Genomic DNA, 277,117 nt, shown 5'->3' with positions numbered 1-277,117 from the left:
TTGCAAAATTACGGTTTTTCAGCACTGGGCAAAACTAATTTTTTTTAAAAGCTGCATTAAAAAGACCTATGGATAGTGAAAGTAATATGGAAAATTATTTGGTGTAGGCTTAGCATTTGGCCAGCGTGAGGAGTTTGTTCCTGAGAGTCCCAGCAGAGAAGACAGGTAAGAATTCACACCTAGTGCAATAACATTTAACCCAAACAGCATGCAAAAAGGATGCAATCAATTACGAAATATGTTATCTACTGTAAAAAAAAAAAAAAAAAACCCTTCCTTTCTCTCATATCAGTTCTGGGAGTTGAGAATAAGTGGAATCAGTCAATTCTCAACATAAACCCTTCCTTCCTTCCTTCCTTCCTTCCTTCCTTCCTTCCTTCCTTCCTTCCTTCCTTCCTTTCCTTCTTCCCTCCTTCCTCCCTTCCCCTCCTTCCTTCCTTCTTTTCTACTTCTTTTCTTCTTTCCTCCTTTCTCCCTCCTTCCCTCCCTCCCTTCTTTAGCCTTCCATCCTTCCTTCTTTCCTATTTCTTTTCTTCTTTCTTACTTCTTTCCTTTCTTCCTTTCACCCTCCCTCCTTTCCTTATTCTCCCTCCCTCCCTCCTTCCTTTCCTTTCCTTTCCTTCCTTCCATCCATCCTTCCATCTTTCTTCCTTCCTTCTTTCCTACTTCTTTCCTTCTTTCCTACTTCTTTCTTTTCTTCCTTCTACCCACCCTCCCTCCCTCCCTTTCCTTTCCTTCCTTCCTTCCCAATATTTCTATTATGCGATATCTTCTATAGAAGAGCCATCCCAGGGCTCCACCACCTGGGTTTCTCTTTCCTGTGACTTCTTCCTGCAGGGCATCCTAATCAACCCTCCCGTTTTCTCAGAACTCTCCATCTTGGCCTTTTCTTTGTGTTTTCCATGGCCCGAGAAGTGCACTCAGGAGTGGAAGCTCCTTGCTCTCGCTCTCAACTTCACTGGCATCTGGAGAGCTCCCCCGGGGGACTCTGAGACCATCCGCCTTGACTGCAGAAATAATTCTAGGATGAATCTTACTTTGGAAACCTACTCAAGCCGTGTGTGCCAGATGGCCTCTCATGCTTCAGCCTGACAAGGTCTCCTCCCTCGGACCTGATTAGAAAAACAGACCATGGCTTCTTAACATATCTCATCATATCTGACTCACAAAAGCTTCTCCTAAACTTTACATTTATCTAAAAATTCACAATGAAGCTGCCACCCCATTTGCAAAATCTGACATAGAACAGAGTCATAGGGTTGGAAGAGACCTTGGAGGTCTTCTAGTCCAACCCCTTGCTTGACTAGGATACCTTATACCATTCCAGACAAGTGGTTGTCCAATCTCTTCTTAAAAACCTCCAGTAATGGAGCTTCTGAATAACTTCTGAAGGCAAGTCATTCCACTCGTTGATTGTCCTCACTGGTAGGAAGTTTCTCCTCAATTCCAGGTTGCTTCTCTCTTTGATTAGTTTCCATCCATTGTTTCTTGTCTGGCCTTCAGGTGCTTTGGACAATAAGCTGACACCCCTCTTCTCTGTGACAGCCCCACAAATATTGAAAGATGCTATCATGTCTCCCCAGTCCTTCTCTTCATTAAACTAGACCTACCCAATTCCTGCAAATGTTCTTCATATGGTTTAGCCTCCAGGCCTTTAATCATCTTAATTGCTCTTCTCTGTGTTCTTTCTGGGGTCTCAACATCTTCTTTGTATCATGTTGACCACAACCGGACTTAGTATTTCAAGTACGGCCTCACTAGTGCAGTGTAAAACAGGACTATCACTTCATGTGATCTTGAAACAATCCATCCGTTGATGCAGAGAGCGTTCAATCAATTAGATGACGTCCAACTTTTCATTGAATTATACAAATCCATCATATTGCCCTAAATGTCTCCAATAATATTCCCAAAGGACAACATCAAGAAGATTGAAATGGAAGGCAATGGCGACAGCTGGAAGATGTCAACAAGAATTGTCAGAAGTCCCCGAAACACGGGCAGAGACAAAGTTTAGTCTTCTCACCCCAAGCCAGCTTTCATTTGAAGGAATTCCTTCCACTGAACTACAGACTTCTGATGTTACCAAACAGTGTGGGAAAGCATCAAACCGCCTTCATTCCCATGATAGCAAAGACCATCGTAGAAGAGATTGAAGACATTCCTTCCTCAAAGGGGTAAAAGAAAAAAAAAATCGAGCAATGATTGAAAACTTTGCAACAACTTCATTCCGAAAAAGAGTCATCTGACAAGGCATGTGACAGATTTACAATGTGTCCTACACTGCAAGATTTTCGTCCCTCTATTCAGCTCTAGAAATGTGTTCTATCTCCTAAAAAAAATATAAACAGAAAAACAGAAATATAGAAAAATCTGAACAGAACACATCTGCCATGTTACAAGTTTTTTCTTTTTCGTTGGAAAAAAAACCTGTGAAGTTAAAGCAGAATTATTTATACCTAAATGCAATATATAGAGCCCTCTCTCTGAAAATTAGCTTTAGCAAAGCAGGCAGGCTTACCTACAATTTAAATCAAAATATCGGGCAACCTAGTAATGCAATTAGAAGTACTATACATTAGAATGATTTTTATAAAACTATAATGTAGCAACTAGCTCGTTGGAATCAACAAATGCAAATAATGCTTTTTTTTTAATACTCTGGTTTCTCTTCAGATCGTATAGATTTTTTTTCAGAACCAGATCAGCGTAATAAATGCTGGGTGCCCTAAAATCATTTTTAAGAAGGCTCTCAGCTGCTTTTAATAAGTAGGGACCTCACCTTGGTTACAGAACCAAATCAGACCTCTTTGGACCAGCCAAAATGTTTTCCTTAATAATTGGGGTTTCACCTGAGCTCTACATGAAAAATTTATGCATTTTGTTTTTTCTAAATAACCTTATGCGTGAGTCTGTGTTTAGGTAGTCCTTATGACCACGATTGAGCCCAAAATTTCTCTTGCTAAGTGAGACCGTTGTTAAGTGAGTTTTGCCCTATTTTATGACCTTTCTTGCCACAGTTGGTAAGTGAATCACTGCGGCTGTGAAGTTAGTAACATGGTTGTTAAGTGCATCTGACTTCCCCGTTGACTATGCTTGTCAAAAAATGTCAAAAGGAGATCACGTGACCCCGAGACTCTACAACCGTCATAAGTACATGCCAGTTTCCAAGCCTCTGAATTTTGATCACGTCACCTGGGGATGCTGCAACAGATATTAAGTCATAAGTCGCTTTTTTAAGTGATGTAACTTCAAATGGTCACTAAATGAGTAGTTGTAAATTGAGGACCCCCTATACTCTTTCTTTACTTTGTGATCTAGAGCAAAAGTTTGAGGAAGATTAAAAATGCATTTTCCGAAGCTGTTTTTGCTCTGTAGATTTCTGCTGCCTGCTCTTCTGCACTTAAATAAAATCCAGATTGTCCATCTTTGCCAAAGATGTTCCTCTTGAATCGGCCCCAGAGAAACTTTTTCTTGCTTTCTTCCAGCTAAATTGGATTACAGCTCTAAGCCATCATGCTCAAGAAGGAATAAATTAAGAGTTTGTCAGTCTTGGAGAATCGTACAAGACCTCCTATTCTCAGAAGCCAGGATTTCTGATTTTTAAACACCACACAAGCCAGAAACGACACTTATCAGTAAATTTCCAAGACTTATCTCCAAGTCTTACCCATTTTTCAGTTCTTTCCATTCAGTTGCTGTTAAAGACTCTTGCTTCTCAGTTTACAGCCAATGTAATAATTACTTTGTTATGCTGGGAGACACTTCTTCTCCAACCATTGGGCCAGGAGAATCCACCAGGGGTCAAAAAAGTCAAGAGGGCAGCTGCAGCCATGTGGCCAAAGCCTCCCAATTTTTACATGCTTCGGAGAGGCCCAATTGCTTTCTTTGCCTGATCTGTCCGATCCTAAAAATCCATTTCTTCTGCAATCGGCAAGGCTTTCCTGAAAGCCTCTGTAGCTGATAACAGAGCTCTGGATTGATCAACTATCCGAAGATGAAGAAGTTCCTAAAGGACTCTGACAGCGAAAAGGAGGCCAGGGGTGAGGCATGCAAGTGAGGTGAGTCAGTGGACATCCTCACCCCCAAAATAAGACCTGGTGCCTTTTTTGGTGACAAAAAATATAAGGCAGGGTCTTATTTTGGGGAAAACATGGTAGAAACAATCAACATAATCGTAAAATACAACCAAATCATAGGATACTAAATAGAAACAATCAACATAAGCGTAAGATACAACCAAATCATAGGATACTAAATAGAAACAATCAACATAATCGTAAGATACAACCAAATCATAGGATACTAAATAGAAACAATCAACATAATCGTAAGATACAACCAAATCATAGGATACTAAATAGAAACAATCAACATAAGCGTAAGATACAACCAAATCATAGGATACTAAATAGAAACAATTAACATAAGCGTAAGATACAACCAAATCATAGGATACTAAATAGAAACAATCAACATAATCGTAAGATACAACCAAATCATAGGATACTAAATAGAAACAATCAACATAATCGTAAGATACAACCAAATCATAGGATACTAAATAGAAACAATCAACATAAGCGTAAGATACAACCAAATCATAGGATACTAAATAGAAACAATCAACATAATCATAAGATACAACCAAATCATAGGATACTAAATAGAAACAATCAACATAAGCGTAAGATACAACCAAATCATATGATACTAAATAGAAACAATCAACATAATCGTAAGATACAACCAAATCATAGGATACTAAATAGAAACAATCAACATAAGCGTAAGATACAACCAAATCATAGGATACTAAATAGAAACAATCAACATAAGCGTAAGATACAACCAAATCATAGGATACTAAATAGAAACAATCAACATAATCATAAGATACAACCAAATCATAAGATACGAAGATACTAAATAGAAACCACATAGTCATAAGATACCAACAAATCATAAGACAGTAAATAGAAACAATCCACATAAATCATAAGATACAAACAACAAAGTGAGAGTCATAAGAAGCTAAGGACATAAGTAATAGGAAAGATGAGAAGGATACTAGTAACACTATTTTCCTACTAGGTGGTTTGACATCCCAGGGCATAAGACAGTGTTGTGGGAATTAGTTGTTCAGCAGAGTGATAGCATGTGGCAAAAAACTGTCTGGTTATTGTAGGCTCTTATTGTATGTATTTCTATTTTTCACCAGTTTCATCCTGTTCCATTAATAAAGCATCCAGATCTATGCACATGGTCTGGTTTATTGAAGGATAAATAGATTTAGCTGCACATCCACAGAGTAACATGTAGCAAGGACAGAACGATAGGCTTGCTCCAACCTTTGGAGCAGGAACAATCTCCACAGAACATGAAAACCTTATGGTATGGAATTAGCTGGGGACCTTGGGTCAGAGACAAACTGTAGAAAAAGGCAAGGCCAACTCCAAAAAATAAAATTAAAAATGTCGAGAAGAAAGCTTCATGGACTTGTGTCATCAAGAACCAACAGAGTCAACTCAATGAACCTCAATGAATGTGGAACCTCAAACTCAATGAATGTGGAAAGAAACTCTTAACAGTCATTCAAGATTCTGTTATTAACAATAATTAAGTTGTGAGTGCTCCATCCCTGGAGTTTTTCAAGAAGAGACTGGACAGCCACTTGTCCAGGGTCTCCTGCTTGAGCAGGGGGTTGGACTAGAAGACCTCCAAGGTCCCATCCAACTATGTTAATCTGTGTCTGTATCTGTATAGCGTCTCCTACTTGAGCAAGCTAGAAGACCTTCCAACTTGGTTATTCTGTAATTATCTAAGCTTTGAATTAAAATGACTCAACAAATGTAGCTTCCGTGGGCCTTTCGTTCTCTCAACACAAGTTACAAACTCCATTTGCTATCAGTTGTCATCTCTTCATTGCATTGGGGCATGAAAAAAGATAAATTTTCTTGTGTTAGACAGTAGTACCATGTCTCTTTCCAAATGGATATAAATGATCAGGTTGCCTTAACTTTTGCCAGAGAAGGTATTAGCTCTTGTTCTTCCAGCTACCATAAATCTGTCTGCATTGCACCATTGCTAAAATTCCTTGTCGTTTATGTCACAGCTTATCAAATATTTTGAACTTTCTTTTGCGAACAACATGGATTTTTTTCTCCAAAAAGAAAAAAGAAAGAAAGAAAGAAAGAAAAGAAAAGAAAAACCCAACCTTTTAATAATTGCTTTGTTTTGGTTGCAAATGGTTCTTCCTTTGGGATTATTATTCCCTATTATTCTTTTCTTTGACCTGATACATATGTTAAAAAAAAAACCACTGCAAAAATTAAGGCTGACATATTGACTAAGGTTGAAGTTGCCTTTCTCGTGAGATAAATGCATAAATAAAAAAGAAAAAAGTTGCTTGCTTACAAAGGACAAAAGAGGAATGAAGGCATCTTCTGGATGAGTCCCAGAGAGCTTTCAAATTCATCATTTTCCATCAGCAAAATTGTTGTGTATTCAGTTAAGTCCTTTGCCTACTTTCTTCATTTACCATCAGAATAGTTTTCCAAAAAGGGAATGAGTATTTATTTATGATATATTTATATGATAGCATTTAATATGCTACAGTTTGTCTGTTGATCAATTATCTTACTTAAGGAATGTTTTACTTCATAAAACATATGAAGAACAGTTGCAGGAATTGGCCAGGTCTAATCTAGAGAAAAGAAGGACTAGGGGAGACATGATAGCAGTCTTCCAGTATTTGAGGGGTTGCCACAAAAAAGAGGGGGTCAAGCTATTTTCCAAGACACCAGAAGGCAGGACAAGAAGCAACAGATTGAAAGTAATCAAGGAGAGAAGCAACCTAGAATTATGGAGAAATTTCCTGACAGTGAGATCAATTAACCAGTGGAACAGAAGTTGTGGGTGCTTTATCACTGGAGGTTTTTAAGAAGAGATTGGAGATCCATTTGTCTGGAATGGGATAGGGCTTCCTGCCTGAGCAGGGGGATGGACTAGAAGACCTCCAAGGTCCCTTCCAACTCCGTTGTTCTGTTAAAGATACTGAGTGAGGTGTAACAACATTCAGTTCTGGGCCCTTCAAAATTTTATTGAAGGAGTGGAGAAAGAGGGGGAGGGAGCTCTTATTGAATTCAGTACAAAACAGGTTGAGACAGCTAATATCCTAGAAGATAGAAAATAAATAAAAGTGATATTCAAAGAAGAGTAGATAAATAAGCTGGATGGAGCACAATAAAATTTAACAGAAACAAATCAAAGAGATTCACTTAGGGTACCAAACCAAAATAGCAGGTTAGAACAGATATAGAAAATGACAAATTACCAGGAAATTTACATGGGAGGAGAGATTGAAGAAGCTGGGAGTGTTTGACTGTGAGAAGAAGAAACTGAAAAGTAAACCTGAAATATGTCACACAGAAGAAGATCAAGCCCAGTGGTTATCTTTATTTATTAGTGTTTACATTCTGTCTTTTGTTCGGGACCAAAACATGTTTTCTATCACTCCACATTACAAGAGATGGATTAAAATGATGGAGAGATCCTGATAAGAAGGGGGAAAAAAAACCCTTATTAACAATAAGATAATTTTACAATGGAAGTAATTACTCCAGAAAGAGGTGGAATCTTTTCATTGGATGTGTTTAAATGAGATGACTGGATAATCATAGATTCTAAAATGATAATTCTTCCCACCTGCTTGTTTTAGAAGGAATTCCTTCCTTCCTTCCTTCCTTCCTTCCTTCCTTCCTTCCTTCCTTCCTTCCTTCCTTCATCATCTATCTATCTATCTATCTATCTTCCTTCTCCTCCTTCCTCCTCCTCTCTCTCTCTCTGTCTCTCTCTCTGTGTCGTTTGAACTTTTGAATGAGAAATCGTGAAACAGAGCTGGCCTTGAAGGATTCTCATTGTCTCTTCAGTCACATGCCAAAACCATAAAAGCTCTTTTAATGAAGCAGTTTTAATGAATTGGCATCCAGAGGTTTTTGTTTTTTTTTAGTGCTAATTGATCTGAATAGCATTCTTCTTCTTATTTTTTCCCCATCTGCTCTTCTGCCAGTTAGCATTGGGCAAGGCACATATTTTAAAACTGCCCCTGTCCAATGAAACCTTTAACGAGTGAACGAATGCAAGAAAGAGGATGGATGGGCCTTCCAAAAGACAGACAGACAGATGGTGCTTGATGAATTTGCTGCTGTCTCTCTAACAGAAAATGGTTGCTCCCTCTGACGTTCAACCCGCCATAACAACGGCAAATTTATTATGTCGGGAAAAATCGTTCTTAGGAAAAAGGTCGACTGCGTGCAAAGCTATCGGTCAAAGCTCCCTGGCAAATCTCTGAAAAGCAAAATTATAATCAGAAAGCTTAAGAGGCGTTAAAGCCAGATGAATTCCATCTCATGGACTAGCTGCCCTGTATGGTTTCCAGAAACGCTTGCTGCAACAAGAAACTGGGTGAGACATGAAGAAAAGGCCTGGTTGAGCCAAAATTGTACCTCTTTTCATTTTCCAGATGGCTTTTATAGATCCAGTGTAGTGGTGGGTTTCAATTTTTTTTACTTGGCTTGGTGGGCGCGGCTTGGTGGGCGTGGCAGGGGGAGGATACTGCAAAATTTCCATTCCCACCCCACTCCAGGGGGAAGGATATTGCAAAATATCCTGGTGGCTCAGCAGACTGATAGCATTGTGATTAACACCAGCTGTCTGCAATTACTGCAGGTTCGAATCTCACCAGGCTCAAGATTGACTCAGCCTTCCATCCTTTCTAAGGTAGGTAAATTGAGGACCCAGTTTGTGGGGGCAATAAGCTGACTTTGTATAAATATACAAAAGTATGAAGGCTATTGCTTAACGCATTGTAAGCCGCCCTGAGTCTCCGGAGAAGGGCGGCATATAAATCAAATTTTTTAAAAAAATAAAAATCCCCATTTCCTCCTGATCAGCTGGGACTCGGGAGGCAGAGAATAGATGGGGGCAGGGCCAGCCAGAGGTGGTATTTAACGGTTCTCCAAACTACTCAAAATTTCCACTGCTGGTTCTCCAGAACTGGCCAGAACCTGTTGAAACCCACCTCTGATCCAGTGCCCTCTGCAGAATATTGGAAACCGAATACTGTTGTACAATTGTTTGCCTGGAATTTTAGTTGGACAAGTTGCCACAATCACCTCTTGAAAATATAATATAATATAATACTGTCTGCGGAGGTTCCCAGTTGTCTCAAGGGTGCTTTTTCAAAAAAAAAGAAATGGGCTGGTTTTTTTCCCTTGAGGAAGAAGAAAAAGACATTTTGCTTCTCATCCAAGAAGCTTCCGATGAAGCTTCTTGTATGAGAAGCGAAAAGTCTTCCATTCTGAAGTTTGAGTTTAATTCCACAGCAAAGCACAGACATAAAATATCATTTTGGATAAGCGAGGGCCCTTGGCTCGAGTACTTAATATATCTTCCTGCTGATACGTAAGCAATTTTTGAAAATAAAATACTGCCCTGGAGAAGAAAAGAATTTAATGTCAGCTCTACAGAAGTTTTTTTAGGAAATAAAATATACCCTGGCTGGGGAAAATGTTGGCTTGGAGTCCTGATGCAATTTGTGGAAATAAAATATTAGGCCTAAGGAGCAGCTCTTAACTTCAGTCCTCGGCTATTAACCACGGTTTTCTCCATCTTCTCTAGGAGTTTTAAAGTGTGTTGCTTTGCTGACCATCGAAATCCTCTTTCTCCCAACAAAATGTTACCTCTGTTTTCCTCTTAGGTTTTTTTACTGCTTTTTTAAAAATTGTTTTAACCTGTAAAAATGAAGTGTTTATAATATTGTGTGTGACCAGCCATATGCTAAATAAATAAATAAATCCCAACAAAATGTGTGACAATAGGAAAAAAAAAACTTTGCAGTATAGAAGAAAGCTTTATTGCTATCTCCATCTGGGTAGAGATGGAGAGTAGAGGTGAGGCTCAGGTATGGTCTGTTGTTGTGGGGACTAGCAGAGGTCTTCTAGTCCAACCCCCTGCTCGAGCAGGACACCCTATACCAGGGGTGGGCTATTGTGGCTCTTTTACAACCTGTGGACTTCAACTCCCAGAATTCCTGAGCCAGTCTCAGGAATTCTGGGAGTTGAAGTCCACAGGTTGTAAAAGAGCCACAATTGCCCACCCCTGCCCTATACCATTCCAGACAAGTTGGGGCTCAGATTAAACACTCCTTAAACCAGGTATGTTTACTCTAACAAAGGGAAGGACTAGGGGGTGATCGCAGTCTTCCAATATTTGAGGAAAGAAGAAGGGATCAACTTACTTTCCAAGGCACTTGAAGGCAGGACAGGAAGCAATGGATGGAAACTAACTAAGGAGAGAAGCAACCTAGAACTGAGAAATTTCTTGACAATGAAAACAATCAATGGAACGACTTACCTTCAGAAGTTGTGGGGATTTTCAAAAAGAGACTGGAGAACCATTTGTCTGAAGTGGTGTAGGGACTCCTTCACCAGCAGAGGGTTGGACTAGAAGACCTCCGAAGTCCCTTCCAATCTGTTATTCTGTTATATCCATCCCATATCCAGTCTCAGTTATACCTACACTATCATATTTCCTCTTTGTACTAAATCTTCTGCTTGTTTCCTGTACTCTACAGATTAGTCTACAAACACCCAAACCTTACTACTTCCCTTCTGAAGTTTCAAAGCTGCAGTTCTCAGTGTATTCTTGAGTACTCCTCTCTTCTTATTACTTCTTTGAATTGGGATTAGGTTTGTAGGTTTGGGATTGTGTCTTAGGTGTGATTTTAAGAAATAGTCTCCCTTACATCCTCATTTAGTTGGAAACCCTCCAGAATCTGGAGTCCAGATGATCTTAGATGACCTGAACTTGAATGACATGGCAAGTCAAGTCAGAACACAGCACAGGATGTGAAGTAAGCAGGGACTCTGTGTAAACAACATTGTAAACACTTTAAGCACCAGTTTTGAGATAATCATCACCTTACGACCAGTTCTAAATGATTTGTAACTGTATTTTTTTTGTTGTTGTTATTCTCAGAGCTTTTTTGCATCCAGCGGAATGACTCTTCCTTTATTTACTGCAGCTCTGGATAAACCATCATCATTCATTTTGGAGAGTTGTATCCCAGTTCTAGGATGATGGACAATTCCATTGGTTGACCTTTCTTTTAAGGGCAAGAAATTTGGAACTGAACAACTTCTAGAATGTGGCTAAAACCACAGGGATTCACTGAACTTAAGAGTGGAGAGCAAACTTTCTTTAATATTTTGTTGGAATACATGTTGCAATGTATATTGTATTGCAGCAACTACAGAAGTTGCAGGATCTAATCTGGGTCGGTTACTGGGACCAGAGGTTCTGTCTTCCGAGCTTTCGGACTCATGCTGGAGCTCATCTTCAGGGAACTTCTCTCTACACACTCTGCTAGAGAAGCTCCTTGAGGATGGGGTCCTTCTGAAAGCTCGGAAAACAAAATTTCTGGTCCCGGTGGACTGACCCAGATTGGATCCTACAACATTATCCTGGGACATGTAGATTCTCCTTCATTCGTAACCACAGAAGTATTCAGTCAGTAGATGACAGTATTTAGTCTGCAGTTGAGCTGCAGTGGTGCAGTGGTTAGAGTGCAGTTCTGCAGGCTATTTCTGCTGACTGCCGACTGCCTACAATTTGGCAGTTTGAATCTCACCAGGCTCAAGGTTGACTCAGCCTTCCAGCCTTCCAAGGTCGGTAAAATGAGGACCCAGATAGTTGGGGGCAAGAGGCTGACTCTGTAAACTGCTTAGAGAGGGCTGTAAAGCAGTGGTCACCAACTGGTGGTCCGTGGACCACTGGTGGTCCATGAGGAAATTTTGGTGGTCTGCAGAAAAATTATTTTCATTTTTTATATTGCACTAAATACTATTTATCTTTTTAAAAAATTCATATTAGTGGTCCACGGGATTTAAAATTATGAATTTAGTGGCCCCTGAGGTCTGAAAGGTTGGTGACCCCTGCTGTAAAGCACTATGAAGCAATATATAATTCTAAGTCAGTGTTTCTCAACCTTGGCCGCTGGACGATGTGTGGACTTCAACTCCCAGAATTCCCCAGCCAGAGCTGGGGAATTCTGGGAGTTGAAGTCCACACATCGTCCAGCAAGCAAGGTTGAGAAACACTGATCTAAGTGCTATTGCTATCTATGGTTATACTCTATGGTCTTTTTGTTCTGAGGAGACGTCCCTGTGAAAGTTAAAACTATTAAGCACCAAGGCGACTGTACACTATACACTTTATTTGATCTGTATGGCTATATATTAACCCTCTGCTACCATTTCTATATAATAAAACAGAATTTCTAACAGGTTCTGGGCCCAGGAGCAGAAATGAGCTTAACGTGCCCTTCTGGAGGGCTGCCAAACCTTTGAGCTCCATTTCATCTTCCAGGACCAAAGTCCCATTGTCCCGGTTCTTTTCTGCTTCACAACGACAATCTTCCCAGCCGGCCAGTTTCTTTTCCTGACAACCACACTGCTTGTTCCCACAGCAGCCTCGGCAGACGCACCTTAAAATGCTCTTCCTGACTCGGGGCAATATTGGTTGGTGCCCCCTCATCTTCTAAAGCTTCCTGTAATGGCTCCTCTGATTCAGAGATGAGGGTTTTCAAGAGCTCATTTTTGATGTAGGCTTTTTTGAAATCTACCTGTCCATTTTAGTTCAGGAAGAAGTGAGACTCATATAAACACAACATTTTTCTCCCTTTGTTTTGCTCCAAAAATATTTACAATCTGGATTAAGGAACAATCTGGATTAAGTGATGGTTTTCCCCTTCTCCTGAACTGAGGAATTCATACCTTTTGCACGTAACACTTGGTGGAAATCTTTATTGTCCTTCAGCTTCATTTGACTTAGAACTTTTCTTACCTGGAAATGAGGAATAAATCTTACCTCTGGATTTATTCTAAAAGATTGTGCTGCTAACAGGATTGAGGAAGCCTAAGAATGCTCAGTGTTTATGTCTGATTTATTTTTTTAAGGCAAGCTAGGGAAAAAAAAATCTGCCAAGGAAGTTTTAATCTTTTTAAAAGACGCTGCTTCTTCTCGGAATGGGATTAACAGAAGAGAAAAATGAAGACCTACTTTTCGCTCTTGCAAAATAAGAAGCGGGTCAGCCAAACTGTAATCATCTTCCATGGTTTGTATTTTGGTTAGCAGCCTCTTAGTCTAGATGAATCACAAGCTGGACTTAAGATTGCCAGGAGAAATATCAACAACCTCAGAGATGCAGATGAAACCACTCTAATGGCAGAAAGCAAAGAGGAACTAAAGAGCCTCTTGATGCGGGTGAAGAAGGAGAGTGCAAAAGTTGGCTTGAAACTCAATATTACGAAAACTAAGATCATGGCATTTGGCCCTCTCAATTCCTGCCAAATAGATGGGGAAGAAATGGAGGTAGTGATAGATTTTATTTTCCTGGTCTCCAAGATCACCACAGATGGGGACGGCAACCAAAAAATTGAAAGAGGTTTGCTCCTGGGGAGGAAAGCTATGGCAAATCTAGACAGCGTACTAAAAAGCAGAGACATCACCCTGCCAACAAAGGAGCGTATAGTCAAGGCGATGGTTTTCCCAGTTGCAATGTCTGGCTGTGAAAGTTGGACCATAAGGAAGGCTGAGCGTCAAAGAATTGAAGCCTTTGAACTATGGAACTGGAGAAGACTCCTGGGAATCCCTTGGACTGCAAGGCGATCCAACCGGTCAGTCCTAGAGGAGATCAACCCTGACTGCTCTTTAGAAGGTCAGATCCGGAAGATGAAACTCAAATTCTTTGGCCACCTAATGAGAAGGAAGGAAGGACTCCCTGGAGAAGAACCTAATGCTGGGAAAGATTGAGGGCAAAAGAAGAAGGGGACGGCAGAGAACGAGGTGGCTGGATGGAGTCACTGAAGCAGTCGGCGTGAGCTTAAATGGTTTCCAGAGGATGGTAGAAGACAGGAAGGCCTGGAGGAACATTGTGCATGGGTCATGCACATCTTCGCAGCTAACAACAACAAGCCTCTTAGTCAGATGTATGCAACGGAGAAGCAAAAGAAATTTGCTCCTTTTTTCTGTCGTATCGCAACATAACTAAAAATGTATGTACAAAGAAAACTTAATGCTGAAACTTAATGCTAAATGAATTAATGCTTAATGCTAAAAAATGCATTATTGTTCCTGCTTTGCATCCAAAGGTCTTGTACAATGGGTCACCTTCATGAAACATCTAAGAGCCAAGAATTTAAGGAGACCTGGGAAGAGTCATTGTCCCAAAAGTTGGTAGCTGTCCAACTTGTCTCCAATATTGGTAGCTCAGCCTTCCTGATGGAGGATACCAAGCAACAGGTACATAACTGGGCCACAATCTCTAGAAGTTGCAAATAATGATTGTTTTTGTGACTCTTTGCTGTCCTATCTAAGCCTTTTGGATTTTTGCCACCAAGTTTGGCTTCCCTAATCCTGAAGGCTTCCAAGTTCGGAATTCCTTAAGAATGGATCATTATAGCTCCTGAGTCTCCTTGCATCTGGAGATTATAATCCTGCATAGATCCTTGATATACACATTCAGAGAGCCAATTTACCTTGGCAAACTCTTAATCTCTATGGAGTGCCAATAACTAGTAGGTGCTCATAACTAGTCTAAGAAAGAGCAGGATTAGAGGGTGCCACGGTAACCATCTTCCAATACTTGAAGAGCTGTCACCAGGAAGAGAGGCTTGACCTATTCTCCAAACCACTTGAGGGTAAGACAAGAGGTAACAGGTGGAAGCTTATCAAGGAGAGGTCCAAGCTTGAATTAAGGAGAAATTTCCTGACAGTACAATGAAATCAGTGGAATGGCTTGTCTTCAGAAGTTCTGGATGCTCCATCACTGGAGGTTTTTAAGAAATGATTGGACAACCATTTGTCCAATGGTTGGTAGACCCCAATGATATTATAGGGTCTTCCACTTGAGATTGGAAGACCTCCAAGGTCGCCTCCAACTCTGTTGTTCTGATATTGGTGTTGAAAAGAAGGAAGGGGAGAAAATTGATGTTCCTCAGAGAAGGTGGAGGTGGTAACTGCAACTGTGGGCATGCAAGACACCTGAAAACAATGAGTGGTCTTTTGGTTATGTGGCCTTCATTTTCACTTTTGGGACATTCCTTCCTCCCCCAATGAATACTCCTCTTCAAGGGTTGCCTTTTGCTCCTCCTCCTTCAGAATATCTGGAATAACCAACTTTTGCTATTCTTGGCAGAAAGCAAATGTAGGTGAAAGATTGCGAAGACGATGGAAGCCAAGATAGATAACCTCATGAAATGGAAAGAAAAGAATGGAGCGAAACCCAGAATGCACAAACTGTAATCAATCTTTATGTTTAATCACAAACATATTTGCGATTTTCTGGGGCTTTTCAGCTGGAAAATGCTGGCGGAGGCCATAATGACTCATCATTGTGATGTAGCTACAGAAAGACATACTCACTTCTTGTTTGTTTTCTACCAAGAAAATATTCCACCTCATAAGTTAAATATCTGGCACAGAGAGATGAAATTTAGAACATTTGTAACCAACACTAAACCCTTTGTGTTATATGCTGGAAATGGCTGCCTTAATATAAATTGTTTGGGGCTTTTAACATCAACAGAATAACACAGTTGGAACGGACCTTGGAGGTCATCTAGTCCAACCCCCCTCTGCCCAAGCAGGAGACCCTACACCATTTCTGACAAATGGCAGTCCAGCCCCTTCTTGAAATCTTCCAGTGATGAAGCTCCCACAACTTCCGAAGGCAACTTCTGTTCCATTGGTTGATGGTTCTCACTGCCAGAAAATTCCTCCTTATTTCCAGGTTGAATCTCTCCTTGGTCAGTTTCCATCCATTCTTCCTTGTCTGGCCTTCGGGTGCTTTGGAAAATAGCTTGACCCCCTTCCTCCTCTCTGCAAAAGCCCCTCAAATATTGGAAGAGGCTCTCCTGTCTCCCCTGGTCCTTCTCTTCAGTAGACCAGCCAGGCCCAGTTCCTGCAACCATTCTTCGTATGTTTTAGCCTCCAGTCCCCTAATCGTCCTGGTTGCTCTTCTCTGTACTCTTTCTAGAGCCTTAGTTCTGCTGAGCTGAATTCTGCTATTCATTTTCTGAACACTCCATAAAGATATTTTTTTTCTGCTGGATAAGGAACTTCAGCTGGTGGGGTCCAGTAGAAGTGGAAATGGTCCAGTGGGCTCCCTTCCTGCTATGGCCCTCCTCACCCTCTGGTACCTTGTGTCCCTGAAGCTGAGATCTGCCTCCATCCTCTTGGTCTTCCGGAAAGGCCTGAAAACCTGCCTCTCTTAGTTGGCCCGGAGTCCGTCCCGATGGGGGCAAGGCATTCGGAAGATGCTTAGTAGACTGACAAGAGGTTCCCATCTTCACCCAGTTTATGTATAGATTCCTGTTTTATCCAATTTTTGTTAATTTTAATGCTCTTGTTTTAATGTTTTAACGTGCTCATATTGTATATTATTGTTTTTATGATATTGTGAGCTGGCCTGAGCGATCTTGGAGGTGATACTAGCAGCCTATAAATTGAAATAATAATAATAATAACAACAACGACAACATTCAAAAATGCATCACAAATACCAATCAATGGTATTGCAGTTTTCAATATTCAGTTGACTGAGTTTCATGTTTAATGAATAATGTATAATAGTAGTAGTAGTAGTAGTAGTAGTAATAATAATAATAATAATAATAATAATAATAATAATAATAATAATCATAATCCATTCTATATTCAGGACAATGATAAGTGAACATGCTTTTGCTGGATCTGGCTGGGTTGATCCAAAGACAAAGAGGTGAAGCTAGCTGGCATCTCTTGAGGCTTGCTACTCATTCAGAAACGAGTGGCGCTTAGTCTCACTGTTTATTCCCACAGCAGATTCCTCTGCCTTGTTGTTTAGACAATCCTCCTCCTTGCTTAATTGAAGCCAAACCATGCTGCAGCCTGGAAGGAGCTTTTCAAAGGAGAGTTTCTACTTCTGGAACATGTTAAATTCTGCTTAAACTGATTTACGTGATAAAAAAAGAATGTTAACGTGAAGAGTGTTAGGAGCAAAAGATAAATATACAAACACATGCACACTCCTCCTGAGTCCCATGGAGCCCACGACGCAGGAGTTGTGCAACAAGAATTCTGGTTTATTTTACAAAACACGATGGAGAGGGGCGGTAGCAGTGGTGGGATTCAGCCAGTTCGCACCACTTTGGGAGAACCGCTTGTTAACTTTCTGAGCAGTTTGGCAAACTGGTTGTTGGAAGAAATCATCAGGGCAGAGAACCGGTTGTTAAATTACTTGAATCCCACCACTGGGCGGTAGGTCTGGTTTGGGCAGCATTAAGCTGATAGGAGAGCCAGTTTGGTCTACTTAAAGGCACTAGGTTAGAAACCAGGAGGCTGGGAGTTCTAGTCCTGCCTTAAGCACGAAAGCCAGACAGAGGTGACTTTTGGCCAATCACCAGGAGACGGGGAGTTCTCTTCTTGTTCTTGTTGTTGTTTTGCAAAGCAGAAGTCAGGGGTGCCCCCCCAAAAAGTCAAGTTGGCCCTAATGGTGGGATCAAAGATCTCATGTCTATATGTGATTGTCTTTCTGTCTCTGTCATCCATCTATCCATCCATCCATCCATCCATCCATCCATCCATCCATCCATCCATCATCCTATCTATGTCTATCTTTCTGTCTGTCTGTCTATCAACTCTGTCCGTCTATCTATCTATCTATCTATCTATCTATCTATCTATCTATCTATCTATCTCTACATTATCTATATCTCTACATTATCTATCTATCTATCGATCTATCTATCTCTATCTATCTATCTATCTATCTATCTATCTATCTCTACATTATCTATCTATCTATCGATCTATCTATCTATCTCTACATTATCTATCTATCTATCTATCTATCTATCTATCTATCTATCATCTATCTATACATTATCTATCTATCTATTTATCTATCTATACATTATCTATATCTATACATTATCTATCTATCTATCTATCTATTTCTATATTATCTATCTATCTATCTATCTATCTATCTATCTATCTATCTATCTATCTATCTATCTATCGTCTGTCTATCTATCATCTATCATCTATCATCTCTGTCAGTCCATCCATCATCTATCTATCTATCTATCTATCTATCTATCTATCTATCTATCTATCTATCTATCTATCATTTATCTATTCCAACTCTGTTATTCTGAATTCTGTAAGTCAAACTGAGTTTAACTAGCATCAAAAATAACAACAAAGCCTCAGAGTTCTACACACACACACAGAGACACACACACAGAGTTTGCTCCATGTTTCCCACCCTTCCCCCAGATACAACTCAGGAGTGAAATGACATGTATATTGCAGCCTTTTTCCATAACAGCCCCCAATTTCTCTGGAGGTTTCCCTTTCCTAACTCAGAGATAAGCTCTCAGATCCATCCGAGGGAGGGATTTTTATCAGCTTTTGGGAAAGGCATAAAACTTAACAGGACAATATGCGTACAAGAAAGGCTTTGTGCCTGAAGCAGCTTTTTTTCTGCAACTTATGGGCACCGGGGCCAGCATGGAGAAATGCCATCCATCAAAAAACCTTTGAAGGCGGAGGGGGCAAACTTGTAGGCTAGCAAAAGTTGAAATGTAGTTCATTCCTGCAGGGTTTTTTTTTCCACAGCTGGCACACCATTCACAGCCACAAAGCATACAGATGTTTCCAGCAGCACAAGATGTGTTCAGGGAATCGAGGGGAAAAAAACCAACCACTGCCCCGCTTGGACTAAAGGGACTTTTGCAGGCATAAATAGCAAGATTTCCTCTCTTCCCCTTGCAGATTTTCCAGCTGGGAGACAAAGCAAGTTCTTCTCCTAACAACCTCAGAGCCACCGGAACACCCGTAAGTGAAAATGGTCTGTATTAATGATTAATGTACAGCGGTTGCAGCTGAGCCCTTGTGTATTTATGCCCTGCTCTTAAAGCAGAAAAGCTTTTTTTAAAGGAAGGTTAAACTTTAGTGTTTTATCTTAGCAGTGCAGGTTTCTTTGCCTTTATTCAGTTCTGGGTGTTTTTCTAAAACATTTCCCTGCCATTAGGTGATGAATTCAAGTTGGAATGGATTAAGTGAGCGTTCGGTGTTTCTTTATATTATCTTTAAATAAATATGTCTTGGACAGAAAAGTAAAAAAGGAGGCAGCTACAGTATATATACATCCTACATATTTGTACTGAAAGAGTGGTGACCAGAATTAAACCACATTTATGATTCTAATAAGATAAGAAAATCAAACCAGCCTATTATCAATTATTATTATTATAATCAAGGACAGAAGCAGAACTAAGGAGAAGTTTCCTAACAGTGAGAACGACAATTAATAAGTAGAACAATTTGCCTCCAGAAATTGTAAATGCTCCAACACTGGAGGCTCTTAAGAAGAGACTGGGCAACCACTTGTCTGAAGTGATGGAGGGTTTCCTGCCTGGGCTGGACTAGAAGACCTCCAAGGTCCCTTCCAACTCTGTTATTATGTAACTCTCTTAAATAATGAAAGTAACCTTTCCCCTTTTGCTTGGATTTTTTTTTTTTAAAAAAAAGTATTCTGGGTCTCAAGTGATCTCTGTTGATTTCATGGAGTACAGGTAGAGATGCCGCATCTCTTGTGGAATCCACTAATTGTGGTTCTTTTTCATTTGTGTGTTTGTTTTAACCCCCGTTGGCCAGGAAATGGGAAACTCACTACCTGTGTCTGGTTCTGACAAGACAATCGCAGCACTGCTGGTTGCACTCTTGAGTTGCGTGGATTGTGTTCCCCTCGAGGGAGAGACCCTGTGTGGTGCAGAGGAACCAACCACCTACAGCATTGTCTTCACGGGGAAATGGAGCCAAACAGCTTTTCCAAAGCAGTACCCGCTCTACAGACCCCCAGCGCAGTGGTCCTCCCTCCTAGGTAAGAAAAACCACCTGTCTTCTCCCAAGAAGAGTGTCCACAAGGGGATGAGGATGAGGATGATATCCATTCAGTCTTGTCCGATTCTTGGTGATCCTATGGACCAAGTTTCTCCACATCTTCTCATCTTGCACTGCTTCTTTGAGTTGTTCTATGCTCTGGCTGGGGTCAGCTTTGATGGTGCTCAGCCACCGTCTTCTTTGATGGCCTGGTTTCCTTTTACAGATGATAGATAGATAGATAGATAGATAGATAGATAGATAGATAGATAGATAGATAGATAGATGATAGATGGATAGATATAGATGATAGATGATAGTGATATACAGAGATGATAGAGATGGATAGATAGATAGGTAGGTAGGTAGAAAAAAGAAATCAGATAGATAGAAATCAGAGGTAGGTAGGTAGATAAGTAGAGACATAAGATAGAGAAGATAGATAAATGGATGGATGGATGGATGGATGGATGGATGGATGGATGGATGGTTGGATGATAGATGAATAGATATAGATGATAAATGATAGTGATATATAGAGATGGATGGATAGATAGATAGACAGCCAGCCAGACGGATGGATGATAGATATGATATATGGATGGATGGATGGATGGATGGATGGATAGATAGATGAATAAATATAGATATAGATGATATAGATATAGATGGTAGATGATAGAGATAGAGATGATAGAGATAGATAGATGATAGATAGATAGACAGAGAGACAGACATAAAATCATGATGATGATGATGATGATGTTATTCATTCAGTTGAGTCCAACTCTTGTGATTCTGTGGGCCAGGTCTCTCCACATCTTCCAATCTTGCCCAATGCTTTGAGTTGTCCTATGCTCTGCCTGGGGTCATCTTTGATGGTGTTCAGCCACCATGTTCTTTGGAGGCCTGGTTTCCTTTTACGCTACCTCTTCCAAGCATAATTGCTTTCTCCAATGAATTCCCTCACACAACACGGCCAAAGTAAGTGAGACACCATTTGTGATTTTTCCTCCAGTGACACGTCTGGTGTCACGTGTTTCAGTACTTGCTTGTTGGTCACTTTTGCTGTCGTGGAACACGAAGAAGCCTTCTCCAGCACCACAGCTCAAACGAGTCAATTTTCTTCCTGACTTGCTTTTTTAAGGTCCAGCTTTCACAACCATAGGTAGCTACAGGGAACAAAATAGAGCAGACTAACTTGCATTTGATGTGCTCGCTTTTCCATGTTCAGCTCACATTCATCACTGCTGTGGGACCCAGTGCAATCCCAACATGCTATTTCTGGGCTGCATTCACCACTTTGAATGTTCTCTCCCAAGGGTGTCCTGCCACAGGGCAGTAACAAAAATCAATATGGCAGGCATGACCGCTGTATCAAAACTCCAATCTTTCTGAATGGTAGTTGAGGCTGCCATCTTGACTTTTTGGCCCCTCCTGGGGGACATCCTTACCTCCTCCTCCTTCTCCTGCTGGTTCTTCAGCTACATCCAAATTCACATCTCTGAGAGACAGCACCAAATGCACAAACCCGGAGGGCATTTACATCTGGTTCTCCTTTTCTGCAGCAGAAGTCAACCCCACGGTTCGAGTCACTAAGGTCCTCCCTTCCAGGAAGAGAAGACAGAGCCAGCACAACTTTATGAAGGAAGCAATTCCAAATCTGCCTTTTGTGTTGTCTCCTCTTCGACAGGTGTGGCCCACAACTCGGACTACGTCATGTGGAAGGCCAGCGGCTATGCCAGCAACGGAATGCGTGAGTTGGTGGAGAAGGGGGAGCCCTGGATGCTGATGAAGGAAATTGAAGCAGCTGGAGAGAAAATGCAAAGCGTTTATGGAATCTTCTCCGCTTCTCCTGTGGTTACCGGAACAGGACAGACCTCAACTCTCTTTGAAGTTGACCCGGGTCATCCCTTAGTAAGTTGGAAGTATCTCCTGGCCTTTGCTTTTTAAGGAGCAGTAAAGCTGCAAACGAACTAAAGAATTATTTGTCCATTATACTTAAGATGGGCAGTTATTATTCTTTAATTACGGTTGCATAAATTTGCAAGCAATTAAATCAGCAGAGGATTCAAAGCACGGATATATCTCGTCTTGGCATTTTCTCCTGTAGTTGAAGATTAAAGACCGTGCCTATCTCCCACGTGTTTTATTACCATAAAATGGCCGGATTATTTGGGGAAACCTTTTAATTCATTGAGAAGGTCGTCAGTGAAATATAACTCATTACTAAGACCGCAGCTCTCAGATTCGTGCGGCAATGAATTCAACTTTATTAAAATAATGCTTCACTTTATATTACTTATAGTCTGGGAAGTTTAATCTATCACACCCTGCTGAGCATCTCTCTGTTTTTATTGCCAACTTGCTTTGAACTTCTCGGGGAAGTAATATTTATTTTATTGATTTGAAAATAACTTGAAATAACTTGAAAATAATTAACGTCTTGATTGTCCTCATTCTAGCACATGGTTTATTAAAATGATCTTAATTAGAGAGAATTGTGCTCACTCCATTCAGTTTATTGAAGCAAAGGATATTTTCCCTAAATATCCAGGTATCCCTTGCAGTACGAATCGTGCCCAGCCCTGACTGGTTTGTGGGGATTGAGAATTTTAATTTGTGCGACAAAAATGGCTGGAAGCGCCACGTCTCCATAGATTTATTTCCATATGATGCTGGAACGGATAGCGGCTTTACGTTTTCCGCACCCAACTTCGCCACGATCCCTCGCGATACGATCACGGAAGTAAGTTTCTTTACTTTATCAACTTTTGGGCTGATCCATTGCATGTCATCAGCTCAACTGTCACCTGGAGATCTTCAAGAAAAGATTGGGACAGCCATTTGTCCATGATGGAATCAGATCTCCTGCTTTGGAGCTGGACTAGAAGACCTCCAAGGTCCATTCCAGCCAGGGGTGGGCTTGAAAAATTTTAATAAGGGGTTTAGCAGTTGCTGGGTGGGTGTGGCCTAGTCGGCCTCCTGCACCATGGGGGGGGTGTTTTTGCCCTCCCCAGGCTCCAGAGTCTTTCCTCGAACCTCCGGGAGGGTGAAAATGGCCTCCCCAGGCTCTGGAGGCCCTCTGGAGGCTTTCTGAACTTCTGGTAGGACCATTTTTCGCCCTCCCCGAGTCTCCGTGCATGCCCTGCAATTACCTGTCTCCAAAATGGGCTGTGTGGGGACTCCTGGGAGGGGAGGGGTGGGGTTAGGGTGGGTTAGCCAGGAGTGGGATTTGGGGGTTCTCTGAACTGCACAGAATCTTAGCTAGAGGTTCTCCCGAACCAGGGGTGAAATCCAGCAGGTTCTGACAGGTTCTGCTGAACTCACCTCCTTTTCCCACCTGCTTGATTTCACAGATCACCTGTTCCTCCCCGAGTCATCCCGCCAACTCATTTTATTACCCCAAGCTTAAGACTCTGCCGCCGATTGCCCGGGTGACCATGGCAAAACTCAAAAGAAAGAAATTGGGCTTTCTCATCTCTCAACCAAACGTCACAACCACCCATAACGAAGTGGAGGATTCAGTCTCGGGTAAGGGTTTCATTCCTGGATAAAGAGAACATTTTGTTTTAATTATTCAGCCGTGGAAGACATGCCCACCTTGAAGGGCAAACGGAACGTATTTTACCAATCAAGATCCTCAAAGCTTCTCTTTAGGGAATACAGGATGAAATTAGGGAGTGAAGAACTCAAAGTTAAGGGGAGAAATACTTGAGAAATTGGTAAAATCTTTTGATAGTTCCTCTGTTTTGCCAGTCCTTAGATTGGCAGAAGTTGTGGATGCTCCATCACTGGGTTTTTTTAAGAAGATACTGGGCAGCATTTGTCTGGAATGGTGTAGGGCAGGGGTCTCCCACCTTGGCAACTTTAAGCCTGGAGGACTTCAACTCCTAGAATTCCCCAGCCAGCTGGGGAATTCTGGGAGTTGAAGTCCTCCAGCCTTAAAGTTGCCAAGGTGGGAGACCCCTGGTGTAGGGTCTATGTTTAAGCAGGGGGGTTGGACTAGAAGACCTCCAAGGTCCCTTCCAGTCCTGTGATTCCCTGATTTTATATCCCCCAATGTCTGGATCAATTCTTAATAGCTTCTGTGGTGAGCTTTCTCAATTGATGGGAAAGCTGGATGTAAAATTTCACACCAAAGGTTTTGTAGAATTTAGCTATCTCAATACAATTTTATTAGGAATGATGGGTTTCCAGCTGTTTAAATGGATTGTCTTGAAGACACAGAACAGAGACTGAAAGGATGGAAGGAACCTTGGAGGTCTTCTAGTCTGACTCCAACCCCAGGATCAAGCAGGAAACCCCATATTATTCTGGTTAAATGCCCCCCCCCCCAGTTTCTTCTTAAAAACCCCCAGTGTTTTCCAGCGATCCAAACCACATGTCTTTTATCACTTATCAGCAAACACGGTGAATAAGATTTCAGAGTTTTGGGTTATAACCACATGAAGTTTCCTCGACAGAATTTGCTTTCTCAAAAACAGAAAAAAGTGGAGATCTCTTTCCCTTATTAGATTTCTTTCATGAATGTGATCCACAATTGGATCTGATTTGGCCTGTCTGGCACACACCTCCTTTTCACCCATCCCCTCATCTGGTTATGCACACCTGGCCAAAGTTACTTATTTATTAAATTTTATATATTTATTGAATTTATACGCCACCCATCCCACTGCTGAGTGGCTGTTCTGCCTCAGCTACGGACCCCAAAGAACGCAACATACACAAAGTCCGTTCAAACCTTAGTTTACTGAATAAACCAGTCTTTTACAACAACGGCTGTTAATTAATTGCATTAACAGCCACCAAGAATTCAAAGAATAATAACTGAAAACTTACTATGGTTGGCAGAATTCCCAGAAGCAATTTGCAGGAAGCTGATAAGATAAGCAAGACAAGACACGAAGGTATGTGAACGAAGTTGTTCCCTGCAAATTGCTTCAGTCGGCGTTCCTCCTTAAATAGGCTAAGGGAGTGGCCAATTAGCCCCAAGCCTTACTCTCGAGGAGACCTCCTCCTGAGGAGCCACTCCTGCCTTTTGGCAGCTCTGTGCGCCCGTGCATTGAGAAGAGGCTCCTCCTCTTCTTCCTCTTCACCCATGGAAGCTTCTGGAGGTTCTGAAGGCCCTGGCTGAATCCCCGCCTCTGGCACCACATCTTCTCCAGCCTCCTCATTGTCTGACTCGAGTACCAGCTGCACAGGCTGCTGGTCCAGCACCACACCAGCCTCCTCGCTGTCTGTATCAGCTACTAGCAGCTACTGCAAACGGGCCACACTAGTGGCTTACGAAAGTGATTGATCCTATTGACTTTGCTCCCTCTGCTCTCAGAAGCTTTTACAGGGTTTTGTTCTGCAACGCCACACATTTATCCCACCGGTTTGTCTTGGAGAAAATTAAATCAGTTGACTGTCCAAAACAAAGCTCTATCTTGTAGTCGTGTAAAACAACTCGAAACCGCTTCTCTCTTGCAGAAACACCTTTGGATTGTGAGACCTCTCTGTGGTCTTCGTGGGGCCTTTGCCGTGGCACCTGTGGAAATTTAGGAACAAAAAGACGGACTCGGTACATACTACTTCAGCCAGCCAATCATGGGACCCCCTGTCCAGATCTGAGCGAAGAAACACACTGCGAACCAGATAATTGTGTCTGAGATAATTTCTTTGGACCATCGTTTACCTCGTGTAATTTGGGGGATATTTAAGGTATCTCTGCGTTGATATTTTTTATAGCTCATGAGCTGTCCATCTATCCATCTATCCATCCATCCATCCACCAATCCAATAGATAGATCTACTTAAGGGATCTGAGCTTTCTACACGTTTATTGTGAACTCCTACAGTGCCACCTAGCGGTCAGAAATAGTAGTAATAGTAGTAAACTCGAATAGTAAACTTAGTGTTACCAACATCTGCACGGAGAAAAGAGGCAGGCGAGAATCTTTTCATTTCTGCTACTTCTGGAATGTATTTAATGCATCTGAGGAATAATGAGCTAGTTTCTACTGACTTACGAAATGCTGGAGAATTAAATGTATAAGTTTTGGGGGAGAATCAACTTGAAGGAAAAAGAAAACCAAGTTTTTCTCAAGAGTACGAGAAAAAAGCCGAGATTTATTTGGGTGTGTGTGTGTGTAATTCTAAAATTTTTAAGCTGTTGTTTGAAAACTCTTGGGCTGGCTATGGTGAAAGTTGGCAAGTTTTATCTTTTATGCAGATTTCTATGAATTTTGTCCTGTTCTGTAAAGAGCTAAGAAGGCCTAAAAGGAGAACTGTAATAATAATTTGCTAAAAAGTTTGTGTATCAAGGCGTAGAGTATATACGTCCTTTACTTACAGTGTTCTATATTTCTGGATTTTTTTTTTCTAATTAAAAACAAACATTTCCCTCAGGTTAAATAATGGCGGAATGTGTGTGTTTTTTTTTCCAATTCACACCTTATAATTCAGTTGATTATATGTATTAAACATGCATGTGCAACATTTCAACCTAAGGAGCAATTTTCACGATGGCTTTTTATTAAGTCAAAATATAGCACCTCCTGGTACTGAGTGTTAATCATCTGAATCTGCAGTCTTGAGCCGATTTCCTTGGGAGCCACATCGGCCGCAGCAGGAGGGGAGTTTCTAATAAAGTCACACATTATAAAAGTGTCAAACAAAAGCATGATTACATTCCTTCCTTCTCGATACGTATCTGAGTTCAGATGAAATCCCAGGGTGGTGATTCAGCAGAGGGCAGCACAAGGCCTGGATCCTTTCTCTTTAGAGCAGAAATCTCTGCTGGATCTTGCCTGGGAAGGCAACGCGGACAGGACTCTCTGCATTCTGAAGTTCTACAATCAAGTTTCTTATAAGCGTTAGGAGGGATGGTATCCTCAGAGTTCAGAGTTTTATTATCCTTTTATTAGCACTCTACCTCAGTAATGTTTCTCTCTCTATCATTCTCTCTCTCTCTCTAATATCTATGTATAATTATCTATCATCTATTTAACATCTCTCATATCTAGCTTTTTATTTATCTCTATCATTTATCTCTATCATCTATCCATCCATCCATCCATCCTTCTCTCTATCATCTCTGTCTGTCTATCTATCTACCTATCTATCTATCTATCTATCTATCTATCTATCTATCTATCTATCTATCTATCTCATCATCCTATCTATGTCTATCAGTCTCTCTCTCTCTCTCTCCATCCCACCCTCTCTCTCTGTCTATCTATCATCTATCTATCTATCATCTATCTATCTATCTATCTATCTATCTATCTATCTATCTATCTATCCATCCATCCATCCATCCATCCCTCTATCTATCTATCTATCTATCCATCCATCCATCCATCCATCCATCCATCCATCCATCCATCCATCCATCTATCTATCTATCTATCTATCTATCTATCTATCTATCTATCTATCTACCATCCTATCTTTCTCTTGCTCGCTATCATCTGTCTGTCTGTCTGTCTGTCTATCATCCTATCTCTCTCATCATCCCTATCTATGTCTATCAATCTGTCTGTCTGTCTATCTATCTATCTATCTATCTATCTATCCATCCATCCATCCATCCATCCCTCTATCTATCTATCTATCTATCTATCTATCTATCTATCTATCTATCTATCTACCATCCTATCTTTCTCTTGCTCTCTATCATCTGTCTGTCTGTCTGTCTATCATCCTATCTCTCTCATCATCCTATCTGTCTAGCAATCTGTCTGTCTATCCATCCATCCATCCATCCATCCATCCATCCATCCATCTATCTATCTATCTATCTATCTATCTATCTATCTATCTATCATCTATTTGTCTATCTTCTCTCCCTCTCCCTCCCTCCCTTTCTCAATCTGTCACCACAAATTTTAGGAGCTCCCAAAGGTAAAAAACAGAATATAAACCTCACGAACAAATAAACATGTCACACATGTGAAATAGGATTCTAATCAGGGCTCGGGGAAAGCTTTCCCTGAACTTTTTCCTTAATTCTGAAGCGTTCCTCATCAGAATGCCTGCAAATAAACCCCTGAACTAAACAGACACACTTCCTTAACATCCTATTGGAAAAAGTCTTGGATCAAGAAATCAAGACTGGAAGCGGTTTTCCAACCACTCGCCATAGAGTAGTTCCCCAGGCTCCCTTTGAAAAGTGGAGAGGCGCTTCTAAATTTAGGCGTTTCAATCTCCTTTCGTGCCTGTGGCATTTCCAGGAGCATCTGAGGGGCTGAAGCCAACATTATCAAGATGCCCCCCCCCATGGAAGCCTTGCCCTTCCTTCACAGGCATTGTACAACACTCACAAAAAGGGGGGCAGAGCTTCATCTGTAGGCCATGATCCTCATCTTGGCCTCTTTTTTATTTAAACCCTCTTGAGTCTTTACTTCACACTGTTTTTGAAGATTAAAGGACTATTATGTCCTCCTAAATGTTTTCCTGAGAAATTGGGAGGTTGAGATGAGAGACACATGGAAAGACATCAGTGGCTGAAGTAAAAAAAAAATCCTCAGAAGAGCCCTATTCATTGAATTGAATTGAATTTTAATTAATTCAATTCAATTAATAACCCTTCCTATTTTTAAAACTCACTCCGGTGGTAACCTGACCCCCCCCCCCGATGGATTGCGAATTGAAAAGCTTCTGTTGCCTCCTGTAATAAATACATACAGAAAACAAAGCAGCCAGTTGTACAAATTTGGATTAAGACATCATCGTCGCTTCAGGGAAAGTTTATTCAGCAGACTAATCCTTTCTTTCTTGGAGGGCCAGACAGAAAATGGGTCTGTTTTTCTCTGCCTTCTCTTTCCTTTTACAATAATTCCATATATGGCATTTATTTATTAGATGAAAGCACACGGGAAAGAAACGATAGGCAAATATTTAGTCTGATAGGAGCCCTCTGGAGAGTCAAAATGCCACTTTCCGCTTCTATCGATTCAAGTCGCTCCATTTCTAACAAAGCCTTCATTACGAGGGTAACAAAAACCAGGAACTTTATTCAAAGGTTGGACTGAATTTCTAATCCCTTTTCCTTTGTAATAAGAGCGTTTAGAATTACAGCTACAGGTACTTTTGTTAAAACTGTGCCATGCTAATGCTGTCCTCTTTGTCTACTATTGCTCTTATTTAAATCGTCTCGGATCTCAAGGAAATAAAGCCCAGCGGTTTGCAAACGCCTCCAAAGAAGTTATGAACATGGAAGACATTCTATTGGGATAGAATTGTTCTGGCCATCACAATGCTAAAAAAGATGTTGAGACTCTAGAAAAAGTGCAGAGGAGAGCAACAAAGAGGATTAGGGGGCTGGAGGCTAAAACGTATGAAGAACGGTTGCAGGAACTGGGTATGTCTAGTTTAATGAAAAGAAGGGGAGACATGATAGCAGCGTTCCAATATCTCAGGGGTTGCCACAAAGAAGAGGGAGTCAAACTATTCTTCAAAGCACCTGAGGGTAGAACAAGAAGCAATGGATGGAAACTAATCAAGGAGAGAAACAACCTGGAATTCAGGAGAAACTTCCCAACAGTGAGAACAATTAACCAGTGGAACAGCTTGCCATCAGAAGTTGTGAATGCTCCAACACTGGAGGCTTTTAAGAAGAGACTGGACTTGGCAACCATTTGTCTGAAATGATACAAGGGTCTCCTGCTCGAGCAGGGGGTTGGACTAGAAGACCTCCGAGGTCCCTTCCAACTCTGATTTATTCTATTTTCTATGAATACTCTGAGGATTGTGCCTTTGAGTTATTGGAGACTACTTGGAAAACTGCAGTTTTCCTTGCAAGATTTCAGAAGTGGTTTGCCATTGCCTCCTTCACAGGGCTAGGAGAACGCGACTGGCCCCAAGTCACCCAGATGGCTTTGTTTCCTAAGGCAGAACTACAACTCACAGTCACCCACTACACTAAACTGGCTTTAGGAACATTACACCTGGGAGACCCCCCCCCCATCCTAGCATATTCATTAGGAGTTTCAAAGAGATATAAAAAGGTGATTCATTGACTGGATTGAGGGAAAGGATGAATGTTTTTCAGGGCAAATTGTTCTGAGTTGGAAGCCTCAAATGTCTCTTTTGTTTTACAAGAAAGAGCCAAGGAAAAAAAGGGGGAATTTTGACACAGGACACCCTTTCCCTTCGCCTCCTGCCAACCCATTGAACGTATTTAACCTGCATCTGAGAAACCTGAGCCCCTCACCTACCTCAATATACAACTGGCAAGACGAGTCCAAGGGAGAGAACTCGATAATTAATCAAACCTCTGTCAGGTATTTTTTATACCAGCAAAGTCAACAAAGTGACTTTTAGCTCTAGGAGCCAGGAGCACATATCTGGGAGGCTTTTTAACACTTTTGAAAGGGTTATTTCTCTGTTCTGCTGTCCTCGATTGAACCTTTCAAAACAGAATGCAGGCATTTTATCCGATTCTACAACTCTTTTGAAGTTGTGTTCGCAGAACAGGCAGAAGTTCAACAGGGACAAATGCTGTGCTCTCTGTCTGCCCCCCTCTCTAGCTCTGAGCCTCATAGCTGTTCAAAAGCTTAATTTGATTCCCCATCCACCACCTTTACGGAAGACAGAATCCCAACGTTGGAAGGGACCTTGGAGGTCTTCTAGTCCGAACCTCCATCTTTGACCTCTGTCTTCACCATCACAAGCCACAGCGCTGTCAAAAATGACCACAGGTGGGCCATGATGGTAGGAACCATAGCAGATGTCATGACTTCTGACATCTGACTTGCATCACTTGCAGGATGATGTCATCACAAGCATGTCTTCTTCTGCATCCCTCATCTGCCCTGCTCCATTCCCTCCTGGCTGAAGAGCAACTACACATTCACCTTTCTCTTTTCCTGAATCTCAAACTTTGGTCAGATCCCACAGAGGAGGATTGAGCAACAATGACATGGAAGTCACCACAAAAGCAGGGTTGAATTTATATTTTATAGACAAAGAAATAAAGAGAGAGTAGTATACATCTATACATCTCTATAACTGTCTGGTTTGGCTCTGCAACCCAACAAGACAGAGACAGACTTCAGAGGATAATTAGAACTGCAGAAAAAACAATGGCTACCAACCTGCCTTCCATGGAGGACCTGTCTACTGCACGAGTCAAAAAGAGGGCTGTGAAAGTATCTACAGACCCCTCACATCCTGGACATAAATTCTTTCAACTCCTACCCTCAAAACGACGCTATAGAGCCCTGCACACCAGAACAACTAGACACAAGAACAGTTTTTCCCAGAACACCGTCACTCTGCTAAACAAATAATTCCCTCAACACGGTCAAACTATTCTGCACTACTATTAATCTTCTCATCGTTCCCACCACCCATCTCCTCCCACTTATGACTGTATGACTATAACTTTGTTGCTGTATCCTTATGATTTATATTCTTTGTTTCCTAGTATTTGATTGAGCCTTCCCTGAGTCTTTGGAGAGGGGCGGCATATAAATTGAATTAAATTGAAATTAAATTGAAATTGATTGCTTATTTGTGCCCTATCACTATCATTACGTGTTGTACCTTATGATTCTTAATGAATGTACCTTTTCTTTTTATGTACACTGAGAGCGTATGCACCAAAGACAAATTCCTTGTGTGTCCAATCACACTTGGCCAATAAAGAATTCTAATCTAATCTAATCTAATCTAATCTAATCTAATCTAATCTAATTTCAAGGTATTTAGCTCTCGTCAGCTAGCCATACCCTTTCTGGGATTCAAACCTGGGCTACTTGCATATTAGGTAGATGTATTAACCTCTAAGCCATGGGCTCTCTCCTCCTCACAAGAACAGTGGTGACTTTTGCAGGGATTGTGAGATTCTGGTACTCTTTTTGTCATTGAAAGATGTGGAAGAGGACTTCTGCCCTTCTCCTTGGCCACTGTCCTCTACAGACCCAAATAGCCTGTCCTTCCTCCTGTCTCCCATGAGTGTCTCTGGAGATTCTCAGCATCCAGGTCATGGTTTCTCAAAGGTGCTTTTTAAAGAGGCAACTGGACTTTCTGGTTTTTCTTTGAAGACGTTTTGCTTCTCCTCCAGGAAGCTTCTTCAGCTCTGACTGGATGGTGGGGAATGGAAGGATCATCCAGTCAGAGCTGAAGAAGCTTCTTGGAGGAGAAGTGAAACGTCTTCAAAGAAAAACCAGAAAGTCTAGTTGCCTCTTGAAAAAGCACCTTCAGGAGTATCCTATGACAGGGGTCTCCAATCTTGGCAACTCTAAGCTTGGTGGACTTCAACTCTGGGCGTTGAAGTCCACCAAGGCTTAAAGTTGCCAAGGTTGGAGACCCCTGTCATAGGAGACATGTCTTCCTGGACTTTGAAGGATTTGGACTTCGTTCAAGGTGACCACAGGATGGCAGCAAAGAGATACAGCAACCTTCATGATTTCATCAGCCCAAATTCAGTAACCCCCTTTTAAAAAATGAACCAAAACAAATCTCAGCCTCACGTAGGTGTGGGGAAGGAGCAGAACAGGGAGAAAACAAGCAAAGAAAATGATATATGTTGCAAAAGAAAAGGAGGTGCAGAAGAGAAAAGAAAAGAAACAAAAGAAATGGCATCAGTCAGAAATACTGAGTACCTAAGATGGAATCTAAATAGAACATAGAATAATAGGGTTGGAGGGGGCCTTGGAGGTCTTCTAGTCCAACCCCCTGCTCAAGCAGGAGAACCTATACCATTTCAGACAAATGGCTGTCCAATCTCTTCTTAAAAACCTCCAGAGATGGAGCACCAGTGGTCCATTGATAGCATTTTGCTCAGAGAAGCAAGCACACTTCTACAACCTCCCCAGCCTAGCTAGGATCTCCAAAAGGTTTTCTTCATGACCTTCTCTCCTAACATTGTCCTTCTGGTCTTCCAACAACTCATTGCCATGTAACGGAGTCCATCCATCTTAATGCTGATCTTTTCTTTCCTCCTACCTTTTCCAGCCTTCTCCAGAGAGCTGGGTGTTTGCATCAGGTGCTTGAAGTAGAATAATTTCTGTGATCCAGGAACTCGGGGTCAATTTTTGGTTAACCATTTGTCACTTTAGCTCTCCATGATATTCACCAGGGTCTTCTCCAACCCCAGAGTTCAAAGGCTTCAATAGTCTTTCTATCTGCTTCTTCAAAGCTTAACTTCCACTTCAATAAATGTCACAGGTAATACATTTGCCTGCATTATTCTGATTTTTGTAGGAATCACAGCGTCTGAAAAATATTTCCAAGTTCTTCACAGCTATTCTACCAAGTGATGTATTTCTTGACTGGTGGTTCCTTTGATGGTTAATCTAAATGGTAGAACTTATCCATCATTTCTCCGTTGGGCTGGTCTCATTAGTTTTACTTTATGTTTAATTTTGCTCCTATTTTTCACTGCATTCCTTGACTTTTTTTTTTTTTTTTAAAATTTTGATTTATATGCCGCCCTTCTCCGGAGACTCAGGGCGGCTTACAGTGCGTTCAGCAATAGCCTTCATACTTTTGTATATTTATACAAAGTCAGCTTATTGCCCCCACAAACTGGGTCCTCATTTAACCTACCTTAGAAAGGATGGAAGGCTGAGTCAACCTTGAGCCTTGGAGAGATTCGAACCAGCAGTAAATTGCAGGCAGCTGTGTTAATAACAGGGTGCTTTAAACCACTGTAGTACCAACTTCTCTTACTTAGAGTTTACAGGTACTTTGCATCTTCATCTATCAGAGAAATGCCACCAGCATAGCACGGGTTATTGATGTTTCTTCCTCCAGCTTTGAAACCACTTCTTCCAATCTAGCATCCTTTGATATATATATATTCACCCGATAGGTTGAATAAATAAGGGGGAAAATATTCAGCCTTGTCATATTCCTTTGCAAAGCCAAAGGCAATCTATCTCACCTCTTCTGCATCTACTGTGGCTTCCTTTATCTAGGTTTTGCATGAAGACTATGGAGGCTCTCAGTCATTTAGGTCGTGGTTAGTTTTTGCTTGAAAATGTTTCGCTTCTCGTCCAAGAAGAAGAACTGAAAAAGTTTCTTGGGTAAGGAGCAAAATGTTTTCAAGCAAAAGCAAAAAAAAAAGTCCAGTTGCCTTTGGAAAAAGCACCTTTGGGAGCACAATGAGATGTTCTGAGATTCCCATTTTTTAAGGCACCTTCCATAGTTCAAATCCCTAGTACAGGTCTCCTGCGTGAACAGAGGGTTGGACTAAATGACCTCCAAGGTCCCTTCCAACCAGGGCTGAAATTCAAAATTTTTCCCTACCGGTTCTGTGGGCATGGCTTGGTGGGCGTGGTAGGGAAAGGATACTGCAAAATCTCCATTCCCTCCCTACACCAGGGGAATGATACTGCAAAATCCCCATTCCCACCCCACTCCAGGGGAAGGATATTGCAAAATCTCCATTCCCACCCCACTCTGGGGCCAGCCAGAGGTGGTATTTGCCGGTTCTCCGAACTGCTCACAATTTCCGCTACCGGTTAGTTAGTTAGTTAGTTAGTTAGTTAGTTAGTTAGTTAGTTAGTTAGTTAATTATATTTGTATACCACCCTTCTCCCGAGGGACTCAGGGCGGTGAACAGCCATGGTAAAAACAATGTACAACAAAAATTAAAAGCTTATTAAAATAATTCAATCATTTGGCCAAATTTAAAACATCCAACTAAGATCATTTTAAAACCCCTATCAAAACCCAATTTAAAAACCTTTATCCTGTCAATCCAGCTTGTCAATCTCCAGAACCTGTCAGACTCTGCTGGATTTCACCTCTGCTTCCAACTCTGTTACTGTTACCCATATAGTTGGATGTAACGGACACAAGAGAAAGCCTTTCCATAAACGATGAAGGACTCCCTGACCTATTTTTTTGGTATTCTTCAGGCTTCTCAGAACTGAAGAAGCTTCTTGGAATGAGAAGCGAAACTTTTTCAAGGGAAAAAAAAAATCCAAGAAAATCCAGTTGCCTTTTGAGGAAAAAAAAAGCACTTTGGAGATAATCTTTTCTGGAAAACCTCCAGTGAAATTGAAATGAGAGAGATGGCTGCTGATTTGCTTTCCCTGTTGAGAAAGACAAGAGTGTTGGGTACTTGGTGTGGGGCATTTCTAGTTATAAGGCCTTGAGGGAAGACACCCTCCCCTTTCCTAGAAGAATGAAATATTTTAGGAAATATTAAAAAGACAGAATATTATATTTCCCTGGATGACAAAAGAAGAAACATGTTTTAAAGACAGAAAGCAGCTCCCTGCCCCAGCAGATATTTGGTGCCCGTTAAGAAAAACTGGGCCAGCCTATCTACAAGACAAAAGACCTCCAGCTCCAGGGTGATGGGATTAAGACATGACCCTCCAGGACATAATAGGATTAACCCATCTAGCAGCAGAGCTCACCACATGGCACAATCACCCGGAGGCATTGCATCACCCAGCAAACTTCAACCAAATCTGGGACTCCTACAGGTGTAGACAACCTACAGAGCCAGCTATGACCCCCACAACAGCCAATAGAATACATGTTCTTGCACAGGAACAGGAAGCTCAAGTGCAAAGCCCAAGAGAAGGTATAAATACCCCCCTCTCTCATCTCCAGGTGGTCAGCTGCCCAGAATCACCCATGTGCTTCTGCTTCATCATTAAACCATCTTTCCAATCAGCCTCTGTTAGGAAACGAAATGACTATTACTTAACTTGTTGGGTTGGCAATATATAAACCATCAATGTAGCTTTAAGACTGCTGTATTGCATCATACTGTGTCTTGATTGATTAGCTCTGTAGCCAATGTCCTTAAGAGGGAGCTAGAAACATGGTTGCAAATCCAGAAGAACTGTTTATTGTGAATGACTATGACGACTGGTAAGAAGACTTTGTTATTGGATTATCCCTGGACTCCTGCTTTATATGTGTATGACCTGGACTGTTTATTGGCCTTACTATTTCCTAAAAGTAAACACAACTCAGTGTATATGTGTGTTGACTGTGTTTATTTGTAACTACTCTCAGTCCTAACAGCCTCCATGTTTTCAGTGTCTTTCTCCCACCTTGGAACTGAAGCAGATGGATATTTCTCCCAACAGCCCCAGCAGCATTTTAAGGGGAGTGAGTATATATATTTCTACAGCAGGAATTGTAGACAATTGTCTACAGCCCCAGAATTGTCATCCTGATGCTATCTGGCAGCACATTTCTTGCTGAACGCTCTCCTTCCTGAATGCAGCCACTCACAAACAGCAACACTTAAACTCTCCAGAAATACACAGTTGTTTCCTACAGAGCTCCACCCCCCATTTCAAGGGTTGATCAAAGATAGGACAGACAAGGGTTTCTCCTGTCTGCAGTCCTGGGCAGATCGGAGCCACGAGTGCGAACTTAATGAACCGTTCCAAAACCAACAATCCATCTTGGATGGAAAAGACACGAACCTGCTATTCATTCATTCATTCATTCAGCTGAAGGACGCTCCTTTCCCAAAGATGGTTCTGGAGGAAGAAGGGGGCCGCTGAGAGGATGAGTTCTTACTGAAATAAGGAACCACTTTTTCTCTCAAAACCTGCCATTGTTTTTGCTCACCCTCTAACTCTGCAAGAAAATTTAAACGACGGCTTTATTGAAGAGGCAAGTCTTCCAGTTATTTTCTTTCTAACAGTTTATTCCCCAGTTCTTGAAGTGAGAGAGAAAGACAGAGAAAGAAAGTTTGAGAGAGAAAGAGAGAAGAGACAGAAAGAAAGAAAAAGAGAGAAAGAGAGGGTGAGAGAGAGGGAAAGAGAGAGGGAGAAAGAGAGAAAGAAAGAGAGAGAGAGAAAGAAAGAAAGAGAAAGGAGAGAGAACAAAAGATTGAGAGAAAGATGAGAGAGGGAGAGAAAGAGAGATGAAGAAGGAGGCAGAGGGAAAAATGAAGGAAGGAAGAAAAACAAAGAAAAAGGGAGAGAAAGAGAGAGGGAGAAAAAGAAAGAAAAAGAGAGGGAGAAAGGAGAGAGAACAAAAGATTGAGAGAAAGAATTAGAGAAAAAGGAGAGGGAGAGAAAGAAAGAAAGAAAGAAAAAAAGAAAAAAGAAAAAAAGAAAAAAAAGGGAGAGGGAGAGAGCGCAAGCTTTTTATCATAGGAAGTGGACCATGAGATAAGATTGTCTTTGCAGAAGAGGTCTACCCTCCTTTGATGCTTGCAGGGGGGAAATAAACGTTTTCTCTGCTTTTGATCTCTTGAAAGAAAAAAAAAAAGGCTACAAGAGCCGAAGGAACAATGTATGATTATGTAGCCAGGTGACTCTCAAATGCTCCGCTGCTAATGAAAAGGCACACCTGGGTTTCCATCAGGTTCACACACAAGCATGGATCGTGCATGGGAGGTGCTGCTAGATTTGCAAGTCATGTAAATACTGGGCTCGTCGTCACGTGAAGCCATGGTTTATTCAGTAAGCCACAGTAGCCTGGGGGGTCACACAGCATGCTGGGCCAAAGCCAAGCAAACCACAGTCTGCAAAGCATGTTGGAGAGCTTCCAGGCCATAATGTAATTAACCAAGATCGGTCCTTGTCTCTCATCTACACATTAATTGTCAAGAACAGTCCAGGTTCAACCTTTGATCCAGTTGGCAACTGTCATGGTCCACACAGCTGGAGATGCCCGATTGTTGATGTACGTGTGTTGAGTGTTAGCTGGGCCAGTGTCTTCAGTCATCATGTATTTTGTGACCACAAGTGTTTGTTTTCTCCCACAGTGTACTGGAAAAGAAATCTTCTGTCACATTGTCTTTGGATCTACTCACGGTAGAGAAGACCATCAAGATATTATTGGAGACATTCCAGGAAGAAACTGTATGAAGGTTGCCAAGATTCTGGAGCCAGGTCTGGAGTGAAGACCTTGGTGGAATTTTATAGTCCCAGTCTCTCTGCTCGTGTCCAACCTTCCCTTCCACCACCATTGTACCATGCTGGGCTTGCCACGGCTGTGCCAAGAATGCTAGCCCAGCCAAGCACCAGGAATCTGGCATTTATGGTCCAGCAACCTCATCCATCTCCTTCCAGTCTTGACAAATGGGAAAGTTCTTGGCTGAAGGACCATCGTGCTTTTCCTATGTTGGCAAGAAGCTAAGAAGCCATTACACCTCAGGGAATCCCTTAAACTGCCAAGAACTCTTTCAGTGACCCTGGTCAACCCACACTCACTCTCTATGTAATACAAGGAGCAATCCTGTTGTAAGGTTGCTTATATATTGTTGTTTTAAGAATGCCAAGTAGGAAGTGGTTGGTTAATTGTAAGCATGGCCATTGCTCCCTGGGATGAAATGGGAGCTCTCCTACGGCCTCAGTTCATCAAAAGAGTCTTCAATCAGAAAGCAAGTCAGAATAAGAATTAGCACATGTGGACAGTGGAAATTACCCACTGTGGGAGTTCTGGATGGACGTGTGGTCCCTTGGCATTGATTTCTGATAGGAACTCAGTACAAACCCAAAATCTGCCTATTTGTGGATGAACCAGCTCTTCCATGTAAGAAAGAATAGGATGATCCTTGGATTAGACCACTTTATAAGGCCTTGGCAAGGCCACACTTGAAATATTGCATCCAATTTTGCTCACCATGATGTAAAAAAAGATATTGAGACCCTTGAAAGAGTGCAGAGAAGAGCAACCAAGATGATTAGGTGACTGGAGGCTAAAACATACAATGAACGGTTGCAGGAAATGGGCATGGCTAGTTTAATGAAGAGAAGGACCAGGGGAGGCATGATAGCAGTCTTCCAATATCTATGGGGCTGCCCCAAAGAAGAGGGAGTCTAGCTATTCTCCAAAGCACCTGAGGGCAGGACAAGAAGCAATGGGTGGAAACTAATCAAGGAGAGAAGCAATTTAGAACTAAGGAGAAATTTCCTGACAGTGAGAACAATTAATCAGTGGAACAACTTGCCTCCAGAAGTTGTGAATGCAAATGCTCCAACACAGGAAGTTTTAAAGAAGAAATTGGATAACCATTCGTCTGAAATGGTGTAGGTTTTCCTGCCTAAGCAGGGGGTTGGACTAGAAGACCTCTAAGGTCCCTTCCAACTCTTCTCTTCTCTTCTCTTCTCTTCTCTTCTCTTCTCTTCTCTTCTCTTCTCTTCTCTTCTCTTCTCTTCTCTAAGGTCCTTCCAGCTCTATTCTGATTGATGGTTTGATTGTCTACCTGCAGTGACCACAAAAGACTACAACAACCATGCTGCCATCCCTCCCTTGTGAATTGGAACTGAACTGAAGACTGAAGGTCCACCAAGCAACTGGCTGCCTCTCTGAGGAAGGATGATAATCGAGGGTTGCTGTCAGTTGACCAGGGCGTCCCCCGATGCTTGATAAGGGGCTCCGCTTCTGATCTCCGCGCATCCTTTCCCAGCCCTGCAGCTGCAGAATCACAAAGGGAGCTGCAGAGAAAAGATGTTGAGAGAAGATTTCAACCCAGCTTTGGAAGAAGAGGGGCTCCAAAATAAAAAAAAAAAGAAGAAGGCCAACAAAACCACGGGGGTTGGGTGGCTGTTGTTTCAGCTCTGCGGAAATCTTTAAAGTTTTGGCCACCAGCCAAGGCAGAATTCTGGTTGTGGGAAACCTATCTTCTCTTTGCACCGATGCATGATGGGAAAGCATCATCACATCAATGCAAAAAAAGCACAATGTCAGCAAAAGGAGTTGCCTTTTTCCTTCTGTTGCAAATTATATCAGTTTCCAAACAAGACCTGTGAATAATTCTGGCCAGGAACCCTTCGGTTCTTAAAAAGATTTCTCTGGGACCCTCAAGGATGTTTGAGGTTCCTTGCCTCTGTCTCAGGTGTTGCTTGGAGCCTTTTCTGTCCTGGGTTCAAACCACCTTTGTTTCTTCTCTGGTCTGAAAGGTCAGTTGGCCTGGGCCAGGCTGGGCTTCCTTAAAGCATCCATCAGGCTGATTAACTTGCATTATCTGCAGCCCTTTAATCTTCCTTTCTCTTTCATCTAGGAAGCACCATTGTTTATCTCAGTTGCTATACGTTCTCCACTCATGTTTATACAGTACATAGACCAGGTTTTTCCCAGGATTGTGATGTCCCTCACACAGCTTTATGCATTTTGTTTCAACAACAGTGGACAGCAGTCTCTAGACTAAGGGGAAATTACTGATCTTTTGGCAGTCAATGTGTGATAGTTGAAGGATTGGGATGATTTGATCAGAAAAAGGGAAAATGCCCTTTCATCTGGCTGATGACGGCTTTAACTCTGAATTTTTGGATCCCCCAATTTCTGAGGACTTCCCAACCACATATAATTTCTCTTCCGAGTTCAAATAAACTGGAAGAATGAACATTTTAAAAGGCAATATTGTTTGAGAGCACAGTGTTGATGACATCATGATGTCTCGCCTATCAAAGGAATTCTTGGTTCCAAAGATTTTATGTATTAGAGTTTATGTATTAGAAATGTTTACAGGTGTCAAGATAAGGAATAAGTCATGCTCCCCATTGGCAAATGAAGCAATGATGAAGATAACCCTTCATCTTTGATATTCTTTAGAAAGAGATATCAGACTTGGACCATGGATGATGTAGGCAAGATAATACTTTCAGCTTCTTTTTAATTTTGGAGATGTCCCAAAGGTACTTATTCAGGAGGCAACTGGAATTTCTGGTTTTTCTTTGAAGACGTTTCATTTCTCATCGAAGAAGCTTCTTCAGTTCTGACTGGAACGTGGGGAATGGATTTATGAATAAATAGAAGCGAAAGTCCTACAAGTCCCTTGGACTGCAAGGCGATCCAACCGATCAGTCCTAGAGGAGATCAACCCTGACTGCTCTTTAGAAGGCCAGGTCCTGAAGAGGAAACTCAAATGCTTTGGCCACCTGATGAGAAGGAAGGACTCACTGGAGAAGAGCCTCATGCTGGGAACGATTGAGGGCAAAAGAAGAAGGGGATGGCAGAGAATGAGGTGGCTGGATGGAGTCACTGAAGCAGTTGGTGGGAGCTTAAATGGACTCCAGAGGATGGTAGAGGACAGGAAGGCCTGGAGGAACATTGTCCATGAGGTCGCGATGGGCCGGACATGACTTTGCAACTAACAACAAAAAAGAAGCGAAAGAAGCAAAACATCTTCAACCCCCCCTCCCCCACCAGAAAGTCCAGTTGTTCCTTGAAAATGCACCTTTGGGACAACCATGACCTGGATGATGGAGAATCTACATAGAAATTTTGGAAATGGGTTGTGATAAAACAAAGAAGTCAGTTCACTCTAAAACATGTGCAAACTTATTCATTTAGCACTCTCTAAATCTAAGCCAATATTTACAACTATTAGAGGAAGAAGGTTGTTTCGGAAACACTGATATAATGAATTCTTGATGACTGGTTTTCATTCAAAAATATTTTCTACATTCTGGCCAGTTTTCTAAACAGAAGAGCTGAACTTTATATATACAGTAGGTAAGGAAGACGACCGAGTAAAAGAGAATTATTCAAGTCCCTTTATTTAAGTGTATGCCTTTTGGTCATTGCTGGTTGAAATCCACCCTTTGCCTTCCCCTGGCTATGCTTCACATAAGCAACATAACGCTAGGAAGAAATGAAGTTGTGTGTGGAAATTTGGAATTCTTATGAGAATGTAGCTACTGTTGTGGCTTGGTGTGTGAGCCAAGTTATCACATTAAATCATAATATGGTTTGTTTAGTCAGGGCCCAGCATGCTTGTTCTTTGATAAAGAATTGCAGGGTTGAAAGGCGGGGTCCTTAGTGCTCTCTGAGCTTGGTTGTTTTCCTGCAGACATTTCATTACCCAACTAGGTAACATCATCAGTGCCAGAAAGGAGGGGGGGTTTGGGAGGAGGAGGACTGTGGAGTCCCTGGTCTCTTTGAGCATGGTGGTTTTTTTGTAGACGTCTCATGACCCACCTAAGCAACCTCATCAGTGCTAAAAGAGAGTGGGGTTGTAGAAAGGAGGAAGGAAAAGAAGAGGACTGTGGGATCCTTGGTGCTCTCTGAGCTTGGTTGTTTTCTTGCAGACATTTCATTACCCAACTAGGTAACATCATCAGTGCTGGTAGGGACTGGGGCTTGCTCTCAAATTATATTCTAATGGCTTGTTGGTGGGAGTGTTCTTGATGTTCTTTGGTTGGACTGTTTACTGTTAGCTTGTTTGGCAGTTATTTATTGGGGTATCTTTTATTCCTTGATTGTTGGTCTAGTGTTAATCTTAGTGTTAATCTATGCTTATCTGGGTGTTGATTGCTGGTGGGGGGGTGTTGTGGTCTTTTTGTTTCCTTTGTGGGCTTGTTGATTGTCTCTTTTGCATAGTATGTAGATATTTTTTATGTCTATGTCTCTGTTGATGGCCGATTTGTCAGAGTGCCAGGCTTCTAGAAATTCCCTGGCATTTTTGGACTTGGCCTGTTCTAAGATGGTCATTGTTTCCCAGTTGAAACTATGGTTAAGTCTCTCCATCTTCTTCTTCTTCCTAGCGTATTCTGCAAGTGCAGGGTTTGCTTTTCGGATCATTGAAAGCCACTTTGTACAGTCAGCTGCGTCTCCAGGGCACAAGCCCTTGCTTGCATGTCTTTGTTGATGGTGTCTTGGCATCTCTGTTTTGGATGCCTGCGACGTCACCAGCCATGGACTTCTACTTGGTAGGCAAGTCTTGGCCACAGTGGAAGCTGCTGCTCTTTGGACGTGTCCATGCCAGTGGAGTCAGCCTTCTCTCATCTTCTCTATAGTTGGTGCTACATCAAAATGTCATTGTCGATTGGTGTCATTTGTGAGGTGGTCAAGAAGGGAGATGCCCTTCGCATTTCCATGGCATGGAGGGAGCTTTTGGTCCCTGTTGTTGCTGCCCAGCATTCAGTGCCATACAGTTGTCTTGTAAATCTTGGATTTAAGACAGGTTGGCATTCATATGTGCCATAACACACCAGTGAGTTCTCACCAACGCATCCAGGCTGCATTCACCCTTGCTCGCACCTCACCATTGATGTCGCCATTGCCTTGGAGGTGGGATCCCAGATACCGAAAAATATGGTTAAATCTGTTCATATGTTGTGAAATTAAAGGTTTTACATCATAGTTGGTGTCCATTATGCATAAATTGTATTATTTGGGGATTAGCTTCTAGTGAAGTGGTTATTAAATTCTGTCTACTATACCCATTCAATCTCCTAAATATCTATTTAAAATGTTTTGCTTGGATTAAAATTCTATGTCTGTATATTTCCCAGCTCTGAAATCTCAAAAATATCAAGTTTCCATTTTGTTTTCTCAAGAACATTTTTTAAAAATGTTCCATATTTAAAAATGTGAGAGGTGCCATAGAGGTAATATGAAAGAACTCTAAATATTTTCTGAAACTTTTGTGGATTCTGGTCAGTGGTTTTTGGATAGTGGGTTGGCGTCTACACATGAATGCATTTTCCCCTTTCTATTTTAGAAACAAAGGATCTCTTTATGGAACTCATCAGATAGCTGAAACCTTGTCTTTTTACATTTTATTATAGAGCTATTTTTAGATATTATTACAGTATTTAATTTACATTGGTCTTTGCCCAGCATAAGGTAAAAACATAGGGTAACAATTAACTTCAAAATTTACCGCTATTGAAGCAAATGGTTGTTCTAGAACTAGAAAATAGTGGCATAGTGTAAAAACTATGAAGTTATACACTAAAACATATAATTAATTTATTAAAACATAGACCCAACCCTTTAATCTAGAGCAGGGATCCCCAACCTTGGCAACTTTAAGACTTGGGGACTTCAACTCCCAGAATTCCTCAGCCAACCATGCTGGCTAGGGAATTCTGGGAGTTAAAATCCACAAGTCTTAAAATTGCCAAGGTTGGAGTTTTTCTGCTCTAGAACTTCTCTGTAAGTTCTCAAAGGTAGATTTGCATATGGAAAGAGGTCCTGTAAGAAACTTCAAATATATCTCCCCAGACACCTCCAATTGAGTTAGATGTCTGATTTTCTTTCTATATAACCCTTGTCACAATAACCACACATTTGTATTTGGAGCAGTGGCAGCAAGAAAAAGCAGCTGGACCCAAGTGTGAGTCCAAAGTTTACTCCATGAAGAGGAGGTGATGCAGTAGTGAAATCCAGCTGGATCTATCTGGTTCGCGCGAACTGGTAGCGCTGGAGCGGGAGGCTCCACCCACCCACTGGGACGTCATTATGTCCTGTTTTTGACCCTCTGCGCATGCTCAGAAGAGGCACGGGCGCTCACACTCCCAAACCGGTAGCAAAGGTAAGTGCATTTCACCGCTGAGGTGATGTAACACTGGACTGCAGGAGTACAAGCAGTGAAAAGGATTGAAAAAGCCTTTAGTCCAACTGAAATGTTTTCAACCTAGTCAGAAGGGAGTTGAATGTCTAACTGGGATGGGACAGGCTGAGGTAGGGATCCTAAGGACACAGAAACATTTTTGCTTGGTAACGTGTAGGCTGATAGGACTCTATATTCTGCAGAGAGTGGGCTATTTCCAATGTGAGAGGTGCTCTCAGAGCGTGGTTGTGTTCTTGTAGACCTTTCATTACCCAACTAGCTAACATCATCAGTGCTAGAAAGGAGAGGGGTTTGTTTTCCATTTTTATTCTAGTAGCTTGCCCTGTCAGTGTTGGTGAGCTTGATCTTAGAGATTCTTTGGTTAAGCTGTTTACTGTTGGATTCTTTGGCCGTTTCTTGGTTGAGGTGTCTATGGAGATTCTCCGACATCCAGGTCATGGTTGTCCCAAAGGTGCTTTTTCATGCGAGAAGCTTCTTCAGCTCTGACTGAAGAACTGAAGAAGCTTCTTGGAGGAGAAGTGAAACCTAGAAAGTCCAGTTGCCTCTTGAAAAACCACCTTTGGGACATCTTGGTTGGGATATTGCTTACTTGATTGTTGCTCTGATATTAATTTTGGAGTTGATCTCTTGGAGCAGTGCTGGGGTCTCTTTCTTCTCTTTTGGGCTGGTTGATTGTCTCTTTCGCATAGTCTACAGATGTTGTTTATGTCTATGTGCCTATTGATGGCTGATTTGTCAGAGTGCCAGGCTTCTAGAAATTCCCTAGCATTTTTTGGATTTGTCTTGGTCTAGGATGGCCACCATTTCCCAGTTGAGTGTTCCAGTGTTCCCAATATAGCCCAGCACAAATGAATGGTTTTCTGATTGCTTTGGAGAACTTCCTGCCATCTCAACCCACTGATTCTTTTGAAGTCCTGGCCAATTTAAAGGTGGAGAGGATTATGTTATGTAGCCCTTCTACCTTCCCCAAGTATGTTTCACAGTATTTATGTTGTACATGCTAATGTATGGAACATTTGCACAGCCCTTCTTGCCAAAACTTCAGAGGCTGAGCTGCCGTCCATATATGCTTGCCCACCATTATGAGTTCAAAAACACAAGACTGCATTTATGGAAAGTCAACGACTAGAATAACGTTTTTGTCCAACTCAGGTTTATGCTTTCAAGTCCAGTTGAATTAAATGCGTGTTGTGTTCTTTTAATGCAAAATTGGAAACTTTCCTTTTACGGAAGGCATGTCAAAATCTCCCTGCCTGTCTTCGGAAGTGAAGAATTAAATCTTATATATTCAGCCATTTTGTTTGAAAAAGTGATTCCTTTATTCCCCAAAACTGTGTGAATTCAACCATAATTTCAAATTCTATGCAAAATGTCTTCCGTAGAGTGATTCAATAAAGCTATTCAGAGGGTTTTATTTACTTATTAATTTATTATTGCGATTTATATGCCGCCATTCTCCCGAGGGACTCAGCGCGGCTTACAAAAACAATATCCAATACAAATCACAATAAAATTAAAATCAACAACCCAATTAAAACAATTTAAAATTATAACAATGTACACCCTTAACGGATCAGTTAAGTTGACGAAAGAGCCACGTCTTCAACTCACGATGGAAAGAAAGGAGGTCGGGGGCTGTCCTGAGCTCGGTGGGCAAATCATTCCAGAGGGTCGGGGCTCCCACAGAGAACGCTCTCCTCCTGGGGGCCGTCAGCCGACATTGTTTGGCTGAAGGCACCCTGAGGAGGCCCACTCTGTGAGAGCGCACGGGACGGTGGGAGAGCAGCTGGAGATGGTCCTGCAAGTACCCCGGGCCTAAGCCATGAACTCAGAAATCAACAGTATCTTACTGGGGAATTCACATATTTGGTCTCGAGGCTTGAAGAATTATATAGATAAATTCAACGCGTAAACTAACACAAATGTACGTAAACTTGGTTGTGCATTTAACTGACATTGAATTTCTTTTCCTCCAGAGATGCAGAAGGCGCAACAACATCCTTTGAATTTCTTGCTCATGTTCATAACCCACCAGAGAACTGAGATCACACTTCTTCAGTGACAGAGCTCATAAAACAGCCCATCAATTGCGGGTCCTCATAGCAGAGAGTGCCAGGAAATAAATCAGTGTTACTGCATATTTCTTCATGGTTAGCAACGTTAGTTTTCCCAGCCACGAATTGACATTTTCCAGGTTCTACAGGCAAAGGAAAGCAACGCTTAAAAAATTTAATGCACCATAAATAATGCAGAGGAGATTGATAATTGGTTGTTGCTTTCTTTTGTTCTCTGGACTCCCGTATTAATTTCAATTCCCTTGTGAAAGCAAACACTGTACAGGTGTGCGTGTGTGTTGCACACACACACACACACACACATTGTATGCTCTTTGATTTTCCAGACATGTCCTGGTCAATGTTACCTCAGGACTCTACAACTTATTCTATAGGTGGCTCCTATATCCTCAGATCCAGGTGGGTGGAAGAAATGTGTTTGGCCATGAACGTTTCAGGGTTGACAATGGCCTTTGATACAATGCTGGTTTATTTTAACAGACACTGAAATGTTGTGCGTTCATCATCGGACTGTTTGTATTGTATTTCAAAGCCCAGCTGGTATCCATATGACATCATGAGAAAAATGATGTGAGCCATTCTGGTAATTTTGTCTGAGCTAATCCTACTTCCCTTGATGTTAGAAAGAAGATAGTAGGAACTTCTACCTTTTTTTTCAAAAAAAAAGTAACAACAATGCTCCGGAGTATTCATTCACCATTGAAGAAATCCAGATAGTAAGGCTGAGTTCCAAAAACTCAATGTGTTTGCACAATAGGAGTTTCCCTTGTGTTAGCCATGGACTGGGGGGGAAAATGGAGCCTTGGGTGGTGGCAGCTTAAAATAAGAATGAGTTCTGAGAATGTCCAACATGCAGTCCTTGAATAGAGACCTCCTCAGGAAATCTAGACCTCCGTTCCTTTGCTATTCTTGCTATATAGTGGACAATGATGTTGGGATTTAGGAGGAGGAATTCAAATTCCTTCTTGGTCATAACATCCATTGGATGAACTTGAAAGGAATTCTCTTCTAATCCTACCAGGGTGGAAATAAAAAAAAATGCATCATATAAGATCATCGAATCAATCATCGAATCAATCATCGAATCAATCATCGAATCAATCATCGAATCATATCATAGATAGATAGATGATAGATGTAGATAGAAAGATAAATAGATAAATAGACAGACAGATAGATAGAAAGATGATAGGTAGGTAAACAGATGATAGATAGATAGATAGATAGATAGATAGATAGATAGATAGATAGACAGACAGACAAATATTGATAGGTAGGTAGGTAGGTAGGTAGATAGATAGATAGATAGATAGATAGATAGATAGATAGATAGACAGACAGACAGACAGACAGACAGACAGACAGACAGACAGACAGACAGACATGATAGGTAGATAGGTAGACAACCAGACAGACAGACATATAGATAGATGATTGGTAGGTAGTAGGTAGATAGATAGATAGATAGATAGATAGATAGGTAGATAGATAGATAGATAGATAGATAGATGATAGATAGATAGATAGATAGATAGATGATAGATATAGATAGATAGAAAGAAAGATAAGTAGATAGACAGACAGAGAGATAGATAGAAAGATGATAGGTAGGTAGGTAAGTAGGTAGACAGACAGACAGACAGATGATTGATAGGTAGCTAGGTAGGTAGAGAAACAGACAGACAGATATTGTTAGGTAGGTAGGTAGGTAGGTAGGTAGGTAGGTAGGTAGGTAGGTAGATAGATAGATAGATAGATAGATAGATAGATAGATAGATAGATAGATAATATCTCCTCATCCCTCTGGGTGGTCTATGTCTCAGTTTCTCTTCCGGAGACCCGTGAATTGGGAGGCTCTGTGGAAGGACGTAGCTTTTTCCTAGCCCTGAGCTCTTCTGAACACGAAGCTCCAATTCCACAGAAGAGAAAATATTTTTTCCTTGTGGTCCTCCTGACACGGGTAGGAGGGCAACCATGATACCAGCCTGGGTTGAGTCTCCACATGATTGTGCTGGAATAGCTAAAAGGTGGAGGAAGGGGGCGCCACCTACGATATAACTTAACATAAAATGCCATTTGCTCCTTGGTACTCATTGGAAGGTCATTCATTCCGTGTGGCTGTGGGGGCTTCACCACGTCCTGAACATTTGAGCTGCATTAAGAACTGAAGAAAGGGCATCAATCCATGGATGGAAACCAAACCCCATTCATTACTTTCCTGAGCTGAGAAATATATCCCCAACCTACTTCCACAGAAAATAAATCAGCTGCCAGATTTGGAGCTTAATAAGCCTTTGAAATCCTTTCTGTTTTCCTTCGTTTCTCCCCTCCCCAAACCAGGGTTTTATTTTCTCTGTTTGGATTATCCTTTTATTTTATTTTATTTTCCCCCCATTTTTTCAGTTACATCTGAGTGCGGGAGAAAGCTTTGAGGGAAACTCCTTGAGGGGAAAAATTGTGAGAAGAGAAGGCGAAGGGACTCTCCTTTCTCCTACATGTCTCTTGGTCTGGTTCAGCCTGAAAAGTTTTAAATGATTTGTGTCTAAATTGTGCATAGGTTACAACCATTCTTTTAGGGACCAATCAAAGTTACAACAGCACTGAAAAAAAGAAGATTTACAACCGTTCCTCCTATATACTACCTTCAAGCATCCCCGAGATCATGTGTTCTGCCCCAGCTACGGACCCCAAAGAACGCAGCACACACAAAGTCCGTACAAACCTTAGTTTACTAATTAAAGACTACTAATGAGTTTTCTTAGTAGTTATTCGAACACAAGTACAGTTTAAATCAGTCTTTTCTGAACAAGGGCTGTTAATTTAACTTCATTAACAGCCAACAAGAATCCAAAGAATAATAACTCAATTCTGAAGCACAGTATTTCAGATAAGGTTGGCAGAATGCCCAGAAGCAATTTGCAGGAAAACTGACAAGAAAGGAGCAAGAGATGATCAGACGTTTCTGGAATCAAAACGCAAAGGAATGTGAATGAAGTTGTTTCCTGTAAATTGCCTCAGTTATTGTCCTTCCTTAAATAGGCTAGGGGAGTGGCCAATTAGCCCCAAGCCTTACTCTCGAGGAGACCTCCTCCTGAGGAGCCACTCCTGCCTTTTGGCAGCTCTGTGTGCCCGTGCACTGAGAAGAAGCTCCTCCTCTTCATCCTCTTCACTTAAAGGAGGTTCTGGAGGTTCTGAAGGCCCTGGCTGAGTCCCCGCCTCTGGCACCACATCTTCTCCAGCCTCCTCACTGTCTGACTCGGGTGCCAGCTGCACAGGCTGCTGGCACAGCGCCACACCAGCCTCCTCGCTGTCGGAATCAGCTACTAGCTGCACAGGCCGCTGATGGGCCACAACACCAATGGAAACTCTAGCCCTAAAAAAACCCTTAACTTTTGTTAGCTGAACAAGAGGGTGTTTGTAACATTCACGGTTATAAAAGAAATAGGAATAGATGTTTAAATGTGTTGACTGAACGCTCAGAAATAAAAAAGACTAGAAGGAAGTGGGAAGTTGGAAGAAAAAGGAACTCCTGGCTTTGGCTACTGTCTCTCTTGCCATCCATTGTTTCGCGTTTCCCTTCTCGCCTTGTTGAGCCACTCCCTTCCCATTCCTTCTAGGAATCGATCAGATTTGTAGCTAATATTGCACAATGAAGAACTTGGCCATCGCTGAAAGAGAATCAGGCAGCGCAGCTCTCAGAACAGTCTCATTTTTATTGAAAATCCATTTGTCATTCCGTGAATGAGTTCCACCATGAAATTTGAACAGCGTCACTCTGGCTGCCGAATCTCCAATCTCCATATTTTCTGACTTGAATGAATAGTGTGGCTTGGTAAGCGTAAAATATATATTGCCAAACTATGTAGAACTAAGATTTCTTCAGGAAAAGTTACCAAGGCGTAAATATGCCTGTGAGTATCACCTTTCTGTGTTTCAGGAAAATAGAAGACATGTGAGCCTCGATTTACGACAGTTCACTTAGTGACTGTTCGGAGAGCGCTGGCAAAAGTGACTTATGACCATTTTTCACACTTGCAACCATTGCAGCGTGCAGTGGGTTTCAGCAGGTTATGACCAGTTCTGGAGAACCGGTAGCGGAAATTTTGAGTAGTTCAGAAAACCGGTAGTAAAAATTCTGACTGGCCCGCCCCCATCTATTCTCTGCCTCCCAAATGTCCCAGCTGATCAGGAGGAAATGGGGATTTTGGTAACAGTAACAGAGTTGGAAGGGACCTTGGAGATCATCTAGTCCAACCCCCTGCTCACACAGGAGACCTATACTAGGAATTCAAACTGCTGAACTGCCGACCTTTCTGATCGACAAGCTCAGCGTCTTAGCCAGTAACCTTCCCCTGGAGTGGGGAGGGAATGGAGATTTTACAGTAACCTTCTCCTGGAATGGGGAGGGAATGGAGATTTTACAGTATCCTTCCCCTGCCACACCCACCACGCCACACCCACCATGCCACACCATAGAACCGGTAGTAAAAAAAATTGAAACCCACCACTGTTGCAGTGATCAAAATTCAGATGCTTGGCTTGTGTTTATGACGGTTGCAATGTCCCGGGGTCACATGACACCCCCCCCATTTTGTGACCTTCTGACGAGGAAAGTCAACTGGGAAGCCAGATTCATTTAACAACCGTGTGACCAACTTAAACAAACGCAATGATTCACTTAACAACTCTGGCAAGAAAGGTCGTCAAATGAGGCAAAGCTCATTTAACAAGCGTCTCGCTTAGCAACATAAATGTTGGGTTCAATTGTGGTCATAAGTTGAGGGGTTTCCTGCAATAAGGCTGAAGAATAGTATTCCCATTGAGCCCTTGATGCCTCTAGATTAGGAAAAAGCTGAAAGAGGAGAGTAATGCCATTGGGGTCGATTAAATTCTCTATCCCAATTTGAAGCTGTCCAATAGGTGTCCATGAATGCTGCCTTCTCACCACAGTGCCACATGCAACACACCGGAAGTGACAAAAGTTAGATAAACAGAATCCTTTCCATGACGTTTCCACCTGCTGTTCAGGAGTGAGAGGGAGAGCTGCGGGCTTTTTTTAAAAAAAAATTTTTTTGATTTATATGCCGCCCTTCTCCAGAGACTCAGGGCGGCTTACAATGCGTTAAGCAAGAGCCTTCATACTTTTTGTATATTTATACAAAGTCAGCTTATTGCCCCCACAAACTGGGTCCTCATTTTACCTACCTTAGAAAGGATGGAAGGCTGAGTCAACCTTGAGCCTGGCGAGATTCGATCTTACTTTAATTGCAGACAGCTGGTGTTAAATTACAGTGCTTCTGTCTGTTGAGCTATCCAGGCTTTTCCCACTTGTGATGGTGGGTGGACAATTTCCCAACCAGCAAAGAAGAGGTCTTGCAAAGCGCCAGAAGGCAGGACAAGAAGCAATCAAGGAGAGAAGCAACCTAGTTCTTCCTGACTGGAAGAAATATTCATCAGTGGAACAACTTGCCACCAGAAGTTGTGGTTGCTCCATCACCGGAGTCCCAAAGGTGCTTTTTCATGAGGCAACTGGACTTCCTTGTTTTTTTCTTTTGAAGACGTTTCGCTTCTCATCCAAGAAGCTTCTTCAGCTCTGACAGGATAGTGGGGAATGGAAAGATTTATACTCCTTGCAGACAGCTGGTCATTTGCATCCTTTTAGAGAGTCGTTGAGGCCACTTGGGAGGTTTATCTGTGTCCTCAGGGTCACCTGAGTGCTGCAAATGGTTCCTGTAGTCTGCAATTTTCCCCTCTGGAAATCCGTTCCTCCAAGAAGCTTCTTGGATGAGAAGTGAAACGTCTTCAAAAGAAAAAAAAAAAAGTCCAGTTGCCTCCTGAAAAAAGCACCTTTGGGAGAACCACAGCCTGGATGACTGAGAATCTCTACAGACTTCCATCACTGGAGGTTTTCAAGAACAGATTGGACTGCCTCATGTCTGAAATGGTCTAAGATCTCCTGCTTGAGCAAGGGGTTGGACTAGAAGACCTCCAAGTTCCCTTTTGACTCTATTATTCTGTCAATCTCATTCCACTGCTTGCGAAAGAGCTCCCCATTCCCTTGATCAGAACCACAGATCCCCCCTGATGCTCCAGAGGCCTCACACACTGTGCAACTGGTTTGCTTCACTGTCAAATACCCTGGGGCTGTGATCACGTCCAGGGCCCTGAGGCCAAAGGTCTGAGCCGATCCCGGATAAATAGGCACACCATCCTTTCAAAGGCTCTGTATTCTTTGAATGTATTCCTGCAGCTCTCGGCTTCCATCGTCTAACATAAATCAACCCAGGACTTTGTGGAACTTTCTGTTTACACTGTCCCCTTTGCTTAAAAGCCTCCGCATTCTTCCTCATTTTTCCTTTCCGGAAAATCAAACCACGTGATGTGTAGGTGAAGGCTTCTATTTTCATAAGTTATATGATTTATTTTTATTTTATTTTATTTTATTTCGAATTTATATACCGCACCTTCTCCTGAGGGACTCAGGGCGGTGTACAGCCAGATAAAAACATACAATACAAACATTAAAAAACAATTAAAAGGATATATATTAATTTGGCCCCAATTTAAGATAACAAACCAATTAAAAATTAAAAATATGTTAAAAAATATGTTAAGCCAGCCTGCCTTGCTGAAAAAAGAAAGTTTTAAGGGCACGGCGGAAGGCACCGAGGTCTTGGATTCTCCTTATCTCTGGGGGCAGCTGATTCCAGAGGGTAGGTGCCCCCAAAGAGAAGGCTCTCCCCCTGGGGGTCACCAGCCTACATTGCTTGGCTGATGGCACCCCGAGGAGGCCCTCTCTGTGGCAGCGCACAGGTCGATGGGAGGCCGTCGGTAGCAGAAGTCGGTCTTGAAGGTACCCAGGTCCTATGCCATGGAGCGCTTTAAAGGTGGTAACCAACACCTTGAAGCGCACCCGGAAGACCACTGGGAGCCAGTGCAGCTCGCGCAGGAGCGGTGTTATGTGGGAGCGCCAGGCAGCTCCCATCATTACCCACGCGGCCGCATTCTGGACCAGCTGGAGCCTCCGGATTGATGTGTCTCTGGATCGTGGTTGTCTTCTTGGCCAAGGGGTGAACCATCAGTTTGCAAAATTGAGGTGAGGAACAGTTAGGATGAGGTTGCAACCTCTTCAGGCCCCCGATGAAGCTTGGAGGAGAGGTTGATGAAGGAATCTATCAGGATCAAACCAGGAGAAAGAGCTATGCCGCTCAAGGCCCCTTCCTTCTATCACAGAGCATGCAAGGCACTGGTGGGTTGCTACCGGTTCGCCCTGGTTTGGGTAGCAGTGGCGGTGGGAGACTCCGCCCATCCGCCCGGACATCATCAAATACGCTCTGTGCATGCACAGAAGCTTCTGCGGATACGCAGAAGTGCGCGTGCGAGCGAAGTGGTAGCAAAGGTAAGTGAAACCCACCACTGATGCAAGTAAGCCACTAGACCCTCCCCTGTCTTCCATTTCTCTTCTAGTACATGGGGGGCAGCCCCCATTCTATGGTGGAAGAGGCTGCCCCAGTGCAGAAGGTGAAGGGGCTTCTAAGCCCATGGCTGAAATGCGAGAGCAGAGGAACATGTTCAGCTGACAATGGTGAGTGGGGAAGCAGGATGACAAATTAGAAATGGTTGCTGAAAGGTCTTGGCAGTCAATCAATTTCAATCAATATAGTCCCACTATATCAGAGAGAGAAGGTCTGATGGCCATCATCCATGTCCTTACCAGAACAGAACAGAATAACAGAGTTCAAAGGGACCTTGGAGGTCTTCTAGTCCAACCCCTTGCTCAAGCAGGAGACCCTACACCATTTCAGAAAAGTGGTTGTCCAATCTCTTCTTAAATACCTCCAGAGATGGAGCCCCCACAACTTCTGGAGGCAAGCAGTTCTACTGATTAATTGTCCTCACGTTTAGGAAGTTTCTTCTTAGTTCTAGGTTGCTTCTCTCCTTGATTAGCTTCCAACTGTTGCTTCTTGTCCTTCCCTCAGGTGCTTTGGAGAATAACTTGACTCCCTCTTCTTTGTGGGAGCCCCTCAAATACTGGAAGACTGCTATCATGTCACCCCTAATTCTTCTTTTCTCTAGACTCACCAAACCCAAATCCTTCAGCCGTTCTTCATACGTTTTAGCCTCCAGTCCCCTGATCATCCTGGTTGCTCTTCTCTGCACTCTTTCTAAGAGTGATTTGATTTAAGCTTGCCTTAAATCAAAATGAGGTTGATTAGGAAGTAAGCCCTCCTAATGAAGAGTTGCTGAATTTGTTTAGAGTTTCCTCATTTCTCCCAAGGGTTCTTTAAAAACTTGGAAGTGGGAAAATATCCTTTATAACAGACTTATGTAAACTCTTATAAATTGAACTTCTCTTTTGTTAAAAAGAAAAAAGAGAGAGAGAAAAACCAAAGAATTTTTGTTTTCCTTTTTTTTAAACAGAAGATTCTGTTTTTGATTACAGAAGCAAGAAATATACTGTGCAGACATAACTTTTCTCTCATTTTTATTTATTTATTTGGAGACATAATAAGGCTTAGGAACATGTCATTTTGAGTTATGTTGTTAGACCTCCCAAGGCCTCCATTTAGAAGGGCGAAAATGTTGCCAATCCTTCTTGGAGGATGTCTTTACTGACTCCCAGAGCTGGTTACTGTACTTCTGGAACTTTCCACGAAGGAACCTGGATTCTCCTTTTCCACCAACACAATTTGTACTTTTTTAGGTTTGCCAAATCCAGTGTCTCTCGCAAGCTGGAATCAACTTCTTGTGTAAGCATGATCCATAATTTATTCTTCTTGTTGTTGTTTCCATCAACCTTCTCAAGCATCTAGAAAGGGAGGTCACCCTGAGATACCAACCTCAAGGAAGGGCCGAAAAGTTAAGGTAGCAGCCATGATTGAATAATCACATGATTGAACTGCCCAATTTTTATTTGTGTCACTACAGTAGTGGCCAAAATGGTGGAAACCTTTTGGGAAAGGTGTATTTTCTAAAACTAGCTAATAACACCACTTTTTGGGGGAGTAATACCATAAAATTATATATCAATGGAAAGATAATTTAATCAAGAATGTAATGCAATAACTTTGATGAAGGATTTGCTCTTAGAATGGCAGTTACAGTATAAAGAAGAAAAGTGAAACACGTAGAAAAAAAACGAGATATACAAAAATGATCACTATGTCAGTTAATACTTAAGGTTAATACTTAACCTTTAGCATGAATGACGGCCTTACAACGTCTTCCCATGGAGTGAACCAAGTCTTTGAGTTCTGCAGCTGTTATAATAATGTGAAACCAAGAATGAAGGATTGCTTCAATTAACTGGGTTTTATTGCTGGGTCGCTTCTGACTAACCAGTTTCTTTAATCGGCTCCATAGATTTTCCATTGGGTGAAGATCTGGGCTATTCCCAGGCCATTCATTCCAGCAGTGGAATAGGATTACCTTGAAACTCCAACAAAAAAGTGGTGTTATTAGCCATCAAACCTTAAAAATACACTTTTCCCAAAAAGGTTTCCACAATTTTGGCCACTACTGTACATTAAAAAGGGCCAGGGCTTCAATTATGGGGTCATGGAGTCCATCTTGACTTTTTTGACCTCTAGATAGGGCAGATGGCCCTATCTAACCCTAAATTTGGTAGCTTATAGTCACAAACAAGATAACATTTCTTTCAAAGACAGCATTTTGAAGGGTAAATTTGGATGCAGACTTACGAATGTTTTCTTTGCAGGGCGAGAAACAAAGAAAGTTGGCTTAAGTGAGTGATGGAAAGAAGATGTTCAGGAACTGTTTTTCATTGCCACAGATCTAGGACCACAAAAAAATGGTTCTAAGTGGCAGTTACATGTTGAAATATAAGGAGAATCTTTCTAAAGATTTGTAGGAGCAGAAGTTTTGGGGCTGCCCATTTATGAGGGGTTTTAAGAAGATGGATAGCCATCTCTTGACAATGGTCCTACTGGTTTTTGCTACCCATTGCAGCTATCTGGAATAGATCAATCTTGCAATTTCTTCCAACATCACAATTCAATGATTCCATGAATTCACACTTGGGTGGTCCAGATCATGGGGCGGAAGACATATGCAACAAAATAAGCAGTCCCAGCCTATTCTAGAAAGAGAGCTGGCAAAAAAGGATTCTCAAATAATTTGAACATTGGGGTTTAACCCAAGATGTAGGGGTTCTGTGACGTTGGTTGGGTCTCTCGTTCCAATTCTTACGTTTCAGATGTGCATCAAAATAAAATGAAATAAAATAAAATGGATGGCTTGGGGGTGAAAAAAAGCAAAACTAGCAAGGGAAGTTTAGGGAAATCCAGTAAGTTATGAGTATTGTTCCTACTTTGAGAATTAGAATTCCATATCTGGTCTGCAGCAATCCCAAGCACTATTAGGTGGTAGCAAAGAGATAACGAAAATTTAACTCTCCAGAAATCAAAAGAGATATTCATCCATCCATCCATCCATCCATCCATCCATCCATCCATCCATCCATCCATTCATTCTTAACACATTTCTAGGGTTGCTTCAGTCCAGAATAACTCAGATCTGATAGCCTAAACTAAAACTTTTGAATTTTTAACTATGAAAAATGAGTATTTAACTTCTGTTCTTTAATATACAGGAACACATTTCTAAGTAACATTAAACCAGGGATGAAATCCAGCAGGTTCTGACAGGTTCTGGAGAACCGGTAGCAGAAATTTTGAGTAATTTGGAGAACTGGCAAATGCCACCTCTCGCTGGACCCAGAATGGGGTGGGAATGGGGATTTTGCAATATCCTTCCCCCTGGAGTGGGGAGGGAATGGAGATTTTGCAGTATCCTTCCCCTGCCACGCCCACCAAGCCCTCCAAGCCACGCCCACAGAACCAGTAGTAAAAAAAATTGGATTTCACCACTGCATTAAGGCTATTTAATGGCATTCATAACATATTAAAGAAGATCATATTTATATACATTTCATTTATTCGGAAATGTGTGCCTATTTTTGCATGGGTAGGAAGTTGTTGGTAAGTTTTTTTTTTTAATAAAAAATCTGCTCATAAGCAAATATATAAGGTATTAAGTTATCCTTAACAAGCAATTCCACATTTGATGTTAAAATTGTAGTGCAAATGTTTTTTTGCCATTTCAGCAGCTGGTCCAATTTCACTCCCTAAAATGGGAATATCCAATGGAAGAATTTAAACAAAGTAAAATGAACACTCAGAGAAAGGAAGAAATCTCTTTACTGTCTCAAAGGTGCTTTTTCAAAAGGCAGCTGGGCTTTGTTTTCCCTTGAAGACATTTTGCTTCTCATCCAAGAAGCTTCTTCAGCTCTGACAAGGATGGTGAGGAATGGAAGCTGTCAGAGCTGAAGAAGCTTCTTGGATGAGAAGCGAAATGTCTTCAAGAAAAAAACAGAGAAAATCCAGTTGCCCTTTGAAAAAGCACCTTTGGGACAACCATGACCTGGATGACTGAGAATCTCCATAGACAAATCTCTTCGCTTTTATGGGTCTAAGATCAATAGGCAGTAGATGGAGTCAACTGGGTGCAGATGCAATGAAGCCACCTTCTCATCTTCTCCTTGAATCTATCAACAATGGATGGAAATTAACCAAGGAGAGAAGCAACCTAGAACTAAGGAGGAATTTCCTGACAGTGAGAACAATCAACCGGTGGAAAGACTTGCATTCAAAAATCGTGTGCCCCATCACTGGAGGTTTTCAAGAAGAGACTGGACAGCCATTTGTCTGAAATGGTATGGTGTCTCCTCTTGCGAAAAGGGTTGGACTAGAAGATCTCCAAGGTCCCTTCCAATCTGATGTTCTATGTTCTAACAAATGGTACCTGTTATCATTTTCAAAGATAGCAACTGCATCCACTGTGGGAAAAGATTCAGTTACTATTAGTATCAGTCTAAGCCCTCCATACAAGAGGAACACAAACAGTTTTGACGAGGGCCACTCTGACATTAGATGAACCCCTTCAGGCCATCAGAGTCTTGAGACTAAAAGACTGTCAATCCCTGAGCAGAAGTTCTGCACCAACAAACATTGAAGTAACAACCTGAAAGTCATTTAGACAACTGAAAGAGAGCATGTGAGAAAACTGGGACATTTTGTCTTCTTCTACTGCTTAGCATGTTGGTTCCAGAAAGTTTCATGGTCTTTCGTCTGATCTAGCGCTCCAAGAGTATTTCTCTTTCTTGTAAGGCCAAAGTGTTAAAAAGAAAAATCTTATTAAATTATCCAGACAATTATTCCTGGGAATCATATATATTGAATTAAAATATTTCGCTGGGTTTTGGCAGGCGATTAACTGTCAACAGAAGAAACATGAATGGAAGACAAAAGCTCAGCATATGTTCTTGGTGAAATAATTAGAGATTAAAACACGGGAAATCAAGTCAAGATGGCAAACATTAAAAATAGCCAGGGATTCAATCTCATCGTTGGGGCCGCCATTTTGAGTTTTTGTGAAACTCTCTTCTTTTCCCAGATTGAAATGTAATAGCAGGACTGGTCAGCGATGGTCTCGCTTCTGTTTCCAAGAAAAACAGTCAGATCACATCGATGCTCAAAGACTTGGCTTGACACACCTTGATTCAAATGCTCGAGGCCTCCAAGAATTCCTAAAATTAGATAAGACTGGTGATAGGTGAAGTTTTTTTCAAAATTGAAAGAAGTGTGAGAGGTGAACTGTGGTCCATTAAAAGAGTTCTCCAACAGGCATCATATAACAGAATAATAGAATAACAGAATTGGAAGGGATCTTGGAAGTCTTCTAGTCCAACCACTGCTCAAGCAGGAGACCCTACAACATTTTGGACAAATGGCTGTCCAGTCTCGTCTTCAAAAGCTCTAGTGATGGAGAACCCATAACTTCTGGAGACAAGTTGTTCCACTGATTAATTGTTCTGTCAGGAAATTTATCCTTAGTTCTTGGTTGCTTCTCTCCTTGATTAGTTTCCATCCATTGTTTCTTGTCTTAACTTCAGATGCTTTTGAGAATAGGTGGACCCCTTCTTCTTTGTGGCAGCCCCACAAATATTAGAAAACTTCTATCATGTCTCCCCTGGTCCTTCTTTTCACTAGACTAGACATACCCAATTCCTGCAACAATTCTTCGTATGTTTTAGTCCAGTCCCCTAATCATCTTGGTTGCTCTTCTCTGCACTCGTTGTAGAGTCTCAACATCTTTTTTATATCATGGCGACCAAAACTGGATGGAGTATTCCAAGTGTGGCCTTACCAAGGCATTATATTATACCTGATAAACCTAAGCCCTCTCCAGCCAAAGGTTTCCAAATATTACCAATCACAAGATAAGAGAATGAGTTTCCAGGCTAAGCGTAGAGAAGTATGGAAAGAAACCTGAAGAAGGAATACAAGGGTGGTTATGTTAAATGTCATCTCCCCCCTGAAGGAGAAGAGGGGTCAGAAAGAAAGTCAGGATTGCTAACTTTGATCCTCCTTAATATTATCAGTGTGTGTGTGAGAGAGAAATTAATGCTGTCAGAGCTTCAAGATTCTTTTGTTATACCTTGAAGCAATAAAGTTGGGTTCCAGTGTTTCTTCTGACACCTGTTTTCTCAAAGTCTTTACCACAAAGGGCTGACACCAAGTAACAGAAAGCAGAAGAAGAAAAAACATCATTTCCCAAAGGGAAAATACTATTCTTATAAAAGAGGGAAGTATCAATTCCTATATATTGTTGTGGTCCGCCAGCAGCCTGCGGAACTGGCAGCGGAGTCGGACAGCGATGAGGCTGAGGAAGGACATGGGCCAGTCCTGGAGGCTGGGGAAGGCCCGGATGAGGGCTCTGTGTCGGAGGCAGAGATGGGGCCAGAGCCATCGGGGAGTGATGCACGGACTCCGGAGCCTCCAGAGGCTGACAGTGGAGAGGCAGAGGAACAGGAGGAGCCTGTTCCTAGTGCAAGTATGAGAAGAGCTATCAGAAGGCAGGAGCAGATAAAGCAGAGAGGACGACTCGGGAGTAGGGCCAAGAGATGATTGGCCCCTCCCATAAGGCTTAAAAGACCAGCAACGGCTCTTGGGCTCTTTGCCGGAAAACAACATTGAGAGAATTGCTTCTTGTTCGGCTGTAGTTATTTCTTCTGTTCCTGAACTGTTGCCAAGAAAAGACTTTGGCAGTTTGCCTAATTGTCCCAAGGTCAGAGATAAACTAAAGACTGGTGTTTTGAGGGCTTTGCTTTCATTTCATTTAGAATATGCTGAGAATGAGTTAATTCTCAGCTGTTTTAATAAAATCTGTTTATTTTTTGGAACTGTTTTGCATTCAATATCAACTACATGGGCCTGGGTCACAACATATCTGGTCTTATTTATAACTACTTTAATTTTCCAGCTGAGCAGTGAAGAACACCCAATGGTCGATGACCCCAAATGACTTCAGAGGGGGAAACGTGAAATGACCCACAACGTGTTCTAAAGCAATGTGGGGTCCTGCTTTAAGCACCGGATTTAAGATTGGCAAACTCACCTCATCGTTCAGCTCAGTGAAAACACAACAAGTGAAGACACAACTTTGCATAGCTGCCTCGCTTCTGTGAGGTCCCGGAAGAAAGAACAGAATACAAACCTAGAAAGTTTATTCTGTAATTAAATAAATGAGATAGAACAACTTAAATTTCTGCTTTTTAAATTTTGTATGTATGTATTTTATTGTTGGCTGTTCACCACCCTGAGTCCTTCGGAAGTAGGGCGGTATACAAATCAAATAAAAGTAAAGTAAAGTAAAGTAAAATCAAAAGGAAAACCCTGTGTGTGTATTCTTAGAGACAGTGCCTAAGAGGAAGTATATTGTGTGAGGTCAGAGGTGGGATCCACATAATTTACTTACTGGTTCGCCCAGCACTGAAATTGTGTGAGAGAGCGCCTCCATGCATGCGCCCGGCCTTCCACGCATGGGCTTTACTTGCATGCGGGCCTTCCGCGCATGCGCCCAGACTTAAAAACATGCCTAAATAGGACAACATACAGCAGGGTGGGTGGATGGGCCCACCCGCGATTTCTGCTACCGGTCCGAACTGGCTGAATGCCACCTCTGTGTGTAACCCAAAAATGTCAGCTCAATGATAACATGGACACAAAATATAGGCCGTAATATAAAATTAGAGGAATGGGAAAAATGATGAAGCAAAAACTATAAATTAACATTGTCAACTGCATACAAAGAAAATCAGTACAAAATGTTTTACAGGTGGCATTTAACACCGGCGAGATTGGCTAAAATGTATGCAAATATGAAACCGGAGTGCTGGAAGTGTAAGTGCAAAGATGGAACATTTTATCATATATGGTGGCAATGCCCTAAAGCAAAAAAATATTGGGAACAGATAAGGAGATGGCTGCAGGAGATAACAGAACAAATTGAATTTAAAGCTGAATTATTTTTATTAGGAATGATTAACCAAAAAATCAAGAAGCAACTCCAATACATCATTCTACACATAGTAACAGCAGCGAGAATTGTCTATGCTCAATGTTGGAAATTAGAAAATATACCAGCCAGTAAGATAATTATATACAAGATACTAGAATGTGCTGAGATGTATAGGCTCATGTTAGAAATGAAAGGCAAGGAAGAAGCAGAATTTTATGAGGTTTGGGATAAGTGGTATAACAAAAATGTATAGGAATAAATGTAAATACTGTAAGAGACACATGACAGTACTGTTAAAGAATGTTTATTACTATGTAATTTGAAAATAAAAAATAAAATTGAAAAAAAAAATCAGCTCAAAGTATCTTGTAGAATCACCATCTCTTCAAGGCATGGATCAGATGGGCTGAGGGAGGAAATGGCAGCATGAATCAGTTAAAGCCACCAAGACAAGCCTGGGATTATTTGGAATTAAATTAATACCTTCTGGATAACCATCTCATGTAAAATAGGTTGCTGGAACCTTCAGGGCACCTTCTGCTTCTGAGGGAGAAATGTCTTACAGAAGCTTCATAAAAGGACCACTTCTGTAGGACAAACTCCCCACTCCTGACCATGTTAATTGGATTTTAAAAAGGTGCGAAAATTGGATAAACTCCTCACAGTTCTGCTGTAGATGACCTTGAATCTTGAAGAAGTCCTAGAAAAGAAACAGAAACAAGAAAATGCCAACATGATGAGTTGAACGTGCCATGTTCGAATCCATCAATTTGCAGCATTTTATGAGTCCTCCCCTGAATTAATTTGTGGGTTACGTTTCCTTTATTCCTTTACCAATTTGTATGTTGCCTCAATCATTGAAGTAACTCTAGTCTTCTTGAAGACATTTCATTACCCAAACTAGGTAACATCATCAGTGCTAGCACAGATTGGGTAATGAAATGTCTGTAAGAAAACAAGCAAGCTCAGAGAGCACCAAGGAGCCCACACTCCTCCTCCTCCTCCTCCTCCTCCTCCTCCTCCTCCTCCTCCTCTCTCCACAAACACTTTCTAGCACTGATGATGTTCCCCAGTTGGGTAATGAAACATCTGCAAGAAAACCACCAAGCTCAGAGAGCACCAAGGACCTCACAGTCCTCCTCCTCCTTCCTCCTGCTCTTCCTCCTTCCCCTCCCTGCAACTATTACTCCCTCCTAACACTGATGATGTTCCCTAGTTGGATCATAAAACGTCTGCAAGAAAACAAGCTCAGAGAGCACCAAGGACCCCTCATGTCAACCCTCAGCTACAAATATTCTCCTTTATTAGTAACTCTACTCTTATTTTATAAACTATCTCTTTATGATACAAACATGCCCTGGTAAATAATCATTAAATGGTAACTTACACTAAATCATTAGTCACTCTTACAGCGGACTTGATATTTGTAGGAATTGTGCAACGTTATCATTTTATCATTATTTTTTGTTTGAATTAGAAATCATTCTAATTCATATCAATCCAAATGTACAACTGACCTGTCATTCTCCACCATTTTTTCATGGTCCTTTCAGCTTTTTCCTCTCTTCTTCTCCATATGGACCACTAGGTCCTTTTCTGGTGTGTGGTTTCTATGCTTGAAGGATGTTTGAAGTCCAAACATTGAAGAATGTTTAGCTACAGCAGTAGTAACTCTCCCATGAATGTTAGGCTCACCCAAATCAATGGAATTTACACCGCACGGTGTCTGCTTATTGTGTGTAAAAGCAACAATGCCGAGCACACAACAGACAGCAACTGTGATCTAAGGCTCTAGAGAGAACTTTAAAAAGCCAAACCGCATTCTGTTTCCACCATGGCTAGCCGTTTGCCAACTGAACGCAGCAACGAGACCTCAGAACAATAGCAGACACCTGCTTTTTGTTCCCTCGGCAACTGTGATAGAAAAACAGACCGTGACAATAGACAACTAACAGCCGTGGATGGGCTCTGGATCATGGCCAGCTTTTCATGCTTGCTGGTTCCCCGAAAGTGGTCAGTTTCACTCAATTAACCAGAAGACGCCTTGTGCAAACGTCTGCTCCAAATCCTAATGAAAACCAGCCCTGAAGCGCAGATGATGGAAATCAGCGATTCAAGAGGACAGCGCCTTCCCAGGCCTGCAAGGAAGTTCTCAAGAACAGGCGTTTCCTACCTTGGCAACTTTTAAGACTTGTGGACTTCAACTCCCAGAATTCCCCAGCTAGCATGGGATTGGTTGTCCCGAAGGTGCTTTTTCAAGAGGCAACTGGACTTTCTGATTTTTCTTTGAAGAAGTTTCACTTCTCATCCAAGAAGCTTCTTCAGCTCTGACTGGATGGTGGGGAATGGAAGGATTGATAGTCCTTGCAGACAGTTGGTCATTTGCATTCTTTTAGAGAGTTGTTGAGGCCACTGGAGGTTTCTCTGTGTCCTCAGAGTCACCTGAGTGGTGCAAATGAATGTGGAGCCTTCTTGGAACTGCTGAAAGGACTGTGTTGTAGACTGGAGGAGATAGATGTGATTGACTAGATGATACTCAACCATGATCTGGATCATTGAGAATCACCATATACATGGGATTGGTAATATTGGGGAACCTTTGGCTGAAGGAGAGCTTACGTTTACCAAGTATAGTGCCTTGGCAAGACCACAGTTAAAATATTGCATCCAATTTTGTTTGCCACAATATAAAAAGAGATGTTGAGCTTCTGTAAAGAGTGCAGAGAAGAGCAACTGAGATGATTAGGGGACTGGAGGCTGGAAAATTCTGAAAGTTGAAGGTCACATATCTTAAAATTTCCAAAGTTGACTCTGAGGCATGTAGACTCCTCAAAGAATACTTTTATTTGGAATTATCATATTGGCACATATCCGGTGAAAACCGACTCTGAGGTCTCCTGCGGTTTTCACCTAATTAAAAGTAAGGGTTTTCCCACTTTCTCAAAACAATCAGTCACATGGTCCAATCACAGAACGGGCTGGCAGCCAGTTGGCATCACTCTGACAGGTGTGAGAATGTCCTTGGTTCCCAAGAGAAAATATGTTGTTTTGGCTATATGTTCCCCTCGATCTCAATTCCCCCCTCCCTATCCCTCAGCTCCAGTGTGGCAACACTGAAGCGGTCAAAATGGCTTCAATCAGTTCAGTTTCAGAGTTGGCAGATGTTTTTAATGCCCTTCCTTAATAGCTTGCTTTCTAGATGCCCAGACTACAGTTGCAGGACGTAAGATGTTGTTGTGCAGTCAAAACTGGCTGCGTAGTCCTGGTAGTCCACCTCAGCTCCACCCCTGATAGGAAGTATGTCATCGCCTTTCCTTTTATCTCCTGAAACTCGATGTCTCAAACCAGCAGCGCCGTTTGGCATTATGCATTATCTCTCCCAACCACCTGCTAGGAAATGCATCAAAGTTTTTCTGGTCAGCGTGCGTAATGCTCCAGGTCTCTACAGCATCAAGCAAAGCTGATACCACACAGCTGTTGCCGAGTTTTATTTTTATTTTTATTTTATTTTGCTGACATGTGACCGTCTCACACTTTTGACTCTTCGGTTCATCCGCAAAACCCGAAGTTCACCTCTGGCTGGTTCAAGAGCTTGACATCATCAAGTGGAAGAATTACATTATCCAGAGGAATCTCTCCTGGGGATCATCAAACCTTGAGATGGGGGCAGGGAAATGAGATGCAGAACGACTGAAGGAAGAGATTGGGTGTTTCAAACAATATACAGTATATTGTTTTGTGGATGCTACTGTGTCTGCATGTGTATATACACATACATATAATATACACCTTTTAAATTACTCGTCCATTTTGGCAAGGGGAAAATATGAATAAACAAAGTCCATTTTGGATATCAAGATCATCTAGCCAGCGATGGCTAATCTTTTCCAGACTGAGTGCCCAAAGCATGCACTCGAACCCCTCAAATGCAAAACACGAGCAGCCCCTGCGCACATGCCCCACCCCCACGCATAGGTGCCCCCCCACGCACCCTCCCCCCCACGCATGCACATGCCCCAAAGACCAGCTGGCTCTGCGCATGCGTGGCAGAGCTAAATTGGGGTGACGGCTCACATGCCCCACAGAGAGGGCGCTGCGTGTTACTTCTGGCACTCGTGCCGTAAGTTCGCCATCACAGCTATAGCATTTTTCATAAATTCTGATTTGTGCTCTACAAGAAGGGTTATAATTATAAAGCACACTCATGGTTTATGCAAAGTATATCTGGTTCATCAACAATATTATTCCGCTGGTTGGCAATTTAATTGAAAAGCAAGTTTGGTTGGGTTAGTAAAATTTACTTCCCAGCTGGGGTAGTCCATCTGAACTATGCATAAGTGATAAATCTAATGCTCATATTTATATAACAATATAGTTAATTTTTTTCTGCCCAGATGCACCTTGTGGTGAGTTGAGTGGTAAATAAATTTAATAAATAAAATAAATAAAATATTTCAAGGCTAGGCCATCAATTAGGAAACATACTATTTATGAACAAATAGTTAATACTTTGAAAATTTACATGCATTACCAAATATTCCTACCACAAACTGTTCTGTTAACACAAATATTACTTTCCTGTATTGTTTTCACTATGTCAGATTTTATATGTTGTTATATACTGCAGTCATACAATTGAGTAATAACTATTTTCTCTCTTCAGTTTATGTAACAATTTCTTTTTATTCCAATTATCTTTTTTCCTGAATATTGAATAATGTACAACAACAACAACAAAAATCTCTTGATCTTTCTTCTAGATATGAATGTTTATCACTAATAGTTCCATATTCCCAAAGCCTTTCCTTTACTGAAAAGATTTCCTTTGGATTCCATTTGTAATTCATAACATTTCTAGTATTTCCTTAGCAAATGAGATATCATTTTGCCAATCTGATGAAATAATTCATTCTAAAATTATTCTATGAAACAATGCATGCATCTATTCATGTCAATTAGCTTTTCTAAAAATTAAATATTTGAATTTTGGGATCTAATTTTACAATTGTGTATGCAGTAATTAAGTATATAGTATTCAGAAGTAATATCTTTAAAATATTTATGATTTATAATATTTAAATGTTAAATGAAATAGATTTCTTAATAATGAAGCCTGTTTCATTTACATTTATATGTGCATATTTAATTAAAAAACTATTTCATTTAACATACAAATATATACATGTACAAAATATGTATATATGTTAGGTTTAGATATATATTAAAATAAATATTTTTAATTGAATAACTGTTTAATTTAATTTAATTAGTTTTGTTTAAAAACAAAACTAGTAGCAACTGATTTCTAATAACATAATAAGTTAATTTTAATTTTTTTCCTGTTCTCCATGGGAAAAAAAAAATTTCTATTAACTTAATTACAGTATTTACTTCTGAGCATGTAAAATGTATTTATAAAGGTCAAAGTCCAAAAGAATTTAGTAGAAATAAGTCCCTTGCTGATATCTGTGTTTGTGTATGTATGTGTCGATTTAGGAGTAAAATTAATTTGATTTAAAATGCATTAATAGATAACTCTTATCAGAACCAATATTTATAGTCTCTCTATTTAAAACTGATAGCATAAAATTTATTCGATACTTTGAAAACGGAAATATCCAGAAATCTACCTACCCCACTCGCTCTTTTTCTCTCTCTCTTTCTCTCTCTCTCTCATTAAAATCTTAACATTTTCTGAATAACACAATGCATCAGTTTTAAATAAAAAAATTTTCAACAAAATCACATTATTCATCATCAATCTTTCGTAGTCATGAAGGAGATCTAATCTAGAGAGCAACAAAGCTACTTTTCTGAAAAAATTGCAGGCTCGTTAACAATTGTTCTTTTGGTGCATGTTCATTAGAGGCAAGAGAGCCCCAAAATATTCTGGAAAATGGCATACGAATCCGAAGGAAAAGATAATTGTAATGTTAGCTGTCTGAAAGGAGAGCTCTAGAATGCGAATGGAGAATTCCAGAAAGTGAGTGGAAAGTTCTAGAATGTTAATGGCCTGTTCTAGAGTGTGAATTGAGTGTTCTAGAATCGCGATGAAGCTTGAATCTTTTTTAAAAAAATCAAGTTATTAAGGAAGAAAATATAAAATATCTTCTCTAGACACGTTGGTCATCTTTAAACTATGAACACATCATTTCTTTTTTGATGAGTTCCAAATTTTTATGACTCCTGTCGAAGGGTTCCCATATGCTGGAGGTGGCTGATGGATTAAAGTGCTACCACCTGACTGATCTTTCCTTTTGCTTCTTGCCTCTCTACCTAAAATTTTTGCTATTTCTAAATTTATGGTTTTAATTGTAAGCAACTCAGGGTCGCTTTGAAGAGTGAGATGGGTGCCGTATACACTTAATAAATAAACACATACTTATGACAGCCCTTCAGAAGAGTCTGAGCGGTGCTTAAGAGCTCAGAAAAGCCCATTAATTTCACTGACATTTTCATTAAATATCAAATAAATAAGTGTACTTCTTTTAATTATTGAGAGGGGTTTTATTTGCAGTTTCAGTTTGGGGGTTTTACATATGGTCAATGCATTAAGAAGAAACATTCAATCCCTAAATTTTTTCCTCTTTCAACTCCTTCATACCCTTTTAATTAGGACTTATCGGAGGAATAACATGAAATCTTATAACTTTTAAACAAAATTTTTGGCCAAATCAAAAACAAAACAAAAAACAAACCCAATTAGTAATATAATATGAAAATTGTCTGAAACTATTTATTTTTACTTTTGTTAACTAATGCTAAGATAACAATTTTCTCTCTCTCTCTCAATAATTCATGTATATGATTCAAATGAGCACAGATCCTAATATGCAGAGTTTATTTACCTGGGAGCAAATTCCACACACATCTGCATTATTAGACCAGAGAGTTTCTTGTTTAAACAACAGAATAAATGGTCATCAATAAATAAATAGTCATTAAAAATAATAAAATAAAATAAAATAAAATAAAATAAATAAAATAAAATAAAATAAAATAAAATAAAATAAAATAATAAAATAAAATAAAATAAAATAAAATAAAATAAAATAAAATAAAATAAAATAAAATAAAATACTCATGTACACCCAGTCTATCTAGAAACCCATCTACCAGAAATCAACCGACTTTCTATCAGTTACCTCACTCAGCTCTTCTGGGTGTTTTCAAACAGATTAATAAGGACGGGGAGATCAACGTTATATTTACAAGAAGTTATAAATGGATTTAATGGGGCTGTGGATGCCTTTAAAAAAAAAAAAGCTCAGTGGGATCCAACGTTTCAGGTGCAGCTTTGTGGAAGTTTTGCAAAAAAAGTGAGTATTCTCACACTTTCAGCATTTGAAGAAGACAGTTTAAATTGTTTTTTTTATGTTGCGGTGACCAATCTTTTCACCCTGAATCTCAGATCATATTTAATCAAGTGAACTTCATGACTAGAATGGAAAGAGAAGCCAAAAGAGCACAAAAATTTAGATCAGAAATGCAAAATGGCAGGAAAGAGAGAGAGAGAGAGAGATTACAAATGTAGATGGCTTTGGGACAGATTATAGATACATCCATTTAGCAATAAGGAGTGTAATTTAAATATAAATACACTAAATACTGCAGATAAGGAAGGAGGTGAACAGAGAAGCCATCAGCAAGTGGCAGATCCTTATTTATATTCTTTATTATTCTGTATATTATTTATTATTTACATTAGGCCACAACTGGAATACTGCGTCCAGTTTTGGTCGCCACATTACAAAAATAATGTTGAGACTTTGGAAAAAGTGCAAAGAAGAGCAACTAAGATGATTAAAGGCCTGGAGACAAAAACATACAAAGAATTGGGTTTGGCCAGTCTAGGGAAAGAAGGATTAGGGGAGACATGATAGCAACTTCCAGTATTTGAGGTGATGCCACAAAGAAGAGGGGATCAAATTATTCTCCAAAACACCAGAAAGCAGGACCAAAAAAAAAAAAATTAAAAAAATGGATGAAAACTGCTCAAGGAGAGAAGCAACCTGGAATTAAGGAGAAACTTCCTAACAATGAGAACAATTAACCAATGGAACAACTGGCCACCAGAAGTTGTGGGTGCTCCATCACTGGAAGTTTTTAAGAAGATACTTAACAGCCACTCTTCTGGAATGGTATAAGGTCTCCTGCTTGAGCTAGAAGACCTTGAAGTTCCCTATGACCGGCCCTTTTCTGGTTGATTGCTATTTCTCTTTTTCTGATTGTTCCTAATTTATTTTCGAATGGTTAGATAGTAAAACCTGGTGCTCTAATGGTTGTCTAACAAAAGTAGCCCAGAAATGGACGCAAAGAGAGAGGACACAAAGTTGGGTAGAATCATAGAGATGTAGGACTGGAAGGATCTTGGAGGTTTTCTAGTCCAGTCTCCTGCCCAAGACAGCAGACCTCATATCATCCCAGACAAATAGCTGCCCAAACTTTTCTGGAAAATTCCAGGGATGGAGCATCCACAACTTCTGGAGGGAAGCGCCGTTCTATTGATTTAAATGTTCTTATTGTCAGGAAATTTCTCCTTAGTTCCAGGATGGAATTAAGCTTTAACAAGCTTCTGACTTCCTACTATTTGGTGCGCTGGACTCCCCAGAGTTGGGGAGAATTCTGTCTGGGGCAGAATGGGTAGAAGTAGGCAGGATATAGAGCAGAATTTCCGGCTACAAAGCCCTCAGAAGGTAAAACATGTTCTGAAGGTTGAGTGGCAGTTGAGTCAAAGTATGTTGAAGGCCCTGTCAGTCACTGACGCCAATTCTTTATTTAACGCCTTTCTTTTTTTTCTCTCTTTGAAATACTGGCCAAAGAAAGATTTCTCCATATGCATTTTCCAAATCAGTTTAGAGGAATGAAAGGCCTTTGCTGTCCAAAATGACTCTTTATTCCTAAAGATTCGCTTCAGAGCTGAAATGAAGTTGTTTCCTATCCGTTTATTTTCAAAACCTGCTCTGGTGTCCAAATCAATGCTTATTCCCTGTCATATTTTATTTGCGAAAATCTCACCCCTGTGCCAAAAGAGGAATCCAGTCCAAAAGAATAATATGAACTAAATTCATGTTTCACGGAGGGCAGGAGACGGATAGGGCTAGACGAGGAGAGGGGGAACGAAGCAGGCTTTTGCAAAACATCTTCTCTATCTTCTCGACGCAACGCATATTGGGTGGTGGGCTTCAGGATACAAAAGGGTGCATCCATCCTGACAAATCCAGAACCCCAAAAGAGCAGCCAGGAGGCCTTGTTCTAAGCAACCCCAGACTCTCCTTGGCTCCTTTTTTCTCACCCGGTGACAGCCAGGCAGCTGGGAAGGCAGAAGGACGTTTTCAAGCTTGTTATCGTACGTAATTCACAATTTGCTGCGAACTAAAATTGCAGTAAATGGATATTTGCACCCGGTGAAGCAGAAATATGTATGCCTAAGCACAAAACTCAGTCATTTTATCCCTTGCCTTGAGAAAAAGAGCTGATTAGTCATCCAGAAATATTTCATCCAAAACTTTAACTCTTTCTCTCTTTTTCTTTCTCTCTCTCTCTCTCTCTCTCTCTCCCCCTTCTTCCTTCCTTCATTCCTCCTTCCTTCCTTCTCTTTCTTTCGTTTCTTCCTTCTTTCCTTTTTCTTTGTCTCTCCTTCCTTCCTTCCTTCCTTCCTTCTTTTCTTTCTTTCTTTCTGTCTTTCTTTCTTTCTTTCTTTCTTTCTTTCTTTCTTTCTTTCTTTCTTTCTTTCTTTCTTTCTCTCTCTCTCTCTCTCTCTCTCTCTCTCTCTCTCTCCCTCTCCCTCCATCTCTCCCTCCCTCCCTCTTTCTTTTTCTTTCTTTTTCTTTCTCTTTCTCTCTCAGACCTCTAAGATCCCTTTCAACCCTATAATTTTATGTCTTGCTCAATTAAAGGCTCCCAGATAGAAAACCAAGTGGCTTTTCTCTCTGGTATTGCCTCCACAACAACTGCAAGCAAAACAAAGTAGATTTCTGCAGCTTCTACCGAATTAATCTAATCAAGGGATAAGGAAGTGGCTTGGCCTGTTTTTTGGGATATCTACCACAACAAACAAAGCATTTCCTTTGAATTCTGGTAGCTGTCTATTCACATGTGAATCAAAAGTTCAAGATGAGAACATCTCAGAGAAGACTATAAATTCATGTAATAGGATTTGTGGAGTGTCTATCTGACCTGTTATAAATTTTATTGTTTTGTGAAATTGCAATGTAAACCTTCCTTCCTTCCTTCCTTCCTTCTCAATAAAGCTAATTGTTCAATAAACATCTATTAATAAAGTATACCTCTTGTATGTATTACTATAAGATCAGGTATTCATTAAGGTAGTATGCATTTTAAAATAAAGTGTCTCAACTTTATTTGCTATTAATAAATAATTCATGCTCAAAGTAAGTCTAATATCTTACTTCCTTCACTTTAGCAGACAATCCTAAATATTTATAGTTATGCTATAGTTACCACACTTTTTTTTAATTGAATATCATTTGCTTTAAGATGGAAATCATGGATGACTATCCTTTTAGATACACTTTTAGATACTAGATAGATATTCTTTATCTATTCCCCATTAGAATGTTGAAACTTAGGCGTGTTCAGTTGAAGGATAAGCACATAATTTTCAGACTAATAAAAATAAGTGTGACCATATTAATTATAGCAATAATCTATAATTACTGAATCAAATTCATAAAATATTCACTTTAGACTTAACAACATGAAATGAGGTTATAACAGGCATTATACTATTAGTGATAAGGGCATATTTACATTTATGTTGTGTAAATTATTTTGGAATGAATATCAACCTATGTCTAACCATGCTCATCTGCTATTAAATGCTTTGCAATAGAAATGATAGAACATTAATTTGAATTTTATCAAGAATAGCCAATAAAACATTTTTAGAATTTATGAAAATTTCAACAATCATTTGAATAATTTTCCTTAGATGGAATGGATCTATTTGATCCAATCAAACAAGTATGAGAATTAATCATGTTTAGAGAATTTTACAATAGTTGTTGGAAAGAAACGTTAAATTCCATAGAAAAACTGTCACTTCTCTAAATTAGGTTCAAATAATCTGGAAAAAAATCTACTCCTAGAATTAAATAAAGCGATGTGGGGAACAGATATAAAAAAAATTATAATGAAGATAAAATCTAAACAATAAATGAAGTTGTTTGAGTAAACAGCTCTCAAATGTGTCATGATTAATTTTGGATAGGAATGTGGCTCACTATTTCAACAATCAATGATAAAGATAAAAGTAATTTCTTTAAATGTTTTCTTATAAAAAAAAGTTGGCATTCTATTCCAGTCATTAAGGAGCAGCTGATTCTATTCATATAAATAAAATCTGAGGGCATTAAAAATAAATAAGCCATATGGCTAAATTCCTTTAGTAATTCTTGGGTATAAATATTCTTGAAATCTTATAGAAACAAAATGCTTAAATTTTCTTTATAGGAGAGTAACATGACACAACATTTTAAACTCGTAGAGCACTATTGCACTATTATAAATACAAGATTTTATAGCACCAATGACCTCAGATGAAGGAGTCAGGAATTCTTCTGTCAGCCAAGATAATGTCAAAAAGAACCAAATGGATATTTTGATGTTGAACATGAACAAAACTGAGATCATTATTTAGAGGGGAGAATGAGGTAACCCAGTTTCTTTGAAGTTATACCTGGTCTGTGGTGCGTAACAAGATAAATAGAATGAAACCAAAAAGATTTCATGTTTTCCAAGATATAATATTAATAATATTGCCATAATTAGAGATGGGCTTACTGAATGAATTTAGCTGGCTTTAAATAAGTTGTGAATAAGGAGCATTGCAGAAGAAGAAGTGAATTTCACATTAGAGGTGCAGAACATGTCTGCTTTTGACTTCAAAATTCACCGTCACTCTTCATTTAGTAATATCACATAAAATGAACCAATATTGGAAAAGAAGAGAGGTGAACAGATTTGATAAACACAGTCATATCTCTTTGTCCAATATTTCAGGAAAGGAAGATTGCAATATAACTTGTGGAAAAATAATCTTTAAAAGACAATGATCTTTAAATACTCTTAAGGATCAAATCCTTTTGAGGAAAAAAAAAGATGGAAATTATATGGGGTAATCTTCTTTATCTTGCTTCAAACATTATTTAAATATTGAAAATGCAAATCAGACTACAAAATTTTATAGAACTTGACAAGCCAAAAATCCAAACCATCTATTTTTTTTAAAAAATAATATATTACTATAACAGGCATTAGAAAAAAATAATAGGCACCGTTTGCTCCCTTCTCACAAATAAAATAATAATAATTACCATTGCATTACATTCCTATTAATATGACTGATTTTAATTTACTAATTTACTACTATTAATTTATTAATATACATTAATATAATAATGATTGTAATTTACTGCGGGTTTTTTTCTACTGTAATTTATTGTAATTTTACTGTAATTTACTGTTAATCTTTCTGTGTCATTTTTTATTGGCCCTTTGCAAATTAATGGCACCAAATATGTAACATTTATATAAATAATTAAAATAACACCCTTTTGGTTATGCTCTGCATTTACCAAACACCTCAAATCTAAGCAAAATAGGTTTTCCACTGTGATCATTTCCAGAAGAAAAGGCAGGGTAATTAATGAAATTATGGTAACTATATCATTATTGGTGAGGCTGAAAATCAGTCTTGTTGGCCTCAGTTTCTGTGGACTTTTTTCAAAGCTGAAGGATAGTCCCAAATTACTAATCAATGCAAAATAATTTATTTTCTAGCCTTTAACCAGTGCTTGTGGAAAATATCTCCAGGCAGAAGTCTGAAGAGCTTTGAATTGTGACTGGGATGTCGCTTTCTATGTTTCAAATTTACTTTTCCTCTCCTGGCTAAATGCAGAAAGAACGAAATGGAAATCTTCAGGAAGATGGCCTCTTGTTAAAGCTGGATCACCACAAGCCCTTCATATTATTCCTTAATGAAGACCAAGATGAAATTAATCTTCCGTATCCTTAACCCAGTCTTCATTTTGTGATAAATTAAGACATTGAAAACTCACGTACTCCCCATGCTAAGCTATAAGTCACCCTTAGTTTATGAGTAGATGCTTATAGATTGAAGCACAGTTCTACAATCTTTATGAGTAAGCGTCAAAGGCAGAATTTATGTGAGGGATCCCATGTGCATGAGGAAAGAAGAGAGACAACAAAGATGGCAAAAAAACCCCAACCCTTTCCCATTTTGTTTCATTCTCTACACAGTTGTCTTAAATTCTCTCATTTGATGTAGTCGTAAAATAAATATGTCCATCGTTCACTTATTTACTAGCAAATAAGTAAGTAAATAAGGAAGGAAGGAAGGAAGGAAGGAAGGAAGGAAGGAAGGAAGGAAGGAAGGAAGGATTGAAGGAAGGAAGGAAGGATTGAAGGAAGGAAGAATGGAAGGACTGAATGACAAAGGAAGGAAGGAAGGAAGGAAGGAAGGAAGGAAGGAAGGAAGGAAGGAAGGAAGGAAGGAAGGAAGGAAGGCTTTCTCAGTGGACTTGAAAACCTTTAGAATTCAAATTCACTGGACCTTAGCTTTATATTCACTGTGATTTTCTCTAGTAACATGTTCCTTCTCTCAATGCATTTTATGCATGTATAGGCCCATGTTGTCTGTTTCTATGTGGGTGTGAATATAAAGAAGAGAAAATGATTTTTTTAAAAAATAAATAAATAAAAGGTGTCTTTTTATTTTTAAAACACAGCGTGGTGTGTTATGAATAGTTAGTAGCATAATTGTCAAGTTGTTTTATTTTGTGATTTGATCAACGCTTCTCTAAATTGATGGCATTTTTATTAATTTCAGATAATAGTAAATTGTTTTGTTTTAACGCTGCACCTTGTCATGAAATCCATTCATATATACTGAATTAGAAATATTTAAATAAACAAATATGTGTATATCCCAAGGAGAGGGGAATTTTTTTTAGTCTGAATATAATTTTAACCATTTTCCTAGTTTTACAACTATAGCTGAGGTTTACACTTCTCTCTAGATTTGGGCAGTTTGTCCACCCCAAAAAAGTACATGCTAGGGAAAAATCATTACAAAATATATCTATACGAATGAATGAATGCTTCTCTTCTGGAAGATATTTGCAAAATCTGTGTACATTTGGCAAAGTTGGAAACCAAAACGGAGAAACGTATATATGTCCCTAGACCCACCCCCCAAAAAATCAGTTTTACAAACTGAAGGTATTTTTTTAAATAGACCATTAAAAAATAATCAGACGCTTAACAAAGTGGGAGGTAAATCATACCTCAACAGTTGATAGACTTTTCCAAAGTTAACTAAGAGCTCTTTTCTCTCCATTACAATCCAAGAAAACCCTAAATCTTCCTATAGAAATTATTCTTCTTTTTTTAGTCTAGCCTAAGCAGTTAGTTACCAAGACCTTTGCTAATTCAGAGCACCAAATCCGATGCAGCACAGACCCATCTTGTCTGCAGTCACCCCACAGAAACCCCCTTTTTTAAACTTTTAAAAAAGATTAAAGAAAAATAATATTTCAGCAAATGAAGCTTTTCAAATGCAAGAAACTGAAAGTGAAGGATTCCAAAACTCTTATGAACCATTAATACCTGTAATAATACATTGATGCTAACTTTAAATTGCTATAACATGTATTAAATCCATGAGTTGTATTTAAACCAGGATCGTATTATCATATGTGGTGGACGTGTACAGAAGCGAGGAATTACTGGATTAAAATTAAAACATGGCTAGAGGAAATGATAAAACAATGTAATGATTTAAAACCTGAACTGTTCCTATTGGGCATCTTACCAGAGAAATGTAGTAAAGAGAATACTTATTTGATTATACATATTGTAACTGCAGCGAGAATTGTATTTGCGCAAAATTGGAAAGCAGAGAAAATCCCTTTAGAGGGAGAAGTAATTAAGAAAATATTGGGATGTGTAGAAATAAATAGATTAACATTGGTAATTAAAGAAAAGGAAGAATCGGAGTATTTTAAAGTATGGGGGCAATTATATCAATGGTTAGAGAAGAGATATATATAAAAATTTAGATAATTGATGAATTAATATAAACATAAGAAATTTGGGAAGAATGATGTAACAATCTAAATGAAAATATAAAGGTATGATAGAAATACTGTATGATATGAAAATGATGGTGGAGGGAGCAGAAGACACAAAATATGCACTCAGATGAAATACTGAATGATTAAGGATGTATTGATTGTATGTATGTTTGTTTAAAAAAAAATAAAAAACTTTTATTTAAAAAAAGTTGTATTTAAAAGCTAATTATTGCAAGGAGTTGATTTTAAGGAACCGGTGAAAGCATTTTTCCTGTCTTTTTTTCATAAACCTTGATATCGAAGCAGCCTTAAAAATGCTGAATATTGTGGAAATAGGGTTACTGCTGTAGTCACTGTATAAAGTAACTATTCACTCTTATTCTCATCCTAAATGCATGAAATTCTTCTATGAACGGGTGAGGTGGTCCCTATGTTTTAAGATCTTGGGTTTCTAATTTTTTTTTGCTCAGATTTCAGTGAACAATAATTTCAAAATTCCATCGCTAAATATATATAAATAAAGAGAGGAGTTTGCTTTAAAGAAAACATATTGTACAGATTAGTAACTCTTACAGAATCGGTACACAGGATAGAAAGTGTTGCTTTTGGCTCTTCGCAGGTATGAAATCATTTCTTAAAGTTTGGAAAAATAAGGACGAGATTACGAAAGATCAATAAATATCAGCATCCACAAATTATGAAAATATCGAAGCTAAGAGCTAAGAAAAGAACTTGTTTCTGGATGGAGTTTGGTCCCAGAACATTTTCTGCAGCAAACCGGTCAATTAACTAAGATTAATGTTCCACTTTATGATGCTAGCCTTAGAACCAGATATTATTGGCTCAAGCATAGCTTGTTAGTCATTTCTATGATCATAGGGACTCAACATTTCTACACATGCTTTATTTCTCAGGAACATAAATTCTTGCTTATATAGACAGAATGGCCCCCAACCCTAACTTTATTAAATAAAACTTTAACCGAGGAAGGACGTTTGGAAAAACTCTGTGTCCAATTTGACATTTCATGCTATTTTGATTTCTCTTGCAAAGTTAGAGAAATTAAATAACTAACTTAACACTTGGTTGAATTTAAATAACTAGCTTAAAAATGGATTGAAATGAACTGAAATCTCACTGAAATTCTTACTGAACAATTCTGGGGGGAAAAAAAGCTCTGAGAAATATTTGTATTGATTGCCTTAGGGGAGACATAGAATCCTTACATACCGTTACACCAGAAATACAAATTGCTCAGGGAAAAAAAAAAACCTCTTAAATTTACCCTGTGAAGATCGTAAGTAACTGAGGATTTAAATCTGATAAAAGTCTACAACCGTGTGAGAAAGAAGAAAATGAAACAGAACGTAAGATCTATGGATATTGCAAACATGTCAGAAGATAAACACAAAATTCCGAATGTTGAAAACTGGGCACTTTGTAGCAAAACAAAACATATATCCAAAGCAAACAGAAATTTGGGAAGAAAACTAATATTAAACATGGTGTTTAGTTTTATAAAAGCAGCAATCACTTTGTCCAAGGAGAGAGAGAGAGAGAGAGAGTGGTACGCCTTCATTTTCACTCCAGAGAGCTAGAGAAAGTGGATGAGATCTCTGGGTAATATTGGAGTGAGATCAATCGCAATTTTTCCTACCACCCAACACAAACATTTGTGTTTCCAGTGTAGCCTCCAACAGTCCTCGCATTTGCACACAGTAGCCCAGCCAGAACTCGCCTCCTATTCTTCGAACCCAGCCAACCTAAAAACCCAGCTCCCCTTTGGATTTTACAAAAGATCTTTCTAAGTAAACCATTCCATTTTCAACCCCGGGATTTTTTTTCCCCCTGAATCCAAACAGATCCTGACCAATTTCTTTTCCTCTTGACCATAAATATCTTCATTTCAGTTCATTCAGAATGGGAGTACAGGGATTTTAAGTTTTACTCGTGTAGATTTGCACTTTCCCGGTCTGTGTGCAAACTGACAGAAAGAATTGCATGGATCAGGGAAAAGTGCTCCAAAGTAGTGAAAAAATATATAACTTTATAAACTGATCTCAACATAGATAAACAGAGAGAGAAAGAGAGAAAGAAACATAGAACATTTTTAAAGTCACGTAACCACATAATGAAAAAAATTGAGTGAAATATGACAGAATGAGAACTTGTTAATGAATGATAAACTGTGTTTCAGAAATATTTTGTTTCTTCTTTTGATAGAGTATCAAAACTACGTTCTTCACTTTACAAACTCTCCGTAATTTTAGGTAGCTATCATAGAGCTTTATCTGCAAAAGAAACATTTCATCCCAAAGATAATTTACGAGACCCAAAAGGGAAATTTCATTAAGTCCTGCGTTCCTTCTAAAGGAACTCTTCAAAATATAGACACAGATTTTAAGGGAAGAATATATAGTCTTATGACATTAGCTACAAAAATTTGAGTTTCATCAAACAAGGTAGACTGTCCTGTTGTAAAGTATGAAGCAAAGAATAATTAAAAACATAAAAATAACATGGAGAAGTAAATGAATGAAGTAGTGACAAAATTAAAGAAGACACAAGCAGTTTGGTTTCTATTCTATCTACAGAGAAATGAAGTAGAAAAAGGTTCATGGCCCAAGATTTTTTTTTAAAAAAATTAAGTAAATGCTGAAGAATTTAGAAGTGTACAATTAGAGTAAAATATACTATCTAATATGTAATCAACCAACAAGCAGTATCATTATATCTGTATATAATAATAAACAATAATTGCATTTGCAGTAAACAATATAGAATATGCTGTATGTATGATTAGATTTTTATTTGGAATAAGAAATAATTTCTTTTAATCAGTTGGCTTCAAGGCTTGAGTCTTTTGTATATTTTTAATCTATTGGAATTAATTAACGTAAAGATTGTGAGTGCACTGAATGTGATTAATAAATAATAATAATAAAGTAATAATTTAGAACTATATATTCTTCCCTCACATTCAGTGAACTGATTTTAGCATATTGCAACTTCCTAAATATGAACTTATGTTAGCTTAGGAAGTTAATATAAGTTTGTGGCATGGCAGGGTAAAAGAATATTTGAATTTTACCTGAATGAGTTCTCCTTTCATTAAAAGCTTTATCGGTACAAACGTGGTATTATGCTCCCTTACAGTGCACAAAATCTTAAGTATTTCCAGATGATTAAAAAAAAATATGTGTGTAAACCTTTGGTGCCATGTTTGAACAGAGAGTTTTTGTAAAAGAATGAATATCGTTCCAACAGTTCCTGTCTTATATAAATTCTGAATTACACTCACCTCCCAGATCATTCTACGACTTTTAAAAATAAGTTCTTGTTACATGTTCTGGAAGAGCACTAAAACCGAAGCTAAAAGCTCACTGCCTTTTGAATATTTTTTTTAAAAAATCATTTCCTTGTCACAGTAAGATATTCCCAATAATAAGAAATAAAAACGGACCTAAGGAATTACTTTAAAAGAACTCAGAGAAAAAGATAACCATGTTTCTTAGCTAGATCTTATCCTACTCATGTCATAGGATAAACTGTTTGAAATCCCCCCCCCCCCACTTCTTAATAAATCTCACTGCTGTTCCTGAATAAAAGTCTGCCCCTTGAATTGATATTATGGGTCCCATGGAATCATTGGTCTTAAATATGGCGAAATGTAAAAGCTGAATAACATAGAACGAATGTCTAAACTTTAAAAATACTTGGCCATTAATGGACCCAGGAGAAGAGCTTCTCAGAACTTGCAAAGTCATTTCTTATGATTAAGGATAAATTTCCTGACAGTTACAACACTTAATCAGCGGAAGGACTTTCCTCCAGAAGTTGTGGGTGCTCCAATACTGAAGGTTTGAAGAAGAGATTGGACAGCCATTTGTCTGAAATGGTCTAGGGTCTCCTGCTTGAACAGGGGGCTCGACTAGAAGACCTCCCAGGTCCCTTCCAACTCTGTTATTCTGATTGCCTCAATCACTGAGTCATTTAGCATTTTGCTGAGCTGAAGAAAAGTCCCTTTACTTCAAACAACCTGCTTTTAAATATCTTCTGAAAACCAGATCGAAAGCAAGATGGGAAACAATCTAAGGACGTTTGAGAAATTTATCTCTGTCATATCTGACTGCTACGTAAAACAGTTCAGAGGTTCCTCCTCGTTTTCCGCCTTTGGGTGTGTGTGAGAGAGAGAGAGGCAAATGGTGTCATTCTTCAAGTAGACTAGACAGCAAGGTCCACCTTCCGACGATGTCCTGAAGTGTTCCCTGGCTCTGCTCCATCCCAGATTAAATTCGACTCTCTAAACAGATTTCCTGTTGCTTTGCAATTCGAAGAACAACTTGCTAATACAAGTGATGCTGTTCTCTGGAGCAAGCACCGATTGCAGGACAGCTACCTTCTGGGGTGCAGGACTCCAATGGCTGTGAGAATCCAGACAAGGTTCTTCTCCGTCCATAAAATGCAACCATAATAAGGGCAAAAAGTGACAACTTCACAGGGAACATGCTTTCGAGCTTCTTTTTGATATGTCACAATAGCTAGCCACTTTCTCCCTGACTCTCTCAGGAGAGAAGAAGAGGGGGGGGGGGAGGAAGAGAGAGGGGGGGGGAGAGGGAGGGAGGGAAGGAGAGAGAGAAACTGAAGTCATGGAATTGTGTTGGAAAGCTTCTTAGCAAGGTCTGTTCATAAATGAGATTATTCCAGGCTTTTGCCGTTGCAGTGATACCGGATCCATTTCACGAGATCCAAAGCTGTGAATATAAATCCTTACACACCCAGTAAGAGTCACGATCCTAGAAATGGTAGTAATAAAAGTTTGTGGCAGGGGTGAAATGTAAAATTTGTTACTACCGGTTCTGTGGATGTGGCTTGGTGGGGGGGGGGGGGGTAATGTGACTGGGTGGGCGTGGCCAACTTTTTTTTTTTAACTTTTCAAAGCATTTTTTCTCATGCTTTGAAAAGCCTCTGCCGATCAGGCAACTCAGCTGGGATCGTCAGAGACTTTTCAAAGCATTTTTTTTACCACCTCTTCGGCCAAGAGGTTGCAGGAAAAAATGCTTTGAAAAGCCTCTGACGATCCCAGCTGAGCCGCGCGATCATCAGAGGCTTTAAAAAACTTTTAAAAGCATTTTTTCGTTGGAAGAGGTTGTAGAAAAAATGCTTTTAAAAGTAAAAAAAAAAGCCTCTGAAGATTGTGTGGCTCAGCTGGGCATGGGGGGGGGGTGCGGGGTGCAGGGATTTTTGCTACTGGTTCTCCGAACCACCCGCCGGCATCGCTACCGGATCGGGCGATCCGGTCCAAACCGGGAGCATTTCACCCCTGGTTTGTGGGTTTCCCACTCTTGCTACGACAATATCTGAAAATGAAATGACTCCAATAAAGGAAAGTATTTGCAGCTCAGGGTTGAGATGAAGGGTCCTTGGTGGTCTCTGAGCTTGGTTGTTTTTTTCTTGCAGACATCTCATGAACCAAACTAGGTAATATCATCAGTGCACACTGGACCCCTCAATGAAATGGCTCCCCTTCCTCATTCTGTCGAACATGAAATTTTCTGGCTTAAAGCCCTCTTCCTCCAGGTTTTCAAGTCCAGATCTTTCCAAGCTTGATATTTAACACTCTTTAACAAGGTTTGGATCTTGGAGGTGCTTAAGGATATTTCCCTAGCTTCCTTTAAAAAAAAAAAAAAAGGAGGGGGGGACGTCTGCATATTTGATGAGACATATAAGGATATGCATGTCAGGGTGAGTGGGAAGAAAATGCACCAGAGTTTCAAAGGAATCAAGATCACCAAGCAAGGAACCATCACAGCAGAGTTTCTGTTTTTCTACTTATCTCCCTCGTTTTCTATTTAACTTCCCAGCTTTGGGGGGGTGGGAAAGAAATGAGTGTACATAGCCTAAGGGTAGGCTTAGCTCATCTCCACGAGAGGAGGATGGAGACAGAGATGATCATAGGAGCCTTGGTGGCGCAGCAGACTAAACTGCTGCTGTTAAAGTAGCACTTAGCTGCCAGCTGCCTGCAATTACTGTGAGTTCAAATCTCACCAGGCTCAAGGTTGACTCAGCCTTCCATTCTTCCGAGGTAGGTAAAATAAGGACCCGGATTGTGGGGGCAATAAGCTGACTTTGTATATATAAAAAAAACACCGCTTAGGGGGGCCCGAAAGCCCTACTAAGCAGGTATATACCAAAGTATGAAGGCTATTGCTTAAAAGCATTGTAAGCTGGCCTGAGTCTCCGGAGAAGGGTGGCATATAAATCGAACCAATAAATAAATAAATAAATAAATCATAATGAGTGTCTCTGGATAAAGAAATACTGCAGAACTGTGTGTGTGTGAGGGGCGGGAGGAGGGAGGGAGAGAGAGGGAGAAAGAAAGAAAGAAGTGATTCGTTGGCCACGGAACATAGAATACAGAATAACAGTTGGAAAGAGACCTCGGAGGTCTTGTAGTCCAGCCCTCTGCTCAAGCAGGACACCAGAGAGTGAGCGAGAGAGAGAGAGCGCATGAGACAGAATAACAAAAGAACAGAGTAGGAAAGGGACCTTGGAGGTCTTCTAGTCCAACCTTCAAGAAAGTCCCTCTGTCTACCATGTCAGCCAAATTTTAGATAACCATTTTAGAGTAAGATGCTCATGACTCCTACAAGACAGTTTCATTCACGCCCGGAAGTATGAGGAAAAGATTTCCATGCATGTAATACACCCTAAAAGACGTCATATAGTTGCTTTACTTTGGGGGAGGAGGGAGTTTGAACCAGTGACTAGTCCAGTGTTTCTCAACCTTGGTAGCTTGAAGATGGGTGGACTTCAACTCCCAGAATCCCCCAGCCAGCAGCGCTGGCTGGGGGATTCTTGGAATTGAAGTCCACCCATCTTCAAGCTTCCAAGGTTGAGAAACACTGGACTAGGGCTTCTTAAAGCGTTTCTGATAAATATTCTGAGTCTAAGTCGGCCAAATCCATCTCAATACTCGGAGTTGGGTGTTTGTGTAGCCCAACACCCTTGTGCATTGAAGAGTAACTCAACACCATCCTACAGCTAGAGATGACATTTGGTGATTGCCCCCTGCACTGCAAAACAGTGTTCTTCTTTTTAAATAACTACGCCCAGGGATTTAGAGCTGTATTATTGTTGTTTTTATTGTAAAAATATTTATTTTAAGACCGGGTAGAAGCCTGTGATGAAGTCCCTTTCCTCAATTGACTGTGGCCTCAATGAAATTATTCCTCAGCCTCAAAACCTTCACTCTGAAAAAGGAGTTTCCATTGACCATAATAGAAGTTCTCCTTCCTTTGAGAACTAACAGTGCCCAGCAACAGCCATTCATTTAGATTTAAGCAAGGAGGAAAGGGTAAAATCCAATTTTTTTTTAACTACCGGTTCTGTGGGTGTGGCTTGGTGGGCGTGGCTTGGTGGGCGAGGCAGGGGAAAGGATACTGCAAAATCTCCATTCCCACCCAACTCCAGGGGAAGGATACTGCAAAATCCCCATTCCTTCCCCGCTCCTGGGGGAAGGATATTACAAAATGTCCATTCCCACCCCACTCTGGGGGCCAGCCAGAGGTGGTATTTGCTGGTTCTCCAAACTACTCAAAATTTCCGCTACCAGTTCTCTAGAACCTGTCAGAACCTCTCTTTTAGGACAATCCTTGCTCTGCTGCTATCAATATAAATTGCATTAACAGAGGGATACAATCAAGATCAAGGGAGGTACTAATACCACTCTATAAAGCCTTAGTAAGGCCACACCTAGAGTACTGCATCCAGTTTTGGTCACCACACTATAAAAAAGATGTTGAGACTCTGGAAAAAGTGCAGAGAAGAGCAAGAAAAAGGTTAGGGGACTGGAGGCTAAAACATACGAAGAACGGTTGCAGGAACCGGGCATGGCTAGTCTAGCGAAGAGAAGGACCAGGGGAGACAGGATAGCAGTCTTCCAGTATTTGAGGGGCTGCCACAGAGAGGAAGGGGGGTCAAGCTATTTTCCAAAGCACCTGAAGGCCAGACAAGGAATAATGGATGGAAACTGATCAAGGAGAGATTCAACCTGGAAATAAGGAGAAATTTCCTGACAGTGAGAACAATCAACCCATGGAACGGAAGTTGCCTTCGGACGTTGTGGGAGCTTCATCACTGAAGGCTTTCAAGAAGAGACTGGACTGCCATCTGTCAGAAATGGTGTGAGGTCTCCTGCCTGGCCGGGGGGTTGGACTAGATGACCTACAAGGTCCCTTCCAACTCTGTTACTCTGGATATGTATCTATATATGTAGACTAATCTGGTATGGAAAACCAACGATGTAACTGTAAAAGGGTGAAAATTCATCTGTGGTCAGAGACAGTCTCCGAGTCGAATGTCCAGTAGACATGAGAAAAGTAAAGTCTCCTTCAAGTGGAACTTCACTCCACTCCATGTCTTTTTCTGGGTAGCCATGCAGCCATCGTTGGCCCTGCCTTCTTACAAAATCCTTTCCCAACATCTCAGACTTGCTTCCAGACCACTCCCCAAACTAAGAGGGTCTCCCACCCAGCACTAAGCAGCTTCTTCATTTTCTGAGAACAGCCAAGGCAATATTGAGTAATGTTTTCCTTTCTGCTGAGGTACCAACAGTTGGTCAGTTAGGAAGCTGGTCTCAGCTTGCCTTATGGACGAACCATTGATCAAAATCTCCCCTTCTCACAAACCCCAGAGTGTCTTCTTCTCAGAACCAGGAAAGCTGCCATGAAGCAGACTAAAAGGATAACGCAACTGGAAGGGATCTTGGAGGTGTTCTACTCCAACCCCTTGCTCAATCAGGCTCAATCACCCCCTGCTCTACCATTTCAGACAAGTGGTTGTCCAGTTTTTTCTTTAAAAAAAACCTCCAGTGATGGAGCACCCACAACTTCTGAAGGCAACTTCTGTTCCACTGGTCAATTGTTCTCACTGTCAGGAAGTTTCTCCTTCGTTCTTGGTTGCTTCTCTCCTTGGTTAGTTTCCACCCGTTGCGTCTTGTCCTGCCTTCAAGTGCTTTGACCCCACTCCCCATCTTTGTGGCAGCCCCTTAGATATCCGAACACTGCTGTCATATCACACACATACCCCCCTCAGTCCTTCTTTTCATTAACTAGACCTACCCAGTTCCTGCCACTGTTCTTCATAGGTTTTGAAGCTCAAGAGCAACACACAGATGCGTCTGTTTACTTGCGCTTCCTTACTCACAGAGGGAGTAGAACTGGTCATTCGATTCCCTTAATCTGATTCGGAAGTATGGAGAAACACAACAGTCGTAGGACCGCCCTTGTCTCATGTCCCTGATAAGACCTAGAATCCTGGTCTGCATAACTAGGCGTCTGCCTCTGGAGGGCGGGGAGGCCAAGAGGTCCTCTCTGGATGGCAGAGTCCTCTTTAAGTTTTGCCGGAGTTGATTATGGGGAAGATTATGTTCTACCAGCCATGTCTCTCCTCATAGAAGGTCTCCCTTTGTCCTTGCTACAAAATCTATGGCACATTTCTTGATGAACAAAATTCACCTTCATCAAAGCTCAATTAACATTTTGCTCCCAAAATGGGGTTACGCAAGGTTATCTCTCTGTCATCTCTTCCGATTCAGCTTGCATTGAAAAATCATAATGTCCACAGTTCTTCAAACATAAGCCTGAGACATTGCATTAAAATGTGTTACTGATTTCATTATCCGCATTAATGTACTCAAGAGAGAAGAAAATCATCTTTATAGTCATCTCAAAGTTGCGGAAGATAATAGAACCACGTGATCCAAAACCCCTGAGCAATTTCTCCTAATTTTCCTGGCTCCTTATCTCAAAACTGTCCTGTTGCCTCTGGCACCCTCAGCCCAAGTTGAGGTAGGACTACCTGGTTCTTTGAAAAATGCCTTTGATGGCTTCCTTTTTCATCTCTTTTTCCCAAGGGGGATTACAGCTTCTCTCTGCACAATATATTGATTATTTCTTGCTTTGGACTCACTGAGTTTAAATCTCCTGACTTCAACCCCATGACAGGACTACAGTTTAGTTTCTATGCAACTCAGCCTCCTTCACCCGTCAACCCAAAGTCCCAACCACCGTTATCTTCCTGCTTCAGAAATACTCCAAGCCCGACTTGTAGCAAAACACACCATCCAGCCACACTGCTCAACTTTCTGCAAAGGGTTATTCACAGGCATGTTTAGTGTTGATCCTGACACAGAAGGGGTTAGCAAAAGGAAATGCATAACATTAGTATTTAGTAGGTGTTACGTCTAAACGGGTTAATACAAATAGAAATGTAGGCAGTTTTATACTTGCATGAGCTGGACATGGATCATCTAAATGTCTGTGGTTCTTGGGCAAACCAAATGACCTCTTTCTACAGATAGTAAGATCAAAGCACTCAGTTTAGATACTCCAGCTGTCTTTCCCATTGGCATTTGACATGTAACGGGCCATTTAAATTCAGAGGGTATGTAAACATTTTAACCCTTGGCAGGGGCATCTGAAAAACACACAGGCGCTAAACGGGAGGCTCGGTTCCCTGAGCTGCATACCCACTCGATGCCTCTCCTTTGAAGTCCAAGGAAGGTCGCCAGCTTTTCTGAATGACTTGAATGGAAACTATCTGATAACAATGTGCCTCCTTGCAGACTGAAACACTGACATTTGGAAAGCACGCCTACTCCGGTTTTCTCCTTGGGGTTTCAGCAGGGAGATGTGGAGTTTCTGATGTTAGGTTGAGGCGAACCGAGACCACAAACCATCATAAAGTGATTAATAAAGCAAGTTAAGCAATGTAAACCAGATTCTTGAAGGGTCCATAGAGGGATAGAATCAAGATCACGTGAAGTGTTAATACCACTATATAAGGCCTTGGTAAAGCTACACTTTGAATACTGCATTCAGTTTTGGTTGCCACGATGTAAAAAAAGATGTTGAGACTCTAGAAAGAGTACAGAGAAGAGCAACAAAAATGAATAGGGGACTGGAGGCTAAAACATATGAAGAACGGTTGCAGGAACTGGGTATGTATAGTTCAGGGGTCTGCAACCTTAAACACTCAAAAGAGCCATTCGGACCCGTTTCCCACAGAAAAGAAAACACCGGGAGCCACAAAACCCTTCCCGTGCCTGACTATTTCTTGAGCAGCCACAAAACTAGCATATGTAGTTGAATTAAACGTTCTGTTTTCTTCTGAAACTTTTCTTTTCTTGGATTTATCCATGGTTGGCCTAACCGGGGGTTGAAAAGTTCAATAAATTGTGTGGTGGCAGGTGTTGCACATTGGTGGTTGTGATGCACATTTTGAGTGTCAGGGAGCCACAGCAGAGGGGTGAAAGAGCCACACGCGGCTCCAGAGCCTCAGGTTGCTGACCTCTGGCCTAGTTTAACAAAAAGAAGGACTAGGGGAGACATGATAGCAGTGTTCCAATATCTCAGGGGCTGCCACAAAAAAGAGGGAGTCAAGCTGTTCTCCAAAGCACCTGAAGACAAGACAAGAAGCTATGGATGGAGACTAATCAAGGAGAGAAGCAATTTAGAACTAAGGAGAAATTTTCTGACAGTTAGAAGAATTAATCAGTGGAACAACTTGCCTCCAGAAGTTGTGAGTGCTCCAACACTGGAAGTTTTGAAGAAGATGTTGGATAACCATTTGTCTGGTCTAGGGTTTCCTGCCTAAGCAGGGGGTTGGACTAGAAGACCTCCAAGGTCCCTTCCAACTCTGTTATTCTATTCTAAAAGGAATCACCCATTCTTTGATAAGCCCTACTAAAGTTGAATTTATTACTGAGGAATATTTTTGGAGCGATCGACACCTCAAAGACATTACATGGATAGATTTTTTGTTTGTTTGGTTCTGAAAAACATCTCCAAACAGAACAATGAGTAAATATTCACTCCCAATTGCTGTTAACCTATGAGTTTATCGAAGGCCCTGATCTCAAACCCTTCGTTATTGATAAAGTTCCACGAAGAAACCTAACAAGGTAAACATCTTAAGGCTCACTCATTCTTCATTTCATACCAAGCACTGGTTTGATGCTTAGGGTAGCAATGCTGTCCATGCTTTGATAGAAATAAACAGGATGGTCCAGTCAAAAGAGAATGACAAAACTGGGCAAAGAATCGCAATGTAGAGAATTTCATTCTCTAGTTTTGAAGTCAGTTATACTCCAGCATGGAGATGGGTGACTTAAATTGTAGATTTCTAGATTAGCTCGCAACATATGACAGACATAATCTTCTCTTTCACTGGGTTTTCATTGTATGAGATGTCATCCAAAGTGGACACTAGCAAAGGACACCATATTCAAAGCCTTCCTCCTATGGCCCCATCAATAAACAAGACTCCGCTAAAGTAAGATTTTTTTTTTATTGGCAGTTCATTGATTTGTGAACGATGGATGGAGGAGGAGGAGAATGTGGACCAAGATAGTCCAAAAGGTGTTTTTTTCAAAGACATCTGGGCTTTCTTTGAAGATGTTTGTTCTCATCCCAGAAGCTTCTTCGGTTCTGACTGAAAGATGGAGAACAGAAGGATTTATATGGAGTTTATATTATAATAGGAGGATTTATTCTCCATCATTCAGTCAGAACTGAAGAAACTTATTGGATGAGAAGTGAAACATCTTCAAAGAAAATCCAGAAAGTCCAGTTGCCTTTTGGAAAAACACCTCTGGGACAACCATGACTTGGATGACCGAGAATCTCCATAGATGTGGATCAAGATAGCTTATCTTCTTCTTCATAAGACACACACAAGAAATTGAGACTAAAAGAATAACACACATACACAAACACACACATGGAAGACTGAGTTCTAACAATTGCCTCATTTGGAGGGAATAAATAGTGCTCTGTACCATAATATGAATGAAGTTTGAGTAGATCTATTTTATTGGTTGTCATCAAAAACGTAGAACAATAGAGTTTTGATGTTTATCCAAAGCCTTGTTTTTAGACACACTGGCACAGATTCTGTGGCCACATCATCTCCCTTTTTTGCAAGATTTTCAAGCAGCAAGTTAGCTAATAAGCTTCCTGGTCTTGTCTTGCTCACTTTGTAGTAAATTTACTTTATTGGTTAGCCAGAAATATGCCCCAAAGAGCCACTTCCACTTCCTGGTCAGAATTCAGTCAAATCCAGGCATGACTGTATCTTTCATATCTATACACACATATCAATACACACAAACACTCCTACTCACACAGTAGCCTCCTTCTCAGAATAGCAGCAATGTTTGCAGAATCTGTGGAACCACAGAGTGGTTCACCATATTTAAGCCTATGGTAGTCTGTAAACAAAGCTATTGTGGTTGCCTTGTGGTTCAGTGTGTGATGTAAACCCAGAAAATTGAGAAAACCATAATTAGGTGAGCAGTGGGTAACGGAATATTGCTTTTAGGCTGAAGGGGAACAGGGGAAATGGAGGACTATCTCTAGTTGCCTATAGTTACTCTAGTAATTGAAGAGAGAGAGAGAGAGACTAGATAGATGATAGATAGATAGATAGATAGATAGATAGATAGATAGATAGATAGATAGATATGATAGACAGACGATAGATATAGAAAGATGATAGATAAAACATATGTTAGATAAATAGAAGATAGATAGATGACAGACAGACAGATAGATAATAGACAAATAGTACATAGATGGATAGAGATGATAGATATAGAAAGATGATACATAGATGATAGATAAATAGATATATGAATATATGATGAATGAATATATATGATGGATAGAGATATGATAGATATAGAAAGATGATAGATACTGTAAATGATTGATAGATATTAGATAAATAGAAGATAGGTAGATAGATAGATAGATAGATAGATAGATAGATAGATAGATAGATAGATAGATAGATAGATAGATAGATAGATATAGAGACAGACATATAGGCAGACTGATTGATAGATTGACTGACCAATAGACAGACAGATAGGATTGTGTAAGTATTGCTGTACAAATGATTTGTAATTCAGTTTTGCAACTAAATTCCACATCTATTGTGTCCATATAAATGATGTGTTTCTCATGAATCTAACTTCATCTCTGGGGTTTCTTCTGTGGTAGTTTATTCTTTGAGTTTCCTGCAATTGTCACCAAAGACAGCTTGAGTCCTTCATGGGTCCTGGAGATCTGAGGAAGATTTATTAACGGGAAGCTCATGAACTTCTTCCATGTTCATCTGGTCGGAATATAAATCATCCAGAGTCAATGCCCAATGGCTTTTTATGGCATAAAGATGTTTGAGGTTTTCCAAATAAATGCAACGTTTCAGGGAGGCTTGAGGGATGCTACAAAGGTCATCATGGAACTGATGGTCTTAGAAGCACTTTTGGGTTGCATCTTGAGTTACGTCCAGAAGTGATTGGCATGGCTTTTGTCCTTATGAAAAGGACAACTTGTATAATTCTTAAATTGCGTAGCTTCACCACCAGAAATGGCTTCTGTTCCTCCTTTCTTTGAACCTTTGGATTTAACTTCTTTGAACTTAAAAATTCCATCCGCTTCTTCTTTCCTCTGTGAAGGAAGCAGGCTGCTTGGTCTGCTTTGTGAAGGCCCTTCCTGGACCTGCATGGATCCATCCCTGAGATAAAAGAAAACGGGGCCAATTAATGGGTGCATAAAAGTATTATTTCCGATAAAAGAGAATCTTTGTAGCTCAGGATTGAAATGAAGGCTCCTCGATGCTTTCTGAGCTTGGTTGTTTTCTTTCATCGCCCAAAGGAGGTAACATCATCAGTGCAGATGTTGTTACCTAGCCATTATGTTACCTTGTTTGGGTCATGAAACATCTGCAAGAAAACAACCAAGCTCACGGAGACTTTATAAAACCCTAGAACTACCACCCTGGGAATCCTGCAACCAATTTTGGTCACCACATTACAAAAAAGATTGTTGAGACTTTGGAAAAAGTTCAGAGAAGAGCAACTAAGACAATTAAAGGCCTGGAGACTAAAACATACGAAGAAAGGCTGCAGGATTTGGGTTTGGCCAGTCTACAGAAAAGAAGAATTACGGGTGACATGATAGCAGTGTTACAGTATTTGAGGGGCTGCCACAAAGAAGAGGAGGGGGGGTCAACCTCTTCTCCAAAACACCAGAAGGTAGGACAAGAAACAATGGATGGAAACTAATCAAGGAGAAGCAACCTGGAATTAAGGAGAAATTTCCTGACAGTGAGGACAATTAACTAGTGGAACAGCTTGCCACCAGAAGTTATAGGTGCTTCATCACTGGAGGTCTTTAAGAAGAGACTGGGCAGTCTGTTATCTAAAATGGTAGAGGTTCTCCTGCTTGAGGAGGGAGCTGGACTAAAAGACCTTCAAGGTCCCTCCCAGCTCATTCTATTCTATTCTATTCTATTCTATTCTATTCTATTCTATTCTATTCTATTCTATTCTATTCTATTCTATTCTATTCTAATTTTCTATCCTATCCTATCCTATCCTATCCTATCCTATCCTATCCTATCCTACAAACAGACCCAAGGACCCCTCAAAGTATATTTCCTTCTAATGACGTTTCCTTGTGCAGCTTTCCACGGCCAGGCAAGGAGTCCCATTCCAGGAACAATCTAGAAGCTCTTACCAGCTCTGCCTGAGGACTTAGTGATGGATCATACTTATTTATTTATTTATTATATTTCTATACCGCCTTTCTCCCGTAGGACTCAAGGCGGTGTACAGTCAAGAAAAATATAGACACACAGACATCATAAAATTGCTAATTAAAATTATTACTTAGTTTGGTCAATTAAATAAAACCCAGAATTAGATAACATTTAAAAAATTCATTCACATGTTCATATGTTTAGCCCCGCCTGTTGGAACATCAGGGTCTTGAGGGCACGGCGGAAAGCACAGAGATCAGGGATATTCCGTATCTCCGGGGGCAGTTCATTCCAAAATACTTCATACTTCAATGGTGGGTTGCTACTGGTTCGCACCGGATCAGGCGAACCGGTAATGGCAGCGGCGGGAAGCTCTGCCCACCTGCCCAGACACTTCTGCGCATTCACAGAAGCACCGCGCATGAGCGTGAGTGTGCCCACGAGTGGACTAGTAGCGATGGGGTTTGAAACCTGCCCCTGATCACACTTGGTTGAGGATAATCAGGATTAGAGGTCCATTGGTTGGGAAGCTGCTATCTCTGAGCCCAGCGTGACTTCATCCAACGCCTGGTGCCGCCTTCAAGGATCTACCCAAGAATTTTTCCCGCCTGGCGTGTAAGAATTTCTCTCCAGTCTGTCTGTCTATAGCCACTCCATTATTTTCCTTTTCCTTTATTTGCTGTGAATGAAGTGTGGCATGTTTTCCCTTGTCAAGGTCATGGAAGGAACCAATCCTTCAATTACTATTACTGTCCTCACTCAGCTATTCCAGCAATGTTGCTTGATGCCGTTCCAATTGTTCCAACTTTTGTGCCTTCAAAATTGCACTCAAAAGACAAGTGCATTTAATCCGAAGAGACCTCAATCAACTTTGGCTATATTTGTGTTTAAAAGGCAGTGACAGGCCTATTAACTATAAATAAAGCTGTTACTGCTATCCTAAGGGCTGGGGAATGCAGCATTTGCATTCAAACACTACCATGGGTAATACGGGAGATATTTTTCACTGACAAGTGATCTTAGGGCAACATGATCTAAAGAGGGCTGTGAATGGGGGTTAATATAAAATACTACGATCGTCCAAAGTGTTTTGATTTTGTTTCAAAGCAATTGGGAGCATAAAAATAACTTGGTTAAATGAAGGGTTTAAATGTTACAGCGAGTCATAGCCAGTCTTAGGCACCAGGGTGTAACTTCTTACGATGTGACAGATGTTCAACATTAAAAATAAGTAGTTATTTACAACTTTAAAAACCACATTTAAATTTTTTTTAAAAAGTACTTCCAAAAACATTTAAAAAAAAATAAAAATAAAAAAGTAAATAAAATTAAGACACCCAACATCTCGTGATAACAGACAGGAATTTTTCAAGAATTGCTCTCTCTCTCTCTCCCGTGGTCCTGTTCACTTGCTAATTTTTTTTTTTTTTTTTGCAAAAAATAAAATTAAAAAGAAGATTTTGGCTCTCAGGGGCTCCCATCAAAAGGAGCTGGGGTACCATGACCATGTTTTCAAGCAATAATTTTGTTCCAAATTTATAGCTATTTCCGTGGATGGAAGTTGGTGCTTGAAGCTCTTGAAAATTGTGTTTCATTTGCAAAAACAAATTAAAGTAAAAAAAGAAAATCTGGGGATAAATATTCTTAATGCAGGATATTTTTTGGTAAGCATTTGCACAAGTCAACAAGTGAGACTTGTATCCGAAGCTGCGGGGGAATCACATGTCATTAATCCTTGTGAACATGCGTGTAAGATCTTGTGCAAGCATTTGCAGGATAAAGCAAGCGGTTGTTTTCCTTCCAGCTCCCATCTTTGGTTCCAGAACCAGGTGAGCTAACGAAGACTTTGCTTTCCTCACCCCAAAAATCAAAGATAAACGCTGCACTGATCAAAAGAAATCACATTATTTTGAAGAGGCATACAAGGCAATGAAAAACAGAACGCTTCTCCAGGGTGGCCAAGGCTGCTGAGACTCACAATGACTCACACGTTCATTTCTCTCCTCCAGGGGCTGAAGGGGGTGAGAAGCAGCAGTAGAAAATACACGAGTTAAAAGAGAATGAATATTTGTAGCTCGGGATTGAACTGCGGAGTTCTTGGGATTCTCTGAGCTTGGTGGTTTTCTTGCAGACGTTTCATGGCCCAACTAGGGAACTTCATCAGTGTTAGAAGGGAGGAGGAGGAGGAGAAAGAGGAGGAGGGGGAGGACTGTGGGGGGAGGAGGAGGAGGACGATGGCTGTGGGGTCCTTGGGGCTCTCTGAGCTTGGTTGCTTTCTTGCAGACATTTTGTGACCCCACTAGGAAACATCATCAGTGCTAGGAGGGAATAGGAGGATTCCCTTAACAACTGCCCTGCTTAACAGAGGAAAGGAACGCAGAGGAGAGTTGTAGATGAAAGACTATCTGTACACATAGTATGTTCCTCCTCTGCAGGAGTGTCTGAAGTGGATCAAAAGAGTCAAGATTGGCAGCCGTGACTGTGCAGTCAAGGTCTGTCTCTTTCTTCCAGGCATTGCATGCCTGACACGCATTTTAAAAAACAAACAAACCCTGGAGCTTTGGTTGCATTGCATTGTCACCTCCACAATCCTGACTTTTTTGCCCTCCCCCCCCTGTTCCTTTGCTTGGAAGAGGTAACACGTGGAGCTTTTCCGAGAGCAGAATGAAGACTTTCAGCTTTTGCTGTGGGCAAAAGTCACAGTTGGAGCTTCTCTTCATCTTCACTGATGGCAAATGGCTAAATTTACCCTTGATGTCATACTTTGGACTGCGCGAAGACACCCGAGGGACGGCCTTCAGCCAGAAGTTCTTGAAAAATGGATTTGCAGATGAATATCCCTTTTTGACTTCAGCGAAGGCTCCAAAGATCACATCAGAGGTTACTTAATCCTTTGATTGTTCCAAAATCTTACGGTGATTGATGGGATCTGGAGAGGGCCCCCTTGGAAATCTTGGAGAGGTGGTTGTGAGGCAGACTCACAACTCGGGGAGTGAAATAAAAGTCACCATTCACTTCATTTGCCTCGTCTCAAAATGCAAGCCAACTTCGCTCATTTATATAACCCAACTGTTGCCAGAGGTGTAGGAAGAAAAAAAAGGGGGGGCAGTTGCACTGGCCAAAAACTGACACTGGAAAATACTTTGGGTCAAAACGTATCATTTTCTCCTGGTCGATGAAAGGAGTGAGATTAACGCAAACAAAAATCAACAGTGTTGTAAATTAGCTCAGTGATTTCAAAAGGTCATCTCTTCATTCCCGGAACCATTATGACCTCTCATGAAATAGTGTCCGATTGACACCAAAATGCTCAAAGGGTTTTTCTTGGAAATTATGTTCTGCTGGATTTCAGGGAATCTTGCTGATTCCAGAGAGCCAAAGTAGATGTTCTATAGAAGGGGTGACTTGTGGACTTCAAATCCCAGAATTCCCCAGCCAGCCTGGCTTGCTGAGGAATTCTGGGACTTGAAGGCCACAACTCTTAAAGCGGCCAAGGCTGGGGACCCCTGTTCTATAGAGAAATATATAGCATTGGCCCGATTTTTTTAAGAAACGATATGCGGTCTTGGTGGGACAATTAAAATGGGACAAATCTAAGCAGAAGCTCCTTAATCTTTCCTCTGCTGGTCTTTTTCCCCATCCTCAACTGAACTTTCTTTTCATAATTTCAGTGTTCCTAACACAAACCCCACTTTCTCATTACGAAGATTAATAGAGTGTTTGAACAGAACTTGGATGTAGAAATGTTTCCTGGTTTCAGAACTTTCCCTACTGATGTATTTAGTTAAGTAATTCCCCTGGACCTACATCCTGTGTAGAATGGGGGTTATGATGAATAGATTGTCATGTACCCAGTGGTGGGATTCAAATAATTTAACAACCGGTTCTCTGCCCTAATGATTTCTTCCAACAACCAGTTCACCAAACTGCTCAGAAAGCTAACAACCGGTTCTCCCGAAGTGGTGCGAACTGGCTGAATCCCACCACTGCATGTACCTAAGATGGCGTGAAGAGAACTCTTCTGATTTGAAACCTTCTAGATGTTCCAGATCTCCTGTGCCCTGCAATTAGATCACCAGGGATTGGCAACAGTGAGTGGTGAGATCCTGAGTAGGGGGGCCCTTAAGTAGAAAGACCAAGGAAAAGGGTAGATCAGATTCAAGATGGCGGCAATGGAGGAAGCATAGAAAAGTTGCTATCTCAGCCTGATTGTGTGCCCTGCCACAAAATACAAAATAAGGGGCTTTAGAGGTCTTCTAATCCAACCTCTTGCTCAGCCAGGAGAATGGTTGTCCAGTCTCTTCTTAAAAGCCTCCAGTGATGGAGCACCCATAACTTTTGGAGGTAAGCTGTTCCACTGGTTGATTGTTCTCATTGTCAGGAAGTTCTAGGTTCTAGTTCTAGGTTGAATCTCTCCTTGATAACCTTCCACCTGTTACTTTTTGTTCTGCCTTCAAGTGCTTTTGGGAACAGGTTGGCCTCCCCTCTTCTCTGTGACAGCCCCTCAGATATTGGAAGATGCTATCATATCACCCCTAGACCTTGTCTTTGTTCACCAAGTTCAGTTCCAGCAGCCATTCGTCATATGTTTTAGCATCCATATGGACACTAATAGGATGATGGCTACTTAAAAACAGAGGCTCCTTTGAGTAGAATCAAAGTCAACAAAGAGATTGTTTAAAAAAGATTTAACTTCTCTTTGTTCTTCCTTTCTTTTTTTTTTGTCTGTTATTGACATTTAGGTTTAATGAATCCCATAGATCAGGGACTTGGCTCTTTCTGTTAATACTTCAAATAATGACAATACCACATAAAAAACATAACAATGTGTTTTCAGCATAATGTCATCTTCCAACTATGGTTAGCCAGGGATTATTTCAAGAGAGAGAGATGAGAGAGAGAGAGGGAGGGAGAGAGGGAGGGAGGGAGAAAGAAAGAGAGAGAATGAGAGACAGAGAGAGAGAGAGGAGAGGAGAGGGAGAGAGGAGAGAGGAGAGAGGGAGAGAGGAGAGAGGAGAGAGGGAGAGGGAGAGGGAGGGAGAGAGAAAGAGAGAGAGAGAGAGAAAGAGAGAGAGAGGAGAGGGAGGGAGAGAAGAGAGAGAGAGAAAGAAAGAGAGAATGAGAGGGAGAGGGAGAGGGAGAGGGAGGGAGAGAGAAAGAGAGAGAGAAAGAGAGAGAGAGGAGAGGGAGGGAGAGAAGAGAGAGAGAGAGAAAGAAAGAGAGAATGAGAGAGAGAGAGAGAGAGAGAGAGAGGAGAGGGAGGGAGAGAAGAGAGAGAGAGAGAAAGAAAGAGAGAATGAGAGAGAGAGAGAGAGAGAGAGAGAGAGAGAGAGAGAGGGAGGGAGGGAGAGGGAGAGAGAGACTATTAAAACTAGGAAAAGAAACTATTCCAAAATGGTACGAAAAGGACGTGTTTCGAATAACTCTGGCTATTGTTGGTAACAAAGAGTGCTGTGACTTTTATTTTAAGTACTGTAAAAAAAAAATAAGGAAAACTATTTTTGAACTGTCCCTTTTGAGCTACTAAGACCAAGAGGACTTTGGTTAGACTATAATTAAATTGAGGCTTCTCAGGAAATATTTTCATGGTAGACCATGGAATTTGTTTCATGAGTGTCCATTGTACGTCCCTTCTAAATATAATAAGCAGAAAAATGAGGGTGAAAGTTTATTCTCTGAGCTTGTGAGTTGGTTTCCAAACATTTCGTTACCAGGCCGGGTAACATCTTCAGTGGAGTTTAGGGGATGTCAGTATCGGTGTTCCTCTGTTTATAGCAGAAGAAAGGTGATGACCCCGGACAAGGCACAGAAGCAACACAGTCAGCTGATAGTTCAAGCCGCCCCTTTATTGATCCAACTTTCCCCCAAACGCTCCCACGTTTATGGCAAGTCCCAGAACAAAGTGATCACACACACACAAACACACACCTCCAGCAGCCTCTGGCTGCAAGTAATCCAGTAAAATGCTGTTAGCACAACAGCTGCAAAGCAAGAAATCCAATGGGGCAAGGGAATAAGTCAATGAGTCCAGGAAGCAAGGAATAAAGCAAGAAGTCCAGGAAATGCCAAATGTTGGCAATGGTACACAACACTCCACGAATTCAGCGTTTGTTCCTTACAAACGCCCCCCCCCAGCGTCTCCTTAAATCTTAGTCCCCAGGTGTGCCTTGTAAAGAGGGGCAGGGTGCTCTCCTCCCAAGTCATCAGGTTGGCCTGTGCTGTTCCCGCCTTCTCTCCACTCTCCATGCTTGGGGATCAGGAGGGGGCATTTCTTTCTCATCGCCTGACTTCCGTCGCTCTTCATTTCCACTGCTTGTCCTCTCTCGGTCATCCTGCCCCTGTTCCTCCCTGCTAGCAATCTGTCTCAATCCTGAGGGGCCCTGGGCTGCCTCGGCCTGCTCCTCCCCACATTCCTCCAAAGCCAATAAAGCTGCCCCCTTGATCTCCATCAGCTTCAGCTCTGGCTTGCCCTCCTCTGCAGATTCAGGCTCCGACAGGGGTATGACAAAACAGAAAAACACTTAACTGACACTGACGTTCCTTAAACTCCACTGAAGATGTTACCCAGTCTGGTAACAAAACGTTCAGAAACCAACCCACAAGCTCAGAGAAGGAACCTTCATCCTCATCCTACACCTGAGCTACAGATATTCGCCACTATTGCAAACAGAAAAATGCTAGCAAGGAACGTTGTGAAGTCAAAAAAGCATCCATATTGTTTGATTATTCATGTTCTTTACTTTTATCTAGGAGTGCGGTGGCTCAGTGGTTAAAGATGCTGAGCTTGTCACTTGGAACGCTGACAGCCTGGGTTCGAGACCCAATGCTGCACAACGGAGGGAGTTCCTGTCCTCACCCCAGCTCCTGCCCACCTAGAAGTTCGAAAGCATGCAAATGCAAGTAGATAAATAGGTACCATGGCAGTGGGAAGGTAACAGCCTTCCATGTGCTTTGGCGTATAGTCATGCTGGCCACATGACCACGGGAAATGCCTTTGGACAACGTTGGCTCCCTCAACTAAAAAACAGAGATGAGCACTCTAGAGGCAGACACAACTGGACAGGGAAATCTTTACCTTTTTCTCTTTGCTTTTGTTCACCTGACCTTGGGACACAGCAGCGGTCAGAAATATGAACCCATTTGCCAAGCGTCTGAATTTTGATCACATGATCCTGAGAAGGCTACAAAGGTTGTAAGAGTGAAAAACGGCCCTAAGTCAGGACTGTTGGAAATGTAGATCACATAGAGGGACATTCTATCACATGTGGTGGTCATGCCAAAAGGCAAAATTTTTTTGGAAAATCCATATTCTGACAGCTGCAAGAATCATGTTCGCACAAATGTGGAAATTGGAAGATACGCCATTAGAGGATAAAATAATACAAAAAGTAATGGAGTGTGCGGAGATGGACATGCTTACCAAAGCAATACAGGATAAGGAAGACACAGAGTACTATCTAGTTTGGCAACGATGGTACGATTGGCTAGAGAAAAGGAAAACGAAATAAGAAATAATCAAATAGGACAGGAAGGGAATACCAACAAAGGAAACAAAAATTAAGAAATAATCTTAAAATATCATTATATAATGAAGGATGTAGATATACAGTATATATATATAAATATAAAATACCGAAGTAATTTTCTTTTCTCTTAAGGCTCAAGTTGTAAGACTTGATTTTAATGTATAGTTTGTTTATGTTGTGTATTGTACGTATGTATGTTTTTGTTTGTTTATCTTTAATAAAAAAAAAAATTTTAAAAATGGCCCTAAGTCACTTTTTTCAGTGCCGTTGTTAAGTTTGAACGGTCACTAAATGAACCTGTAAACACATCCCCGTGTAACAGTAACAGAGTTGGAAGGGAGCTTGGAGATCATCTAGTCCAACCCCCTGCTCACGCAGGAGACCCATACTAGGGATTCGAACCCCCCAACTGCCGACCTCCAACCCTCCCAGTGAATGTCCTACAATTTCTCTGGATTGTTGGTTGCACAGCCATCCTTCTTCTGATCTGGATTATCTCCAAAAAGAAGCAGAGTTTTCTGCTTTTCTGCCAGAAGATGCTGAGGGAACCGAAGAAAATAGCAACAGCACTTAAACTTACTGTATATAGCGCTTTACAGTGCTTTAGACCAGGGGTGAAATGCTCCCGGTTCGGACCAAATCGCCCGATCCGGTAGTGATGGCAGCGGGTGGTTCGGAGAACCGGTAGCAAAAATCCCTGCCCCCCCACCCCCCCAAGCCCAACTGAGCCGCACGATAATCAGAGACTTTTTTTTTTACTTTTAAAAGCATTTTTTCTACAACCTCTTCCCACGAAATAATGCTTTTAAAAGTAAAAAAAAAAAAAAGCGTCTGATGATTGCGCGGCTCAGCTGGGATCGTCAGAGGCTTTTCAAAGCATTTTTTTCTGCAACCTCTTGGCTGAAGAGGTGGTAAAAAAATTGCTTTGAAAAGTCTCTGACGATCCCAGCTGAGTTGCCTGAACGAGAGGCTTTTCAAAGCATTAGAAAAAATGCTTTGAAAAGTTTAAAAAAAAAAAAAAGTTGGCCATGCCCACCCAGTCACATTACCCCACCACCACCAAGCCCCGCCCACAGAACCAGTAGTAACAAATTTTACATTTCACCCCTGCTTTTGACAGCTCTCTCTGAGCGGTTTACAGAGCCAGCGTCTTGCCTTCAACAATCTGGGTCCTCATTTTACTGACCTCGGAAAGATGGAAGGCTGAGTCAACCCTGAGCCGGCCAGGATCAAACTGCTGGCAGTGGGCAGAATTAGCCAGCAATACAGCATTCTAACCTCCGCTTAGAACCAAACCCTCTTAACTACACATCAAATTTCAAGAAGGTCAAAAAAGCTTCTCTTGCAGGAAAAGCTATTTTTACATTTTTGAAAGTTTAAACCTGCTCTGAAGTTGGGATTAGCTCTGGTAGATCCCCCACTAAACTATAGGAATCTAAACTAAGGGTAGACAGCTGTTCTTGGCTGGGAATCCAGCTCAAAAATACACTTGATGTACATACAGGGTTTCTTGGCTACTCCATGGATGTCCCATCTGTTCTGATGGCCCAGTGCCTGCTTAGCTGCTGGTCAGTCTTTTGCCCTTGGATAATATCCTAGAGTCCCATGATGCACAGGCTGGGTCCGGTGGCCAGCGAGGTCTCCTTGAAGAGGTCTTTCCTTCTTTGCCCGGGGAGCAGGGCTGCAGCGCTGACTTCTTGAACTTGAACCCCACCTGTTCCCAAGCGAATCCCCCGGTAGAAGAACAAATGAACAATAAAAGCTCTGGAATCCATGGAAACTTGTGGCTGTCTACAATCCGGCAGGCTCTGTTACACCGCATTCTTCAAATACACACGGTTACCAGTTGCGATAGTCACATGAAAGTTTCCGCCTATAGTCAGGCCCTGAGACCAATGGGACAAATCAAATTTCAAAGGAGTGAATGCAGCTGACACTCAAGACCCCACTTGTAGAGGCTACTCAAGAAGAGAGAGAGAGAGAGAGAAAGCTGGGCGAGGAAGGATCTCTACCTAACAGGGCACTGCAGAAACATGACCTTAAGTTATTGAGGCCGAGATAAAAGGGAGTGAAGAGAATTAATCTACCTTGAAAGAACGGGGAAATGTTGACCAATTAGGACCAGATCCAAAGCCCCATCAAAGATAACAGAGACCACCATAAAATGGTTGAGCTTTGAAGAAACGAACGGCTGTGCAAATGGTCAACTTGAAATAAAGACGGGATGCTTGGTGAACATCATCCTCACTGCTACCTAAACAAACGAGGAGCAAAATTGCCTGGTGCTTTGTGGAGTTTATGTTTAGTTACAAAGCTTCCATGGATTTGGAGCTCTGCTGGGCTTCAAGTCCAGCTGGGAATTTGTTCCCTCCCTCTTTATTTCTGGGCATAATGTGTGTTTTCCTTTGTGTTTCATTTGTAGGTGTTACTTGGTGGTCCTACTGTGGCATTGTGATGAGGAACAGGGTCAGGGAGACATGTGAATGTCAGTCCAACCTGAACTCTACACCTACAGTTGTGGCCATACAGTTGTGGTTCACCTTTGAATAACAATAGCACTTTGACTTATACACCACTTCACAGTGCTTTCCAGCCCTCTCTAAGCGGTTTACAGAGTCAGCCTCTTGCCCCCAACAGTCTGGGTCCTCATTTGACCCATTTCGGAAGGATGGAAGGCTGAGTCAACCTTGAGCCAACTGGCAGAATTAGCCTGCAATACTGCATTCTAACAGGAAGGAAGGAAGGAAGGGAGGGAGGAAGGAAGGAAGGAAGGAAGGAAGGAAGGAAGGAAGGAAGGAAGGAAGGAAGGAAGAAGAGCAATAGCAGTTAGACTTATATACTGCTTCATAGTCCTTTACAGCCCTCTCTAAGCAGTTTACAGTGTCAGCCTCTTGGCCTCCAATCTGGGTCCTCATTTTACGGACCTCGGAAGGATGGAAGGCTGAGTCATCCTTGAGCCTGGTGAAATTTGAACCGCCAAATTGCAGGCAGCCGGCAGTCAGCAGAAGTAGTCTGCACTACTGCACTCGTAACCACTGCGCCACCACGGCTCTTAATCTTTCAGAATTATTTGCTGGTTTGTCTACAAGTTCGTTGGACCTTAGGTGAGGAAAACAGTTGGGATGTGGCCATTAGAAGACACTAATTCGGCCAAGTTTCACCCTTCAAGGAATTCACCAGAATAATTTTTTGATATTGTCTTCTGTGCCTTATTTCAGACAGGCATCATGGAGATTAGAAAAAAGTCTGCAGGACCATCTTCAAACCATCCATCCAAGAGCCGAAAGGGAAGTTGTATTAAGCCAATCCAGAAAGCACCTTATTCCAATTTTTAAAAAATAAATTACAATACAATTTTAAAAGGAAGCACTTATTGTAGCAGGAGGAGAACCTGCACATTGGGTTTGGTCTTCTGAGGTGGTCCTAGCCCCATGGGCCATGCTGCCCTAGACTTCTGATTGGCCCCTTGCTCCGGGTTTACAGGAGAACTCTCAAAATGTTGTTATTGTTGTTTTAGCCGGCTTGTTTAAGGTAGACAGACAAGCATTGTCTGCAGCAACTTGAGAAGTAATCGAAAAAGGTCATTCATCATGGGAAAGGCTGTAAAATACATTGAAACCATCATCCTTTGGCTTTGAAATAAGCCCCATTTCAATTTTCAAGGGCCCTTGGACAGAGCTAATTTGTGGAACAGAAATTTCTTTCAAAGCCCTATAAATAACAAAAGTGATGGCAGGAAAAGCCACACAAGTTTCCACTAATGCTCTAATCCAATCAATGCAGCCACCTATCAGGGTAATTGAACCCTCTGGTTTGAAGTCCGTCTTCTGAGACCCGAGATCAAAGCAACTCTAACCTTCCGCGTCTGGCCCAAAGTGGGAATATTTGCATGCATCTACATATTTGCATCAGTTATGCAAGGAATGGGAGCAGGGTGGGGGTGGCAGGAATGCTCTGCGTTCTTGACATTCATTGAAAAACTTGACGGAGCTTCAGAAGAGCGTGAGACGCCACTTGGCAACCTTCAGAAGAAATTTTAGGGTCTCTGGTGGAGTTGCACGTAGGATTCCACAAATCTGAGATAATTGAGTAAGGAGGATTAGGTGAGGGAGCTATATCTCCCATTGTGTCGGATGATAGGAACTGTCCCTTCCCTGGACAATTGTCATGAGTTGGGTTTTTTAAAAAAATCTATGATTAGGAGATAGTGATTGGGGGAATCTTGTATCTAACAGTAGTCTAGATTCTGAATATTTTAACAGATGACAGAGTTGGAAGGGACCTTGGAGGTCATCTAGTCCAACCCCCACATCCAAGCAGGAGACTGTACACCATTTCTGTCCAGTCTCTTCTTGAAAGCTTCCAGTGATGAAACTCCCATAACTTCTGAAGGCAACTTTTGATCCATTGGTTGATTGTACTCACTGTCAGAAAATTCCTCCTTATTTCCAGGTTGAATCTCTCCTTGTTCACTTTCCATCCATTATTCCTTGTCTGGCCTTCGGATGCTTTGGAAAACAGCTTGACCCCCGTGGCAGCCCCTCAAATATTGGAACATTGCTATCATGTCTTCCCTGGTCCTTCTCTTCACTAGACATACCAGTTCCTGCAACTGTTCATCGTATGTTGTAGCCTCCAGTCCCCTAATCATATTTCTTGTTCTTCTCTGCACTTTTTCTAGAGTCTCACCATCATTTTTATAGTGTGGTGACCAAAACTGGATGCAGGATTCTAGGTGTGGCCTTACTAAGGCTTTATAGACTAGTATTAGTACCTCACTTGATCTTGATTGCATCCCTCTGTTCATGCAATTTAGGATCGCATTGGCTCTTTTGGCTGCCGCTGCACACGGCTGGCTCCTATTTAACTGGTTGTCCACTAAGACTCCAAGATGCCTCTCACAGTGCCTGCTATTAAGCCTGGTTTAAGTGACTGCTATTAAGCCTGAATGGGACTCAGGTGGAGTTCCATTCACAGAAACCCCACACTGCATCCACTTCCTTAAGACTCTCCAATTCCATTTAGTTCAGAGTTGGACGTCTTCCAAGAAGAGGAGAAAAAAATATATAAAACAAGGAATTGTGCCTGGGTAGAGCAAACAAGAGAACATCACACATAATTCCATATTTTTTCCCCCTTCAGAGTGGAACAAATTCACTCACACTCGTAAACATCTTGCAATGATGGCGATGATTAATTTTAAGCCACCAGGGTTTTTTCAAAATTTGCTAATGGGTGTCAGTTGTGGCTTCCTTCGTACAATGCTGTGTCCCTTCTACGGCTTTCAGTGCTATTTGTGACATCTTTAGAAAGGGATCCTTTTGTCAGTTTCAATAATGATTATTGATTGAGGATGTGCTGTCAGGTTGGTGTCGATTCTTAAATGACTACAGATAGATTTTTCCCCTTTTTCAGCTTTGAATCAAGTCCTCCCGCAGCTACTTTGCAAATGCCAAGGAAAAAAGAAAGGCAAAAGGGAGGGAAGGAAGGAAGGAAGGAAGGAAGGAAGGAAGGAAGGAAGGGAGGGAGGGAGGGAGGGAGGGAGGGAAGGAGGGAGGGAGGGAGGGAAGAAAGAAAGAAAGAAGGGAGGGAGGGGATAAGGAAGGGAGGGAGGGAGAGGAGGAGGGAGGAAGGAAACAAGAAAAGAAAGAAAAGAAAAGAAAAGAAAAAAGAAAGAAAGAAAGAAAGAAAGAAAGAAAGAAAGAAAGAAAGAAAGAAAGAAAGAAAGAAAAAGGGAGGGAGGGAGGAAGGGAGAGGACCAATAAAAGAGAATATTTGCAGCCTGGGGTTGAAATAAGGGATTGTTGGTGCCTTCTAAGCTTGCTTTTTTTTCTTGCAGTTGTTTCATGACCCAAACTAGGTAACCTCATCAGCCCTCAGAGAACAACTCAACTCTCTTCTAGCACTGATGATGTTACCTAGTTGGGTAATGAAATGTCTGCAAGAAAACAAAGAATCTGAGTAAGCACCAAGGATCCATCAGAAAGATAGGAAAGGGAGGGAGGGAGGAAGGGAGGAACTTACTTTCACTTTTGGAGGTGCGTGTGTGTTAAAACAGTTATGGCCTTGACTCCTTGCCCTTCTCAAAGACATTCCTGCCCAGTGACTTCATTTCCAGTTCTTGTAAGAGGAACTGGCTGAACCGAAGCCTCTTACCTTCTGGCACTTCCACTCTGAGCATCGGAAGTATCGATCCTGGAAACAGGAGACGCTGTTGACCCACTGGGGAAATGTCACCACACAGTGGCCTCTTTGCCATAGGCTGCTGCCCAGTTCCTTTAGGGCCAATCATAGTCTGGGTTTTCCTGCACTTTGGACCAAATGATCTTTTGTGATCTCTTCCGCCGTTCAGGGTGAGAATAACATATAACTCTTTCGAGTGACTCAACAAACATGTTTTGAGTACATCAAGGGAACATTAGAGGTGTTTGATGTTTGCCCAGTCAAGTAAACCTTATTATAGGAAGTCTTGTCTCATTTGAATGGATGTGAAACGGATGTCTTAACTCAGGGTTTTGGGACGGTGCCTTGTAATTCACTGAAAACCAATCATTATTAATCAGCTGTCTTTCTTATTTACAGTTCTGCAGCTTTGGTGCTATTAAATTCATGGACTCAAGATTGGCAAAAGACCAAAAAAGCTGCTCAGAAGTTTGTAGAGATTCTCAGTCATCCAAGTCACAGTTGTCCCAAAGGTGTTTTTTCAGGAAGCAACTGAGACTTCCTTGTTTTTTCTTTTGAAGATGTTTCCCTTCTCATCCAAGAAGCTTCTTCAGTCCTGACAGGTTATCCTATCATTCTTCCATTCCCCACTATCCTGTCAGAGCTGAAGAAGCATCTTGGATGAGAAGCCAAATGTCTTTAAAACAAAAAACAAAAACAAAAAAAAAAAAAACAAGAAAGTCCAGTTGCCTCCTGAAAAAGCACCTTTGGGACTGCTGAGAAGTTGTTGGTGTCTATGTGTATAACCAAACAACACCAAGTCTACAGTGAAAGGTTGGCTCTGAAGTGCAATGATCAATACATGTCCTCAATTTCTGTTCAATTCTGTCAGTCAGTGCTTGAAATCTACCCCGCCTTCCATCTTCCTAAGGTGCTTGTTTCCTTCTTACTTGCAAAGCAGGTGGCAGCAGATCTTATTTGGGCTTGGAAGAGAAACAGACCAAGTCTTAAGACAGAAGATGGTATGGAAGGTTAGGGAAAAAAATCGCAAGCATGGCAACATTTCCATATTGTTGCCAGTAACACAAGCTGGATTAAACGTTCTTCATGCTTCCAAAACAAGAAATCATATCCTTATTTGGTTTGAGAAAGTGAGCAAGGAATAAAGGCATTGTTTCTGGACTAGAAGCCCCTTCCTTCACTCTCCCTACCCCCCCAGCCCATATTTTTAAAAGGCTGTATCTGTTACTACACAAAGTTACAACCACATTCTATTTGTGTGAATTTCCCAAATTCTTCCACTCCAGAACACACAATGAGTAACCTGATGGATTCTAAAGCGTTAAATCCTTTACTTTGTTTAACCACATGCGATCACTTGTGTGATGTAAAACACTGGTAGGAGATCCCTTGTAAAGTTGTAGCAGCCGTTGTGAAGTTGTAGCTGCCATTTTGACTTTTTTAACCATCCTGAGAATCTCCTGATTCCAGTCATTAATTTTAAATGGTGCCACAATAACATTTTAATAATGGTATAAACTGCATACAGAAATCAACGCCATCTTTTCTTTATAACCATATTTCCATTCCTTCTGGTTTTCTATTATGTCTTTAATAAATTGCACAATTCAGTTACTTCGCATTTTCTTTTAATTTTCAATTCTTCAATAAAGCTCTCACCTCAAATACAGGATTGTCAAAACAAACTTAAGAGACACTCAGGCATAGACACTAAGTTCATTTTTACGATCCAGGCCCTATTAACAAGGAATTTATGACTGAAGTTTGATTTGGCTCTAATGCTACTTTTGTAGCTCAAGTGTAGCTCAAATTCTTATCTCCATTACAGATGCCACCAACTTTTAAGTTTTCTGGGTCTGTAAAACAGTTGTATGCTGTTAAAATAAATGATCGCACAGGTGTTGTCTTGTTTTGTCACTTCTGGTGAGCAAGTGACCAGACCAATTATACTGTTATGCCAGAAAAGGAAGGGTAGAATTCTTAGTCAACTCTGTAGACATTCTTGTCATTTCTGGAGCCAATCTCCAAAGGGAAAAAGCCAACAATTTCAAGGACACAATCTATGTGTGGAGAAGATCAGCTCTAATCCTGCATTTCAGTTTCATTCAATGAAATGCATTCCCTGGTAGCTCAGGAATAAGAATGGAGCACCCAACATCTGCAAAACCAATCATAAATTCACTTTTTGTTTTGCTCAGAATTATGGGGCTATTTCTGAGCAAGAATGCAGACTACCAAGCTCCATGCAAGGAGCATGGAAGGATGAAATTCGTTCTCAGAGTTAATTTAGGACTATTTGCTGCCCCAATTGGCTAAATTATAAGCTCTGGAAAACAGGCATCCTTGGTGGCCACTGAGACCTTGACCTGATTTTTCTTTTTTTTTATGACTCCCTTCAAAATAGAGAATCTCCTCTTCTGCACACCTTGATGGAATTAAGGTAGTATGGAATTATTAAAACAGAACAGTGAATCAAAGTGTTCTGGGACTCTTCCCCTCTTAGAGATGCTCAATTTTGAATAAGAGAAGATACGTGGAAATAAAAACTGGCACACCAAAATATTTACAGGCTGTGTTCCTACAATATGTTTAAACTTGGTTGACTGATAAATTTAACCATTTTCTTGATTTGAACAATAGATTGAACCATGGACCAAAAATAGATTGTTAGTCAAGAAACAACTATTTAACTGAGGGTAACAATAACCAAGGCTATATTTCTACATCCAGTAGAGGGCATCCTTATCCAAGCTGCAAAAATCTAAGTGAGCATAAGATGGCAGGAAAGAGATAATAAGTTTATGTGCAGGGCTCCTGCCACCCAGTGGCCAGTTCAATTTTTGCAGCCCCGAAATTAAGCTATGACACCAAGATTAAGATTATCTGAGAGGTTTCTTTATCCATTATAACTATGATAAGGTTATAGAAACATGAACACAGTATGTTCTTACATTCTTCTTCCTCTTCCTCTTCTTCTCCTTCCTCCTCCTCTTCTTCTTCTCCTTCTCCTCCTTCCCTCCTTCCTTCCTTCCTTCCTTCCTTCCTTCCTTCCTTCCTTCCTTCTCAAAATCTTGCCAAGTTTTCCAACAAGCTTTCCCTTTTTTGTAAACCCTCTGGAATAAGTTTTCAATCGAGTTTCTCCCTTTCAAAGCAGAAATGTTGATTTTTATTCAACCTTCTTGGAATAAGCATGTTTTAATTTAGACCATCCTTAGAACTAAGAAAAATTTCCATAAATGACTGCCTGGCAATAATTCAGAAAAGACCAATTTTAAAATCACCGTTAACTCAGGCGATCACTTAGAAAGGCATAAAGACTTGATAAGGCAGCGTGTGAATAAAATTTATTTATTATTCCATCAACCAGCCACACCTTCATCAGGGTTCCGTAGACATTAACAAAAATTGCATAGTTGTTACTTTCATTACTTTTAGTGGATTGCTCTGAACAGCTAACATTTATTCTTATATTCTTATTCTTATTCTTATATATTTATTCTTATATTTCTGACCTTGCTATGAACATCTGGGTGCACCTCTGTTCTTCCATGTTTTGGTGCTTTCTAAACCAACACAGTGATTAACAGAGCAAGAAAAATTGTGCTTTTCCCATATGAACTTTAAGTTGTCAACCCTAATAGCCTAAAAGACTTTCAGGAGGCGTATATGCAAAATACTTTGATCACAACCCATAATCCACTGCCCTGCGCTTCTGGACTGGAATAAAGTTCTCCAGCGCTAGGATTGTAAAGGACTCTCGGAAAACCGCTTAAAAGCAGACCCCAAATTGAAATGCCATCTGGAGGAAATCCTATTTCCCCAGCAATAAAATACTTCTGAAAAGGCAGTTGAAGTGCTACTTGGAAAGAGATGAGAATTGGATGGCATTTTTTGCCTCCCTGCATATCTATCAGGTAGGAATTCTGCACAGCAGCATTTAATTTAATGGATGTTGTATTCCTCATACACCATAAAATTTAGGTTTCTCCAACAAAGTAGGAGTAGATTTTGAAAAACATAGTATCTGCAGTCATGGAACATAAAACATTAGGCTTGAAGGGACCTTGGAGGTCTTCTAGTCCACCCCCCTGCTTAAGAGAGGAGATCCTATGCAATTCCAGATAAGCGGTTGTCCAGTCTCTTCTTGAAAACCTCAGTGATGAAAGTCTGTAGAGATTCTCAGTCATCCAGGTCCTGGTTGTCCCAAAGGTGCTTTTTCAAGAGGCAACTCAACTTCCTTGTTTTTTTTGTTTTTTCTTTTGAAGACGTTTCGCTTCTCATCCAAGAAGCTTCTTCAGCTCTGAATGGATGGTGGGGAATGGAAGGATTTATACTCCTTGCAGACAGCTGGTCATTTGCATTCTTTTAGCGAGTCATTGAAGCACTTGGAGGTTGCTTCCCTCAAAAAGGATGCAAATGACCAGCTGTCTGCAAGGAATATAAATCCTTCAAATTCCCCACCATTCACCCAGAGCTGAAGAAGCTCCTTGGATGAGAAGCGAAATGTCTTTGAAGAAAAACCAAAAAATTCCAGCTGCCTCTCGAAAAAAGCACCAGTGATGAAAAACAATAGAATACAACAATAGTATTCTTCATCTTGATTAAGATGAATTCTTGATATTCATCTTAATTTGATATTCTTCAGTGTGAAACATTGAATAGCTGAAATCTCATGGGTGAAATCCTTTGGCATCAGTTATTACCTTGGCACTGAAATTTTCATTCCTATTTGGTTCTGCCATATGCCAGCATAGGGTTAGTCCATTTAAAAGTCCCTCTTGTTTCAGTGTCAGAGCCCTGCTTACTTGTAGAAAACAAGCAATGGCTTCGGGGAAGAAAACAAGAACCCCAACTTTTGCTGAACCAAGAGGATTGCCTAGAAAATGATGAGCCATAGCCTAGAGGTGACTTCAGAAGGATAAACCATGCGCTGTGACACGATATTAAGCTCTCCCTTTGTGTACTTGTATCACAATAATGCCTGCAAATATAAAAGGGGCAGCGCTCACATCCAGATGTCACCAGATGTTTTATCCCTTGAAGGATGCTAATAACATCATTATAGTTTGGGCTGCAAACACAGGACCCTATTAAAAATTATTTTCCTCATCTTTTAGAGCCTGCCATTCACAGCAATCTGGGGATAAAATAAACCACGGTCAAAGATCGGGATAGAAATGCTTACTTTGCAAGAAAATATACATTTTACAAAATAAATTAAATATACACGATTTGCGCTTAAACTCTATATAGAAATTTTTTTAAAATGTTTACGTTCCTTTTTCTTTCTTTCTTTTTACTGAATCTGCCTCGACTCCATTTTAATACGGTCACATTTTCCCAGTTTCTCCCCTCAGAACTGAAGTAAAATACGCACAAATTAGCAAGATGGATCCTCTCTTCCGTCTCTCTTTCTCTCTCTCTCTCTCTCTCAACCTACAAGTCGTACTACAGAAATAAATTTGTTCCTGAGAAACAGAGGAAATTCCGTTTGTTTCAAGACACTTCAGCTTATTTGTGTTGTCACGAAGAGGCTTTTCTGCTATAATCCATGAAAATCGGATTTACACCTCAGGTAAGGGAAGAATACGAGGCTGGGGGGGGGATGACGCAGAGGAGTTCAAAAACTCCAAGATGTTGGCCTTCATTGACACGATGGCCTCAAGCAGGAGACCAAAGCCCATCCCTATTGAAGGCCTCCATCTTGGCTTTTGTGAAAACCCCCCCCCCATCCCATAATATCCCTGAAGGCCACCCTGACCCTAAATTCTAAAAAAAAGTCAGCAGTTCCAGTTCATCATCACCATTTATCAATTTAGCTTGATCATAATTAAATATAAATATAAAAGTGAGCCATATATTGTTCTTCGTTTTGGGCAGGGAGGGGGCCAAGGGAAGGTTTCCATGGTTTTGCAGGAAGGGCTTTCTAGAGATTGAGGAGTTTGGTTATTGCTAACTATAAGGCAGCCTTTCTTGGCTTCACAACTTTGAAACGCACCGCCCCACAAACACACACACACACACACACACACACACACACACACACACAACCCCCACACACTCATCCATCCATCTTCTTGGTAAGGCCACTCCAAGGCTTCCCTTTGGGCGTTGGCACTTTGGCGTTGTGCTGCTTGCTTGAAGAAGAACGGGGTTGGCTTGGATCATCTTCTGACCCTGTAGGTTAGCAGGCATCTGAAGCAGCTTTTCTCCAAGATAAAGCGGGCTCCTAAAGGAAGGCCTTTGCCATTTGGGAATTCCTTCATTACTCCTGGTCACAGTAACAACACACCCTGAACAAGACACCCCGTTTCGTTGTGTTGTCTTGTGTTATTTTGCCCCACGCCCTGGCAGTATCCGCTGATCTTCCGTGTCACAACGTTCTAAAATGGCAGCCTTTTAACACGGATAATGGATGTGCTGGTGTTGGTGTACCTTGCCTTCTACGTGTGAATGGGTGTGAGTGTGGATGTCTGTATAAATCTTTGGGTACATTTTGGAAGCCGCGCTGGAAGCCAGGACGGGCCCTTGGGTCAGCAAGTGTTGTTGCTGGGCTACATATTCCTCATAGTTTATGGAGGACAAGCAGTCTTTATCGGAGACCTGGGCTGTGCAGACCCGGTCTCGAGGCTGGGTCCTGTGTCCTGGAGTTGCAGCTGGAGGAGAACATGGCTTCTTCTTGGTTTGGCAAAGCCAGAGGACAATCGTCCCAAAGATGAAGACAGCCCCAGCTGGGATCCCAATGATGACAGGCCACGGTAGATTGCTGGCAGAAGAAGGTGCCATCGGTTGACTTGGGGTCTTGGGGTCTACATGACAGAAAGAACAAATAAAGGAGAAGAAGAATTAGAACCAGGCCAGGAAATGTCAGAATAGTGAGCTGGGTTTGGCCTCCCTTATCTGGCATCTTTCTTTTGGACATTTCAAAGCAGACACTGAGATGGAACTGAAGAACTTAGAAGAATGTATTCAAATATTTTACCAGTTTATCAAAATATAAAATACAGAAGTACAAAGAAAAAAAATGAAAATAAGGGAAAAGGGGAAGAGGAAAGGAGAAAAAGAAGAAAAGCATTGACTTCCGGTTCCTTTCGGTGCAGTAGAATAAGCTACTTTAAAAAACCCTCAATGTTTTACTTTTATATAGTAATATATACCAGCCGTTTCTATAATAACAAACCTATCTAATCAGCAAAACCCAAAATCAAAGTTTCATTTTTTTCCTACATCAAGCACAAAGTCCAGAAGTGGTTTCCAAGTAGAAACAAAATTAATTGTGCTCTTTTCTTTAAACAAAACAGTCGATTTTGCCATCTCTGCTAACCCCATCAACTTTTGTCACCATTCGGCCATTGTGGGAATCCGAACATCTTTCCATTTTTGAAGAATTTAGAAGAATGACTGGGAAACCAGAGAACTGCACTGGAATTATGTGACCAAGCCAATGCACTCAGATTAACGTGTCACCAAGTTTTTTGTCACAGGCATTTTGTGAAGGCCAAACTGCCAACCTTTCTGGAGAAGTTGCGGAGACATCATGGTGTGCTCAAAAGGTTCTGGAGACGTTGAGGAGACACCAAGGTGTCTTTAAAAGCATTTTTTCAGCCGAAGAAAAAATGCTTTTAAAAAGTGTAAAAAAAAAAAAGCCTTTGATGATCGCGCGGCTCAGCTGGGCATGGGCAGGGGGCCCACAGGGATTTTTGCTACCGGTTCTCCGAACCACCAACTGCCATCGCTACCGGATCGGGTGATCCAGTCCGAACCGGGAGCATTTCACGCCTGTTTCAAGGTCAGAAGAAAACATTCTCTCTCTTACATGTGAACAGGGATCCTAAACCTACAACAATAATTTGCTGGTTTGGAGTTGAGAAGAGAAGCTCCTTTAACCCTTTCTTCGCCTTGCACTTCTCACCACTAAATACACCCAAGGCAAAGGTGGGTTTCAGATAATTTTATCACTGGTTTGCCGTGCACCAAAAAGCTTTGCTCTCGGGTGTGGCTTGCACGTGGCTTAGAAAACATGGCTAAATAGGATACCACCCCTGATCCAAGGCTATTATAAATATTTTGCTTGTCATAACGATACTCTCTTTGGAACCTATGGAAGAAAAACATCTGGCTGAGTTATTTAGAACAAGAAAGAGGTAAGAAAAGGAAGGTTAAGTATCCTTCTCTTCTTCAGTCCAAACAAATCTAGACCTTCTCTTCACCAGATGGAGGTGATTGTTCAAAGTCAGGGACAGGGGCTCGCATGTAATCTGTAGTTCGGCCCTACGGCCTTGGTCTCCAGTCAGAGCAGAAACAGAATCCAATGTCACCAGATTTGTATGTACAATCCACCTTCCCTTCAGCTCTCAGAACCCAGAGATACATAGATGTTCCCATTATATTCTCCCCCCACCCCATGTATGAAGGGAACTATCTTTACATCGATAGTGTGTCTTCAGAAGTGGATAGCCAGATGTTATTCCATGAGGTTCAAAGCCTTTGCCAACAATTCAGCCAACGTTATGGATCACTTCTGCACTGATGCTCTCTCTCTCTATAAAGTTACAGAACGCTTGAAGGTTAATTAGTTCAATTTCTAGTATTCTGGTTTGAACTCCCCAGAATAATGCCTGGCTACCACCTCTGAGGAGTCCCAGTAAGGCTTAAACTGGTCATGTGGTGACCCCTGGTGATCATCGTAATGGATAATATAGTTCAGGATTGAAATGAGGGGTCCTGATGATGTTATTCAGTTTGGGTAATGAAACATCTTCAAGAAAAGCCACCAAGCTGAGAGCACCAAGGACTCCTGATGATCCATTGCTAGAACCTTCTCAATGACTCATTTTGGTCTGGGCAGAAGGTTGTGTGTAGACAACAAAGTTAATTTGCACTCCAAAACATGGCTTTTGCCCCCCAGGTGTTGAATAAAAGCAATGCTTTTGTTTTCATATGCTAAGCTTTGTGGGACACATCTAGGATCAGATCTGTTAGGATAAAAATCCACCCAAGTATTAATCGTTGGGGCTAATAATAATTTGGATTGACTCCCAAAGATAATTAAAGGACAATCTCTGCAAATTTCAACTTGAAATAAATTATAAAAAAGTGTGTCTTGCAAATACAAGAAGGGCCTTCCTTTTCAGACAGTGATTTGAGTGTTTGTTATAAAAATTTGCACGCAAAACAGTTAACGGCTGGGCACGTCCACCTACCCATAGTTTTCTTTTTCTTTTTATCTTTATCTTTATCTTTTATTAGATTTGTATACCGCCTTTCTCCTTTTGGACTCAGGGCGGTGAACAGCCAAAATAAAAACATTTGTACACAAAAGTTAAAATAATTTTTTAAAATAATTAAATGAAAATTTGGCCCATAATTTAAAACATTTCAATTAAAAATCAGTATCAAACATTAAAACCAACATGGAATCAGGCCAGCCCGGCTAACTGAAAAAAGTAAGTTTTTAGGGCCTGACGAAAAGTCAGGAGGTCTGGGATCACTCGTATCTCTGGGGGTAGATCGTTCCAGAGGGTAGATGCTGAGATGGACCAGCCTTAGCTTGATCTGCTCGTCTCAAACAATGAGGAGTTTCCAATTCCTGTTCTACAGGAGATGAAAAAGTATTTCCCATTTCCCAGTCCAAGGTTTGGTAAGAAGCATTTTCCAGGATAATTATGGTGGCTGAAAATTTAGCTGCCTTTAGCCGACCTCAATATTAGCCGGTGGAAATGTTAGCCAATGTTGACTTGAGTGTAGTTGATTTGGATACGGGTGATTATACGCTGAGAGCTCAAAATTCAGTTGCAAACACAACAGCCCTGAGCTTAAGAAAGCAAACTTAACAAATAACTACATCAAAGGTGTCAAACTCAAGCCCTGCGGGCTGGATCCGGCCCACAATGTGGTCGGATCCAGCCCATACGGCCATCCTGGAAATGGTAAGGAGCTGGCCTGCGTCACTTTGGCCAGGCCCACCCAATCCTGGCATGCATGCGTGCATGCACACAGGAAGCAGAGGGCACACATGCACCCAGGCCAGGCCCACCCCATCTCGGCAGGCGTGCATATGCACAGGAGGCAGCCAGGATGGTGAGGGCAGTGCCTGCACACGCATGTGCCTGCCCACTCCCCCCACCCGCCCCCGGCCCCCGGAGGACAACTACAATGCTGATCCAGCCTGTGAATAAATCGAGTTTGACACCCCTGATCTACATTAAAGGAAAACTCAATGGTCAATAGATTGATGGAGACATCTCACCTGGTAACACGGTAAGAAATGCACTTCGGAAGCTGTAACCCATGGTGTTTGCCCCTAGGCAAATGTACATGCCAGCATCTTCTTCCTTGGCACGTGCGATCATAAGTTTGTTCAGGTAGGAGCCATCCGGACGAGACCAAACATCTCCAGTGGGCAGCACCACAAACTTCTGCCCCCCGACATCGATGGTGGAATTGTATCTGCTCTCCGTGCCATACTCCACTCTCTTCAGCCACTGGATCACCGGTTTCACATCACTCCTCACCTTACATTGGAATGAGGTTGTTCCTCCGTAGTCCACCGTCGTGTTCACAGGATGTGTCCCGGTAAGAATGGGTTTGGATCGTGTCCTCTCTAGAAATAAATAAGAGTTTTCTCTTGAGTAAGAGCTGTCTAAACCTTGCATGTTGTTAGGAAATGAGTATTACCTTCCTTGTTGGGTTTGGCAATATATAAACCCTTAATATAGCTTTAAGACTGCTGTATTGCATCATACTGTGTCCTGATTGGTTAGCTCTGTAGCCAATCTCCTTAAGAGGGAGCTAGAAACATGGTTTGTTTCTCTTTGCTGTTCTTGCTCTCTGATATCTCTGTATGTTACTGTTTGCTAATCCAGAAGAACTGTTTATTGTGAATGACTACGACGACTGGTAAGAAGACTTTGTTATTGGATTATCCCTGGACTGTCCTTTTGGCTATCTCCTGCTTTATATGTGTATGACTTGGACTGTTTATTGGACTGTGCCTTACTATTTCCTGAAAGTAAACACAACTCAGTGTATCTGTGTGTCGGCTGGGTTTATTCATAACTATTCTCAATCGCTTTCATGTGCACACCCTTGCTACTCGAGGGTTACTCTGCGAATTCCTTAACACATGTGATACAGAATAACAATGTTGGGAGGGACCTTGGAGGACTTCTAATCCAACCTGCTGCTTGAGCAAGAGATCTCATGCCAAATAGTTGTCCTATCTCTTCCTGAAAACCTCCAGTGATGGAGAATCCACAACTTCTGGAAGCAAGCCACTCCACGGATGAATTGCTCTCCCTGTCAGCATTTTAGTCGTTCTCTAAATGCTAAAGAAGCCAAAGGCATCCAGAAACTAAAAAGAATCCACAAGGTTTGTTAATCTTCTGTAGAATCAATCAATTAACTCAATCCTTTCTAAATTAGAAGCTAGTATCATTCAATTATTTTTTTTAACACATAGCAACTCTTAACTGACATCTGCATAACCAACCTGTCTTCCTCTCCCTTGCCCCGTGCATTTAATGAGAAGAATTATCGTTCTCAAAACTTAACGTTTCTTAATAAAAAAATCTATTAATTCCACTGATTCTGATCAGTCTGCAGCAAGACTGATGGCAAATTCAAGATGGACTTATATTTTCCTGGTGAAAATGGTCTGCCTTCTCTATATTTGGTAGGACTATAGTCCTATATAATTTATGTGGTACTTTGCTCAACAGTAGTAACTGTGAGCGGGATCTTGGAGTCCTAGTGGACAGAGCCGAGGTGGCACAGTGGTTAGAGTGCAGTACTGCAGCTACTTCAGCTGACTGCTAGTTCAGCAGATCAGCGGATCAAATCTCACCAGCTCAAGGTTGACTCAGCCTTCCATCCTTCCGAGGTGGGTAAAATGAAGACCCAGATTGTTGGGGGCAATATGCTATTTAGTATACTGTCTTTGGTGTAAGCCGGCCAGAGTCCTCGGAGAGTGGGCGGCATAGAAATATGATTAATAAAATAAATAATAATAAATAATTGCTTAAACATGAGCAGCAGTGTGCAGGAGCTGCCAAAAAAGCCAACACAGTTCTAGGTTGCATAAACAGAGGGAGAGAATCAAGATCACGTGAAGTGTTAATACCACTTTATAAGGCCTTGGTAAGGCCACACTTGCAATCCTGCATCCAGTTTTGGTTGCCACGATGTAAAAAAAATGTGGAGACTCTAGAAAGAGTGCAGAGAAGAGCTACAAAGAGGATTAGGGGACTGGAAGCTAAAGCATACGATGAACGACTGCAGGAACTGGGCATGGTTAGCCTAGTGAAGAGAAGGACCAGGGATGACATGATAGCAGTCTTCCAATATCTGAGGGGATGCCACAAAAAAGAGGGAGTCAAGCTATTCTCGAAAGCACCTGAGGTTAGGACAAGAAGCAAAGGATTGAAACTAATCCAGGAGAGAAGCAACCTGGAACTAAGGAGAAATTTCCTGACAGTGAGAACAATTAATCAGTGGAACAACTTGCCTCCAGAAGTTGTAAATGCTCCAACACTGGAAATTTTTAAGAAGATGTTGGATAACCATTTGTCTGAAGTGGTGTAGGATTTCCTGCCTAAGCAGAGGGTTGGACTAGAAGACCACCGAAGTTACTTCCAACTCTGTTATTCTATATTTCTATAATAAATATATAATAAAATATATAATAAATATATAATAACCAGAAGAGATCTACTAAGAAAAATTGCAGGGCCATTGCAGTAAACAACACAGATCATAAGATGTAGCTTGTCAACTACACCAAAATGAACATGGAAACGGTGGGAATCAACTCAGGGAAAAGCCACATTTCGATGGCAGGTGGACCAGGCAAGATTCCAGCAGCTCAGACAAAACAGCCAGAACATCAGACGATAAATCTCTTCTTTATCCCGTAGGATACACGAAGGGTAATCAGCCTTCAAATCTCCTTAATAGCAAAAATCTGGCAATTTATGCCTCTTTCTGTAAAGTTTGAAGAAAAAGACGCCATCCTTCTTTATCTGGAAAGGGAACGAAAGATAAATGGGAAGAGCTGAGCTGTGGCCGACGCCCGCCTGGTTTCGATGAAGGGGAAAATGCTACATGCTACATCCTACACGGAGCTGAGATTTGATTCATTTCCTTGTTTCTGCTCCTGGTTTTAATGTAAACACATGTTTTCACTGCTCCGCACAGCTGCGTCTTTATCAGTCCCAGATGTGGGACGGTCTTGTATCATCGACTCACAACGGGGATGCTCGCATGTGCTTTCCATTCACATTTTTTATGTAGCTGAAAAAGGATAGTCCATCGATGGGCTGCTTCAAGTCCTCTGATTGGAGAGGTTGGCCTTTGAGTAGAAAGTGCGGGCAGTCCTTGACTTACCAACATCCGTTTAGGGACCGTCCGAAATTACAACAGGAATGGGGAAAAAAGTGACTTATGGCCACTATGCACACTTACAACCGTGGAAGCACCCCCATGCCATCACTCTGCTAAACAACTACTTTCCACAACACTGTCCAACTACCGAGTAGGGCTGTATTACTATTATCCTTCTCATCTTTTCTATTACCTATTTGCTTATCTTCTTAGGACTACAATTTTGTTGCTTGTATCTTACGATTTATATTCATTGTTTTATTTAGGATCCTAGCATGATATATGTTGATTGCTTATTTAGTATCCTATGGCTATCCTTATGTGTTGTATCTTATGATTTATGGTGAATGTATTTTATGACTATTATGATCATGATTTATCACTTGTTGCTTGAATGTAGAGAGGTTCTGCACCAGAGACAAATTCCTTGAGTGTCCAACTTGGCCAATAAAGAATTCTATTCTATTCTATTCTATTCTATTCTATTCTATTCTATTCTATTCTATTCTATTCTATTCTATTCTATTCTATTCTACTCTACTCTACTCTACTCTACTCTACTCTATCCTATTCTTCATTCCACTACTCTACTCTACTCTACTCTACTCTACTCTACTCTACTCTACTCTACTCTACTCCACTCCACTCCACTCCACTCCACTCCACTCCACTCCACTCCACTCCATCTATTCTATTCATAGTGACATGATCAAAATTTGGATCTTGGCAACTGGCTCATATTTATGACGCTTGCAGTCTCCTGGGATCATGTGATCCCTTTTTGTGACTTTCTGACAATGAAAGTCAATGGGGAAGCCAGATTCACTTCACAACAATTGCAGTGATTCCATTAACAGCAAGAAAGGTCAAATAATGACCTTTGTTCTGACCCAGCTCCCCAAACACGACAAACCCTCTGAAGTGAACTCAAAGATTCCTTGATTAGGAGCGCCTGCAGCCCCAGCAGAAAGTTTCTCTCTCAATGCAGGCTAACAAGTCCATCCGTCCAGGAGATGAATGGTTGTCTGTCACATCTATTCATCTCTGCCTTTTATCCCCAGAGTTAGGGAGGGGCTTCACTAGCAGTGGTGGCTCTTCCATCCCGAGGACCGGCCCATAGATTTCCACTGCTCTCCTCTCCTCCGCCTTCTGTGCATCTACGCATCAGGCACTGGACCCAGCTGTTCCTCCTCCTCATCAGCCACCTCCAGACCTGGCGGCTGTTGACTCTCCATCTGAGGGCTGACGGATGGCCCAGGCTCTGCCTCTGCCTCTCTCTCTCTCTCTGACAACTCCACTCCCTCTTCCCCCTCAGAGCTCTCAGGTTGCCTTGATGCTGACTCTGACTTCCACGCCTCCTCCTCCTCCTCTGATTTGGCTGCTGGAGGGACCGGCAGCCGAGAGGCCACAACACCTGTCATGCCCAACTGTCAATCAATACTTACGGATCACTTCAACTTTGTAGGTGGCGTTGATTTCGCCCATCCTGTTAAAAACGCGGCAGGTGTATTTCCCGCTGTCCTCCGGCTTCAGGTTCTTCAAATTAAGTGTCCATCTCTTCCTCTTGTTCTCACCAATCTCCTGTGATGTGAGGGGCTTGTTGTCCTTTAGCCAGCTGATGTCCGGCCGGGGGTTGCCACTGGCCACACATTTTAGTCGAATCGAACTCCCCACCGGACGGGCGATCACCCGTTGTCTCATCTTTGCAGGCTGGGTGAATCTCGGTCGAGCTATAAAGAATAATAATAACAGAATTATTATATTAGAGAATAAAGAGAAGCAAAGTGTAGGAGGTTGGACTAGAAGACCTCCAGGGTCCCCTCCATCTCTGTTATTCTGTTATCAGAAAAAGAATCATTGAGGAAAAATGTCGTTAATCTGATAGCAAAGAATAATACGAACCTTTGTCTATAATATAGGATAGTGTTTTAGAAGACAAAGCTCATGTCTTTCCATTACAGCAGAATATAAATCACAAAACACAACACACACACACACACACACACACACACATAAACACACACACGGACAAACATTTTTCTCAGCAACTGTTCGACAGAAATAACAGGTTACACCAAGCCCTGCTTTGTGTCGTCTGCTATGGTGCTTGTTGTTATTTACAGAAGTTTTTCAGAAGATTCCAACCTGTTAGGTATGAAATTTGGCAAGCTTTTATCTTCGTGGAAGGCACTTACATCTATCATGTATTTCTCTCTAAAAGGGCGGCGGGGAAGCAAATGAAATTTAGTAGATCCTAAATATTCTTTTTCAAGAGGATAAGATCTAATCGATGGAAACTAACCAAGGAGAGAAGCAACCTAGAACTAGGGACAAATTTCCTGACAGTGAGAACAATTAATCAGTGGAACAACTTGCCACCAGAAGTTATGAATGCTCCAACACTGGAGGTTTTTAAAAAGAGACTGGACAGCCATTTGTCAGGAATGGTACAGGGTCTCCTGGTTGAGCAGGGGGTTGTACTAAAAGACCTCCAAGATCCCTTCCATCTCTTCCCTTCCCTTCCCTTCCCTTCCCTTCTCTTCTCTTCTTATTCTAATTTTCTCCTCTCCTCTTCTTCTCTTCTCTTCTCTTCTTATTCTAATTTTCTCCTATTCTCCTCTCCTCTCTTCTCTTCTCTTCTCTTCTCTTCTCCTCTTCTCTTCTCTTCCCTTCCCTTCCCTTCCCTTCCCTTCCCCTTTTTTCTCTTCTCTTCTCTTCTCTTCTCTTCTCTTCTCTTCTCTTCTCTTCTCTTCTATTCCGAAGATAAGCCTATGTTGGTTTAACATTCTACTTCTACTACTTTCAACTCCTCAGCATCTGTTGGAGTGACTGTTTTAGTCATTTAACGGCAAGCCCACCTTACTAGTCTTCCAAGCAACCTTTCTGATCTCGTTCTGTCAGATTTCTAGTCTGGTTATTAAAGGGTTGAGATGGCTTGGATCATCTTGAAGAAAAGAAAGGAACCTCATTTGTGTTGGCTTGATTAAACCTATCATCGTCTTTCAGCGTGGCAGGCTAACGTTATCTGACTGTGGCACTTGTAAAATCTATTTTTCCCTAAGTGGCACCAGGGACTGTGATGATGGAGGATTATTTTAGATTGTGAGGTTGGAACGGGTGCCCTGAAGAGAGATGCTTTGATAGGCTGGAGTTAAGGTGTCAACTATACGCTGATAACTCTTTTCATCAGGTTGAAGAGAAACAGCTTCGTCTCAGCACCACTGTCTGACAGCTGTGATGGTCCAGATAAGAGAAATTCGGAAGAGACTGGACAGCCACTTATCTCAAATTATATAGAGTCTCCTGCCTGAGAAGGGGGTTGGACTAGAAGACCCCTAAGGTCTCTTCCAACTCTATTATTCTGTTATAAATGAAAGTTATAACTTATTTGAAGGACTTCTTTGCCACAAAGTTGATGGGTGTCAGCTTATTGTCCAAAGACAAGACCTGAAGACAAGACAAGAAACAACGGATGGAAACTCATCGAGGAGAGAAGCAACCTGAAATTAAGGAGAAACTTCCTAACAGTGAGAACAATCAACCAATGGAACAGAAGTTGACTTCAGAAGTTGTGGGTGCTTCATTACTGGAGGTTTTCAAGAGGAGATTAGACAACCACTTGTCTGAAATTATATAGAGCAGTGTTTCTCAACCTTGGAAGCTTGAAGATGGGTGGACTTCAACTCCCAGAAACCCCCAGCCAGCAGCGCTGGCTGGGGGATTCTGGGAGTTGAAGTCCACCCATCTTCAAGCTACCAAGGTTGAGAAACACTGATATAGAGCTTTTCCTATTTGAGTAGGGGTTTGGAGTAGAAGACCTCCAAGGTCCCTTCCAGCACTATTCTGATCGATTGACACATGGACCTAGGTGGGAGAGTATCAAGGCTTTCACTCTTGGTTTTCACCCCGTTCCCCTCCTGTTCAGCTCACCCTTCCCTTCTCACACACACACCCGGCCAACTTCATACTTCAGATGCATTCACGGGGGAACCTAGCTCCACATCTCCTTCTGCGCTCCCAAAAAAATGCTTTGAGCCCCAGGAAGAACAAATGCCTCGTCTCTCCACCCAATCTCCACCTTCTGGGTCTCGGCCACATCAGGAGATCTGATTTCAATCTCTTCTTCTTCTTGCCTTGCACCGAAATGCTTCTCTCTGAGGCTTTCATGTGTAACCTAATGAAGGACTCGAGCGGACAGCTGGAGTGACAAGTGTGACACCCTAGCTCTTTTGGGAAAGATGGGCCTGCAAATGCGGGGGTCTTTCCCCGATGATCTTGAAAGGGGGGTGGGCTGCAGAAACGCTGCACTCCGAGATGGTCTGTCGCAAGCATCGTTTCTGCTGCTAAGCAAGACAGGGGGTCAGTAACCCATTTTACGACAGTTGCTAAATGAACCACTTCAGTTGTTAGGTTAGCAACACAGTGATGACGTGAATCTGACCTCCCCATTGATTCTGCTTGTCGGAAGGTCCCAAGAATAACAGTAAAAATGCAATCCATATTAAATAAGTTGGCCAATTAAAACTACCATCTTATTAGAAGACCACAATTTAAGATTGATGGGGGAGACAGGAGAATTCAGGGGTCCTTGGTGGGCTCTGGAGCTTGGTTGCTTTCTTAAAAATGTTTCATTACCCAACTAGGTAACATCATCAGTGCTAGAAGGCAGTGGGGCTGATTCTCCTTTAATGGACTCACCAAGCAAGCCACTAGTATATAAAAAGAGAACAAACCCACTTCCTTCTAGTACTGATGATGTTGCCTAGTTGGGTAAAGAAATGTCTGCAAAAAAAACCCCACCAAGCTCCAGAGAGCCTCAAGATCTCCAGAGTTCAACCCTAAGCTACAAATATTCTCCATCAAAATCACATGACATGTTAGTACCACTTTATAATGCCTTGATAAGACCACCCTTGGAATATTACATGTGGTTTTGATTTCCATGATATGAAAAAGATGTTGAGACTTTGGAAAAAGTGCAGAGAAGAGCAACGAAGATGATTAGGGGGCTGGAGGCTAAAACATATGAAGAATGGTTGCAGGAACTGGGCATGGCTAGTTTGATGAAAAAGAGGGAGAAAAGGGGAGACATGATAGCAGCCTGCCAATATCTCAGAGGCTGCCACAAAGAAGAGGGAGTCAAACTATTCTCCAAAGTATCTGACGGCAGGACAAGAAGCAATGGGTGGAAACTAATCAAGGAAGGAAGCAACAAAGAAGTAAGGAAAAATTTCCTGACACTGAGAACAATTAATCAGTGGAACTACTTGCCTCCAGAAGTTGTGGGTGCTCTAACACTGGAATTTTTAAAGTGGTGGGTTGCTACCGGTTCAGCCCGGATTGGGCGAAACAGTAGCAGCAGTGGCGGCAGGAGGCTTCACCCACCTGCTCGGATGTCTCTGCGTATGCACAGAAGCATCACGCGCATCAGCAGAAGCATTGTACACATACACGAGCGTGCACGTGCCCACGAGCGAACCGATAGCAACAGGATTTGAAACCCACTATTGAAAAGAAGGGATTGGACAACCATTAGTCTGGAATGCTATAGGGTCTCCGGCTTGAGTAAGGGGTTGGACTAGAAGACCTCCAAGGTCCCTTCCAACTCTATTCTTCTGTTCTTCCTCTATTGGTACAGCCAGGAGAAGCATCTAGAGCAGACTTTCTCAAACTTGCCAACGTTAAGATGTCTGGACTTCAACTTCCTGAATTCGATTTTCTTCATTGCAAATTTTGAAAGTCAGTGAGAAAACTCTCAGTATACTACATCAGGATCCTGTGAGTTAAGTTAATCATCCATCTAGGCCTGCTCCCACACAGATCTCCTTGTAGGCTCGAACCCAAGAAAACAAACTCCTATTTCTGAATGTCTATGGAGATTCTCCGTCATTTATGGTAGCGCAGTGGTTAGAGTGCAGTACTGCAGGCTCCTTCTGCTGACTGCCAGCTGCCTGCAATTTGGCAGTTCGAATCTCACCAGGCTCAAAGTTGACTCAGCCTTCCGTCCTTCCAAGGTGGGTAAAATGAGGACCCAGATTGTTGGGGGGGGCAAGAGGCTGACTCTGTAAACCGCTTAGAGAGAGCTGCAAAAGCATTGTGAAGCGGTATATAAGTTGAAGTGCTATTGCTATCCAGGTCAGGTTGTCCCAAAGATGCTTTTTCAAGAGGCAGCTGGACTTTCTGGTTTTTCTTTGAAGACGTTCTTATCCGAGAAGCTTCTTCAGCTCTGACTGGATGGTGGGGAATGGAAGTCTTCAAAAAAACCCCAGAAAGTCCAGTTGCCTCTTGAAAAAGCACCTTTGGGAGTCCTCTTTCCGAATGGATAGAAAAATTCTCAGGTTTGCATTGGCTCCCTAAGAATAGAAGACCAGCTTTTCCTGCTCCTGGGAGAACAATCAGACTTCCACAGGGCCCTCTGAACTCCCTCTCTCTTCCCTCCTGTCTCAAGCCTTCAGTTTAGTCATTGTCTCTCTTTCCCTCTCTCTCTCTCACACACAGAGAGACTTTTAAAAACCAGGAGGTAAGACTATATCTCTGTGGCTGCCTCCTTTTCTTTCTTTCTCCCTTTGAAATGGGTTAAGTGATTAACTTCCCCTCGAAAGCTGCTCTCCATTCTTTGGTGTGAGACACTGAAACCAGATCTCCAGTTAAACAGTTGTGAAATGTCTCTCTTTCAAAAGGGGGGGGGAAAGGAAGGTAAGAAAGGAGGAGAAAGACAGTTACAGGAGAGGAGGGAGGCAGGGAGGCAGGGAGAGAGACAGGGAAGGAGGGAGACAGAGAGACAGGGAAGGAGAGAAAGAGAGAGAGAGAGAAGGAGAAGGAGGAGGAAGAGGAAGAGGAAGAGGAGGAAAGGGAGGGTGGGAGTGAGGGAGAATGGAAGAATGGAATGACGGATGGACGAATGGAAGGGAGGGAGGGAGGGAGGCAGGGAGGCAGGGAAGGAGGGAGACAGAGAGACAGGGAAAGAGAGAGAGGAAGAGGAGGAGGAGGAAAGGGAGGGTGGGAGGGAGGGAAAATGGAAGGATGGAATGACAGAAGATAGGATGGAACAACAGACAGAAGGAAGGGAGAGAGACAGGGAAGGAGGGAGGGAGAGAGACAGGGAAGGAGAGAAAGAGAGAGAGAGGAGGAGGAGGAAAGGGAGGGTGGGAGGGAGAATGGAAAATGGAAGGATGGAATGACAGAAGGAAGGATGGAACAATGGAAGGAAGGAGGGAAGGGAGGGAGGGAGGGAGGGCATGGGTTTTTTTTTTTTTTAATCTTCCACGGTGGATTACTTCTCAATCAAAAATCCTACTTTAGTTGCATTCTTTTTTTGAAAGTCCCATAAGAGATGGGTTAAATACCAGCTTTTTTGCACCCGATTCAAACGCAACCCTGTTGTTTAAAATCGTAGAATGAACTCTTAGACTGAAATCACCCAGATACGCAGAAAGAAAGAAAAATTTGGACAGCGAGTGCCTGAAGGAGTGTTTTGTTCTGTTCTGTTCTGTTCTCCATTCCATCCCATCCCATTCCACTCCACTATACTTTACTCTATTTCTTGTTCTGTTCTGTTCTGTTCTGTTCTCCATCCCATCCCATCCCATCCCATTCCATTCCACTCCACTCCACTCCACTCTACTATACTTTACTCTGTTTCTTATTCTGTTCTGTTCTCTTCTCTTCTCTTCTCCATTGTTTAAAATCGTAGAATGAACTCTTAGACTGAAATCACCCAGATACGCAGAAAGAAAGAAAAATTTGGACAGCGAGTGCCTGAAGGAGTGTTCTGTTCTGTTCTGTTCTGTTCTGTTCTGTTCTCCATCCCATTCCATCCCATCCCATCCCATCCCATCCCATCCCATCCCATTCCATTCCATTCTATTCTAATGGCCCGAATTTCTTTGCAGGTTTCTGCTTAGGGTTAGGAGTTTGTTCAGTTCAAGTTTATTGAGCTGGCCTTCTCACACATCCAGGAAGAGAGACAAACGGGTGTTACAATGCCATAAAAAGACAGTCACTCTGACACACAGAAAGACGAAGCTATCTTAAGAATGCCGGTCTTCTGCACCGAGAATGTGGAACACGTCACTACCGATGGGGCAAAAGCCACACGCGGCATTCTTAGCATGCGGCCTTGCTGTCACACAAATGGAAGAGCAACCAGCCAAGGAAGCAAGAAATTCAGCGCACTTTTCTCCTCCTTTAGGTGGAAGGACGTTGGAAGCCTCCTCTCCAAGGAGGTGATAAGCAAGCTGAGCTGAGGCCAAGGGTCAGTGGGGCTCCCTTTGGCACAACTGAAGGGCCAGTGGAGAACCGGCCCTTCGCCTTTGAACAGTGGCAGAGGGGAGAGAAGGGGAGAGATCCAGTCTTACCCCAGAGCTTCCCTGCATGATCTTCTGAGTCACTGTTAGGGTTTTCAGGTCCCAAACTCTCCCTTCCTGAGCTGGCATCATCTGGGTGGAAAAGGAAGGAGAGAGGGAGGGAAGGAAGATGGCAGGGGAGGGATGGATGATGAAGGAGGGAGGGAGGGAGGGAAAGAAGGAAGGTGGCAGGGGATGGATGGATGGATGGATGATGAAGGAAGGAGGGAGGGAGGGAAGGAAGGAAGAAAAGATGGCAGGGGATGGATGGATGGATGGATGGATGATGAAGCAGGGAGGGAGGGAAGGAAGGAAGGAAGGTGGCAGAGGATGGATGGATGGATGGATGGATGGATGGATGGTGAAGGAAGGAGGGAGGGAGGGTGGGAAGGAAGATGGCAGGGGATGGATGGATGATGAAGGAGGGAGGGAGGGAGGGAAAGAAGGAAGGTGGCAGGGGATGGATGGATGGATGGATGGTGAAGGAGGAAAGGAGGGAGGGAAGGAAGGAAGGAAGAAAAGATGGCAGGGGATGGATGGATGGATGATGAAGCAGGGAGGGAGGGAAGGAAGGAAGGAAGGTGGCAGAGGATGGATGGATGGATGGATGGATGGATGGATGGTGAAGGAAGGAGGGAGGGAGGGAAGGAAGGAAGGAAGGAAGATGGCAAGGGAGGGATGGATGGATGGATGGATGATGAAGGAAGGAGGGAGGGAGGGAGGGAGGGAAGGAAGGAAGGAAGGAAGGAAGGAAGGAAGGAAGGAAGGAAGGAAGATGGCAGGGGATGGATGGATGGATGGATGGATGGAGGGAGGGAAGGAAGGAAGGAAGAAGGAAGGAAGGAAGATGGCAGGGGATGGATGGATGGATGGATGGATGGATGATGAAGGAGGGAGGGAGGGAGATGGTAGAAGGGAGGGAGGAAGGGAAGGGAGACCCAGGGAAAAAGGGAAGAAAGGAAAGAAAAATACATTAATTTTTAAAACATAGTAGTGTTTGAGTCAATAGTAAGAACATATTTTATTCCATTCCAACTGAGTTAATGTGTTCCTTGCCTGTGTAGTTTATTTCCTGGTGTGTGTGTGTTTTTTTAAATTTATTTTTCCACTGGCTTCTACCATGATGGCAGAGTAATTAATGCTACCATTAATAGTCAACTGAAGACTCTTTGTTTATGTTTATGGCTCATGTTCCCCAGGAGAAGACGGAGCTGTTTTTACGTTCCTTGCAAACGACGGCATAAATCAAAATTACAGCAGAAAAGGTAATAGAAACTTCTGGGAATCAGTCATAGTTTGACGCTTAAAAAGAAATCAAGAAGTGGAAAAGTTGTTTAAATATTTGCCACTTTGAAGATGTTGGCTTATTTAGGTCAGGCATGGGTCAAAATGGAACTCTGTAGGTAACCCTTACAACATTGATAATGCTACCTAATTTGGTAATGAAACGTCTAGAAGAAAAACCACTAAGCTCACAGAGCACCAAGGACCCCACAATTCTCCTCCTCCTCTCCACAAACCCCACTCCCTTCTAGCACCAATTCTCCTCCTCCTCCTCCTCCTCCTCCTCCCCCCCAAAAAAATCCAGCCAACCTCAGAGAGCACAGAGGACCCCACAGTCCTCCTCCTCCTCTCCTCCACAAACCCCACTCCCTTCTAGCACTGATGGGGATACCTAGTTGGGTAATGAAATGTCTGCAAGCAAACAAACAACCTCAGAGAGCAACAAGGACTCTACGGTTGTTCTGCCCCAGCTACGGACCCCAAAGAACGCAGCACACACAAAGTCCGTACAAACCTTAGTTTACTAATTAAAGACTACTAATGAGCTTTCTTAGTAGCTGTTTGAACACAAGTACAGTTTAAATCAATCTTTTCTGAACAAGGGCTGTTAATTTAACTTCATTAACAGCCGACAAGAATCCAAAGAATAATAACTCAATTCTGAGGTACAGTATTTCAGATAACCGTAATCTTACTATGGTTGGCAGAATGCCCAGAAGCAATTTGCAGGAAAACTGACAAGAGAGAAACAAGAGCCGAATCAAACGTTTCTGGAATCAAGATGCGAAGGAATATGAATGAAGTTGTTTCCTGCAAATTGCATCAGTCGTCGTCCTTCCTTAAATAGACTAGGGGAGTGGCCAATTAGCCCCAAGCCTTACTCTCGAGGAGACCTCCTCCTTTTGGCAGCTCTGCACGTTTGTGCATCGAGAAGAGGCTCCCACTCTTCTTCCTCTTCACTTATGGGAGCTTCTGGAGGTTCTCAAGGCCCTAGCTGAATCCCCACCTCTGGCACCACATCTTCTCCAGCCTCCTCATTGTCCGACTCGAGTGCCAGCTGCACAGGCACCACACCAGCCTCCTCACTGTCTGAATCAGCTACTAACTGCACAGGCTGCTGATGGGCCACAACAACGGTTCAATCCTGAGCTACACAGATTTTCTTCTTTCTCCAATTCTACCATGTTAAGCTCCCTTCAAGGAAGCAACCAGAGACCCATAATATACTCAGCTTTCCTATTGCCTACCTCTTTCTTTTCTTAGTTCCAAATCAACCACTCCATTGCTAGACTGCCATGTTCTCAAATGGACTGCTGAAAAATTTAGTACCAAAAGAGATCACTCTACTCCTTGTCTTGAATATTAAATTAAAAGAAGAGGAGTTTCCACCCAACTTGGCGCTGGCCTGAGACTTCTTCCTACGGGGAACTCCGAAATTGTGGTTTTCTGACTGCACTGAAGTTCCCTGTTAAAATGCTAAGTTCCTTCTGAAAATATGACTTCTGGAAGTAACTTGAACAGATTTTCCAGACATGCAAGTGGATAGCTTTCTCTGTTTTGAAATATTTTTCCGGGGGTATGAGAGGTCCTGACTGGAGTTCATTTCTTCTGAAATCTCTTTTATGGGCCACAAAGTAAAGTTGATATTCAGATTAATCTATCATCTGTCAGTCAGTCAGTCTGTCTGTCTGTCTGTCTGTCTATCATCTATCTATCTATCTCTGTCTCATCTATCTATCTATCTCTATCTATGCCTCATCTATCTATCTATCTATCTATCTATCTATCTATCTATCTATCTATGTCTCATCTATGTCTCATCTATCTATCTATGTCTCATCTATGTCTCATCTATCTATCTATGTCTCATCTATCTATGTCTCATCTATCTATCTATCTATCTATCTATCTATCTATCTATGTCTCATCTATCCATCCATCCGTCTGTCTGTCTGTCTATGTCTCATCTATCTATCATCTATCTATCTATCTATCTATCTCTATGTCTCATCTATCTATCTATCTATCTATCTATCTATCTATCATCTATCTATCTATCTATCTATCTCTATCTATGCCTCATCTATCTACATCTATCTATATCTATCTAGTCTCATCTATCTATCTATGTATGTATCTATCTGTCTCTCTGTCTGTCTCATCTATCTATCTATCATCTATCTATCATCTATCTATCTATCTCTATGTCTCATCTATCTATCTATCATCTATCTATCTATCTATCTCTATCTATGCCTCATCTATCTACATCTATTTATATCTATGTCTCATCTATCTATCTATCTATCTATCTATCTATCTATCTATCTATCTATCTATCTATCATCTCTCTCTCTCTCTCCCCTCCCTTCTTCTATCTCTCTCTCATCTGTATCTATTAATCCCTCCATCCACCCACCAGTCTACAATCAATCCTAACTCTAGGGCTGCTGAGAGAGACACATATAACACCTGGTTTGTTCTTGTATAGTGTATCTTTGTGGATTTATCTGGTTCCTAGTCCAACAGCAAAAAGCAACACATTTCACCATTTGTCAAAAATACACCCAAGTGTCCACGCAGAAGTTCACTCTGCTTCTGGGAACATTAACATTCTCGATCGCGCTGAGAATTTCCTCTTAGCCACTGTTATGTCTGTAAGACCCCTTTCACAGACATTACAGGCCTCGGTTTGGGATCTGTTCCCATATGGATTCTATATGAGATAATTCACGTACAAAAATGAATATTAAAGCCATATTGCCTATCAAATAAAGTGTTATTTATTTCATTCTGAGTTTATCCGTAGCCAATCATTCTGACATCCAGGAATTGAACCTATCTATGTTTTAGTGTTCAAAACAGCAATATAAGACCAAACCAAGATTTTGGATAGATGCAAGAGACCATGTTATAGAAGAAGCCCAAAGAGCTCGGGATTCAAAACCTGACTTCCAATCTCACAACTCACAATCTTAAAACAATACTTGCATCCAGTTTTGGTCACCACATTACAAAAAAGATGAGACTTTAGAAAAACTGCAGAGAAAAGCAACTGAGACGATTAAAGGCCTGGAGACCAAAACATATGTTGCAGGATTTAAGGACTATGGATGACATGATAGCGGTGTTCCAATATCTCAGGGGCTGCCACAAAGAAGAAGGGGGGTCAACTTATTCTCCAAAGCACCAGAGGGCAGGACAAGAAACAACAGAGGGAAGCTAACCAAGGAGAGCAGCAACCCAAAACTCAGGAAAAACTTCCTAACAGTGAGGACAATTAACCAGTGGAACAGAAGTTGCCTCCAGAAGTTGTGGCTGCTCCAACACTGGAGGTTTTTAAGAAGTTGTCTGAAATTGTATAGGGCAGTGATGGCAAACCTTTTTGGCACTACGTGCCAAAAAGGGAGCACTTTGTGGGGACGCCCATGCTTTGTGCGTGCGCTCGTCTGGGCCGCAAACAGGAAGAGGAGCTGCCCAGAGGGAATGCGCGTACTGGAAATTGCATTTTCAGTTTCTGGCGCGCTCATGCACGCTAGCCAGCAATTCTTCCGGTTACTGTCGTGCATGTGCACACGCTGATCAGCTGGATGGAGCACATGCTCATGCAGGAAAACGGAAGACCCGTTCTTCTGGTTCCCGGCACTGCCGCATGTGCCAAGGCCAGCTGATCATCACGTGTGCATGTGCGCCAGAAACCCAGAAGAGGAATGGGCAATGCAGTGTGTGCCAGGCGACATGGTTCCACGTACCACTTCAGGCCGGTAGCAATGGCGGCGGGTGGTTCAGAGAACCAGTAGCAAAAATCCCTGCGGGCTCCCCCCCCCATGCCCAGCTGAGCCGCGCGATAATCAGAGGCTGTTTTTTTGTTTGTTTGTTTGTTTGTTTTTTACTTTTAAAAGCATTTTTTCTACAACCTCTTCGGCCGAAAAAATGCTTTTAAAAGTAAAAAAAAAAAAAAAGAGTTGGCTACGCCCACCCAGTCACATTACCCCCCCAAGCCACGCCCACAGAACCGGTAGTAACAAATTTTAGATTTCACCCCTGCATCACAGGTATAGGGTCTCCTGCTTGAGCAGGGGGTTGGATTAGAAGACCTCCAAGGTCCCTTTCCTGCTCTATTCTGATTGATTGATTGATTGATTGATTGATTGATTGATTGATCCATTCACAAAGCCCTCAAGGTGATCTTTGGACTGCCCTGCCTCTTGGATTACTTGTAAGGATGAAATAAGTTGTGTTTTTCTGAAATCCCCTTGGGAGCCGACGCTTTCAAAAGCAGCAATTACTATTTATTTTATTTTTATTTTATTTTATTTCCAATTTATATACCTCCCTTCTCCCTGAGGACTCAGGGCGGTGTACAGCCAAAATTAAGAACATGAAATACAAATATTAAAAAAAATATTTTAAAAAAAGTGGGTCTTAGAATAAACAGACAATGACATGTACTTCTTAGAAAGTAACTGACAAAAAGATGCTTCAAGCATCACATTTCAGCTTCCTGTGCGGGACATATTTGGATGCCTTCACCGTGGAAAGTTTGAAGCACAAGGTTGCAGGGTGAAAACACGGAGAACGATGCTCATGAATTTAAAGAGCCAAGCCCCACATAGTTGTACGTTTTCTTTGCTGTTGAACCAACGCTAAACGCTCTCAGACTTCCTTGCAAATTTTGAGCAGAGGTTTTGTCAATCAGGACTTAATCCTCCCCAGGAGGGACTTCTTCTTCTAAGACCGGCCTCCCTTCCTTTGTCTGGAGGCTCAGGTTACTGAGGGTCCACCAATGCTCAGCCCACCGCCCGTCCCCCCTTCCGCGCCTGAAACTCCACTCATGCACGCCACCTAATTGGCATTCTCAGCCATACTTGAGAGGTTGCCAAGCCTTTCATGTGTAGCTAAGTGCGGCATATGCACCGGATCCTTTGAAGATGCGTCTCTGCTCGCTAGCCGGCCCGATCTTCCAACTGCATTGGCAAAAATTCCACTCCTTACGTTCCCTCCCCAAAGAAATATGAAGGGGAGGGGCTGATTTTTTTTTTTTAAAGAGAGAGACAGACAGACAGGACTGATTAGGTAACTTCCCTGGACTTCAAAACAGGTCTTGATTGAGGAAACACAACACCCTTCCATGGCAAAACCTGTAAGAGACATAAAGAGTGAAAGCTAAGAAGAGCTGTCCCAAAAGTGCTTTTTTCAGGAGGCAACTGGACTTCCTTGTTTTTTTCTTTTGAAGACGTTTCGCTTCTCATCCAAGAAGCTTCTTCAGCTCTGACAGGATAGTGGGGAATGGAAGGATTTATACTCCTTGAAGACAGCTGGTCATTTGCATCCTTTTAGATGGTCGTTGAGGCCACCTGGAGGTTTATCTGTTGTCCACAGGTTCACCTGAGTGGTGCAAATGGTTTCTGTAGTCTGCAATTTTTCCCTCTGGAAATCCATTCCTACTCCCACTCCGTTCCAAAGGTAACGGTAAAGGTAAAGGTTCCCCTTGCACATATGTGCTAGTCGTTCCTGACTCTAGGGGGCACTGTTCATCTCCATCTCAAAGCTGAAGAGCCAGTGTTATCTGAAGACATCTCCGTGGTCATGTGGCTGGCATGACTCAATGCCAAAGGTGCACGGAACTCTGTTCCCTTCCCACCAAAGGTGGTCCCTATTTTTCTACTTGCAGTTTTTACAGGGCTTTCGAACTGCTAGGTTGGCAGAAACTGGTACAAGTAAGGGGAGCTCACCCCATTATGTGGCACTAGGGATTCGAACCGCCAACCTTTTGATCGACAAGCTCAGCGTCTTAGCCACTGAGCCATCACATCTCTCTGGAACTTCATATGCTGCAGTAAATGTATACATTCTGATGAGAGTGCCCAAGGTGCTTTTTCAAAAGGCGGATGGACTTTGTTTTTCCTTGAGGATGTTTCGCTTCTCATCCAAGAAGCTTCTTCAGTTCTGAGCTGGAACAGCCGTGACCTGGATGACACAGAAACTCCATAGACATTCTGGTGAGAGAGAAGTTCCCTGAGGATGGGCTCCAGCACGAGTCCGAAAGCTCGGAAGGCTAAATCTCTGGTCCCGGTGACTGACCCAGATTGGATCCTGCAGTAAATATAAGGTAGTCCTTGACTTTAGGGTGAATTCTTCTTTTTTTCCCCTTAGTAAATGTCTTTTGCTTTAGGAATGGCTCCATTCATCCCAGTGGAGATAAAGAGTACTCTAGTCCAGGAGATCCAACCTTGGCAACTTGAAGACTTGTGGACTACAACTCGGCTGAGGAACTCTGGGAGTTGAAGTCCACAAGTCTTCAAGTTGCCAAGGTTGGAGACCCCTGGTCTAGTCTATGGAGAAGAACCTCGGAAGGCAACCTGAGATGAATCTCTTCCTGGAGACCCTTGAAACGTTGCCCTGGAGATCCACGTAGACGTTCCTCAAAAAGCAAAGTTGCAATCCTAATCCCTTCTTAACCGACAGTTCTATTCCAAGCAAATTCCACGTTGGCGTAAAATGTCTGGTCTTAAGTAAATCTAAACGAACATATTCGCTAGGTGCCTTTGAGTTGCCTTCAGAAAGAACTTGCATTTGATGTTCTGAGCTTGTCGCACTTCAGCAAGGACTGATTTAAGCCCGTGGCAGATTCCGATCAGGGCTTTAAACAATGGTCCAGTTTATTTAGCTAAAAATGTAACCACAATGTTTTTCTGTGGTCCCCTCTATCATTTTTCGTCTCTGGAGCATGGAGGTTTATGGTGGCCCTAAGTCATTATGGCTGGTTTGGGAGCATTTGATGTCGGGGCCTTGAAAGTCCCATTCCACAGATGGACCAATTTTGCATAAATAAACCAGGAGACTTTTGAATAGGAGCCCAAGAACTGAGCACACTTCAAAGCTGATGGAGGAGGCTGAATGGAGAATGAAGCAATCATCAACCCACTCCTTACATCAGGACTGCACTTCAAAGCACTTCTCTTTGGAAGAACAAGGGACAGGAATGAACGAACGAACGAACGAACGAACGAATTTATTTATTTATTTATTTATTTATTTATTTATTTATTTATTTAAATTTATATGCTGCCCTTCTCCCGAAGGACTCGGGGTGGCTCACAACAATAAAATCACAATAAAAAGCAATAATAAATAAGATTAAAAGATTCAATTAAAATCCCACAATTAAGTTTTATTGTCTGGCTGTGCACCACCCTGAGTCCTTCGGGAGTAGGGCAGTATAGAAATCGAATAAAATAAATAAATAAATAAAATAAATTAAAACTCCCAAAACAGAATCAGACAATTTGCTTTAAAAGCCATGTCTTCAGGTCTTTGTGGAAGGAATGGAGATCAGGGGCCGTCCGGAGCCCGGTGGGTAGTTCCAGAGGGTCGGTTCCAGAGGGTCGGTGCAACCACAGAGAACGTCCTCATCCTGGGCGCCGTCAGCCGACATTGTCTGGCCGACGGCACCCAGAGGAGGGCAGCCCTATGTGAGCGCACTAGGCGGTGGGAGGCCGGTAGGAGGTTATCCTGCAAGTAAATGAATGAATGAACAAGTAAATGAGAACGAAAGGCTGGACAGAACATGAGATAGGAGAGAAAGTGATGCATCTGTTCAGGCTTGAAAAATTATAAATGAGAATTCATGGAGAGACAAAAGATAAAAGCAAACTCCACTATCAGATAGTGGACAGGATAGTGGAAAATTACTTAAATGTGAGCCAGCCGTGTGCTGCAGCTGCCAAAAAAAGCCAACATAGTCCTAGCCTACATTAACAGAGGGACAGAATCAAGATCACGTGAAGTGTTAGTACTGGCTTATAAGGTAAAGCCACATTTGGAATATTGCATCCGGTTTTGGTCGCCACGATATAAAAAAGATGTGGAGACTCTAGAAAGAGTGCAGAGAAGAGCAACAAAGATGATGAGGGGACTGGAGGCTAAAACATATGAAGAACAGTTGCAGGAACTGGGCATGGCTAGTCTAGTGAAAAAAAGGACTAGGGGAGACACGATAGCAGTCTTCCAATACTTGAGGGGCTTCCACAAAGAAGTGGGGGGTCAACTTATTCCACAAAATATTTGCGGGCAGGACCAAAAGTAACAAGTGGAAGATCAGTAAAGAGAGAACCAACTTGGAAATAAGGAGGAATTTCCTGATAGTGAGAACAATTAATCAGTGGAACAACTTGCCTCCAGAAGTTGTGGGTGCTCCATCACTGGAGGTTTTTAAGAAGAGTTTGGACAGCTATTTGTCTGCTTTGGTATAAGGTCTCCTGCTTGAGTAGGGGGTTGGACGAGAAGACCTCCAAAGTATCTCCCAACTCCATTATTCTGTTCTGTCTTGCTCAAGATCTGTGATCAAACTCCAAAGCAAACCTAACCTCCAGAAGCCAGAGTGAAATTGTTCATAGGCAGTCACCATTAGACATAGATTAAGCTACGATTTCAGAATCCTTGGGAGACAAAGCAACTAAGAGAATCTACATCTTCTTCCAAAGCTTCATGGAGAACTTTTGAGCTCTGATTCTGTTCGTGCTTTTCAAAACCTGAACTTGTTTTAAGTTTGCCCACCCAAAGAAAACACGCACCTCTGTTTATACAGCTGTTATTTTTGGAAAACCCTTGGATTAATATCTTATTTCAGAATATTCACAGACACAAAAACCTCCCTATGTTGGAAGGAAGGTAACTGACCTATACATCCAAGGTGAGTGAAGAAAAAAACAGATAAAGTAAAATATTCAAGTAAGAAAGTTACCCAGGCTAATTGACTTCTCATTCTGGTGTTTTTTTTTTAACCATAAGACAAGAAAAAGCTACAAACCAGTTTTTGGCACCAGATGGATCTCTTTCTTTTTAGATTGAACAAAGCAAATCATTGCCTGTGCTTAGGATACCGATCAGCTAGCTATTTTTATAAGGCTGTGCTGAATTTCAAAGGGATATTTTTAAAAAAAGAATAACCAGGTAACTGCCAGTTCATGCCTGATGGTTAAGTCAACGGAAAACAGAAAAGAAACCAGACTAAAAGCTAACGATTCAAAAAGGTGAATTTAAATCAAGCTTAGGTATTTGATTATCTTGGGAGTATCAAAATTGCAAGATGGTGGCAATGTTTATCGCTTAAGGCAAGGGAGGACCAAAGAATTAGGATTCTTTCTTTGACTAGGATGCTTGGAATTTTATTTAACGGCCTATTTCATAAAGATGGAGAAAAATCAAATTGTAAATTGGTGTTTCTCAACATCTTGAAGATGTGTGGACTTCAACTCCCAGAATTCCAAAGCTGGCTGGGGAATTCTGGGAGCTGAAGTCCACACATCTTCAAGTTGTCAATGTTGAGAAACACAACTCAAAGGAAGTGAGCAAACTTCTAAAAGCTTCTAGTCACTGTGTTCTACCTGAAGAGTCCATAGGATGATTAAGCCAATGGACACATCTGGACATTTTTAAGAGCACAGCATGAGCAAAAAATTATAACTGTAGGTAGGCTTCCTTGGTTCACAAAAATATCTGTCAGGATGGGGGTAACCAATCGAAAAACATTTATCAGTCATGAAAATATTCCTTGATACCCATTTCCATCTCCTTTATGGAACCCCTCAATCATCTCTCAAATTTAGGAATCTTACAATTCTACTATTGTTATTTTGAACCTGTCACCTGCACGTTTCCAACTAAAACATAGAGAAAGAGTTAAACCATTTTGTTTCTTTTCTGAGACTGCCTCAGGAGCTGACGTCCATGCATGCCAGATTCCTGTTAATTTTTTATTATTAAAGTAATTTGGGTTTGTTTTTTTTTAAAAAAAAATCAGATAGGGCAGAGACAGGGGTGTGTATCAAGCAAGGTGGCCATTATGTTAACTGGTGTGTGACCACACAGGGTTGAAAACTCCAGGCAGATACAGATTGATAGCAATTTCTCCAGGATCTCAGAAAGGGATATTTTGGGGAACTCAAATGTAGCATGCCGGAGATTGGAAGTGCAAAAGAGATACCACCACTGAGAAAATAGAGAAGGTTTTTTTCATGTATGGTGCTTTAAAATATGGGCCACTTATACAAGAAGGAAGGAAGGAAAGAAAGAAAGAAAGAAAGAAAGAAAGAAAGAAAGAAAGAAAGGAGGGAGGGAGGGAGGGAGGGAGGGAGGGAGGGAGGGAGGGAGGGAAGGAAGGAAGGAAGGAAGGAAGGAAGGAAGGAAGATAGAAAGAAGAGTGGAGTGGAGTGGAGTGTAGAAGGAAGGAAGGAAGGAAGGAAGGAAGATAGAAAGAAGAGTGGAGTAGAGTAGAGAAGGAAGGAAGGAAGGAAGGAAGGAAGGAAGGAAGGAAGATAGAAAGAAGAGTGGAGTAGAGTAGAGAAGGAAGGAAGGAAGGAAGGAAGATAGAAAGAAGAGTGGAGTGTAGAAGGAAGGAAGGAAGGAAGGAAGGAAGGAAGGAAGGAAGGAAGATAGAAAGAAGAGTGGAGTAGAGTAGAGAAGGAAGGAAGGAAGGAAGGAAGATAGAAAGAAGAGTGGAGTGTAGAAGGAAGGAAGGAAGGAAGGGAGGAAGGAAGATAGAAAGAAGAGTGGAGTAGAGTAGAAAAGGAAGGAAGGAAGGAAGGAAGGAAGGAAGGAAGGAAGGAAGGAAGGAAGGAAGGGAGAAAGAGAAGAGTTGGTGTTGGCAATATGGCATCTAAACTTGATATAAGACTCTTTATCTAGGGTGGATATATTTTATACAGAAAGTACATTCCCAATCTGTGATTTAGAACATAGAATTATAGGGCCGGAAGGGTCCTCAGAGGTCTTCTAGTCCAACCCTCTACTCAAAGCAGGAGCCTTATACAATCCCAGTAAGATTTTTTTTATTTTTTACTTTTTCTCCGGAGAGACAGCGATGACCGCAGCCCATTATTATATTTTAACTGCTGAACTTGATTAAAACGGATACCGTTATCCAAAAACAGCAATTTGCAAAGCATAATCTCACACCAGTCTGAACTGAAAATGATATCTGAGACGTATCTGCTAGTGAGGCACAGAGAAAAAAACGGGTCTAAAACGGCCAAAAATGCTCAGAGGTGAAACTGGGGGTGAAGGATTGTTAACATCATGTTGAAAAAAAGACAAAACAAAATCGTTGCAGATATAATTTCGCTGGCAACCAGCATGAGAAAAATTCTTAGCAAAATCTCTCTGCTACAAATACTCAATTCTCAAGACCTATTCAGTAGAACTTTGATTTGGACAAAAATGATTTTTTATATATACTTTATATTAGTTTTATATATCCTGTGGCTTATTCTTTTGACCAGTAACATGGTTGTTTCTCTGCAAGGAATTTTTGTATTCTAATTATCCTTTTACCCAGGGGTGAAATCCAGCAGGTTCTGACAGGTTCTGGAGAACCGGTAGCGGAAATTTTGAGTAGTTCCGAGAACCAGCAAATACCACCTCTGGCAGGTCCCAGAGTAGGGTGGGAATGGAGATTTTGCAATATTGTTCCCCCAGGAATGGGGAGGGAATGGGGCTTTTGCAGCATCCTTCCCCTGCCATGCCCATCAAGCCACACCCACCAAACCACACCAAGCCACGTCCACAGAACCGGTAGTAAAAAAATTTGAATTTCACCACTGCTTTATCCCATTTAAGGATTTATGCCATTTAAGTAGCAACGGCAAAGGACATTGTCCCCACAGAAAAACAGCACAATGTTTGCATGAAAGAAAATGGATTCTTGACTGTGACAAGTTTTTTTTAAGGTTGGTGGCAAAACTTACTCCTCCCCTGAAATTTCAAATCAGGTCTAATAGAAATAGTACAAAGAATAGGTTAAAAAAAAAAGCTTGCTCAGGGACAACCTTGTCCTGTCTCTATTGGCTCAGAAGCTGTTTTTGTTTTAATTTTCAATTATGAAGTGTTATTTTTAAACAAACTGGAGCTTCACTTATCTTTTGTGTGGTTGGATTCACACGAATCGGGCAAAATCTAATTCAAATCGTCCATCAGTTTGCAAAGTGAGTCTGATTGTGACAGTTAGGAAACTCCTATTCAATGTGGACATTCAAACTGAATTTGGCTGCTTTGAATCAGATTGCTGAACTGATCTGGGAAAAGCCCCATCAATGTGAAGACATCTGATTCAGTGATTTGAACTGGCATTTCAATTCAGTTTGGAAAGAAAAACAGGTTTAGAGTTTTGATTTGATAAATGGAATGTACACGCCAGTCCATTATATCTACCACGAGAAATACAAGCCTATCCGTTGGAAGCTAAAACTTTGTTTCTTTTAATCAGACTGGTACAAATTTCGCCAGGGAAGTGAGATTCTTACGAATGGCTGGTCGTGAACTGCAACAAAACCGATGCCTGCTTTTTTCCCCCTGCTACGTTTGTTTACAATCCAAGTTTTTCAAGTGCCTGCAACTTTTTTTTGCTCTTCATCAAAACCAAATGGAATTTCAACAACTTTAAACCATTATGAGTGACATGTGCTAGATTTCATAGGCATCAGCGTAGAGGTTAAACAAACTCTTAAACACAATATCTACTTGTTCCCATCATTTCTGCAGCAGATCCAGTAATGCCATTTCTGGTGTCACTGCCAAATATACACAAATGCAATCTATCAGGGACCTGTGCAAAATGTTCCTCATAGCACTAGACTCCAAGTTTCCTGCCTTGCCACCTCCAAAATAATCTTCTAGATAATCTCCTAGAAGGGACATGGAGGGACTTTGGACATCATGTGATCCAACTGTCTCCCCATTACAGGAATCCACTCCTTGATCATTCTTCACTCTTGTCTCATCGTCTCCACTGAATAAATTTGCAACATCTCATTTGCTTTCCATTGTAAAGAACTTTTCCTGTTCCAAGAGCTGAAGAAGCTTCTTGAGTGAGAAGCGAAAGGTCTTTAAAGAAAAAGCAGAAACCCAGTTGCCTCTTGAAAAAGCACCTTTGGGACAAGTGGATGACCGAGAATCTCCATAGACAACTTCTTCTGTTAGGAATGTTTTCCTTACGTTCAATTGCAATCTGCTCTGTTGTAAATTAAACTCAACTGTTCTTCTCCTGTTTTGGGGAAGAATTCAGAACAATTCACCTTTTACATGTCAGCCCTTCAGATAACAGAATAACAAGAGTTGGAAGGACCTTGGAAGTATTTTAAACCAGGGGTCTCCAACCTTGGCAACTTTAAGACTTGTGGACTTCAACTCCCAGAATTCCTCAGCCAGCAAAACTGGCTTAAAGTTGCCAAGGTTGGAGACCCCTGCTCTAGACCAACTCCATTCTCAAGGAGGAGACCCTGTATCAATCCAGAAAAGTGGTTTTCCAAGCTCTTGTTAAAAACCTCCAACCATGGAGCACCCAAAATTTCTGGAGGGAAGCTGTTCCATTGATTCATTATTCTCACTGTCAGGAAATTCCTCCTTAATTCTAGGTTGGTTCTCCAGCCTAGTTTCCATCCATGGCTTCTTGTCCTGCTGTCAGGTGCTCTGGAGAACAGGTTGACCGCCTCTCTTCTTTGAGGCATTAAATCCATGATTTGCTTCAGATCCACAAAGACATGCCTTCCCACTGACTTCTAAACATACCTCCGGAACTTATTTTTCACAAGTTAATCCTTCCAGGCTTCTTATCTTGGCTCCTGGTCTACATAAACTAACATTAATGAATAGTCATGGGGGGAAAATCTCTCCTTTGCTTCAGTATAGAAAGGTCATAAAAATATACAGTGAAATCCTAGATCTCCAAACCATACATACAGATCCTTTGAACTAAAAGTTCAAAGCAGCGTCCATTAATTGTTGGCACTGCCTGGAAATACATCTAAATAAAATATTTCTCAGTGTAACAGAAACATACGTAATTACTTTCAATGAAGCTCTAAAGTGTTCCGGATTAAATAAATAACATGTATTTAAAGCATGAAAATGTGGATATATGTTGTGTGTTGTTTTCTATTTCTTGAATCAATACAATGACTCAATGATTGTGGTTGCTCCATCACTGGAGATTTTTAAGAAGAGACTGGACAGCCATTTGTGCAGAATGGTATACAGTCTCCTGCTTGAGCAGGGGGTTGGACTAGAAGACCTCCAAAGTCCCTTCCAACTCTGTTATTCCGTTCTCTTTTGGATGCTCTGTTCCTAGATTAATAAACTCAGCCAGAGGAATAACACAAATCTTCAGATCTCTAAACAATTTACCTTGCAGTTCCTAGAGTTAGGGAGAAACTCTAAAAAGGAATTTTTAAGAAAGTGCAACCTTTCCTCCAAAGAAGCATCCCCCGTTGGCCCCAAAGCTCTTGGATGCAAGATATATAGATATGTTTTGCAGCATGTCTCTAACTCCCAAACCAAGAATCCATCAGGCTCCTTAAGTGAAATGCCCTTCCTCCTCCTCCTGAAGCTGCCTAAACTTTGCCTGGCCCCTCTCTTTTCTCCTCTTTCTCCCATTCTCCCATTCTGGCTGCTTCTCAAATGTCTCTCCTGGAGACATTCTGGATTAGGCTGCCTCGTATTCTCTTGCTCGCATCTTTAGAGAACTGTAAAAAGATGCAGCAGCTGCTGGATGCAGAGGGGCACAAAGGGCTATTTAGAGTTGGCGTGAACACCGGCAAAAAGTAAAGAAAAGAAAGGGGAGGGGAGAGAAGCAAAAGAGAGGAGAGGAGAATGGGAAGGGAAGGGAAGGAGGAAAGGGAAGGGAAGGAAAAAGAAAAAAGGAAAGGAGAAAGGGGAGAGGGGGGAGGGGAGGGGAGGGAAGAGAAGAGAAAGAGGAAAGGGAAGGGAAGGGAAGTAGAAAGGGCAGGGCGGGAAGGGAAGGGAAGGGGAGGGGAGGGGAGGGGAGGGGAGGGGAGGGGAGGGGAGGGGAGGGGATGAGAGGAGAGGAGAGGAGAGGAGAGGAGAGGAGAGGAGAGGTTTGGCCTCAGGGAAGAAAAACATTTCTCCCTCCTGAAATAGGGCCCGAATTTAAATGGAAATTCTAGTTCAACCCTCTGCTCAGGCAGGAAATCCCTATACCATTTCAGACAAATAGTGGTCCAATCTCTTCTTTTAAAAAAGTGTTGGAACTTCTGGAGGCAAGTTGTGCCACTGATGTATTGTTATAGATCATCAGGAAAATGGTTATTTCTGAGCAACAAAAATTTAAGTGAGATTCTTATTAGAATAAAATAGAATAGAGTAGAGTAGAGTAGAGTAGAGTAGAGTAGAGTAGAGTAGAGTAGAGTAGAGTAGAGTAGAGTAGAGTAGAGTAGCGTAGCATAGAATAGAATAGAATAGAATAGAATAAGAGAAGGGAACAGAACAGAACAGAACTGAAGGGGAGAGGGGGAGGGGAGGATAGGGAAGGGAAGGGAAGGGAAGGGAAGGGAAGAGAAGAGAAGAGAAGAGAAGAGAAGAGAAGAGAAGAGAAGAGAAGAGAAGAGAAGAGAAGAGAAGAGAAGAGAAGAGAAGAGAATAATGGAATGGAGTGGAGTGGAGTGGAATAGAAGAGAGTAGAGTAGAGTAGAGTAGGGTAGAAATTTGTTTTTTTTCCTGCTTTGCTCAACATTGAAGAATCAGTCTATATCCGTGAGTAAGTTCTGATTTGCCAGTTGCTCACTCTGACGCACCCAACACAGTCACACCCCACAAACTTTTCCACAATTGCTGGGGATGATAAAAGGAAAGGAGGCAGCACCTGGTGCAAACGGCCTATCCAAGGCTGAGATTTATGGCTACCAGAATAAAATAAAGGGCCAGCGCCTTCTTCACTTCCTTATACCATTTTTTTTTTGTCCTGCATCTGCTGGCTGTAACTTTAGCAAACATCAAGGAGAAATGGGAGGCTTTCCTGAATTAAAATATTTAGCATACTGGTTAGTCTCTTTGAAACCAATATCCATCTCGGATTGGATAGGCTAGGCTGGAGTTGACATACCAGGTTTCAAGATGGTTTCTGGGGAGCCACATTGTCTTTTAGGGCAGGGGCATGCTGTCAGGAAAAGGGACCAAGCCCCCTCATCTCTCAGGACCTACCCTCTGACAGCTGTCAATAAAAATTTATCACTCATTTACGTAGCCCTGAACAACAATAATAGCAGATCTTATTTCACTTACTTGAGTCTGCAGATATTTTTTTCGAGGGGAGGGGGACTGGTTCTTGGCCATTCTCTAGAAGATCATAAGAATCAGAATCAAAATAGAATAAAGCTGGAAGGGACCTTGGAGGTCTTCTAGTCCAACCTCCTGCTCAAACAGGAGGCCCTATATGATTTCAGGCAAGTGGCTGTCTAGTCTCTTCTTAAAAACCTTCAGTGATGGAGCATCCACAACTTCTGAAGGCAAGTCGTCCCACTGATTCATTGTCCTCACTGTTAGGAAGTTTCTGCTTAATTCCAGGTTGCTTCTCTCCTTGTTTAGTTTCCACCCGTTGCTTCTTGTCCTGCCTTCTGGAGCTTTGGAGAATAAGTGGATCCCCTCTTCTTTGTGGCAGCCCCTCAAATACCGCTTTCATGTCACTCCTTGTCCTTCTTTCTCTCTAGACTAGCCAAGCCCAATTCCTGCAACCATCCTTCATATGTTTTACTCTCTTTAATCACCTTAGTTGTTTTGCTCCAAAGTCTCAACATCTTTTTCTCTAATGTGGTGACCAAAACTGGATGCCCTATTCCAGGTGTTGAATTCAGGCTGTTTCAGAGAAAGTGAATAGCCCCAAAGAATGCCAAATTCTGGGTCTCCTTTCATTGTACCCCTGATAGAAGACCCAAAGGTGTTTTTGTAAAAGGCAATTGGACTTTCTTGGGTCCTTTTTTCTTCAAAATGAAGAAGCTTTTCATGCAAGAAGCTTCACTTTTCATCCAAGAAGCTTCTTCAGTTCATGAAGTGGAACTTAAGAACCACTTCTTGGTTGAGAAGTAACCTTTTCAAGGAAAAAACCCACAAGAAAGTCCAGCTGCCTTTTGGAAAACCATGACCTGGATGATTGAGAATCTTCATCAATACCCTGATAGAAGAAGACCCTCAATAGGTGCGGTCTATTCATATGGTCACCAAAATATCCAGGAACCAAGGAGTTTAGGTAATAACCATAACCAATTCAGCTCTCATAGAAATCACATTATGGACAGAGCCATGACTGCCCTGTAAATACAAAGGCAGTAGACTTTGATCCATCTGAAATATCTAAACAATCTTCAAGGGAAGCCCCATGTAGAGTTATAGAAATAGAATTCTTTATTGGCCAAGTGTGATTGGACACACAAGGGATTTGTCTTGGTGCATACGCTCTCAGGGTACATAAAAGAGTAGTTTAACAGATGGATCGTTTGAGATGCAGTCATTGGTCTACAGAGAGAAGAGAAGTGGGGAGAGCACACCGCCTTGGGGGGCCCCTGTGCTAATTGCACAGGTATCTAATGCGATTCTGCTTAGCTTCACCTGCTGCTTCCTGTCTGTTAGGAATTTGCAGTAATCCAGCCATAATCATAAACTCTGACCTCCAACTTGCACATTCTATTTTCATGTTACTACCCCGACTCCAGAAACTGGAATTTGGTGCCTAAAACTTGTTTAAAAAACCCACTGTAGGTGAGCATTATCAATGATCAAAGTTGGCATTGATAAAAACGTGTAACTATTATGAAGAAATTATGAAAAATGAGCTTAGGAGAAGGCCAGTCATGGTGATGGACAGTTCCACAAACCTTTATTGTCTGTAAAGCGAGACAACTCTACTTTAGATGTATTTGAGGGTGCGGGGGGGGGGGGATTTGACATTTCAGGTTCACCAGAATGAGAGCACATCAAATGAACTTCAGCCTTTATGTACATTAGCATCTGTCCAAGTGCATAAACTGGAAATGCCCTTGATGATTTAAACGGAGTGACAAAGGGCTCTTTGCCCCAGCATTTTCCAGAAATATTAGCCATTTAATTTCCATTCCAGCCACAGTGGATAACAAGTAATTGAAGCTTCAAAGTATTTTAACTTAATAGAAAGCTGCCTGACAAGTGGGGAAAACCCCCCTCCTTCTCTTTCTCCTAGTTTATTTACTGCTTCAACTTTTTATACTTTCAACTTCTTTGCAAATTAGTTAAAAACAAACATACCATCTAGCCTCCCCCCTCCTTCCCCCCCCCCCCAGTTCTAGATCATGGCTGTGATAAGCGCATGGATTGCAGGGAATTCAGAAACAATGGGAGTTAAAATTGTGAAAGGAGGGAGGGAGGAAAGAAGCAAGGAAGGAAAGGAAAAGAGAGGGAGGGAGGGAGGGAAGGAGGGAAGGGAGGGAGGGAGGAAAGAAGGAAGGAAAGGAAAAGAGAGGGAGGGAGGGAAGGAGGAAGGAAAGAAGGAGGGAGGGAGGAAGGGAGGGAGGGAGGAAAAAGAGTGAGAGGGAGGGAGGAAAGGAGGGAGGAAGGGAGGAAAAAAGGAAGGAAGGAATGAAAGGAAAAGAGAGGGAGAGAGGGAAGAGGGAAGAAGGAAGGGAAGAAGGAGGGAGGGAGGGAGGGAGGGAGGGAGGGAGGGAGGGAGGAAGGAAGGAAGGGTTTTTAAAAACAGAAAGATGGAGAGAAGTTAAAATGGCAGACTTTAACATGTTAATTATGGTGTCCTTGTCTAATGGCAAGAGTCCAGTTCCAGTCCAAATCCTATGGATGGAATGGATAATGAAATCCTTCCGAGGACACTTCTTCCATGCCATCCTCCCAATAACCCAGGCGATCACTTAACAATCACAATCAAGAGTGCCGGGATTGTCGTCAGTGAGCGAAGTAGCCACCTGATGTCTTTGTTAATGACAAATGAAATTTGGGTCCCAATTGTGGTCATAAATCAAGGACCACCTATACAAACCAAACATTTCAAACCTTGGGGTAACAAATGATGTACTTGTTAGTGTCTTTGTAAAGACGCTAAAAAAGCTCGTTGTAAAGATGGAGCATTCAAGTGACCAAAAGGAGACACGGTTCTTGGGAGGATTCAGTGTAGGAGTAGTTGAGATGACAACTTGTTTGTAGAGAGTCACACTTCCCCGTGTAAGGATAGGGTTGTTGAACGGGCCTGAATTTCCCAGGGCTTGTCTATCATTATCGGCTTTGAACAAAAACCCGGCGAGGCCCATCACACAAAACAGGAACCTGACACCGTGTTATCTACGATCGTGCTACTAAAATGTACTCCAGGTGGAGCTTTGAACAGGTATTTCCCCCAGAGTCTCATCTGTGTTTCATTCCCAGGTTCAGTTCAAAGTGCTAACCCTTGTATTAAAATCTGCTCCTGGAGTAGGCAGGCAGGGAGGGGCTACTCCTCCGTCCCACCTGGCACGCTTGCTCTTCCGGCTTTTATCTCACACTTGTGGTGTGTCACACTTTTATTCAGACCCCTTTACCTGCCTTAAAATCACCACATCCCAACTCTTGGCTTTCTGGTTGAGCAGAAGGAATGTCAGAATTCGGCCTCTGTTTGAACTACCTCTGGGGATTTGGGCGTCCTGTTTTGCTATCAACAACAGGTTTAATTTTAATATTTATAAAAACAGCTCCAAGCTCCAGATTCAGGGAGAAAATCTATCTAGGTGGGGTCACTGACCTGATGGCACAAAATCAATCAATCCAAACTCCATATCCACACAGAAGAGGTGACATTACAGGAAGCCCTTGACTTACGGCCACAGCTGAGCTCAAAAGTTCTGTTGTTAAGCAAAACAGTAAAGTGAGTTTTGTCCCATTTTATGACCTTTCTGGCCACCGTTGTTAAGTGAATCACACTGCCGTTGTTAAGTTAGTAACACGGTTGCTGAGTAAATCTGGCTTCCCCATTGACTTAGCTTGTCAGAAGATGGCAAAAGGGAATCACATGACCCCGGGACATTGCAACTGTCATAAGTACATGCCAGTTGCCAAGTGTTTGGATTTTGATCAGATAGATAGATAATGATAGATAGATTATAGTTATAATATAGATGATAGATAATGATAGATGATAAATAGACAGGGATGGATGGATGGATGGATGGATGGATGGATGGATGGATGGATAGATAGATAGATAGATAGATAGATAGATAGATAGATAGATAGATGAAGAGAGAGGGAGAGAGGAGAGAGAGAGAATAATGATAGATGATAGTTATAGATAGAGATAGAAGAATAGAGAGAGGGATAGAAGAGAGAGAGGGAGGGAGAATGAATGACATCCAAAATTACTGGCTCCCTTTCGCACCTCCTATTCCAGCTTATTTATTTATTTATTTATTTATTTATTAATTAATTTATTTATTTATTTATTTATTTATTTATTTATTTATTTATTTATTGGTTCGATTTATATGCTGCCCTTCTTTCGCACCTCCTATTCCAGCTCATTTATTCATTTATTTATTTATTTATTTATTTATTTATTTATTTATTTATTTATTTATTTATTTATTTATTGGTTCGATTTATATGCTGCCCTTCTTTCGCACCTCCTATTCCAGCTCATTTATTTATTTATTTATTTATTTATTTATTTATTTATTTATTTATTTATTTATTTATTTATTTATTGGTTCGATTTATATATGCCGCCCTTCTCCGGAGACTCAGGGTGGCTTACAATGCGTTAAGCAATAGCCTTCATACCTTTGTATATACCTGCTTAGTAGGGCTTTAGCTCATGGGATGTAAATATCTCCAATTCACTCCCTTTTTCACCACTAGCAGTTGCTCGTTTGGAGGATTCTCAAATAAGGAAGAAAATTTTACGTCAACGTTGGACAACCCGAAGAGCAAAGCCAGCTCCGCTTTCAGAGCAGGCGCTGCTGTTCCTTAGAAATGGGCCCGATCTGGAAACATTTTATTCGCAGACTTCTTCTTATCACCCCGGCCAGAGCGATCGCTGGGGGGAAACGCCGACGGGGACACATCCTTGCTTTGCTCCAGGTTTTGAACTCGGTTCCTAAGGAGGCCTAAAAAAACCTTTCAAGGGCCAAGAAAGAAAACTCACAGGAGAAACCCCCAGAGGGAAGAAAAAGAGCTTCTGCTGTCGTCAGAACTCTCCACGGGGAAGCCACGAAAAGCCCACCGAAGAGAAAGGCAACATTAGAACGATTAAAAAGAAGGAAAATCAAAGCCCTGGCATTTCAGATCTCAGCCGAAACTTGAAAAGGAACCTGGCAAAAGGCTCCCTCTTTTCTTCTCCTCCTCCTCCTCCTCCTGGTGTTCGGTCTCAATAACTTTGAAATTAATTGGCTGAGGGGGTCTCCCTCCCTCTTTTAATTTCTTCAGCTGAGACGTAAAACTTGCAAAAGTTCCTTCCATAATGAGCCCCCGTGAGCCGCAAGGGCAGGAGGGGGCCAACTACGGAAGAGCAGAAGAAGCGGGAACCCCAGAGAGAAGAAAAATGGCTTCTACTTCCGTCAAACTCTCCACGGGGAAGCCATGAAAGGCCCACTGAAGATAAGAGAAATCTTTCCCCCAGCTTCTTTTTCAAGTGAGGTCCTTCATCCCAGGGGTCTCCAACCTTGGCAACTTGAAGACTTGTGGGCTACAACTCTCAGAGTTTCCAGAGGAACTCTGGGAGTTGAAGTCCACAAGTCTTCCAGTTGCCAAGGTTGGAGATCCCTGCTCCATCCAACCTCTTTGCTGTCACTTAAGGAGCTACAAGTTTTCTCCTGGACAAAAAAAACCCAAAAACTTTTTCCACTCCTTTCTGGGGCCTAATCGCAGGCGAACAAATGCCAGCCGTGAGGTCAAACTCAAATCCCCTTCCTTGTGTGTGAGGAGGGGGAGATGCAGGAGAAAATCTCCCCAACGAAGGAAGGTCCTCCTGAGGGGAATTCCGTCATGAGATCAGCTGCTTGTGGACATGTTCTTCTCAGCACTGCCCTTATTATTTCTCCAGGACGTTGGTAGGCCATTTAATATATCCTGACCCCTGGCGACGCATCTATTATAAATTTTCTTGGCATTTTTGAAAGAGCTTTCCTTCCTTCCTTCCTTCCTTCCTTCCTTCCTTCCTTCCTTCCTTCCTTCCCTCCCTCCCTCCCACCCTCCCTTATGCTCTAATCCCTTCTTCCTTCCTTCCCTCCATCTTTCCTTCTTTCCCTCCCTCCCTCCCTTCCTCATACTCTAGTCCCTTCTTCCTTCCCTCCATCCTTCCTGCCTTCCCTCCCTCCCTCTCTCCCTTCCTCATGCTCTAGCTCTTCCTTCCTTCCTTCCTTCCTTTCCTTCCTTCTTTCCTGCCTCCCTCCCTCTCTCCCTTCCTCATGCTCTAGTCCTTCCTTCCTTCCCTTCCCTTCCTTCCTCATGCTCTAACCCCTTCTTCCTTCCCTCCTTTTTTCCTGCCTTCCCTCTCTCCCTCTCTCCCTTCCTCATGCTCTAGTCCTTCCTTCCTTCCTTCCTTCCTCTTTCCCCCTTCTCCTTCTCATCCTTCTTCTTCCTGGGGTTGAGGGAGAGGGATTGGAGCAAGATCACCTACCTGGTTTCATGCCTAAGGCAGAACTAGAACTCACAGGCTCCCAGTTTCTATCCAGTGGCCTTAACCGCCCACCAAACCAGCTCTCTCTGTGCAGGAGAGGTCAGAAATCAAGATGGCCCCCATGCCCATGTGATACCCAGCTGCACCTGGAGAAACGGTGGCAGAACCTGAGGACGGAGTCAAAAGAGAAGTCAGCCTAGGGTCGCTATGCGGCCACAAAAGAACCAAGTCCAACCATTCTTCAATTCCATTCCCCCGTATTTAGCTAATCATTAGCTGAGTAGATTCCTGTGCATAAGCATGAGTAGTAATAAATCAATGTAATTGTAACTTCACATATGGTCCTAATCTTTCACACCTGACACCTACCATCCTGGCATTTTTCAACTCCATCGCTGCAGATGCACCTGGAAGGCATCTACTGTGTTTTCCCGAAAATAAGCCCTCCCCCCATGAAAATAAGCCCTCCCCCGAAAATAACCCCACCCTGAAAATATTTAAGTGCATGCGGTCCCCGCCATTTCCTCTGGTTAGGATTAGGGAGACAGAGCTCAAAATCAGGTAAGACGGCAAGAGGAGCTCCATCTTGCTCCACATGCCCCAAAATAAGACCTCCCCAAAAATAAGGCTAAACGCTTATTTCGGGGTTAAAAAAAATATAAGACAGGGTCTTATTTTCGGGGAAACATGGTAGCAAACTATGAGCAAGATACCTCACCAAGGAGTCCTATTTTCTTGTTGTCTTAGCTAGCAAACCTATTTTGTTGTCCTCGATTGCGCAGCCTTGTACCCTGTCCTTGGAGTCAGTCTGAGAAGACGGAGCCCATGAGGGGAAAAAAGACACCTCAAGAAGTCGACTGAAGGACCTTCCGTAACCTTGCAGGGAGCACGGAAAGTAATTAATGAGCATCCAGAAGACAAAGGCAACCCATGAGCCTTTTGTGCATTCGCTGCAATTATGTTCATTTCCGTGACACAAAATACTTTTCTTAAGTAACGTGTAAAGAAGACAAAGCAGAGAAATGGAGCCATTTTATTCTGCTTGGAGCCAAAAGGAAAGCAGAAATCCAAAGACAACGTCCGTGTGGAAATACGAGACGAGACTCAGCCAGCCAAAGACTTTCTCAGGTTGCCTTGAGAGGACAAAAGATTTCGCTCCCAATTCTTCCCTTGAACTCTTCCAATTCAATATGGGCCAGAAAGATTTCCAGGGCTGATTTTCATTTGTGCTGTAATTTACGTTGGGAATGGGCAGCCATTGTGAATACAGGTAAAGTTCTCAATTTACCACCACAATTGAGCCCAAAATTTATTTATTTATTTATTTATTCAATTTGTATGCCACCCCTCTCCGAAGACTCAGGGCGGCTTATGTTGCTACGTAAGACATTTAGGAATTGTTCTCACTGCTAAGAAGGAGAAACTTTCTAACAGCGAGAACAATTAACCAGCGGAACAGCTTGCCACCAGAAGTTGCTTTTAAGAAGAGACTAGACAGCTACTTGTCTGACATGGTCTAAGGCCGTGATGGAGAACCTATAACACACGTGCCACAGGTGGCACGCAGAGCCCTGAGTTATATATCCGTCTTTTATACCAAAGTCAGCAGGGATGGCAGTCAGAATACCTTATCTGCAGTGGTGGGATTTAATTTAATTTTAATTTAATTTAATTTCGAATTTATATACCGCCCTTCTCCCTGAGGACTCAGGGCGGTGTACAGCCAAGATAAAAAACATAGAATACAAATATTAAAACATTTAAAAATATATATAAAATTTGGCCCAGAAAATTAAAAATCACAGACTAATTAAAAGGATTTAAAAATTTTAAAATTTCTTCTTAAGCCAACCCGGCTTGCTGAAAAAGATAGGTTTTCAGGGAACGACGGAAGGCATTGAGGTCCTGGATTCTTCTTATCTCCGGGGGCAACTGATTCCAGAGGGTTCAGGCCGGTTCGGGAAAACCAGTAGTTAAATTGCTACCTGGCCCCACCCCACCCCTTCCATGAGTCCCCATGCACCCCATTTTGTCTCTCAGGTAAGTGCAGGGAGGCCTACTAGGTCCAAAATTTGTCTGAAATGGTATAGGGTTTTCTGCCCGAGCAGAGGGTTGGACTAGAAGACCTCCAAAGTCCCGTCCAGCTCTGCTATTCTGATGTTGGGCATTCTAGGACTGGCTCCAAGCCCAAATGACAATTGGGCTGACAGTGAACTCAAAAATCCATGCTCAGCTCCTTAAACTGTAGTCATTGGTAGCAAGAAGATAAGGTCTATTGGTTTCTGAACCACGTTTTTCAGGTTACCTGAAAACCAAGATTCTCTTTCTTGGGTATCTGTTATCCATTTGAAGCCTGAATTGATTGATTGATTGATTGATTGATTGATTGATTGATTGATTGCAGTACCATCCCTGAATGTTGTTTAAAACTTTGCTCACGTATGCACCCTTCTGCGTTACACACAAACTCAGCTTCTTCGGGCAACCTAATTCTGGGAGTTGAAGTCCACTCATCTTCAAGTTGCCAAGGTTGAGAAACACTGCCATAAATGGAGACGGAAGGTGTTACTTCATAAAACATCCAGTCTTGCAATTTTGGAAGGAGGCGGTTCCTTTTATTCCTAGGCCGAGGGAGGGGGAAGCGGTTTAAATTACCCCACATATTTAAGAACATCAAAAGAAACCATAGGCGAGCTCTTTGTTTCATTCACAATAAAGGCACCTTATTTTTAGCAAACGCAAATTAAATATTACCCCTCTGAAGCGACAGAAAGAGGGAGGGAGGGGTTTCCCTCACCTGCTGCTCTCATGTTAGCTTTCCTTTCGTGTCATTTTATCCTCCTCCCCCATCAAAGCTACGTGGGCAAACCTTGAATCGCTGCCCTCCTTTGCTTGTCTTACAAGGAGGTCTTTCGAGTAGACAAGTCGCCCTCATCTTCAGATTGATTTTGTTGCAATATTTTCAGGATCAGACTCAATAAAGATAATAGGAGTTAGAGCTTTAAATATATTTCTTTTTAATTATGATAGGCATTCTATATTCACTGAATATTCAAGGTAGAAGCGACGAGAATGGTGAGGGTGGCTCCTTATATATACAAGGGGTGGAGCTAGGAATGGGAGTGGTAAGTTATGAATACATTAAAGTCCAAAGAATAAGTTAACCTCTGATGTTCCATATATACATTATTTACACATTGGAGAATAAGGCATTTACATCTGACAAATCCCCCTCTAAATGCCGGTTCGTTACACAACACCAATTACATTCTGATTCAGGACAATATAATACATATAATTTAGAAGTTAAATATTTGTGTTGTTTAGAAGGTAAGGGTTTTGTTAATATGTCAGCTAATTGTTCAGAAGTATCGCAATGTATTGCTTTAATGAATCCGTCTTGAGACAGTTGTCTCACATGCTTAAACTTTATATCAATATGCCTGGACCTTTGTCCAATTGCATCGGATCTGGATATTTCAATGGCCGCTTTATTGTCTTCATGTATAATAAATGGTAAGGTGGGTTTCTTCCAAACATCAGTGATCAGATCATTGAACCATACAAGGTTATTTGCAGCTTTGGACAAACAAACATATTCCGCTTCTGTAGTAGAAGTGGCTACTAGTTCTTGTTTACCAGTATACCAGTAAACTGGACAATCATTCAATAGAAAAACATAACCAGAAGTACTCTTTCTGCATGATGTATCACCAGCCCAATCTGCATCAGCATAACAAGTAATTTTTGGTTCTCTGTCATTATTGGGTTCCAACATTAAACAAAAATCTAATGTACCCTTCAGATATCTTAGAATTCTTTTGACAGCTTCCCAATGATACAAGGTTGGTTTACTAACATATCTTGACAATAGATTGAGAGGTAATGCAATATCTGGCCTAGTCCAATTAGATATATAAAGGAGTGAACCTATAACTGATCTGTAAAATGTGTTGTCTTTAAACTCAGGGGAAGATTCATCAGTGTTTCTAAGAAAATCAGTTTGCATAGGGGTGTCACAGGTTTTAGCATTATTTAAGTTACATTTGTTTAGGAGTTCGATGATTTTATCTTTCTGTGTAAGTTTGAATCCCCTTTTAGTTTTGTTAATTTGCACACCAAGGTATTTATTCACTTTACCCAGAGATTTCAGTGAGAAGTGTTCATTTAACTTATTTACAAAGATTTCCCTGCTCTCTTTATGCTTTCCAATGTATAAAATATCGTCCACGTAAATTAATACAAATTCAATATGATCATTACTCTTTTTTACAAAGAAACAGTTATCAGCAGTGGTGGCGTTGAAATCCATGGTCTTAAGTACTTTTACCAAGCAATCGTACCATCTTTTGCCGGATTGCTTTAATCCGTACAGACTCTTATTTAATAACCAAATTTCGTTCTTATTAGTGTATTGACTGTGTGGTGCTCTTACATATATTTCCTTATCTAATTTTGCATGTAAGTATGCGGTCTGTATGTCATATTGGAATACGTCCAGATTGAGTGCAGATGCTACTACAAGGGCTGTTTTGACACTCTCTGTTCTCACTGTGGGTGAATATGTATCAGTATAGTCTTCTGGATATTTTTGTGCATAGCCTTGTGCAACTAGTCTAGCCTTGTATAAGGTATTGCCTCCTTCTAAGTTCTTAATTTTATAAATCCACCTGGTACCTATAATTGTTTTATCCTTAGGTGCGATCGCAGGTGTGAATACATTTAATCCTTGTAAACTTTCCATCTCTTTTTCCATAGCTAGTTCCCATTTTTCTCTTTCTTCATGTGGAAGTTTCAATACTTCTTCATATGTATTAGGTGTTATTTGTTCTCCATTCATATGCATTATGTAATCTTTGTATTTATTTGGTATTTGGTTTCTATTGTTTCTAATAGTTCTTTCAGGCTTGCTATGGTTATCATGCAAATATCTAGCTTCCTTTTTTGTTAATGTGTCTGTCTTTATTTTATGCTGACTATTAGTCCAAGTTTTGGTTTTGTTCTTACTTTTGTTAATATTTTGATTTTCTGTTGTTCCTTCCTCGCAAGATATCGTATCTTTACATTTATTAGGAAATATTTCATTAAGGTGCAATTTTGACCAATTGGCCTGTTCATGGAACACAGCTGTTCTGGATACTATAAATTTGTTATTACTATCAATAAATCTGTACCCTTTGGTTCCAGTTTCGTATCCCATGAATCTTAATCTCCTGGATACGTTTTCTCCCTTTCTCCTCAATTGTTTAGGTATGTGTACGTCTGCAGTGACTCCAAATATGTGCATGTGTGATAATTTGGGTTTTCTATTGTACATCACCTCATATGGTGTCTTATTCACAATACTGGACCAGGTTCTATTTTGAGTGTAATTCGAATAATGTAATGCCTCTGACCAAAATTGTTTGCCTAAACCAGCATCCTCTAATGTGCACCTAATCATGGTTTGTAGTGTGGAATTTTTCCTCTCTGCAACTCCATTTTGAAATGCAGAAAAAGGATTGGACGTGAAATGTAACATTCCTCTATCCTTTAACCATTGGGAGAATTCTTTAGACATGAACTCACATCCCCTATCTGTCATAATTTGCTTTATTCTGATATTATGTTGTGTTTCTATACGTTTGTAGAATTCCTTAAATTTCTGAAATGTTTCATCCTTGTGCTTTAATGTGTAAACAAAACCATATCGGCTGTAGTCATCCACTATTGTTAGGAAGTAACGTTTTCTATAGGTAATTGAGGGACTTAATGGACCAACTAAGTCCATATGTACCAAATCAAAAATATTGTTAGTTGATCTGTTAGATTTTTTTGGTCTGGGACTGGTTTTTAGTTTGGTGGACTTACATACTGAGCATTCCAAATAATTTTCACAATTTTTTATTTTGACACCTTCTGCGTGTTCAGTCATTTTTTGTACTACAGGAAAGCTTGCATGTCCTAACTTCCTGTGTAAGATGTGAGCACACTCATCATGAATTGGTTTACCTATTTTTGGTTTCTTTTCCTTGTATGTATTTTTGTGATCATGAGTTATTCTACACTCATCATTGTCACTGTTACTGACATTTTCATCATCTGCTTCAATACAATCTTCCATATTTGAATCAATGTTATGTAAACATCTTTCTTTAGTTATCAGATAGGGTAGACCTCCTTTTATCATTACAGTACCTACATTTGTTTTGTTCTTTTCTATAGTTGCTTTCCCCTTTGAGAAAACTATATTGATATCAGATTCTCTGCTTAATTTTATGGCACTTAGTATGTTGTGAGGTATTTCTGGGATTAATAATACCCCCTCTATTTTCCCTAGACCGGGCAAGGTCACATTTCCTTTGCCTAGTACTTGAACCTTTTCTTGATTAGCTACCTTTATCACAAACTTATCTTCTATAAATGAAGATAATATACTTTTGTTGTTGGTGGTGTGATTTGTTGCACCAGAATCAATAAGCCAATTGTTATTCTCATCCTGCTGTGTTCTGGTGCTGTCTTGTTTATCTAGCCCATTCAGTGACCCAGATTTCCTCTCTTTTGAATTTTCTCTACCCCCTCTACCTTCTTTGTAATTTGGTGGGCTTCTATATTTGTGTCTATCTGTGGAAGATTGTCTGTAATTATATTTGCTCCTATATTCTGGTCTATGTCTCTCTCTTGAGACTTTGGGGCAGTCTCTTCTACTATGTTCCCTGGATCCACAATTGTAGCATCTAAAGGCCTCATTATGTTTATCTTGAAAGACTACTTTCCTAAAAGGTTTGTGGTCTGTTTGGTTACTGGATCGATTTTTTCTTGAATTGTCTTCTGCTATCAATTTGTTAGATAGACTTTCTATGGATAAATATCCCAAATTAATGGTATCTAAGTGTGACATAAAGCTATCCCATGATGGATCAAGTGAATTGATAATAACACTTTTCATTGTTTGATCTGAAATCACTTCCCCCCTCAATTGTAGCTCAGCTCTTATTTTGTTTAGATTTATCAAATGCTCACTTATAGAAACCCCTGGTTTTACTCTAGAGGAAAAGAAATCCTTAGACATTCTTGTGGTTGTAGCTACGCTATCGCTGTGAAATAGATTAAACATGCATTGAATTATTTCTGATACAGTTAGGTTTGGTTTGATGCTATGATACATTGCAGGAGACACGCTAGATATTATTATGAAAAATGCTCTATGATGTAAACAATCTATTTTTAAAGTCCAAGGTCTTCTTGGAGGGCTAGTTATAAAGAATAGTAAATTTTCTTTCATGAAAATGACCTGAAGCTGTTGATACCACTCTTGTAAATTAATGCCATCAATTCTAAGTTTTGGGAAGTCACTGGGTAAGTTACCTACATTATTCTGTCCATTACTTACAACCTGGGGCAGTCCGTGATCTCTCAAGTGCAGGAAATTACAGAACGGCATTGGGATGCTTGCAATGAGTCTGCGCGGTTCTCTGGCCAGTTCAAGTCCTTCTGGGTTGTCTACGTAGTTTCGCACATGCGCGTTGCTCATTTCTTCTTTGGTGGCGTCGTGGAAGGTTCTCTCCCTTTCAGCTCTCTCGATCCGCTCCTCCTCAGATGAGTCGGTCTCTGGCTCGGTTTTTGGGGTTCTGGTGGTGGTGACGGTTCTTTTCTTCTTTTTGTGTGCGTTGGTATTCGATTTTGTCTGTGGTGTAGGGCGAAATCGGCATGGCTCTCTGGGCTCGGGCGTCGTCGCTTTCGAAGCCAGGATGGGAGCGTGCAGGTCTTGAGTCGCCGGTTTGATTTCTTGCTTCTTCGTAGATGTCTTGGTAATTTTCAGTCTTGGCCCAAAAGCAGCAAAAAGCATTTTCATTGCTGATTTTACTTGAGATTTTGTTAAATCGTCTTCACTTTCTGATTTTGGATCATCTGAAGAGTTTGAGACTTCTTTCTCACTTTCTTCGTCTGATAGTGTTTTTCGCGCCAGAAATTTTGAACTGAGCGTTTTGATTGGCTCTGCTCCATTCTCTTTTGAAGTTCGTTGAAACCAAGATGGCTGCCATTCAAAATTTCGCGCGGGATCACGTCTTTTCTTTTTAACAACTATTTTCTCAGTAGTCATCTCACTTACGATTTTTTGATCTTTGGGTTTTTCTTTAATGACGTTTTTCTCTCTCGCTGCTCCGCTGTTCTTCAGCATCTCCTGGAGGTCCGCGATGAGACTTTCATCATTCTTTTGGCTTTTTAGTATCTTTAATATCTCTGACCTGAGTTCGTTATTTTCTATTTCGATTTCTTTCTGGTCATTATTTTCACTCATTAGTTCTTCTTCTTCAGTGGTGTATTCTTCGGATTCTCTCGAAATCGCATTGGTGGATTCGTTGATCATCTCTTGATCAGTTTCTATTTCTTTGCTGTAGGCCCTGGTGTTGGGCCTATCTTTCTTGGACATTTTTAATTACTTATTGAGTCAATTAACCATCCTCTGCTACCAGCTTGTTGCAATATTTTCAGGATCAGACTCAATAAAGATAATAGGAGTTAGAGCTTTAAATATATTTCTTTTTAATTATGATAGGCATTCTATATTCACTGAATATTCAAGGTAGAAGCGACGAGAATGGTGAGGGTGGCTCCTTATATATACAAGGGGTGGAGCTAGGAATGGGAGTGGTAAGTTATGAATACATTAAAGTCCAAAGAATAAGTTAACCTCTGATGTTCCATATATACATTATTTACACATTGGAGAATAAGGCATTTACATCTGACAGATTTTCCCTTCAAATCCCTATTTTTAGTGTCAAGTTAGGATGACACAATAATAAAAGGCATCATTAATGGGGAAATGTGCAACAACCCCACAACTGTGAATGCAACACCATCCTATGGCAGCAGATTAATGTTTTCTCTAACTGGAAAGACGTACACACACAAATACAGAGAGAGAGAGAAAGAGAAAGAGAAAGAGAAAGAGAAAGAGAAAGAGGAAGGGAGGATGGAAGGAAGAAAGGGAGGGAAGGAGGGAAGGGAAGGAAGGAAAAGGAAGGAGGGAGGGAGGGAGGGGATGGAGGGGGGAGGGAGGGAGGGAAAGATGGAAGGAAAAAGAAGGAGGGAAGGAAGGGAAGGGAAGGAAGGGAGGAAAGAGGGAGGGAGGGAAGAGGGAAGGAGGGAGGGAGGGAAGGAAGGAAGGAGGGAAGGGAAGGGAAGGGAAGGGAAGGGAAGGAGGGAGGGAGGAAGGAGGGAGGAAGGAAGGAAGGAAGGAGGGAAGGGAAGGGAAGGAAGGAAGGAGGGTTAGGAAGAAAGAAAGTCCTCTTTCCACCCCAAAAGGCAACTGGGCTTTCTTGGTTTTTTTCCTTGAAGACGTTTCGCTTCTCATCCAAGAAGCTTCTTCAGTTCTGTGATCTGAACTGAAGAACTGTGAATGGAAGAAGCTTCTTGGGTGAGAAGCAAAATGTCTTCAAGGAAAAACCAAGAAAGTCCAGTTGCCTCTAGAAAAAGCACCTTTGGGACTTTTTTGCCACGATTGTTAAGCCAATCACTGCAGTTGTTAGTCACCTAAGCTTGTTTGTATCTCGGTTTTTATGAGGTTTGTAAGCTGCCCAACGTCAGGGCGGCATATAAATTTAATAGACAAATAAAATGCAGCGGTTGATTGGCTCAAACTTGGTGGGGAAAAGATGGATGAAGGGCATCGTTCAAAAACCTTTCACAAGTGTCCTTTCACCACTGCAAAATCTGCAAAACTGGTCATGTTTCAATCAGATCAATCAATCAATCAGAACAGAGCTGGAAAAGGGATCCTGAAGGTCTTCTAGTCCAGCTCCCTGCTCGAGCAGGAGACCCCGTATATCATTTCAGACAAAGAGCTTTCCAGCCTCTTCTCAAAAACCTCCAGTGATGAAGCACCCACAACTTCTGAAGGCAGATTGTTCCACTGGTTAATTGTCCTCACTGTTAAGAAGTTTCAAACTCTTCCTTTTCAGCTTTACGTGTCCATCGTTATTATTTTTTGTCTGGTTCCTTGAGAAAGTGCTACTTATTCCAACTATAAACAGCCACCCTATCCTTGCTGAAAATTTACACCTGGCTCCAACAGGGCACTCATTAATCCGAACTTGGGCATTATTTTGTTTTCATTAACTTTTACGCCCTCTGTAACACGAGGACTCTTGGTGTACCCAACAGGCAACTCCGGAGAATATCGACTCCTTGGCTGCTAAACAATTAGAGCATGACTCTCAAAGCAACACTGATTAATCAGGGGCCCTTTTATCTTTCCACGAGGCATGTTTAAGGAAACCAGAAGCACAACATACTCACACACTCATTAAGGAAAGATTAAGCATTTCTCCCCTTCTCTGGCTGCGCTACACTGCCTTTGCAACAAAGCCACTTTCTGTTGTGAAAGGAAAGTCTGTGTGTTGGCGCAAAACTGACTAGTTTATATACAATTTATGGTTCCAGAGTCTTTATGTGCATTTAAATAGTGCTAGAAGCACATTCTTCCCCGCTACTAGAAAAAGATCTCGGCGGTGTTGTCCCAGAAACCTGGTTTCAAAAGGATTTAAAATACAGAATAAATTGGGATGAAGTACATTTCATAATCAGGAGCTAAATGATTCGTGAAAATGCAGCATTGGGCAGAATTTTTTTAACCAAGAGAGAAAATACCCAAACGAAAGGGGGACCCAGGCTAGATTAAAATTCAGACTCACTTGAGTCTTCATTAGTGATTTTGTACTTGGAAGGGGTTTAATCCCTAAGATCTGAGTCAGGTTTAAAAGCACCAAAGGTGCTTTTTCAAGAGGTAACTGGACTTTCTTGGTTTTTCCTTGAAGTTGTTTCGCTTCTCATCCAGGAAGCTTCTTCAGTTCTGATTGAAGAACTGAGTCAGAACAGAAGAAGCTTCTTGAATGAGAAGCGAAACACCTTCAAGGAAAAACAAAGTCTTTTGAAAAAGCACCTTTGGGAACAACCAGGACCTGGATGACTGAGAATCTCCACAAACATCTCAGGTGGACTACAGTAGTCTGCAGCTGATGGGTTTAACTCCTAGAATCAGATCCCTATTGGTACCCAATCATAGTGCCTTGGGTACATTGAATAATCTTATAATAAATTCCATATTATAGCTATGCAGATTCTTTCTTTATGTCCTAAGATGTTTAACTGGCTAACTGGCTTATAACAGATTTTTTTTTAAAAAAGAAAAAATGGTTAATCTCTTACATTTGTCTTTATCCCCAATAATCTTCCATTGTATTCATGCAGGTAACATTATACAGAACACAGAATAACAGAGCTGGGAGGGACCTTGGAGGACTTCTAGCTCAATTCCCTGCCCAAGTAGGAGACTCTGGTCTATACCATTGTGGACCAATGGCTGTCCAATCTCTTCTTGATTCCTTACAATCAGCTATTCCTTTTGCACAAACTTCCAATATGCCATCACACTTTGTCCCTCAAAGAAACTATCGAAATAATACTCTGAAGGCACATGTCTCCAAACCCCTTGCTTCCATCCTTAGGACATGTGGTAGACTTCTCGTCCATCAAGTAGTAGCCTTTAAAGAGGAGGTCTCTGCAGATTACTTAGGGAACTCTCCGGATTTTTCTCCACGGAACTGCAAAGCAACGGCAGCAATTTGTGAAATTTGCTATGGTCCTTTTGTGGGCCTCTCAAGGTCCTCTGGGCCTCTTGTGTGTACACAATGAAGTGCAACGAACTATTAAACAGAAGAGAGATATATCACTCCTACCTGCCAGGTCAGTTCAGTTATTCAGTCCTCCCACTTGCCTGAAATCTGATTTTTTTTTTCATCCAAAGCGTAAAGACCTCCGAATGACTTCAGACTGTAACTCACAGAAATTATAGCCAGCATGATCGTTTTTATGAAACGGGTCTGGTTCCTGAATATCTAGCAGGATATTCAGGAATCACTGACTCAGTTCCTCTAATAGGGACATGGTCTCCAAAGGATCCAGACCAGAGCTGATGTTTTTTTCCATTTGTCCATAAAGGACATGGTGTTAGGGATAAGCAGAGACTTAGAACTCAAGGTCACCACATTATCGAGAGCAAGGAAAAACAATGAATGACAAAGACAAAGAATTTGCTCCCTCTGAATCTATCTAGGAGATACATTCATCTCAATACCCACTTTTCTGCATTTTATCGTTCATCTGACTTGGCACTTCTTTAAGTACTTACTGCATTTCTCTGTACTTTATGCTATTTCATCTCAGTCTATCTTACCTCTCCCAATTTATCTTATCTTACTCTACTTTATCCTATCCCTTTCCTGTTTTATCTTAATTTTTAATTTCCATCTTATTTTATTGGGGCTAACTAACATCAGTTGTTTCCTGATATGGTCAACTCATAAATCAATAAAAGTTACTACGTAGAAAATAGATAATGGGGCAGTTTTAAAATGTCATTAGACACACCAATCAAGCATCAAAGGGTTCTGCTCACAATGGCGATATTTTGCCCACAATAATAGTTGTGAGAATGTGATAGGATCCTCAGAACCAACTGTTAGAGAACGTGAGTGGGAAGCTACACAACACTTCCGTCCAGTTTTCGTGTTTCTCATTGATGTCTTGTGGTCAGCAAGAGAACAGAGTTCTGGATAGCTTTGCTGTTTTTGTTTGTTTGTTTGTTTGTTTGTTTGTTTGTTTGTTTAAATAAGCCTAGCTCTTTTGAATATTTGTACATAGATCGTTCTGAATGAGAGAGGCCAATGGTCAAATAGATGTTATGTTAGCACCATTAACATGCAGCAACATGCCTTCAAATGCCCATGATTATGTAGTAGTTCATGCAACATGAAATCAATATTGGACAAAGTTGACATCCTTTGCTGTCCCAGAAGTGCTTTTTCAAAAGGCAGTTGGACTTTTGTTTTTTTCCTTGAAGACATTTTGCTTCTCATCCAAGAAGCTTCTTCAGTTCAGTTCTGAACTGAAGGGACAACATGAAGTTCTTGAAGACGTTTCACTTCTCATCCAAGAAGTGAAGAAGCTTCTGGGATGACAAACGAAAGATCTTTGGGGGAAAACAAAATCCAGCTGCCTTTGAGACAACCATGATTTGGATGACTGAGAATCTTCATAGACATTTGCATTTATTGCTACTTTCCTCTTATGTCACCATTCTTGGTGAGTCTCTGAAATACCTTATCGGGAACAAGTGAGGAAAACAAAAATAACAAATACTCAACTCTAAAGAATGTGTAATGTGGGACCAACAATTAATTGATTGGATCAACTAAAAGCATTATTGAATGCTATTCAGAATGGCTGTCCTGAATAAGGGTTGAAGGCCTGGTCAACGTCAACACTCCTCAACTAATATTTTGAGATCCTCACTTCGAGAGGAAAAAGAGATTGAATGAAGCCAGCAGAGCACCTGTTCACTCAAAAATCCTGCAACAGCTTTGGATTAAGCCCGAGATTCGGGTTCAGGGCAGGTACACACAATAGCTTTTGTTCCAGCCATTCATTTGTCTAATCACACACCTGCTCTCTGGCCTATCTTCCTTTGCTTTGCAGCTCCAGGAGTGAGTTTACATCATAGTTTTCTTGACAAAGGTCAGAGGTCAAGGAAGCTAGTAAATTGCAAGTAAATAATGTGGGGCCAGAGATGTGGGAAGGGAGGAATTCTGGTAATAAGACTGTTTTTTGATGATGAACAACTGTGAAATTCTATTTAAACTCTGTTGGGCTCATCTGCTGCTCTCTCTGAATAGCAGGCATCTTCTAGTTACTTTGGGATTTTTATGTAAAATTAATCTTAATCTAGAGGTCTTCTAATCTTGGAGGTCTTCTAGTCCAACCCCCTGCTCAAACAGGAGACCCTCTGCCACTCCAGACAAATGGCTGTCCAGTCTCTTCTTGAAAGCCTCCAGTGATGGAGCACCCCTCAACTTCTGGTGGCAAATTGTTCCACTGGTTAATTGTTCTCACTGTCAGGAAATTTCTCCTTAGTTCTAAATTGCTTCTCTCCTTGAGTAGTTTCCATCCATTGCTTCTTGTTCTGCCTTCTGGTGCTTTGGAGAATAGCTTGGCTCCCTCTTCTTTGGGGCAGCCCCATAGATATTGGAACACTGCTGTCATGCCTCCCCTCGTCCTTCTCTTCATTAAACTAGACATACCCAATTCCTGCAACCGTTCTTTATATGTTTTAGCCTCCAGCCCCCTAATCAGGGGTGAAATGCTCCCAGTTCGGACCGGATCGCTCGATCTGGTAGCAATAGTGGCGGGTGGTTCGGAGAACCGGTAGCAAAAATCCCTGCGCCCCCCCCCCATGCCCAGCTGAGCCACACGATCATCAGAGGCTTTCTTTTTTTTTACTTTTAAAAGCATTTTTTCTACAACCTCTTCGGCCGAAAAAATGCTTTTAAAAGTTAAAAAAAAAAAGCCTCTGATGATCGCGCGGCTCAGCTGGGATTGTCAGAGGCTTTTCAAAGCATTTTTTTTTCTACAACCTCTTCGGCTTCAGTGTTCCAGGCTCACGTGATCCCCTTTTACGACCGCCTGACAAGCCAAATTGACGGGGACGCCGGATTCACTTAGCAACCGATGCACTGATTCGCTTAACAACCGTGGCCAGAAAGGTTATAAAACGGGGCAAAACTCGCTTTACCCCTGCCTCGCTTAGCAACAGAAATGTTATCTCAGTTGCGGTCGTATGTCGAGGACTACCTGTATAATTTTTCTTTTAGCACGTCAATATTGCATGGAAAGGAATCGGCTAAGGGTTGGGGAGATTATATAGAAAGGGAAAAACTATCCACACATTTAATTGGGATTAACATGCAGTCTTTGCCACAGGGACTCGTGTCTTGTTTTTAGACCTCTGCTGTAAAAAAAACCCAACATCGTATTTTCCTGGCACCATACACAGAAAAGGCTGACTGTGCGGTTGTTATCTTGCAAAATACACAAACCAGGAATTTCTCTCTTCACTGGCGAAGCATTGTGCAAAGCTGGCCTGAATCTGCAGTGCTTTTTACTTTTCACAGCTGCCCCCCCCTCCTTACACCAACAAAAAGGGGATAATTTTCCCTTTTATTCCTTGGGGGAAAATATTTGAACCAATAAAAAAGACAAAAAATAAGGCCAAGAAGAAACCAAAAAAAAAAGGACAGAAAACCTATATTCAAATGTTCCAGGTTTGGCAAGATTTATTACCCATGTGCTACTCATTATTGAGAATTGATTAGTTATCCTATTCCTTCATGTTTTTTCTATCTTACTTCTTTGGGATGGAAAATTAAACCAAAAGCATAATTCATCCTCCAAAAAAGAAAAGCACGTTATGTTTTCACAAAAAATATAGAAATGAAATTCTCGATATAATTTATGGCTCATAAGAGCTTTCTTCCTTTTAAAAGTCTATCTGAATTATCAGTTTGAAACCCGATTTATTCATTCGGTTTATATGGACTCCGATCTCAAAATACACGACTTCCGGGGTGGCTAACAATGAATTAAAAACGAGATAAAAGCATTATAAAGAAGTCAATAAAACAATGCTGAATTAAGTTAACTCTGCTTTCTGCATGGGGCACAATCAGTCTCTCTCTCTCTACTGGTTCCCGAAAGAGAAAAAATAAATTTTGTGCTTAGCAAAGATGAAAAAACAAGCACAGAACTGAGCAAATCTCCAATTCAGATGGTAAAGTTGAAACCTCTGAGAAACAGAAAGATGATATGAAAATTCACCACATTGACTTTTAAGCAAACTGAATTTCCCTTATTATTAACCAGCAACGTATTGTGCAAAGCTGACCTGAATTTGCAGTGCTTTCTACTTTTCACAACTAACTTACACCAACCAAAAGGGGATAAATTTTCCCTTTTATTTCTTGGGAAAGATATTTGAACCAAAAGTGGGGGGGGGAAGGAAATTGAAGCCAAGGAGAAACAAGGACAGAAAAGTTTTGACTTTTAAGCATTTTTTTCCAGCAATTTAAGAAGAGGAAGAGGAACTGCAACAAGACCAGGCAGAAGTTATAAAACTCCAGGTGGTTTCCAGACGGCAATGATGGGTGAGCTTGGTTTACAATCTGTAGTAACAAAGAAGTATTTTCCCTCCTAGAATCCCCTACTGACCCACGCTGTTGCCTCTGAGCACAGGAAGTGGATTTATTTTGTTCTAGGGAATACTGGAAGTTGAAAGTTGGGTGTGAATGATGGGACCTCTTCAAAATGCAGTTTTAGAATAATCTGGCATTAGTCGAGGTTTGGGGAAGCCAACTCAATCAGAAGTAAGCGTTCCACTGAGTTCAATCATACAGGTAGTTCTCGACTTACAACAGCTCATTTAGTGGCCATTCGAAGTTACAATGGGTTTGAAAAAAGTGACATGACTGTTTTTCGCACTTATGACCATTGTAGCATTCCTGTGGTCAGGTGATCAAAATTCAGACACTCAGGAACTGCCTCATGCATCAGCACTGATGATGTTACCTACTTAGGGTAACGAAACGTCGGCAAGAAAACAAGCAAGTTCAGAGAGCACCAAGGACCCCACAGTCTTCTTCTTCTTCCTCTTTCTCCTCCTTCTCCTCCTCTCTACAAACCCCACTCCCTTCTAGCACTGATGACATTACCTAGTTGGGTAATGAAACGTCTGGAAGAAAACAAGCAAGCTCAGAGAGCACCAAGGACTCCCTTGCTGACTCATATTTATGACAGTTGCAATGTCCCTGGGCCACGTGATCCCCTTTTGGGACCTTCTAGCAAGCAAAACCAATGAGGAAGCCAGATTCACTTAACAACCGGGTTCCTAACTTAACCGCTTCAGCGATCCACTTAACCATTGTGGCAAGGAAAGTGGGGCAAAACTCAACTTAGCAAATGTCTTCACTCAAGAACAGAAATGTTGGGCTCAATCGTGGTCATAAGGCGAGGACTGACCCCCTGCATTTCCTTCCCCCTTAATGCGCTAGGATGAGATATTGCATCAAGACCGATATGCTTGATGTTCCCCAATGAGCATTTTCTGCAGATTGAAGGAACTAAGCCACAAGAGCAGTGGGGGGTTTCAAAATTTTTTACTACCGGTTCTGTGGGTGTGGCTTGGTGGGTGTGACTTGATAGGCATGGCAGGGGAAGGATACTGCAAAATCTCCATTCCCATCCCACTCCAGGGAAGGATACTGTAAAATCCCCATTTCCTCCCGCTCAGCTGGGACTCGGGAGGCAGAGAATAGATGGGGGCGGGGCCAGTCAGAATTTTTACTACCGGTTCTCCAAACTACTCAAAATTTCCGCTACCGGTTCTCCAGAACTGGTCAGAACCTGCTGAAACCCACCTCTGCCCAAGAATCAAAAACGTAAAGAAGCTAAAACAAGCGACAAGAAGAAAAGACGATTGTTAAGCTCCCAACAGGACAGCTGCAAACTGCCACAAATGCACTCTCCTTTCGACAGCAATTGTGTGTGTAATCTACGCAAGTCTATTCAACGGCGAACCCCGCCGATTTCCAGAGGGCTTCCTCGCAGGTAGGACCTTCTGTGCCCTAATAATAATAATAATAATAATAATAATAATAATAATAATAATAAGAAGAAGAAGAAGAAGAAGAAGAAGAAGAAGAAGAAGAAGAAGAAGAAGAAGAAGAAGAAGAAGAAGAAGAAGAAGAAGAAGAAGAAGAAGAAGAAGGCTATTGTCTATTGTGAAGGCCGCTGCAAAGTGCGGTAACGTGGGAGGGTCTTTTGCCGGGCAAGGAAAAACAAATATTTGGAAAAGGGTGTAGGGTGACATTCTGAAGGGAAGTTGTTCCTGCTTGATTTCAGGCGCATACCTCTCGGGAAAGCCTCTTGCAAAACCCCGATTTCAGCTGCTTTTTGCAAAAAAAAAAATCCGCACTGCACGGTGGAGAGGTCGTGCAATCCATCTCGAAAGTCAGGCGGGCTGGGATGACAGTGGCAAGCGCACCTGTATCCATCTCCTGTCAAGAGCTGACGTGGCCCTTTGTCTTCTCTTGCTCACCTCTGCCAGCTCTACCTGTCGAAACTAGCAGCTCTTTCGCGGAGGCCCTTCGTCCTCTCTTCCCATCCTCAGCCGTAAAATATGGGGAAGAAAAACACCCTTTCTTACGACCAAGTGTAAATAATGTGTACAGCAGGGGTGGGTTTCAAAATTGTTTGCTGCTGGTTCTGTGGGTGTGGCTTGGGGGGTGTGGCATGGCTTGGTGGGCATGGCAGGGGAAGGATACTGTAAAATCTCCATTCCCTCCCCAATCCAGGGGAAAATTACTGCAGAATTCCCATTTCCTCCCGATCAGCTGGGACTCGGGAGGCAGAGAATAAATAGACGGGGGCGGGGCCAGTCAGAATTTTTACAACCGGTTCTCTGAACTACTCAAAATTTCTGCTACCGGTTCTCCAGAACTGGTCAGAACCTGCTAAAACCCACCTCTGGTGTACAGGTATTCCTCCATTGATACCCATCCATTCAGTGACCGTTTGAAGTTACAACAGCACTTTAAAAAAAAAGTGATTTAGGATTGTTTTTCACACTTAGGACCGGTGCAGAAGTTGTGGGAGCTTCACCACTAGAAGCTTTCAAATTTTTTATTCTAGTCTAGCAAAGAGAAGGACCAGGGGAGACAGGATAGCAGTCTTCCAATATTTGAGGGGCTGCCACAGAGAGGAGGGGGTCAAACTGTTTTCCAAGGCACCTGAAGGCCAGACAAGGAACAATGGATGGAAACTGAACGAGGAGAGATTCAACCTGAAGAGAAATTTTCTGACAGTGAGAACAATCAACCCATGGAACGGAAGACGACTTCAAAAGTTGTGGGAGCTTCATCACTGGAGGCTTTCAAGAAGAGACTGGACAGCCATATGTCAGAAATAGTGTAGGGTCTCCTGCTTGGGCAGAGGGGAGTTGGACTAGGTGATCTACAAGGTCCCTTCCAACTCTGTTATTCTGTGATTCTGCGGCATCCCTGTGATCAAAATTTGGACGCTTGGGAACTGGCATGTACTTCTGATTTCTGACGGTTGCAGTGACCCCTCGGGATTGCGCGATCCTCTTTTGAGACCTCCTGACGAGCAAAAATCTTTTTAGAAAAGCAATGTCAGAGAATGTCCTTTAGGAATGATTATTGTTGCGATTTAAATTTTTACAGCTTGTAAACCTGTACAGGGAGTCCTCGACTTGCAACACTTCATTAGTGACCATTCAAAGTTACGACGATACTGGAAAAGGTGATTTATGACCATTGGAACATCCCCACGTGATCAAAATTTGAATGCTCGGAGACTAGTTCACATTTATGATGGGGTGATGACCTTCTTCTCCTTTCTGATGAGGTCAATAGGGAAACCAGATTCATTTAATAACCGTGTTACTAATGTTACCACTATGATGAGAAAGGACGTAAAACGAAGCAAAATTCACTCGACATACATGAATTTTGGGCTCAATTATGGTCATAAATTGAAGATCACTTCTCCAATCAGGCAAACTTTTGAGCAGACGTACGTGGTAGATGGTGCCACAGCATTCCACAGCCACCGGAGGAGAGTTGTCTGTATGGAACCCAAATATTCAGTAAACATTTCCTTTCCAACTGACTCCCTTGTGTTTCTATCCTTCAAGGCTATCATTTCTCCTTGAAAGTTACATGTTCTCCCTCATCCACCCGCCCACCCAAGGATGGTTCATTATGAGTAACAGGAGAGTCCGCAGAAGTTCAAGGAATCTCTCGTCATCAATCATCCTAAGAACCAAAGCCCAGTGACAAGGTGGAGATTCTTGTGTTGAAAGCTTAGACAATGATGGGATGGATGTTTTTTTTTTTTTTAAATGTCTAAGAGCTGTGCTGGATTAAACCACAGGGTTGCCTAATCCAGCATCCAGCCTTACAATGGAGGAGGAGGAGGAGGAGGAGGAGGAGGAGGAGGAGGAGGAGGAGGAGGAGGAGGAGGAGGAGGAGGAGTAGTTTAGGGTTCTTGATACTCTCTGAGCTTGGTGGTTTTCTTGCAGATGTTTTGTTACCCAACTAGGTAACATCATCACTGCTAGAAAGGAGTGGGGGTTTGATTGTGGAGGAGGAGGAGGAAGAGGAGGAGGAGGAGGAGGAGGAGGAGGAGGAGGAGGAGGAGGAGGAGGAGGAGGAGGAGGAGGAGGAGGAGGAGGAGGAAGAGGAGTTTAGGGTCCTTGATACTCTCTTGAGCTTGGTGGTTTTCTTGCAGATGTTTCATTACCCAACTAGGTAGCCTCATCAGTGCAGAAGAGAGTGGTGTTCAGGAGGAGGAGGAGGAAGAGAATTGTGGGGTCCTTGGTGCTCTCTGAGCTTGCTTGTTTTCTTGCAGATGTTTTGTTACCCAACTAGGTAACATCATCACTGCTAGAAGGGAGTGGGGGTTTGATTGTGGAGGAGGAAGAGGAGGAGGAGGAAGAGGAGGAGAAGGAAGAGGAGGGGGACTGTAGGGTCCTTGGTGCTCTCTGAACTTGGTTGTGTTCTTGCAGTCATTTCATGACCCAAGTTGGTAACCTCATCAGTGCTAGAGGGGAGTGGAGACAGTCTTTTGTTCCAATGCTTCCATTTTCAGAACTTTGTCAGAATCCTCTTGACAGATCCTATATTTTTCTGGCTTCTTTTCATATCCAAGAGACAGCGAACAAGTTGGAAACCTCAGGACAACCGACTCTTGCTCGGAGTGGGGTTTCATTTCCTCTACTGATCTTCCTCTCAAAAGGAGGAACCAAAAACTTCCCCAAATTAGCCAAGGAACTGAGTACATAGAAGGCCTGATCCTGGATAAAATCTGTTTTTTCTTCTTCTTTTTTTAACAATTGCTCTAAAAAAAAATCCCTCACGTGCCCTTGGGTTATTCATGGACAGAGAGCTTCAACTCTAGCCTAGCCCTCTTCATTACTGCTGGCTTCTAAGGACAATTAATGTAACCTCCAGATACCGCCTCATCCCAAAATTAATGCTCCCTTAATACCGATGCCCAAATTAGACTCTCGAAGGCCAAAATTGGATGTGACAGGATCAGAATTCCCCATGTCTTATTCTATCCTGAAAAGCCGGGAGGGAGAACTGTAGATCATCCGAGTTGGTGGAACCCAGAATGGAGTTAATCCTTCTCACATGACTGAAATTGCACACATCCAAAATATGGAGGGAGAAAAAAGAGAGACGGGCGTTTTCCTTTTATCTGTTCTCTTTCATCTCCCTAACTGTCCACAACTTCACAGGAGAAGCCATGCATGGTGGCTACAGGAGTGCCACCTTTACATTGGAAGTTTTCACATCATCTCCAAAGGTGGACCTCCAGCAAGTTTTGAGCACCTCCGAAGAACAAAAAATGTCAAAAGGGATAGAGCATAGTCTTCCGTAATTAATTAATCAATCAGTGGCACAACTTGCCTCCAGACGTTGTGGGTGCCCCAACACTGAAGGTTTTTAAGAAGAGATTGGACAATGATTTGTCAGAAATGGTATAGGGTTCCCTGTCTAAGCAGGGGGTTGGACTAGAAGACCTCCAAGGTCCCTTCCGACTCTGTTCTTCTGTTATTCCTTTCCCGTTTTGATGGAGTTTGTCATTTGGGCCCAAAGCCAAAACTCTTCCAATTGTCTTCCCTAGAACCATGGAGAAGTCAAGGATGGTCTCCACCAATTATTCTTTTCTGAATCCCAATGCAACTCTGAGAATGTTCACTCCATGTTCTTCAATTCCAAGCGAGACAGGAGCATTGCTCAAACAACAACTTGAGGCATAAATCTGGACTGCTATCTTGAAAGTCGAATGTATGTAAGGAATCTTGTGAATTGTGTATCTTGTGAATGGTGTATCTCAGCTACGACCTCAACTTCTATTTTGAAGGAAATGAGCATTATGGACATCCTGAAAAGGCTGATTTTTGTGCTCGATGTGATATTCTAAACTATTTTATGCGCTCCTGCAGAACTGAGACTGAGACTCTGCCTCAAGAATAAACGCATCAGAGCTAGAAATTAATGAATGGATTCCCAACACACATAAATGAGACACAGAACACAGAGTCACAGACCTGGAAGGGACCTTGGAGGTCTTCTAGTCCAACCCTCTGGTCAAGCAGGAGACCCTATGCCATTCCAGACAAGTGGTTGTCCAGTCTCTTCTTAAAAGCCTCCAGTAATGGAGCATCCACAACTTCTGGTGGCAAGCTGTTCCACTGGTTAATTGTTCTCACTGTCAGGACATTTCTCCTTAGTTCTAGGTTGGATCTCTCCTTGATTAGTTTCCATCCATTGCTTCTTGTCCTGCCTTCAGGGGCTTTGGAGAATAGGCTGAAACACCCCCTCTTCTTTGTGGCAGCCCCTCAAATATTGGAAGACTGCTACCATGTCCCCCCTAGTCCTTCTTTCTATTAGACTAGACACCCCCAATTCCTGCAACCCTAACTTTTAACCCTATGTCCCAAAAGTGCTTTATTTCAAGAGGCAGAACTGGACTTTCTGGTTTTTCTTTGAAGACGTTTAGCTTCTCATCCGAGAAGCTTCTTCAGCTCTGGCTGAATGGTGGGGAAGGGAAGGATTTATATAGAGGTGAAGAAGCTTCTCGAATGAGAAGCGAAACGTCTTCAATGAAAAAACCAGAAAGTCCAGTTCTGCCTCTTGAAAAAAGCACTTTTGGGACAACCATGACTTGGATGACTTGAGAATCTGCATAGACTTAACCCTATGCGTTTCTTTCTTTCTTTCTTTCTTTCTTTCTTTCTTTCTTTCTTTCTTTCTTTCTTTCGTTGGTTGGTTGGTTGGTTGGTTGGTTGGTTGGTTGGTTGGTTGATTGATTGATTGATTGATTGATTGATTGATTGATTGATTGAGTCCAGTATGATGCAGTGTATCTGAGAAGAAAGCCGTCTCTGGGAGAGGGATGGAAGGAACAATCCCACATCACAAAAAGCTCAGACCCTCTGCTGCTTCTTGCCCCCCACCCCTCCTCGTCCTGGGAAGGCTGGGTGGGCAGACAGCCAAGCCCCCCAGATATACCAAAGACCAACACAGGGCTTCGGTTGTATGCAGCCTTTGCCCTAAATAAACAGAAGAACACAAGATTTCGGTTGTCAGACAGGAACCTAAATATACAGACCCAAATTGTGGAATATTAGGGTTGTGGCTTTGGGGCAGGAGGAAGGTTTGTTTTTCCAAATGAGATTTGCTACAAAGGACAGTGAGCGGCTCTAAACACTCTCCCACAACAACAACACAGCAAATTAATTCAGTGCTTTGTTATGCTCCTTTGTCTGCTCTGTTACGCAGAGCAGCTGCAGCTGGGATAATTTAAGTACCCGAGATATCATTTCCCCTACACATATATTCATGCACAGACATACACACACCCGTGTGCGCACCCAGCAATTGTCACATGCCGCATCTCCCGCTGGATGTCTGAAAAAGTTGTCCTTTTCTGAGGAGCTGTTACAGAAGAGCACGGATAAGTATGACAGCCACGGGATGTCTTTTTCATGGAAACAAGTTATAGACCACAGGAAGCGGAATTTTCACTGACTTGCCCTGCTGTACCCACTCAAAGAGCAGGGTCCTTGGTGGTCTCTGAGCTTGGTTACTTTCTTGCAGACGTTTCATTACCCAACTGGGTAACTGTCAGGTTTCGATGCTATCTCAAAATAAATGAATTTCCAAACTGCCGATCTTTAAGGAAATTTTCTGTTTATTCGAGCACAGCAATCTGATCCTGACTCTTTCGCGGTCAGTACTGACCTTTGCCTCCCAATCCCTCCCTTTCTGATCCCCAATTCTCTGCTTCTCATTGGCTATCTTCCAAGTCACTTTCCTGATCTCTTCTTCGTCAGATCACAGGAATGTCTCCCCCCTCTCCCATCTCCGAGGAGACAGAATCTTCAAAGGGATTTAGCAGGCAAAAGTTCAGGCTTCTCCTCCCTTTATTATATGTCAGTGCTGGGACGCTGACAGTAACATCATCAGTGCTAGAAGGGAGGGGGTATCCAGAAAGGCGGAGGAGGTGGAAGGGAAGGGTGGGAGGACAACTGTGGTGTCCTTGGTGGTCTCTGAGCTTGATGGTTTTCCTGTAGACATTTCATGATCCAACTACATAACACCACCAGTGGTGGTGGTGGTGGGAGGAGGAGGAGGAGGAGGAGGAGGAGGAGGAGGAGGAGGAGGAGGAGGAGGAGGAGGAGGAGGAGGAGGAGGACAATGACTGTGCACTGATGACATTCCTTAGTTTGGGTCATGAAATTTCTACAAGAAAACAACCAAGCTCAGAGAGGACCAACATTGGACCCCTCAGTTCAGCCCTGAGCTACAAATATTCTCCTTTAATGTATTCAAAGAACTTACAACGACTAAATAAAAAGGAGAAACAAAGTATTGGATCAATACAGTAAGAATCAAATAACACTTAAATCTTGGCAAAAGACTCCGAGGAGCATCTTGCTGCAGGGGCCTCTTCAAGAGGTCTTCCGCTAATCTAAATACCTGGGCAGGTTCATAGCAGGAGAAATCATCCCTCAACCCTAAGTAGCCAGTTCCTGACCCAGTCTCTCTCTCTCTCTCTCCAAAAGATCAGGGGGCTTCCCTAGAGTCAAAAGAGGTTCAGTTTATTCCCTAAATTAGGGGTCAGCAACCTGCAGCTCTGGAGCCACATGTGGCTCTTTCACCCCTCTGCTGCGGCTCCCTGTCACTCAAAATATGCATCACAACCGCCAATGTGCGACACCCACCGGTATGCAATTTATTGAGCTTTTCAACCATGGATAAATCCAAGAAAAGAAAAAATTCAGAAGAAAACAAAACATTTAATTCAACTACATCTGCTAGTTTTGTGGCCGCTCAAGAAATAGTCAGGCACGGGAAGGGTTTTGTGGCTCCCGGTGTTTTCTTTTCTGTGGGAAACGGGTCCAAATGGCTCTTTGAATGTTTAAGGTTGCAGACCCCTGTTCTAGATCTACCAACACTTTCCTCACAATGCTAATGGTAAACCTCCAGCTGTAGCTTCTTAACAAATCTCTGACATGCATTCATGCATTGCACCGTGAAATTATTTTTGGGGTAGCTGTCTTTGCAACAACTGTAGTGTACAAATTTGCTCATGGGGAACCTAGGAGGTAGAGGGCTGATCCAGGAATATCCATGTAGGAATCATGATGACTAAGTTCAAGTACATAAACCTCCTTGCTTTTTAAGTCTGGTGTTGGTTTAAGGTGCTGGATTAGGATCAGAGAGGCCCAGATTCAAGTCCATGGAAGTTCTTCAAGGACCATTGAGCCAATAAGTCTATTTTCACCCATTCCATCTGAGATTAGTGAAAGGATAATTTTATTTAGGGGGTCTTGAACCCTCCAAAAAAAAGTGGAATGTGATATAAATGGATTTAAAATCCCTTTCAATTCAACAGGTTGCAAACACTGTGGGAATGATTCACAATGTCATTATATATCTGTGTGCTTTAAACGTCCCTGTTCAAATCAGTGAAAGTAGGACAATTTATATTTGGCTGAATTGTGCCCTGCATATTCAGTTTATACATCACTGCCTTGTTTATAATAGGAAGGGACTAATCTGTAAGAATTACAAGCGCACAGCAAGGTCTAGACATCTGTTTCAAATGCACTCAGTTGGCACTGCCACTTAACAGACTTTATAGGACCAGGATAAGATAAAGTTGTTTTATTGCAGTCAATTACCAGTGTACGGCTAAAATAAAACACGAATACTATAATCAGCTACGTAATAAAATCCTATTGTAATATTTCTCAGTCTAGTAAGCCATGCGTGGCACACACGGAGACATACAATTTAGCAACCGTATATCGATAGGATTAGAATCGTGATCAGCTAATAGATAACATGGATAATAATCAGACTCCTTGCTTGGAATTTTCAAAAGGAGTGACTTCCGGAGGAAAAATATGGTGGATGGAAGATGATGCCATAAAAAAAACGGAGCCCACAATGTGATAAAATGAAGAGACTGCAAGTTGACTGGTTCTTTGATTAAAAACTCTCTGGACAAGGAGGGGGACTTGAGATTGCCCACAAGTGCTCCAGACACCTGCTGCTCAGGAGGAAATTGCAAGATAGCCATCTCTGGCAGGCACAGAGTTCTGGGAGATAGTGGAACAGCCACTTTGCTTAAACTGCATTCGGTGCCTTTGAAAGGACACGAAGTTTGCACACTTCCTTTTCTAATCACTTATGGAAATTGCTCATTAACTGCTTTTCAGCTGTTGGAAATCTTTGCATCAACAAGTCTGACATTGCCAGGTGAGTTTCCTACAATCCTTAGCAAAATAAAAGTTTTAGAATAAGTTTAAACACTTTAAAAGATTTTTGGGGAGAATAAACAGCAAATTTTTAATCTTAGAAAGTAACAGTTTATAGAAAGTATTGTTTAGTAGTAAGGAGAAATTTCCTGACAGTGAGAAGAATCCATCAATGGAAGGACTTTCCTCCAGATGTTATGGGAGCTCTAACCCTGAAAGTTTTTAAGAAGAGACTGGATTTGTCTGAAATGATATAGGGCCTCCTGCTTGAGCACGGGGTTGGACTAGATGACCTCCAAAGTCCCTTCCTTGTCTGTTATTCAGTTCTGTTCTGTTATTGGTCACAGAATTACAAATTGGCTCAGAGTCTAGATAAATTTAAAATAAGATTTTGGAATTGATTATAAAGAATCCTTCCTGTGGGAAAATGCTTTCGTTTTGACTTTTCTTTTTTTCTTTTTTTTAAAAAAAAAACCTATTATGATGAGATTTTAAAAATTAGACAGTAAGGGGAAATGCAATTAAAGGAAAAGAAGACATAAACTTAATTTACACTCACAGAATAAAGTAAACATATACTAGCATTGGATAAATTGTAGGTTAATTTTGAAAAAACAGATTCAGAAATTAATTTTAATATTGTTGAGCGGAAGAGCTGCCGCTTCGAGAGATGGAATCTATTAAACATTATGGAAGAGGACCAAGTTTTACCTTGAATAGACGGTGAGTAATAATGATTTGATTTAAAAAAGCCTCAGTTTCCCAAGGAAACTAAGCCATGGTTTGAATTAAACCCGTTTAAACTAAATCTTTCTTTCTTTCTTTCTTTCTTTCTTTCTTTCTTTCTTTCTTTCTTTCTTTCTTTCTTTCTTTCTTTGCTTTTACTCCCTTGTAAACATTTGACAAGGACAAAAATTACACTAGTAATTCAGAGGAAAAACATGATAGGCATTTTAATAACATGATCCACCACTTATGATTAGAAAGTCATATCCATCATCAGCCAACATTAGTCCTCTCTTCGTATTTAAGTGCGGAGTTGCTCTTCATGTAAAACATACAGAAAGTCAGGCCCCCATATTGAATTTTTAAACATTAGAGCCACTCACGAGATCAAAGGCATTCTGTGTTCATGACCAAGCAGCTATAAATGGAGAATCGATACAGTAGGTAGGACTGTATCTCTTGTTTATATGCCAGCCCCACTAGTTAGAAAATCATATTTTCTGTGCATTTTGCAGGGATTTCTCATAGAAAATAAGACAATTATCCAAATTTTGCTTCTGGGCAAAAAGAACATCCTCGAAACTAGAATTAAAGATTTAATTCTCAGTTTTCTTTACAACAGAGTCAAATATTATTGTCTTATTCAATTTAATTGGCATGTGAATTTAATAAATAAATTTCATTTTCTTGAAAGAAAACCAGTCCTTTGAAGTTTACATGGATGTTCTTTGATGGTCATACTAGATGTCTTTCCAAGTAAGAGACCCCAAACAATGAGCTCTTCAGCTCAAGACATCTTCTTACGTCTACTGTCCTACATGCTCACTTGAAATCTATTAGTAGACCCAGTGTGTAGTCCTCAATAGAAGTACATCTACATGGAAGGAAGTATGCAATGCAGTACCTCAAGGTTAGCAATTGGACCCAGTACTCTTCAACATCTAAAACTAGTTCCATGAAGACCCTGGAAATGAAGCTTGACTGAGTCTTAATATCTCAGGTTGCAGATGTCATGATGCTCAATGTGACCTTAGTTGCCCTAAAGAGAAGAACCAGACCTTAGCTGCCCTCAAAGGAAGCTAAGCAGTATCAGATGAGGGTCTTCAGAGAAATCTTATGGTTGCAGACAAGACTGGAAACTCACAAAGCATTTCTGTATGGTTTCCAAGAAAGCCACAAAATGTTGGACAAGCCTTTGTCCAAGATAGTATAAGTAAGGACTCTTGCCTTGGGCAAGAGGTTGGACTAGAAGACCTCCAAGATCCCTTCCAGCCCTATGATTCTATGATTCTGTGTCTGATGTTCACTTTTAGCATTTCACATTTGCCTTCTTCCAAGACAAACATTTGAGATGGTCCAATGGTATGTCACCTTCATTCAAAAAATGGAACCTTCTTAGAAGGACTTCCTAGGACTTCTTCTCCTTCTCCTTCTCCTTCTGCTTCTCCTTCTCCTTCTCCTTCTCCTTCTCCTTCCTCTCCTCCTCATTCCTCCTCCTCCTCTTTCCCAGCTGTCAAGGGAGATACAAAAGTTTTTAAGAAGAGATTGGACAACCATTTTTCTGAAATGGTATAGGGCAGGGATGCCAAACTCGCGTTGTCACGGCGATGTCACATGATGTATCGGGGCTTTTTTCTCTCTTCACTAAACCAGGCATGGGCATGTCCGGTTTGTGAGGCTTCTGGCCTCGGGCCAGTAGTTTGACCGCCCTGATGTAGGGTTTCCTGCCTCAGCAGGAGGTTGGACTAGAAGACCTCCAAGGTCCCTTCCAACTTTGTTATTCTGTTATGTTAAAAGTTCTGGATCTTGATCTTCTGGCGGCCTCAACCATTGTTAGTGTGTCTTTGATGTTGTCTCTCTTCTTCTTCTTCTGGGTGTGCGTTGTGTACTTTGACCTTCTCCTCTTTTTGTATATGCCTTGTATGGTATGGAATCCCAAGACATTCTATCCAGGTGAACAAACCACTTTATTTGATGTTTTTTTATGTCTATCACGATTGGTTCTATACCAATTTTTTCTCTTGTGGTCTCATTCCTGATTCCCTCTCTTCTGTAGAAGCTTTCCAGCAGGCAGTGGTAGTAGGGAGGTGTAATTTTGAGATGCGGCAACTCACATGGCTTGGTTGTCAACATTCCCTTCCTGAAAACTCCAGGCCATTCTTTCAACTCCCTCCTCCACAGAAGACACGAAAAATGACATCACGGCCCCTGATGAAGACCCGTGAGCCAATCCAAATAACAGTTCCTGACCAACCGTGTTATTGCAGGGAATATTTTTGGAACCATTGCCTGCATTCCTGAAAGTCCCCGGCTTCCTCGTCCAAACATATCATGGGCTAAGAATTCCTCGCATTTTCTTCAGCGGTGTTTCTTCAGGGGCTGCACAATGGAGCACTTCTTCCTCCTCTAAGTTGTGCGTGGTTGAAAGCATCCAGGCCAATGACAGGAGGCAGCCATGAAGAAGAAAAATTGCCTGTACAACTGTTTTTATTGGGTATAGTTAAGGGTTTTACATTGGGTGAAACAAAATTGATATTGTATATGATAACAGCGGCAAGATTGTTGATAGGTAAATATTGGAAGAATGAAGCTTTGCCCACTATTGAGGAATGGACTTTGAAGATGGCCAGTTTTGCAGAGATGGCGAAGATTTCAGCATATTTAAAAGACTGTTCACAAGAGACTTATGAGTGGGAATGGAAAAGGTGGATAGAATATGTTCAGAACAAATATCAAACTAGAAAGTATCAAATAGCTTTTACTTGAAAACAATGTACTAGAAATTTTTTAAAGTAATGAGATAAAGAGAAAAATTATACAGGGGAGGGAGGGGCTCAAGTTTATATATAAGTGTTATATTAGGGTTCTTCATGATTATGAGTATATTATAGGGAAGTCTGGGGGGAGGGGAGGGTTAGGGAGGGTTAGGGAGGTTGGGAAGTTTGGGGGGGAGGTGGGGGGGAAAAAGGGGTGAAAATGTAATTGTAAAACTTTTGCAATAAAAAAAAAAAAAGAAAAATTGCCCTATTTCAGACTTTGGAGAAAGGAGGAGGAGGAGGAGGAGAGGGAGGAGGAGGAGGAGGAGGAGGAGGAGGAGGAGGAGAGGGAGGAGGAGGAGGAGAGGGAGGAGGAGGAGGAGGAGGAGGAGGAGGAGGAGGAGGAGGAGGAGGAGGAGGAGGAGGAGGAGGAGGAGAAGGAGAAGGAGAAGGAGAAGCAGCAGCAGCTTGCCTCCCACAGTTGTGGTTGCTCCATCACTGGAGGATTTCAAGAAGAGATTGGACAACCATTTGACCGAGATGGAAGAAGACCTCAGGCAGAAGGTTGGAGTAGAAGACCTCCAAGGTCCCTTATGGCCCAATGATTCCATGTTCTATGTCTGATGTTCATTTCCACCATTTACAACCTGGAGCAATGCCTACAGTATGTCGGACCATTCAGAGATTTTCATCTTTAGAACCCAAAAACAACCATGGCTGGTTAATTCAGTAACGATCACTTTCCTTTCGTCAAAAATAAAAGTGCTTTTTTAATCACCAAGCTGTCAGATCGAAGTGGAAGGGCGTGAAGCTCTGCGAAGACCTCTGGAGCACCTTGCAAAGAAAATATGGCATTAGCCAAGTGGAAATGAAATTCGCTTTTCCAATCCTAGAGGTTTAGGGCCAGATTATGCAGTGATGCACCCCAGCTGTTGCACATCTGGCTTCCAGGGTGGTGTTTCATGTAGAAGGGAAGTAGAGATGCTCTAAAACTGGAGACTAAAACATAGGAAGAATGGTTGCAGGAACTGGGCATGGCTAGTCTAGTGAAGAGAAGAGAAGAGAAGGACCAGGGGAGACAGGATAGCAGTCTTCCAGTATTTGAGGGACTGCCACAGAGAGGAAGGAGTCAAGCTATTCTCCAAAGCACCCGAAGGCCAGACAAGGAATAATGGATGGAAACTGACCAAGGAGAGATTCAACCTGGAAATAAGGAGGAATTTTCTGACAGTGAGAACAATCAACCCATGGAAGAGAAGTTGCCTTCAGAAGTTGTGGGAGCTTCATCACTGGAAGCTTTCAAGGGGAGACTGGGCTGCCATCTGTCAGAAATGGCGTAGGGTCTCCTGCTTGGGTGGGGGGCTGGACTAGATGACCTACAAGGACCTTTCCAACTCTGCTATTCTGTTATTTGTATCAAGTTTCACATCTGTCCTTGCTTGAAAACTATTTTGCCCACTGGAGTACTTGCATTGGGACTACTAACCCCAAGCATGGAAAGAAAGGGGAAGCTGAATTAGGAGCACAGCAAAAGGTCAAAGTTCACAGCACAACATGCTGGGATCCTAGTTCACTGAAGATCTGAGCCAGGTCAAGTCCCAGCCCCAAGCTGACCTCGGCTGGTCTCAGAAAGAGAGCCAGGATCCGTACTTGGATGGGAATCTATTAGGAAATCCCTGGATAATTTGTACCTAAGTTGTCAAAACCACATCCTAGAAAAAGGGGGTTGGAAATCACATCCATCCTGCTGGCAGGAAAACTGTGGATGTTTTTCCTGGATCATCAGAAATTGATTTAGACTCAAATCTTTCTTCCTTTAGAGGACTAATGACTGCATTCGAAAAGAGCTAGTCCTCGTTTAGCAACTGGGAACAGCAATTCAGTCATTAAGTAAAGCGATCGTTAAGTGAAAAATTACACGATCATGACTGTGGTTACAATTTTACACACAATGCATACTAGCTGGTTGTAATGGCCAGCATAAGAAAGAGGCAGAGAGAGAGAGAGAGAGAGAGAGGGGGGGGGGGGGAAAGAGAGAAAATAAGAGAAAGGAGAAAGAGGAGAGAGAGAATAAGAGAGAGAGAGAGAGAGAGAGAAAGAGAGAAAGAGGAAGGAGAAAGAGAGAGGAGAGAGAGAATAAGAGAAAGAGAGAGCAAGAGGAAAGAGAGAGAATAAGAGAAAGAGAGAAAGAGAAAAGAGAAAGAGGGAAGAGAGAGAATAAGAGAGAGAAAGTGAGAGAGAGAGAATAAGAGAAAGAGAGAAAGAGAGAGGAGAGAGAGAGAGAGAGTTGCAGTGAAGGTCATAAGTACATTGGTTGCAAAATTACTTTTTCTTCATCATCATCATTATAAATAGAAACAGCCAGTACTCAAGGCAGTCACTAAACAAGGACTGCTACCTGTCTCTTCAGTTTGGCTGCCCATGGTTGAGGATGCTTTAGGCGTGTGTGTGTGTGTGTGTGCATGTGTGTGTGTGTGTGTGTGTGTGTGTGTGTGCATGTTAGTTCATTCTGCAAACCCACTCTGTTTGGCCAGTCTATGGTCCAAGGCAGTCTGCAAATTCAGATTTAAGTCAATGATGTCCTATGAACCTAGTTTGAATCAATTTGGGTTTACGGTCCAACTCATTAAAGAAGTCATAAACTGCTATAAGAAGAAGTGGAGACACAATGTGTGTCATCACCTTGTGGACAAACTTAAAGCCCATCCCGACAAAATCCTGAGCTAACCCTAATTGATTGATTTATCTATCCAATGACCCATAAAAGGGGTGACTTCCTTTTCATTGATGAAGATGTCCAAGCTACAGCTAGACAACCATCTGTCATTGAGACCCGAATTGCTTTAATTTAGATTCTCCTATGAAGCAAGGAGTCGGACTCCCAATATTTTCCCCCCCTCGGTTAAAAAGTCCTAAGCAAAAAACCATAATCAAAGTTATAAACTCCCTTTTTCTCTGGCCCCATCATAAAAATATAGCTCAAAAATCAGGTTGAGCTGTTTCAAAGCTGCCTGAAATAAACACAGCTTCATGGAGCACAGAAGACAAGCAAGGAGGGGGGAGAACTAATCTAATCTCTCAATAAACAATGTCCCAGGCACAATCACAAAAGCTGAACCAGGCCTGGCACCAAGGATCTTTGAAGGTATTTGACCTCAGATTATCAAGGACTTTCAAGAGTCCTTGAATTAGCGCTTGGAACTGTGCTTTGCAAAGAGTTTGGAACCACGGCAGCTGACTTAGGAGTGGTGTCATGTGGTTGTGGCAGTCAGTGGCATCTCTACGTGGAGCACATGTCCATCATCTCGCCTGGATCAGGAAACAAGATCAGCCCCACATTTGGAGAAGGACACAGTTTAGCCAGTACGAGAAGAAGCCACACATAACTTCCGTTCTTTTGCAGTGTTCAAGAGGGGTCCAAGCTATGACCTCTACTTTCCAGAGGAAAAGCAAGCAAGGACCATCCGACACCCTCTCTCTCTCTCTCCATGGCTTGCAGTTCCTTCAGAAGAGGGACTTCGGGATACACAAAATTGTATGTACGTGGCATCTTCTCATTAAAGCAGCCCTGTCTTTTCAGGGTGAGCAGGGCTTCTGAAGCTCTTTCTGCCTCTTTCAAAAGCTTGACATTCAAGCTATTTCAGTGTCATAACCAACTCAGAGGTTGCAAGGGGAAGTGGAAAGTGCAGAAGGAGAAGAGCCCACAGCACCTCCCTTATTGGTGTTGACAAGGCGCCGCAGATTGCATCGCTAGAGATAACCACTAGATGGTAGCAAAGGGATTCAAGAACATAAGGAGTATGACTCTTTGCTGCCACCTGGTGACCTTCTGGATCTTGCGATCCTGGTATCATAAAAGACATGCATTTACTTGAAAGCAGAGGTGTGAAAGTGTGCATGTGGGTATGTGCACACCGAAAAAGTCGAGAAGGCAGCCACCATGCAAGCATCCATCCTTTTGTGTGTGTGCAAACAAGGATAGTTGTGTTCACCATCTTGACTGTTTGGCCCATCTATCCTCCTTGCTTGAAAATAGGCAAGATATATAAAGATAAATAAAGAGATGTAAATATAAATGAACATAAATGTGTAAATAAGAACAATGAATATTATAATATATGTATATATATATACGTTGGAGCAATGCGATTATTCTACTATTGAGAAGTAAATAGAAATGATGGAATAGAGAACTACAAAAGCAAAATACGTATGTCGATACGAAATGCTGTAAAATTACCATTGACGGTATGTAATGTTCAATACATTACGTCTTGACGTGTTTTGTTTTTATATATGTGTGATTGTTTTTTGTGTTGTTTTTAAAGGCAAACTGTTTAATAAAAATTATTTTAAAAAAAAGAAATAAAAAAGAAAATAGGCAAGATAAAAATGCAACCGCTTTATAGTTTATTAAAGAGGTTTGTGGAGAATATGGAGCTAAACGCCTCGTGTCTTTTATATTATGGTATCAAGACTCTTTCTAAAGAATTTAGACATGACCTACAGTAGCTTTATATTCAAATCGTAGCCAAAGAAAAAGAATTCTCTGCAAATTTATTTTTTTTTAAATTTGATTTATATGCCGCCCTTCTCCGAAGACTCAGGGCGGCTTACAATGTGCTCAGCAATAGCCTTCATCCTTTTGTATATTTATACAAAGTCAGCTTATTGCCCCCACAATACGGGTCCTCATTTACCTACTTTAGAAAGGATGGAAGGCTGAGTCAACCTTGAGCCTGGCGAGATTCGAACTTGCAGTAATTGCAGGCAGCTGGTCTTAATAAGCTTAATAAGAGGGTGCCTTAAACCCCTGTACTACCAGGCTCCTAATTTTATTTATTTATTATTAATTTTACTTATTGTACCTACTAAAATTTTAATACTTTTAAAAATTTTAAGTGTTAAAATAATACTTTTAAAGTAATACTCTTTTAAATACAAAGCGGTTTGGGATTTGCATCATACGCTTATCTTTTCAGCAAAATATAGAGTCCAAATACATAATTTAGACTAAACTGAGTTTGTAAAAACATCCTTATCTGTGACCTTGCATTCCTTTTCCCTTCCCTCTCTCCCACCCCCTCCATCATCTTGGTTTTTTATTGAAAGCAATAATTTGCCTGTATGTTTCATCGTTTATTCAAAACAGAAAGCCTTTTGAGAGCTAATCTGTTATGGGACATAACAGGGTATTTCTTTTTACAGTTCTGGTTTACTTGTCTGAGTAGGCCCAGGGTTCAATTTCAAAAAGATCTATTATGCCTTCAATTTTGATAAAGAAGAGGGGTGTCTACCTATTTTCCAAAGCACCAGAAGGCAGGACAAGAAGCCATGGATGGAAACTAATCAAGGAGAGAAGCAACTCAGAAGTAAGGAGAAATTTCCTAACAGTGAGAATTAATTAATTAACCGGTGGAACAGCTTACCTGCAGAAGTTGTGGATGCTCCAACACTGGAGGTTTTTAAGAAGAGACCGGATAACCTTTTGTCTGAAATGGTGTAGGGTCTCCTGCTTGAGCAAGGGGTTGGACTAGAAGTCCTCTAAGGTCCCTTCCTACTCTGTTATTCTATTATTCCTTCATTCACACCACTTTTTCAGAACCTTTGAAGGATGTCACCTGTCTCCTCAACCAGGTACTTGCAAAACTTTCTTCTCCAACCTGAGTAACCAGGTCCTTCAAGAGTGAAGAAGTTCTTTCTTCTAAGGTAGACCTAAGAGATCTTCTGCCAAAGTTAGCAGGATCGCAACCAACCATGAAAGGCCATCATATCTTCTCACTTGACATATAGTATTCCTCGTTGGATGATTGAAATAAAATGAACAGATACATCCCAACACGGTAAATGATCTATTCAATCATGCATGCACAAACACAGAAAGATCATCAACACTATTTTCTCCAAACCATAGCAAAACATCAGATAATTTCTCCTCTCGTTCTCCCATCAGGAGTTTGACCTCCACAGGAGCAAGACAAAATTTAGCACCTCATCGCTGAAAGAATCTAGGTTTCATCCCAGTGCTTAGATCCAAAGCCATGTGAAATGTTGCAAAGGGGGGGGCGGGCAGGATCATATGAGAAGCGACCACAGCATCTCTCAAAAGGAAGACTTGCCATGGGAACTGGTCCTTCAATGCTATCATTTAGATGCAGTAAGGCTTTCCCAAAAAGCCTGAAGGTTTTCAAACATGGACAACCATCGGTCAGAAATTATATAGGGCAGGGATCTCCAACCTTGGCAACTTTAAGCCTGGTGGACTTCAACTCCCAGAATTCCCCAGCCAGCTTTGCCCAGAATTCCCCAGCCAACCTTGGCAACTTTAAGCCTGGCGGACTTCAACTCCCAGAATTCCCCAGCCAGCTGGCTGGGGAATTCTAGGAGTTGAAGTCCGCCAGGCTTAAAGTTGCCAAGGTTGGAGACCCCTGATATAAGGTCTCCTGTCAAACACGGGGTTGGACGGAGGCTCCTTCTGTTATTCTATATTCTAAGTTCTATAAACACCAGCCACAAAAGTGTCACTATGCCAAAAGGGTCAGAATTAAAAACAGAACTACTTAACAGGGGAGGTTTTTTTGATGCTGAAATGCAACTGTTTAGTTATTTGTTTCTTGTCACTTGTTTCCTCTTTTTAGAACATTTTTTGTGTGTGTTTGGTAGAGTGTGATTTATTTTTGATTGTGTGTCCAGTGGGCATTTTATTGCAAATTACTTACCTAGTAAGATTCAACTGATTTGTCTTTAGCAGCATCAATCAAATGAATGAATAAAACTGATTGACTGATTGATTGATTGATTGATTGATTGATTCACTGATACAGGCAAGTATGTATGTCACACTTTCTAAAAGGAAGATGATGATGATGATGATGATGAGGAGGAGGAGGAGGAGGAGGAGGAGGAGGAGGAGGAGGAGGAGAGCGGCTGTGGGGAGGAGGAGGAGGAGGGAGGAGGAGGAGGAGGAGGAGGAGGGAGGAGGAGGAGGAGGAGGAGGAGGAGAGCGGCTGTGGGGAGGAGGAGGAGGAGGGAGGAGGAGGAGGAGGAGGAGGAGGAGGAGGGAGGAGGAGGAGGAGGAGGAGGAGGAGGAGGAGGAGGAGGAGGAGAGCGGCTGTGGGGTCCTTGATGCTTTCTGAGTTTGGTGGTTTTCTTGCAGACATTTCATTACCCAACTAGGTAACATTATCAGTGGTAGAAGGGAGGGAGTTTGCGGAGAGGAAGGAGGAGGAGGAGGACCTGGAAGCTAAAAGATGATGGAGCAAATAAATCCGGACTGAACCTTTTATATTAGCTGTGCTTTTATCATTAGTTTTATCCTACATGACAACATTGGTTAAGCTGGGTAACATGAGGAAACCCAGTACCAAGGAAATCAACATATATTTAAAGTTTACTTAGAATCAGCTCCCTGAATGAATTCCAGATGCCAGCTTTCACTGTCCCATTCGGGTGAACCTGAAAAGATGGCTCCTAAATCAATCTGCCAGATGCCCATTAAACCTCACACTCAACTAGCTCTTTTACAGGGGAAAAGAAGAGAAACGCTCCTAAAATACTAAACACGGAGTGACTTTTATTGATGTCTTCATTTGGGCCAACAGCTTGTTTAGCTTCAACTCCTGAAAGCAATGCAGTTTGAACCAGCCCAGAGCACCAAAATAGAGTAGAGTCTTTGGTGTTAAAATTCCTTTGATGGAAAGTGCACTCAGATTCCAATAGCAATGACACCTCCAGGCAGCCAGGTATGATTAGATTGGGTGTGTCTAGTCTGATGAAAAGAAGGAGTAGGGGAGACATGATAGCAGCCTTCCAATAGCTCAGGGGCTGCCCCAAAGAAGAGGCAGTCAAGCCTCTTGCCATTTGGAAAAACAGCACCCTTTGTCACTCTCGTTCCAATATTCTTTACAAGTGACTCTTTGCAGAATCATAGAGTCCAAGGTTTATTTGGAGAAAAGCAACAAAAAAAAAAAAACACCTTGGAAAGAATTGGAAACATTGCATGGTGCTCCCTGCTGTCGTGAGTTATTATATTATTCTGCTTACTTCGAAAGAGAAGATGGATGGATGGATGGATGGATGGATGGATGGGTAGATGCATCTCATCCATCATTCTTCTCCTATCTCATCCAGCCAAAGAAAGCTAACATGGTATGGGTGATGCACTTTGACAGATGATGCTCCCTGCTTTCAACATTTTGACTTCTCAACCCCGGAGTTGTGCAGCTGCTCAGTTGCATGCACAAATCATAACAGAAGGACACCCAAAAGCTAGGAAGCTGAGAACAGAAATAAACGACAGGCATGGCATGATGGAGCCCCCGTGATGTAATGAACACAGCGCAATCTCAGTGTTAATATATAATAAATCCATCATAATTAGTAGGCTAACAGGTCAGGCTCTTATTTAAAGAAAGAAGAAGAAGCAGCTTCATTTGTAAGATGAAGTGTTCGGAACAAAGAAATCTTTTTATATGCTTTCAGCTCCTCACACACCAACAAGAAACTGGAGCTTTTGATAGGGGAAATCTGTGTGGACTTTTTGAGGCTGTTATTTGCAGGGACGCAATGTAAACATTCACAGCGCATTTAAAACTGTGGATTAATGTAAAATAATAGGCTGGGCAAAACTGTCCTTTATATAAACACATCGTTTTATTGGAATGAAAACAAACCGAGTTCTGAAAGCTACTTTTTTTTTAAAAAAGGGGGGGTGGATTCAGAGTATAATTTTTCATTCTCTGTTGAAACCAGAAGCTGAATTCTGCATGGAAGTGACTTGAATGCTGGTGGCATTTTAACTTGAAAGCCAAAAATATAAACCCTAGTACTAGTAGTAGTAGTAGTAGTAGTAGTAGTAGTAGTAGTAGTAGTTCATAATAATCATAATCATAATCATAATCATAATCATAATCATAATCATAATCATAATAATAATAATAATAATAATAATAATAATAAATCGTGTGTTGTCCTGATTGTAACTGGAGCCCTTGGAGCAATACCCAAAGGGCTACCCCACTATTTAGAAATTCTAAATTTACCAGACTTGAACATTTTGACTCTACAAAAAAACCACCTTACTCGGAACAGCTTACATCCTCCGACGATACCTTAACAGTTCCTAGGTCCTTGGTTAGGACTCGAGCTGCTGAGCTATTAACGAGCCTCAAAGGCTGTGAATCTCACTAAAGATTAAATAATAATAATAATAATAATAATAATAATAATAATAATAATAATAATAATAATAATAATGTCAAGGAACACCATGGGGGAGGGGGGGAAATGGGACTAAAGTTAAATATAAAGGAGACCAAATTAAGGCAGCAGGTAAAAAAACCAGGCTTAAATGGACAAGGAAAATATCCGAATGATGGACAGTTTCCACGTTTTACAACTAACCATCCATAGGGAAGGAATGAGCAGTCAACACAGGTAGCCCTCAACGTACAACCGTAATGGATCCCAACTTCCTGTTCCTAACTGAGACATTTATTAAGTGAGTTTTGCCTCTATTTTACGGCCTTTCTTGTTAAATGAGTCACTGCAGTTATTAAGTGAGCAACACAGGTGTTAAGTGAATCGGGCTTCCCCATGGAGTCAGAAGGGGATCACATGACCCCGGGAGACTGCAACTGTCATAAAAATGAGTCAGTTGCCTCTGGATTTTGATCACGTGATCATGATCAGGCTGGAGAATTCTGGGAGTTGAAATCCACATTTCTTAAAAGTAGCCACAGTTGGGAAACACGGCACTAAAAATACATAACAGGAAATAGACATCTTAACAGAGATGATTTTAAGATATGGGAGGAAAGAGAGAGAGAGAGAGAGAGAGAGGGAAGGAGGGAGGGAGGGAGGGGAGAGAGAGAAAAGAAAGGGAAAGAAAGAAAGAAAGAAAGAAAGAAAGAAAGAAAGAAAGAAAGAGGGAGGGAGGGAGGGAGGGAGGGAGGAAGGTGAGAGAGAGAAAAGAAAGGGAAAGAAAGAAAGAAAGAAAGAAAGAAAGAAAGAAAGAAAGAAAGAAAGAAAGAAAGAAAGAAAGATTGATTTTCCATCTATCCAAGTGGAATCTTCAGCAAATGTCAGACAATTCGGACCATAATAATCGGCCCATTGGTTAAATTCATTGCATTGTTAAAGGTTTTTTTTAAATCTTTGACTGCATTTGCACCTCAAAAATAAAAAGATAACACAACTATATATAACACAACATATATAACTATATGTTGTAACTTGACTTACAACAGTTCATTTAGTGACCATTTGAAGTTACAACACCACTGAAAGAAGTGACTTATGACCATTTTTCACACTTATGACCGTTGCAGCATCCCCACAGCCACATAATCAAAATTCAGAGGCTTGGCAACTGGCATGTACTTATGACGGTTGCAGCATCCCAGGCTCATATGATCCCTTTTTGCGACCTTCTGACAGGCAAAGTCAAGGGGGAAGGCAGATTCACTTAACAACTGTGTTACTAACTTAACAACCACAGCAATTCACTTAACAAATGTGGCAAGGAGAGTCGTATAATGGGGCAAAATTCACTTAACAACTGTTTCACTTAGCAACATAAATTGTGGGCTCAATTGTGTTCGTAAGTTGAGGACTACCTGCAGATAGGCAATGTTCACTTGGTTCCCTTCCAGATCTGGGATCCAGTCTGCCCTTCAGGGCTTCCTGCCCAAGATCTGCGTACTTCACCCTGACCAGCAGCTGAAAGCCCAAACATCTTCCAACTCAGGAAGCTCAAACTGCCCCAGGAGCTGCTGATCCAGTTCTACAGAGGAATTATTGAGTCTGTCATCTGCACCTCCATAACTGTCTGGTTTGGCTCTGCAACCCAACAAGACAGACAGAGGATCAGTAGAACTGCAGAAAAAACAATTACTACCAACCTGCCTTCCATGGAGGACCTGTATATACTGCACGAGTCAAAAAGAGGGCTGAGAAAATATCTACAGACCCCTCGCATCCTGGACATAAACGGTTTCAACTCCTATCCTCAAAACGACGTTATAGGGCACTGCACGCCAGAACAACTAGACACAAGGACAGTTTTTCCCCGAACGCCATCACTCTGCTAAACAAATAATGCCCTCAACGCTGTCAAACTATTCACTAAGTCTGCACTACTATTAATCTTCTCATCGTTCCCACCACCCATCTCCTCCCACTTATGACTGCATTACTTTAACTTTGTTGCTTGTATCCTTACGATTTATGGTGATATTGATTGTTTCCTAGTATGATTCGATTGCTTATTTGTTCCCTATGACTATCATTAAGTGTTGTACCTTATGATTCTTGACGAATGTATCTTTTCTTTTATTTACACTGAGAGCGTATGCACCAAAGACAAATTCCTTGTGTGTCCAATCACATTTGGCCAATAAAGAATTCTTTCTATCTATCTATCATTTATCTATCTATCTATCTATCTATCTATCTATCTATCTATCTATCTATCTATCTATCTTCAAGATGTCCTCAGGTTGAGAAACGCTGAGCTACACCATCATCCCCACCCAATGTACACCAGGCAAGGCGTTTTCTGCATTTCAAACACAACTTTTGTGGGCCAACATCTGTTTCAACTGATTGGCATGGGGGGGGGATCTGATCGTCCCATTCAGAAAGGGGTTTAGCTTAAGACGGCGATTTGATTTCTATCCCTAAATGAAAAGGACTCCGTTGCATGATGGACTCCATCCAAACACTCCTTGGATGTCAAGACCGGTTGAGAGTCTTGTTTTCCTTTCTTTTAAAGTAACGCTAATAATAAATATAATCACGCAGGCCTCGATGGCAGCCCCATAGCCTGAAAACATCTGCAAGGAATTGTGGATTAAACATCTCCATATGTCTTTCGGGGCCTAAATTTACCCTGGCAGGGAATTCTGCTTTGCATTTGTCTACCACAGAATGGAATAGGCTGGCGAAACTGTATACATGTACGTAGATGTATGAATTTCATGCTTATATCCGTGGAAAAAAAATATATCTTTTCATTTCCTTTAAATTGCCAACAGGTGTTATCACCTCTTTAACTTAACTCCCGTATTAAAATTGAAAGAAAGGGAAGCGGGGGGAGGAAAGAAATGGGTACAAAATAAAGAGATTTTTGTTGGCAAACAAACAAAGAGTGAGCAAGTTGCTCTGTGAAACAAGTCAGAAAATCAAATCGCCTCTCGTGAAGGAGAAAAAGAATTTCTTAGAGAAATGAAGGAAGGAAAAGAAACACCAGCGTGAATGGGAGCTTTATTCTAACACGGAAAACAAACAAAGGAAGTTAATATTGCCAAGGGCTACATCGAAGTTGCTCCTTGCCTACTACAGGTAGTCCTCGACTTACGACTCTGGAACATCAGTTGCTAAGTGAGGCAGTTTTTAAATGAGGCGTGTCTGATTTTGTGCCCTCTTGCCGCAGTTGTTAAGGGAATCTGGCTTCCCCCATTAAGTTTGCTTGTTGGAAGCCAGCTGGAAGTTCACAAATGGAGATTTATTTATTCATTATTTATATTTATTATTTCTATTTCATACTCCTTAATCTCCCATTTCCCTCAGAGAGGGGCTTTGGGATCACGTGACCCTGGGACACTGCAACTCTCATCAATACATGCCGGTTGCCAAGCCTCCGAATTTAGATCACGTGACTGCGGAGATGCTGCTGCTCAGCCATAAATCACCTACCTCTTAGTGCTGTCATAACTCAGAACCACTGGTGGGTTTCAAATTTTTGTACTACCGGTTCTGTTGGTGTGGCTTGGTGGGCGTGGCATGACTTGGTGGGCATGGCAAGGGAAGGTTACTGCAAAATCCCCATTTCCTCCCAATCAGCTGGCACTCGGGAGGCAGAGAATAGATGGGGGTGGGGCCAGTCAGAGGTGGTATTTACCGGTTCTCCGAACTACTCAAAGTTTCCGCTACCAGTTCTCCAGAACTGGTCAGAACCTGCTGAAACCCACCTCTGCTCAGAACCTGTTCTGACCCAGTTCCCCGAACACAACAAACCCTCTAAAGTTAACTCAAAGATTCCTTTATTAGGAGCGCCAGCAGCCCCGGCAAAAAGTTTCTCTCTCAACGCAGGCTTTACAAAGAGCCTTGGTGGCGCAGCAGACTAAAGTGCTGTTAATTAGCACCAGCTGCCTGCAATTACTGCAAGTTCGAATCTCCCCAGGCTCAAGGTTGACTCAGCCTTCCATTCTTCCGAGGTAGGTAAAATGAGGACCCGGATTGTGGGGGCAATAAGATGACTTTGTATAAAAAAGAACACCGCTTAGGGGGGGCGAAAGCCCTACTAAGCAGGTATATACAAAAATATGAAGGCTATTGCTTAACACATTGTAAGCCGCCCTGAGTCTCCGGAGAAGGGCGGCATATAAATTGAACCAATAAATAAATTAAATAAATAAATAACAAGTCAGGCTGGCCAGGATATGAAGTTGTCTGCCACATCTATTCATCTCCACCCCCTGCCTTTTATCCCCAGAGATAGGGTGGGGCCTCGCTAGCAGCAGTGGCTCTTCCATCCCAAGGACCAGCCCATAGATTTCCACTGCTCTCCTCTCCTCTGCCTTCTGCGCATCCGTGCATCAGGTACTGGACCCAGCTGTTCCTCTGCTTCCTCATCAGCCACCTCCACACCTGGGGGCTGTTGACTCTCCATCTGAGGGCTGACGGACGGCCCAGGCTCCGCCTCTGTCTCTGTCTCTGTCTCTGTCTCTGTCTCTGTCTCTGTCTCTCTCTCTCTCTCTCTCTCTCTCTCTGCCAGCTCCATTCCCTCTTCCCCCTCGGAGTTCTGAGGTTGCCTTGATGCTGACCCTGATCTCCCACACCTCCTCCTCCTCCTCCTCCTCCTCCTCTGATTCAGCTGCTGGAGGGGCCGGCAGCCGACAGGCCACAACAGAGCCAAAGCTAAACAAACGGTCATTAAATCAAGGACAATCCGTACATGAGAAACAGAAAGGGTGCCGTAGGCAATTAATTAAATTTCCTCTTTTCAAAAACACAGAAACCTAGAAAACCGATGGCAGGAAAAAACCCCTAATTCAATCGAGTCTCCCCTTGGAGTTTTTTGCTTTTGTTTTCTCTTTAATTTATTTATTAATTTTTATTTTTTTCATTCCATTACTATTTTTATTCTCTATTTATTTTTTAAATTATTTTTTTTATCAGATGATGGGCATGTGTTTGATCGGTTGGCCCACTGTCTCTGCTGGAAGTTGGTTCCCAGCTTCCTCTGTAGCAGGGCTCTCCAACCTTGGCAACTTTACGACTTGTGGACTTCAACTCCCAGAATTCCTCAGCCAGCACGTGCTGGGAATTCTGGGAGTTCAAATCCACAAGTTGTAAAGTTGCCAAAGTTGGAGACCTTTGCTTATATTCTTTCTGTGAAGCCATCTTTCCTAATTTTACTTTTGAACTTCCCTCCTGTCGGTTTGAGGTTCGGCCCCCATGATCTTGATTTTCGCTTCATATTGAAAATGAATTAATATTGAAAACATCCACGCTCTGCCCCATTTCCTTTCTGCGTTCGAGAGAACACCAGACCTGACACAAACTCTGTGTAACAATCTACGCAATCCCTTAAAAACACTCCTCCACCATTTCTTTTTGTGTAGTTGTGCATCAGAAGGAAGACAAGCAGTTATTAAATTTATTTACACTTGTGATAAAGGTTGGGAATCACCTCTTTACATATTTCTCTCATCTTCTGCTATTATTTCTTTTTATTCCTTTCTTTCTTTCTTTCTTTCTTCCTTCCTTTCTTCCTTCCTTCTTTTTCTTTCTTTCTTTCTTTCTTTTTCTTTCTTTCTCTTTTTTCCTGCACTTCTAATGATGTCTTTCCATTCTCTTTTCTTTCTCTAACTTTAGTTTATATTAATTTTCACTACTGTAATTAATAAAACAGAAGCCTTATGCAAAGAGAAGAAGACTACTAGAAAATGAAAGGATAAATGTTGAGGCCAATGAGTTAAGAGACAATACGTTTTTTAAAAATTCTTGCTTTTCAGCTTTTCTACATTCGTTGAAGTATTAAGAAACAAAAGTCCTGATTGCAATCTGGATTTGATTGCCGCCCGCTAACATTTGGATTTATCAATTACTATCAATGCATGCACATTTTAGGGTATCAATTTTAGGGTGCCAATTCTCCCTCACTAAGCCGAATGACCAATGGATTTTTTTTTTTAAATGGCAATGACAAAAGAGCATTCAGTACTTGCCAAAGAAAAGGACTTAAGTGGATTATTTTAAACATAAATTGCATATTTTTGTACATGGTTTTTTTTAAAAGGGAAGATAGGTAATTTTGCAGGCTAACAGACGTTTGTCCTTAATCCAAAGAATGTTAATTCTGATTAAATAGGAGACCAGTCCCTCCACTATAATTAGCATCTCGAGGCTTGTGGTCAACCACAGAGACTATCAAACTCTCTACCAGGAGAAGAAATTCTTTCTCTTTAGCCTAGTTAACGGTTTCGCTGGCAGCTCATGCTACCCCCTCTCCCCCCCCTAAAGCAGAGCAGCACCAGATTTTTGGGATTTAAAATCTAAAATCCTAACAGAAAGAATCTGAAGCCAAAGCAGGAGAATGAATGTCAGCTATGACCACAGAAAGCAAAAGGCCATCGGGTGCAATCAACGGGAAACCTGAGTTGGGAGAACTTTACCGCAAAAATCGCTCCAACTGCGATGGCCAAATAGATGTTGAGGGAAAGGGAAGACGGCCCTGCTTTCTTGAGTGACTTGTTTTACGGGCTCCAAGAAAAGGGGGATAAAGAGTGGAGGAACAGAATCCTGTGTGGTGCAAGACAAAACCCACCTTCTCCTTCTTTTGTCAATTCTGCATCTTGTGACTGCCTTCTCCTTTTTTTAAAACTCTTGATAGGGACACACAACGCATTTAGGCTTCCTGCCAAGCTGGTAAATAATTCCAGCACCTACTGTTATTTTTTGATGATAAGGGGAGTCTGCGTGACCTTGCTGCGGAGAGTGAAACACACACTGAGTAACGATTGAGTAAAGAGCCACCGTGTTTCGGCAGAGACCGCAAAGGCTGGGGCGATCACTCCTTATCACTCGAACCTTTCCGGAGCTGAGATCTGTGTCTCCATCCCGCCTGTTTATTCCTATCCTTTGGCCCCCAGCCTTGGCTAATCTTATCTTGACACAACTGACAGCAGTAGGGAGACGGGGAACACCCCCATCAACAAAAACCTTGGGACAAGCGAGTTTGTCTAGAGCCTGGTAGATTATTTACAGAGCGGGTATATCACAGGCAAATCTCACCCTGCATGGAACACGCTGAACTCTCTGTCTCTCTCTACTCACCGATCACAATGAGGGTATAGTTCACATTCGTGCTGCCAAAACCATTGGTGGCTTTGCAGATATAGGTCCCTGCATCCTCGCTTTCCACCTCCTTGATCTTCAGGCCTTGTTGGAGGACGCGGAACCTCGTCCAGCCACTGTGGATGGTCCGCCCGTCTTTCGTCCACATAGTGAGAGGCGGTGGATCGCCTTCCACCGGACACAGAAGTTTGATGGTTCTTCCTAACCTTGCAGATTGCCGGTGGATTACTTTGTCGGCAATTCTGGGTGGGCCTGGAGAAGAAAGAATGAAATTCATATGTTATTTGGCGATGGAAGTAGGAGATACAATAATGAGATGTTTTGCATGGATTACAGAAACGAGGAAATAAGTCATTTCTGGTCAGGAACTTTGAAGCTCTGGTTCTGAATATCTATAGAGGTTCTCCATCATCCGAGGTCATGGTTGTCCCAAAGGGGCCTTTGGCCGCCACATTGATAAATGGATTCAAATCTCATACGGCCACTTAGAAGCCCTGATCATTTTGGCTAGGTTACAAATGGAAGTTGAAGGGTCTTCCTCACCCTCAGTTTGTACCCCAAGGGAGGCACCTTCATGGCCACATGCTACCAATTGTCTGAAACAAAAGTTGGAACCGAAATGAGGAATGTTAACCAGCAGCAAAACAACATATTTTTCTTCACTGTTTGCCTGTATCCTTGTTCATAGCATCCAGACAGGGTTGATGAACAAAGAAAGTAACGATTAGGAAAGTGTGTCAGAATGACTGCTATCACAAAGGAGGCGTTGATGTTTATTTTGCTTAAAAGGAGCCAGAATGGGCTGATCAAACATGAACTGGCAGGTCATATCTTTCTAATAGAAAATAAACCACCTGTCTTTAAGAGTCCATAACTGATAATTCCATTATCAGGACTTCCTATACCTGCAATTTTGTCTTCACACCAACATGGTCATGGACTTAATAAAAGAATAACAGAGTTGGACAAGACCTTGAGATCTTCTAGTCCAATCCCCTGTTCAAGCAGGAGCTCCTATACCATTCTGGACAAATGGTTGTCCAATTGCTTCTTAAAAACCTCCAATGATGGAGCACCCACCCACAACTTCTGAAGGCAACTTCTGTTCCACTGATTAATTGTTCTCACTGTTAAGAAGTTTCTCCTTAATTCCAGGTTGCTTCTCTCCTTGATTAGTTTCCATCCCTTGTTTCTTGTCCTGCCTTCAGCTGCTTTGAGGAATAGGTTGACTCCCCTCTTCTTCATGGCAGCCCCTCAAATATTGGAACTATCACTACTATCATGTCACTATCATGTTCATTGAACTAACCAATTCTTGCAACCCTCCTTCATTTGTTTTAGCCTTCAGTCCCCGAATCCTCTTTGCTGCTCTTCTCTATAACTACATGGCAGCATCTGCAAGATTGCCCTCTTCAAAGTGACGTTAACCACTTCTCCTTCTCTACACCCTGCCTCCCACCCTCCATGGCTAGCAATCAAACATGAAATCCAATAGCACTCTTAAATGTGGCTCCCTTCTTAATCCCCACTGGTTCACACTGGTTTACAGTGATTGTAAACGACTTTAAACCCCCGTAATTTGGAGAGCCACCTGAAACCCATGTCAGGAATTTGAGGTTTTGTTTACAATGCTGCCATTACTGTGTTCCATCCAAGGCACAATAAGGAGCACAAATATTTCACTTCCATCGTGATGGACATTGATAAGGCTCCTACAACAAAATTCCCTGCTTGCTTTGTCCAGGGAAAAGTTACCCAGTAGAAGGGTAAGCAACTTGGGAGCTTTTATAAATTTGACAGAGCATAACAAGCAAAGGTTTAAGATAATTAAATTTGTTTCAATGCCTCGGCTTAAAGAGAAGCAGACAAATGGACTGATTTATTTCCCTTAGTTGGGACTACAACTGGAATACTTGCATAGTCCGGTTATTTAAAAAGAGAGGGGGGAAGTCCACCTGTTACAAGGAACAGCTGACCCATCTTGAATTTAGTTTCTGCTTCTCTGCCACAGATGGGGGAATTTAGCTGCTTTCTATGTTCAAATATTAAAAGCCTACAGATTTCCCTGTTTCTCACCCATTAGATGTAGCCACTTCATCTGGGACACAATTCTTTAAAAATGCATTTAAAAAAGACAAAAAACTTGACATGAGGAGAATTCTGAAATCAAATGAGAATGGTGATTGGTCAATACCAGATAGAAATTTCCTAGCTGTCAGGATCAACTCATTAAATCATATGGTATTTCAAAGGAACATCTCTTTTAATTATTATTGAATTGAATTTCCTCATCTATGCTTCAGACGAAGAACGGTTGCAGGATTTGAGTATGTCAAGTCTAGTGTAAGGAAGGACTAGGGGTGACATGATAGCAGCCTTCCAATATCTGAGGGGTTGCCACAGAGAAGAGGGGGTCAACCTGTTCTCCAAAGAACCTGAAGGCAGAACAAGAAGCATTAGATGAAAACTAACCAAGGAGAGAAGCAATCTAGAACTAGGGAGAAATTTCTTGACAATCAACCACTGGAATGCCTTGTCTTCAGAAGTTGTGACTCCATCATTGGAGGCTTTTAAGAAGACATTGGACAGCCATTTGTCTGGGATGTTATAGGGTCTCTTGCTTAAACAGTGGAGTGGACTAGAAGACCTCCAAGGTCCCTTGGGGTGAAATCCAGCATATTCTGACAGGTTCTGAAGAACCAGTAGTGGAAATTTTGAGTAGTTCAGAGAACCGGCAAATACCACCTCTGGCTGGCCCCAGGAGTGAGGAGGGAATGGGAATTTTGCAGTATCCTTCCCCTGGAATGGGGTGGAAATGGAGATTTTGCAGTATCCTTCCCCTGCCATGCCCACCAAGCCACACCCACCAAGCCACGCCCACAGAACTGGTAGTAAAGAAATTTGGATTTCATCACTGCTTCTAGCCCTATGATTCTGTGTTCTACCAATTTTTCCATCTCCCAATACTCACAAGCTAGTTAAACACAACTATGGTTTTGTCCACCTTGCCTTCTCTATTGGCAGAGCCTTCTTATACTGAAATGCATTGAATTGTCATATCTAATTGTAGACATCTGCAGGTTATCACAATGTTGAAGAAATTGCAGGCACGTGGTGACATCATGGACCCAGGCTTGTCTCAACATCAGACACTGGTACAAAGCTCAATCTCTCTCCAACCAAGTTGACCAACAAGTACATAGGCAAAGAACATCAACTACTGTGTTTCCCCGAAAATAAGACCTCCCCGGATAATAAGCCCAATCAGGCTTTTGAGCTCATGCGCTAAAATAAGCTCCTCCCCAAAAAAATAAACTTTCCCCAAAAATATTTAACTGCATATGCAGCCAGTCCCTGCCATTTCCTCTGATTAGGGTTAGGGAGACAGAGCTGGAAATCAGGTAAGACAGCGAGAGGAGCCCCATCTTGCTCCAAGCGCCCCAAAATAATAAGAGCTCCCCAAAAATAAGGCCAAGCGCTTGTTTCAGGGTTCAAAGAAATATAAGACAGGGTCTTATTTTCGGGGAATCACCGTATCATTGTTCTTTCTTCCTCACTCAATGCTCTTCATTAGCCGAATGACCTTCCCTTGTATTACCAGCGCTCATTAGTAACAAACATCCCATTCCCACTCCATACAAAATCGAAATAAATCCATAGTCCTCCCCTTCCTCCATTTTCACAGATCTAAGTGTAAAAAAACATGTCAACAAATGCCCTGAAATTCTCTAACGTTTCCTGGTTACCACAAGGTCAGATCTCAATGTCTTTCTGAGTGTCCTTGACTTATGACAATAGCATGGCACCAGGCCAGAGATTCTGAGACCAGGAACTATTTCCAGGACCTAAGACCTTGCCTGCATGTTGCTATATCAGGCAGAAGGAGAAAAACTCTAAGGAAGGAAGGCAAGAGGTTCAGCTTCTGTGGAATGTGAAGGGAGAAATTATGGACTTAAGACCATTGCTCGTAGGAGCCAGAGAACCACAGCACAGAAGTTTCCTGGCAAAACATTGGAAAAAATGATTCAAAGGAAAAGTCAGTAGGTAGCTAGATAGGTGAGTAGGTAGGTAGGTAGGTAGGTAGGTGGATGGATGGGAAGGAAGGAAGGAAGGAAGGAAGGAAGGAAGGAAGGAAGGAAGGAAGGAAGGAAGGAAGGAAGGAAGGAAGGAAGGAAGGAAGGAACATTTTCCATCTATCAAAGTGGAATCTTCAGCAAGTGTTAGCTAATTCAGACCATAATAATGGTCCCATTGGTTACATTCACTGCCAAGAAGAGAGATTTTAAAATGCTCAATTTGCAAACTTAAGAGATCATCCAGAGAGCTTCAGTGGAGCACATCAGGCACATATAAAGTCCTTTTTGCCGAAATGAGTCCCTGACCTTCTGTTCCAGACTACAGCATCCATCACACAGGCGCCTTGTGCCATATTTATGACGGATGGCTTGCAAAAGGCCTTCACCTTCTTCTACAATAGCTCACAACACTCACAAAATACCACCCCCCGGTTATCCTTCTCTTAATTTCCTTCAAAAGAAAACTTCCTGAAATATGTTAAGAGTCTTTTCAGATCTAAAATTGTAGCAGAAACCAGAAATAAATTCTAAGAACTCAGAATATTGCAGGTCTTCTAGTTCAGCCCCCTTTTCAAGCAGGAGACCTATACCATTTCAGACAAATGGTTATCCAGGCTCTTCGTAAAAACCTCCAGTGATGGAGCACCCATAACTTCTAGAGGGAAGTTCTCTAGATTAATTGTTCTCATATCAGGAAATTGGTCATTAGTTCTAGATGTCTACGGAGATTCTCCATCATCCATGTCATAGTTGCCCCAAAGGTGGTTTTTCAAGAGGCAACTGGACTCTCTGGTTTTTCTTTGAAGACATTTCACTTCTCATCCAAGAAGCTTCTTCAGCTCTGACTGGATGGAGGGAAAGGGTAGGATTTATACTCCTTGCAGCCAGCTGGTCATTTGCATCCTTTTAGCAATGAGTCATATAAATCCTTCCCTTCCCCACCATCCAGTGAGAGCTGAAGAAGCTTCTTGGATGAGAAGCGAAACGTCTTCAAAGAAAAACCAGAAAGTCCAGTTGCCTCTTTGGGGTTCTCTTCTCTCCTTGGTTAGTTTCCATCCCTTGTTCCTTGTCTTGACTTCTGCTGCTTTGGAAACTAAAATGGATTATTCTCAAGTTTGTGGTTCAGTCTCAAAACAAGGTGGAGAAACAAGGGGAGGAAAAAGACTTTGAAACTTTCTTTTGGCTGTGTGTGAACACGAGACGGTCCGAAGAGGATTTCCCAGGACCTTTGTAAAAGAGCTCCTTCCTGGAAAGATCATTTCTCATCCTTCGCAACCACTCATGCCAAACAACAAAGCCTATTCTATAGGGGTGTAGTTTTGAAACCATCGCCACTTCGGTGCAACCAGGCAGGCCGTGAAACCTGGCTATTCGACCCCAAAAGATCCAAACCAGCTCTGCTAGACATTTTCTTGTTGCTGTTCCAGAAGAAGAAAAGCTCTTTTAAATCAATTTTATCGGCTGGAGCCTCTGCCCCCCTTTCTCCTCTCAGAAAACCCGCAACGCCTCACACATCCTCTGAACTGAATTGTAGAGTTCACGCAGCCCAGCTGCCCAGCTTGGGCCAGGATATAAAACGCAATTTACGATGCTGCAGGAAATGTCTCTTCAGATCTACGAGGTTTGACGGGGACTCGAACGGAGGGACACAGTTTAGTAACACTCTGAAATTGAAGGTTAAGTACTTTACCGCCCCACGCATTCCAGAAATGCACGGAGAACTTGTTTTATTGTTCTGTGGAGGCGGGCAGGAGGGCTCTATCAACAATTGTTTCGATTCAGCCTTGTTATTTTTACTGCAAAAGAGCTATTATCTTCACACGGGACCCTCGCAAAATTACTGAACCACATCCGAGGAGACCATTTAGCCCTGATTGAGTTCCAAGTGCTTTTTACACAAACATCTCAGCCTAACAAGAGTGGAAATTCCAAAGAGAGATACCTTTCCTGAAATGACTCCACCCCCCCCCCACAAAAAAAGGAGGCAAATTAATATAGCACTATTATTATAATTACAATAATATGCTGGGCTAAACTATTTCTTTTATACTAAATGTGTGTGTGGGGGGGGTTTCTCTTCCTTTTGGTAAGGCCCTGCGTGCACGCAGAAGTTTGCAAAAGGGAGTGGTGGAAACTTTGGAAAGATTTAGGATGAACTGTTTCAGAGTTCACAAGAGAGAGCCCTTTAACTCTTCCCTAACGCAGCCCAGATAATAGAAAGGGGGCTGTGTTTGTGTGATGCTCGAAGCATGGAAATATCGGGTTTAATCGTAATGATTCAACAGCTAAATCGAAACTTTCACTGTCGTAAGGCCCGTGTTCTGCATCGAGCTAGGTTTCCACCATTGCATGGCTTGATTAAATTTTAACTCAACAATCAGGGCCTAGATAAAATACTCTGTGAGCTTAAGCACATAAGGAGCCAATGAACTCCTGAAGTGGTTGGTTGCATTCCGAAGGCTTGCAAACCACAGTCCCCTTTTTGTTCTTAACAGAATAATAGACTCACAGAATAACAGAACAACCGAATGACAGATTTGGAAGGGACCTTGGAGGCAGTGGTGGGTTCCAACCGGCTTTACTACCAGTTCTTCGTGCACATGCTTCGCAAGCACGTTAGGAACCTGCCCAGATGAGGTGCAGCAGTCCATTCTGCCGCACCTTATCAGCTGGGCTAAAAAAGAAGAAATAAAAGGTAAGAATAATGCCGGGGCAGGTGGGATGGCCCAGCTCCCGGACAAAGAGAACCAGTTCGGTGATGTAATATTGTCACCACTACCGGTTCGGCCGAACCGGGCCAAAACGGGAGGAACCCACCACTGCTTGGAGGTCTTCTAGTCCAAACTCTTGCTCCAGCAGGAAACCCTATACCAGTGATGGCCAACGTTTTCCGGACCAAACCCCCAAAATGCAATGCGTGTTCAGGCCCCATGCATGTGCCCCACCCCATGCATGCATGTGCGCCCCCTACACACGCCCCGCCCTCACACATGCACGCGGCCACTTTGCACATGCTCCCCCGTGCATGCACACGTGGCCCTAGCATGCGCCCCACCTCACCCCACATGCGTGCACTCCCCCCCACACACACACCCCTACCCCCACGCATGCACAGCAGAGACCTGATGACAAGCTGGCTGGTGGGAGGGCACCCACATGTGCGCCAGAACTGAACTGGGGTGACGGCTCATGTGCCCACAGAGAGGCACTGCATCACAGCCCTATACCATTTCAGACAAAATGATTGTCCAATCTGTTCTTGTTTTTATTACTTTTGCTTGATTCTCCCAGGAGCAGGGATGGCTAAAGCTGAGGTCCACATATCTTAAAAGTTGCCAACACTGGGAAACCCTGGACTACGCTCCCTTCTGCCTCATCCTTTGGGGAAGGTCTGGATCCCTCAACCAAAATCTTGCTGCCACTGTAGTCATTCAAGAGAGCCAACTAGGGAGACTGAGGCAGCTGCTGCTTCTCGCATGACTGATCCCGCGCAGCCAGCCAGCCAGCGGAAGTGAGTGTTCCTTTGTCTGTTGTCCACGAAGCGGTTAGAAGGCCAGTTTCAATTCATTCTTAGATTTCCAGATGGAGTTTTAGGGTTGTTTTTTTTTTTTAAGAGTTCTTTGTTGCAAACTTCCCGTGCCTCTTTCAAAAAAAGGAGCTCCAGGGATTTCACATTGCTAGACTGTGAGGTAAGTAAGCTCCGTTAAGTGGGATTCCAGTTTGCCGGTGTTTCCCCATTCATCAGGTAGGCAGGTCCTGCAGTGTGTTTTACCAGTGCGGTGACATCGTGGAGTTGCCTTTGGGACCGGTAGATGCAGAATTCAAGGAAAGGCTGCTGTTTCTCAGACACCGTTGAGATCCGATGGGAAACTTTGATGGGTCTTCCAGTTCCCATCATTCCCCCACTTGTCACATTCATGACTTGTCACACCAGAGCGCTTTCAGCAGACTGCTAAGCCCTCCCCCCCTCTCTCTATGCATCTCTCTCTCTCTCTCTTTCTCTCTCTGTCTCTCTCTCTCTCTCTATGTTTGTCTGTGTGCATGTGTGTGTGTGTGTGTCTGTCTGTCTTGTCTCTCTCTGTGTCTCTCTCTGTGTCTCTCTCACTCTGTGTCTCTGTCTCTGTCTCACTCTCTCTGTATGTGTCTCTATCTCTCTCTCTGTCTCTGTCTCTGTCTCTCTCTGTCTCTCTGTGTCTCTGTCTCTGTCTCTCTCTGTCTGTCTGTCTATCTCTCTCTCTATCTCTCTCTGTCTCTGTCTGTGTCTCTGTCTGTCTCTCTCTGTCTCTCTCTGTGTTTCTCTCTGTCTCTCTGATTCTCTGTCTCTGTCTCTCTGTCTCTCTCTGTCTGTGTCTGTGTCTGTGTCTCTGTCTGTCTCTCTCTGTCTCTGTCTCTCTCTCTGTCTCTCTCTGTGTTTCTCTCTGTCTCTCTGTTTCTCTGTCTCTCTCTGTCTCTCTCTTTCTCTCTCTCTTACAGTAGCTAGAAAGCAGAGGACACATCATGGTTTCTTGAAGGCTAATAACAACACTTCTGAATTGGGGTCGTTGTGGAAAAGAGAACGTCTCTCCCCCACCCCCCACCCCCAGTGATCTTGTCCGAGTTTGCAAGTAGAGCAAAGAAATCAGCAAAAAGGAAAATATGTTCTGTTGTGTTCCAGGGCTCTTCGCGTAAGAGATGGAAGAAGCCTTCAGCAGGTCGTTATGATCTGGTTCCTGTTTATTTGCTGCAGATCTTGTTACTGCACAGGAATTTGAAACACATTAACAACAGGCAGAAACTAATTGGAATCACATCCCTGCTCGTGTACCTAATCGGTTAGTTTCCCCTTTGAAGAGAGAACTGCGATACCCTAAATGGGGATGTTGCAAAGCATTTAAACATCATCGTTTCTTCTGGCTCTAAGAAGCTTGAACTGGAAGGCCGGATCAAATGGGGGCTTCTAAGTCTCGTTTGCTTGGATGGAAACAAGTCGGAGATCTGGTTTTGGATTTCCATGAAATAAACAGAAGGAGCTGGGAGTTGAAGTCTACATATCTTAAAATTGCCAATGTTGGGAAACACCGGTCTAGTTCAGGGGTCAGCAACCTGCGGCTCTGGAGCCACGTGTGGCTCTTTCACTCCTCTGCCGCGGCTCAAAATATGCGTCACAACCGCCAATGTGCAACACCTGCCGGCATGCGATGTATTGAGCTTTTCAACCCCCGGTAGGCCAACCATGGATAAATCCAAGAAAAGAAAAGTTTCAGAAGAAAACAGAACATTTAATTCAACTACATAGACTAGTTTTGTGGCCGCTCAAGAAATAGTCAGGCAGAGGAAGGGTTTTGTGGCTCCCGGTGTTTTCTTTTCTGTGGGAAACGGGTCCAAATGGATCTTTGAATGTTTAAGGTTGCAGACCCCTGGTCTAGTTAGAGGCCTAATAATCCCCCCGCCCAATAACTCAGCAAGCAGGTGTATGCAAGAGGAAGCTTCCACAGCTTTACCCACCACCCATCTCTTCTTCAGTATTCCTGGACAACCTTCAGAAGGACCATAGCAAGAACTTGAATATGTTGCCTTCAAGGTCATTCTGCTGACTCCCTCACACTTTTCACTTAAGTGTGGAGAACTGGACCACTACTGACTTTAATCCTGCCAACAGACTACCGAAAGGGTCAGTGAGAGAGCTGGATTTACAAATGACAGATACCTCCCTTGTGGTGGCTCAACCCTACAGCAGATTCCACCTAGGAAGAAGAGTGGACAAAGCCAGGGCCTAGAACAATCCACTCAGACCCTAATCCAAAGCTTGTTTTGTAGAGGAGGGCTCTCCAACCTTGAAACTTTAAGACTTGGGGACTTCAATTTCCAGAATTCCCCAACCAGTCACAAGTCTTAAAGTTGCCAAAGCTGGAGGCCCAAAGGTTGTAGAGTTTTCTCTGGAGCATGAGACAGGTGGCTACTCAGTGGTAACAACCCCACATCTTGTACCACTTTGGGATGGTCCCATGACTTCCTATAGCCAAGATATTTGGGTGTCTTGTTCCAACTCCCATCATTCCCAGCTCCTTCCTGCAGGCAGACAGGTTGAAAATCAGTCATTAAGCAAAACAACGAGAGCAAAGAGGCCAATAGGTAGCATCTAACAGCCATGTTCTCCCATTAACCAGATAGTAGGAGGGCTGCTAGCCCCATAGAAAGATGTAATACAGTAGCAAAACCACCAAATCTTTGCAGAAGAGTAGCAAAGACTCAGAAATCCGGGTGGAACCGTCTTCTCCAAATACTTCCCAAAATGTTCAAAACTACAGTTTGCATGAACTGGAAAATTAGTTTGTTGAAGAGTTTCAAGTTGGTTGCACCGAGATGGCACCAAATGTGAACTTGTCCCAAAGGTGTTTTTCTTTCAAGAGGCAACTGGACTTTCTCGTTTTTTCTTTGAAGACATTTCGCTTCTCATCCAAGAAGCTTCTTCAGTTCTGGCTGGATGGTGGGGAAGGGAGGGATTTATAAAGAGCTGAAGAAGCTTCTTAGATGAGAAGCAAAACGCCTTCAAAGGAAAAACCAAGAAAGTCCAGTTGCCTATTGAAAAAAAAAGCAGCTTTGGAACAACCATATCCTGAATGGCTGAGAATCTCCATAAACAAATGTGAACTTGTTTAAATGTTCTGTGTTTCTTTGAAACATGATTTCAGGTTTATTTTGAAAATGTTTCTAAATAAATCTCTTCTTTATCTAGGTTGTGTAATCTAGCAGACGGTTAGGAGCGTGGACCGCTGCCTCCATCCCTCCAGGAAATAAGGATTCACCTACAAATCAATCTCTTTTGTTGATATTGTTGCTGGCAAACTGGCACTGGCCTGAGGCCAAATCAAACCTCCAACAAGTAGTTCCTGTTTGATATAATGAGAACATGAGGGGGAGAGAGAGAGAGAGAGAGAGAAAGCAGAAAGGAAAAAGAAAGAGAGAACTAAGTGCTACAGAGATCCAATTAAGCTCTAAGTAACATCTGGAGACATTCTGCTTCTAATCCTACGTCAAGAATCACTCCTGATCTTCTTCTCACATCCCTCACTCTCTTATTTGAGAATCTCACCTTCATGTAACCTGTCATTTATCTGGCATTTTGAAAAAGAAGGAGAATTATCTGGCCATCTATTTTTTTTCCAAGGTCATCTCTGATCTCCTTCACACCACGCAGTCACAAGACATGTACTTTGTTTCAGTAACAATCCACTTACAATCTTGTGAGTTCAACCCATTTTGTACTTCTTGCTTCTTCAAAAGCCAACCTTCCTTGTACTGTATAAAGCAGCGGCCATAAAACATTAAGCAGGAATTTTTGAGAAAAGACCAAATCGTTATATAGAAGGGACAGGATTTAATTCTTTGCTTTTTACAAAACCTGCCTCCAACCACAATTTCCTACACAGAAAACTGGCAGCAGGAAAAGACCTAGTGGTCCATTGAGCCTGCCCTTTGAGTGTATTTATTTAATTTTTTTAATCTTTGTTGGATTATGGACATCCAACGTATTCCCAAGCATGCTTAAACTCGGTTCCTGATGATTGACCTACTACCATCCTTGGAAGTTGGTTCCAAGCTTTCTCTACTTTTTCTGTGAAGTCATCCTTTCTAACATGACTTTTGAACTTCCTTCCTGTCGGTTGGAAGTTGCCAAATATTGTCTTCTACAACCTTTTCAACACCCTTAATATATTTAAAAGTGCCAATCATGTCCTCCCTTCCCTACTGTCCTCCGGGTTGTACAGATTCAGTTCTTCCAAACTCCATTTTTGCTGCCTGTCTCTGGACTCGCTCACTCTTATCAATATATATTATCAATATAATAGCAATAACACTTAGACTTACATACAGCTTCATGGTGCTTTTACAGCCCTCTCTAAGCAATTTACAGAGTCAGCATATTGCCCCCAACAATCCAGGTCCTCATTTTATTGACCTTGGAAGGATGGAAGGCTGAGTCAACCTTGAGCAGGTAAGAATCGAACTGCTGGCAGTGGGAATAGTTTTTATAGCAATAGCATTAGACTTATATACCGCTTCACAGCCCTCTCTAAGCGGTTCATAGAGTCAGCCTCTTTCCCCCAACAATCTGGGTCCTTATTTTACCAACCTTGGAAGGATGGAAACCTGAGTCAACCTTAAGCAGGTAAGAATCGAATTGTTGGCAGTGAGTAGTGAATTAGCCTGCAATACTGCATTCTGACCACTGGGCTACCACAGCTCAGTAAATTTATATGATCAATATAAAAGACACTCTTTCTAACCTCCTCCCTGCCAGTATATACTTACACTCACAATTGAAAGCAGGATAATTTGGGTCTAACTTTTTTCTCAAAACAAAGAAACAAAAGCAAGTTTTCTTCTTTTAAAAAATGCATTCTTTAAAAGGGCAACATGCAATTTCACCTCCAGACCAGAAACGTGCCGTCTGCTTGTTGTTGACCTATGAGCTGGGAATGCTTTCTCTAAAATTATAATGTTTTTGGAGAGGAGAATTTAAATCCTCAACTCAAAATAGGAGGTTGCGAGGGCTGAATAGTGGCCATTCAGTACAGGAGAAGGCCTCATGGATGAGTTATTCCTTATTGTCAGTTTGCGGTAAGAAAAAACAACAACACACACAACACAACCACTGGGGGGGGAGGGAATTGTAAAGCTGGCTCTTGCAAATTCTTCTGAAATCAGAAGCTTTTAGAAGTTTTATTTAGTATTTTTGCAAAGCAGCAGTGAGGAGGTGAAGAACCATGCTGAAAAGATCCAATTTGGGGATTCCTTGAGACATGTCCAAGTACACACACCTCCCAATCTGTTTGTGTTGGATGTTAAAATACCAGATGTGTTATTTGGTGTCAGCTCCGTCTACTCCAACTCATCCTAAGTATGCAGAGAGGAAAAATGCAAATAAGCAAGAAGAACTTTTAATACCGTTGCCCTCAACTCTACCCCTCACTCCTCCAGGTCTCTCTGACTTGCCTTTTACTACTGGAGGAGAAATAAATCTTACCCTTTCAAAAAATTACTTTGAATACTTTTTTTTGAAAAAAGAAAGACCCAAGATATTTTGAAGGGAAGTCAGGAAAGTAATTGCTTTTTCAAGATGGACTGTGCAATTCCCAAGGATGAAAAGACCTGCAGATGGTGTGATCTCATTTTATTGTTTATGAGTCATCCGAGTCATTTGAGGTCTTCTAGAAGTGTAGGACCTATAAGTTAAGCAGGTGAAATTGTCCCTTGCATCATCTTTGTTTACTTGGGCACAAGGAGAAGGATTTTATCACCTTCTTGAGAACATAGGCTTCCATCAAACCCTACGAAACACCTGCTCAAAAGCCGTGAAAACAATGGCAAGCATTGTCTTTGTTATCTTCTGACCACTTTTTAACCCTGGCACCAATTTCTGTGCTGTTCCTGAGCCAAACAGAAGTCCTTTTTTTGAACATTTGAAAGTAACTTTTTCAGTAATAAAATATACAGCTCTTCCAAGTTTGGGGAGTGAGCAGTGAGCAGCTCTACCCACAACCAGAGCAGCTGTCTGGTTGTGGGGAGAGCAAAAGTGATTGGATCTCCTCACAGTTGGAGGTCGGTTCTGTTTCCTCAATATGCTGGACTGCTCTCGTGTGGAAGATGGAAGATCTGCCCCCTCATCAGAGTTGATTGCCATCATAGCTGGCTTCTGTCATTTGGGGAGGACATTCATCTTACGTGGACCATAGCTGGTTTCAACCATACAAAGCCCTGATCCCAAAAGCACTTTTCCAAAAAGTGAACTTTCTCGGGGCATTTTTTTCCTTGAAAACGTTTCACTTCTCATCCAAGAAGCTTCTTCAATTCTGACTGAATGGTGGAGAAGCTTCTTGGATGAAGGAATCGGGTATGGCCAGTCTAGAGAAAAGAAGGACTAGGGGGGACATGACAGCAGTATTCTAGTATTTGAGGGGCTGCCACAAAGAAGAGGGGTCAACTTATTTCCCAAAGAATGAGAAGGCAAGCCAAGAAACAATGGATGGAGACTAATCAAGGAGAGAAGCAACCTGGAACCAAGGAGAAATCTCCTGACAGTGAGAACAATCAACCAGTGGAATGACTTGTCTCTAGAAGTTGTGGGTGCTCCATCACTGGATATTTTTAAGAAGAGACTGGACAGCCACTTGTCTGAAATAGCAATAGCACATAGACTTATATAGCGCTTCATAGGGCTTTATAACCCACTTTAAGCAGTTTACAGAGTCAGCATCTTGCCTTTCCAACAATCTGGGTCCTCACTTTACCCACTTCAGAAGGACGGAAGGCTGAGTCAACCTTGAGCCAGTCAGGATCGAACTCCTGGCAGTGGGCAGCATCCACTTGAAATACTGCGTTCTAATAACTGCGCCACCAGAGCTCTATTTTTGGTATAGGGCCTCCTGCCTGAGCAGGGAGTTGGACTAGAAGACCTCCAAGGTCTCTTCCAGCTCTGTTCTGATGGATGGATGGATGGATGGATGGATGGATGGATGGATGGATGGATGGATGGATTGGATTGGACTGATTGAACAAAGAACTTCTTTGCGTTCCCAATTCTGTTTGCAAAGAAAAGAAAAGATTTTTTTTTTTTGCTGAGAGATGCAACCCTATCACTATTTCCAGTCGCTACGGGTGCAAATCTGCGTGCTCCAGATAGAAATAGGTCCCACTTATTTCAGCCAAAAATGCCCACATACGATCGAACCAAATGGGTAACTTTTCACTGTCAGCTAGAATTCCCTTTTTGTCTCACAGGGCAAAATTCAGGAGCTGGCAAGGCGCCAGCAGATCATTCATCATAACCATTACTCTAAAATTGGGAATTATAGCAGAAGGCATTCTTGTCAAGTCATTTAACAGGGATTAGGCTTTTTTCCCCTTCCCTTCCCTCCACCAATTTTTGCCAGACTGTCAGAAGAAATCTCCTTGCTTCCTTTAGCCTCCGTCTGTGGACCTCATGGTTCTTTCAAAGAAAGTTCACTACAGCCAGAAATATTTTCTAATCATCTAACTCCTGGGTTTGCAAATATTGCCGAGTTTTTGCCGAAATGTTGGAAGCCGTGACAGACGATGCAAATTCTATCCAGAGTTGGTATTTTTGATTCATGCACAGCTGACATGGGGGCTGAATTCAAAGAGCATACAAAACAAGCATAAAATAAAACTAACTTGTGGTTCAGTTTCTATGGAGTCCTCCAGGTCATGGTTGTCCCAAAGGTGCTTTTTCAAGAGGCAGCTGGACTTTCTTGGTTTTTCTTTGAAGACATTTTGCTTCTCATCCAAGAAGCTTCTTCAGTTCTTTATAAATCCTTCCCTTCCCCACCATCCTGCCAAAGCTGAAGGAGCTTCTTGGATGAGAAGCAAAACGTCTTCAAAGAAAAACCAGAAAGTCTAGTTGCCTCTTGAAAAAGCACCTTTGGGACTTCTGGTTTCATGTTTCCCCTTTCCCCCATCTATCTATCTATCTATCTATCTATCTATCTATCTATCTATCTATCTATCTATCTATCTTTCTTTCTTTCTTTCTTTCTTTCTTTCTCTCTCTCTCTCTCTCTCTCTCTCTCTCTCTCTCTCTCTCTCTTTCTTTCTTTCTTTCTTTCTTTCTTTCTTTCTGGACTGAAATTCTAAGAAGTTGCAGAAAACCCTCAAAACCCTATCAGGTTCCCCAAATTTAAATAAGAAGAATAAGAAATAAGGAGAAATTTCAGTAGACAGTAGAGAACAATCAACCAATGGAGCAGAAGTTGCCTTCGGAAGTTGCCTTCGGAAGTTGTGGGAGCTTCATCCCTGGAAGCTTTCAAGAAGAGACTGGACTGCCATCTGTCAGAAATGGTGCAGGGTCCCCTGGTTGGGCAGAGGGTTGGACTAGATGACCTCCAAGATCCCTTCCAACTCTGTTATTCTGTTCTGTTCTATATCAACCAACATGCTCCAGCCATTCTTCTTGGAGATTTTCCCCTCAAAGACCTTTTAAGCAAGAGACAAATTGCCCTCTCTTTGTATTTCATTCCAATAAAAGAGGCGTTTAGGATTTATTTTTATTAGTTCCTTTACAATCTGAAAAAAAAAAGAGGGGGGAGGGTTGTTCCTAAATTGAATCTTTCCATTGCTATACAACTTCACTGTCTTTTTGCTCTGGAAGAGAAAGAGGGAGGGGGAAAGAGAGGGAACCTGGGAACAGCTAAAAGTTTTCCAAAAGTAGCCTCAGGGCCCAAACAGATGTCATGAGCCACTTCCTACAAATTAGAAAAGGAAAGTAGCCCCTCGGGTTAATTGCGAAGAGAAGGCCACACACCGAGCAAGACGGGGAGATATGACAGACGCACGGAAAACAAGGCCTCAATACTCTACTTTGAGAGAAGGAACACGAAACGTATCCTTACAATTTCCCTATTTTCTCCTTTTTTTAGGGACAATTCGCAAGATCTAAAATGGACAGCTAACATCAAAAACATCATCAGAAAAGCACAACAAAGTAAGTTCTTTCTGCGCCAACTTAGAAAGCTCAAACTGCCCAAGGAGCTGCTGATCCAGTTCTACAGAGGAATTATGGAGTCTGTCATCTGCACCTCCATAACTGTCTGGTTTGGTTCTGCAACCCAACAAGACAGACACAGACTTCAGAGGATCATTAGAACTGCAGAAGAAACAATGGCTACCAACCTGCCTTCCATGGAGGACCTGTCTACTGCAGGAGTCAAAAAGAGGGCTGTGAAAATATCTACAGACCCCTCGCATCCTGGACATGAACTGTTTCAACTCCTACCCTCAAAACAAGGCTGCACACCAGAACAACTAGACACAAGAAGTGTTTATTCTCGAACGTCATCACTCTGCTAAACAAATAATTCCCTCAACACTGTCAAACTATTTACTAAGTCTGCACTACTATTAATCTTCTCATCCTTCCCATCACCCATCTCCAGTGGTGGGTTCCCCCCGGTTCGCATCGGTTCTATAGAACCGGTAGTAAAACTGGCGGGAGGCTCCACCCATCAACCCCGACGTCATCAAAATGCTTCTATGAATGCGCAGCCCTGCCCACAGAAGAGCTTCTTCAGCTCTTCAGCTCAGAGCTGAAGAAGCTTCTTAGATGAGAAGCAAAATGTCTTCAAGGAAAAACCAAGAAACCAGTTGCCTCTTGAAAAAGCACCTTTGGGACAACCATGACCTGGAGGACTGAGAATCTCCAGAGACATTCCTTTGAAAATGTTTTGCTTCTCATCCAAGTAACTTCTTCAGTTCTTCTTCTTCAGAGCTGAAGAAGGTTCTTGGATGAGAAACGGAACGTCTTCAAAGAAAAACAAGAAAGTCCAGTTGCCTCTTGAAAAAAAGCACCTTTGGGACAACCCTGACCTGGATGACGGAGAATCTCCATAGACATCTAGAGACCAGTGCTTCTCATCTTAGGAGACTTCAAGATGTATGGACTTCAACCTTCACCACTAACCAGCCAGTCCGCAAATGTTCAGGTCTCCACGCTTGAGAAACTCCGATCTAGACAGCACATGACTAGCACATGACTAGCACATTTCTCCTCAAATTTCATTAAAATCCATAGCTTGCTTGAGAACAAGCAATTTATGGAAAGAGTTCATAATTTTGTGACGGTACCCAAATTGTGTTCCTCTTCTTCTCCATCAACTTCCCTGCCACCCCTTTCCAAGGTCCAGGTAGCTAAGAAGGAGACAGTAGGTTTTTATTAGTGAATGAAGTTGCTTGTCTGGAACAGCTCACGGTTTAGAGGAATTTTCACCGAGTTTGTATCTTGTATGAAATCTTGTATTGTTTGTTTCATTTGGGATTAGCCCGTTGTGGGAACGCAGCCACTGAGGTCTGTAAATTACGCTTAATGGGTTCAGATGCTGATTGAGCCCAGACAATTGTGGTTTATGCACCAAAACATGGTTGAAACTACAGTTAACCACAAATGACAAAGCCTTCTCCCTTTGAAGAAGACATTTTAAGCACGTTCAAAATGCTTTAACCTCATTTAAACCTTATTTTCTAAGTAACAACAATAAACATCCAGAAAACATTCTCAAGTATTATTTTCATTTCTCTGGGAGAAACCACCATATGTTTTTGTGTTCTGGAATGGGAAATAGTATTCGGTTTTTGCTTTGTGTAGAGAAAGGGGTGACATAACCCTGTTCGGACATTTGTCTGATAGTGCCGCTGTAACTGCAAATGGTCACTAAATGAACCATCGTAAGTCGAGGACTCGCTGTACAACGAGGAAAGTCAGCAATCATGCGGATTGGCTTCTTTGGCCTTTCTCAAAGGCCATCCTAACCAGATCACCATCCAAAAAGTGTCCAGGTGTGCAGAGCAGATGACCAAAAAAGCAGGACAGGAAAACCTCTCCGTCTACCGTGAGGCCATCGAGTCACAACAAAAAATCACCAACAAGCAACGTAGCCCAACTTGGCTTATGCAGGTAGTTCTCCACTTACGACCACAACTGAGCCCAACATTTACGTTGCTAAGTGAGAAACTTGTTCAGCAAGCTTTTGCCTGATTTTACGACCTTTCTTAACCAAATCGCCGCAATTGTTAAATGAGCAACATGGTCCTTAAGTGAATCTGGCTTCCCCCATCGACTTCGCTCATCGGAAGGTCGCAAAAGCGGATCGTGTGACCTCGGGACGCTACAGCCATCCTAAATCTGAGCCACTTGTCAAGCATCCGAATACAAATCACATGGCCATGGGAATGCTGCAACCGTCATAAGTGTGAAAAATGGTCGTAAGACACTTTTTTCCATGCTGTTGTAACTTGGGTGACTAAATGAACTGCTGTAAATCGAGGACTCTCTCTGTTCAACCCGAAAAGCAATTAGGAACTGAAAGCAGGAGAATCAGAAACCAAAAGAGTCAATGCTCTGAGAGTTATTTTTCTTTTTTTCCTGTCATATAATACAAGTAAGATTCTACATTTAGGCAAGAAAAACAAAATGCACAGGTACCGTATATGTGGTACCTTGCTCAATAGTGGTGACTGTGAGAGGGATCTTGGAGTCCTAGCGGACAACTATTTAAACATGAGCCAGAAGTATGCAGCAGCTGCCAAAAAAGCCAACACAGTTCTGGGCTGCATCAACAGAGGGATAGAATCAAGATCACGTGAAGAGTTAATACCACTTTATAAGGCCTTGGAAAGGCCACACTTGGAATAGTGCATTCAGTTTTGGTCACCTTGGTGGTGCAGCGGACTAAAGTGCTGTTAAAGTAGCACTTAGCTGCCAGCTGCCTGCAATTACTGCGAGTTCAAATCTCCCCAGGCTCAAGGTTGACTCAGCCTTCCATCCTTCCGAGGTAGGTAAAATGAGGACCCGGATTGTGGGGGCAATAAACTGATTTTGTATAAAAAAAAGAACACCGTTTAGGGCAGGCCGAAAGCCCTACTAAGCAGGTATATACAAAAGTATGAAGGCTATTGCTTAAAGCACTGTAAGCCACCCTGAGTCTCCGGAGAAGGGCGGCATATAAATCGAACTAATAAATAAATAAATAAATAAATAATAAATACATAAATAAATAAGTGCTTATTTCAGGGTTCAAAAAAATATAAGGCAAGGTCTTATTTTCGGGGAAGCATGGTACATAATTTTGTGTTTATTTATTTTGTCCTGCTTTTGTAGTCTCTATTGGAGGTGGTGACCCTTTGAACACTGTATGCAACAAAATTTGATTTTAATGTATGCCGATTGGTGTACCTTCAAAGTGATCATAAAGTTATTCTAAGTTTTTTTCTTTTCACGGAAACAAAGAGAAACGGGCAGCCTTCATGTGAACCAAGGAAACCTAAGCTCTCCTTTGCTGGTTTCCTACTTCCTTTGAAAAGACAATGCGTTTCGTATTCTCTGCCATTACCCCTCGAATCCATAATAAACTTCAAGCCTCCTGATAAAGAGCCGGCTACGCTTTACCGAAAAGTAACCGGAGGAGCCCATTTTGCATTCGCTATTGTGCAAAAATTCGGTTCTTCAAAGTGCGTCTCTCTCGCTCAGAGACGGAGTCCATATCTCGGCTGAACATTAGCGTTACTTGATAGGACACCCATACAGCACGGAGGCCTGGCCCTTCCTGGAAAATTAGGTTTTAAAATAATCAGGAGACGAATAAAGAAAGGTCTTTTTGTCATCGGTGGGGTCCATCCGGAGAAAACCGATCAGGGCCCCGAAATTCACCGTCTCTAGGGAAGCAAAGAACTGATAACCTCCAATGTCTGCAGAAGAAGAATCCTTCCTGATTTGCAATGCTAAGTAAGGCTTCTCTTATCAATGCCCCACTTGAACAATGAAACCAGAAGGTCCATAACAGGGAAAGAAATATTAGATGGGTATCCCATAATCCCCCTCCCCAATCTCCCACACTCACAAAGGGACTATTTCCTACGCATCTTTTAACCTTTTCTTCTAAGCTGTTCGCCTTCTCTCTTTTCTTTAATGGCATGCTGTCTTAGCAATGGCAGTTCTTCCAACGTGTGAAAAGTTGCCACTTCTAATTCCTCATGAGAAGCCCTTAAATAGCAATAGCATTTAGAATTATATACCACTTTCAAGGCCTCTCTAAGCAGTTTACAATCAGCATCTTCTTGCCCCCAACAATCTGGGTCCTCATTTTACCCACCTCGGAAGGACAGAAGGCTGAGTCAACCTTAAGCCAGTCAGGATCGAACTGGCAATTGACAGAATTAGCCTGCAATACTGCATTCTAAGGAAGGAAGGAAGGAAGGAAGGAAGGAAGGAAGGAAGGAAGGAAGGAAGGAAGGAAGGAAGGAAGGAAGGAAGGAAGGAAGGAAGGAAGGAAGGAAGGAATGAATAGCAATAACAGTTAGACTTATATACTGCTTCATAGTCTTTTACAGCCCTCTCTAAGTAGTTTACAGAATCAGCCTTTTGGCCCCCAATCTGGGTCCTCATTTTACCAACCTCAGAAGGATGGAAGGCTGAGTCAACCTTGAGCCTGGTGAGATTTGAACTGCCAAATTGCAGGCAGCCGGCAGGCAGCAGAAGTAGCCTGCACTACTGCACTCTAGCCACTGTGCCACTGTGGCTATCTAATAACGTGTTTTCTTCGTGTTTTGCATTATTGTTTTTGAAATTTTTTTTCTGTTTTATTAAATAAAGGCAAGAAATGTAGGAAAAGTCACTTTGGCATATGAAACCCAGGGATAAAAAACAATATTTTAATAAGAGGCAGCTTGGTGTGATGATTGAGGCGTCAAGTTAGAAACCGGGCAACTGTGAGTTCTAGTTTGTGCTCTTGGCATAAAGCCAGCTAGGGGATGTTGGGCCAGCCACTGTCTGTCAGCCCCAGGAAGAAAGTGGCAAGCCCGTTTTTCAAAATCTACGAAAATCCAACAGAAATATAGTAATAAAATATTTAGCAATTGGCGTATTTACCCAGAACGATCAATTTGGGGTTTGCAGAAATTCGTAGTTGTTAGGTAAACCTGTATAAAAACCGTTTGCTCTTTTTTCCATACAGGTAATCCTTGGCTGGGATCTCAGCCAAAATCTCAGCTACTAAGCGAGACCAATGAATTTTGCTCCATTTTGCAACCTTTCTTACTCCAGTTGTTAAGTGAATTGCTTCAGTTGTTCAATTAGTGACAAGGTTATTAAGTGAATCTGGCTTCCGCATGGACTTTGCTTGTCAGACTTTGGGATACCTGCGGCATTTTCTGCAGCACTTAAATTGGCCAAGTCTTCCCCCAAAATAAAACAGCTTCTGCTGTAGAGATTTTTGTCTTCAGGAAATGCAGTTCTGCTTGAATCGGAAATGCTGCATAGATTTTTGGTTAAAGCATCCATTCCAGATGTGCAGTTGTCATGCTTGTTAAACCAAACCCTACCCCAGCTATCCTACACCAATGTTGAGAAACATTGTTCTAAAGCTGTGGAAATACCTGTCTTGGACCATTTCCGTTCCAACTGCACACCTGAGCCTGTCCAGAATTTCACACTGACCCTTTACACAATAATAGATCGAATATTGGTGGCTCAGGGTTGAATTGTGGAGTCCTGGGAGCTCTCTGAGCTTGGTTGTTGTCTTGTAGACGTTTCACTACCAACCTAGGGAACATACTCAGTGCTAGAAAGAAGTAGGGCCTGTGAGGAGGAGGAGGAGGAGGAGGAGGAGGAGGAGGAGGAGGAGGAGGAGAAGAAGAAGAGGAGGAGGAGGAGGAGGAGGAGGAGGAGGAGGAGGAGAAGAAGAAGAGGAGGAGGAGGAGGAGGAGGGATTGGGGATATCTGGTCTGTTTTCTTGCAGACCTTTCATTACCAAAATAGGTAACGTCATCAGTTCTAGTAAGCAGTAGAATTTGCTGTCATTTTATATACTAGTAGTTTGCCCTGTCAGTGTTGGTGGAACACAATAATCACACAACAATATCAGCTGTGGGGGAAAAAAATCTGCTTCTCCAATCTTTTTCTCACAATCTACATCATTTGAAAGCTAACTGCTTTCCCGAAATGAGGAAAGCTTAGCTAACAGGAAGAGAAACCCGACATTTTACATTTTTGTTTTCTTTAGGTTTAAATTAAAATTCCCAATACTTGGGAACTTAATGGCAGCTGAATTCTCGTTAGCGTTCCACTGGTACTGGATGACCAGAAGAACTGAGGGAATTTTAAACGGAGAAAAACTTGAGCGACACCCACAACCACAAGGATTATGCTTCGTCGAGCTAAAACCGTACGGCGTTCATAGGAGAGAGGGATAAATCAGAACAAATTAGAGTTGAGGTCTTCAAACTTGAAGTGTGGACTTCAACAAATTCTGGGAGTTGAAATCCACACGTCTTAAAGTGGCCAAGTTTGAAGACCTCTGAGTTAGAGATTGCAATGAAAGAGATTGCGCAATGGGCACTCCTTGTCTTCTCTTCTGGTTTAACACACCCACAGTCACAACATCACATGAGGGGGAGCATCATGAGAAAGACATTTCCCTGTGGTTGCATGAGTGTGTGTGTGTGTGTGTGTGTGTGTGTGTGTGTGTAGAAACCACTCACAATTCTAAAGAGCTTTCTGTTCCCATTCCTTCGCTGTGCTGTAACTTGAATAGATTCCAGTACAAGTGTCTAACCACAAGAGAAGCTCTAAAATGCTCTTTCACCCCCAACTCTGCCCAAACGTTTTGATTGATAAAACAGGACTCCACACTGGTCCCAGCCTTGTGTAACAACCTGGCAACTGCACACACAGTTCTTTTGTTGATAAAGTTTTCTATGGGCTGTTTTTTTTTTCTTTTTTAGGAATAGAATAAAAGGAGGAAAGAAGAGTTCCCAGATGAGAAGCGGTAGCGTTTCTTCATCGTTTAAGACCATGCTGAAAATAACCTGTTGCCCTCAGGAGAATAAACGAGGGGTTTCTCATTTCTGAAAGGGTATTAACGCTAAAAAAAAAATAAACACCTACACGGTTTTTAAAGAATGGTGATATGTTTACACTTGGACCTTTAAAAAGATTTGTGTGCTGGAAATATTTCTAAAATGCTAGATATTGTATTGGGGTGGGGTAGAAATTTTAGGAAGTATCCATGTAAACAAATTGAGATGCCCAGTACTGTAGCTTTTAGATGTTTTTTAAATTATATTTTTATTCATAAGCAATTTTTGAATACAGTGTATGAATACAGTATATATCGGTTACATAGACGAAGACCAGAATGGAAAAAAATGTGGTAAATATTAACACACAAACTAATAACAGTTAACTATAATATGGTAACACTTGTATTAAATATAGTTGTAATAGTAGGAGGAGCCTTGGTGGAGCAGCGGACTACAGCGCTGTTAAATAGCACTTAGCTGCCAGCTGCCTGCAATTACCGCGAGTTCAAATCTCACCAGGCTCAAGGTTGACTCAGCCTTCCATCCTTCCAAGGTAGGTAAAATGAGGACCCGGATTGTGGGGGCAATAAACTGACTTTGTATAAAAAAAAGAACACCGCTTAAGGGGGGCCGAAAGCCCTACTAAGCAGGTATATACAAAAGTATGAAGGCTATTGCTTAATGCATTGTAAGCCACCCTGAGTCTCCGGAGAAGGGCGGCATATAAATCGAACCAATCAATCAATCAATTAATCAATCAATCAATAAAATAACCAAATAGTTTAAACTGGGTTTTCTTATATATTAGCCTATTTACATTTTGTAGATTATCATACTTATAGTTAAAAACCATCTCTCTTTTAATACAGACATTCATAGTCTTTTTTCCTCTAATTCCTACCCAGCTTTTATATGTTTTAATACACTTAGCTGAGTGTACTGTATTTGCTTTGGAAAATCCTTTTAAAATTCTCTCTCTCCCTCCCTCCCTCTCCCTCTCCCTCCCTCCCTCCCCCCTTTGGGGCAATCAGATGATAGATATTGTGTCTTATTGCTGATTATTAGTAAAATAATCAGCAAGGCACAATAGTTATAAAATCAAAACACCTCCTAATGCAATATTCACGGTGCTACATCTGTTTCAGAATGAGGCACTGGTTCTTATCATCTTAACTTTCTTCCGTCCTCCTTGCACCGTGTTCCTTAAAATGTTTTCCAAACATGTTTTTGTAATTTGCAAAAGACAACATACTTTTAGGCCTTGGGAGAGCCGTCAACATTCAGCCTGTTTTAAACAATAACAAGGTCCTCGGCACAGCCATCTCCAAGATGCTCCGTTATCTTTCACAAACAACAGTAGATATATTTAAATTTCCTCGCCTTCCAACCGAGCCTGTTGTGTATCCCCGGCATCTAAATTGCCCTGATAGGGACTCCAAACCACGGCTATTATCTTGCTATATTTCTGTCGATAGCTAAACTATGCAAAAAGCAGACTCGCTGGAATCCAAGCAATGACACCGTTTATCAGGCGCAAGAGAGGCACGAGGGCTGAGAATTCGTGGAAACCTTCAGAGGCCAGAAGAGATTAAGCAGAGGTTGAGAAGGCCTCAAGAATGCCAGAGATCCAGGAATTACGCACACAATGCTGCACACAGTGGCCAGTGGCTCTTTCCGATGAGTAAGGGGGGCCCTGTGTATTTCTAAAACCTTTCCCAAAGTGTAACCTGCGTGGTTTTTTCAAATACATCCAGCAGAGAAACAAAAAACAGGGTCCAAGAATGGCTGATTTACATCTTATAATGTAAAGGTAAAGGTTCCCCTCGCACATATGTGCTAGTCTTTCCTGACTCTAGGGGGCGCTGCTCATCTCCGTTTCAAAGCCGAAGAGCCAGCGCTGTCTGAAGACATCTCCGTGGTCATGTGGCCAGCATGACTCAATGCCAAAGGCCCACGGAACGCTGTTACCTTCCCACCAAAGGTGGCCCCTATTTTTCTACTTGCATTTTTCACGTGCTTTCGAACTGCTAGGTTGGCAGAAGCTGGGACAAGTAATGGGAGCTCACCCCATTACGCGGCACTAGGGATTCGAACCGCTGAACTGCCAACCTTTCGATCGACAAGCTCAGCGTCCTAGCCGCTGAGCCACCACATCCCAATGTAACTTCATGTAAAGTTTGTCTTCTTTAGCTACAGTGGTGCACAATGTTGGCTTCCATTTCTCAAAACTAGCATCCTGGGCTGATGGATACATAGCAGTATGCTTGTAGAAAAAGCAATGGTTTTGGTTCAGCAATGGGACTCTACCTGGAGAAGGTCAAAGAAGAGGGAATCAATCTATTCTCCAAAGCAGACAAGGCAAGACAAGAAGCAATGGATGGAAAGTAATCAGAGAGAGATCCAAGATCCAAGAAGTAAGGAGAAATTCCCTGACAATGAGAACAATTAATCAATGGAATGGCTTCCCTCCAGAAGTTGTGGGTGCTCCATCACTGGAAGTTTTTAAGAAGAGACTGGACAGCCATTTGTCTGAAATGGTACAGGGTTTCCTGGCTCTTCTGCTACAAAAGGCGGTATTTTAACTCCATTGTCATGAGATCTCTCTAAACAGAAGATTTATATAAGAGTGAGGAAGAAGAGGTGGTTTGTTCAAGAAAAGAGACTGCAGGGTTAGATTTGAGTTACAGGACCTTGGATAGCTCCATCAAAGCCCTTTTCAAGAGTTCAATGGAATATGACTGAGTAGAGGGTGTGGGAATACACCCAAGCTCCGCCTCCAGATATCATAGAGCATCCAGCTCAACATCCTAGAGCATGCAACCTGAACCACAAAGATCTACAAAAAGAAATTAGTGCTCGTAATTCCCCTGAACACATTCCTGATGAAAAGCTTATCTCATCAGCTTAGTTCTTCTGAGTCCACCTTCACTGTATTTGTAAGCAGGTGATCATCCATTCAAGGTTACGGTCAAGAAGACCTTAGTCGTGTTCTTTTGTCACTCTTGGGTCATGCTTCCCTTCCACACCCCAACTAAGTAGTATCATATCATTGACTCTGGGCCTGAATAATACTTAGATAAGAAACATCTACAAAATGAAACCAATGACTTACTGGCTTAAAGGGAAAGTCACAAAGAGCCACACTGGGAGAGAAACGGGCAGTCTCCAAATCTGAGCTGTAAAATAAATAAATAATAAAGCCTCCTTGAGAAGACACAGGCAAAAAAAGGGCACTTCTGTGCTGTTAACGGTGAAACTATACGTAGTCATGGAATCATCTCCAGGAATTGAGACTTGATTTTGACTACAGGATTGGTCCGTTAAATTAATAGGAGAATTAAAGTGAGAGATAAAATTTCCATCTTCTCTTCTGCTTTGCATATTACCTACACTGGAAAGCAAGATCGGGACAAGTTGAGAAATTTACTCTGAGATGTAAATCTTACATGCCTCTTATTTTCCAAAATAGCACACACCTCAAACTGTTGAGATGAGACATGTGGGTGAGGATTAGTATCACTCCTGCTCGACTTACCTCCAACTGGTGGTTAAGCAGGAAGATGCAATGATAAATTGAAAGAGACAGAAACCAAAAGAAATATCATTCATTATTTCTATTATTACTGTCAGTTCTGTCCTTGTAACCTCCAGTTTTGCTCCAGCTGTGATTGTCTTCTTCTCACATCAGGGGTGGGTTCTAAAAATTTTTACTACCGGTTCTGTGGGCGTGGTTTATTTTGTGGGCGTGGCTTGATGGTCATGTGACAATTGTGGGCATGGCTTGATGGTCATGTGAAAAAGGTAAGAATAACCTGCCCCGTGGGGGGGCACGGGGGGTGGGAGGCACCGGGGGTGCGGGGGACTGGGGGGCAGTTCGGTGACATCATATTGTCACCGCTACCGGCTCGGGAGAACCGGGCCAAACCAGGAGGAACTCACCACTGTCTCACATGCACTATTATTTGACCTTGGAGGCTTTCAGTGCAAATCAGGAGCTATTCTGGTCTGGAACAACCAACCCCATATGTCAGTCTCAGCCACAAACATGGTTTATTGACACTTTCCTGTAGTTCTATGTGTAGCCATAGGCTTAAACTTTCCAGGATAAATATAAATAGCTCTTGGTTGGACAGAACCATCATTTTCCCTAAGTTTAACTTCTCTTACTGAAATAAAATTTGGGTTTTCTTCAGGTATAAATACTACACAGGATTATATCCTTAAAGTGAGATTCTATGCAGCCTATCTAGAAGAAAGCATTACGATTACCTCATGAGCTTTCAATTAAAACAGCCATTCTTTACTAATTTTCTAAGGAAGCTTTCTTTCAACTGTGCCCTATTTTGAATTTTTTTTAAGCCGAGGTTCCAATTTATTATTGGTGTGCAGTTTTATTTCTTCCTCTTAAAATTAAGCTGCATCATCCACGTGTAATTGCTAAGATTTTAGAGCAATGATTCATAATCTGCTTTTTCCTTTTCAGTCTTTAAACTTGGCCTCAATAACTCCAACAACCAATTTAAATACATCCTGTACCCTATCTAAAGATTTTCTGCTGTTAAGACTGTGGTTTTCTAAGCATTCGCTCATCTCAGTGTTAAATTTATCTGAACTAACAAAAGTGGTTAATTTTCCCATCAATTTTTTTTACTATCTGTTTCCTGGAAATACTGTTAATGAAAAAAAAAATCTTTGACATTTGTACTCATTTCTACCAGTTGCTCACAATTCCTTGGATAAGAGCCAATGGCAGCTTTGCTCACTTTCTTTAAGCATTTAAATATTTTATGAAGAAGTTAAAGTTTCTGTTTGGAACAATGATGGGAGATCGTGCCAAAAGGATATGAACTGATGATTGATTTCTTCCTAAAATTAAAATGTACAGTAATAAGTGACTCTCAGAAGGCAAACCCAATTAACTTTTTTGTATGCCTATTATTCAACAATGAACTGGAGCGCTGGATAATGTTATCTTTTAAGATGGGCATAGTTCGCTGGTTTTTTTTCCCCTCTCAAACTTATCCCTACCTGTTCTTCCTTCGGCTTTAAATGTATTGGACTTGTTTTTCTTCCTAACTAATATTTTTCTGCCAAGTTCTAATTAACAATATTCTGTCTTTGTAGTCAGGGATGCTCATCTAACCCTTCTATATCTAGTTGTAAAATCACTTAACCAAACGTTCACAGGTTTTTAAACTTTTGTTAGGGAGACTTTCAGTGACCAACTAGTAGAGTAATTTTCTCTCTACCCTTCGACAATAATTTTAAAAATCTTATCATCAATGTCTATTTTTGTAGCTGAGATTTAAAAGGGGGAAATTCTGAAGATGTAGGAGAAGGACAGGCAGAACCTGGGGTCAGAGTCAAGACAGGAATTAGCTTGGAATCATTACGATCCCACAAATGGTCTAAGTCGAACCCCTCTTGAATTCCATTCACTCTTATCTAAAGCCAATTCATTAGTTGACTAGATTCTTGTGTCTAGGCACGGGCAATAAATCAGCTTCAACTGGAACTTAACCATGTGGCCCTAATTTCTGAGAGAAGGGGAGAAAAAGAGAACAACTAGACAGAGAATTTTGACCACTGACATTTAAAAATGGGAGAATATTCAATTTTTCGCAGACTCTTCCTGCCAGAGACGAATGCAAACTCACTTTTGGTTAACCCAGATGGACTAAACAGAGTTGCTAACTATCAAAAGAGTTTGGGCTACAAATTTATGACATCACATTAATGACTGATGATGATAAGCATGGATCAAAAACAGCATGTGGCAGTCAACAAGCCATAGATATGCATCAGATCAGCTAACAGCTTCCTATGCAATCAGCCTAAGCAAAGTAACATAATTGACTTTAGAAAGCCTATTTTTGTTGCTTAACATTCCAGATATACATACAATGCACTCTGGCTTTCCCCAGGGAGAAATTCACATAAGAAAGGCACGCAACTTCCCGGCAGCAATTTTCACAGGAACAATTTCTGGATAATGACAGCATCCAGAAGGAGTCTGGACAACACGGAGTCTCATTTCGGACGGAACCACAAAAAAAAAAAAAAACCTGTTAAGAACCACTTCGACTTTTAAACTAACCAGAATTCCCTCTTATGTCCTCACTCTGGTGAGCGAACAAGCCAGGCTCATAAACTATGGTTTAATTCTTGCTTGGCTGACCCAGCCACAGTAAGGATGAACAATATGTCATTCCCAATGGAATTTTGTGCAGACAATAATGGGATCCTAAAGAGCAGAGAAGGAAGCAGGAAAAAGCAGGCAGGGAAGTGAAACAATGAGGGGAGAGGAGGAGAAGGAGGAGGAGAAGGAGGAGGAGGAGGAGGAGGAGGAGAAGAAGAAGAAGAAATATTTCTTACTTCTTGAATTTCACATCAATTCTTATAAACTTCCCTTCTTCAACTAGCTCCCTAGGTCGCTGAATATGATATACGGACAGTCCTTGACTTAAGACCACAATTGAGACCAGGAATTTCCCACAGTTATTACGTGAATCACTGCAATTTTAAGTTAATGACATGGTTATTAAGTGAATCTGGCTTCCCTGTGGACTTTGCTTGTCACATCACCCCCAGGACACTGCAACCGTCATAAGTACATGCCAGTTGCCAAGCGTCTGAATTTTTTTTTTAAAAAAAAATTATTTTTTAAAAACAAAATCAAGGATCTGAATTTTGATCATGGGGAGGCGGCAACCATCCTAAATGTGAAAAATGCTCATAAGTCGCTTTGTTTTGCTGTTGTAACTTCGAGCGAAAGTCACTAAACGAACCATCGCAAATCTGGCTAGCTGAACACTAGGGAGTTAAAGCTGCTCTTAACTTCGTAGACACACCAGAGAAGAACGTATGGGTGGGTGAATCTAAATACTCCGTGCAGATTTTTCTGCTCAGGATCATGGGTCTTGTTGTCCCCTTTAATTTCTCCAGGCCTTCCCTGTTAGAATAGTAGCTCCCTTGTGGAAATCTCTCCCTTCTCAGTCTGTCTTTGCTTTGACGTGGTGGTGGTAGCAGCAGCAACGACGGCCCACATGCCTAGATTCTCTTCTCATTAGTCAGCTGGCCTTTGTGTTGATTTAACATTTTTTTTACGGTCTCCCAAGATTGATCTTCCTACAACAGGCCCCATTCAGAGTTTAATCACAGCCTCTGTTTAACTTGTCAAGGCCTCTGGCAAATCCAGAAAGCTCAAGCGGTGTCTTTACAGTATCTGACTCTCGTTTAAAGTTACTCCTCTTAACAAATCCTTCCCTTCCCCACCATCCAGCCAGAGCTGAAGAAGCTTCGGGGATGAGAAGCGAAACGCCTTCAAAAGAAAAAAACAAGGAAGCCCAGTTGCCTCCTGAAAAAAGCAACCGTGACCTGGAGGACGGAGAATCTCTACAGACTTCTCTTAACAAAATTACAGAATAACAGAATGGGAAGGGACCTCAGAGGTCTTCTAGTCCAACCCCCTGCTCAAGCAGGAGACCCTATACCCATGATGGTGAACCTATGGCATGCGCACCAGAGGTGGCACGTAGAGCCCTCTCTGTGGGCACACATGCCGTCACCAGCTGCTCTTCTGGTTTCTAAAAAACGGCCTGAAAATGCCCCCCAAAACGGCCTGAAAATGGCCCCCAAACTGGCCTGAAAATGGCCCCCCAAACACATACATGCGCGTTCCAGTTTGGGCACTCGGTGCCAATAAGGTTCGCCATCACTGCCCTCTACCGTCACAGTCAAATAGCTGTCAGTCTCTTCTTAAAAACCTCCAGTGATGGAGCACCCACAATGTCTGGTGGCAAGCTGTTCCACTGGTTAATTGTCCTCACTGTTAGGAAGTTTCTCCTCAATTGCTTCTCTCCTTGATTAATTTCCATCCATTCTTTCTCGTCCTGCCTTCAGGTGCTTTGGAGAATAAGTTGACCCCCTCCTCTTTGTGGCAAGCCCTCAAATACTGGAAGATGCTCTCGTGTCCCGTCCCCACCCCACCCCACCAGTCCGTCTTTTCATTAAACTAGACATACCCGATTCCTGCAATTTCTTTGGCCCTGAAACATGGGTTCAAGGAAGAGAAAGTACAGAGTGCCAATTCAGATGTTCCTTCTTAAATATCTCATGGAAAAAGCTTGCAAGCTGCAGCTGGGAACTCATTTAACTCTTTTGCAGTCTTCTGACAAGACAAGACAAACGAGGAAACCAGATTCACAACCGTGGGAAGTAAGGCTGTTAAAAATGGGGCAAAATTCACCTAACAGCTGTCTCGCTTAGCAGCAGAAACGCTGAGCTCGATTGTGGTCATAATTCGAGGACTGCCTGTGCTTCCAAAGACATGGGCCACACAGGAGTGAGAACCAACTCCTGCTTTCCAGATGTTGCCAAGATGTCCAAAAAAGTCCCAAGAAGCATGGCTAATGATGAAGAATTCTGGGAGATGGGAAGCCAACGTATCTGGCTGGTGACAAATTCCCCACCCCTGGTGTAAATGATATTTCTCCGTGACCCGTTGTACTACAACTCCTTGGTGATCTCCGCGGAGGGCCAAGCAAGAAGAGTGAATGGGTTCATTCATTCTTCTAAACAGGCAACTTCAAGACACCAGGCAGGGATTAGGAACCTGGCCAAAAAGGCCTCCACAGTCTACTTCTTCCCCCGCCAGGATTTTCACCTTCAATCAAACAAGTGTTTATCTTGCTAACTCGATGAGGGGGAGGGAGTAGTAAGAGTGGCCCCGAAAACCAAACCGAGCGATTGGGAATTATCTCTGAAAAAGGAGAGTTACATTTCTTGAAAGCTGCTTTGTCATCACCAAATGAAATTGCCTCAAACTTGGCTACCTTCCTGAGATGCACAAATGTGTTTCTCTGTCTGGGTTTTTGTTTTGTTTTTTCTTTTTAAATGATCCAACTTTGGAGCATTAAAAATTTCAGATTAAAAAGGATGGATCTAGACAGAAGAATAGAACCAACTCTCGTTATCTGCTTTGAGAAAGGGGGTCCTTGTGATATTTTTAATTAAGGCTGGCACAGGAGAGATGGGTCTGGTGTAGTGATTAAAGGGTTGGTCTTAGAAACCAGGAGACTGGGAGTTCTAGTCCCATTTTAGGCAGGAAAGCCAGCTGGGTGACTTTGGGCAAATCACCTGGAGATTGTAAATTCTAGTTCTGCCTTTAACCATGAAAGCCGGTTGGATGACGTTGGGCCAATCACCAGGAGATGGTGAGTTCTAGCCCTGCCTTAAGCATGAAAGCCAGCTGGGTGATTTTGAGCCAATCACCAGGAAACAGTGAGTTCTAGTCCCATTTTAGGCAGGAAAGCCAGCTGGGTGATTTTGAGCCAATCACCAGGAGACAGTGAGTTCTAGTCCTGCTTTAGGCATGAAAACCAGCTGGGTGACTTTGGGCCAATCACCCAGAGACTGTGAGTTCTAGTTCTGCCTTAGCCATGAAAGCTGGCTGGGTGACTTTGGGCCAATCACCAGGAGATGATGAGTTCTAGTCCCACCTTAGGCATGAAAGCCATCTGGGTGACTCTTAGCTAGACTCTCCCTTTTCAATCCAACCCACCTCACAGGATTGTTGTTGCTGGGAAAATAGGAGGAGGAAGGAATATTAGATACATTTGCCACCTTGAGTTACTTGTAAAGTGATACATGTGGGAGAAAAGTCTAATAAAGAAATAAAATCACTTTCCAAGACAGCTTCTTGGTGAAACTTCTAGCGGCCCCACATCACAACTGTAGTGTACAATACAGAGGAGTTTTCTGAATAAAATGCATTTCAGAATAGACAAGCCATCATCTGTGGTCCTGCACGAGGCCACACTTGGAAGACGGTGTCCAGTTCTGGTCACCATGATACAAAAAAAAATGTGGAAACTCTAGAAAATGTGCAGAGAAGAGCAACAAGGATGATGAAGGGTCTGGAGGCTAAATCGTGTGAAGAACAATTGAGGGAGCTACCGTTGTGGCCCGTACGTGGCCTGTGCAGCTAGTAGCTGATTCCAACAGCGAGGAGGCTGGTGTGGTGCTGCGCCAGCAGCCTGTGCAGCTGGCATTCGAGTCGGACAGTGAGGAGGCTGGAGAAGATGTGGTGCCAGAGGCGGGGATTCATCCAGGGCCTTCAGAACCTCCAGAAGCTCCCATAAGTGAAGAGGACGAAGAGGAGGAGCCTCTTCTCGATGCACAGGTGCACAGAGCTGCCAAAAGGCAGGAGTGGCTCCTCAGGAGAAGGTCTCCTCGAGAGTAAGGCTTGGGGCTAATTGGCCACTCCCTTAGCCTATTTAAGGAGGAACGCCAACTGAAGCAATTTGTAGGGAACAACTTTAGTTCATTCTCCTTCACGTCTGGATTCTCTGCAAATTGCTTCTGTGCTTTCTGCCAACCATAGTAAGATTGTGATTACTTTATCTTTGGTTTCTTATAGGCTGTTAAGAAAGTTAATTAACAGCTTTTGTTTGGAAAAAAAACTTATTTAATTTAGTAAAACTAAGGTTTGTACAGACTGTGTGTGATGCGTTCTTTGGGGTTCGTAGCTGGGGCAGAACAGCTACATTATGTCCAGCCTGAGAAGAACCAGGGGTGACATGACAGGTGTCTTCCAGTATGTGGAGCCCAGCATCCCAGGATGCAGCAACCGTCATAAATGCATACCAAATTCCAGATCACGTGACGATGGGGATGTGGCAATAGTTATAAGTGTGAGCTCCAGTTGTCAATCCCTTTTTTCAATGCTATTGTAACTTTGAATGGGTTAACAAATGGTTGTAAGATTGTACAATACTTTGATTCAGATTTTAGTATTGGGCTCAATGTTGACCGTTGACCGGGTACAAGAAATGAAGGCCCAGAGAGTGATGGACTGCTTAGGATCTGGGCAATTGAAGGACTAAAAGGAAAAAAAAATAGAGCCTTGGTAGTACAGGGGTTTAAGGCACCCTGTTATTAAGCTTATTAAGACCAGCTGCCTGCAATTACTGCAGGGTTCGAATCTCGCCAAGGCTCAAGGTTGACTCAGCCTTCCATCCTTTCTAAGGTAGGTGAAATGAGGACCCAGATTGTGGGGGCAATAAGCTGACTTTGTATAAATATACAAAAGGATGAAGGCTATTGCTGAGCACATTGTAAGCCGCCCTGAGTCTTCGGAGAAGGGCGGCATATAAATCAAATTAAAAAAAAAAATCTATGAAACTGATGTTTTGAAATCCTACGTCTTGGATCAAAAAACACCACGCATCTGTTCTGAATTTACTAAGTGTGTGTGTCCTCATCCTCTTACCGCCATCCTTACTTAACCAGCTGAAGAAACCCTGGTCCTTTTAGACGAGCTGAGCTATAAATGCAGAATTTTTCTAAGCTGATGTTTCTGCCTTGCACGCTTTGTAATTACAGAAAGTAGTTTGCAAAGGTCTAGCATTAGAGAAGGACCGCAAGATTACAGAGGGATTGTGGGCAACCAAAGAGGAGCCCACCAGAGATGAAACCAGGGTAGGTCAGAACAGGAGAAGACATTCGAAGGACCCGAAGCCTATCAAGCAAAGCAGTGGAGCCAGGGCAATTTTTAAATCCCATTTCATTTCATCAAATCTGGAAACACAAGTCAGCGATGGTTTTTTCTTGGAGAACGCTTGGAATATCGCACCCAGTTTTGCTCGCCGCGATATAAAAAAGACGTTGAGTCTCCAGAAAGAGGGCAGAGATGATTAGAGGACTGGAAGTTAAAACATATGAAGAACGGTTGCAGGAATAGGGTAGGTCTAGTCTAATGAACAGAAGGACGAGGGGTGACATGATGGCAGTCTTCTAATATTTGAGGGGCTGCCACAAAGAGAAGGGGGTCAAGCTATTTTCCAAGGCACCTGAAGGCAGGACAAGAAGCAATGGATGGAAACTAATCAAGGAGAGAAGCAACCTGGAATTGAGGAGGAATTTCCTGACAGTGAGAAGAACCAATTAACTAGCTTGCCACCAGAAGTTATGAGTGCTCCATCACGGGAGGTTTTTGAGACTGGACACCCACTTATCTAGAATTGAGTAGGGGATTGGACTAGAAGACCTCCAAAGTCCCTTCCAACTCTGTTATTCTCTCATTCTCAGTTATTCTTGTCCATTCGGAGACCGAGAACAGAACATTCTCAGCACAATTTTTTATTTCTTTTGCTCTGCTTCCAGCTTCACTCCCATTTTACCCAGACATCTTTGGAAGGAAATCTCATTGATTTCAGTCGAGCTCACATCCAAGCGATCTATTCAGCTCTCCAGGTAGGGCCCCGTTTCAGCAATTTTCCCTTTTCTTGAGTCACACCAAATTTACCAGCTGGGGAACACCAAGGAAATCCAATTTCCTTAATTCCCTGGAGAGGGGGAGGGGGGAAGACCAGTTTGCCATCTAGAATTTCTGAGAGTGAATGTTCAACCCTTGGGAAACCACTTAAAAGACATCATTTATCATGCCTGCAGCTGGAGAGAGAGAGAGAGAAAGAGGGGGAGAGAGAGAGAGAGAGAGAGAGAGAGAGCAACTGCTGGCACCTGTCTCCGTGTTAGCCACCCCATCTCCGGAATGAATGACATTCATGCAAAGTGGCTTAGAAGAGCTTCTGATGACAAAAATCACCTTCGCAGGTGCTGGGATTCCCTACATTTTAGAATAAATAAATTTATCACACCTCTATAACTGTCTGGTTTGGTTCTGCAACCCAACAAGACAGATACAGACTTCAGAGGATAATTAGAACTGCAGAAAAAAACAATTACAACCAACCTGCCTTCCATGGAGGACCTGTCTATTGCACGAGTCAAAAAGAGGGCTGTGAAAATATCTATAGACCCCTCGCGTCCTGGACATCAACTCTTTCAACTCCTATCCTCAAAACGATGCTATAGGGCACTGCACACCAGAACAACTAGACACAAGGACAGGTTTTTCCCGAACACCATCACTCTGCTAAACACATAATTCCCTCAGCACTGTCAAACTATTTACTAAGTCTGCACTACTATTAATCTTCTCATCTTTTTATCATTCCCTCCACCCATCTCCTCCCACTTATGACTGTATGACTGTAACTTTGTTGCTGGTATCCTTAAGATTTATATTGTTATTGTTTCCTGATTGCTTATTTGTACCCTATGACTATCGTTAAGTGTTGTACTTTGTGATTCTTGACGAATGTATCTTGTCTTTTATGTACGCCGAGAGCATATGCACCAAGACAAATTCCTTGTGTGTCCAATCACACTTGGCCAATAAAGAATTCTAATATTTATTCTATTCTATTCTATTCTATTCTATTCTATTCTATTCTATTCTATTCTATTCTATTCTATTCTATTCTACTCTACTCTACTCTACTCTACTCTACTCTACTCTACTCTACTCTACTCTACTCTATTCTAAATACTAGATGTTAGAAGAAATTCATCTTCCTGGGCTCTAAAACCCACCAACGTGGTGATTGCAGCCCTGAGATCAAAAGGCATACAGTAAGTGGGAGATCTTGCACTGTCCACCATGAATAACATCAGGAAAAGTAAAGATAGCAGTAGCAATAGCACTTAAGGCTTATATACAGGTAATCCTCGACTTACGACCACAATGGAGCCCAACATTTGTGTTGCTAAGTGAAACTTTGGTTAAGTGCATTTTGCCCTATTTTGCCACCTTTCTTGCTGCCTTTAACTTAAATTAGCAACCCGGTTGTTAAGTGAATCTGGTTTTCCCCATTGACTTGGCTTGTCAAAAGGTCGCAAAAGGAGGAATTTACATGACCCCGGGACCCCGCAACCGTCATAAATGTGAGTTAGTTCTCAAATGTCTGAATTTTGATCACCTGACCATGGGGAATACTACAACGGTCGTAAGTGTGAAAAACAGTCATAAGTAACTTTTTTTCAATGCTGTTGTAAATTGGAACTGTCACTAAGTGAATTGTTGTAAGTGGAGGAGTACCTCTACTACTCCATAGTGCTTTACAGCCCTCTCTAAACGGTTTATAGAGTCAGCGTATTGCCCCCAACAATCTGGGTCCTTGTTTTACCGACCTCGGAAGGACGGAAGAAGGCTGAGTCAACCTTGAACTGATCAGGATCGAACTGTTGGCAGTGGAATGCAGAGATCAGCCTGCAATACTGCATTCTGACCACTGGGGCCACCACGGCTCTTATCAGCTGAGTGCTTGGAGCTACTTGATGAAATCTGAGTAAGGAATTTCTCCACCTCTGCTCACATGTGGGGGAGGAAACACCCTGTAATTTAAATCTTTAGCTGGCCCCACCGTTAGGCTTCATAGCACTTATGATAAATGCACACTAAATATTATAGAGGAAAGCAAAGTAAAACAGTCAAGGCAACATAAGCAACTTGTGTGAAACATTAAAACAATAATATAAAGGGGGGGGGGACCAAGCTTCAGTTGTTACACTATTATTATTTTGTTTTTCCTTTTGGAGAAATATCCTCTGAGCTAGTCTGCAAGTGTTTTCGATTAGACATGTAAATTCCCAGTGAGTAGATCCATCTGTAGACTGAAAATCAGAGAATGTAATTTGATGATCCTGTGTGAGATTCCGTCTACTTGATCCTTAGAGAAAACCACACGCTCTACAGAGCCCTACACCATGCATTAATTTTCCTGATGACCAATTTACTATCACTTAGACAGGGTCACTTGCTACCACTGGCTACACCTAAGTGCTCCCAATACAATAACCCTGGAGTTTATAGTAACAACAACACTATAGTAACAGCACTTCCATATAGCTTGGTGAAAATATTCTCTTGTCTTCTTTCACTCAGGAAAGGAGGAGGAGGAGAGGAGAGAAGGAAGTGGAGGGGGAGAGAGGGCAAGGAAGAAGGGAGGAGGAGAGGAAAGGAGAAGGAGAGGGAAGCGGAGGGAGAGGAGAAGGGAGGGGAGGGGAGGAGAGGAGGAGAGAAGGAGAGGGAAGCAGAGGGGAGAGGAGAAGGGAGAGGAGAAGGAGAGAGACTAAGGGGAGAGCAGAGGAGGAGAAGGGGAGGAGAAGGGAGGAGAGGAGAGGGGAAGGAGAAGGAAGCAGAGGGAAGGGGGCAAGAGAGAGGGGAAGAGGAGGAAGGAGAAGGAGAGGGGAGAGAAGGGATATTACCAACAAGTGATATCAAAGCACATGAGAATTCAGGCCAAGCAACTAACCAATGGGAAGAATGGAAGTCCAAAGAGAAGGAAGAACGGTCAGTCATGTTGGTACTTAGACCCGCTTGCGTCTTTTGCAGGACCCCAAGGAAGGCCCAGCCTCAGTTGAACCTGTCCAGGAAACGTTCTTTCCATCTCGCCCTCTTCCCCAAGCCACGAGAAACTACAACTATCCCTTCCAATGGCTTTTCCTGCTTCACTCCTGTTCTTCTGGATTCTGGGAAGCTTTCCTCAAGGACAACGACTCTGGACCTTCTCCCCAGAGGCTTTCAATGTCCCCACACCCCCACCCCCAGGTCCTTGGCTGCGTCCTTCTCTCCTGGGTGACAAACCTTGGCTACAACTACACAAAGAAGGCCTATTTAGCTGGTTGTGAGGAGGAGAAGGTGTGCTTTGCACAGACGTCCCCTGTCTTTTAAGAAGGGAGTGGACAACCCTTTGTCTGAAGTGGTTGTAGCGTTTCCTGCCTAAGCAGGGGGTTGGACTAGAAGACCTCCAAGGTCCCTTCCAACTCTGTTATTCTATTCTATTCTATTCTATTCTATTCTATTCTATTCTATTCTATTCTATTCTATTCTATTCTATTCTTCTTCTACTCTATTCTATTCTTCTACTCTACTCTATTCTACTCTACTCTATTCTATTCTTCTACTCTACTCTACTCTACTCTACTCTATTCTTCTACTCTACTCTACTCTATTCTTCTACTCTACTCTACTCTACTCTATTCTTCTACTCTACTCTACTCTACTCTACTCTACTCTACTCTACTCTATTCTTCTACTCTACTCTACTCCACTCTATTCTATCCTATCCTATTCTATTCTATTCTAAGACTCCTCCTTATCTTGGAATAGGGAGGATGCCAAAGCGCAAGGGTAAGCCCCCTCCCCTCCCCAAGCCAAGTGGACTAGCCTCCTCTTCAGATTTAAGGAAAGTCTTGAAAGGGTCAGAATAGGGCAGAGGTTGGTTCCAATTGTTCAAAGCGGATCTCACAAAGATTCTCACTTTGAAGGATGGGAACGAAGTGGAAAAACAAGACACGGGTGGGGAAGGCTGGTAGGAAAGAAAGAGGGAGGAAGAACTCTTGTTTGAAGGTTCAGGAGGATGGCAGAACCCAGCTTCTGCATCAGATACATGGAAATATCTAAGTCACCTTCCAAGGTATGGAGACTACTTAACAGAAGACAAATGTTACAATTCAAAACCACCTAGGAGACTTGAACGCAGACTTAAATTTCACAGGCTGACTTGTTCCTCTAACAGGCGCCAATATCCTCCATCTCAGCAGGAGGGAAATAATATCGTTTGGGGTCAGCGATTGGGAGAGCAACTAATTGATCGCCAGTTGAACAGGACAAGGCAGTGAGTAATGCAGCCCTTTCAAAGGCTAAGGCAAACATGAGTTACATGCTCAGAAGCCCTGTGGTCAGTTCTTTGGAAGATGAGAGCTCTGTTGTATTCAATACTGGTTAGATAGAACATGGTTGAAGTACTGCATCTGGGCTCTGCATTTTGAAAAACACATGGAGGAGACAGAGGAAGTTGAGATTAAAGCTATCAGAATGACAAGGGATCGGGAAACCTAGCCCTACTGAGAAGCGGTATAGGAGAGTAGAGTAGAGTAGAGTAGAGTAGAGTAGAGTAGAGTAGAGTAGAGTAGAGTAGAGTAGAGTAGAGTAGAGTAGAGTAGAGTAGAGTGAAATTAGAATTAGGAAGAGAGGAGAGGAGAGGAGAGGAGAGGAGAGGAGAGGAGAGGGGAGGGGAGGGGAGGGGAGAGGAGAGGAGAGGAGAGGAGAAGAGAAGAGAAGAGAAGAGAAGAGAAGAGAAGAGAAGAGAAGAGAAGAGAAGAGAAGAGAAGAGAAGAGAAGAGAAGAGAAGAGAAGAGAGAAGAGACCTTGGAGGTCTTCTAGTCCTGCCCTAAACCATTTTAGACAAATGGTTGGTACAGTCCCTTCTTAAAAACCTTTAGTGTTGGAGCCCCCACAACTTCTGGTGGCAAGCTGTTCCACTGGTTAATTGTTCTTCTCATAGTCAGGAAATTCCTCCTTAATTCCAGGTTGCTTCTCTCCTTGATTAGTTCCCATCCATTGCTTCTTGTCCTGCCCTCAGGTGATTTGGAGAATAGATTGACTCCCTCTTCTTTGTGGCAATCCCTCAAATATTGGAACATTGCTATCATGTGTCACTCCTAGTCCTTCTTTTCATGAAACTAGACATACTCAATTCCTGCAACCATTCTTCGTATGTTTTAGCTTCCAGCCCCCTAATCATCTTTGTTGCTCTTCTCTGCACTTTTTCCAGAGTCTTGACAACTTTTTTTTAATATTGTAGTGACCAGAACCGGATGGCATATTCCAAGTGTGGTCTATAAGACTTTATAAAGCGGTATTAGAACTTATGTTCCCACAGAAGGCCAAGTCACAACGCAAGCTGTAGTCTCCTTACTAAAAGGCCAGCAGGAAAAACAAGAGGTAGGAACAACAGCTGGGTCAAGTAATCGTAGCTTTGTAACTACAGCAGGATTCTGCCTATTTCTGCACGCTCGACTTTGCCTCAAAGATTAAGCACAATGGAGAGACATTACATGCTCAAATTGTGGATTTCATGGCCAAACTCCCTACAAGTGGGAAGGCCTATTGGAAGGGAGATCTTCTCGTACACATTAGACTTTGCTACAGAGCCTTGGTTGATTTAGATCTTAGAAATGCCTTGTTTAAATCGGAATTGAGGGGCTTGGAGTTACATTCGGGTATTTTCAGTTCGGTTTATTCTATGATAGCCATAACAAACCGCTTCAGAATAAATTCAAAATTAAAACATACATTTCCCCAGAGTGAGAAGTGAAAATAAACAGTGGTAGACAAAATTATGGAGATTCTCAGTCATCCAGGTCATGGTTGTCCCAAAGGTGCTTTTTTCACCAAGGCAGCTGGACTTCGTTTTTTCCTTGAAGATGTTTCGCTTCTCACCCAAGAAGCTTCTTCAGAATTGAAGAAGCTTCTTGGATGAAAAGCGAAACATCTTCAAGGAAAAAAAAATCCATTTGCCTTTTGAGAAAAGCACCTTTGGGATATGAAACTTCTGACGAATTAAAAATATATCAGAATTAAACTAAAAAAAGTAATCGGCTTAATTTTGGTCAGTAACTCTACTTCTTCAGGTATCTGATTACCTTCTGATTTGGATGGCCAACTACTTCTAGAGAGGAGAAACCATTGAGGTTCCTCCTTCTTGGCTATTGCAAATCTGTGATTAAGAGACACACTCAGCTGGTTCACTTCCTTCAGCTCACTGACCCAAATCCATGGACCTTAACTTCACGCATGATTGAACATCGATATTCTGCTCCAGCTATGGACCACAACAATGGATGATGGATGTGTTAACCTGATATTCACTACCATTAGTAGGTATGGAGACAAGTTTCCCTTGACTAGAAAAGAGCAAGAAGGCAGCATAACTCCTCGACATACGACCACAACGGAGCCCAAAATTTCTGGGGCCAAGTGAGACCGTCGTTAAGTGAATTTTGGCCCATTTTTCTTGCCACCGTTGTCAAGTTAAATTGCTGCCGTTATTAAATTAGGAATGTGCTTGTTAAATGAATCTGGCTTCCCCGTTGACTTTGTTTGTCATAAGGTCACAAAAAGGGACCACGTGACCCCAGGACATTGCAACCGTCATAAATATGAATCAGTCACCGAGCATCTGAATTTTGATCATATGAGCACAGGGCGGCTGCAACAATCTTAAGTGTAAAAAATGGTCATAAGTCTTTTTTCCCAGTGCTGTTGTAACTTTGAACAATCACTAAACAAACTGTTGTAAGTCGAGTAAGTCTACCTGTATTATGGGTGTCAGGATGAGAAATCGGGGAGGAGGTGTACGGCTAAACCCACTCCCTTCATCGAACTATTTAATCCCCAAGCTACGAATCTCAACACCAGGAGACACATTTAATTCCCTGCAGGTAAATGGTGTATTTAAAAGCTGAAAACAAATAGCGGTTAAAAGCCATCAGGGTTACACAATGCCAAGGGAAAATCTATGCAACCCTCTGCTACACGGTACCAGGAAGAAGAGAAAAAGGACAAATATTGAGTTAAAAAGAAAAGCTTGCCTGAAAAGCAAAAATTAGCCGGGAAAATGCTCCACGGATAAAGCGGCTTGTGGATGGATGTAGATCCACCAATTGCCAAAAGCAGAGAATCAAAAGACTTTATTTCAAAAACCCTGCAAATGTCTACCTCATTACCAGGAGAAATTAACGATGGCATTAATGTTTAAATATTTTGGGGAAGGGGAAAAAAACCCCTCTGGTTAAATGATATCCAAAGCACCTAGACAAAGAATCCCTTCCTGCTAATAATTTTAATGGGAGATCATGGACACTTACTTCTCTCTTTGAAACAAAAATGTGTCACAAAAGATACAGAGGTTGTTTTTCTTTCTTTCTTTCTTTCTTTCTTTCTTTGTTTCTTTCTTTCTTTCTTTCCTTTCTTTCTTTCTTTTCTTTTCTTTTTCCAAAACCAGCCAGCCATCGCTGCTGCCACCCTCACTTTCCATCAAGCTATTTACTGGGAAACAAAACAAAGGAAGAAGTTAAATCCATGGGAGATTTCCAATGAATACTCAACAATCCTTTTTTTTAAGGGATGGAGTGGAGAGGACGACAAAAGGGTTTTTTTAAACCTGGTTTCTTACTAGCCTTTAATCGGGTCTTGGTTCTGAGGAAGGGAATGGCAGCATTCCCTTCCTCATTATCTATTTGGTGCCAGGAGTTCAATACATAAATAATTCAATTATGGAATAAGTTCAATTCAGCATCTTCAGTGAGCAACATTTATGCATCAATCTGTAGCCAAGCCACAAAGCAGAGAGCATTGATGTGTCTGAATGCATACTGAGTTCACAGCAAATCTATACCTTTCAAGCACACGTATCTTCAATTTTCCTAATCCTAACCCTAACCCCTGTTTCAGCCCCAAAGTCACAATTCACTGGTGGTATTTTGCGCCATTTCTAGAGGGTTTCTGCACATCTACCACAACTAATGTGAATTGAATTCAGTGATGTCCATATCACGTGGGGCTGGTCGAATCCAAGTGGTTTTTTCCCCCCCAAAATGCAAGGCAAACTTTGTCAAACTTTGGCCTTCTAATCCACAACATAAAATCCCTCCTTTCTCTCCAAACCTCTGATAGAATCTTTTCCGCTAAACTTTTTCCATTTCATTAATAATCACACAGTCTGCCTTTCTCCTGGGGACACAGAGACACAGAGATTGTTTCTACCATTAGTAAAACATGGGAGGAGGATAATGTATACATGTGTGTCAAAGCTATTTGGGGAGGGAAACACGGAAGGGCAGGCTCCCACCTGATGGTTCTCTGCTCCAGCAGAGTAGTCAGACATAAGCCAATTAACTTGATTTGCAGATCTGGAAGATTAGCCAAGCGGGCTCCCCGAGTGAATGACCTCAAAGAAACATTTCTTTTGTTTATAAGTCTGATCAGCCTAGAGTAAACCTGGTGAACAACCACATTAATCCCTTCCCAGAATCTACCAAAATGATCTCCTTTTTTGAATCTCTTCTCCGGGAATCTGATAAGAATCCAATCACGCTTACCACTTTTTTGCATTCTGATGGGGCAGGAGACGGTGGGAGGCGCTGAAGTGTATATCTCACTTTTCAGAGGGGGGGAAATTAGAATTGCAGGCAGATTGGGAATTAGGAAGTATTTATTTATTTATTTATTTACATACATACATACATACATACATACATATATTTATATGCCGCCCTTCTCCTGAAGGACTCAGGGCGGCGAACAGAAGATTGAAAAACAAACGACAACAGAATAAAATCCTAATTAAAACCAATTAGAAATCAAAAATAATTAAATAGTAAAAACCCCGGAATCAGAATCAGCCCATTTGATGGAAGTACCTAAGCAACTGCTCTGATCCTTATAACGGAGGGATAGAATTGAGGTTAATACCACTTTACAATGCCTTGATAAGGCCACACTTGGAATTCTGCATCCAGTTTTGGTCGCCATGTTGTAAAAAAGATGTGGAGACTCTAGAAAGAGTGCAGAGAAGAGCAACAAAGGTGATTAGGGGACTTGAGGCTGAAACATACGAAGAATGGTTGCAGGAACTGGGTCTGTCTAGTTTAATGAAAAGAAGGACAAGGGGAGACATGATAGCAGCATTCCAGTATCTCAGGGGGTGCTACAAAGAAGAGGGAGTCAAGCTATTCTCCAGAGCACCTGAGGGCAGGACAAGAAGCAATGGGTGGAAACTAATGAAGCAGAGAAGCAACCTGGAACTAAGGAGAAATATCCTGACAGTGAGAACAATTTGTTTCCTGGAGGACAAGTTTACAATGGAACAACTTGCCTCCAGAAGTTGTGAATGCTCCAACACTGGAAGTTTTTAAGAAGAGGTTGGATAACCATTTGTCTGAAATGATATTGTGTTTCCTGCCTAAGCAGAGGCTTGGACTAGATGACCTCCAAGGTCCCTTCCAACTCTGTTATTCTATTTGTGATTCTATCCTAACAATCCTTTGTCTCAACATAGCCAAAGAATGCTTCTGATCCATCAGCTGGGTGGATTTAATGATATAATTCCATCAGGCGGTCCCTGTAAATTCAATTACTAAGATGGAAGGAGAAATGCCTCAAACAGAAGATAGCAAAAGGATTGCAAAAAAAAAAGAGAATTTGAAGACATGGGCTGTTTGAGGAACATGAAAATGTCCTTTCCCAGTGTTCGTAAATTCCTCCTGTTTCCAGAGCCCTAAAAAACGCACAAAAAATAGAGAGAGATCTTGCCACAAAGGTGCTTTTTCAGAAGCCAACTGGACTTTCTTGATTTTTGTTTTGAAGATGTTTTGCTTCTCATCCAAGAAGTTTCTTCCGCTCTGAAGGATAGTGGGGAATGTCAGAGCGGAAGAAGCTTCTTGGATGAAAAGCGAAACGTCTTCAAAGAAAAACGAAGAAAGTCCAGTTGCCTCCAGAAAAAGCATCTTTGGGACAACCAGGACTTGGATGACAGGGAATCTCTACAGACTTTTAAGGAGATCCCGACTTGCAACCACAATTAACCCCAAAATTTAAATAAGGCAGTTATTAAATGAGTTGGTCCCCATTTTACGACCTTTTTTGGCAGTTGTTAAGCAAATTACTGCAGTTGTTAAGTGAATAATGTGGTTGTTAAACAAATCTGACTTCCCCCCACCCATTGACTTTGCTTCTTCGAAGCCAGCTAGGAAGGTCACATAACCCAAGATGCGGAAACAGTCATAAGTACATGCCAGTTGCCAACTGCCCAAATTTTGATCATGTTGACCGTGGGATCCTACGATGGATATAAGTGCGAGGACTGGTTGTAAAGTCGCCTTTTTTTCAATGCTGTTGTAACTTCAAACGGTCGCAAATAAATAGTCTTATTCGAAAGCTATCCGTGAGGGAGGCTCATGTTTTGAGCCTCATATATTTTATTTATATTGTCAGTCCTGTTGGCTTCCTTCTGAGACAAAGGTAATTTTAATTGTGAACGATATAGAAAGTTTCAAGAGGTCAAAGTAGCAGCAGGAGTTAGAGGGAATTATGCTCTGCTAATCTTAAAAATACATGTTATGAAGAAATAATGCTGGCAATAACAGCTAAATTACTACATTTCTCTTTATAACCCTAACCCTTCCTCGGTAAGTATATACAATTTTTGCAGCCATAATAATACTGTAATAGACAGTTTGCTGTAAAAAATGCAGACATGTGTCCCTCTCTCTTCCCTTCCTCCTTTCCTCCATTAGAATATCAATCCATTTATCTCTGTTAAAAGTGCGTTATCAGTGCTGACACTGATTATGAAAAGAAATATATAATGGAAGGTCAGGAGCTAACAATGGGGAAAGTGAGGGAATAAGCGGTTGCAAAGCAAGCAGGATGGAGTTAAACACGTTACAGTGTTCTCCAAATTGAGAGAGAAAAACCTTCAATTGCACAGGTGACGAGAAGGAATAAAACCATTATACATGGAGGTGATATTCAGATAAGGGCAAGAGAAGTTTGATAACTGGTTTTGTTAGAAACAAAAAATTGGGGGAAAGGGATTCAGGCTAGAGATGGAAGGTCCATAATTGCTAAAACATATGAAGAATGGTTGCAGGAACTGGGCATGGCTAGTCTAGTGAAAAGAAGGACCAGTGGGGACATGATAGCAGTCTTCCAGGGGCTGCCACAAAGAGGAATTTTCTGACAGTGAGAACAATTAACCAGTGGAACAGCTTGCCACCAGAAGTTGTGAATGCTCCATCAATGGAAGTTTTTGAAACTGGACACCCACTTATCTAGAATGGTACAGGGTCTCTTGCTTGAGCAGGGGGTTGGACTAGAAGACCTCCAAGGTCCCTTCCAACTCTGTTATTCTCTCATTCTGTTATTCTTGCCCATTCGGAGACTGAGAACAGAGCATGCTCTGGTATCATCTAGGGTATGGCCAGTCTAGTGAAAAGAAGGAGGGGGGGGATACATGATAGCAGTCTTCCAGTATTTGAGGGGCTGCCACAAAGAAGAGGGGGTCAACTTATTCTCCAAAGCACCAGAAGGCAAGATAAGAAACAATAGATGGAAACTACTCAAGGACAGAAGCAACCTGGAATTAAGGAGAAACGTGAGAACAATTAACCAGTGGAACTACTTGCCTCCAGAAGTTGTGGGTGCTCCATCACTGGAGGTTTTCAAGAGACAAATGGACAACCATTTGTCTAAAATGGTACATGGTTCTCCTGCTTGAGCAGCGGTTGAACTAGAAGACCTCCAAGGTCCCTTCCAATTCTGTTATTCTGTTAAGAAAGAGCTTTCTCCTCTCCCCAACCCCCATTTTGTTGTTCCAGATGGTCATCTTCTCCATAAATATCCCAAAAGGCCCCCCTCGTTCCTCCAACTTCATGCTTGGATAGAAACGTCTGGATGGACCTTTTTGAGTGAGAACTTGGGAGGTGGGTAGGTTAAAGGGTTAAGATCTCACTCATTTCTTCCTGACATTTTCTCACTTCAACTCCCTTAACTAAACCAGCTGTCAGGTTTCTACGTCAGGCATGGTAGGGGTTGACCTTAATCCAAGATGTCGGTGCTTCAAGCTTACTTTTCTTATTCAATGATATTTTGGAAATCTCTCAAAGGGGTTGCAGCAGAGCACTTGAGTTAAAGGGGACTTCCACAGGTCTCATCTGCCCACTCAAGACTCCTGACCAGTCACAGTGGACCAAAACGTTGAGAAGTGAGGTCTCTTTCCATCAACCCTGAAGGAACTATGGTTGGGGAATGTGGCAAGGAGGCAGGATCTTCACAGAATTCATAAGATGCATGAGTGGAGAAGAACACATGTTCCAATAAAGAGCCCAAATTTTTTTTAGTAAGATTCTACCCATTAATAGCACATTCATTCTGCAAACGGCCAAAAAAATATTGATTTCAGCAAAAAAAAAAAAAAAAGGAGGCAAGCAAATAAATCTTGGGAAAATCTGAACAGAAGGAAGGAAGGAAGGAAGGAAGCAGCCTTGGAGAAGATCTGTTTCTTGTAGCAATCCACTGCAATCCACTCTCTAGGTCAGGGGTCTCCAACCTTGGCCACTTTAAGAGTTGTGGACTTGAACTCCCAGAGTTCCTCAGCCAGCAAAGTCTTAAAGTTACCAAGATTGGAGGCCCCTGTTCTAGTCCAATCCTCTGCTCAAGCAGGAAACCTTATGCCATCATGGTCAAGTAGTTGTCCAGTCTATTTTTGAAAATCTCCAGTGATGAACCCACAACTTCTGAAGGCAAGCCATTCACTGATTAATTGGCATAAGGTCTCCTGCTTGAGGAGAGGATTGGACTAGAACAGGGGTCTCCAACCTTGGCAACTTTAAGACTTGTGGACTTCAACTCCAAGAGTTCCTCAGCCAGCTTTGCTGAGTTGAAGTTGCTGGGAGTTGAAGTCCACAAGTCTTAAAATTGCCAAGGTTGGAGACCCCTGTTCTAGGTGGGACACAACTCCACAATGTAGGCAATGTTAATTATATGAAGACAAGACTCTAAAATTTTTCATCCCAACTGCAAAACTGCAGCAGTTTAAGGCCTTTCTCTTTTAAAAAAAATAAATAAACTAAATAGCTGGTAGAAAGGTCGAAAAATGGAGCAAAACTCACTTAACAAATGTCTCACTTAGCAACAGAAATGTTGGGCTCAATTGTGGTCATAAATCAAGGACTACTTGAATTTGGATTGTTGTTGCTATTTTGAGTTATCTCTATGTCACTTTATACCACCTTCCAAAGTAGCTGTATCATTGAATTATATTAAAATATTGGTATAATATTTTTTAATTTTCAAGCCTTTTCTTACGTATTTTAATTTTATTTAGAGAAATATTTTCACTCTCAAAAGCCCTCGGAAAGCCACCTGTGTTTAATCATTCCCTTTATTTTTTTTTCCTTTTCAAGGTTTTTGAAGGAAGCACTATTTCCCAACAGACACTAATGTACCATTAAGTGGGGGTGGGGGGAATCCCTCGTTGTTACGCCTGCTTAAAACAAACCGAATTGTTTTGGAATAAATTTAACAGCTGTTTTGGTTCTGTTTGGTTTTACGTCCCCCCAAAAAGGCATCCAAGAGCTTTCAGCTGAACAAAATAAAATAAAACGAACCGCTAAAACAAACAATCACAGGTTTTAAACAAAGCATTAAAACCAACATGCCACAACCTCAAATGGGGGGAAAAAAAACCCATTTAAAACAGGCCACATTGAAATGTTCATAAAAGCGCTGCCTTTTTCACAGCTCCTAGCCACTGAGTTACATTTCTCCAAGATCGCAAGATATTTTTGCTGTTCTCCTCCTCTCCATTCTGTTCTCTCTCTCATAACGGAAAAACAGAGTTGGAAGGGACCATGGAGGTCTTCTAGTCCAGCCTCCTGCTCAAGCAGGAGACTCTACACCACCACTTCAGACAATCTCTTCTTTAAAACCTCCAATGTTGGAGCATTCACAACCTCTGGAGGCAAGTTGTTCCACTAATTAATTGTTCTCACTGTCAGGAAATTTCTCCTTAGTTCTAAGTTGCTTCTCTCCTTGATCAGTTTCCACACATTGCTTCTTGTCCTGCCTTCAGGGGCTTTGGAGAAGAGGTTGACTCCCTCTTCTTTGTGGCAGCCCCTGAGATATTGGAACACTGCTATCATGTCTCCCCTAGTCCTTCACTTCATTAAACTAGACATACCCAGTTCCTGCAACCGTTCTTCATATGTTTTAGCCTCCAGTCCTCTAATCGTCTTTATTGCTCTTCTCTGCACTCTTTGCCACAAAGAAGAGGGAGTCAAACTATTTCTTCAAAGCACCTGAGGGCAGGACAAGAAGCAATGGGTGGAAACTAATCAAGGAGAGAAGCAACCTAGAACTAAGGAGAAATTTCCTGACAGTTAGAACAATTAATCAGTGGAACAACTTGCCTCCAGAAGTTGCGAATGCTCCAACACTGGAAGTTTTTAAGAAGAGGTTGGACAACCATTTGTCTGAAGTGATGTAGGGTTTCCTGCCTGAGCAGGGAGTTGGACTAGAAGACCTCCAAGGTCCCTTCCAACTCTGTTATTATTCTATTATTCTAAAGATCTTCTTAGGAGAATCCAGCTTTCACCATCTGGATATATTTACAATATATTTATAAGAAATAAAAATTTTTAAAAAATTCAAAAAACAAGAAAAGAAACAAAATTGGCCCCTTGGAAGAGATACCAGCTTCCTCTATTCCACTACTATCCTGTGTCTCCTGTTAACCAATTTTTTTATTCTACAGCTAGTAAGTTTATGTAAGATCCTTTAGCAGAAGCTCTTTGGAAGCCCAAGAGTCAAGCACCAAATCAGGGGTCTCCAACCTTGACAACTTTAAGCTTTGTGGACTTCGACTCCCAGAATTCCCCAGCCAGCATGGCAGTTGAAGTCCACAAGTCTTAAAATTGCCAAGTCTTGAAGTTCACAAGTCTTCACGTGGCCAAGTTTGGAGATCCCTGCTCTGGGCTATTGACTGCCCCAAATATCTGAGATACATCACGAACTCCTGATCTTCTGTGAGCAACCTACACTGTGCAGGCATGTTGAAGACTCTTAGATGATTCCATGTTTGGTGGACTACATGATTTTAAGATGGCACATAATATTAGGTAGGACCGAAGGCCGCAAAAGTGCCACTTTGCCAGGTCCACCAGTTGCCACGACATCCACAAAATGGACAACCTAAGTTGAATGACAAAAGTTATTAAGTTAAATAACAAAAGCCGAACGAGGGATCTAATTTCTCTTTGTTTTACCTTTCTCTCCCCTGGCACCAGAAATGGTCTGTGAGAGGAGGAACGCGGCCAGAATCGCAGTGAGACTAAAAAAGGACAAAGTTTGCTATAACACTGAATCCCTCACCCTTCTGTTGGAAGCCAACACACAAACAATAGTGTATTTGGCTTCAGTCTGGCCCTGCAGAATTCAAAAGCAAAGTCTCACTCTACATCAGAGGTCTTCAAACTTGGCAGCTTTAAGACTTGTGGACTTCAACTCTGGGAGTTGAAGTCCAGAAGTCTTAAAGCTGCCAAGTGTGAAGACCTCTGCTCTACATTATAACCAGAAGTAGGCTTCACATTATTTAACAACCGGTCCACCTAATGCAGAACCAAAAATGTATGTGTGCCTTCCGAACTCGTGGCAATTTCATGCGCACAGCTTCCAGCACATCTTCTCAGGCAGTCGCGCTGAGTAGAGTGGGCAAGGCGTGGAAATCAGCTGGGCTGCGTGGGTGGGGCAAGCGAGCCAGAGAGTGAGATATATAGGGTGGGGGGATAGCACCGGCGTGGGTGGGCGAGCCCAGCTGGTGGTCGGAACTACCAGTACGGGCGAACCGGTCTGAACCAGCAGCAGCCAGCTCTGATTATAACCTCCTAAGAATCCAATTCTGTTTGTAGGAAGGCAAGAAGCTTTTTGCTCCCACTTCAAGAAAAGATGGAATTAAGGAGACCCATCACATGACACAAGCCTCTGCCGCTGCAGAGCTGTTGCAGTTATTAAGAACATCATGGAAAATTTGCTTTTCTTAAATGAGATTTTCCATATCCATTTCACTGCATTTTTCCTACTCCTCCAACTTTCTCCCGGTTCCTGCTTCCATCTCCCAAAAGTCAACTCTCTTTCCAGAAATTCTTCTTGAGACTCCAAAACTGTAGGTTGTGACAAAACTTTGCCAGCTCAGAGACTTGGCTCCAGACTCTCTTGCTCAAAAAACAAAAAACAAATCCCCAACTTCCACCAAGAACAATGCCTACCCATTTCGTGTCAACAGCAGTTTGAGGTTTGTTACAGGCTCCTGGGCACCGTCCTGGCAGCTCCTTTTAAAACGGGGACGGAGGGTGTGAATCGAAAACTTGCATTCCATAATCGGGGCTTTGTTCTCCCTCAATGGACCCACCGGGGGGGCTTCTCCCGCAGAGCGGCCTGGGCAGGGCGTGTGTCTTGTTTTTAAAACAGTAAATTATGTTAATTCATTTCCTCTGGCCAAACCAGCAGCCTTAAACGTGGGCAAGGAAAGGAGAGAAATGTAAACAGGAGTCTGTAACAAGGAAGGAGGAGGCGAAGGAGGAGGGAACAGGCGGAATCTCGGTTTCAAGAGCTCAGAAGTATCCCCTGCTACACTCGACACCTGGAGCTCTCTGGGAGAAGCCTGAATGGAACCGTTTCCCCGGTTTTCGACTTGATGGACAGCTGGTGAAGTCAGGGAATCCAGAAAACTAAAGAGTGCATTTCTCAGAAGCCTTTTCGGTCATCTCAGGAGTTTTCACCCACATGTTATGGGGAAGGGAATGTCAGCCTCAAACAAGATCTAAAGAGGGGGCCAGTTAGATGTTTCTTTCGTGAAAATCTTTAGGCCCCATCTAGCCAGATCCAAAACAAAGCTTTTTCCAAAAAACGTCTATGTGTTGTTGGAGGAAAGAGCTTTATCAAATTCTTCTGCTTTGGAGAAGGAGGGAGAGAGGGAGGGAGGAAAACAGAGAGGGAGAAAGGGATGGAGGGACAGAGAGAGGGAAGAAGGAAGGAGGGAGGGAGAAAGGAGGAAGGGAGGGAGGGAGGAAGGAAGGAAAGAAAAGAGGAGGGAGGGAGGGAAGGGAGGGAGGGAAGAAAGGAAAAGAGAAGGGAGGGGAAAAGGGAGGGAGGAAGGAAGGAAAGAAAAGAGGAGGGAGGGAGGGAAGGGAGGGAGGGAGGGAAGGAAGGAAAAGAGGAGGGAGGGGAAAAGGGAGGGAGGGAAGGAAGGAAAAGAAGAGGGAGGGAGGGTAGAAGGGAGGGAGGAAGGAAGGAAGGAAAAGAGAGAGAGAGCAAGGGAGGAAACGAGGAAGGAAGTCTATAGAAGATTAAAGAAAAATCTTCCTTGATTCCTCTTACAAAGCTTTCACTCCTTAAAATAGAAATGTGAAGATAATTTGGGTATGGTAACTGCAATTTGGTTCCTGGCCCCCAAATAAAGTTAATTATCAATTAAGGGTACAAAACTGTATAGGCTAGAGATGCTGTTCTTAATTCCCTGTAGAGTCTACATACAATTGTGATGTTCTCATAAACAGCTAGCGAATGACCCCCTCCTCTCCCATCTCCCCACCGTGGTCTTCATACAATCCACAGGGCTTCAAAGCTGCACCTTCCTTACTCTGGTAGCAACAAGCAATCATCAAATATTCTAATGGGGAAGTGTAGGCGGTTTATCAGTTTATCAATGGCCTGAATTTCAACATTATGATTTACCCCAGGAAGGAAATACAGCAAGCTTGATGTGAAATACGGTCTCCCCTACTCAGTTACTGGGTTAAAATAGCTGCATTCAGAACCTGTTCAACCAGATCCCTGATTCAAATGTAATATATTAATATATCGGTGCGATTACAGGATGTGGCTGAGCCAAAAGCTACCAAAGGTTATTGCTACATCAGAAAAAATGCCAACCTAGAAAAGAAAACCCTTCAAGAAACTAGGATTTCCTTGAAAAGTGGACTAACATTAAATATTTGCAACATTTAGCTTACATTAACCAATACAGTGCAGTAGTCCTCAATTTACATGAGGACAGCTTAATCACTGTTCAAAGTTACCACTATGCTGAAAAAAGTGGTTTCCAATCAGGTCTCACTTATGATTAACAGATTAACAGAGTTGGAAGGGACCTTGGAGGTCATCTAGTCCAACCCCCCACCCAAGCATGAGACCCTACACCATTTCTGACAGGTGGCAGTCCAGTCTCTTCTTGAAAGTCTCAAGTGATGAAGCTCCCATAACTTTTGAAGGCAACTTCTGTTCCATGGGTTGATTGTTCTCACTGTCACAAAAATTCTCCTTATTTCTAGGTTGAATCTTTCCTTGATTAGTTTCCATCCATTATTCCTTGTCTGGCCTTCAGGTGCTATGGAGAACAGCTGGACTCCCTCCTCTCTGTGGCAGCCCCTCAAATATTGAAGACTGCTATCCTGTCTTGTTATAGAGTCCCTGTGGTCATGGAGAATTCTGCATCCAGTTTCGGTCATGACATTACAAAAAAGATGTTTAGACTTCGTAAAAAGTTCAAAGAGCAACTAAGATGGCGGCAGCCAAAAAAGCCAATGCAATCCTAAAATGCATTAACAGACGGATACATTCAAGATCAACTAATACCACTCTATAAAGCCTTAGTAAGACCACACCTAGAATCTAAAGTTCTGGTCACCACACTATAAAAAAAGATGTTGAGACTCTAGAAAGAGTGCAGAGAAGAGCAACCAGGATGATGAGGGGACTGGAGGCTCAAACAGACAATGAACGGTTGCAGGAACTGGGCATGGCTAGTCTAGGGAAGAGAAGGACCAGGGGAGACACGATAGCGGTTTTCCAATATTTGAGGGGCTGCCACAGAGAGGAGGGGGTATTTTCCAAAACACCCAAAGGCCAGACAAGGAACAATGGATGGAAACTGATCAAGGAGAGATTCAACATGGAAATAAGGAGAAACTTTCTGACAGAGAGAACCATCAACTCATGGAACAGAAGTTGCCTTCAGAAGTTGTGGGAGCTTCATCACTGGAGGCTTTCAAGAAGAGACTGGACTGCCATCTGTCAGAAACGGTGGAGGGTCTCCTGCTTACCCTCTAGATAACCTACAAGGACCCTTCTAACTCTGTTAATCATAAGTGAGACCTGATTGGAAACCATTTTTTTTTCAGCACAGTGCTAACTTTGAACAGTCATTAAATTGTCCTCATGTAAAATGTCAAAAATGGTGGAGGGTCTCCTGCTTGGGTGGCGGGTTGGACTGGATGACCTACAAACTCCCTTCCAACTCTGTTAATCTGTCAAATCAGAATCGTCCCACTTCTGTGCCTCCTTAAGGTAAGGAAAGCATCAATCCTGGACATTTAACAGAGGCTGCCAGCTAATGTGCCTCACCCCCAGATGAGCCATACAAGGAACTGATTCCACTCTCCTGATATAATTTCCACCCATCCACCCAGGAAAAAACAAAACCTTTTTCTGTGGCTCCTATTTGCAACAAGCCCAAATAATAATCCCTGACGAAAATAAATCCAGATGCGTTTCCGATTGACTCCATTAATTCTCTTGACCACAAGCACAGACACGTTACTGCAAGTCTTCATTATGATTTCTACCAGGTCTATTTTCTTGCACTGGAGCCAAAGAACGGGGAAAATTGAAAAGGAGACATTGTTTAGATGACCCACGTTCAACATCTTGCATATTTCGGAAGGCAGCGTCACACAAACCCACAATGCGGAAGTTGGCTTGTGCCGTCAACCATACCTCGGTCTTAAATGTCTCTGGAGGTTCTCGGTCATCCAGGTCATGGTTGTCCCACACAACCATGTTTTTTTAAAGAGGCAACTGGGCTTACTTGTTTTTCTTTGAAGATGTTTCGCTTCTCATCCAAGAAACTTCTTCAGTTCTCAAGAAGAGGAATTGAAGAAGCTACTTGGATGAGAAGCGAAATAACTTCAAAGGAATGTCTCTGGAGATTCTCAGTCCTCCAGGTCATGGTTGTCCCAAAGATTCTTTTTTCAAGAGGCAACTGGACTTTCTTGTTTTTCTTTGAAGACCTTTCTCTTCTCATCCAAGAAGCATCTTCAGTTCCTCTTCTTCAGAATGGAAGAAGCTGCTTGGATGAGAAGCAAAACATTTTCAAAGGAATATCTATGGAGATTCTCTGTCCTCCAGGTCATGGTTGTCCCAAAAGTGCTTTTTCAAGAGGCAAATGGACTTTCTTGGTTTTTCTTTGAAGACATTTCGCTTCTCATCCAAGGAGCTTCTTCAGCTCTGGCTGGATGATGGGGAATGGAAGGATTGATACTCATTTGCATTGGTTTTAGAGGGTCCTTGAGGCCCCTTGGAGGTTTCTCTGTGTCCTCAAGGTCAGCCTTTTGCTTCCTGCAGAAAACACCTTTGGGATAACCACGGTCTTCTAGCCATCTTAGACTCCAAAGCCCATCATCCCCATTAGCATACAGGTAGTTCTTGACTTACAATCATTTGTTTCAAAGCTACAAGGCACTGAAAAATATGACCGATAGCCATTTTTCACACCTACAACCGTTTCAGCATCTCCGTGTCGCATGATCAAAACAATCGCCTTTTGGGACTGAGTCTGGATAATTTATGATTTAGAGGAGATACAGCTAGTCTGACTTACAACCATGTTTTTACTGACCGTTCAAAGTTATGACACTTGAAGGAGTGACTTATGATAGTTTTCTTAACAACCGTTGCAACGTCCCCATGGTCATTTGATCAAAATTGACTGAATCATATTTATAACAGTGTTAAGGAATTCGCAGAGTAACCCTTGAATAGCAAAGGTGTGTCCAGGTCATACACATAAAGCAGGAGATAGCAAACCGATAGTCCAGGGATAATCCAATAACAAAGTCTTCTTACCAGTCGTTGTAGTCATTCACAATAAACAGTTCTTCTGGATTTGCAAACAGTAGCATACAGAGATATCAGAGAGCAAGAACAGCAAAGAGAAACAAATCATGTTTCTAGCTCCCTCTTAAGGAGATTGGCTAGAGAGCTAACCAATCAAGACACAGTATGATGCAATACAGCAGTCTTAAAGTTATATTGATGGTTTATATATTGCCAAACCCAACAAGGTAGTTAACATTCGTTTCCTAACAGATGGTCACAGCCTTTTGCAACCTTTTGACAAGCAAAAGTCAATAGGAAAGCCAGATTCATTTAACAACCAGGTTACTAACTTAACAGCTGCAATGATTCACATAACAGCTATGGCAAGAAAGGTCATAAAATGAGGCAAAACTCACTGAACAAACATCTCGCTTAGCAACATAAATTTTTGGTTCAATTGTGGTCATAAATCGAGGGCTACCATAGTCAAATTCAGTTTTGTTTAGAAGAGGATTAAAAAACACATGTACTGTACATAAACCCCCTTTTCTTGGTTCAATGCTACCAAAGATGTACATTTTCAAGAATTTAATTTATAGATATCATAGTATTTAGACAGCTACCCAATATATTTTTTTCTACCGTATTTCAGTTGTACCAGGGAGGAGAAATTTGGGGTTGTAATGGGATATTTTCAAAGGGACCATCATAAGTCAAGGTTCACTCGGTTATTTTTTGAAAGAAATCCAGAATGAGTCTTGCATGAATCACTAAGTGATGGAACACAAGTACGTACAAATTTGCTAAGCTTTCCAAAACTTAAGTTTTATTTTATACAAGACCCATAAACCTGGCCAAAAGGATAACAGAGGTGAGGTCCTGCCATGTTTAAATAAAATAAGGTTTTCCCAAATTGTATCCGGAACTATTAGTGATTTGACCTCTTATATTCAAATGCAGAAATTTCCAAGATTGAGCCCTTAAAATGAACGAGAACTCGATGGCTTTGTGGCATGTCTCCCAATAGTCCCTCTCCAGAGCCGCATAACCAAATACCGAAGATTGTGTAAATCTTTCATAAAATAAATTTACCAGGCCCTTATATTCCCTTCTAGCCAAGAATGAACCTTTTCTTCAGCGGCTATGAAAGGGAGAGGGAGAGAGAGAGAGAGGGAAAGAGCAAAAGAGAGGACTAAAAAAGGGCAGAACTGGAGACAAATCCAAGCTTATATACCAAGAGGCCTCTGTTCCCAATTTACATTTTTTCTTCCTTTCCCCGACGCTCAAAATTAAGTTTAAGCACTTAATGTAAGAAGTAGCCTGCAGTTATTGGCTGGATTTCTTCCTGAAAATTGGATGGATTTTGATGAAATGGAATCGTTAGATTAGTCAAAGCGCTCCTTGCCATGTTTACAAAACTACAATGAGGAGGCTGTGCAATCAGGGCAACACACCAAATGCGAGACAGCCGATGTTTATCTGACTTGTGAACCCAGGAGGTGCATTTGGAGAGCACTGTCTGTGCAAACACACCGGCACCATGTCAAGCCTGCAACAATTCCCTATATTCACGGCCTTCGCTTCGGAATATAAAGTAAGAATTCATCGCCCTTTCGCTCCAAATGCGCCAAATAAAAATCACAGATTTGGGGAGCGCACAGATGTTTTCTCCATCCAGATCGTCGGTGAATTGCGAGTCTGTTCACACACACACACACACACACACACACACAGAGTTTCTTATTCGGGTTTTGTTTTCTTTGGGGTGTTTTTATAAAGGTAGACGGAGCAAATCAAGAGCGAACGTGATGACGAGCCAATGTCTGGAAATGCAGAATTCGTAGCTTCCATTTTATGCTGAGCGTGTTGTAAACCACAAAGCATAGATGAGTCAAAGAGTTTTGTCTAAAGCTAACACAATCCTTGGTTCAAGAAAACAGAGGCACAGAATCAAAATCACGTGAAATATTATTACCGTTTCATAAAGCCTCAGTAAGGCCACGCCGGGAATTCTGCATCCCGTTTCGGTCACCCCATTACAAAAAAGATGTAGAGACTTTGGAAAAAGTGCAAAGAAGAGCAACTAGGATGATTAAAGCCTTGGAGACTAGAACATCTTCTGTATATGAAGAACGGTTGCAGGAATTGGGTTTGGCTAGTCTGGAGAAAAGAAGGATTGGGGGGGGGGCATGATAGCAGTTTTCCAGTATTTGAGAGTATGCCACAAAGAAGAGGGGGTCAAATTATTCTCCAAAGCACCCAGAAGGCAAGACAAGAAGCAATGGGTGGAAACTAATCAAGGAGAGAAGCAACCTGGAATTAAGGAGAAGCTTCCTAACAGTGAGAACAATTAACCAGTGGAACAGTTTGCCACCAGAAGTTGTGGAGGCTCCATCACTGGCGGTTTTTAAGAAGAGATTGGACAACCATTTGTCTGAAATGATATAAAGTCTCCTGTCTGAACAGGGGGTTAGACTAGAAGACCTCCAGTGTCCCTTCCAGCTCTATTCTGATTGGTTGACTGAGCCAGGGTGGCGCAGTGGTTACGAGTGCAGTAGTGCAGACTACTTCTGCTGACTGCCGGTTGCCTGCAATTTGGCAGATCGAATCTCACCAGGCTCAAGGTTGACTCAGCCTTCCGTCCTTCCAAGGTCAGTAAAATGAGGACCCAAATTGTTGGGGGCGATAGGCTGACTCTGTAAACTGCTTAGAGAGGGCTGTAAAGCACTGTAAAGCGGTATATAAATCTAATATCAATCCAATTGTTATTACTATTGGTTGCTATGCACTGTGTAAAACAGCTGTCAGGTTGATAAGACTTCATTGCAGGAAAAACTTAAGTAATGTTAACATCTGTTGAATATTGAAAGATGCTCTTATCTAGGACGGTCAAATAAAGAGAACTGGGGTGTATGAAAAACCATATGAGAAAATTTGAGGACCAGTTGGCCAGATTAAATAATTGGACCCATCGCTGCAGTTTTCATTTTTCTGATGAAATGTCTAGAAATACCTGACTTTAAACATTTCTAAGTAATATGTTTTTGCTGCATTACTACTTAAGAAAACTGTATTTTGGTGGTGGTGGTTTTTTTACTGTTTGAATTGTTTCATTAATTCAGAATTGTAAGCCGTACAGAGCCACTTGGTTGAGTTGGGCAGCTGTAAAAATTGCACAAACAAATACATCAAATATAAATGCTTTTTTTAAGTTCACCACTGAATAGTCCTTTTAAACATATATATATTAATCCAGTGTTTCTCAACCTTGGAAGCTTGAAGATGGGTGGACTTCAACTCCCAGAATGGGAGTTGAAGTCCACCCATCTTCAAGCTTCCAAGGTTGAGAAACACTGGATTAAGAGAATCATAGCTGGCCAATCCAAGCGTCCTCCATCGAATATTCATCCACCTTGGTTTGGAAAGGCCCAATTAAGGGAATCCGTAGTTGAAAGAACAGGTTAGGGACAGATCACCATGGAAAAAACAAAACAAAACCACAATCTATCTGATCACAAAGAGTTGCAAATGACTTGATGGTCCATAATGAATCAATCAACCCCTTGAGCATTCTCTACATTGTCAAGTTCCCCATCCCATTAACACGTTTTCAAAGCCATCAGTTGGAAACGGCTTTCCAGAAATTTTAAGACCATTTCAGTCCCCTTCATTTGGAGAGGACAAAGGACAGATAATGATTCTCTTCATCGTGAAGCCTTTGGGGTGTTTGAAGAGTGTTCTCAGGTCCCCTTAAACTCAATTTTCTCAAGGTTCAGTTCTCCAAGTCCCCTAGCTCTCCAAGTCTTTACTTTGGGGACACTGATCATTCTCTAATAATAATAATAATAATAATAATAATAATAATAATAATAATAATAATAATAATAATAATAATAATAATATTACTACTATTATTTTGCGCCTGTTCCATGTAGAATATCTGGATGAAAAATAATGTTTTGATCTGCAGCCAAAGGCATGGTCACTCTCTATTTTTTTTTAAATTTGATTTATATGCCGCCCTTCTCCGGAGACTCAGGGTGGCTTACAGTGTGTTAAGCAATAGCCTTCATACTTTTGTATATTTATACAAAGTCAGCTTATTGCCCCCACAAACTGGGTCCTCATTATGCCATTATCAAAAGAACAGTTTCAAATTCTGAGCTTTGTCGCCCGTCTAAAGGCTTACAAGCATTTTCCTGCTCGTCCTCTTCTGCTAGACATGATCAGTTTGTCATGAGAAACAGCCCATCTATTCCCAAAGCATCCCAAATATATCACCTCTTGGCTGGATTAAGGCTGCAGGCAAGGTGGTTACAACATGATAATAATGTTGCTGGCAAGACTCTGTGGTTGACCTCTGGGAAAGCTAAACAATACCCAAGAGAACGTAGCCTCTGGTTTACATTCAAATATAGATGCTTCTCTCTGGTCTTTCTCAACCTTGGCAAGATTCATGCTGGCTGGGGAATTCTGGGAGTTGAAGTCCACCCAATCTTAAACTTGCCAAGATTGAGAAAGACCTGAGAGAAGGATCTATATTTGAATATTTGAACACTCATCTTAAACCCTGAGTGGGGAGACGGAGAGAGAGAAGGAGGGAGGGAGGGAGAGGGAGAGAAAAGGGAGAGGGAGGGAGAAAGGGAGAGAGAGAAGGAGGGAGGGAAAGGGAGAGAAGGAGGGGGAGAGAGGGAGGGAAAAAGGGAGGGAAGGAGGGAGAGAGAAAGGAAGGGAAAAGAGGAGGAGAGATAAATGGAGAGAGAGGAGGAGGGAGGGAAAGAGGGAGAGAAGGAGGGAGAGAGAGAAGGAGGGAGGGAAGGAGGGAGGGAAGGAGAGAGGGAGAAAGAGAAGGAGAGAGGGAAAGAGGAGGGAGAGAGGGAGAGAGAGAAGGAGGGAGGGAAAGGGAGAAGGAGGGAGGGAAAGGGAGGGAAAAAGGGAGAGGAGGGAGAGAGAGAGGAAGGGAAAAGAGGGAGAGACAAAGGGAGAGAGAGAAGGAGGGAGGGAAAGAGGGAAAAAAGGGAGATAGAGAGAAGGAGGGAAGGAGGAAGGGAGAGAGAGAAGGAGGAAGGGAAAGGGAGAGAAGGAGGGAGAGAGAGAGGAAGGGAAAGAGGGAAGGAAGGAGGGAGAAAGAGAGAGGAAGGGAAAGGAGGAGGGAGAGGGAAAGAGGGAGAGAGAGGAGGAGGGAGGGAAAGAGGGGGGGAGAGAGAGAAGGAGGGAGGGAAAGAGGGGGGAGAGAGGGAGAGAGAGGAGGAGGAAGGGAAGGAGGGAGGGAAGGAGGGAGAGAGAGAGAAACATGAGGTGAGGAATCAGAAGTTCTCAGGCCTACATAAACATGTAACACCCGTTCAGTTTCCAGCACAAAAGCACCTTGCCAAGATTCTGCTAATTCGAAGGAAGGCTGGGAGTTAAAAACAACAAAAGTTTCAACTCCCCGAAGGCATCAAAGGCATTTGCACACTCTCACTAGCAATGGGAAGTCAACCCACTCCTCTGTGGCTTGATGCTTATCTGCAGGAAGAACCCTTATCTTGCCAAGCTGGGTCTAGTGTCAAGTCCCAAGCCATGTAGGGTCAAGAGAGTTGGAAATGACTGTTGAGTCTTGGCGTGGGGAGCCTGACAGATTGACTGCCTACTCATAATCCCATCATTACGAGAGGAAAGAAAGAAAGAGAGAGAGAGAGAAAGAGAGAGAGAGAGAGAGAGAGAGAAGGGAGAGGGAGGGAGGGAGGGAGAGGGAGGAGCTGTCAGCTGGAGCTTCAAAGAATGGCGCGATGGCTATGACCCACTGGTGATTCCATCCACGGTTGACCAAGGCCTTGCTCCAATATTTATCTGGATCAGGGGTCTCCAACCTTGGCGACTTTAAGACTTGTGGACTTCAACTCCCAGAATTCTGGGAGTTGAAGTCCACAAGTCTTAAAGTCGCCAAGGTTGGAGACCCCTGATCTGGATGAACCAGTCAGCCCCACAGCGATGAACTGCTGAATCCCTTCTCTACCAGGGGAAGACGGGTCTTTCCTGTAGAATCTCAGAAGCCTGCAGAAGAGAACTTCTGGGTCGAAGAAGCCCTCTGTACAGGTAGTCCTCGCTTAATGACGGTAATTCATCTTAGAAGTTACTAACAGGATTGTGAACCTGGCTTCACCATTGACTTTGCTGATCAGAAGGTTGCAAAAAGGGATCATGTGACACACACACACACATCCTTCCCCCCACCCCCGGGACACCGCGACCGTCATAAATATGAATCAGTTGTCAAGCATCTGAATTTTGATCACGTATGCTGCAATGGTCATAGGAATGAAAAACTGTCCATTTTTTCAGTGCCTGTTGGAATTCTGATCGGTCACTAAATGAAATGTTGTAAATCAGGGACTACCTCTACTTTAAAATAACTTTAACTGGGACAGAGGAGGAAACGGGGCCCGTTCCTATGCTTAAAACAACGAAGAAGGGTTCTTTATTAAGAAAGCTCCTTTTTTGGGTCTTCCGATAAGGAAAAGGACCGTAAGAGTATTAAGCTTGGGTCAGTTCTTTAAACCTTGGTTAGTTTAATCTCACATTTGACCCCCCCCCCACCCCCCCTTCTCTAAGGGCCCAACCTGGTTCCGGGGAATCGGATGGTGGGTTGGAGCCACGGGGCTAAAGGAGGCTACGCTCACTGGTGGTTGAGAGCTGTCATTTGTCTGTCACTCCAGGGAAGTTAATGGATTCGTTTGTTTAGTTAGCCGATTGGGAGAATTAGGCAGAGCAGGGCTGGAAGAGATTAGAGGAGGGGAGAGGCTGCCCTGATCCACCCAGGAATGCAATTGTTTTCCTTGTCCGCCAGACTGCAAACTGGAAGCCCAATGCAGGCTGCTTTCACACCTCAGACGGAACAGCCCTGCAAAGCCCCAGAGAGCACACCTGTGTGGGCAGGGTGGAAATACAAGAAGAGGGGCAGGAGGAGTGACTGAGGGGCAACAGTTTAGTTGCAGGGAGGGGGGAGGAAGGGAAGGGAAAGAAAAGAGAAGGAAGGAGGGAGGGAGGGAGGGAAGGAAGGAAGGAGAGAAAAGGGGGAAAGGAGGAGGGAGGGAGGAAAAGAGAAAAGGGAAGGAAGGAGAGAGGGAGGGAGGAAGGAACAAAAAAGAGAAAAGGATGGATAGAAGGAAGGAAGGAAAAAGAGAAAAGAGGGAGGGAGGGAGGAAAGAGAGAAAAGGATAGAAGGAAGGAAGGAAAAAGAGAAAAGAAGGAAGGAAAGGGGGAGGGAGGAAGGAAGGAACAAAAAAGAGGAAAGGATGGATAGAAGGAAGGGAAAAGAGAAAAGAAGGGAGGGAGGGAGGAAAAAGAGAAAAGGATGGATAGAAGGAAGGAAGGAAAAAGAGAAAGGAGGGAGGGAGGGAGGAAAGAGAAAAAAGGATAGAAGGAAGAAAAAAGAGAAAAGAGAAAAGAAGGAAGGAAAGAGGGAGGGAGGGAGGGAGGAAAAAGAGAAAAGAAGGAAGGAAAGAGGGAGGGAGGGAGGAAGGGAAAAGAGAAAAGAAGGAAGGAAAGAGGGAGGGAGGGAGAGGAGAAAAGGCTCTGTCTCCAGGGTCCCCATTAGGCAATTTCAGAAAAGGCATCAGGAGAAAAAGCCCAAGTGAAGCGTCCTTCGCCTCCTTACCTCTGGCGGGCTCGGCCAGCGCAAAGGTCCCCAGAAGCAGCAGCGCAATCCGGATTCCCATTTTGAGCGCCGCTCCCCGGTGACTTTCTTACCGCCTGGAAAGGAAGAGAGGCGAAGCGTCAACCCGGAGCTCCAACTCCTTCCCCACCGCGAGGAGAAGCCGAAGGAGGAGGAGGAGGAGAGAAAGGCTGCAGCCCGACTTTCAGCCCAGGAAGAGCCGTGGAAGGCCGGGGTTTGCGGGCGAGCCTTTCCAGCCCTGGTAGGCGAAGCGGCTCCCACCTGCGCCGAACCTCAGCGGGGCAGAGATGCAGCCCATCCGCGGTCTAGCAGGAAGGCCGGCCGGAGCCTCCCGAAGGCTTCCCGCGTGGGGAGCGGCATGCCCAGGGAGGCTGCCCCGGCCCGCCGAGCTCTCCACAGGCGCTTCGCTGCCCTCGGGACCCCCAACAACTCCCGTCGAGCGCCGAGCGAAGCGAAGAGCCCTTAGCCGACAAATTGGAAGCCGGGCGGGGCAGGCGCGAAACCGGCCCCCAAGCCAAGAGCGCAGCCCTCGCTTCCAAAGCGGCTTCGCGCCGCGCCTCTGGAGCGCAGGCACCGCTCAGCCACGCCGGCTCCGCGCACCGAGCCCGGGCAGCGCAAGCGAAGCAACCGCCGCCCGCCCGCCCGGACTTCTCGCCTGGGAGGTGAAGCGCCCGGCTCCGCGCTCGCCCCAACAAAGCCCAGCGCCTGCGGGTCGCCTCCGGGGCCGCCCCAGCCCCACGGCCGCCGCCGCAGCAGCAGCAGCAGCAGCAGCAGCCGCGCCGAAGCGAAAGACGGATCGCCGGCCCCGAAGTCCCGGGCAGGAGCGTCCGCCAAAGGGATGCGGAGGGAAGGAAGGAAGGAGAGAGAGAAAAGAAAGGAGAGGGGGAGGGAGGAAAACAAGAGGGAGGAAGAGAAAAGAAGGGAGGGAAAGACGGAAGGAGGAAGGACAGAAAAGAAGGGTAAAGGGAGGAAAACGGGAGAGAGGGAAAGAGGGAAGGAAGGAAGGAAGGAGAAAGAGAAAAGAAAAGAGGGAGGGAGGAAAACGAGAGGGAGGAAGAGAAAAGAAGGGAGGGAAAGAGGGAAGGAGGAAGGACAGAAAAGAAGGGTAAAGGGAGGAAAACGGGAGGGAGGGAAAGAGGGAAGGAAGGAAGGAAGGAGAAAGAGAAAAGAAAGGAGGGAGGGAGGGAGGAAAACGGGAGGAAGAGAAAAGTAGGGAGGAAAAGAGGGAAAGAGGAAGGACAGAAAAGAAGGGTAAAGGGAGGAAAACGGGAGGGAGGGAGGGAGAGAAAGAGGGAGGGAAGGAAGGAAGGAAGGAGAAAAAGAAAAGAAAGGAGGGAGGGAGGAAGAGAAAAGAAGGGAGGGAAAGAGGGAAGGAGGAAGGACAGAAAAGAAGGGTAAAGGGAGGAAAACGGGAGGGAGGGAGGGAGAGAAGGAAGGAAGGAAGGAAGGAAGGAGAGAGAGAAAAGAAAGGAGGGGGAGGGAGGGAGGGAGGGAGGAAATGAAAGAGAAAAAGGAAGGGAGGGAGGGAGGAAAAGAGCCCCGGGGCCAACCTGCCCATCCCTGCCCTCCGCCACGTGGGTGGGAGCCGCCCCACCTGCCGCCCGGGGCGCTGGGGCTGCCCGCCTGCCTACCTGCCCTGCCGCCTCCTGGCCGGCCCGGCTCACGCTGCCTCCCCCCGCGCCGGAGGCTTCCCCGGGACCGCTGCGGGTCGCCCCATGGCCCAACGCCGCCCCGGAGGAGCCCTGCCCGCCCGCCTGCCTGCCGGCGCTGCCCGGGCACAGGGGAGCCGCGGCGGCGGGAGCTGGGCGGGAGGCCGACTGAGCGCCCCTCCCGGCTGGGGCTCCAGGGCAGCTCGCAGCGCCGCCGGCCCCGCCCCCCGCCCGCTGCCCTCCAATCGCCGCCCGCCCTCCTCCCTCCCCCGCCCCCGCCCCCCAGCCCAGCCCCAGCGCCCGCCACCGCCTCGGGGGAGCCGGCGGAGGCCCCGGACCTGGCAGGTGACGGGAGCGAAGGGCAGCGCCTGGGAAGGCAGCGCGCTCGGCAACGGCGGCAGCTCCGGCGCCCCCGCCAGGCTTTGCAGGGGGGCGGGGGGAGGGTCGCTGCTGAAATCGGGGGTGCGTCCCTTCCCTTCCCCTCCCCCCATTCAGCCGGGCTGCCTTTCGGCGGTGCCGAGTCTCCCCCCTCCCCCCCTCCCAGGGTCCCTTCCCCCGCCCCCCACCCCCCCACCGCCCCGCCGCCCCCTTTGGCCGCGGACCCTCCTGGGAGACCCTCGGTCACAACGCCAGGAAAAGGAAGGAAATCACCTGGACTTTCTCCTCCTCCGAGCCTGGGTGGCAGATAGAATGCCGCGAGAAGGGGAGGCTCGACCGAAAGGCAGACGGGGGGTTGTCGCTTCGGGTGTCCGCGGGCTGAAGAGCTTCTCGTGGACGCCGCCAGCTCTCCTCGTAGCTTCTCCCTGCCCCGGCTGGCTCTCCTCCTCCTCCTCCTCCTCCGCCACACATCTCGGACGGATGGAAATGAGACGTTCGTGCTTTGCCCCCCCCCCCGTACTTTGAACCCTTGTTTCTTTTCGAGGATCGATTCGGGGTCTCTCTTCTCCCCAAAGAACGCCGGTACTTCACCTTGGCTGCTCACCTGAAGACTGTAGCCTTCTTCTTCTTCTTCTTCTTCTTCTTCTTCTTCTTCTTCTTCTTCTTCTTCTTCTTCTTCTTCTTCTTCTTCTTCTTCTTCTTCTTCTACTACTACTACTACTACTACTACTACTACTACTATTATTATTATTATTATTATTATTATTATTATTATTATTATTATTATTATTATTATTTTCTGGAAAGTTTGGAGGAACAGCTGAGAAAGCCAGGCTAGCCTCTTAAAGATCTCAATTTCCCCAAAACCAGGACAATTAAAACAAAGCACAGACAATCTCGCTCAGATAGAATCACAGGATCATCCTGGGATAATCTAGTATTTGTGATTTTTCACAGCCATGCATTTTTGTCCAGGAATAAATACAGTCAACTATTTGCCCGCACAACATCGGTTTTTAATCTGTGCGATAGCTAAGTATTTCTGTATTGTGCTATTTTCTCCTCCCTGGTCACAGGTAGAGTGCCCTAAGAAGGGAGGGTTGACCAAAAGGCAGACCCTCACCTAATTAGACATGTTTAAGCACCTTAATGTGTTATCATTGATCAATCACCACATTATATTGATTATTAAGTTTATAATCTGCCTTTATTTTGTACATTTCTGCTACTCTATGGCCATAATAAAGACTTGACTTGACTTGATTTGACTTGACTTGACTTGACTTGACTTGACTTGACTTGACTTGACTTGACTTGACTTGACTTGACTTGATGGCTTGGCTTGGCTTGACTTGATTTGACCAACTCAAGGTACAAAAAACTGTGAGAGTTTAGGTAAATGATTGCCCCAGCTGGTTCTCACGCTTAAGAATGAACTAGAATTCACAATCTCCCAGTCTCTCCCGGTACTTAACCACTCATATCAAACTGGTTCTCCGGTTCAATATGCACAAGATAGTGTTCATTAACATAAACCAACTTCTCACCTCAAAATGAAATCAACCTAGCCATAGAGTTAAAAAAAATTAGGAACTCTGCTTTGTGCCAATTGAGGTGGCACAAATGGGGCAATGCAATTTCCTTCTTTAACCCTACAGGTCATTGGAGGCAATGGGGTCCAAATTAGTTAGAAAAAGAGACTTGTGACATAACCTAAGAACATCTGGGACAGACCTGGAAACACGTTGTACCCAGTGGTGAGTTTCAAAAACTTTTACTACGGTTCTGTGGGTGTGGCTTGGTGGGCGTGGCTTGGTGGGTGTGGCTTGGTGGGCGTGGCTTGGTGGGCATGGCAGGGAAAGGATACTGTAGAATCTCCATTCCTTCCCCAATCCAGGGGAAGGTTACTGCAAAATCCCCATTTCCTCCCGATCAGCTGGGACTTGGGAGGCAGAGAATAGATGGGGGCGGGGCCAGTCAGAGGTGGTATTTACTGGTTCTCCAAACTACTCAAAATTTCCACTACCGGTTCTCTAGAACTGGTCAGAACCTGCTGAAACCCACTTCTGGTTGTACCCCAGAGGCTGCAGGGCTGTCCTTGAGGAAGTTCTTCATGTCAGCTCAAGGCCTTCTCCAGTCTCGAACGTGTCCACCAAAGCCTTTTGAACAGCTTGGCTCAGGGGTGTCAAACTCAAGGCCCGGGGGGTCTGGATCCGGTCCGTGGGGTGCTTAGATCTGGCCCGTGGGGCCACCCTGGAAACAGCGAAGGACTGACCCGCCGTGTCTCTGCCAGTGAAAATGGATCTCCGTTTTCCCTGGCAGAGGGTTGAAGGAGGCTGTCACAGCCGAAAACGGAGCTCTGGAACCCGTTTTCACTGGCAGAGCGCTCAGGCCACCACGGGCACCCCCTCCACTCCCGACACGGGTGATGTCAAGCTGGCCACGCCCACCCTTGCCACACCCACCATGCCCCCCCCCCCGCTCCTCAAGGTCAAACACAACCCTGATGCGTCCCTCAATGAAATCGAGTTTGACATCCCTGGCTTGGCTGCTTCCCTTCAGTTCACAAATCACAAATCCTCCAGAAACGCTTATGTGGAAAACGACTGACAGAAGCGATAACTATTTACGCAGAAGGACTGGTTTAGAGAAAAGTAACACAAGACATTGGGAGAAAATTAAGCAAGTCCCGTTGCATTATTAAAGCTTCAGGTTCTTCTGAAAAAGAGACTACTGTGGTTGTCTTGCAACTACAAGAAAATTTTATTTTATTTTATTTTATTTTATTTTATTTTATTTTAATTAATTAATTTATTTATTTTATTTTATTTTATTCGGCTTACATGCCGCCCTATCTCACAATGGACTCAGGGCGGCTCACAACAATAATACACAAGCCACAACAAAAATAAAGACTAAAATCTAAAAAATTTAAAATTAACCCATTAAAACCCTTAAAACCCCGTCATCAGACCAGGTCAACGGATTTGAAAAGCCAAGTTTTTAATTCCCGGCGGAATTAAATTAATTTAATAAATTAATTTAATAAATTTAATAAATTATTTATTTATTTATTTATTTATTTATTTATTTATTTATTTATTTATTTATTTATTGGTTCGATTTATATATGCCGCCCTTCTCCGGAGACTCAGGGCAGCTTACAATGCGTTAAGCAATAGCCTTCATACCTTTGTATATACCTGCTTAGTAGGGCTTTCCCCCCCCCCTCCAAGTGGTGTTCTTTTTTATACAAAGTCAGCTTATTGCCCCCACAATCCGGGTCCTCATTTTACCTACCTCGGAAGGATGGAAGGCTGAGTCAACCTTGAGCCTGGGGAGATTCGAACTCACAGTAATTGCAGGCAGCTGGTGTTACTTAACAGTGCTTTAGTCTGCTGCGCCACCAATTTTAATGTATGCCGGTTAAGGTACATTTAAACTGACAATGAAGTTATTCTAAGCCTTCAGACTTGCTTAAGGAGGGATTGTCCCCCCATCTGAAGGAGCCCACAAAGGATTGGCCTCTTTCTCGGAGAACATTGGCACATCAAAGAACAGACTCACACAACATCTGTAGTAAGTCACCTGTCCTCATCAGAATCCCAGGACCATTTTGGCTAATAAGTATGAATCTCTTACTTATCGATAAAGGAGAATATTTATAGCTCAGAGTTGAAATGAGCATTCCTTGGTACTCTCTGAGCTTCGTTGTTTTCATTTGCCAAACCAGGTAACACCATTAGCGCTGATGATCTTACCTAGTTTGGGTCATGAAACATTTGGAAGAAAACTACCAAGCTCAGAGAATTCTGAAGACTCCACAGTCCTCCTCCCCTTCCTCCTCCTCCTCCTCCTCTCCACAACCCCATTTCCTCCTAGCTCTGATGATGTTACCTAGTTTGGGTCATGAAACATCTGGAAGAAAACTACCCTGCTCAGAGAGCACCAAAGGAACAAACCTCGCAGAGAATGTATTTTCTTTTCAGAAAGACAGAAATCTTGTCCGAGAATCAACAGATTTCAAAGAATTTGGCAAATAAGATTATTAGGGCGGATATTTTTGCCTAAGACTTTTTTCCAGATGCAAACGTCTTTTTTTTTTCCCCCAAAGGAAGAGAATTCCCGTATGTACGGTTGATTATATCAGGTCTGCAGAAAAAAAATAATAATAATAATTTCCAGGGTTTGCATAGAGCCTGCTAACAGCTGTTTTTGCAACAGTTAGAACCTTCTTGCCAAGTGGACGAGATCAAACCCTTCATCCTGCTTCCTTTATTTTGGAGGTTTAAAGGATAAACCTGGTGCCTTTTTGCCTACCTCTCCTCCTTCCCGAGCTACGAGAATGTCTTTGCTTCTTTTGCATCCTGTTTGAAAGGCAAGCTTGCTCATGTCCTCTCCCGGCATCCAGCTTAAATTCTTTTAAAGCAATGGCCTGCTTACATTTGTTCGACATATGTAAAAAAAAAATAATCATCATCATACGTTGAATTGAGAGGTCCTTGGTGCTCTCTGAGCTTGGTTGTTTTCTTGCAGATGATTCATGACCCAAACTAGGTAACATCATCAGTGCTAGAAGGGAGAAATTATTGTGGAGAGGAGGAGGCAGAGACTCAGCCAGGGCCTTCAGAACCTCCAGAGGTTCCTTCAAGTCGAGAGAGCGAAGTGGAGGAGCCTCTCCTCAATACTCGAGCACGCAGGGCTGCCAAAAGGCAGGAGTGGCTACTCAGGAGGAGGAGGAGGTCTCCTCGAGAGTAAGGCTTGAGGATAATCGGCCACTCCCTTAGCCTATTTAAGTCACACGCCCTTAGTAAGTTTCTTGCTGGAAACAACTTGTAATTATCATCAGAGCATTTTTGGAAAAGTCTTATCGTATCTTGTTTTCTGGGCTGGTTGCCAACCTTTGCCGGACCTTGGTTTATTCTTGCTACTTAATAAATTTGGTAAAGACCGTTGGTGTGTGTCAATATCCTTGGGAATCCGGAGCTGGGGCAGAACAATACCATTTCTGACAAGTGGCTATCCAGTCTCTTCTTGAAAGCCTCCAGTGATGAAGCACTCCTCCTCCTCCTCCTCTTTGCAAACCCCTCTCCCTTCTAGCACTGAGGATGTTACCTACTTGGGTGATGAAATGTCTGCAAGGAAACCACCAGGCTCAGAGAGCACCAAGGACCCTTCATTTCAACCCTGAGCTACAAATATTCTCCGTTATCGGTATATACATTGAATTCCATGCATGTACCACTGTACAGAAGGAAAGGGTTTGCAAGCAGACCCTGAAAAGTTGGAAAATGCCTTCAGCTTTCCAAAATATTAAGGTGCAATGCTGAGCAGCATGACTAGAGAGATGGAGCCCACTAGAAACATCCTCCAGTCTGCATTAGTTTCCAATTAATCATTTCCCCTGCAGGTCCTCAGCCTAACCGAGCTCTTCTGCTCTTCCCTTGAATCAAAAGAAAAGGAGGATTAGAACTGAGTGTCATCTGCATAAGCGATGCCCATAATATCTTTTTAAAACAAGAAGTGTACAAAGCATTAGGAGTTTGAGGATAACCACTTTAGAACATAGAATAACAGAGTGGGAAGGGACCTTGGAGGTCTTCTAGTCCAGCCCTCTGCTCAAGTAGGAGACCCTACACCATTTCAGACAAGTGGCTGCCCAATCTCTTCTTTAAAACTTCCAGTGTTGGAGCATTCACAACTTCTGGAGGCAAGTAGTTCCACTGGCTAATTGTTTTCACTGTCAGGAACTTTCTCCTTAGTTCTAAGTTGCTTCTTTCCTTGGTTAGTTTCCACCCGTTGCTTCTCCTCCTGCCTTCAGGTGCTTTGGAGAATAAGTTAGAAAATAACCTTCCATGCACATCCTCCTATGCAGTTAGCATTTTCCCCCCCTTCCTAACCTTTTTTTCTTTTGTTTTTTCCATCAGAAATCTATTTTTAAAGTTTTAATTACCCCCAAATTTGCCATTTCTTCTTTTTTCACACACACATCCCACCCCGCTTCTGACACCAGTGAGAGGGGGATCCCGTCAACCAACTGACTTTCCCCAAAAATGGCAAAGTTTGGCTCACCAGTAGGAAAAAATTATTTATGTGGGATGGGCTCCCTGTAGGAGTAAAGTATCTGCTGTTGAAGAGAATCATGTGTGATGTGTGTTGCGTGTAGGAATGACTATCGTGTAATAGTCCGTGTTAATGTAGTGTCACATACCGTTGTATGGAAATGTTCCATCTGAATCCGAATAACGTAAACCTATCTAAGGACACTCACAAAGTAGACTAAATACAAGGAAATACATGTTAAGACATACAAATAACTGTTGTTGCTTTGAGGTTTTGATGATTTGGTGAAAAATTCCCTAAATAGGCCAAAGCTTTTTACAAATATACGATTTAAGCCTCTTCTTCCAGCTAAAGCAGAACTACTGGAAGGGTAATTTTTGTTCATTCTGATTTAGTAGTTGCTATTCTTTTATCTTTTACATTGCTTTTTTTATTAACACATTTCTTGTTTTAAGCATTGAATTAATGCTGAACAGGGCATCACTCGGAAGCAAATGAAGGACGTGTGCACAAAACGACAACAGCAACCACAATGTGACATCAACATAGATTTCTTCCTAGTGAAAAGTTGACTTTCCATCTTGTTTCCCCTTATATGCAGACTTTATTTGTTTGTTTGTTTGTTTGTTTATTAGTCATATTTCTATGCCGCCCACTCTCCGAGGACTCTGGGCAGCTTACACCAAAGACAGTATACTAAATAGCATCTTGCCCCCAACAATCTGGGTCCTCATTTTACCCACCTCGGAAGGATGGAAAGCTGAGTCAACCTTGAGCCGGTGAGATTTGATCCGCTGATCTGCTGAACTAGCAGTCAGCTGAATTAGCTGCAGTACTGCACTCTAACCACTGCGCCACCTCGGCTCTATCCTTTCCTTTCCTCTCCTCTCCTCTCCTCTCCCATTCCATTCCATATTTTCTGTTCTGTTCTGTTTGTTCTATTCTATTCTATTCTATTCTATTCTATTCTATTCTATTCTACTCTACTCTACTCTACTCTACTCTTCTCTACTCTACTCTACTCTACTCTACTCTACTCTACTCTATTTTCTATTCTATTCTATTCTATTCTATTCTATTCTATTCTATTTCTTATTCTATTCTATAATTCTACTCTACCAGTGGTGGGTTGCCCCCGGTTCAGACCGGTTCTAGAGAACCGGTAGTAAAACTGGCGGGAGGCTCCGCCCACTGACCCTGATGTCATCAGAAGTGACCTGCATATGTGCAGAAGCAAGGCGTGCGCGCGAGCGATCCCGTTGCGAACCGGTAGTAAAGGTAAGTAGAACCCACCCCGTACTCTACCCTACCCTAACCTACCCTACCCTACCCTATCCTATCCTATCCTATCCTATCCTATCCTATCCTATCCTATCCTATCCTATCCTATTCTGCATTCTATTCTCTATACAGACCTGTGAAGTCACCAAAGATTGTGCCGTCTTTTGATTGAAAGGCCTTGCTCTTCCTCTCTGGATAAGCATTCGATCACTTGTGACATGCCAATGATTTTATGCTTTATAACTAAGGAGTTCAGAGCCCTCCCCATCCAGGGACTCTCACTAAAGCATTGTTCCGATGCACGATGCAGTCAAGCAACCACTTGCTCCAGTCAGTTGGAAGCCATTACTCTCTATCCTTGTCACAATGGAAATTCTTTCCTCGTCCTGCCGTAAAAGCATGTTCCTTAGTCAACGCGACCAGCGAAATGTAGCCCCGAGCTACATTTCTCTATCGTGAATGCATCAGGCCAGTCCTAGCACGTTCATCCACTTCCTTTGTTCATTTATTGTCACTCTTGAAAGACCAAACCACAAGAACTGCCAGAGTGGCTTTCTAACATGGGAAAGATATGAAGGCCGGCACGGCAAACCAGTATTAGAACCAGCTGCAAGGAAGGAGACAGCTTGCTAGTACCGAGAAATGAATAAGTAGCCTGGGGGGAAAAAAACTACCTTAATTTTCAGTTAATAACAGAATTAACAGAGTTGGAAGGGACCTTGGAAGTCTTCTAGTCTGACCCCCTGCTCAGACAGGAAGCCCTATACCAGTGTTTCTCAACCTTGGAAGCTTGAAGATGGGTGGACTTCAACTTCCAGATTCCCAAGATTTTGGGAGTTGAAGTCCACCCATCTTCAAGCTACAAAGGTTGAGAAACACTGCCCTATACCATTCCAGACAAATGGTTATGTAATCTCTTCTTAAAAACCTCCAGTGTTGGAGCATTCACAACTTCTGGTGGCAAGTTGTTCCACTGATTTAATTGTTCTCACTGTCAGGAAATTTCTCCTTTGTTCTAGGTTGCTTCTCTCCTTAGTTAGTTTCCATCTGTTGTTTCTTGTCCTTCCTTCAGGTGCTTTGGAGAATAGCTTGACCCCTTCTTCTTTGTGTAAAAGGTAAAGGTAAAGGTTTCCCTCGCACATATATGCTAATCGTTCCTGACTCTAGGGGGCAGTGCTCATCTCCGTTTCAAAGCCAAAGAGCTGTCCAAAGATGTCTCCGTGGTCATGTGGCCGGCATGACTCAATGCCAAAGGTGCACGGAACGCTGTTCCCTTCCCACCAAAGGTGGTCTCTATTTTTCCACTTGCATTTTTCATGTGCTTTCGAACTGCTAGGTTGGCAGAAGTTGGGACAAGTAACGGGAGCTCACCCCATCATGCGGCACTAGGGATTTGAACCGCTGAACTGCCAACCTTTCAATCAACAAGCTCAGCGTTTTAGCCACTGAGCCACTCTGTCCTTTTCTGTGGTAGCCCCTCAAATATTGTCTTTTTTTTTTTCGTGGCAGCCCCTCAAATATTGGAAGACTGCTCTCACGTCTCCCCTAATCCTTCTTTTCATTAAACTAGAATAGAATAGAATAACAGAGTTGGAAGGGACCTTGGAGGTCTTCTAGTCCAACCCCCAGCTTAGACAGGAAACCCTAGACCAGTGTTTCTCAACCTTGGAAGCTTGAAGATGGGTGGACGTCATCTCCCAGAATCCCCCAGCCAGTGCTGCTGGCTGGGGGATTCTGGGAGTTGACGTCCACCCATCTTCAAGCTACCAAGGTTGAGAAACACTGCCTTAGATGTACCCAGTTCCAGCAACCGTTGTTCCTATGTTTTATCCTCCAGCCCCCTAATCATCTTCCTTCCTCTTCTCTGCACTCTTTCTAGACTCTCAACAACTTCTTAGTTTGGACTAAGAACAGTTTCATACCTGGGAAAAAGGCCTCCTGTGTGATGAATTGGTAAGCAGACATATTTTGGGGCCAAAATCCTCAGCAGCATTCCAGCGGTTTCTGCAGGCAAATTTCAATCTTGTTCAGGACAAGGAACCTATGAGAAAAGTTGTAGAAATTGTGTTTTTTTTTCCCCTTTCTTAAAAAAAAAATTCTTGGCAACTAACAGTGAAGCTCTGTTCGGTCTTTTTCCAATAGCCCTCAGTAAGAATACTATAATTTTGTATTTTAGTTTATTTATTTTTTTCAGAGATTTGTTGGGTGTCACTTGAAGGAGAGGATAATCTCGTTGAGCAAAAACTCATGAGGTTTTCCCTAGACATACAGAAGTCATTTGCCAGTGCCTTGTTTGACGAAGAGTTTTGAAACACTTTAGTCTGATCCCTGCGCTCCTGGGATTTTCTACCCAAATATTAACCAAGTTGAAATCTGCTTATCTTTTTGAAATAAGTTTGGCTAGATGCCACCACCAAATCACCCTCCAAGCTGATGGTAAGAGAGAAAAAAGTCTTCTGTTTTTAAAATTAGACTTGTAAAAATTACAGTTCAAAGAAATGTTTTAATAAACACTACGTGGCACAAGGTACATAATAAAATATTGTCCGCTGTTAAATATTAAATATGGAACTTGTAAGTATGAGGCTATGTAGATAGTCTTTGACTTATGACCACAATTGAGCCCAACATTTATGTTGTTAAGTGAAACATTGTGTTAAGTGAGTTTGCTCCATTTTAGGACCGTTCTTGCCACAGTTGTTAAGTGAATCATTGCATTTGTTGAGTAAGTAGCATGGTTGTTAAGTGAACCTGGATGCCCCATTGATTTTACTTGTCAGAAGGTCTCAAAAGGGGATCACATGACCCTAGGACACTGCAGCCGTCATAAATATGAGTCACTTGCCGAATTTTGCATCCGAATTTTGATCATGTGACCCTGGAGATGCTGCAAAGGTCGTAAGTATGAAAAACTTTCAAGGGTCACCAAATGAACTGTAGGTCAAGGACTACCCGCACGGAAGCTCTGACCCTCAGCGTAAAGTCATCTTTATGTAGGATTTTGAATGTTTCTTGTCGGTTGCCATCTAGTGGAAAAGCGGAAAAACATTCCTAAATATTCACATCAAATTTGGGCCTTTGCTAAAATGGGTTGAGAAAGAACTGTATAAATTAAATGGATGGATGGACAGATAGATAGATGGATGGATGGATGGATGGATGGATGGGAGGAAGGGAGGAAGGGGGGAAAAGGAAAGGAAGGGAGGGAGGAAGGGTGGAAGGAAGGAAGAGATGGCAGATGGAAGGAAGGAAGGAAAGAAGGAAAAGGAAAGGAAGGAAGAAAGGAAGAGATGGCAGACGGGTGGATGGATGGATGAGAAGGAAGGAAGGAAGGAAGGAAAGAAAGAAGGAAGGAAGATGGCAGATGAATGCAGGGATGGATGAATGGATGGAAAGGAGGGAGGACGGGAGGGAGGAAGGAAGGAAAGAAGGAAAAGGAAAGGAAGGAAGAAAAGAGATGGCAGATGGATGGATGGATGGAAAGGAGGGAGGAAGGAAAGAAGGAAAGAAGGAAGATGGCAGATGAATGCATGGATGGATGGATGGAAATTAGTGTGTTAAGGTTTACACAATACATTTTGAAACTATTTGATTGCTTAATCATAAGCGACTTCTTGATATCTTTTTCATGTGTACGCTGTTGATCTCTCTTGATCTAATGAAATGAACTTCAACACCCGGAATTTTAAGCATTTTAATAAAACATATTAGATGAAATTGTCGACCAAACTCTTTCTGACATAGATTTCACACGCATTCCTAACCATTACGTGGTTTTTTTTCTTTGGAAACCGACAACTATGTAAAGGGCCAAAAAGGAATAATTAACCAGATAAAATGGAAGCAAAAGTTGGACTTTGAAGAAGCTTCTTTAAAGAAAAAGGTTTTGAACTTTGGTGTTGAAGAAGACTTCAGAGAACATTGTGGACAGCCAAGAAACAAACCAATGGACAATGAACCAAATCAACCCAAAATTCTTTTTTGAAGCACAAATGACCAGGCTCAAAGCATTTTCAGTTATTTACTTATTTTTCACCTTTCTGAATTGGCCATCTCCATTCCCACCCCACTCAAGGGGAAGGATACTGCAAAATCCCCATTCCCTCCCCACTCTGGGGCCAGCCAGAAGTGGTATTTGTCGGTTCTCCGAAATGCTCAAAATTTCCACTCCCGGTTCTCCAGAACCTGCTGGATTTCACCCCTGCCCTACACCATTTGTGGCAATGATAGGTACACCATTGAAAGATCTGAAGAACTGGACTGAGGGCAGGTGGCATGAAGAAAATCCATTATGTTCTTGTGATCCTGTCCTCCACTGTCTCCCAAAGTTTGCCCCAATTGCATGTTCATTGCGTTGATGACACCATCTAACCATCTCCTCCTACAGCCTCCTCCTTCTCCTTTCACCTTCCATCTTTCCCAACATCAGGGTCTTCTCCAAGGAGCCCTCTCTTCTCATTAGGAGACCAAAGTATTTCAGCATCATCTTCAGTATTTGTCCTTCCAAAGAAAAGTCAGGGTTGATTACCTTATCCATGTCAGAGGTGGGTTTCAGCAGGTTCTGACCAGTTCTGGAGAACCAGTAGTGGAAATTTTGAGTAATTCGGAGAACCGGTAGTAAAAATTCTGACTGGCCCCGCCCCCATATATTCTCTGCCTCCCGAGTCCCAGCTGATCAGGAAGAAATGGGGATTTTGCAGTAACCTTCCCCTGGAGTGGGGTGGGAATGGAGATTTTACAGTATCCTTCCCCTGCCATGCCCACCAAGCCACGCCCACCAACCCACAGAACCGGTAGTAAAAAATTTTGAAACCCACCACTGATCCATGTGGTTGCTAGGAGTCAAAAATGACTGATAATACAATTTTTAAAACCCCAAATAAAATTACTACAGAAGAAGCAAAGAAAGGGAATGTATAGCTAAACATAGTATATACGTCACCAATACTTATTGTACGTTAACATTCCTTTCTGTTCCTGCAAACATCCTGATTTCCATCATATTCATGAGCCACTTCAAATCTTTTGTGTTTTTTTAACATCTATTTATATTGCCTTTTATTATTAAGCTATTTTTAAATAATGAAAAGCCCACATTTTCCCATAAGGATTGAGTAAATTATCCTTACCTCTCAAGTCTAGACATTTTTTTAAAAAATCCAACTAGCGCTTAACATTTGGAACAACAGTCAGCCTTTAGATTCAAAAATATAAATATGCACACAAAAAATTTCACCAGAAGTCAAAGAAGAGAGAAGATTTAAGAAGATGAACACCAATGGAACATTATTCCAAAGGAGAGGGAAGTTCTATAGAAGTGGATGGGTTTGGGGGTTCGAGTTTGGGACTTTGGGGATTTGAGGTTTGGGTTTGTATTTCCAGATTTCGTGCACATATTTTTTTTTTCCAGCCTAAATTTAGCAGATCAAATTTGCTTGAATTCGCTCGCCTGCATCTGATATCGTGTATGGCCCATTATCTAGAATTTACAAAATGTTACACAGTTGAAAAGGGATGTCATATTTTTCATCCAGAGCCATGAAAATATCTTAAGACAGATGAGATTCCTCCTCATAGGAAATGTAGCTAATATTTTCTAATCTAGGCAGGATTTTAGGCTTCTTCTGCTATCTTCTAACTAGAGAAGAGAGCCCTAAACAAACATTCTGAAAACCACAACTATCTACTCCAGCTAGGCAAGAATGAACACACATCCTGTGTGCACACCAAATATCCTTTGTACACACTAAACTTTTCGAAACTAATCACTGCAACGTCTTCTCCGGCCAGCTCAACACAAAAAGTAGTTAGGTTGGCTTAGCGTAGTGTTCAAATGTCCTTAAGTAGGTGAAAAATTGAATGTTGCTTCCATTTGGAACGGGTGAAAAGCAAATGCACAAATCTTGCTTCCTTTTATCTAAACAATCT

General features: G+C 42.2%; 2 protein-coding genes across 5 annotated transcripts; one reads left to right on the top strand and one right to left on the bottom strand.

Moving 5' to 3' along the window:
• Positions 1–18,316: 18,316 nt before the first annotated feature.
• On the top strand, positions 18,317–26,391 carry SPON2 (spondin 2). 2 transcript variants are annotated; one of them, XM_034416225.3, is made up of 6 exons: positions 18,317–18,945; positions 19,768–19,993; positions 21,686–21,909; positions 22,550–22,741; positions 23,352–23,526; positions 25,468–26,391. In XM_034416225.3, the coding sequence occupies exons 2-6, from the start codon at positions 19,771–19,773 to the stop codon at positions 25,644–25,646; spliced, it is 993 nt and encodes a 330-aa protein (XP_034272116.1). In that variant the 5' UTR covers positions 18,317–18,945; positions 19,768–19,770; the 3' UTR covers positions 25,647–26,391. The 2 variants fall into 2 exon arrangements, with proteins under 2 accessions (XP_034272116.1, XP_087751736.1); XM_087895610.1 differs by having other exon boundaries at positions 18,754–18,958.
• An 83,054-nt stretch (positions 26,392–109,445) lies between these two features.
• FGFRL1 (fibroblast growth factor receptor like 1) lies at positions 109,446–264,290 on the bottom strand. Of its 3 annotated transcripts, none has more exons than XM_034416236.3 (7): positions 264,119–264,290; positions 261,801–261,895; positions 197,594–197,866; positions 127,852–127,932; positions 120,940–121,224; positions 116,364–116,717; positions 109,446–112,923 (listed from the first exon to the last, which is right to left on the bottom strand). In XM_034416236.3, exons 2-7 carry the CDS (start codon positions 261,859–261,861, stop codon positions 112,514–112,516), a joined length of 1,464 nt encoding a protein of 487 aa, XP_034272127.2. In that variant the 5' UTR covers positions 261,862–261,895; positions 264,119–264,290; the 3' UTR covers positions 109,446–112,513. The 3 variants fall into 3 exon arrangements, with proteins under 3 accessions (XP_034272127.2, XP_060542470.2, XP_060542471.2); XM_060686487.2 differs by lacking the exon at positions 264,119–264,290 and adding an exon at positions 263,450–263,672; XM_060686488.2 differs by lacking the exons at positions 127,852–127,932; positions 264,119–264,290 and adding an exon at positions 263,450–263,637.
• Positions 264,291–277,117: the final 12,827 nt, after the last annotated feature.

This window comes from Pantherophis guttatus, chromosome 5 (genome assembly GCF_059756535.1).
Source record: "Pantherophis guttatus breed Tessera chromosome 5, ASM5975653v1, whole genome shotgun sequence".
Taxonomy (NCBI): domain Eukaryota; kingdom Metazoa; phylum Chordata; class Lepidosauria; order Squamata; family Colubridae; genus Pantherophis; species Pantherophis guttatus.
The sequence above is the reverse complement of the archived record's forward strand: the minus strand, read 5'-3'. Positions and strand labels throughout refer to the sequence as shown.

Coding starts and splice junctions, on each gene's coding strand:
- SPON2 (XM_087895610.1), top strand. Junction 22,742..23,351: donor CTCGCGATACGATCACGGAA/GTAAGTTTCTTT, acceptor TTGATTTCACAG/ATCACCTGTTCCTCCCCGAG. Junction 23,527..25,467: donor AGTGGAGGATTCAGTCTCGG/GTAAGGGTTTCA, acceptor TCTCTCTTGCAG/AAACACCTTTGGATTGTGAG.
- FGFRL1 (XM_034416236.3), bottom strand. CDS start 261,861: ATGGGAATCCGGATTGCGCTGCTGCTTCTGGGGACCTTTGCGCTGGCC. Junction 197,867..261,800: donor GCTGGCCGAGCCCGCCAGAG/GTAAGGAGGCGA, acceptor TTTCTTCTCCAG/GCCCACCCAGAATTGCCGAC. Junction 127,933..197,593: donor CTATACCCTCATTGTGATCG/GTGAGTAGAGAG, acceptor TTTTCCACCCAG/ATGATGCCAGCTCAGGAAGG.